At 39.0% G+C, this 258,014-nt stretch overlaps 12 protein-coding genes and 1 non-coding gene across 26 annotated transcripts in view; 8 read left to right on the top strand and 5 right to left on the bottom strand.

Annotated features, from left to right (window-relative positions):
- Positions 1 to 14,933: 14,933 nt before the first annotated feature.
- On the top strand, positions 14,934 to 15,619 carry LOC129744281 (uncharacterized). Its single transcript, XM_055736727.1, has 3 exons — positions 14,934 to 15,138; positions 15,232 to 15,339; positions 15,411 to 15,619. Exons 1-3 carry the CDS (start codon positions 15,026 to 15,028, stop codon positions 15,529 to 15,531), a joined length of 342 nt encoding a protein of 113 aa, XP_055592702.1. The 5' UTR covers positions 14,934 to 15,025; the 3' UTR covers positions 15,532 to 15,619.
- A 1,729-nt stretch (positions 15,620 to 17,348) lies between these two features.
- On the top strand, positions 17,349 to 24,165 carry LOC129747512 (thyroid adenoma-associated protein homolog). Its single transcript, XM_055741769.1, has 13 exons — positions 17,349 to 17,541; positions 17,608 to 17,675; positions 17,745 to 17,857; positions 17,921 to 18,163; positions 18,231 to 20,079; positions 20,140 to 21,174; positions 21,333 to 21,457; positions 21,523 to 21,676; positions 21,737 to 22,104; positions 22,163 to 22,861; positions 22,921 to 23,105; positions 23,207 to 23,370; positions 23,440 to 24,165. Exons 1-13 carry the CDS (start codon positions 17,424 to 17,426, stop codon positions 23,683 to 23,685), a joined length of 5,367 nt encoding a protein of 1,788 aa, XP_055597744.1. The 5' UTR covers positions 17,349 to 17,423; the 3' UTR covers positions 23,686 to 24,165.
- A 9,182-nt stretch (positions 24,166 to 33,347) lies between these two features.
- On the top strand, positions 33,348 to 75,581 carry LOC129744261 (uncharacterized). 8 transcript variants are annotated; one of them, XM_055736695.1, is made up of 6 exons: positions 33,348 to 33,500; positions 34,453 to 34,605; positions 47,664 to 47,870; positions 62,772 to 62,912; positions 62,982 to 66,085; positions 74,943 to 75,581. In XM_055736695.1, the coding sequence occupies exons 2-6, from the start codon at positions 34,462 to 34,464 to the stop codon at positions 74,974 to 74,976; spliced, it is 3,630 nt and encodes a 1,209-aa protein (XP_055592670.1). In that variant the 5' UTR covers positions 33,348 to 33,500; positions 34,453 to 34,461; the 3' UTR covers positions 74,977 to 75,581. The 8 variants fall into 8 exon arrangements, with proteins under 8 accessions (XP_055592670.1, XP_055592669.1, XP_055592668.1 ...); XM_055736694.1 differs by having other exon boundaries at positions 34,416 to 34,605; XM_055736693.1 differs by having other exon boundaries at positions 34,277 to 34,605.
- Positions 75,582 to 92,814: 17,233 nt separating this feature from the next.
- On the bottom strand, positions 92,815 to 111,599 carry LOC129745603 (PP2C-like domain-containing protein CG9801). Its single transcript, XM_055738770.1, has 5 exons — positions 111,457 to 111,599; positions 111,235 to 111,341; positions 94,166 to 94,902; positions 93,877 to 94,095; positions 92,815 to 93,763 (listed from the first exon to the last, which is right to left on the bottom strand). Exons 1-5 carry the CDS (start codon positions 111,475 to 111,477, stop codon positions 92,853 to 92,855), a joined length of 1,995 nt encoding a protein of 664 aa, XP_055594745.1. The 5' UTR covers positions 111,478 to 111,599; the 3' UTR covers positions 92,815 to 92,852.
- A 1,281-nt stretch (positions 111,600 to 112,880) lies between these two features.
- Positions 112,881 to 146,493, top strand: LOC129744409 (probable ubiquitin carboxyl-terminal hydrolase FAF). 2 transcript variants are annotated; one of them, XM_055736916.1, is made up of 19 exons: positions 112,882 to 113,340; positions 136,383 to 136,526; positions 136,609 to 136,757; positions 137,084 to 138,066; positions 138,173 to 141,409; positions 141,473 to 141,898; positions 141,971 to 142,107; positions 142,166 to 142,481; positions 142,542 to 142,695; positions 142,765 to 142,915; positions 142,981 to 143,286; positions 143,355 to 143,472; positions 143,534 to 143,643; positions 143,712 to 144,063; positions 144,133 to 144,392; positions 144,466 to 144,695; positions 144,898 to 145,244; positions 145,306 to 145,566; positions 146,107 to 146,493. In XM_055736916.1, exons 2-19 carry the CDS (start codon positions 136,438 to 136,440, stop codon positions 146,302 to 146,304), a joined length of 7,824 nt encoding a protein of 2,607 aa, XP_055592891.1. In that variant the 5' UTR covers positions 112,882 to 113,340; positions 136,383 to 136,437; the 3' UTR covers positions 146,305 to 146,493. The 2 variants fall into 2 exon arrangements, with proteins under 2 accessions (XP_055592890.1, XP_055592891.1); XM_055736915.1 differs by having other exon boundaries at positions 112,881 to 113,340; positions 141,473 to 142,107.
- Trnad-guc (transfer RNA aspartic acid (anticodon GUC)) lies at positions 121,144 to 121,215 on the bottom strand. The gene has a single exon. It is a non-coding gene; the product is annotated as a tRNA-Asp (tRNA).
- Positions 146,494 to 149,295: 2,802 nt separating the features above from the next.
- LOC129745076 (plexin-B) lies at positions 149,296 to 172,156 on the bottom strand. The gene is made up of 15 exons (XM_055737911.1): positions 172,014 to 172,156; positions 171,751 to 171,951; positions 155,757 to 156,628; positions 155,458 to 155,689; positions 155,140 to 155,399; positions 154,944 to 155,069; positions 154,082 to 154,888; positions 152,198 to 153,911; positions 151,657 to 152,140; positions 151,042 to 151,582; positions 150,400 to 150,950; positions 150,163 to 150,343; positions 149,917 to 150,099; positions 149,773 to 149,857; positions 149,296 to 149,703 (listed from the first exon to the last, which is right to left on the bottom strand). The coding sequence occupies exons 3-15, from the start codon at positions 156,588 to 156,590 to the stop codon at positions 149,687 to 149,689; spliced, it is 6,015 nt and encodes a 2,004-aa protein (XP_055593886.1). The 5' UTR covers positions 156,591 to 156,628; positions 171,751 to 171,951; positions 172,014 to 172,156; the 3' UTR covers positions 149,296 to 149,686.
- A 3,349-nt stretch (positions 172,157 to 175,505) lies between these two features.
- LOC129742511 (uncharacterized) lies at positions 175,506 to 179,682 on the top strand. Its single transcript, XM_055734413.1, has 3 exons — positions 175,506 to 176,382; positions 176,959 to 179,471; positions 179,587 to 179,682. The coding sequence occupies exons 1-3, from the start codon at positions 175,506 to 175,508 to the stop codon at positions 179,680 to 179,682; spliced, it is 3,486 nt and encodes a 1,161-aa protein (XP_055590388.1).
- Positions 179,525 to 182,018, top strand: LOC129746678 (uncharacterized). The gene is made up of 2 exons (XM_055740527.1): positions 179,525 to 181,761; positions 181,821 to 182,018. The coding sequence occupies exon 1, from the start codon at positions 179,868 to 179,870 to the stop codon at positions 181,410 to 181,412; it is 1,545 nt and encodes a 514-aa protein (XP_055596502.1). The 5' UTR covers positions 179,525 to 179,867; the 3' UTR covers positions 181,413 to 181,761; positions 181,821 to 182,018.
- Positions 182,019 to 186,672: 4,654 nt separating this feature from the next.
- On the top strand, positions 186,673 to 234,006 carry LOC129749731 (uncharacterized). The gene is made up of 4 exons (XM_055744786.1): positions 186,673 to 186,885; positions 227,782 to 231,361; positions 231,534 to 232,300; positions 232,779 to 234,006. The coding sequence occupies exons 2-4, from the start codon at positions 227,818 to 227,820 to the stop codon at positions 233,739 to 233,741; spliced, it is 5,274 nt and encodes a 1,757-aa protein (XP_055600761.1). The 5' UTR covers positions 186,673 to 186,885; positions 227,782 to 227,817; the 3' UTR covers positions 233,742 to 234,006.
- Positions 189,278 to 190,933, bottom strand: LOC129742510 (uncharacterized). The gene has a single exon (XM_055734412.1). The coding sequence runs from the start codon at positions 190,931 to 190,933 to the stop codon at positions 189,278 to 189,280; it is 1,656 nt and encodes a 551-aa protein (XP_055590387.1).
- On the bottom strand, positions 191,272 to 193,875 carry LOC129742509 (uncharacterized). Its single transcript, XM_055734411.1, has one exon. It carries the CDS (start codon positions 193,873 to 193,875, stop codon positions 191,272 to 191,274), a length of 2,604 nt encoding a protein of 867 aa, XP_055590386.1.
- An 18,230-nt stretch (positions 234,007 to 252,236) lies between the features above and the next one.
- The window catches only part of LOC129743096 (coiled-coil domain-containing protein AGAP005037), a 64,073-nt gene continuing 58,295 nt past the window's right edge, over positions 252,237 to 258,014 (top strand). For 2 of the 6 annotated variants that reach the window (XM_055735048.1, XM_055735053.1), the window contains exons 1-2: positions 252,237 to 252,317; positions 253,297 to 253,516. In XM_055735048.1, the coding sequence (XP_055591023.1) occupies positions 253,435 to 253,516 (82 nt within the window). In that variant the 5' untranslated portion in view covers positions 252,237 to 252,317; positions 253,297 to 253,434. Of the gene's footprint in view, positions 252,318 to 252,412; positions 252,540 to 252,821; positions 252,845 to 253,296; positions 253,517 to 258,014 lie in introns of those variants that run through there. The other 4 variants (XM_055735052.1, XM_055735049.1, XM_055735051.1 and 1 more) reach the window with 4 other exon arrangements.

Here is a 258,014-nt window from a genome sequence, read left to right as displayed (position 1 = left end):
GCACATTTCGTCGGCCTCTGCTGCCATCACATTCGCGAACGCTGTCTCCTCCCCAGGTTACTGGCACAATACTCGACCCTGTACCCGTTCCACTCATTTTTTAATTCTGGGTTCTAATCGCAACTTTCGAATCGGGATACTGCAATTGAAAGAAAAATAGAAAATCGTTTATATGATGCAAAGAAATCAAAAGACGGGTTGAAATAATTTAATATAATGTTAATAAGGCTTACCTTTTTTAAGATGAGTGATTCGTAGCTAATATTGCCATTCCTGAAACTACCGGCAGTCTCCGTCTCGTCTGTCCGTGTCGTTCTGATGAGGTAACATTTTTCTACCGTTGAGGTCGGATTCGTTCAAGGCAAAAGAGTCATCACCTCCCGCATAGCTATCGTTCATAATATTGTCTGCTCCTGCAGATAATTTTCCGGAAGCTCTAGCATATTATTTCCCGGTAGCATCTGATCCGATTCCTTTTGAAGAAGACTGTAGATTATCCATCGAATTGAAATGTAGCTGTCGAATGCAATTCTGGATCTTCCAAGAAACTGCAAGAAACAAAATTATGCGGTTTAGAAATTTTTCATTATAAACACTTTTTTTGTAATCCAAAACATACTTACGCCTTTTATTATCTGATAATGTTTATCATAAATTGTAAAATCCACTAAATAAGCTACAACCACGCACTGACTTCAGAGCAAAAGGTTGAATTCACCGCACAGCTGTAAAAACAAACAATTTTGCTTGCAAAGATGGCGATTTAACGATGGAAATTTAACCATTTTTTGACTTTTTCATTAGAACTTATAAAATGCTTAAAATTGAACCGTACGTCATGATTGAAAAACAGCAATAATGGCAGTTTTATCGGAAATCGCAAAAAATGGTTCAAGAAAAGTCATTAATGGTTGAAAAAATACGAGCGTGTAATATGCTTCTGTTAAAATTTGGAATACATTTGCAAAATGTACTCTGACATACTTTCGCCAATTTTTGGAGAAATGCTATGCCACTGACTCAATTTAATTGAGAACCTGACTCGTTTTTGCGCATTCAACAATTAAGTTTTCAAATTTTTAAACACATTACCAAACAAACTAATTTTTATACAAGGTTTTTTATCCGATATCGCCGTTTACATGTACGACTTGAAACATTTTCTCTCTAAAATAACGTGTTAATTCGCGACGACGACTAATATCACGTGTAAGAAAAACTGAGCAAAATCAATCCGCGTTAAGAAAAACTTTGTGTACTCTCTATGAACAACTTTGGTTGGGGGTAAACGTTTTAAAAGTTTGGCTACACAATTAAGCTTTTTTAACATGTTCGTCGCCACGCTCATTTTGGTAGTTTTACTATCCGGGCCCAAAGAAATTTTCAGAGAGAGAAAGCAAAGAGGGAGAACTCCCACACGCAGAGAAAACTAGGCTTTTGAACCAAAACAAAAATGATTTTGTTTCAAAACATTCATTTTTTTTAATCTAACTCCTGTTTTATTTGAACCAAAAACTTTAGTTTTTGATTCAAAAAAATATTTTTTGAAACAAAGAATTAATTCTTTGAACTAAATATTTTTGGATTTTGAATTTAAGCAAATACTTTGATTCTAAATAAATGTTAATTGAGCTTATTTCTTTTAAAACAAAGTCAACTTTTTTTAAACCAAAGGAAAATGTTTTTAACTTGAAGAAATGATTCCTTTAAATAAAAACTTCAGCCTTTGATTCAAAAGATATTTTGATTTGCCTTGCAAGAAGAATACAAAACCGGAAAATCGAATAAAGTTTGGCCGGTCTTGTGAATATGTAGGTCAGAGTTAGCTATATTGGAAGGATTCAGGATGAAGTATGGTAAGTATGTTAATTAAAGAGTGAATATCGAAGATTTTCTATAAGTGATTGCGTTTTTACAGAACCAGAGCCGAAGGATGGTTTCCGTGGATGCCTCAACCGAGATGAAAACTGCGCACGATGACACCGCTCCAAATCCAGCGGTCAGGTCGCCAAAAATTTGGACCGGATCGATTTTAGTGAACTAGTTTGTGGCCAAGTGTTCATCTGTTGTAAATAAAAATAAATTTAACATATAAATTTCATTCTTTTTATTTTTTGAAATTCCTAATAGGAATTTCAAAACAACAGGAAATATGTCCTCCTAAATAACATTGTGGCGAACGAAAACAACATTGTATCAAATGAAACTGTTTTTTGTTTCAAAGTATTAAGATTTTGATTCAAAGATTTTTCAAAAGAAAAATTCTTTGAAACAAAGGAAAATGCTTTTGAACCAAAAGAATTTTTATTTGTCCCAAAACCAAAGGAAAAAATCCTTTGTTTTTGCGGCACTTTCCTTTGAAATAAAAAACTTTTTCGCTGCGTGCATATTTGAATTGTGTGGCGAAGCTGAGCGGTACAATCAAGTAAGAGAGCGTCACACGATTTTTGATGTGACGGGCCCCCCAGGAAATACACCCGTCACCCAAATATGGGTGCCGTGGCGACGAACGTTTTAAGAGTTTCTTTAATGTCCCGCTTTTTCGGCTGTGTCCGGCTTTTTTTTCATGAAATGTCTCGCTTTTTTCAAAAAGTATCTGGCAAGCCTAGTTTAGGGTTTGCCAAACATCCACGCTAGAGTGTCCATTTCCCGGCCATTTTCCCTTTCCCGGGAATCGGGAAATCTGGTGGCCTGTTTCCCGGGAATTCCCGAGATCCCAGGAAATATTAAAAAACATGTGAAATATATGCACTTCGACTGAAATATACATAGCTTATCGAACTTTTCGTGCATACAAGCCCATAATTTGTTCAGAATGTACTCTTCATAATGTTTTTAACTTATTTTAATCAAACAAGTTAAACTGTTTTCAACGATGATATATTAAAAACAGTATAAAGAACTTTAAAAAAACCTGAATAAGTCAAATGAAGAATTCATCCATGCAATTAGGGGTTGTTTAAAAAATATGTTTTTATTTGTTTGATTATTCCAACCATTTTTCTTTTTTCTAACACATATTTGCTCTTCATATAAAAAACTAATTTATTCTTCATTTTGAGGATTTGAAATTTATCTGGCTTTCAAAGCCAAAGGGAAACAAGGGCACGAATGTTACATTCGAGAATCAGTCTACCTGCTACGCAGTTTTTCATATATTTTTCGAACTTTTGTGGGGTTTCGTTCAATGAATACGGTGTGGAAATACATATAATCTTTTTAAACTTACCTATTCGAATATAAAAAAGTACCTACCAAATGGCTGCAAAATCTCTACTGCCACAGGAATCGGCATATTCTCAATCAGTTTTGTATGGCTACATTTTCAAAAAGAACATCTTCCAGGCTTTTCCAGAGAAAGAATTTTATACATGTCGGGAATTACCGGGAATGAAACTACGATTCCCGGGAATTGGGAATTCCCGAATTTTTCAAATTCCCGGGAATTCCCGCCCGGGAAATCCCGGAACGGACACTCTAATCCACGCAGAGGAAGGAGGGGATCTAAAATCGCATTTTTCTATCCACGTGGTATCTGAACGGCCTCAAGTAAAAAAAAGCTTTGAATAGCGAATGACGACTCTGATACCAAAAAACCGTGCTAATTTTGGAGAGCCAAGACCACGTAGAGCAAGATCTCAGTGTGTTTGTTGTGCAAATGAACCTTCAAAATGCTAGTTATTTCCGACCGTGTAATATAAATTGTTTTTTTTTTCTTAGCGTGTTTTACTGAATAGTTGCATTTCTGCCGCAGAATTTGATGGTGGCGCTTTTGGATTTTGTCCGTCGATTTCTGCAAGAGTTCCGAATCTTGTAATGGATAATTTTTGGTATAAGTGCATAAAAGCTATTTTCTTGGAATTGGGTTTACTCTTACTCGAATGCACATACAAAGCCACTTTTGCGGAACATCAAAGAAAACTTCTTATTACATGATTTGGGTACATGCGCTCGAAATCAATTATGGGTATCAGCTTCTGAAAATAAATTGAAATCCTTCCAAGAAACGTACCGATATGTCCCTTGACGTTTTCAGAAACATCATATTGTGAGGTTTTGTAGCAGAAAATAGGTTAACGCAGTTTATTGAAAAGAATTATTCCTGTTTTATGTATGTTTTCAGCATTTTTTTTTTAGCTGATGTCCAAAATTTCCACTAAAAAAGCGCCTTCGTACTCGATGATTTTTCACAGTTACCGTCAACTGGGGCAACATGCAACACTTTTCAACTTCAATGGCTTCTAAAAACTCAAATTCCCATATAATCATACCCTTTATGCATCAAAAGGTTTAAGGTTAGTGGGACATCAAACTTACGTAGTCAAAAAAAATTATTGGATTCTTCAGTTATTTTTAATTTTTTGAAAACATGCGATTTTCACTAAAAGGGGTAACTTTGATTTCAATGAAAAATCTAATGAAACCGTAACCGTAATTGCAGTGATTTCTGGTTTTGTTGAAACTAATTTTTACATTTTTCTGAATATAAGAATATTGCATACAATTAGGGGTAAAAAAATACTACAAAGAGTTCTACTAGTTGAAATCATAAATATAAATGTTTGGATGGATGAAATTTCAATGTTGACAAATGGGTGATGCAAAACAACCATATTCGAGCATATAGAAACGATATTTACAAGGTGTCTCTTTAATTTGCATTTTGTTCCATCTTACCCCAGATTGAATTATAAGAATATTTATTTAAAAATTGGTGATTGTTCGAAAATATTTTTACACCAAAAGTGTTGGCATGAGACAGTGGTTTAAAAATTTTTTCCTTCACCACCCCTTTTGCTTTGTCGCCTGGGTGAATTTATGAAAAACTTTAGAATAATGCTAATTGGCATCATTGAAAAACCATAAGCTTTTGAGATGTTATTGAAGTAAAGCTTAGTTCATATAGAAATGGGACACATTCCCTTGGTTATAGCTAGTGTCCCTAGTGATCGGATATGCAAGATTTTAACAGCATTGTGTTGCCTGTAAAAAGTACTATTCTGCTTATTTTTTTTCTCAAAATTAAAAACTAACACAGTTCCGAGATATTTAAGATACAAGAGAAGAATTAAAAAATAATTTTGCACAATTTTCTGCAAAATCCATAATTATGAAATCTAAAACTGATAAAACCGTTATGTATAACGAAAATTACAATGCTTGAGTGGTAAATGTAGTATCCTTTTAGATGATGTAGGAAATAAAGGATTTAATATTAATCCTTTATTTCCTACAGTAAAAAAGTATAAAACATTATCAAGATATTCACTACACTTAAAGGTGCTTAAAGATCGTCAGGGAATTCACGGCTTATACCAGTATTTTGAATTATGAATTAGCAAAAAAAAAAGTGTAGATCCCTGAAATTTCCACAAAATTTGCCCCTAAATTAAACCTCAAAAGACAAATTTTTGCTAGTCCCGGAATTCGTTAGCTGTGTAGCCGATGCCGAGCCAATATGACAGATGAGTTTTGATGGACGACAAAACTTGTAAAATAAACAACTTGACTCGCAAGTTAAGGCAGTTGAATTCTGTTATATCTCTGCTTCTGACAAGGTCCCTAGCAGAATAAAGTTTATATTTGCTGGTTGTTTTGGAAAAAATATCATGATTTGGAACGACTCTGCTCCTGTGGGGAAAAAAACAAAATATTTTAAACAAATTATATAAGTGAAAAAACAAAAATGAAAATGAAAAACTTTAAAATACTAGCTTAAGATGTGAAAAATTATGTCATTGTCATCCCGTATTAAATAAAAGATAATTCGATGCCGTTATATAATATTAAAAATTATATCAGTGCTGTGGTTCCTTTTTTTCTTTGATTTTGGAATAAATAAATTTTCGAATAAATAAATATGGGCCATCGATTTAATTGATTTTTAGCAAAATTTAATTTTATGTTTTCTCCGTAACCTTGTAGCTTTCCGATGCGTGGAAATCTTGAACAAATCTTTCACGAAACATCTCATCAGGTTCTATTATAAACCGCTGAATTTCTGGTGACAAGCTTTCGATGGCTACCTGCGGAAAATAATTAAAAAAATAAATTAAAACACTTATGTCGTAACCCCTAATAAATATTTCGTAGAAACTCTACACTAATACAAACTTTTGAAATTTTCAAGAACGCTAACTCAATTACACCCGCGACTTTCCCTTCCAAATTTATCCAACAGAATGACGGTTTTTTCTCGCTTCATTTTTGTATTCGTTACATCTCTTTTTGTGAGCCGATCTGCACGCTTACGTAAATAATGTACTATTCTTCTGAGAAAATTAAATCACTAAATGTTACTAAATTTTCGTTTTAAACAAATTTCAAATATATCTTAACAACTCATTTGCTAAATGTTATTTTTTAAACTTTTTAACTATTTGTAATAAACATTCAAGCCTCACTATAGCGCTCAATATTTGTCTCTTATCTTTTGTCATTAGATTAACCTTATTTCCTACAGCTTAGAATAACAGAATTTAAGTGCCAAAAAGCTGAATTCGAAAAAACAGGCCTCAATGTTTTTCCGAAACAAAAATAATCGGGACACTTTTTCTCCCGATTATTGTTGAGGCGCATAGCAAAAAAGCGGTTCCGTTAACATTAAAATTACTGATAACATTCAAATCAATAAAGCAAGTCCAGTAAAATTGTCGACAATCCATCTAAACTACTCCCAAATTTTCTCTGCGTGCAGTTATTTTTAATTTTACAATAACATGCGATTTTCGCCCTTCTAATAAAAACGGGTGAAGTTGCAAGAAAATTTTTCCGATGCTCATCTACAATACTACAAAATTTGTTTTTAATGGAATATTATATGAAAACGTTTGAGAATTTCAAGTTTTTAAAATATGTGTAATATCATAACGCATGAAACACCAGTTGCAGTAATTTTTTGTTCCGTTCGAATTAAATTTTACATTTTTTTTTCTGTCAAAGTTGTTTTCATAAAAAAGGCATACAGGTGTTGCATACATTTAGGGGTAAAAATACTACATTCTACTAGTTGAAATCATAAAAATTAATGTTCAGTTGGATGAAATTTTGACATTAACAAACGCGAAATGCAAAGCAATCATATTCCAGTACTAATATTAAAACTTAGCTGACCCGGTGTGTTTTACTACACCTTCCAAAAATAAATGAAATTTGTTAAAATTATTGAAATTTAGTTTTATTCCTTAAAGCATTTCAAATCAAATTTCAACATAATTTAGAAGCAACCGCTTTAAAAATTCGAATTTCAGTTCAAAGGTGATTTAATATTATTTTCTGAAATTTGATCTCTAAATTTGTTTTCTCTGATTTTATAAGCTTCATAGATTTTATTGTAACGTCAAAATGTATGTTTTATTGATATGGACTATCCACCCTCTCTCTCTCTTCCAATGCGGGCTCAATACTGTAAAAACATTTTAGTACCTCAATAACGAAACATTTTCCTTTATTTGTCTGATATAAGTTATCAAATTATGCCAAATGCAATATGAATAAAGACTTACTTCTTTCTTTCCGACTACATGTGTAATATTTGAATTAAAAAAATCCTCTTTCATTTAGTAAAAAAAGCAACTTTCCTTTTGCAACTAAACCCACTGATGAACTGATGTACAAGCTAAGCCTTGAAAAGTGTGTAAAGTCCCGACGACCGTTTTGTATCAATTTTTTGGTTGAGCCACCAGATGTCTTCAAGGACTCCAGAGAGAACTGTCAAGAAGAAAATGAAATGTAAACAAAACAAAATAACAAACTTTTAGTCAATTATGAAAAGGTCGTATCTATTTGAATTTCGCGCAAATTGATGTTGAAGATTCGTTACACATTTCTGATTTGCGATATCAGAATTTTGCGCTTAAAGCTGTTTTTCGAATTGATTTAAACTAGCATGAAGCACTCAATATAAACAGATATGATACGTGAAAATGCCGCTCAGAGAAGCCTAGAATCTGCGTATTTCATCGTTGAATTGGTAATTTTAAGCTAAACTGGATAAAATAACTGGTTCGTCTGGCTTGCTCAAAGTTGTTAGTTAGCCTCTTTAGTAAAAAGAAATAAATGTAAAAGAACCAGATGAATTGAACTTGTTGTGAATATATTAAAACCGTCCATTTTTCTACGATGTTATATTAATTTTTGAGATAATTTACAGTTGCGCTCTTCCAAGAATCAGGTACTTCAAAAGTTGATTCGGCTTGTTTAAATGATAGCATTTGAAATTTTGAATACGATTCTGGAATTTTATAATCCAAGCTTGTATATCTGTTATTTCGTCAGTCTCTCTAGTGACATAATTATAATAATGCTATTTTTCTCAGCTGAAATTTATTCGTAGCTCATCTAATTATATAGAGCAATTCATCTAATTGTATTTAAATTTATTTATAAATGAGTTCAAACACCATTGCGCACTCTCGAAAAATTCTTACTTTCAAAAGAGCTATCTAGAAACAGTGCCATTGATCGGTACTGAACCGATCAGGAGTTCAAATTGATTTCTGTTTGTAATGTGTCCTTTTTATGTTCACTTGACACTTTAATCAATTTGTTCGCAAACACCATTATCTGTGCACGTACCTTAGAATAAGCATAACTCTCTCGCAACATAACAACTTTCACCGAGAGAGTCTCACACAATAGTATGTAAGCCATTTTAGATATAAGTTCAGAATAGAAAGTAAAGTTGAATTGAACGCACGGGTTTTAATTCGTTCCCAATAAATTGGCAATAAAGTCCAACTAAGCGACTTTCCTATTACAAATTCATCCGAAATCAGGCGAGTTAAGTGTTGGCTAAGAAAGCGCAATCGAATCGCGCAGTGGCACTCCGTACAACAAACACCGAAAGTGTAAACTAAATCTCCCCCCGAGCGGGCGATCAGCTGTTGTGCAGAAGAATTGACGACTTACCTGGAGTTTCTGCTGCTGGTGGATGCCGTCGCCTTAGAGACGGGAAGAAAACCCTCGAATTCCGAACCCCCCCATCGGCCGGGCCCGAACATTTGGTCCTTCGAGCCGGATTCGAGGACATCATCTCATCAGGAACCAGCAGAGGAATCAGCATTCGCCATCTTCCGAGCGCCATAGCAGTTGTGGTTTGTAGAAATCCACACCCAAGGTAGGCCAACTTGTGATTTTCACACCGCGGACAAACTAATACGGCCCAATTATTCACTTGGCCAACGGATAATTTTGTAAATTGGGCGCAAAAAATTAACCGACACCGCAATTATAGCCAAACAGTCGATTAATGAATTCGTAGAATCAAAACAAACGGGAAACTTTTACAGTGCCGTTCAAATGTTTTGAAACACAGTGCAGCGCAAAAGTTTTGCAACAAGGAAAAATTAAATAACTTTTTTAACCAAATTGCATTTTTGTGGCCAAAAGTCAGTTCAAGGCGCAAGTGCAAGTGCATTGAGGGTGGTGCACTCTACAGTGTCGTTCAAAAATACACCGACACTTGAAAAATTGAAAGTTTTTTGGAAAAATTGGAATTCACTTCCAGTGGTCTCTGAGACACTGTGAAGCATTGCTGATACGCATTGGGGCAAGTGGCCAGACAACAGTACCGTACAAAAGTATAGCGACACTGGTGGATTTTTGGAAAATTTCAAAATCGCTTTACCTGTTAATTTTGAGGCGATTGTAGCATTGCTGGGTGGCGTTTATACAAGTTGCTGACTACAGTACCGTCCAAAAACATAGCAATTAGAACAAAATAAAAATAATTTGGAGCTTTTCATATACAAATCGCATCCAAAGGTCAATCGTTCGTGGCATTTACGGTCTTTTTTGGTGCAATTACGTGTGATTTGAGTGGTGTTGAGTGATGACTAGCAAGGCGGAGAAAAAACTTACAGCGGACCTTCTGACGAGACGACGAGCGTGTGCTGAGCGAGATGTGGTGGAGAAGTTCATCACGGACTACACCTATGAACGGGATTGCTGCCAGGTTTCGGTACGTTTGGAGGCTCTCAACAAATGCAACGAGTTGTTCTTGAACGTGCAGAACGACATCGAGATGGGTGACATCGAAGAACGGTTCGAGGCGCATCTGGAGTTCCGGGCGGATTTCGAGGATCGGTTTTGCAGAGCGAAAGGTTTTTTGTTGTCTAAGCTGGAAAGCAGGGAGCATCTTCTGAGTTCGACGATCATGCACGCATCGACTTCTCATAGCATGTCTTCCAGTTTCCATCATCGGCTGCCTAAAATCGATCTACCGAAGTTTAGCGGGGATGAATCGCGATGGATATCATTTCGCGACAACTTCATTTCGATGATCCACTGCAACGAGGACATTCCAATCGTCAACAAGCTGCAGTACCTATTACAGTCACTGGAAGGAGAGGCCAAGAAACCATTCGAATCTGTGGACGTTCAAGCCGATAATTATTCATCGACATGGGACGCTTTGAAAAAGCGGTATGACAACAAGCGTTTCCTTAGGAAAGAGCTTTTCCGTGGCCTGTACAACCTTCCACCTCTTCAGCATGAATCCGCACAAGACCTCAACACACTGGTTGACGATTTCCAGCGACACGTTAAGGCACTGGGGAAATTGGGTGAACCTATCGAGCATTGGGATACGCCGCTCATCTTTATCCTGACGAATAAGTTAGATTCGGCGACGATTCGTGCATGGGAGCAAGATACTCGACAGAAGGATGAGGTGAATTACGACGAGCTCATCGAGTTTCTCATCCACCAGGTCCGGATGTTGAAATCCGTGGACAGCGATCTCCAGCATCGTTCCTCAGTGCCCACCGTTTCCAAGGTGGCCGGCCAAATCCCGAAGAAACCATTTCCCATTCGGTCTGTCGTAAACACAGCTACATCCGAAATTCAATCCAGCACTTCGCCATGCCACTGTTGCTTGAGGACACATCCTCTTCACCAATGTCCAGCATTTTCGAACCTGTCAAGCTCCCAGCGGCGAGAGCTCGTGACACAGAACAGTCTTTGTTGGAATTGCTTTCGTGCAAACCATCAGGCAAGATCCTGTAAATCGAAGTTTCTGTGTAGGATTTGCCAAGCGAAACACCACACCATGTTGCACGACCACCAAACAGCACATCTAGAGCAACCCACTACTGAAGAACCACATCCCGTACAAGCGAATCCAGGTTTTAGCGGTTCAGTAAACCCACCAGCGATAAATCTATCCGTGCATTCAAATTCGACGGTTCTATTGGAGACGGTCACGCTGTTTGTTGTCGACCGATACGGCAGAAAGATTCCTGCTAGAGCTCTGCTAGATTCTGCAGCGATGTCCAACTTCATCACTAAGAAGCTGGCGAACCAACTCGCCACCCGTCAAAGGCCCGTGGACATCTCAGTTGCCGGAATCGGAGAGTCAGTGAAGCGCATCAAACACAAGTTAGCTGCCAAAATCATATCCAAGAACAGCGACTTCTCCACCACACTCGATTTCCTCGTCATGAAGAAACCAACATCATATCTCCCCACATCCCCGATCGATTCAACTGCCTGGAGAATGCCGAAGGTTCCATTGGCGGATCCTCAGTTCAACGTTCCAGCAACAATCGACATGATCATCGGTGGAGAATGTTACCATGAGTTTCACACAGGCGTACGCCACTCCCTTGGTAACGGTTTCCCGTTTTTGGTGGACACCCTCTTTGGCTGGACAGTTTCTGGCAAAGTGGATTCCAGCTCCACCACCGCACCGCGAGCGTGCTTCCTCTCCACCGTTGATCAAACCCGAGAAACGATCCCTGAGGAGTTCCGGCCAATGGACACCACCGATGGGAGCCAAAGGATGGACGTTGAACCCTCCACCACTCAAATCCACGACGAAGGATACGTCGCCTGCCATTCACGGTCTAATGATCCACAAACCACCCTTGGAGATAACGAAACGAGAGCCACACATCGAAACTCCACCAGATATTCACACCACAGCGATTCTGTTCAACACTACAAACCACACTGCTATCTGCCACATCACCCGGTGCTCAAGGATGCCAGCAAAACCACCAATGAATGCGTGGTATTCAACGCATCCTGTGAGCCCAACTCAGGGTACGCGCTCAAGGATACGCTGCTCGTCGGTTGCGTCGTTCAACACAATCCGCTGTCCGCCACTCTTTCAAGTGCCGCTAAAAGCAACGACGAAAAAGAAGACGCTGTTGATGGATCCAGCTGCTACATCGATCCTTTGGCCAAGCAGCCCTCTGGTACCTGCCTGGAGTTAGGTGCACCTCTTCTACCAACGGAATCGTTCCAGAAACCCCAACGGTCAAAGCCGCCATCGCATCGTTGGCGAACTCTTGCTGCTAAGCGCGCACCAGTTGTCGAGATTGGTGCAGGCGGGCACAATGTGACCAGCAATCTGTCCAACATGTTCCATTTCCCCGATAAGCGTCAGCACTGCTACGACCACGCATGGCAATCCTCATCCTTGGAAAACTGGCCTTATTCCACCACCTCGCGGCCACTCGGTCGCTTTACAAGGCTTCATCCAGGTCGAGATGGAGTCATTCAGCCAGCCAAGCGAGATTGTCATCTTACTCACCGCCAGCAGTCAACAGGTCAACGCGACAACCCCGACAACTAGAAAGCTACAAAGACCGGTAGAGCACGCCGAACGTGCTCAACGCGCTAATGGAGCGCTAACAGGTGATTAGCGTTCCTATCATTCCATCCATATCGTTCGATCTACCGGGTCTTTGTTGCTTACAGTTCCTTAGACGTCCTATTGTACCCCGCCATCATCGAGATCCTTCTACAAAGACCGGCAGAGCACGCCGAATGTGACTCACTGCGCATGTCGAGCGCTAATAGGTGATTAGCGTTCCAAACTGTCACATTTTCTCGTTCGATCTACCGGTTCTTTGTCGATTGCAGATCCTTTCCAACACTATTTTTATATCGTCACCGAGCATTCATCGCCATGCACCTAGCCACAAGTCCGAAGCAGAATCTTCTAAGACCGGTAGAGCACGCCGAACGTTGCTCAACGCGCTAACGGAGCGCTAATAGGTGATTAGCGTTCCTATCAGTTTTCTCCTATCGTTCCATCTACCGGGTCTTTTGTTGATTCCAGATCACCAACTATCGTACATCGTCGCAGCATCTCATGGGCCACCATCGAGAACGGCCAACAACATCGGTATCAACAGCAGAGTCTTCAAAGATCGGTAGAGCACGCCGAACGTTGCTCAACGCGCTTAAAGGGCGCTAACAGGTGATTAGCGTTCCTATAACCTTATCCTCCGTTGTTCGTTCTACCGGATCTCTTGTCGTTCACAGATTCTGCACCAGTGCCGATGTTGCGACTAAGTTCTTCGATGTGCGACGTGTCAACCGTATCTTCTGGTCCAACCGAATGAGTTTTCAGCCGAGTGATCACCCGGGTCCCATTATCAATCCCTAGTTCCGACGCTGAGACGAAGCAGTTTCCTCGATGAGCAACATACCAGCCGTGCCTTCGAATCCAGCCGAAGAAGCATGCAGCAACCCGTTGGGCATGTGGGTTATTGAAACGATCGCCAGCAGTTTCAAGGTGGCCGGAATGATCGGTACTGAACCGATCAGGAGTTCAAATTGATTTCTGTTTGTAATGTGTCCTTTTTATGTTCACTTGACACTTTAATCAATTTGTTCGCAAACACCATTATCTGTGCACGTACCTTAGAATAAGCATAACTCTCTCGCAACATAACAACTTTCACCGAGAGAGTCTCACACAATAGTATGTAAGCCATTTTAGATATAAGTTCAGAATAGAAAGTAAAGTTGAATTGAACGCACGGGTTTTAATTCGTTCCCAATAAATTGGCAATAAAGTCCAACTAAGCGACTTTCCTATTACAAATTCATCCGAAATCAGGCGAGTTAAGTGTTGGCTAAGAAAGCGCAATCGAATCGCGCAGTGGCACTCCGTACAACAAACACCGAAAGTGTAAACTAAATCTCCCCCCGAGCGGGCGATCAGCTGTTGTGCAGAAGAATTGACGACTTACCTGGAGTTTCTGCTGCTGGTGGATGCCGTCGCCTTAGAGACGGGAAGAAAACCCTCGAATTCCGAACCCCCCCATCGGCCGGGCCCGAACAAAAGTTACAAATCAAGCAAGAGATGGCACTGTTTTTCGTCACTTTTTAACGGCTTATTTAAAAGAGAGCACTGGAAATTTTACACAAGTTTCTGAAAATTTTTTGTTCGAGCTTGTACATCAGTTCATCAGTGCTAAACCGAAACCGTCTTATAGCTTTTCCTCAGAAATAAAAAATTATCTGAATGTGGTGAAAAAATCTACTTCCAACTTGTTTTGAGTGCTGAAGATAAAACATAATTCAAAATCAGTACACCTGGCATCGCTGGACGAATGACACTTTGAAGATGATACTTACCAGGGGTGCCAGGTGGTTCTGACAAAAATCAGGACATCGCAATGAACAAAAATCTGGATTTTTTTGGACACCACTAGATTGATGGAAATAAATGCAGCTCTGCTTAAATTGCATATATAAAGGCGAAATACAGGTACTGAAGACGCCTAAAACTATGCAACTTAAGCGGGCAGAAACTTAGTTAGCCTGCAACACCACTTAGATCATCTGAACCAATTATTTTCATCGGTTAAACAATTTTAAAATCATCAGGTTAAACATTAGAACATTTATCAGACCGTTTTTCTAAAATCAGGAAAATTCAAGCGTTTTGGAAAAATCAAGACGGTCTCTCGAAAATCAGGACAAATCTTCAAAAACATCTGGCACCTCTGATCCTTACTCTTCACGCTAGAAACTATTAAACCATTGATTATTCAAAAATAACCATTTTTGACCTTTTCCCGGGAAATGCCATTTTATGAGTTCTCCATGAGAACCCACACGCTCATATTTTTTTAACCATAAATGATTGTTTTTCATACATTTTATGGTATTTTTAGTAGAACTGCTAAAATTATTATTTTTCAACCGTTATGAATTGTTAAATTTCAACCATTTTCCGAGTTTATGAAGAAAACTTTGATAATGGTTGAAATTAAACAAAAAAATGACTGAAAAAACAGGAGCCATGTTTTCATTCGCTGAAGTGTTTGTTTTGTTTGTGATTCTACGTTGGACTAAATTTCTTAAAAATCTTTTGAATTGCTTGACATACAAACTGTAAGTATTGTTCTGGTAATATCTGTTAATTCAATAAATAGAAATTGTGTTCAGATAGATCATTAACGTCACTCTTTCAAATTCAATTTTCAGACGAGAGTTAGGTTATCTGGGGTCGGAAGCAGCAGCAGTTCCGCCGCAGACAAAAATTCGTCGGTTTGCTACTCAACGAAATTATAACAGCTGCCGTTACGTCTTTAGGTAAGTACATATCAATTTGGGAATCTCTGTGAATTGTTCCAAAATTAATAACCACGGAAAATTTATTACAGAATGTTCCGGAACTCCCTACGTTTGCTGCATCAGGAGGTTCCGAATATACACCAAGAAAAACTGGCACCAAAATCACAGCACAGCCGGAAGCTGAACCACAGGCCACCGGCTGAACATTGAAGGAAAGGCAGCAGCGCATTATCCGTAGCAGTAGCCGACACAATCATTCCCTCCGCCGACAAAACTTTCTTCCGCTAATGCAACATAGTAGTGCTACAATTACAATTACAATTATGTTTATTAATAATGTTTATAATACATAATGCATAATATGAAACTTATTGAATTTCTATATATTGAATGAAATTTAAGTCGATTCATATTTAAAAACGGATATTTTCTTTTAATTTCGACCCATTTTTACTTTTTCGACCATGCTTGAAAAATAACCATTATTCAAGTTCTCTGTAGAATCTCATTTTATGAGTTTTCGCTGAAAACTCATAAAACGACTTGATCCACTAAACTGCCATTATGGTTATTTTTCAAACATTAATGGTTCAACTTGGCCCAGCGTGCATAAAATGACTTTTCGGGGAGAAGTAGAAATATGGTTGTTTTTTAACCGAATGGAAGATTACCGTAGAAATTCAAAAATGGTTATTTTTCAACCGTAAGGGCTGTTTTGTGCGATTTGATTACAATTGTTGAAGGTATTGAAAAAATAAGAGTTATCAGAACATTAAGTTTATTGTTTTTGTACTTAAAACTTATAAACATGCCCCATTATAGTAATTTAATAGCCTTTTTATGACTGCCACCTAGCTTTAAGCAAACGCCAACAGCAGCCGAATAACCTGGTAGCAGGAGTAAAATTCCCCCACGAGCGCTACCGAAACCTGATAAGAAAACGAGCTCTTGCGGGATGGCCAATACCATTATCTCTAGTTTGCTATCCTTAACGGGGTGAGGGTGGAGGAGGCGGGTCTGACGAATAATCTTTGACTCACTGGTGATGTTTTTCAAACATTTTGGCCTCCTTCCGGGCGGTGTGAAAAACAATTCCTTTTGTATTCCATTAGCAGTGGCTGGTAACGATGGACCGGTGAGTGAGTCCTCGTCCTATTGAATGTTGCTGGTTTATCAAACGGAATTGAACCGGCATCATCCAATCGGCACCCTGAAATTTTTCTTTGTTCATGATGTTGGGATTGACGAATAATTGGAATAAATCACTTACCTTTCTCCATCTTCTACAAATCCGAAGTTTGCACGGTTTCCAGAACTGATTTTTCAGGAAACTGGATGCTGTTCCGCGGAAGAAAAAATTTGCTTGGGCGTCCGGCTGCAGTTTGAACCGCTTTCAAAATGGCGATATCAAATTATTCAACCATTTTATAGTTTATACTCGAAAACTACCAAAATGGTTAAAATTCTTTCTAGAAAAATTATCAAGGGGCTGAAGAAAACAAAAATTCCCGTACCAAGTTTTCAGTCAAGAAACCCGCAGGAAGAAGAAAAATGAAACGAGTAAAACACGTATAGGGGCAACATGGCGTCCTCATTGCAAAAATTTCAACCAGAGGCAATTTTTTTAATAATCCTTAAAATGATATCTGCGGCTCGGGAATGTCAATGAAAGGAATCTTTGATAGCATTAATAAATTATGGTGGGGCACAAAATGCGGAGTTTTCAGCATAATCCTTGTTAAAATTGATTCTAAATCTGCAGTATGACAGCAACAGATGCGTTCGGCAACCAAAATGTTACCCTATTTCGAGTCTGTTATGGGGTGAAGTGTTTAATTTCGGGAACCACACTGACGTTCTGGTACCAAAAATTTGGTACGGTGCGTTTGTATGCGATTTGACAGCTGGTTCAGTCCTCTGAAAATTATTGAAAAATAACCATATTGGCGATTTTGAAGTAAACATCATAAAATGGTTATTTAAGAACCATAAATGGTTATAAGAAAATGAGCGTGTTTGTTGACGAATCGAAAAAAGTGGAGTAGTGTAACAAAAATATCGCATGGTTTTTCTAAATTTTCAACTTTAATCGTTTATTCACAATGAATGGTTTATCGTTAAGGGTCTCATCAATACGGACAAATGAAAACTACAAAAAGAATTCAGATTTACGCATGGATTTATTCAAAGTGCCTTCTACATACTTTGGTAGTAAACTCGGTGAGCATCGCGTTTAAGTTCAAGAGTTGGTCATATGAAAATAATATTGAATTCATTTCTTCACAGAGAATAAATATATTTCTGGAATAGCTGATGCCACAACCGTGGACGAGCAGATAAAAATTATAAAGGAGGTAGGTGGAATCAACGAACTGTTAGAAAGTGATTGACACTAACTTTGGTTAACTATTTCGACATTTCAGTACTCTGCTCATGTTACCGACATGGAAAAAACACTACTAGTGAATGTTCAAATTTTGGCAGACCTATTCATGGAGGCTCCTTTGAAACATGCTGTAAAAAATTCAATATCAAAGTAAGGGTTTGCTCTGCAATTTATTTCACATTTTAAGCTGATTATTTGTGTTTTATTGAACAGATTTTTGAGCCAAATAAGTTTAGGAAAAGAATTCGTAGTAACTGGATTGACTAACTCCATCAAAAATCGCATTCAAACTTTTGATGGACAAAACAACACATTGGCTGGGCGCAACAGTTTGATCAATAGCATTGGAAGTTGTTTTGACAATTTCAAAGTCGGTGTCGATGCGATTCGTTGTTGTCTACAGGACATTCTGAGTTTCATGAACAAATCGCTAGGATTATACATTGAGCAGCTGAGGTGAAGATTCGTAACTATTTTCTTGGCTCTATTGCAATAAATATTCATTTACAATTTTTCATTACAGTCGCAATATTTCACCATCCGACAAAAGTGAAATAAGCCTCTTCATACATTCTACTTTTCGGGTAGTTATATCATGTTTCAATCAATTTGCTTCTACCATCCGGAGTACTTATGAAGGAGAGAAGAATGTGGAAAAGGTGATTTTGATTTGTTGGGACATGTTGGATAACCCAGAAATCCCGATGGACACCAAAATCAACTGTGGGATTTTGATAACCATGAATGCAAATTTGGAACAAAGGTATAGCAGACTAACGGAACGAATATTTGCTGAAGATAATTCTACAAAAAAGCTATGTTTACTCAATGGTGTGATATGTACTATTGAGCCCGACTTTTTCGGAGAGCCAGAGTTCAAAGGTTTCACTATATTTTCGAAAACTGCTAAAGTCCTGAAGGAAATCTACGAGGAGAACTCAATTGAACCAAGCATTGTTCTTGGTATCACAAGAGGTTATTCGCAAATGACCAAAAAGCTTTTGGCTACTCCTGTCGACGGTTATCTGAAACGGGAACATCGTGAGCTGATCGAAATTCTATCGATCAATTTAGGTTATTCTTTGTCGCATTTGGATCACTATATGGACAGTGTTAGACATCTTTGCAAGGAGCTGTTAAAAATGACTATACAACTGGGCGTTAAAGTGAATGATCAACTAAACCACATCATATATGATTATATCCGGAATGTCAACATAAACATAAGCACAAAATGTATACTGATAAGCTCAATTTGCTGCATAGTCAAAGCCAAGGCTGTTCTTCTCGCCGTTCCCAATGTCATCGAGTTTTTGCTGAAGTCTCTAGCTGTGAATGACAAAGGGAACGTGAACTTGCACATCAATAATTGCTATGAAACATTGATGATGTCGTACAGCTATGATGAGAACAAACAGGAGTGGTTCAACAAATGGATAAACCCTATACTGGTTGAGATAACCAAAAACGAAAATCATGCCGAAGTGAAACAAACTTTATTTGATCTTATACGGAAAGCAATTAAGACATATCCAGAAATTGCTATCTACATGATCAACAGCAATACCACTATCAATTTTGGGTTGATATTAACCTCTTTAGGCATAGCTAAGAAAAGCGGTCTTTTCGATAAAGTCGAGTCAAACAACCTTAAATGGAAGAATTTACTATCTTACAAAGATATTAAACTGGCTATGGTTTCAGCAGATGATTCCACGAGACTATCTGCATTACATCTGCTTACTGAGTGTCATAAAAGTACTGAGCTTTTTACAAACGAGGATCTGGAATGTATTTTATTTTTTCTCGAAAATAATATCAACGTCCAAGCTCCCTCAACGAGGCAAAAAATAACTAGCTACATGAAAAATGCGCTCAACAGATTGAAATCCGGATTTCTGAGTATAATTAAGAAATCTGACACGGATGGCAAAAGTCACTTTTATTATGATTTCGTCAAAAGGTTGCATCACTTTTGCATAGACAGTCTGTTTGTTGGAGCTAACTACAGTAGACGAACAATATCTTTCCAAATACTTATACAACTTTTGCAAATCGCTAGCTACATATTCTATGACGATGAGAGTTTCAGCATGTGGAACGAGAATCAAGTTTATAACTTGCTCAATTCATTGAACGACAGCTACGAGGCTAACAAGGCAAATTGCATAAACGTTTTATTCTATTGTCCAAAGTATTATTTTGAGCGATTTGATTATCTTATAAATTATCAAATAGTAAAAGTACTTATGACTAGTATAAAACCGAATGACTCGATATCAGCAGCGTATTATCTGGAGTATCTCTGCTTCATCAACACTAATACAGAAGTACCCTACACGAGCGATGAATCTACTCACATTCAACCAAAAGTAATGATGAGAATGAAAGTATGTATAATGAATGGATTTAAATAATGTTCTTTCTTACAGGTTTACCGAACACTTCTTTGGTGTGATCAGATTCTTCAGCACGGATTGCTGATGGCCAAGGCATCATTACTACGTGCAGCTCGTGAAAATCCATTGTTTGGTTCTCTCATCTGCATACGCCATTTGTTGAGTAAAGTGGACCTTCGACAAATTTGCCAGTGTGAGCTTTGGATTAAGTATGTGCTGAAACTCATTGAAACCTGCCGTGAAATATCGAAAATAGTAGTTGTTGTAGTAAACAGTTCATCTCCTGAGGGACACTTGCCAAACGATTTCAGTTCGATTGAGAATTATGGTTTTGATGAGGACGTCGAAATGCAAGCAGAAGAAACGAACGAAGAAGTCGCTGCCGAAGAACTTAGCGATCTGAAAACAACTCCTCAGATGCTACTTCTTTGCTCGTGGCGGACAGTCAAAGAAATTTCTCTGATACTGGGAGACCTAGCATTCAAAGCTCCCATTGCTAAAGTTCAGCAATCTATAGTAAATGATTCTCCAGAGAATGATACCGTTGGTTTGTTGAGCTGTGAACAAATCATAGAAATAGGAGACCATTTCATTGAACTTCTGTCCGAGACCAAGCATAGAGGAGCTTTTGAGCAAGCATATGTTGGATTTTCAAAACTCTGCATACGCCTTTGGGGTTCGTCTCACACTGAGCTGCACCAGCTTCCAATGAAATGGCTGGAAGAGATACTGAGCACCATAAGCGGCGATGAAAACAGTATCGAAAACAACAACAGTGAATTGAGAACGGAAAAGATTTGTTCCACAAGACGAAGTGCTGGGTTACCCTACATGATGCAAGCTCTTATCACTTCGGAACTCCAAGTTAGCACCTCGAAGGGTTTACAATTCTCCATGCGAAAATTGATTGAACTGTGCCGGGTTGGATCGACGGCTCAAACCCGTACACATTCTTTAAACATTCTGCGAGCTTTGTTCCGTTCTACAGATCTAGGAGAAGCCATCGGGGAATTCGTATCAGACGGAATTGAGTGCGCCATTAACGGATACGATGCAGAATCATGGTCGGTTAGTATTCATTTTCATTATGGGAGGGTAGCTGGAAAATAATCTGACACGAACCTACTGAAAACGCGATACAATGTCTGTAATACAACCGAAGTTGAGAGCTGCAATTGTGGCCATGTAGAGACTTTTTCAGTTAACCAATTTTTTTGATTTTTTAGGAAAGGAATTCCTCAACTCTTCTGTTTTCTTCACTAATGATAAGAGTGTTCGGTGTGCAGCGAACCAAAGATTCAGATAATTTGAATATCCGCAACAAAATGACTGGAAGGATATTTTTCCTGAGGTGAGTGGTAGAGAAAGCTCACACAAACGATAGCCTATCAAAAAAAAAAATCCGTATTTTTTCAGATATCCTCAACTGTATGATTTTTTCATAAACGAATTGGAGAAAGCTAGCCAAATTGTCATGAACGGTGCTAGGAGCAAAAAGTTGCATCCTCTTCTGCTACTGCTCAGCCGCCTGTATCCTTCAGCACTGGAAGGCAGTGAATCTAACTTGAAGGTATGTTTATTTTGAGTTGTCCAATTCATTGTTTATTTTATAATAATTTTTGTATTCCAGTTATCCCGTTTCGTACCCATAGTTTCCATTTGTTCTGGCTGTGCTGAGCTACAGACACGTTATCTAGCTGCAAAATTCATAGCCATCATCGTGTCCCCGGATTTGGTTTTCGATCGGATATTCCTGCTGCTCGAGAGTTTGAACCGTTCTAATAACAAAGGCATCAATCCTAATTCGGTGCATGGTGCACTGTTGCAAATATTGTATTTGATCAAAACGCGCATACTCGGTGTCATGCCAGAATCCAGTAATCAAATCAACAACTGGATTGAACTATACACAGCTATTTCGAATTATTTGTTTGAAGTCAAGCCAAATTTCATACTGTATGGAGCTATTTTGGACATACTGATAGAAATTTTAGCGAGGTAAGATAAACTCGGTTTTTTTTTAAAGTGATACCTATAAATGATTTTCCCTTCCTAGATGTCAAAATATGATATTTGCCGAGGATGATCAGTTTCTGGATGATCTGAGCAACATCGTAGATTATTTGTTCAATCTTACCAAGCAAAATTCTTTCTACGGAAGTGAACAAATTATGAAGAAAGTAGTACTGATCAAACTTGTTATGTACATGTACAATGATGACGAAAATATAGCAAGCGATTGTTTTCTCTGTAATATTGATCCCACAAAGTTTAGCTACGACTACATTGAATCAATGATGAATATCATTCTTTTGATAATGGACTTTGAAGATATCAGCAATAATGCCGATAGTTTCGATTTGGACAAAATGGAACTATTCTACGTTAGTCATCTAAGTGAATGTAAACGAGCCAAGGTTAAAGCACTTAGAAATGAATTCTCCAAATCAAGCAAAATTCATCATTACCTAAAATCTATTATCAAGCAGAATTTGCAATATAGCTGCACTGTGAAGGCCTACACCATTTTAAGTTACAACGTCGCTGGTATACAGGTATTGCTTGATAACAAAAACTATAAGGACAATTTGAAAGCTTTACTCGAGTCTGCAATTTGTAAACCAGATCAGTTAAAGTCAAGCATTTTCAAATGTGTGAAATGCATCTACCAAGCAGATATAAAAGTTCTGGAAAATGCTACTGACATCGATATTCTGCCTATGATGGCATCAGCTATTCAGTGTAGCAGTGTGAGGTAAAGAAATTGTCAAAGTTATTATCAATGTTATCAATCTAAATGCATTTCGATTCCAGGACAACAACGGTTCAAATTCTAAGAATTATGTCAAGACGATTTTGTGAGTCGAAATCTTTCGAATTTCTCTGTAACTTCAGTCGAACTTTGCTAGTGCTGCTCAGAGATGATGAATCGGATATTCGCGATAGCGCTGCTCGCATTGTATCATTTCTATACAACCATTCCGAAAAAACTAAGATAGGTAAGGCTCAAATGTGTTTCCTAAGTTTTGCACTACACTGTACATTTTTGCAACTTGTATCAATCTTTTACATTATATTGAACATATTTCAATGTTTCTAGAACCGCTTCTATCATCATATGCCCCCAAAGTATACCTCCAACAGTTGACGAAAACAATGCTTGGTCAAAAATTCTCTTTGAATCATGTCCTCGCTGTGATCATCATAATAATGAGCTACGAAATTGAAACCGAAGATGAAGATAGTTTTATTGAAGAATCAGAAGTGAGTAGCTCTTGCCACATGCGTTTAAAACAACTTATCCATCTAAATCCAAACGTTTTCGAATTTCAGATACGTGTATTCGACAAAAATGAAATGAACGTTTACGGAGAGTCGTTTGCTTTGCAAGAGCATTGTAGGGTTGAAGTCAATAACTTGGTGACACGCCATAATCTACATATCGATGCCGATGCCGATAAGATCATCAAAATTGCTGAGAAATATTGTAATCATAAGAACACACTGCGCGTCTGCCTGGCTGATGCTCAAAAACCTGCCAAACTAGTTGATATAACAAGTGAAAAACAGTTGTTGTAAATTTCATAGAATAGGACTGCAAGCATTTTAAACTTCAACATGGATGCCGTGTAATTCCGTATATTTTCTATATTGTTTGAAAAAGCCGATCGTCATAATTAAAGTAAAAGTTTCAAAAAACCATCTGTATAGTCACCTTGGGATAAAAGGTTTACAAAAACGAATATTTTATTATAAACATTCAATTGCATTGAAATTCCTCTGTTCTTAGATAGTCTCCTACATATAACCGAGCGCTTGAAAAGTGAAGTTATAAAGGCATATGTTTGAATTCTGTGATTTCGTTTAGATGTAATTTTATCAATGTTTCATTGGTTGTATTCTGTTTGAATGAAAATTCAATACAAGAAATGTATTGAACCATTCAATGACATCTTCCAGCTTTAGTTCGTTGAAGTATGTACAATAGTAATCAGGTATCGTTCATAAACATACCTTAATATGTCATGATTTGAAATAGAAAATCATTTGTGAAAATCATTCGAAATTTGTTTTTCTTTACTATTTCCATCAGATCCATCCACGAGAAAGAAAATTTCAACCCCTAATCATATAAGTTTTGGCATACTATGAATTTTGGAAATGTCAATTTCCATTATCGAGCTCGCTCATCCGCTAGTCCCTTAGTCCACCTAACTTAAATTAGTTCCGTTAACTGAAAACCGTTAATTTTTTTAAGTGTTGATTTGGCCAACGACTGAATCATTTCATCAACTTTATCTTTGATAGTCAAGATGCTAGAGAATTAAATTTTTTACTGGACCTAAATTATAAATTTAATTGCCCAATTTGATTTCATAATGGCCACCTTAAGAAGGACGCTAGTTTAACCATAGAAAACAGCTCTAATATGTGAGATTATTCGTCGTTTGGTGTTCAGACACTAAAAAAGCCGATTTCCCAACGGGCTAAAACTTGAAAAAGAAGATAAAAACGTTTAAAAATGCATTTTAATATCTTTTTTGTCACAAGCTGAAAATCAGTCACTGTAGGGGCACCATGAATCGGGGCACGATGAGCATTTTCTACCGTAGAATCTAGCAGCAAATTCAATTCGATGATGTGAACTGAATTATAGAGCTACAGCTTGACTAGTTTCATCTGACGATGTGGCCTTTTGGTAAGCTGTTGGGGAGATAATCAGAAGACTCGGGATTGATTCCTGGTCGAGGTGTTTTTTTTTCATTTACCATTCATGTTCGATGCATGTGGCACTAAATGTAGATTCATCAAATAAAGCGAAAACAAAATGTCTGTATGTGTGTTCGTAGAACACAAACAATTCATACACACACTCATCAATGATAAATGAAAAAAAAAATCACCTTGTCCGGGAATCGAACTGGAGTCTTCTGATTACCTCTCCGACCCTAACCAACAGGCTAAATCGTCAGATGTAAACTTATCAAGCTGTGGCTCTAAATTTCATTTGACTTCATCGAGTGGAATTCGCTGCTAGATTCTACGGCAGAGAGTGCTCATCGTGCCCCGATCAATGGCGCTCTATACGCCCCGAGTCAATAAATTAAAGTAAAAACGCGTTTTAAAATTGATAAGGGCATAACGAGCACCCGAGTAAGCACTTCTCTTTTCTACAAAAGTAGGTTTGCAATTTCTTGAATATTTTTTTTTTCGTACTTCTTACAGTATTAATTTTTCACCAAAGAAGAAATCTCCTTATCATCTTTACAGAAATATTTAAACAAAAACATCTAGGTTCTTAAGTGAAGAAAATATTATAATTTTCAAGCACCAGGAAATAAGCTTTTATGATCTTTGAATCATTTTGATCTATAAATGTACAATATGATATACACATTGTTCCTCAATTTTCACCATCATGATTTTTTTTATTTTTCACTTAAAACAATTTTAAAATGCGTTTTTACTTTAATTTCTTGACTCGGGGCGAATAGAGCACAATTAATCGGGCACGATGAGCATTTTCTGCGTTTTCGCTGCTAGCATCTAGCAGCGAATTCAACTCGATGTAGCCAACCGAATGATATAGCTACAGCTGCACCAATTTACATCTGACGGTTTAGCCTATTGGTAAGATGTTGGAGAGGTAATCAGTAGGCTCGAGTTCAATTCCTGTTCGAGGAGATTTTTTTCGTTTACCATTCATGATCGATTATTGTTGCATTTTATGACTAGTAGCATCTTGGCGGGTGATGCAAAGCACCAAAAGCATAATGTATGAGTGTGTGTGGATTGTTTGCATTCTACAAACAGTCACACATTATTTAAGGGGCCGTTTAGATACCACGTGGACAGATAAATGAGATTTTTGACCGCCTCTTCCCCCTCCGTGGACAAGCGTGAACATTTGGCAAGCCCACGTGTCCACGTGGACAGATCTGAATTTGTTTTTTTTTTTCTTAACCTAATTTGACAGTTAGATAACACTACTTTTTGTGCTTTTCAACATCAAATCACCACTTCGAGTTTTAGTTTCAGTTAGAACAACATCTAGGCGTGGTCTTGTGGTAGCGTGTTCGATGCTCACCACGAAGGTCGGGGCTCGATCCCCAAGCCGGGCAAGTTTTTTTTTCAATAAGTAATTTAGTAATTGAGTGACCATTCTGATGCGATATATGTAGGAAATGTAAGAAAGAAGCAATTGAGCAATTTGTCGAGTTAGAAAAGATTAGAAATCCAGCGCGTGGCATCATGGCGGCACCGGTACAGAACACAGTAAATAATCAAAAGAAGATGATATGAACCGAAACCAACGGTTCAGTTGAGATCTGGGTTGCCAGGTGCCCAGATTTGTCTGTAAAACACAGACTTTTGACCCTTCGCCCAGATATTGGTCAGACAAGGATTTTGCCCAGATTTTTGCTCAGAGTGCCCAGATTTAACAGACTTTCAAAATTGAGCGATGAAATCAATATTCATGCATCGGATATGTTCCGTAAAGGTCAGATTATCCTAGAAAACTCGCTTATTTGTATTGGCATTTCACCAACCAATCATTAAACTTAGTTTTTTTTAAATAAGATCGGCATGGTAGGTGGTAGGGTAGTATTTGGTGTTAGTTATATTTTTTATTTTAGTTCTCAGCTCAAAAATAACCCGAATATTAAAAAAGTAACCAACACACCTCCCGCTCCCACGCATCGTTAACTTTGTTCTGTGCTACCAAAGTTGGGATCTTCCATGTGCACAGACATGCACAGATTTTTTTTCTAAATTGCCCAGATTTTTTATCCTCAACACCTGGCATCCCTGATTGAGATAGATAGAGATTTTATTGCTCATTTTGCGATTTTTTGTAAGCTGAATTAAGAGGCCGCTGAATGCTGAATAGAAGATCATTAAGACTTGTTTTGGAACTTGAAAGTATCAATAAGAACTTAAATTTTGAGCTTCATAGAACGTACTTCATATCAATGATGGGGCTGAATAAGCATTTTTGTACCTGTTTTATGGGACTTTTGGTTGCTTGGGTAAGTATTCCTTTGTTTGATGGATCTACGAATCACCGTTTAGTGTAAAATGCATCGACCATGAATGGTATTTGAAAAAAAAATCACCTCGTACAGGAATCGAACTCGAGTCTTTAGATTACCTCTCCGACACCTTATTACCGATAATTTGAAAAAAAATTCTCGAATCCAAAAGGTGATACAATTCCAAATTTCTACAGTTTTACATTTGCTTTTTAAACTGTTAGAATTTATAAAAATTTATCAATTTTTCAACAGATTAGGTACCGTAAACTGGGGGAACTTTGATCATCGGGGTAACTGTTTTCTAAGCTTGAAATTATAGGCTTGAGTTCAAAAAGGCTTAATTTGGTTTGAAGTTGCAACATTATATTACTAAAAATGTAATTTTAAATTTTTAAAATATCTGTTTTTTCGAAGACTCACAAACAAATGCCTCTCCTGATAAAATTATAGCATTTAAAAGCAAATGGATTGTTATATGTAAAAGTTTACCTTTTTTATGGTTTTAGTGATATTTTTATGATCATTCTGTGATAATTTTTGGATACTAAAAAAAACTGACATTTTCATTGAGAAAGCATGTATAGAAAAAATGGCTTAAGATCCTATCAAATGGTAATGTTTGAAGAAAAAAAGACCATGGGAACAGTGGAAGGACCTAGGGAAATGCATCGAGGTAAAATTTCATTTATTTTTGAAGCCAAAAAATTTTGAGAAATGTTTTTAATTTTTGCCCCTAAATGTATGCAGCAACATTGTCCATCTTTTTTTTAATGTCTTTATTATAAAGATTTTCAGCTTTCAGCTGGTTCATCTATATTGTCCATCTTTTGAGTATATTTGTTTTTGAAAGAAAACGTTGAAAAATTCAATTGAGGTCTAAACAAAAAATTACTGTAATTGATGATTTAAGCCTTCTGTGCTAAATGGCATCAAAACAATAATTTTGAAGATGTTGAGTTGAGGTACGTAAAATTCATAGTGATCAAAGTTATGCTTTAGACTTCTTACCTCTGTACTGCCGTTCCAAGCAAGATTGTCCCATGTGGGAAAACGTGCAAACGAGAAAAACGCGATTGAAATATCAGCTATATTTCCAATTTTTCTCTCAAACTAAAAGTTCACCGATAATTTTTTCGTAGTGAACAGTTCAAGTTAATCATTTTACAATGTTTTCTGTCAAAAAAAATTACATTTCCTACAAAAAAAACAGCAAATTAGAGCCAAGTTTAAACTCATTTTAAGAGATTTTTTTGATAAAATTTGCATTTTTCATTGAATTTTCTCTAGTGTGACAGAACTGCGTAGAACTATCAACATAGAGACAACCACCTTGATGAAAGTTTCGTATAAGTTCAGAACAAAGTATACTTGTTTGTGTTTTTATTCGGAAGTTAACACTAAAAGAGACCGTTTCCAGCAAAAAAGTGAAAATGACCCAAAAGTCACATGGGACATTCTTGCTTAGAACGGCAGTGTAAGTACTTTAAAACTTTTTAGTGTTACAAAAAAGCAACCCCTTCCAAAATAGTCGAAAAGGAATTAAAAAAGTGATCAATGTTCCCCCAGTTTACAGTACCTTCGGGATTTTCGGAAAATCGAAACTTGTGGGGGGGGGGGGTCGGCGTGGCAAAAGAAGGGTATGATATGTGTTCCTGACATTTAACGATAGCAAATATAGCAAATAATGAATCGCCTCTTAAAAAGGAGAACTTTAGAGAAACTGTAATAATTAAAAAAAGATGAAATAAGATATTTGAATCAAGTTTTGGGTTCTATTGGTTAAAGTTTTACTAGTGTTCAATAGCTGGTACCTGTTGTTTAATAACTAGTGCTTCTACCCTAAAGCAGCTGAGCTGATGTTCATGAGTTCAAGTCCAAAAGAAATTATTGAACACAGTTATAGGTAAAGGATACATTTTTTCAATGACTGACCGCCAACTGCATCGTAGCTTTAAAAATCGTGAATGTACCGTAAACTGGGGGAACATTGATCACTTTTTTTAATTTATTTTCGAATATTTTAGAAGGGGTTGGTTTTTCGTAACACAGAAAAAGATTTAAAATACTTACTGAGGTAAGGAGTATGAAGCATGATCATCAGAATATTCGAACGACATTAGTGGCTATAACTAAATGTTTCTTACAAAACCTGATTTCATGTTTCGGGAATTTGATCACTATGGTTTTAACGTATCTCAACATCTTCAAAATTATTGTTTTAATGTCAATTAGCACAGGAGGCTTCAAACATCAGTAACGGCAATTTTTTTTAGACTCAATTGAATTTTTCAACGTTTTCTTTCAAATACAAATGGCCTGCCTTCGACCAGACCGAACTGAACGCCACGAGAAAAATTTTATACTGCTGATTTTGAAACTCATATTATTGTTATGCGAGACCAAAAATACTTGAATAATTCACCGGGATGTGTTTCTCGAATTATAAACTATTGATTCTCGTTGTTAAATTTAACAGATTCCGTCTATTGTTGAAAATATTTGTACATTAAACTGAAGTGACTCGAAAAAATGCTGTTGGCGTTCAGTTCGATCTGGTCGAATCCCGACCATTAATATGGACAATGGTGCTGCATACATTTAGGGGCAAAAATTATAAACATTTCTCAATATTTTTTGGCCTCAAAAACATATGAAATTTTACCTCCATGCAATCTCCTTTTATCAGGAGAGGTGTTTGTTTGGGAATCTTCGAAAAACCAGATATTTTAAACAGTTTTCAGATATTTAAACTTCAGACTTAGTTAATGATGATTATCTGCAAAAGTTTCATGTTGATCAAAGTTACTCCGGTGATCAAAGTTCCCCCAGTTTACGGTACCAAAAATGTTAGCTAAAACAACTGAAGTTGAAACAGTTATGTTATTTATGCATCAAGTTGAAAAAAGTGGATTTTTTCAGTACGAGTCGTAAATTATTCGTAACGTAATGGATAATAACGTCGAGTGCTGAAAAAATTGAGTTTTGCATACACAATAGACTGCCCCAAATGACCCGACTTTTGAAAAAGTTATACGCTGCAGGCTAAAATTGATCTTAGGCCTAGTACAAGATCTCATGCCAAATTTGGGCGAGATCGGACCACGGGAAGGGGTCGCTCAACGAGCCTGAAGTTTGTATGGGATTTTGAGACATTTTGTTCGAGAGGAACATGAAAAACCAGTTTTTCGTCAATAGTTTTTCTTGAAGCCTAGATTATGACAAATATTTCATCAGAAGGTTATATTTCAATTAAAGTTAAGATAAAAAAGTTATTAAGCTTCAAAAATTGGCTAACTTTTGTAAGGGTGACATTCATCACTGTTTTAATGAGGCGACTAAATGTCCAGGACACTCAATGTGAAATGCATGCCGTTCCGTCAAATAATGTCCGATTTTAACCATCGTTGTTGCGCTACACTCTAATTCTCTGTGACTCAGATTTGAAAGAAAACAATTCAAAATGCACCAAAACTGGGAAAACTCAAATTTTGATTAGAGCGGTAAAACTCAGAAATGAATTGTAAGGGTTTTCGCGAATTTTGAGTTACTTTCAATCAGGCATTTTAAAGAAGCGTGTGAACGGTCTGAGCCAAAACAACTCAGAATTTTATAAAATTTTACGGCAGAATTTACAGGAATTTCGGATTTCAATGAAAATGAAATGTTTTTATATATGTTTCAGTAATAGACATCCATATTTATTCAAATGTAATTCATAACGGAAGCGGGAGAAAAAAATATTTCTAGGATTCGTTCTGCTCCGAAGAGGAAACATCGTGTCGCTTACGATGGAGGGACCACCAACATCGGTCTTCCTATTCCGGAAGGTGCTCAGGGCCCAGATATGGGCCGAGTTGCCAGTCGTGGTTTGCCGCTTCCATTGCAGATGTTCCGGCTGGATCCGGTAGGTGAAGTGGGAGGTTCATCTCAGCAGAATATAGCCCTGATTGAACGTGCAAATCAAGTTCCGCCACCACCACAAATGCGTCCGATAAGATTAGAATTCTGTGGGAAGAAAACCTTCGTTTAATTTCTCATGAAACTTATTAGCACCCATCAAATTTTATACTAACCTGGAAAATTTCCTCCAACTTCACTCTGTTCATATCTTTAATCATCAAAATAAAAAAAATAAACATTGGTTTTTAAGGCGCTCTGAATAGATTTCATCTAGAGCGGATGAAAAAGTGTGCGTCTTCGCTAAATCTCAGGATTTTAAACTCGCTAGATGAAAACAACTCATAATTTTGATTGATATCAATTCAGTTGTTTTCATCTTCATACATGATGCGACCCCTGAACCGAAATTATTCAGTCTTTGAATAATCTAAAATAACCGTGTAGATTGCAATTTTTAATGTTTTTCTAATATTTGAGTTTGGATGATATTCACTTGATAGTTCGGAAAGAAGTAAGGGCGGAAAAATGCTTGACAATTTAAAAAAAATTGCATAACCTCAGGGGCTTAGGAACATGGCTGGGCGGTTTGTGATGCCAATAAAAAGAATCACCTTCATTCTCTATCAAAAGAAAGCTACAGCTTATATAATAAAAAAGTAAGAAAAATGTAAAAGGACCTTTTTCGAAAAATTATCATTTTATTGGCATTATAAAGCGTGTTGGTCCATGTGTTTTTCGATCTAAAAAATGTTGGCGGTTGGGTCTGAGAGTAACAACCATTCTGAATAGATTTTTTGAGAAAGAAAAATGATCCTGAGTTAGGTAGAAAAGATGAAACATAAATCCCGCCCAAAGGCGAAAATATGTACAAAAGACTGCTCAAAATTTGTATGGGAAATTTAAAACCTGTGAAATGTTATGCGCTGCAGGCTGAAATTGATTCAAGTCCTAATACAAGATCTCATGCCAAATTGGGGCCAGATCGGATCACGAGAAGGGGTCGCTCAACGAGCCTGAAATTCGTTCGGATGGAAACCCAGTTATTCATCAAATACTTTGGTCGCTGTAATAATATGTGATGAATACCACCGTAAAAGGTTTAGCTCATTTTTGAAACCAAATAACTTTTTTTATCTTAATTCTCATCGAAATACAGTTTCGGATGAAATATTTTTCATAATTTAAGCTTTTAGAAAAATTGTTTTTGAAAGAAATCGGCTGGCGGGAACCAAAGCTATTTATAAAAAACTGTTTTATTGGCATCACAAATCGTTTATGTGTTCCTAAGCCCCTGTGGTAATGCAATTTTTTTTTTTATTGTCAAGCATTTTTCCGCCCTTATTTCATTCCGAACTATCAAGTGAATATCATTCGAACTCGAATATGAGAAAAACATTTAAAATTGCAACCGAGCGCAACAACGATGGTTAAAATCGGACATTATTTGACGGAACGGCATGCATTTCACATTGAGTGTCCTGGTCGGACATTTAGTGGCCTCATTAAAACAGTGATGAATGTCACCCTTACAAAAGTTAGCCAATTTTTGAAGCTTAATAACTTTTTTATCTTAACTTTAATTGAAATACAACCTTCTGATGAAATATTTGTCATAATCTAGGCTTCAAGAAAACCCGTTTTTGAAAGAAATCGGTCGAAGGAGACAAAAGTTATTGACGAAAAACTGGTTTTTCATGTTCCTCTCAAACAAAATGGCTCAAAATCCCATACAAACTTCAGGCTCGTTGAGCGACCCCTTCCCGTGGTCCGATCTGGCTCAAATTTGGCATGAGATCTTGTACTAGGCCTAGGATCAATTTTAGCTTGCATCGTATAACATATCACGGGTTTTAAATTTCCCATACAAATTTGGGGCAGTCTAATACACAATTATATGAAAATTCGAAAAATTCCCTTGATTTTTTTTTGTAATTAACCAATGAGAAGCACATGTGAACATGTTTTACTGATTTTAAAGAAAGATTTAAAAAGTTAAACAGAGCAGTAAAGCACTTTATTAGGCTGAACATATAACATAACAGCTTTCAGCAAAATAACCTGTGAGCTGTTAATATTCTGCATATTGCAATTTTCAAACTGAATATGTTCCACACTACACAATCCACAACTATCAATGTGTCAATGATAGCAAATTCAAAATGTTGATATCCATGTTCTAAATATCAGATCATGCGCATTGGCCCTGGCTGATTCTCTTTAGACCAATCTGCACGACTATCCCCCATGTGGTCATACTGGTATCCCGTAAGAACCAGGACATGCGCTTTTGCCCCCTCAATTTAATAGTCCAAAGCTCTGAACTAGCCATAGTCAATTTTTCCTGCTCGGCCGTCGTCTGAAATGTACGAAGAATGTGACCGTGTCGTGTGAAAAGAAAGTTTAAATCATTTTCCGTGGTGCGAGTGTCCAGATTATTAACATAATTTCAATCAAAAGGTGCATATCGACTTCAAACGGAATACATAAACCAAATCGATTGAACCTGGATTATGTGATTTGCATGCGTTGACCGAAAAGGACGTTTCGCAATTGTTCCAATGCATGAAAAGGCACATCAAGAATGATAATCAATTAATTGTTCAACGTGTTGTACGTGATGTTCTACGGCACCAATCAGTGAACATTTCCGAATCGGAAGAAAGTATCAATGTCCTTAATTCACCAGAAGCAACTGGCAAATATCTCTCTATTTCTTTACTTGATCGAATAATCCCATGGTGATAACCCTGCCAGGTCCATAAGGCTATGAGAAAATTGGCAAAAGGTTTTTCGTTTCCTGTATCGATTGCATTTATTAATTACCTCAATGGCTGAAACAGGTTTTCTACGCGAATGGTAACAAACATCGAAAACCTTTCTGTCATGTGGTGTAGGGTTACATATCGATTTTCCGTTCTTGACATGTAAAAATCTTAATGGATATGCTCTCTATCTATCTATACACACGCTTAATATGTCAAATGAATGAACATTTTTAGGATTCTTTCTCAGAAACTATTTTTGCATTCCTCACCTTTCTCCACTACTTACGTGCTAGATAACCTTCACAGATGTATCTACTATCGACTCCTAAACTAGTCTGCAGTAGAATTGATAACGATGATTATGTGATTATGAACAATTGTAAAAGTTTTGCATTGTTAGCTATATGTTTTCTTCCTTTTCATTTCTTCTGGAGCATTGCGCTATTCTATAATTGAAACGAATAAAAGGTGAAACTAGGTTGATAAGTACGCTAAATAGGTCAGCTATGAAAAGACAACGATACTATATTGGCGATATTGTTACATAAATAAGTGTTAAGTGCGTGCCTGTGCGCGAGATCTATGCAAATTGGCGTTGCAATTCCAGAACATCAACCAATCCAAGGCCTCTTTTGCACCAATAGACACCGAGAATGGATAATAATGTTGTTCAGATGCAGAATCAGGAAACAGTTACCAATGAGTCTGACAATGTCCCATCCCCGAGAAAGCAGAAACGGCTGGGGCCAGCTCCCATTGCATCCATGGAAGAAACTGTGACCGAAGACCGTAACAGAGTGCGTATCTATGTTGTAAAAACAAACTAAAATAAAAAGTTCACTTGCACATGCAGTGTTAAAATTTGCTTAGTAATGATACTGATGCTGCGTATTAGCCTGTAGATTCAGAAATATTTTGATTTATCGTTAACAGTTCACAGTTAAACACAACAAATGACAGATATTTTGAAGCCCATCGTAATGGTAGATTTTAACTTTTGAACAAAATTTGTAATTTTAGAACTTTTGATAAGCTTATAAAAATGTTAGGATAGGCAGGTTAGATGTCTTAATTTAAGCTTTCACAAAAAAAAACCGAAGAGAATGGTTTGAATCAACCTACGTGACAGGATTGGTCGTGGCACGGTTTTCCAGTTCCTTCGCACAAATTTCGAACTAAGTCGGACTTCAGCAAGATGTCTCTTAGAACGATGAGTTGATGTTTCACTTTTTTTTCTTTAATTTTTGTATGCAAGGATCTGAAAAGTTCAAAACACATGGAATGGTTTTTGGAATAGCGTTTGCATAAAAACATTTTTATTTAAACTGAAAATTAAGCATTATTTTCGGGGCTAGCATTCGTACAAAGCTTCGGTAAATATAAAAAGTAGCGAAACTATGAAAATCGTGGTAAAAATGCCATCTATAATTTCTTTTAATCTCTATATTTTTTGTGAATACATAACTCAAAAATTTTCACACGTTTCCGAGATATTTGGATTTTAATCAGTGTTATTTTGAAACAACACTATGCATTAAATGGTTAAAGTAGTGAGGTAAGAGACATTTACCTCATAACCATTGTGAATCGAAGTGCAAACAAAACATTGTAAATGAATTGTTAATTGGTTATTGAAAAAAATGAAAAAAAAATTATGAAAAAAAAACAAGAACGTTTTGTCTGGTAATTGTAATCTTTAAAGCATTGCAACTATCTGAGCTCTACGAAAATATTTAGGGGAGAGTGGGGATACTTGATCCCCTTTTCTTATTTACACCATTTCTTTTTGGAAAAATTAAGCAACTCGCCGTCTTTGACATTTTCTGACAGCTTGTAACTTCAAGTTTCTATGCTCCAAAAATTAGAACGACACTTGAACCCGTTGATGAACTAGAAGCATTTTCATGGGAGTTAAAAAATTGCGATTTTTCTGAAGTTAGGGGAGACTTGATCCCCTATTGAAGGAGACTTGATCTTTTATTCAGGAAGCCCTAATCCTTGTATAAAAATCAAACAAAACCCCAAGATAGAATGTAAATTGACTATTTTTGTCATGTTTGTTCTCATTTCACAATTTATAGCAGACATAAGCAGAAAATTCTATAACTTTGTCGCAACGCTAATAACATTGCATACTTAAAGGCGCTATTTTTTTAATAATTAAGAGAAAATTAATCATTTTTGCTCTTTACTTCAGACAATTGTTTGATAAATATTAGTTTTTGGATAAATATTAGTAATTTCGTAATCAGCAATCAAAATGATCAATTCAGGAGAAGAATATGCCGTTTGCGAAGGGGGATCAATTGTACCCAACTCTAGGGGATAAATTGTACCCATAATCAACATTTTAGAAATTTTTTTCTGAAAAAAAGTTGAGAGTTTTCCATTGCTTTGGAAATATGGCATTATGAAGTTCATTTTACGCTCGAACGATAGATACATTGGAACAAATATTTTTTTCATAATTTTACCATGTAAGGAACATTTTAAAATGATGAAAAAAGATTTTCAAGTTACATTTTGTGAAATTTTTCAAACAAAGTTCAATTACTCAAACAATTATTTTGTTAAAATTTTTTAAATTACAAGCATTGTTATTTTGCTCATTTTGGCACATTTTTCTAGAACATTTGATCTTTGAAAGACATTCCAGTTTCGACATATAGCTAAGTAATCAAGTATCCCCAGGGATTACCTCATTCTCCTCTATAGTATTTATGTCGTCATTTATCCTTGTTTTGTCCAGCAATCATTTGAATGAATTCATTGAGAAGTATTCTTCAACCGGAGTATGATGATTCGTTTAGAACACAGTATTTTTTCATTATTCATCGTTTGCATCATTAAAACGCTTATCTACTTTAAGGCGTTTTAACATCATGGAATCAGTAGGATGACTTACAAGGATCAAATGTTCTAGAAAAATGTGCTAAATGAAGCAAACAACTATGCTGTAAACTCAAAAAATTTAACAAAATAATTTTTTGAGTTATTCAACTAAGTTTGAAAAATTTCACAATATGCGACTTGAAAATCTTTTTTTACCACTTTAACAAGGAATATTTAAAGAAGGTAGTGCTAAGGCAGCCCTGCTCTAGTATTGGTACAGGCTGAGACGTCACAATCACGAAAAATCTGTTAATTTACTAGGAAACTTTTCTTTTTCAATGATAATTCGAAGAATCTGCTGGAAACTTTCCACTTTAAAAACATGTTATTGTAGAAGGATTTTTGCTCTTCAAGATGGGTGCAAAAAAGTTGCATTTTCAAATAATTCTTCTTTAAAAAAGACCTTCGAAGTTCGAAAAAATGGTGAATTTTCACCACTGAAATATGCAAAACTTTAAAATTAGTTCGAAGTCTTCCATGAAAATGTTGAAGTCAGTGCAGTTTAAGGTCCTCATTACAATAAAGAGATCAAAACACAAATTTTTATACAAAACAACAATCTTTTATTGACATATTTTAGTAACCTAAGTTATCAATCATGCATTGGTGTTAATTGTTCTACATAGTAATTGCAAAAATTATCCATTACAAGATTCGGAACTCTTGCAGAAATCGACGGACAAAATCCAAAAGCGCCACCATCAAACGCTGCGGCAGAAATGCAACTATTCAGTAAAACACGCTAAGAAAAAAAAAACAATTTATATTACACGGTAGGAAATAACTAGCATTTTGAAGGTTCATTTGCACAAGAAACACACTCAGATCTTTCTCTACGTGGTCTTGGCTCTCCAAAATTAGCACGGTTTTTCGGTATCAGAGTCGTCATTCGCTATTCAAAGCTTTTTTTTAGTTGTTTGCCGTTCAGATACCACGTCGATAGAAAAATGCGATTTTAGACCCCCTCCTTCCTCTGCGTGGACAAGCGTAGACGTTTGGCAAACCCTAAACCCGTCCTCGGATGTCCACGTGGACAAGTTTGAATTTTTTTTTCTAAATCTCATTTGACAGTTAGAAAACACTACTTTCTGCTTTTTTGTTACAGAAATGGCGGGTTTTGAAAAAAAAAGCGAAATAGCATTTGCTGATATGAAATAATTTTAAAATTTAAAATTTCTTAATTATGTTATTTATCACTTTCATTCAAGTTGCTACTAGATGTTTAAACTTGAACTGGAAAACTTTGCAATTTTAAGATTTTGAATTAAACATCCTAATAAAACTAGATAAAATTTTTCTTCATCTGAATGAATTAAACTAAATTAAATTAAGACCTTGGTAAAACAATCTGTGTTATATATCATGTTATAACATAAATCAGGATCCCAATCAAAATAAATACTTGGCCAAGTCATCAAAACCCTTAATAGCAATATCCTCAGCACTGTTTCGTGGAATTTGGAATCAATGATCAGGCTCAACCAGGCAATACAAATAATTTATCTGTTTAAATTGAAGATTATTATTTTTAATTGAGGAATCTGAATGCGCAAAAACGAGTCAGGTTCCCAATTAAATTGAGTCAGTGGCATAGCATTTCTCCAAAAATTGACGAAAGTATGTCAGAGAACATTTTGCAAATGTATTCCAAATTTGAACAAAAGCATATTAGAGTGCATTTGAACCCCCCGGAACGAGGGGTACAAGTGAAAAATTCAATTATCGAGAAATGTTGACCTTTTCTGTCAGTAGATGGTGTTAAGGTTTGTTAAAAGATTGTCCGTTGGCGTTTATATGAAATATTTTAAGAGCTAGGTATCTTGGAATATATTATTTTTGGTAATTGTATATGGTAAACCGGTTGGATTAAAGTTATTACAATCAGTTGAACACTCAATATCTACCAGCTAGACCTTTTCGAAGCTGATATTTTCTTCATTTATGCATGTTTTAGCTTCAAGGCGACATTGCATTCATCAATAAATTAGAAAAAAAACATAATGCAATCTTCAAAGGACCAAAAAACTTCATGACATAGTAAAATAGAGGCCTTACAACAAAATCAAAACGAAATTGGAATTCGATTTCGTTCTAAAACGTGTTTTTCTTTGAAATTCCATCCATTCTCACATAAATTTTCGATACAATCGTTTTTGTGACGTTACAAAAACATCCAATATGGCTCTCGACACTATCTTATTTAAATATTCCTTGTCACTGTAATATGTTTCTGACATGAAAAAATTAAAACAAATATATATATTCCAAATTCCAATACATAAATCGTTAGAATGTAGTATGAACTTCATAATACCAAGTTTTCAAAACAATGGTAATCTCTTAACAAAAATTTTCTGGCAAAAAGGGCTAAGAAAGTTGATTTTCCCTTAAATTCAGAAAATAGCGCCTTAAAGTATGCAATCACACTAGGGTTGAGATATAGTTTTGAAATTTTCTTCTTCTGACATTTATAAATTTTGAAATGGGAAAAAAACATGACCAAAATAGTCAATTGACATTCGTTTTGAAATTGTGTTTGATTTTTTTCCAAGGACTATTTTTTTTTTTTCCTTTATTAGTGACACTTTACACCTATGAGGCTATTCGTGAAATTTCCAAGGACTAGGCCCCCGGAATGAAGGATCAAGACTTTTTCATTAAAGGATCAAGTCCCCGTTAACTCCAAAATATCGTAATTTTTTTTCTTCCACGAAAATGCTTCTAGTTCATCTATGGATTCATGTATCTGTCCAACTTTTAGAGCATATAAACTTGAAATTACACACCGTCAGAAAATGCAAAAGACGGCGAGTTGCTAAAATTTTCCAAAAAGATATGATAAAAATAAGAAAAGGGTATCAAGTATCCCCCTACTTCGCTATTAACTTGAGCTTGTTTGAGAGCTAGAGCTTGCTATCAACTATGGTCCACCTGCTGACCCTCCTGGCCAATGGCATAATGGTTGTACTCCGTGATTGGTTCGAGATAATCAACACTGCACAATGAACCAAATGAAAGATTTCTGGGATAAGGAATACAATATCACTGTACAATTTTGAGGATTTCATATATTCAAATAAACCAATAGCAGCATTTTTCTAACGATAAGCATCCATAGAATTCACATCATAATTTGGCATGTACTTACAAATAAACAAAACCCAATGATCGAGTCAAATTGTTATAACACTTTTATTCATTTCTTTTTTCAAATAGTACTGTGATGAAAGTATATCTAAAAAATATTTGGAATAAATTGATCATGTTCACATTTCCAAAATTGGTTTCCGAGCCTGGAAATTTATTTTTCTATTAATGTTACGTATTTTCAAATTATATCTTTTAAATGAAACAACACTGGTTTACGAATGAAAAAATAGAACCAGTAAAGCCGACTCACACCTTTCCTTAAGGAAGAATGGGTATATCCCCTTTTTCTTATGTCCATCATATCTTTTTGGGAAAATTTAGCAACTCACCGTCTTTTGCATTTTCTGACAGCGTGAAATTTCAAGTTCATATTCTCCAAAAGTTAGAACGATACATGTGAGACAAAAAAAATTGTTGAGTTTAATTAAGTTAAAGGAGACTTGATCCTTTACTAAAGGTTTCCCTTATCCTCGGCAAAAATCTAGCAAAATCCAAAGATAAAAGGACTGTTGACTATTTTTTGCCATATTAGTCCTCATTTCGCACTTTGTAAGTATCAGACAAAGAGAAATCTAAAAGTTTGTCTACTACCCTAAAGCCATTGCATACTTTAAGGCTCAATTTTCTAGTTTTAAGATCAATACAGTATTTAAGGTCCATTTTAAAATATTATTTAATTCGTGATTATCAATGATTACGATCCATTTGGAAGAAAAAAATATATCTTTCTTGACTCTAGGGATAAACCCAAAACTTACAAAATGTAAAACCTTTTCTTATAAAAATTAGAGTTTACTATTGCTTTGAAAATATGGCATTATGAAGTTCATATTACACTCAAACGATTGACATATAAATATTTTTATTATAATTTTTTGGTGTGGGGAACATTTTAAAGTGTTCTAAAAAGATCTTCTAATCACATTTTGATAAATTTTTCAAACAAAGTACACATTTGTTAAATTTTTTTGAGATAACAGCATTGTTGTTTTGTTCTATGGGGTACATTTTTATAAAGCACTAGCTGATCCCATACGAACTCCGTTTCGCTTTCAATTCATTTTGAATTTCATTTTCGGTCAATAAAGTTCACGATTTTTTTTTATTTTATAAAATAGTGTAATCTTTTCGATCATTTCATAGGTAGTTGAAAAGTTCACTAAAACGACATTTATTTTTAGAAACAGAAGAATAAGTCGAATTTGTGTAAAAATTGTAATTTTTCATAGTTAATAGTTTCATGGTTGACCAGCCTGCGCAGTCTGATAAAGCTTTAGCTTTTCGTTTGTCTCCTCGTATGCACTTTCGAATGACTACAAATATCTTGCTCTGTTTCACTAACTTCCGACATTTTTTTACTAAAAACAATCATAGGCTGTTCTAGGCTCAAATTTTGAAAGCTGACTCCCAAATCATGATATGAATGCATAATTATAATCTGCATAATTATAAGTCCTTTTTTAAAGTTTAAAAGGTGCACCAAAATTCGATTCGAAAAAATCATCAACCGCCATATTTTCCGCGCTGTAGGCCACGAAATTGAATTTCTTTGCCTACTTGAAGGCGTTTTACCTACAAGGATATCGAAAACTGTAGGGAAGAATTGGGATACTTGATCCCCTTTCCTTATTTTTATCATATCTTTTTGGAAAATTTTGGCAACTCATCGTCTTTTGCATTTTCTGATAGCGTATAACTTCAAATTACTATGCTCCAAAAGTTGGAACGATACATGAACTCGTAGATAAACTTGAAGCATTTTCGTGAGACTGAAAAAATTGTGATCTTTTTAAGTTACAGGAGACTTGATCCTTTACTAAAGGAGTCTTAATCCTTAATTCAAGGTGCCCTGACCCTAGGCAAAAATCTAGTTAAATCCGAAGATTAAAGGTCCGGTGACTTTTTTTGCCATGTTAGTTCTCATTTAGCAGTTTGTAAGTATCAGACAAAGAGAATTCTAAAAGTTTGTCAACTACCCTATAGTCATTGTATACTTCAAGGCGCAATTTTCTATTATTTTTAGTCCTTTTCTACAGATAATTACTGGATAAACTAAGTCATTGCATACTTCAAGGCGCAATTTTCTAGTTTTCAGATAAATACAGTATTTTTAGTTATTGTTTACTGATAATTACTGGATAAACATAAGTTCTTGAACAGATATTAGTAATTTAATGATAACCAATGATCTCGATCCATTCAGTAGAAAAATATATTTTTTTAAACTCTAAGGAACTTCTTCTTAAAAAAATATGACATTATGAAGTTCATATTATACAGTAACGATTGACATATTTGAATAAATATTTTTATTATGATTTTTCAATGTGAGAAACATTTTGAAGTGATAAAAAAAGATCTTCAAATCACGTTTTGTTAAATTTTTCAAACAAAGTTCAATAACTCGAAAAATGAAATTTTGAAAATTTGTTGAGATAACAGCATTGTTGTTTTGTTCTATTTGGTGCATTTTTCAAGAACATTTGATATTTGTAAGACATTCCTGTTTCGAGATATAGCGAAGGAATCAAGTATTCCCCCCCCCCCCCCCCCCCCCCTAGGAATCAAGTATTCTCATTGTTTCCTTTTTTGAAAAGCTAAATTTTCGATAAGTTCAGCTATTAAAAATTATTTTTTGCCATAGCATGGTTATTAAAACAAAATACTATGAACATGCTATTAAACATTTTATGTTTAATTTATTATATTTCGTATAGTCATTGTTTTATTTGTGACCACCCTTTCGGTATGGTACGTTCTGTCCACTAGTTTTGGCGTTCTACCTCACGGTGTGCTACAAGCTGTTTGAGTTTTTTTTAACATAAACTTCATGAAAATCGAACTTTTATCATTTTTATTTCTTTTGAGTAAGACATAAATCAGCTTCCTGAATCATCGTTAACGATCAATTTGGCTCTTAAACGATTACAAGGTTTTAAATAGCGTTAATGCTTAACTGGTGCTTTCTGTACCGTTTTCCCCAAAGAGATAAATTGCAGCAAATTTTTCTTATCAATTGAAAAGGAATAAAAAAGTTCGTAAATTGTAAACTGAATTGTCATTTGCAAAATGAATTGTGATTTCGGATGATTGCTACTCTACACAGAGTCACAACATTAAGTTATTATGTGACTCAATAGAAATTTTTTTTTCATGTGTACATTTTTCACTTTCTCTCTTAATTAGCATGAAAGAAGCCTGAATTTTGTCAGATATGGGATATTGCTCGGGTTTTTAATAGACATTTTTTAAAATCCAATGCCCGGATTTTGCCAGGTTTTTTTGGGTAAAAATTCCCAGATTTGCCCGGCCCGATAGGCTCAGAAAAAATTCTGGGAAGCTTAGGTTATGACGTATACAACAATTATAAATTTTCTCATATTTCTTTATTAATAGAAAAAGTCAGTGACTGAATATTCCCATTTGGATTATACCACAGAAAAGAGGTATTTGATGCTTTGCTGACAAACCACGCCAAACCCGATAAAATACTTGATTTCAAGAAGAAATTTTAGGCGCGTAAATTGCCTTTGAACAAATAACATGTAAGATTTGTGCGCTACGAAGGATTTAATCCCATTGCTTTTGTGCTCTTTGTTAACTGTTCGGTGGTTTATTGCATACTCAAAGGCGTTTATTGCGTTTACTGTAAATTACGATTCAATGCCTTCATGAATACAGGATATTTAGGAAAGGTATTGAAAATTTTTGCAAGTTGTATTTCTTTCTTGTATAAGATAAAGAAACTTCATATACTGAAACAAACAAGTTCATTTTTCTGATTAAATGGTTCTCATAAAATAGAGTACATTTCGAAAAATTTCTCAAAAAGAAGAGTACGCCCATTGTTCGATCGAAAAAGAGTACATGTACTCTTAAAAGAGTGGTAACCCTACGTTAGATGCAACATTTGTATACCACAACACTCATTCAATTTCTATTTCAATATACTGCAATAAAGTTATCATTGAATGATAATATATTTTTAACATTGTGTACATTGTGTGTACTGATGTACATTTTTTTACATTTTTCGATGCCATAAAAAATAACTTGACCTAGTATGACTTAATGATATCACCTACAAACTTTATATTGCTTTCATTATCCTAGACCAACACTTTTGGTGTATAAATATTTTTCGGACAATCACCAAATTTTTTAACATAAATATTTTTATATTTCAGTTGGCTGTCTGGGGCAAAATGCAACAAAATGCAAATCAGAACTAAATCTTATAAATCGCGTTTCCATATGCTGGGATATGATTGTTTTGCATTCTGCGTTTGTTAACATTAAAATTTCATCCATCCTAAGATTTATTTTCATGATTTAAGCTAATAGAATATTTTGAAGTATTTTTTACCCCTAAATGTATACAGCAGATTAACAATTTTTTCTAAAAAACAATTTTAACAGAAAAAATTTAAAATTTGATTCGAACAAAACCAAAAATATCTGCAATTGGTGCTTTATGCGCTATGACATCACAAATGTATCAAGAACTATAAATTTTCAAACGTTTTCATTTCATTTTTCATTAATTACAGAGTTTGTTGCAACTTACCCATTTTTCTTAGTAGGGTGAAAATCGCATGTTTGTGAAAAATGAAATATAACTGGTAAAATCATTTTTTTCTGACTACGTCAGTTTGGTATCCCATCAGCTTTAAAACTTTCGATGTACAAAAGGTATGATTATCTGTAAGCATTAAGATTTTAGAAGCCTTGAAGTTGAAATGTGTTGCATGTTGCCCCAGTTGACGGTAACTTAAGCATTAAAAAGGCGAGGAAGTCAAACATGATCAGCATAAATCTAGAGGCTTGAAGTCGCGAAAGTATTTTAAAATTATATTCACACCATAATTTTGATACTAGCTATCTCGCTAATTGCTCAGCCGAGGGAAAAAGTTTGGTAGGGAAATTTCTCCGAATATTCATTTAAGATTAACACTCGGTCAAATTCATGCGTTCTTTGTCCTATTATTAAAAATATAAAATTTGTACTTTTTTCCTTCCCCAATCCTTTTTCTGTCGCAGAACGCAGAAAAAAAAACTCGCTAGACAGAATGCACCGCACCACTTTTAAATTGTTCTACTTTACCGCATCAAAGGCATTCAAAAACGCTCAGTTCGATGTGGGAAGCGACAAAAGATTGACGCAAGATTATGATAAACCACGTACCTTTTTTTCTTTCCTTAGATTTCTGTAGGTTTATTTTGAAATTTAATGAAAGCGCGCTATTTTCCTACCAATAACTATACCCTAGCCTAGCACACTGAATTTCTCTATTTTACTAATCGATATTTTTAAATTCATTTTTCTTAAAATAAATGTTTCTAATGGAAACAATTGTTGTCTAAACTTAGGCTCAATAACAAACATCGCCTTCGATTATATCGAACAGTTTTCCAAAATCTCTCCATCGACCGCCTCGGTAATTTGAAAAAAAAATGCCTTAATTTTACCATTTTTATCCATCCATCTGTTAGATAAAACGACATTGATATTATAACAAATTTCCGGTCCAATATGTTAATTTTCAGTTCTGAATAACGGGTGTTAAATAAAAAATGAGAATTTTTTCAATCACATATAAAAAAATTGTTATTTTTTTTCATTGATTTCAGTATTTTTAATTAATAACATAATGTATTTTCTTCAAAAAAAAAAATGTCAATGAATGTTTGAGTAAGGGCCGTGGTCTGATGTTCGACGCAACTTTGTCGCGATGCTCTCACAAGAACGTTGTACGGCACTTACGTCCATTTTCCGGATACAATTCGGGATTCTTGTAGTCAGTTGCTTCGTGTCCTTGGCCCTCCAATTGTTTTTATACACTAGCGCACTGAGTGAGCCAAAGAAATCCTCTATTGGGCGGCACTGGGGCAAGTTTGTTGGGTTACGATCTTTCGGCACGAACGGTATGTTTTTCTCCTCAAGGTACGCCAGCGGCTACTTGGCGTAATGGGAAGACGCCTTGTCCGGCCAGAAGACGTACTCCCCATCCGCGTGATGCTTGTTCAGGAACGGCTGCAGGATTTTATCGAGGCACTCTTCTTGATAGATTTGTTGGTTGATTGCCAGACCGCTCTGCTTAAACCAAGGCTTTGAAATGCCCCGGTCGTCACGTCACGCAGGCTGGTTGCGTCCTTGTTGTCAAACAGCTTCTTTAACGATGTCTTCCTCTGCTTCGTCATTATCGTCACCGGACGACCACTTCAGACCATCCGCTCTACGTTCAGGGAATCCAGAATGCGATATACCGTACTGACAGGTACATTTTCTTCCTTAAAATGTGCCAGCGTGAACTTTTTTCCTTGCTGGAAATGCGTTTCGTAGAACCGTACAATGCGTTCGCGGAGCACGTGCTGTTTCGACGCCATCTTTGCTTTGACTAAATTCAAACTAGCAAAACCAAACACGCCTACTGTTTCTAGGAAGCCCAAAGAGCAATTTTCTTGGAGAAAGAAAACTTTACGCTCTTTATTTGAGTTACTGAAAGGTATTGAAAACATTTTCATTTTTTATTTAACACCCGTTATAACCTGTGTGATATAAGTTTTATTCCCAATTGAAAAGCAAACATTGAAGCTTTATTTTCCAAACCTTTTTTTAAGTTTTATTAGTGACACTTTATTATCTTTGTGGCATTCGTGTCATATTTCCAATCATGATTATGAATTGTTGTTCTTCATTGGGCTTCTGAATTCATATTCTGAATCTAAGCTCTAAATTCATATTCCAAACTTAGCTTTTTTTCAACGATATGAATTTGTTGATGCGTTCTTGATGTAATTCCATATTCCAGTATAGATTTAACAATCTAAACTCCTATGAAGTTAAAATCCAATCTAATAAATTAAAAAAAAAAGAACTCTTTTTTATAAGTCGAAGAACAGGATAGATGCATAGGATACTGAACTGAGAATACTGAAATTTCAAAATAAATAAGGGATGCACATTATAATGAAACAGCTGTCAATCCACGCACCTATCGTGTATTCACGTATACCAAATCTTTATTAAAAATCGAATCGAATTTTATTCTATACATTGAATTGAAATTGAAGCATTGAACAGCAACGGTCCAAGATGACTTCCTGTCGGTACTTCGAAGCCTCACATGAACGGTGCTAGTTGCTTGAAATATGATCGTAACCAATTGGCTGTATATAAATCTGAAATAAAGTCGCAATGAAATGTTAGAAACGGCGTTGCCACACCCTGTACAAGTGTTTTTCTTTTCACAACATTGCACACTGCACACCGATTATTCGTCCGTGTTAGGTTTTTTAAATTTTAATTTATTTGTTCATATTAGTAAATTTCTTTATGTATATAAACAAGTGTGTAGTCTAGATGTTCTTTAGAAACTCTCAATCAGATTTCCATCGACCTTTACAGAAGAACTGTTTAAAAAATGTTTTGTCGAAAAATTCCTTCTAAATATTGTCAAGGTCATAAAATACGTTATAGATACCTAGTTTTTCACTACATATTTTTGACTTGCACAAACAAAAGGATAATGTCGCATGTTTTTTTTTTACTTTACGTAGTATCTTGTGTCTTCTTAAAATATATTTCAAAAGTTGTAAGTTTCCTTTAACAAAACAAAGCGTGAACATATTTATGGCTTGTGGTAAAATTTGGTTCAACGGATTTCTAGCATTCCAGTTAACCATACATATAACCCTGCAAGGACAACACATGGAAACATAAAGTGAGGTGCTTTAGTTGATCACGTAGACATAGTTAGAACACACGTTGCGAAATTGGTTTTTGGAATCTATTGCCAGCTTATCATTTCAGATGGATGGTTCCGCGGGCCAGAGCCACAAATCTCGCTGGTACAATGCGAAGGAGTGCGAATCGCCAAAAAAGCAATCACCACCTAACACAATCGGCAGCACAAGTGCCCTAGCCCCAACTACCCCGCGCATAGATATAAGTAGAGCATCGTCACACTCGTCGCACCACGACAGCCGCGATAGCAGCCCGGAGAATGTTTTTGAACAGGTGAATATATAGAAACAATTATCTTCAAAGCTAGTCAAACTTGCCTTTTTGCTGAATGATCTGTGATTTGATGTAGCAAGTGCTAATTATCCCTCAGAACACCATAATCCATAAATTCTTATTGTTAATTTCTGTGTAAGTTTTCATTGACTTTTCTAACCATAAAAAATGTTTTCTATCGAACTACTCAGAGCTTAATAAATATATGTTTATGCTAAAAAAAACAAAACAAATTATGAGGAAACTATCCCTTTTTTCAAAAATCAAATCAACCGAGAAAGAACTAAAAATTAAGTTCTCTAGCCCCTTTGGTTATGCAATATTTGAAAAAAATGTTCAACACTTTTTCTTAGCGACCTCTGTGGATTTTTCAGAAAAAAATGGGTTTGAGAGAGTTCAGAACAAAAATTTATAATGCAAAAATTCAGAACTCAGATATAAAATTTAGATTCTGAATTCAATAATTAGAATACATTTTAAGATACAGATTCTGAATTCAAATTCACAGCTCAAATTTAGAACTCATCATTCGTTCCAGAATTCAGATTAATAAATTAAGTCAACCATGAGCGCGATGGAAGCAAAGCCGAACCAGGCGTCGATAAAGAATACAAAATCAGATTCTTTTTAAACCCTCTTAGTTTAAAGTTTCCAAATTGAGGTTAAAATTTCAGATTTTTTCCAGATCTTTTTTTATTAAACTAGCTAACCCGGTAAACTTCGTTTCAGCTTTTACTAAATAAATCGTTAGAAAAAATTTCACTTCATCAATAACTTCTTCGTGCTCGTGAATTTGTTTTCATGAAAATCGTCTTAAAGTTGTTCGAGTTGTGTCCCATTTCAAGTTGATTTTGAATGAAAGAGAGATTCTCGAAGCTACTACACATCACTGACCCGAAATACCTTCGGATTTCAAATTTCACTTCATTCCGACCCTCCGTTTATACGTGATGGTGTTACAAAAAAACGCCTTTATTTTTATATAGGGGAAAACTGTACAAGACGCACAGCTGGGTAAAATGGCCCATGCCATTCTTTCTCAAAAATACACTAACCTTTGGCTTCGAATGGTGTTTTTCTTCATTTTTAATGTAGAAAACGAGCTTTTTCAGCATTTTTTAGGTGAAAAGCTCACAGAAACGACTTTAATCCATAGAAACAGAAGGATTAATGGATTCGGCGTAAAACTTGTTATTTTTTATGGTTAACATATAAGGTTGCAAGGTAAACCAGTCTGCGCTATCTGATCAAACTGCAGGTTTTCGTTATAACACTCGTATGTACTTTCGAATGACTATTAATATTTTTGTATATTTCACTAACTTCCCACAAATTTTAACTTAAATCAATCATATCAAAATTGGGGCAGAATTCCCGCAAGACCACGTGTTTTACTCTCAAATTTTGAATGCTGTTAACTTTTGAGAAAAACCGAATATCAAAACAAAATGCCATTCATTCTATTTGCTGACTCCCAAATTAAGATTTGAATGCATAATGATAACCAATTTCATCCTTGTTTGAGTTTAAGAGGTGCACCAATATTCGACTCGAAAAGATTATCTGCCGCCATGTTTGCCGCGATATTATAGAGAATTCGTTTTCGTGTGGTGGTGCACCGGGGCACTACCGGTAGTGCACTTTTCGCTTTTTTCATGCTCGTTTTCACGATGAGTAGTCCACTGGTAGTGCACCATAAAGTGGACGGTGGAACACTCTGAAAATATTCGGTGTTGCTTGCGCTCTCACCAATACTATCATGAATTTTGACAGCACATGCTTTCCGTTGTAAACAAATATCAGCTGGTTGGTTTATTTCTATATGTATGTATGTATATCTACCACCCAGCTAGCAAGGCGCAGCAGCTGGTTGGTTTATTTCTATACCGCAAAAATTGCGTTCGAGCTGTTTTTTTCTCTTTATTATCCCGAAGAACGGAAACTTGTTCCGGATTCAATACCAGCGCCGTTTCCAACAGAGGCGGAGAATTTCACCTGGATGGCACGTTCTAAAGCAAACAACGCTCCCAAGAAGAAATGTGCCCAGAAGGTTTGCTGCAATTGGTTCCAGGCGAAGCCGAAAAAGAGCCGCAAATCCGAGTGCAAAAAGGCCAACCCAAAGATCTGGTGGAATCTCCCAAACCGAAAAGTTTTCTTGTTCGGGAGGGTCCTAAAACAGTGCCTAAAAGTTGGTCTCCACACAAGCGTTCAGCTGCATCGAAGCTACTCTGCTTCGAGCTGTGCCTTAGGGTGACGATGCTCGGTTGCGCCAAGTCCCGGATTCCCACCCGTTGCCCTTCAAAAACGGTAGTTCGAGACTACACTCGCATTGGGAGCTTGAATTTCGTTCGTTTCGGTCTGTTAGCAAAATTTTCTCCCCCGACTTCCGCGATCTGAGTTCGCCAATTTGACTTCCAAGAATTTTTCTTTTGTCATCTGGAAACGGAAATAGGTACTCGAGGTATTTGCGAGGAATAAACGTTCAAAATACCGGAACCCTCAAGCTGGGGTAACTGCAGTCTAGCAGCAGCAAACATAGACCACCCTGAATCAGCCGGTATTGCAGTTATCATCAGAGCCAGAGGCGAATCTACCAAGCAAAATAAATCTGAAATCTTCACAATTCAACATAATATATAACTTCATGCTAAAATTTTCATATTATTTAAAAGATAATGATCAACTAAAGTACATTTCATTTCAATTTTCGAAGTCAAACGAAAACAAATACCAGCTGTAATGGATTTTTGACAGCTTGATGTTTTCTGTTGACACTGCCGATTTCACGTACACCAACAAAGGTGGGTGCAAAACTCGATTCATGCTCGTCTTCAGCATGGATGGTGCAACACTTTCGGGTGGTGAAAACAAATACGGTATTAGTCAAGAAATTGAATTTCGTTGCCTACCTGAAGGCGTTTTACCTATAAGGATATTCAAAAAAGAATTTCGAAAAGCAAAATTTTCGGTTAATTAAGCAATAATAAATTATTTTTGCCAAAGTATGGTTAGTTTACAAAAGTACAATGAACATGTAAATAAAAATTTGATGTTTCAATTATAATATTCCTTAAAATCATTGTTCCATTTCTCACCACCCTTTGAGTATGGTGCGTTCTATCCACCAGCTTTGGCGTTCTGCCCCGCGGCTTGTTTTCTGCCTGTTTAAGATTTTTACAAAAATATAACCAAAATCAAGTTTCTATCATATTTTTTTTCTTTTTGATAAGACGTAAATCTGATCCCTGAGTCGTCGTGAATTTTCAATTTGGTTCAAAGATGATGGGTATCGCTGTATATAGCGATTATGCTTAACTGGTGCGTCTTGTAAAGTTTTCCCCTATAAGATGACTTCTTCAGTTGAGCTTCTATTTGAACTGAGGTATCGAAACTTAAAAAAAATCGATTTTATAAAATTTCAAAGTAGATGGAAGCTTTCGAGTTTCAAGTTCAAAGTCCAGATTTCGTTTTTTTTTTTGAAATTTTTAATTGAGAATTAGATTAGAATACTATACCTAAATTTTGTGCATATTGATAACTGCTTGCATACCTAAAGGCGCTTATCGCGCTCATTGTATATGACGACTAAATCAAGGTTGCTGAAATCACAGAAAAATTTGTAATTTCACAGAATTTTGAGCAAATTTTCATCACAGAATCTATGTCACAGAACACAGAATTTTGAAGTTTTCACAGATTTCACAGAATTTTTTAATTTTGAATAGATTTCCGAAATTATAATTTTTTTGGACAGCATCAAATTTATATTTCTTACTTTGAATCAGAAAAATATGATAAGATTGGTAATGATAATTTATTTTGCCCAAATAAAATGTAAAAAAGACCCAATTTATCATCGATTTTCTATGAAATTAAAAAATAGAATCACAGAAATTCCCCGATCAGGAGGGAAAAACAAAATTAAATCAAAATGAAATATTTTGATACTAATTTTTTCCCATCTAAATGAGTTATTATTCAGTACTCGTAGGATGTTAAAATATCTCAAATTATATCAAAAAATCTATACGATCATAGCTAAATTATATCAGTTTTTGATATGTTTCTATCAAGATTATATCTGGTTCAGATAGCATAGTTTGATATTAGGCAGAACAAATCCTATCAAAATTATAACTTATCAAGATATGAGTGCTTCGAGAAAATTTCTATTGAATGTTAGTAACCCACACTATTTGCTAAAATCATGCTCCATTTTTGGTTTCCCAAAAATTAGAATCATTTTTATGAATCTGTTGAGCAAAACTAATTAAAGTACGGTTTGGGCCGTTGACTTCGATGTCCGTGTTCCATGGAAAGTTATATGCATATCAAAATAAGATACGATTATAGTATTTTATAACAATTTGAAACAAATTCCTTATCGTTGAAAGTGAGTTCCATCCTATTCAAGAATGCCAATCAAAATAAGATATAACCAAGATTCAAGAAACTAAGAGTCGAAAATAATGACAACAATATTCTAACTGAAAAAGATATAAATATCTCGTTGAGATATGTTTAACTTCTTATTTTGATATGCTCTCCCGATCAGGAGGGAAAAACTAAATTATATCAAGATGAGATATTTTGATACTAATTTTTTCCTATCTTAATGAGTTATTATTCAGTACTCGTAGGATGTTAAAATATCTCAGGGTATATCAAAAAATCTATGCGATCATAGCTAAATTATATCAAATTTAGATATGCTCCTTTCACGATTATATCTCATTCAGATAGCATAGTTTAATATTGGCCAGAACAAAACCTATCAAAATTATAACTTTTCAAGATATAAGTGCTTCGAAAAAAAATTCTAGTGGAGTGTCAATTAACCACATTCTATTCTTAAAAACCATGCTCCATTTTCGGTTTCCCAAAAATAAGATTCAATTTTTTTAATCTATTGAGCGAAACTCATTAATGCACGGTTTAGGCCGTTGACTTCGATGTCCGTGTTTCATAAAAAGTTGCGCATATGTATATCAAAATATGATATAATTTTATTTTAGGACAATCCGAAAAAAATCTTTCCCGATCAGGAGGGAAAAACAAAATTATATGAAAATGAGATATTTTGATACTTATTTTTTTCTATCTAAATGAGTTATAATTCAGTACTCGTAGGATGTTAAAATATCTCAAATTATATCAAAAAATCTATACGATCATAGCTAAATTATATCAGTTTTTGATATGCTCCTATCAAGATTATATCTCGTTCAGATAGCATAGTTTGATATTGGACAGAACAAATTATATCAAAATTATAACTTATCAAGATATGAGTGCTTCGAGAAAATTTTCAAGTGGAAGGTCAATAAACCACATTGTTTGATAAAACCATGCCCCATTTTTGGTTTCCCTAAAATTTGATTCAATTTAATGAATCTGTTGAGCGAAACTTCGTTAATGTAAGGTTTGAGCCGTTGACTTCGATGTCCGTGTTTCAGAAAAAGTTGTACGTATATCAAAATAAGATATAATCATTTTATTTTAGGACAATCCGAAATGAATCTGGATCATTGAATATGAGCTCAACCCCATTCAAGTTTGTCAATCAGAATAAGATATAATTCAGATTAGAGAAACTTAAAATCGAAAATTTGGAGTACTTAATTATAACTGAATCAGATGTAAATATCTTGGTGAGATACGTTTGAGTTATTATTTTGATATGCTCTCCTGATTGGGTAGGCTAAATCTGTAATTCATAGTAATTAAATTGTTGTGGTATCCCTACTATTTCATACCTCTCCTAACCTTATATTTTTATGACTCTATTCGTATCAGTATACCATTCTTGGCACTTGTGTTTTATCCTATCTAGACTAAATATATGCACAACATTTTCATCACCCATACACAAATTCGAAAAAAAATGTGTTAAGGGTGATGCATAAATTCAGGGGCAAAGTGAATTATCCTTTTAAATCGATACATTTTATTTCAAATAAAGAGCCACAGTCTTAAATATGATATTTTTCCAAAGAAATTTATTTTTGGTAGGGAAGTATGAGCTGTTCTGAACATGTCCTGATTCACGAAATGATTAGTGTGTTAACATTTGTCAAAATGTACCACCATTTGAAGCAGCTTGAACCAAAAACGGTACTGTTTTCCACAAATCAGTTTTGATCAAGGTGTGTATATATTCAGGAGGTGTTACCGAATATCGAATTCCCGATTCAGCCATTTTGGCTATGTAGGCTATGCAACTATACGGAACTCATGAAGTTTGTTTACCAACAAACCACCGAAAAGCTGAGCAAAAAATAAACAAACTCATTGAGAGCCCCACTCACTCCTCGCCTACTTACTGTGAAAGTCGGAGAACCTAGTGTATCAAAAGACCTTGGTTTTGATATTATTGTTCATAGAAGTGGCGCAAAACAATTACCACCAAACAATTTCTATAAAATTCTAATAATATCTTTATACAGTCTCCTACAAAATGTTCAGTTTGACAAATTTTTATGTTCAAGCAGCATGATTATCTGTGAACATTAAGTTTCAAGAAGCCATTGAAGTTAAAAAGTGTTTCAAGATACCCCAGTTGGTGGTAATTCTTTACAACAAACATATGGAATTATTTAGAAAAGATACTTTGTTTTCTATTCAATTAGGTTCAGTTACTAATAAAAAAACATACACTCAGGCAAATTCTTATTATAGTTTTCATAAGATGCATCTTATGAACCGCTTTTTAGAGTGTAAAATAATATTTCATAAGAGTCTTATGAAATTCTTTCAATTTTCATACGATGTTCTTATGAAAAATAGAAGAAACGGCATTGTGAAAAAATAATGAACACATTCATTGATAGTATCAGTGTTTTTCATCATCTAACAGTACGAAGCAATCGCCAGTTCATAGTTCTTATAGTTTTCCTTCAATGTTAAATGTTATTACTATCTCCGGAATGGTAAGTTCGATGTTTTTGGTGTGAACGTTCAATATATTAAGTAAACTAAAATACATTATTTGTTTACTTTTCAGCAAGCTGATTGGCAAAAAAACGAAAGGTCGAAGATTAATGCGGCAAAAAAAACTTTGATGGAGCCGTCTGTTGATGCGCTGCTGATGGTGATCATGAAAAATTTAGTTTTAGACAAATTTGGCAAACAATAAAGTGAATGTTTTCAGCATGAAATATCTAGATTTTTTCTTATTAGAAAGTGATTTACTGTTTCCATAAGAATCTCTTATGAAAAGCAACAACCTTTCATTGAAGTAGGCGTTCATCTTAAGAATTCATTCGCGTCATAAGACAATCTTATGAATTTCATTAATTTTTCTTATGGCGCCACTTCATAAGAGAATCTTATGGCATACATAATAGTATTTTTCTGAGTGTAGGATCACATTGAAGAAAGTGTTCTTTATTTTTGATAATTTATCCGTTGTAATTGTTTTCGATGTTTACTTCTGACCTTGAATTTGCTGCTATTAGTGCAGAAGACTTTAGTATTTTAAAAATTGAACTTCTTCTTTTATTAAAAAAAAATACCTATCATCGAAAATAAAATTTCTCTTCGGATATGATCGAAAAAGATTACATTTTCACTTATTAGTTTAATTTAAAAATTACATTTCTTTTCGATAAATGCCAAAAAATAAATAAATAAACGATGTAGTGAATTTTGTCTCACTCACTTAAATTCATCTAAGCTGGAAAGAGAAGGGATTTGACAGCTGAGTTGAAAGCTCCAGCTAGAGCTTTCAACTGTTATACAGACATAGACTAGTACTAGTAGACTTTCTACTTCTAGGGGCTCTTTCTATTGAAGATTTATATTGATTTTAAAAATAATTGAATATATGTAGTGTTTAAAAACTTCTATGAGTATAAAAACGGGTTCATTTATTTTTTTTTTCAAATATTCTGATATTTTTCAACTCTAAATTATCTCCAAGTGTGTATATTACGTATAAAATTTTAAAGATGAACGCATCAATACGTATACACAAATTATTAGTTTCGCGAAAATGCGGTCTTACGTAAAATTTTCTCAAAAAAACGACGAAATCATAAAATTCTAGAAAAAATATACTTTCCTTAAGAAAAAATAACGTCTTATTTTAAGAGCTGTGTTTTGACGTTTAAAACGTCACTATTTTAAAAAATGAATATCATAAATCGTTAGAATTTAATGAAATCTACACATCGCATATTTTGTCATTTGGTATGATTTTTCAGGCCGAAGATATTTATACTTACTTACTTAATGATCCCGCGCCGATCCTCCGGTGCATAGGGCCGTGGTAAAAGACCTCCACTGTTGACGATCTGGAGCCAGCGTCTTCACTTGGTCCCAGTCAAGATTCTCGTCGACAGTTCGGATTTCAGCGGCTAGGCTTCGCCGCCACGAGTTTCTGGGTCTGCCTCTTCTTCGATGACCTTCTGGATTCCAATCTAGCGCCTCTCTGCAAATCTCGTTTTCATCTCTTCGCAGCGTGTGCCCAATCCATCTCCACTTACGTTCCCGAATCTCGATTTCTAGTGCCCTTTGATGACACCGGCGATGTAGTTCCTCATTTGTGATCCAGTTGCCAGGCCACAAAGCGCGGATGATATTCCGCAGGCAGCGGTTTACAAATACTTGCAGTTTTCGCGTCGTTACCGCATATGTGCACCAAGTTTCGCACCCGTACAGCAATACGGATTTGACGTTTGAGTTGAAGATTCGGATTTTAGTTCGTAGAGAGATCTGGCGTGAGCGCCAGATGTTTCGGAGCCTCGCAAACGCAAATCGGGCTTTTCTGATCCGGGTTTCGATGTCTTTTCTAGTGCCACCATCAGGCGTTATCTGGCTACCAAGATACTGGAAGCACTCCACTTTCTCAACTTGTTGCCCAGCTACCCTGAAACTGGAGGGATTTCCTGTGTTGATCTCCATCGACTTGGTCTTTCCGACATTGACCTTGAGACCTGCTGCCTTGGAACTTTCGGTGAGGTCGTCGAGTTTGCTCTGCATATCTGGTTGTGTTTGGGCGAGCAAAACAATATCGTCAGCCAGGTCAAGGTCGTTCAGTTGCTCCATTGTTGAAGGATTCCACGGCAATCCTCGGTTCGTTGCACAGTCAATCGATCCAATCAGAATCTCATCCATTACGATTAGAAAAAGTAGCGGTGATAGAATACATCCTTGTCTCACTCCAGCAGTTACCGGGATTGGTTCGGACAAGACACCGTCGTGCAAGACCTTGCACGAAAATGCCTCGTACTGTGCTTCGATGAGATGGACTAGTTTCTCTGGGACCCCTCGTCGCCTTAGAGCCGCCCAGATGTTTTCATGGTTAAGTCGGTCGAATGCTTTTTCGAAATCAACGAACACCAGCAGAAGAGAGTCCTGGAATTCGTTGATTTGTTCCAGTATGATTCGTAGCGTTGTGATGTGGTCCACACATGATCGTCCGGATCGGAATCCAGCTTGTTGCCGTCGGAGTGTAGCGTCGATTTTCTCCTGGATCCTGTTCAGGATCACTTTGCAGAGTACTTTGAGGGTTGTACAGATCAACGTTATGCCTCGCCAGTTACCGCAATCTGTCAGGTCTCCTTTCTTCGGGACCTTTACGAGGATACCCTGCATCCAGTCGGCCGGGAATGTTGCAGTATCCCAGATGTCAGCGAAAAGACGGTGCAACATTTGTGCTGATAGGGCAGGGTCGGCTTTCAGCATTTCAGCAGGGATGCAATCGATCCCAGGTGCTTTGTTGGATTTCATGTTTTTGATTGCCGCTTCTATTTCAGCCAGCGAGGGCGCTTCTGAGTTGACGCCATTTATGCGACTTACTGTTGGCGCTTCGAGCTGCGGGTTTTGTTGGCCATCGCTATTCGTGACTCGGAAGAGTTGTTCGAAGTGCTCAGTCCATCGTTTGAGCTGATCTGTTCGATCGGTCAGTAACTGACCTGCTTGGTCTTTTAGCGGCATTCTTGCATTAGTCCTTGCACCACTGAGGCGGCGAGAGATGTCATAAAGTAATCGGATATCTCCATTGGCGGCGGCTCTTTCTCCCTCTTCGGCTAGGGAGTTTGTCCAGGCTCTCTTGTCTCGTCTACAAGCTCGTTTAACTGCCTTTTCCAGCTCCGCATATCGTAAGCGGGCGGCTGCTTTGGCTGACCCGGTACATGCCTGCTCAATTCCGACTTTCGCCTTTCTCCGATCATCGACCATCCTCCAAGTTTCATCCGACATCCATTCACTCCTTCTTCCACAAACTTTACCGAGAGTACCATGGCTCGTCGTGATAAAGGCATTCTTGATTCCACACCACTGTTCTTCGATTGTTCCGTCTGTCGGCAGCTCCGAGGCTCGGGATTCTAGCTGTTCAACGTATGCCCTTTTCACCTCTGGATTCTCCAACCGGCGGACGTCGTATCGACACCCGACTTTCTCCTCGCGCCGTTGGACACGCGCAACTCTCAGTCGTATCTCGCCAAGGACGAGGTGATGGTCAGATGCAATGTCTGCGCTTCGTTTGTTGCGGACATCAAGAAGGCTCCTTCTCCATTTTCGGCTGATGCAGATGTGGTCAATTTGATTTTCTGTTCGGCCATCTCGGGATACCCAAGTGACCTTATGTGCTGGTCGATGGGGGAAGAGCGATCCACCGATCACCATGTTGTTGTTGCCACAAAATTCTACAAACAGCTCTCCGTTTTCGCTCATCTGTCCTAGGCCATGGCGCCCCATGATGCGCTCAAGGTCCTGATTGTCGGAGCCAATCTTTGCGTTGAAGTCGCCCAAATGGATTTGAATGTCACCCTTCGGAATTCTCTCAACCACGCTGTTCAGTTGACTGTAAAACTGCTCTTTCTCCTGCAAGTCGGCAACGTCAGTTGGCGCATAACACTGGACCATTGTAAGGTTTCTAACCCGTGTTCTGAATCTGGCTACGATTATTCTTTCGTTTATCGGTTCCCATCTAATGAGGGCCGCGTAGGCCTGCGGGCTTAACAGGAAACCAACTCCTCGTTCCCGAGTAGCATGTTCTCCTCGTATGCCAGAGTAAAGCAGTACTTGCCCGGACTGTGTCTTGTGTTCTCCAGTGTTAGGCCAACGGACTTCGCTAAGTCCCAGAATTTCAAGCTTGAGGCGGCTAGCCTCTCTAACAAGTTGTTCCAGTTTGCCTTGTTGGGCAAGGGTTAAAACATTCCAAGTTCCAATTCGTGTCCGTGTTTTCATGCTAAAAGTCGTCGCCAAAGTTCCAGGTCGGTCATTTCTTTCGGATTCCGTAACAATTTCAAATCGGGAGCAGTAGGTTGTTAGCCTAAAGTCCCTATCCCGCGATGGGGCTACCATCTTGGACTTAGCTGGCGGGAGCCGCATTTCATAAATTCAGCCGCTTGCTGCAAGACAGACGCTGTTTGAGCCGCCCCTGACCTGGGGAACAGACGCGTGCGGCCACCTTCTCAGTCTGCATGCGACCAAAGCATCCACCGGGGTTGGGTACCCGATCTCCGCTTAGGTTACTCGCATCCCAGCCGGCACCACGGGGAGGTAGAGATAGGAGTTGTGAATAAGAGGTGATATGACCACTATGGGGTCTCGTGTTGCACATTATCCACCGTTTACCAGCCAAGATATTTATCGTACTTTAAAAATGATGATTTTTTTTTTTAAACTTGAAAAAAAAGAAGGGAGAGTCCTGGAACGAGGGGTAGGCAGATCATTCTCAAAAATTGAAGTTTTTTTTGTAGGCCTCAGGAAGTCTTTTGGCCAAGTTTGGCGAATTGTTGATAAGATTTCTTTCTCGCTGCGCACACTTGATATGGAATGACCCGAGTGCGTTATTTTGGGCCAGTTTTTTGTTTGCCCCATAACATCTCCATTAGGTAATATATAAGATTAAATGAAAAGATAAATGATATAGTTTTCTACGTTTCTAAAGTATTATTTGACTATAATATTCATTTTTCAATAAATTCATTTCCTCAAGTTCTGACTGTTTTAAAAAATGTAATTTTTTTAAGTTTTAAAATTGTGGGCCTGTAAACCAAAAATGACCAAATAGCATTCAAAGTTTATGAAATGACTCAAATTAAAACTGTAATTCAATCATTTCTTTAATTGTTTTAAAGCAATTTCAAGTGACGAAATAAAAAAAAATTATGTATGATCGAATAGTTTCAAAAATTGGATTGCAAACAACAAATGTTTGTAAATCGCTTTTAACAAAGTTGATACAATATTCATAACTCTGCATTTTGCATTGGTGATTTTTTTTATCATCTGACGTGTTTGCGCCGGGGGTTTTCAGTTTTTCCATAAAATTGAAAATTTGGTTCCTTTTTACGACTTAAAAACACATTTATTTTTTCTGATTTCAAACATTTTTTTTTTAGTTAGACTGGGATAGATTTTTTTGTAAATAAAAAATTATTATATTTCATAGCAACATGACTCTGTCATTTTTCAACGGAAATTATAAAATAGCACTTCAAAACGCATTGAAATTTTATCAGCTTTCCAAATAAAATACTTAAAAAAATTTATTGTTTACCTTCAACATGAAAAATTGTAAATTAGCATTAAATTGCGTCTAAAAGTACCGTCTTCATTACTGAATATTTTTCAAAAAATACCATTGTATAGCTCAATTTATGATGCAACTTTCATATCAAGACACCAAGGTGGGCAAACAACTTCATGAAAAGTTATGAAAGAAATAATGACCATAATTTTTTTCCCATCGTGAAAAAATACATGAATATTTAAGTCCTAAAATAACCAAATTCAATTTTGGAGCAGATCTAAAGACTACCGGGGCAAATTGTCAGATAATAAAAAAATCCCCATTACAAAACATTCATTTCCATTTCCATATGAAAGAGCAAGACAAAACTATAACCATAAGCATATGAGCATTTTTTTTAACTAAGGGCTACAAACTTTGGCGTTCGGTTTGATCTTGCGAGCTTTTTACAAAAGGACTTCAACGCAGGTATAGAAGCTGAACCGAGGGAATCGTTTTTGGAAAAATAAAACTTTTTAACCATTAAATAAAATTCTATTTGATTTAGATTAAAAAAAGGTACATAATGGGTTTGAATCAGAATTCTGCTTATAGATATTAACACTAACCTGTGACTGTGTTCAGTGATATTAAGCTCAATTGTGTTTGACTTACAGTGTTGAACAAAACAACTGTAACTTTTTTTATAACTTCATTAAAATGTTGACAGAGGCTATTCTAAACAACAGTTATCATAAAACAAAGGCAAAGTAGCTTGGTTAACATGTTTTGTTTGGATCTGGTTGAAAGATCGTATAATTTGCTTAACAATGTCAATGAGAGGATTGAAATTGCATTTAGAAGTCATTTTCACATGGACAAAACAAATGCAACTTATCAGTATTTCTTTTTAAAAAAAATCATGATAAATCTCCGATTTCGCAGCGAATGCTTTATTTTCGATAAATCTCGCATTTATAACACTTAAAAAATAAAAACTTAAGCTTTTGGAGAACGTTTTAAGGCCTTTTCAGTTAATTTTGTTTTTTTTTTGCATTTTTTTCACCTGTCAGAGGTAGTCAAATCATAAAAATGTTTTCACCTTTTCAAGTATCACTGCTTCGAGGTATTTTCAGAAATTTTTGACCAGTTCAATGCTTTTTCAGGGTAAATCCACTGCACAGGCTGATTTAAAATGAATAAGTCTTCAGCTATCAGTAGTTGACTTTTGGGTGTTATTTTATTCAGACAGAACAGAAGGCACCATGCCTAATTTCAGCTCACTTGGGTGCAGTATTACCCAAGTAACCATAAGCACTAAAATATAGCCCTTAATCAACACTATATTCCCATATATAACTCTGAATTAATGCTTGTTTTGCACTATATGCGTATATAATGCAGATTTAATGCTAAAAAGGCGAAATAGCGGGCTGAATAAATGCTATCACAACATAGCCTTTAATAAGCATTACAAATGCTAAATTAGAGCACCATCAAAACGTCATTTTTCGCCAGCCGTATAAAGGCATTAACAATGCATACTTAGAACACCTTTTAAGTTTTTAATTGATTGATCATGATTGATGTGAAACGGAAATTCAAAATAGGAAATTTTCTTTGATTTATTAAAATGAACAAAAATTAAAAAATAAAATCCTTATCTACAACATCAATCCACCTGCTGAATGAAGGATTATGCTTGCTTAATGAAGTGTTCTATGAAATGAGAAGTGATTATAATTGAATTATGAATACTTTGATGAGTCTCGAACCGAGGATCCCTCAGCAGCCTTTATCTTTCCTTGCGCCTTTACCATTTCGACCACTCTTAATGCTGATAAGGTAGGTGAAAAACCCCGTACTTGAAGTACTGTTCGGGTCACACAACTTCATAGACAATGTATGCATGAGAAGGTTTGGAAATGTATTGGAAAATTTTGGGAGAAGACAACTGCAACTGCTCGCTCTGATTGTTTTCGTTTGCTGTCTTGCTTACTCACACGCGGCAAATGAAAAAATCATTCTTGTTTACATTCGCGGGTTTGACGTTTCTGCGCTTTATAAAAGCTTTATATAAGCATTAACAGGAAGTTCTAGTGCTATAGTCTTAATGCTTCTTAACTTTATTTAGTAGCTCTATATGTGCATTTAGTGCTATCATTAGTGTTAAATTTTGTTATTGCTTCTATGCATTAATAATGCTTACATATAACTAAAAAGCATTATGAATGTTGATATAATGCAAACTTGCATTAGAAATGTTGATTTAATGCTGATTAAGGGTTATGGCTTAATGCTTATGGTTACTTGGGTACCTTTGTTCTTTAATGGTTCGAGAGAAAAATAAAGAAACCTAAATGATGCACATTATAATTACTTTCAACCTCATTCATTGATGAATATTGATTTTCACGGTCTGTGTAATATTTTAATAGGTTGGCACTGGAACATTGCAGGACTCGGGTGTTCTTGGCTATAGAGAAGAGGGAACGATGGATCTACGTAGCTCAACAGAAGAGCTTCAATTCATGGAGCCCGAGAAAGGGAGAACTGAGCGCGAGAAACCACAAGCACCGGTAAGACGAATCTAGCTTTATGATTTCTCAGCATTTCGAAAAAATATAAAACAAAAACTCTACTTGCAGAGATACTCACCAAACCTTTTCAAATTCGAAGAACAACACCAATTTGCATTGCATCATCAACGAAAAGATTCAGCCAGCTCTGAGGTGGCTTCATTTTTGTGTATATCTGGTCGTACGAGTAGAATTTCTAGTGTCGGTAGCCAAGGGTCTGCTAACAGTAAGCTATCGGCCGTTTCCGGTGTGTCGGGCATTTCTCGATCACCTTCTCCGCATCGTATGCTTCTGGAAACATCATTCTGCGGCCCTAAGCCACTGCAAGGGATAACTGATGGCAGCATACCGAGCAGCATTGAGCCATCGACGGCTCGCATGCTCGAGCAAGTCATTCTTTCGCGGAAAAAAGATCCTACTGAGGCTGTATTAGCCGAAGGTATAAATGTAGACACATCGTTCACAAGCAATGCTTTGCCAAAAAGCAATAATATACAAGAAGCTGAATTGATGAGAAGGAAATCAGATAGCAACGCTAATACTAGCCGAAAAGAAGAAATGATACAACTACCACCACAGACTAGCAGAAGCATTTCGAATAAACGTTACATTCCTCCAACGGATTTATCTAAGCCAATAGTGGGAATGATGCCAAGCGGAATTGAATATATACGAATAAATTTGAAACCTGATCATTGCTACAGCGACAACGGTATTGCTGATAACGAAAGAATCATAGAAGATGACCAACGGAAGCCTAATTCTTTAAATTTAAGGGAAGGATCTTCTTCTAGAAAAGCTGACCCAAGTGTCAGTCCTAAGCCATCGCGTCACAAGCCGAATCGTGAAAATGGGAGCAGATCGCCTTCCCCAGCCAACACTTTATTCTCAAGGAAAAGTTCCTTTTGTTCTATTTTTAAGCTTAAAGATTCTGCCAGTCCAGATTCGCCTGGCACGGGACATATTCGCAAAAAGAGTGGATCCAATACTTCTTATGGCGAATATCAGGAGCGGTCCCGAAGTAAAAGTAAGGAACGAGATCCGACATCTCTCAACACGACACCAAGTAAACAAAAGTCTGTTCTGGCCATTTTCAAACCTAAGAAAAATGGCACTAAATCTAAATCTCCATCGCCCATTGATTCTGGTCCACGTGGCTCTTTATCCAATGTCGAATTCAAGTTCAAAAGTGACACTCAAAGTGTTGTTTCCAATCCTCGACCAAACTTGAGATATTATGATACTCCTCTTGACGGCACAAGCATACACATTCCACTTCACACTCCACCGGAAGAAAAACATTTAAAAGGAATGCTAACCACATCTGCCCCAGCGACAGCATCCGCACCTTCAAGCATGGCTATGATGAGTCTTAATGCAGAACCGGATGTTTCGCATGGTCGAGTTTCTCCATCAACACAATCAATGAAGCTGAACAATAACTGCACGGTCACGATTCATCCCCGACCCAAGCCAATGCCGCCCCTCAAATGCTATCGGATCGAAAATCCCGACGGAAGCATAACAATACCGCTGAAATCTCCTACTGAAGAAAAGGAACGAGACAGTATATGGAGTTTGGAAGTGCAGCGTAACAGTTCCCAAGAAAGTCAAGATACGGTGATATCCGCTGCAGTGCAGCAAACCTCTAGCAATACCTTAATAGTTAATACTAAAAATGCCTTACCTGCACTCAATATGCAAAATGGTGCCACTCAACCCTTGCCCGATGAAGCAGAAACTGCACCTCACCCGTCTATACCCTCAGATATAGTTAATTCCGACGAAACGAAACAAGCAGCTGCAATAGCCACGATGACTGCTAAAGAACGCAAACAGTTGCTGTTTTCCATGAAAATGGGATCAGGTAGTCAAGACCAGGTCTTCACTACCCAATTCAGTGTTTCTAAAACCGAAAGTCAATGCAGCCAGCTATCGGAAATGGTATCGAATGAAGCAGTTATTAAAACCGAAACGTCGGAACAAATAGAAAATGCACCAAACGAAATTTCGCCACCAATAATTTATCGCAATAAACAAATCGAGAACGTGAAAAGACGCAGTCCAAAAGAAAGAAACAGTCGTTCAGAAAGTTTCTCAGGCGATGGGATAGATTTTCATCGCCATTCAAGGTATATCGAAAATGCAGAGGAAATTTTAATTGCCCAACAAAAAGCGGAGGAAAACAGACGGAAAACTGAACTAAACACTACAGTAAGCGAGGAGTCATCCATTTCACAAGATACGAGCAGGGAAGAATCGACGGTGAAAATGTCGTCAAGAAATAAGAATACGCTCAACATTCCTGATCGAAAGTCTACTGCTTCCAACGATGAACAAGGGATTTCGTCCGAAAGCGAAAAAGAATCCGAAATGGATTCAACCATTTCTCGAAAAAATGTACACCCAAGTATGCTTGCCATAGAAGATCATGAGAGCGCAGGCCTTGTGCTGCAAGAATCGTTCGACGATGAACTACCATACATTCCAACAACGCTGCCGGAAGAAAGAACGGTCGGTGTCAAATTAGTACCAATGAAGGATAGAGCCCAGATGGAAATGAAAATGTGTCCTTTGGAAAGGCCAAGATCCACAACACCAATTCACCCTGCATCCCTGGAAAACTACTGTGGTATAACTACAGGAGAGGATGGAGAAACACATTTAGTCCGCGGAGAAAAACTACGTATTAGCTTACCGCGGAAGTGCGACACATCGACCGATAGGGCGCCCAAAACACGTTCGCCACGAAAAACCTCTATTTCCTCTGGCAAAAATTGGTTTGAGTTTGCCGAACAAGGTATCGGAAGCACTAGCCAGGCACAGCCTTCAATCAACAGTAGCAATGGCGACCAGACGACAGTGACAGAGGAAGAACCGCCGCCGCCACTGCCGCCCAGAAAATCCCAACAATGGATCGATTTCGAGAGCATCCCTGAAAAGCGAAAAACACCCAAGCGTATCACAACGGTCCCGCAGAGGGAAGCATCAATCGAAACCAATCAAGTTGGTGGTGTTATGTATAACTATGTCAAACCGGAAGAATGCCAATGCGAGTGCCACGAAAGCGAACGCGAAGGAGGAAGTCAACTGACTACAACGGATCAAGACGATGAAGAACAAGAAGATCAACAACCGTTACTGCAGCAAGACCTGAGCGAGGAGTTGAGAAGGTAATCTAATGTATACATACATAAATACTAGGGTAGTTCAAAAATAGGGAAAATTACCGGAATCAAGCAGAGGGGGGAAGGAGGAAAAAACGTTCCCTGATCTACCAGAAGGCTCCATGCCGAGTTTCAGCTCATCGAGTTAACAGTAAAGGATATGGCCGTAGAAACAGGGGGGGCGGGTTCGGGTTTAACCCCACCCTCCTCCCCATGAGGGTACAGAAAAGCACAGAAAAGCAAGTGATGTATTCTTCACTACACTCGAAATTAATTTGAAATTTTTAATCAAATTTGATCATTGAGTAACAATCTTACCTCAGAGAAAATGCCAAAACCTCGAAATCTACAGGAACATAAATACCTATGATTGTTTGGTTCTGACCCGAAAATACGATCAAGTCAACCATCAGATTATTAGATGCCACCAAATGATAAATGGCTGATTGACGATCGCATCAGCTTCGAGAATCCAACAGGAATTTGAATACCGTAAATGGGGTGAATCGGAACAATTTTTGGACTATTTCTGTAATATTTCTGTCAAATGATGCTCTTTTAGCACCCGATTCGTTTTTGATGGTACATTTGGTTACCCTGAATAAAACTTAATCATAGAAAAAAAGCTGAAAAGGTTTTTCACTATCAACTTTTAAACATCAATATTTGTTCTCCCCCAAGTGGAGTAACAGTTGATTGTTTATTGAAAAACTCGTGTACCTAAAAACTGCTCAACATTAAAAATTCGTTTATTTCAGCTTCCATCATTTAGAAGGCGAATTAGTGCAAAGTTTTTCACTTTGCAGATATTTTTTTGATTGTTGCAATCACATTTTTTATCACCCACACTTCTATTCGAAGAAATGTTGATGGTGGTGCCTAACTCAAGGGGCAAAAAAAAATCAACTAAAATTAAGATTTTTATTTCTAGACTTCCTGCGGAAGCTAGAAGCCCTATTCTTCTAGGATCATCTTAAAAGCATACATTTTTCAGTTCTACATTATTTTTCCTAACCTTGGGAGATTTCAAACAATTTTATGGGCATGTACCCATTGTGGGCGATTATCCCCACAATTGGTGGGCCAAAGAATGTTTTGTTAAAATGTGTCACCGTTCAAAGTAGTTTAAATCCATTTTCTCCATTTTTTCGCCAAAATAATGTTGAAAAAACTCTCCATTAGGATATACCAAAATTATAGACGTGTTAAATCACTATTTGAAATGATGTCAAACAACACTTGTCATGGTATGAAATTTGCTTATGATTGCTTGAATTTTGTATGCTTCAAAAACTTTTTTTTAAACGTGTTTAAGCAACATGAAGTAAATTAAATTTCAATTTTTTACGCAATAAATCAAAGAACGTTTTGGTCCTGAAAGGAGTAAAAATAATGTTCAGAATGCTTGATATTCGGATCACAACTTTTTTGCCATTTGCATCTCGATTCACCTCCATGTTCCTATTCGCCCAATTTTACGGAACATAATGTGATATCTCCATCTGGACCGCTTGCCTGCCAGTCCTATCTAGACTGAGTCTTGCTCTCGATTACGCTCGCTATTTATTGTCTCTAAACTCTTGCAGTTTACCTCGCTCGTCAGGATACCGCATCCTCCCCTTGCACAATAAACTGCCTCATTGAATCAAGGCAGTTTTGAAAAAACCGTACCTTGCAAATTGTTATAATTACTTCCTTTCTATCAGTACTTTTCATCTCCGCCGTATCAATTCATCTATTACTATTTTCATAGTTCTGTACAACTTTAATAGTTTTATGGTTTCTGGGATTTTCATCAAATCTCTTATTCTCGAGAATCATTATAATTGTTCATGAATCATCCTTTTTCATCATCAAACATTTATCATTCAATCGTTACGTAATGATTTTCGCTTCCGACCATTCCTCCAATTTTCCCAATGTTATTTCTATTATCTTTCTACTACCACTATCTTCGCTTACTTTTCATAACCTTTTTTTTGCAACTTTATTCTTTGTTTGAAATGGCTCAGACCTTTATTCCCATAATCTCTTTCGATTATTTTTCCATTCCACTATCTTTCTCTTAACATTATCTTTCTCGTTCCTTTTTCTTTCTCTTTCTTTTTCCATTATTTTAATCTTTCCATTCTCTTTCTTTCCCCATCATCTTTCTTCACTTAATCTTGCTTTTCTTCTTCTTTCCGTTTATCATCTTTCTTGCGTTAATTTCTTTTTTCCCTTTCTCTTGCGCCTTGGGCTAAATCCGACTGCAAAACTAAACACTTCCTTGAGCTTAACTCGGACTAGTGCGTTCCATTTATTTGCGTCTTGGGCTAAACCCGACTTGCAAATAACACCACTGCCTTAGGCGGCATCCATAAATTACGTAACGCAAAAAAATCACTTTTTTGACCCCCTCCCCCCCCCCCCGTATGTCACAAAGCGTAACGCTTCGACGTACCCCCCCCCTCTGAAAATTACGTAACGCTGATAACACTAGTTTACAGCATTTTTGAACTCAGTAAACTGAAGGTCATTTCTAATGTGAAATCGGGTGCTGAATCCGAAAATGAAATTAAAAAAAATCTCAGTAGAACCGTTTTTGAGTTATGCTCCAAACATGAAATTTCGAAAAAATTAAAAAAGTTCTTGTACTTAGATTGAAATATCTCGGACGGCACAACAGTAATTTGAAATTCCTCTTTTGCATATTGAAGGTGAATAAGTTTTCTATCGATCATCTGAACACTGTTTTTGCGTTTGACCAACAGTATTGCTGATATTAGTGACTTTATGAGAAAAAAAATTCTAAAAAAAGCATTTTTTTAGAGAAAATTTTGTTTCAACGAAAGTTTTAGACTCGATGGTAGCATTTAAAAAATCTGATTTTCTTTTGCGCTTAAATGTCAATTTAAAACAAAGATTTCAAGTGGTTATTTATCAAAATCGGTTGAAAATTGAAGAAGTTATGGCTACTTTACCATAACTAAAATTTTTGGAGTTTTTAATTATTTAACGAACCGCAGTACACTTATCATAGTATAGGAAGAATGAAACATGATAAATCTCACTCGCTCCAAGTCAAAATTATTTATTAGCTTACCAGAAGGTCACATGCCAAGTTTCAGGAAGATCTGACCATAGGGAGGGGTTGCTTGAGTCTCAAACGTGAATAAAAATTTGAGGTATTTTGCCCGAAAGGAACGAAAAATACTGGTTTTTCATCAATAACTTCTTTCATCACTAGCTGATTGTTTTTTTATGGTTGATTTTCTTAAAGCCTAAGTTGAGACAAATATTTCACCCGAAGACTGTAACTCGATTGGATTTGAAACAGAAAAGTTATTGCGGATCAAAGATTGTATTTTGGTCGAAAATTGTCGTATAATCACAATGAGTAAAAAGTACTCATTGCGTGTTGGACAAAATTTGCGGCCTTTGAACTGCAATAACTTTTCTGTTTCAAATCCAATCGAGTTACAGTCTTCGGGTGAAATATTTGTCTCAACTTAGGCTTTAAGAAAATCAACCATAAAAAACAATCAGCTAGTGATGAAATAAGTTATTGATGAAAAACCAGTATTTTTCGTTCCTTCCGGGCAAAATACCTCAAAATTTTATTCACGTTTGAGACTTAAGCAACCCCTTCCTATGGTCAGATCTTCCTGAAACTTGGCATGTGACCTTCTGGTAAGCTAATAAATAATTTTGACTTGGAGCGAGTGAGATTTATCATGTTTCATTCTTCCTATACTATGATAAGTGTACTGCGGTTCGTTAAATAATTAAAAACTCCAAAAATTTCAGTTATGGTAAAGTAGCCATAACTTCTTCAATTTTCAACCGATTTTGATAAATAACCACTTGAAATCTTTGTTTTAAATTGACATTCAAGCGCAAAAGAAAATCAGATTTTTTAAATGCTACCATCCAGTCTAAAACTTTCGTTGAAACAAAATTTTCTCTAAAAAAATGCTTTTTTTAGATTTTTTTTTTCATAAAGTCACTAATATCAGCAATACTGTTGGTCAAACGCAAAAACAGTGTTCAGATGATCGATAGAAAACTTATTCACCTTCAATATGCAAAAGAGGGATTTCAAATTACTGTTGTGCCGTCCGAGATATTTTAATCTAAGTACAAGAACTTTTTTATTTTTTTCGGAATTTCATATTTGGAGCATAACTCAAATACGGTTCTACTGAGATTTTTTTGAATTTCATTTTCGGATTCAGCGCACGATTTTACATTAAAAATGTTGGTCAGTTAATCAAGTTCACGATTTTTTTTAAATTTTGTAAACTAGTGTAATTACTCCCCCCCCCCCCTCTTATCATGTTTTTGAATACTGATTTTCGAAAGTAAAATAACAAATTTTCAACGTTCTTCTAAACGGAATTGATATGTATCCAAATTAGGATTGGTCGATCTTGATCGATCTTTAGAAGATCGATCTTTTAAACTCCGATTTTCGATGTTTTGGATCGATTCTTCGGCCAGGAAAAAATCGATTAGATCGGTTTATTTTCGATTCGATCTTTCGATCTTTTTTTCTCATTTAGGGAAAAAAGTGCATAATGGCCACCTTAAGAAGGACGCATATTTAACCGTAGTAATCAGCTACAATAAGTGAGTTACATCATTGACACTAAAAAAGTCAGTTTCCTAACTGAATGAAACTTGAAAAAAGTATATACCTATAAACGTTTAAAAATGCATTTTTTATTTTTGTGCCGAAATCTGAAAATCAGTCACTGTAGGGGCAGTATAAGCACCATCAATCGGGGTACGATGAGCGACTCACCTATTGGTAAGGTGTCGGAGAGATAATCAGAAAACTCGAGTTCGATTCTTGGTCGAGGCAATTTTTTTTTCATTTAGCATTCATGATCAGTTAAAAAATAATTTTAGAAATTTTTAATTCATTTCAATACAATTTTGTAAATTATTTCCAATCCTTGTGAATGGGTGCAGGAAGGTGTTTGCGATTGGTTAAGATTAAAAAATTAACTGGAGTTTTCAAATCTTAAGCAATAACAGCGATTTTCCAAAAATTACTTTAACAAACATTTCCATGATTTTTTCTGCATATTTTGTTTGACATCTCTCATAAACATCAAAAAATGTTAATAAAAATACCTTGAAATAATTTCTCATAATCTCTAGAATATTTCTTGTCAGTAGATTACTTAAAAAATATCAAAGCGTTTTCGAGATTTTTGGATTTGTTGATTAGTGTTACTCCGGTGCACTTTACATAACTTACTCCGGTGCACTTTACATAAAAGCACTTGAAATTTTTTTCTTCCATATGTAGAAGGATTGTAAAAAATTGAAATTTTGTGTCTTTTTGCATATTTGGAAAAGATCGATTAATCGGAGATCGATCTTCAAGCTCCGATTTTTTAGATGGATCGATCCCAGAACCGTTCTTCTGAATCGATCTTGGAGATCGATCTTTTCCCGAAGATCGAACAATCCTAATCCAAATCGCTCCTTAGTTTTCATTTGTGATAACTCTCTAATAAATTGATTACGAGCTGCTCTTTGCTTGTCAACTGATGTTTACTTTATTTTGTTCAAGGAGCATGCAAAATATATTTCATTTTGGAAGAATCCAAATTGCTTTTTAAATCAATTGAGAAAAAATAGTGGAATCTCCGTCTTCAGGTTAAATTGAGTTCTTGGGGGTAAATGTACATAATATTAGGTTTTCCAACGGTTATTTCACATATATTCAATACCGCCTATCTCAGAACCTTCAAAGAGGAAAGGTTGCAAACCAGTTTCAATCATGTTGAAGCTTACAAATTTTAAGAGGATTTTAGTTTGATTATCATTCTGCAAACATTGCATGTCATCAAAAAAGCTGCGATTAAACTGAAATTTTTAAGGAAAAAATCGTTACATAACGATGAGCATACCTCCCCCCCCCTCCCCTATGTCACAATTCGTTACGCTCGAGTTTACTCTCTCCCCCCTAGGAGCGTTACGTAATTGATGGATGCCCCCTTAGGCCTAACCTTGATGAGTGTGTCCATTTATTCATTAATTTTAACAGCAGCACATGAGGACCGCTGCACTTTGCACGCAAACACATTTTGCTAACCGTACCTCTTTGCACAAACAACTTTCGCACACATCGTGGCACCTCTCACACCTCTAGCACGTTCCGTAGCGCTCCTCGCACCGCTAGTAATGCTTCACGCAGCAGCAGCGCCTCAAACCCTCTCGCAACGCTTCTCGAACCTCTCGCAGCGCCTCTCCTACCTTTCGATGCACATCTCGCTACGCCTCTCACACTCCAGTTCTAGCACTATCTCTCCCTCACAGAAAACCTAATCAAGACTTCTCTTTCTTAGAGAGGGATAGTGCATCTGGCGGATCGCCAATGTGGTATCCTGGTATCTCCATCTGGACCGCTTGCCAGTTCTCTCTACGCACGACGTACGCTCGCTATTTATTGTCTCTAAACTCTTGCAGTTTACCTCGCTCGTCAAGATACCACATATAATTCAGCTGAAAGTTACAGATTTAAGGTAGAATTTAAGTTTGATTGGCATCTTTAAAAAAAACAGGTTTTTTTTTAATCTTTACCATGATTCTAATTGATTGATCTTCAATGAAAAATGGTTTTGGTAATTTTCTTGCAAAACAAATTGCAGGGAATTCCATTTTTTCTGTGTATTGTTAATATTGCAGTTTTTTTAAAAGCCAAATTTCAGACTAAAACCTAGAATTTGAATAAATTTGCAAGAATCGAATTCAGAATCAGAACCGCTATGCTGAAATCAAATAAACTCTACTCCCCATATTTTTTTTAGCAAATTCAAAGATTTAAAGTTATCTATTTTTTTACTAAAGGAATCCTTATATAATTATAGCTTACCATTTCGAATATATAAGGATGTGTTTTCAAAAGTTCCTATTCAATACGAAAAACTGTTTATGTAAAAGAACTTAAAAATAAGTAATGAAAACTGCAAAGAGAAGAAATATATTAAAAAATTGGTGACCAACCCCCCATTCCCTCCCCTCATGCGGCGGTTCTTTTTACGGCCCTGGTTAGGCTCGAACTTTCATGGCCTGCTCTAGGGGAGAAGTAGGCCATATATATATATATGCGCTTATTAAGAAGAATACTGATTTAATCAAATATTCCATCGAATGTGTACAAAAACTGTATACACATGTGCTAACATCTGTTTTCTATACATTGAAGTAATTTTTTTGTTGAAATCTCCTTCAGTGGATTATCATTTCTATTACGATTTCATGTTAGCTGGGTTAAGATGCTCATTAGAGCTTAGATTCGAAGTTTTAACGACATAAAATCCTAATTTTGTACATTAACCCGAATCAAAGCAATCTAAAGTCGAAAGATTCCCTTTAATTCAATCACGGTAAAAGAAAAGTTTTGATACCGGTATTTCGAAAGCAACCGAAGCAACCAAAAGTCTCGTGTAAAAGGTCGAACACAGCTTAATCAGCATAATCAATGTGCTGAAGTTCGTTTTATTCAGCCCAAGATTTCTACGGCCTTCTATTCAGCCCACAAGTAAACGTTTAATCAGCAAAAACGAAAATTAATTCTCCCCTCTTCTCTTACTTTGGTCACCACCAGCCCATGTGGTGCTGCCAGTTTCTCGGCATCCATCTTTATTCCTCCCATCTTGGAACTTGAAGTTCACATAAGGCTATTTGAGACCTAATTTGTAACTTTGATACTGTGTGGGTGCGATTGATATGTCACAAAAAGGCTATTTAAGAAACTTCTTGGAACTTGAAGTTCACAGAAGTCTATTTGAGACCTAATTTGTAACTTTTTACTGTGTGGATGCGATTGACATGTCACAAAAAAAGCTGTTTGAGGAACTTTTTGGAACTTCAAGTCCATAGAAGGCTATTTGAGGAACCTTTTGTAACTTTCATGCTCACATTCGAGAAAATTCGGTACCAATTCCCTTTGGAAAATTCCCTTTGGAACCTTTGCTCAGCGAAATTCGAACTTTGGAGGCACGAGTTTAAGTATATATGAGACTTTTGGTTGCTTGGGAACTTACTATCTTCTTCAGTGAGCGGTTTCGATTGATTCACTTGAGAAGATAGTAAGTTGCTATCGAAATACCGGTATCTGAACTTTTCTTTTACCGTGACTGAATTAAAATTACTTTTTAAGTTCATTTAAAAAAAAAAATAAAAACCACTCATGTTTTTGTTTTGAGCTTCTTTCGTATAATTTTTAAAAGTCAAAATATTACATAAAACGATAACAAAACCTTGTATGAATTTTTGAATCTTTTTGAGTTGGAAAATTCATAAAATTCTTTCATGCCTTACGTTCAAAACGTATCTCCCTCAAAATGCATATGTTGTCTTGTCAGCCATTTTTTCAAACGGCCTAAGCGCATTTAACTCGCTAGGCGTATTTAGGAACACCTTTCACTACACTCTGCTGATACCTCACTTGTACTCAAAGCTTGTTAGATTGCCCGGACATTTGAAACAAAACTCTACTTTTAACGATTGCTCTGCAATAACCTCACTTCTACTTTAAGTTTGTTTGATTGCCCGGATATTTGAAATATTATATTTTTTTAAATTCTTTTTTTTTTGAGCAAGTTTTATCCAAATGATCAGGGACGGTTTTTGGAAGACTTCATTACGATTTAAAGTCTGCTGATGTATTGCCAAGGAACGATTCCAGCCTATAGTTTTGTTTCTGGAACATACCCCTACTTTTGGACCACCCTACCCAACGCGTGCGACAGTCAATAGCCAATTCATCTGTTTTGTGGCAGTGCTATTATATTTTTTCAAAATAAACTCATACTGATAAAAATAACATAAAACATTCGTACACCTTTTGTTTATTCAACAGCTGTCGAGATGAGGACTCACACCAGGCACTTTAATAAGACCAGCGTTATACCGGCAAATATATTATAATCAGTAACGATAAAATTAAGTATTTCATAAATTTGATGTCGAGCACAGTGAAACGAAAAATATTCATCTTTACTAGTAATAAGTAATCAATAAATTCAATTTATCTCCTCCATCATTCGCATTCATATTAATACCAGATCAATATAAAAAAAAAACAGCTGTATGTAGGCTAAATCAAATATTAGCTCAAAATAGTTTGTTAAATATGAAAAAGTGTTGAATAAAATATATTTTTCTTATAAGCAAATAATATGAATAACAATGTGCTCGAAAACGTTGCATCTTAACTATGAAAGCGCTATCTAGAAAGTAAACTCTGCTTATACTCTACAAAAACTAGTGGATTTATGTTTTCTTTTTGGTTCCACTTCCGTTAAAAGTTGTGTTATTTTATCGTGTTATTAGTGCTAAGCAAAATTGTATTACTGAATCCTAGCGTCATGAACATATAACCCCGGCAGAGGTACAAAATGTATTGCATTGTTATAGCCAAGCATGGAAGGGAACTCTTCTTTGTAGCCAACTTTTGGAGCAGTATCAAAGTATTGTTCGAAAAACTATGATTTTTTTTCTTAAAAAGTAAGACTACCTACATCTAAAGGTCGTGGTAAAAAATCTAATTTCGTCAATAACTCAAAAAAGCGACATAAGTTGATTTTATAACATGGCGAAATCGATGGGAAATAGTTGAAAGATAAATTTTGAATCGGTCTCAGTGTTTAAAACTTTTTAAAAATGTTTTAAATTCGATTCCCTCGAATTTCACCGCGAGAATTTTTTCATATAAGGGAAAATCGAAATAAAAATATCTCTAAGAAGTTTTGAACACTGAGACCGGTTCAAAGTTCAGCTTTCAACTTAGCCCGTCGATTCCACCATTTTACAAAACCAACTTATGTCGCTTTCTTGAGTTTTTGACGAAATAAAACTTTTTATTTTCAAACCCTATAATAATCGAAACATCAACTGGAATCCCAATGTTTAATCTTCGTCAAGTCCTGTTGGAGGTAACTAATATTTTTGAGATTATGCAAACAGTGCGCATTTTGTGTTCATTTTAAAATACGACTACATAATACTGTTTTGAGATTAAGAAATTACCTAAACTTCTGAAATGACGATAACGCCACCATTAAAATTGAGATTATATGTTGAAAAACGGTATTTTATAATTAACCAAAGCTTTTTCAACAATTCGCAGTAATTCTCGGATTTCGTTCTTGTCGCATATTGCAGTTATGTTCTACCGACTTCTCACACGATTCGTCCCTTTTTTTAGTTAGTTGATTCAATTGCCGCAATGCCACTTCCAGACGATCGTATTCAAAAATTAGTTACCTAATACCACAGAGAACAGACGTACAAGCTATTTCACGAAACTTGTGTAAAATTTCCAACGAACATTTTAACCAATTTTTCCTTTTTGACTTAACCACCAGATGTCTCCAAATACACCAAAGAGTACTGTGAAAATTTGATTTGTAACTTTTGAACGGCGCAATAGATGGCACGGTTTTAAGTCAAGTTTCAACGTATTTTTTGGGTGTCAGCATTTGAAATTTTACATACTTTTTTAAAGATTTTTTGTTCGAGCTTGTACGTCTGTTCTCTGTGCTAATACGAAAGACAAAGATTCAAGTCAATACTCGGAACTTATGTGCATGATTTTTTAACTGAAGCAGCATGATTTTTATTCTCTGGTCAAGCCCGTCGACATAACTGTGTTTTTTTTGTTATACCTATTTCTAGTATCTGTAGCAATGAAGTTAATATACAATTTCTCATTTAAGGTACATGCATCACGTTTCATAAAAAATTATCGTTTGACAAAAAGTGGTTAGAAAAACTTAAAAATGGTTATTTAAATGAGAATTTCATTTATTATGAAGCTGTTAGAAGGGGATTCAAATTGATGACAGTTAAAATTGTACAAAAGTCTGTTGAACACGTTTTTTTGTTTGAGAGCTTTTTATAAGTTTAATAAAATACATCACGAAAAACCGCTTTATGAAACCATCAAATCTGTTGTTTTCAAATTTTAAAAATCCGAAATCCCTCTAACATTGAAGCAACGATTTTTATGAAAAAAATAGTGCAAAAACTTGAAAGGAGCGAAGAAAAATTTCGAGAATCTATGTAATGTCCTTTTTAGTAGGGACATCTTAAGATTATGAAATTTTATAGATGGATAGAACGTTAAATAGATGAAATGAAAGATGGTGAAAATGGTTCAGAAATCCGCTCGTGAAGATTATCTAGAATAGAACTTCTTCAGCTAACATTAATTTGTCTAAATGAAGAACAGGAAGTTAAATTTAAAGGACCAGATGCTCTTTACATGACGCAAGGTAGATGGCTAGAGCAATTTACGGCCTGAAAATGTATTTGATTGGAGAACAATTTCAAGTGGATATTTTGAAACTTGAAAAGTTCGTCCAGAATGTAGTTTCTTAAAAAAAAGTGGTATTGAGCTCCTCTTGCTACTAGTGCACCGATTAACGATCTTATATTTATAATCAACCTCAGAAACTACGATAATGAAGAGTTAAGCCTGAAAACGTCCAAAAAATTCAAAAAACATTTATGGTTTTTTTCAAGCTCTGTCTGGCTATTTTTGATGAGCAAGATGATGCCGTTTTGAAGCGAAAAATGGTCCAGAATCTACTGAAGAAGAGCAGTGGAAAAATATTATGAGACTTAAAAGATTTTCTTTCAACAACTCAATGAAAGATTTCGTTACCGAGAAATCTTTGGCATTTTTTTAAATATTGCAATTTGAATCCCGTTTTCTTTGTGAAACAGAGGCCAAATTTTGGGAATCGAGAAGTGATTACAAAGCTGCTAAACTTGAATGCCAGAGTCTATCAGCCATAAATGATCCAGCAGAACGAGCCCTATACTGCAGAAAATCAACATTTATTGTTTATGGTCCTTCACACATAAGCTCATAAAAATCTTCTACTATATAACTCAAATAAGTTTTATATTTAGAGTTTTAGCTTACATTGAATCGAAATATGATGTTCATTAGTTGAAATATAGCTTTTATGATCATCATCTTTGAAAAATTTCACACATGTAAAATGGCTGCGATTGAGAAAAAGAACACGTGGTTCCACTGATGGAAACTTTATTGAGCTTATTCTGGCTAATAAGGTAAGTAATTTACATTAAAAAAAAACTCCGAAAAGATTGTACATCATGCGAAAACTAAAAAGTGCATGAATGTCTTTCTATCTCTCTCCCACAGCGAGTGTCGGCGACTGGCGGAGATCGTGGGTGGCCAAACCAAAATGGAACGCTGAATACGGATGCGGTTAACCCTTTCCTTCCCATGGTAGCACAGGTGATCCACAACTTTGCACAGCTCGCGTTTGAACTGGGCGCGTTGGATCAACACCATTTTTTCACCAAATGTGTAGATATGAGTGAAGAAACATTGCACAAAATTTGAAGAAAATCGGTTCGCTAGGTTTTGCTTGGCAGATCAAAAACTGCAAAAAAGTTGGATTTTTTTCGAATTTAAATCAAGTCGTCATTTGTTTTTCGATAACTTGATAAGTTTTCATAATTTCCTTCAAATTAAAATACTGACGTGAAGAAGGTTGCTTATGTAAGCAGAATCAAATGGTGGTTTACTTAGATTTCAACTAAAACATATAAATTTTTGAGTAAGTAAAGTGGATCACTGTTGATACACTGGGAACAAAACGTACTTTTCTTCTCGTGAAGCTTCTTATCAAAACTCACGAAAATAATTTCGTCAACAAAAAAAATTGCTTCAGGATAGTTATTTCATCTGCTTAAATGACTAGGACATGTCTCGAAATATTTGTAAAAGTTCGTGATATTCTCGAAAAACGGCATGTTTTGTTTTCCTTGCGCAAAGTGTCATGGCGGCCATTGTTCAAGGCAAAAATGAAAATGTCAAATATTTCAATAAATAGACTTTCGAGAAATGCGTATACCAAAGAAGTTTTTTTATCAAATAGGATCGTTTTAGTTTGTGATCAATGAAGTGATGAAATTCCATGTTTTTTTGCAATTATTTCCTGTTTTTCATTTGCAAGTGTTGGGAAGTGTTGTTATCTTCCCAATGGAGCACATATGATCAACCTCAAAACCCAAATTTATCAAATGAATCATTAAAGTAGGCTTAAATTATGCATCTTTTGTTCTAGAACTTCAGCTGTAAAGCAATATTTCTATTTTTAAAACGTGAAAAACCTCGTGGGAAGGAAAGGGTTAAGAAATCTCGGATAGTGATCCACCAGAAGGTTCAAACAGTTTGGCGTAAAAATTAGTTTTAAATATATAAATTGTGTGCTTAAAAGTCTAATCAATCCAAAATTCTTATCATTGAAAATTTAAAAAAATCAAAATTGTTCATCTCATTTTCAAACACCATTAATGCCTATTTATAGGCGTTTTCTATAAAATTTCATCATCTTAAGATGTCCCTACTAAAAGGACATCACTTTTTACCGATAAGGTCGATAAATTAAAGTAACAAACATAAATTACGGTGATTAATCTCTTCAAAAAATGTTTTTTTTTTAATTGAGAACTTTTCCTAGAAGGAATAGGTACCATTTTAGGTAGAATTTTTATAATTTGCCGCTCCGTGGGAATTGGGCTAATCCGTTTTCCAATAGGGGGCCGTTCACATACCACGTAGACAGGTTAGGGGGGGGGGAGGGGGGTATGGAAATGTCCACGCTTGTCCACTTAGAGGGGGGTAGGGGTTTGGGTCATGTCCACGTGGACATACTTACTTTCAAAATATTTTCTAAAGGTGAATGAATATTAAGATGTTTAAATCAAAATCTTAAATGGCATACCTTTCCAGTTTACGTTTAAACAATAAGTAGCTACTTGAAAGCAAGTGGTGAATATGATAATAAAGAAATTAAAAAAAATTATTTTTTTTCATATCAGGAAATTCTTATTCGGTTTTACAAAATCAGCCATTTCTATAACAAAAAGGCAAAAAGAGATGTTTTCTAACTGTCAAATTATAGGTATTTAAAATAAAAACTTTTTCAAATTTGTCCACGTGGATATCCGGGGAGGGGGGTAGGGGTTTGCCAAATGTCCACGCTTGTCCACGGAGGGGGAGGAGGGGGTCAAAAATCTCATTTTTCTGTCCACGTGGTATCTGAACGGCCCCTAGGTACATCAGAAGCGTAGAACTTCAACTGGCAGTCTAGCTTTATATTCTTTCTTTTAACTTTTTAACCATGATTTGGACGTCTTAAAACTATTTTTAAGCTTAAAAATTCATAGAAGTTTAGTTCTATGCTTACACATCACTTTAGTTCTACGAAAAACTTTTAAGTTTATGAAATATTTTTTCATTTCTTTTTCTTCAGAAATTGAATAATGGGTAACCATGTAAGCTAAATAACTTAATTTCAGTGCTTTTTCGGTACCAAATATTGAAGTTTATAAATTGAATAGTTGTCGATATGTTGTCGTTTATGACAAATAAAATTATTTAAGAAATGGATTGAGGAGGCCCTTGGAGCCAGAGTGGTATAAGTGCATTAATGCTAATTTCGAGAACACACGCTTTTAAGTTGCTGTGTTTTGCCATTTCCCATATATTTTTTTTGAAAATCTGCATTTTCTTTAAAATGTTAAAGTACGTAAGTAAAATTCTAAAAATCTGAAAAGTCGCCAAATTTAGTTTGAAATATGAGGAATTATTTGGCATTATTAACTCAAAATCGAGCATTATTGAAACCCTTTTGGCTCTGAGGGCCTCATATGTTAGAAGAATCTCACCAAATGTATTTTTAAATTCCATTGGAAGAAAAACCTAAAACGCTCGTCGCAAATCAATTGAAGACTGTCGAGAAGAAGTCTATTAGTTCAACCATACAAGTACAAATAAGGAGTGTCAAACGGACGATGGACAGCGATTTAGACGATGAGGAGGATTTTTGTGGACTTCCGGAGTCGCCAGGCGGTGCGTAGTAAAAAGGAGGTTTCGAGAAAGGGAAAACGGAGGTGTGGGTGTGACTATGCTGAAAAATCCATACAACACTCGAAGCAAAGTCAGAGGACAAGAATCCAATTAAAAATCGACCATCATGCGAAATTTAAATAATATGAAAAAGTGAATTATGAAATGCATGGTGAAGAAAATTTAATTTCACATTTTAAAATATTCGTAAAAACTAGTGTGTTTGAAAAAAATGCTTGGTAGCAAAAAGTGCTTCGTTCCAATTATTTTTATCATCTTAAGCCCGGTTTACAGTTCTTGTGAACTCGGACGCGAACGTGAACGCGAACTCACAACAGCGAAAAAATATTGCGCAGTGAAATGTCAAACCAGTCCAAATCTTCAAAATAAGCAATTGCTTTGATCAATGAAAGATATCGGCACGATTTCGATCGGTAAATGACAGATCATTCAACCAATGTATTGATCGGTACTAGTCGAACCGGTGTTCAAATTTTAGTTCAAGTGTCCTAAACAAAATATAAAGAAACAATGTGATTGCAATGAATTTAAACTTACATTTTAAAAATTTAAGTACCCTCAAAATGTATTCATCGATCAAAGAGTAACGAGCTTTAGTGATTTGTTCATAATGAAAAACTTATTTTAAAAACGTTATGAATAACTTCAAAAATGGCCATTTTTTTGTTCTTTATTGAAAATTTTCAAAAAAAAAGTTTTCAAAATTACTTTAATAAAATGAAATAATCGAAAAGTTTTTATGGAATTTTAATGCATCGGTTCACTTTTGTTCATTTATTATGCTGCTTTTCAGATCTTTTTAAAAACATTATTTTGAAAAATTTCATGAATTTTCCTATTGTTTCCATACCTTTTCTGAAGCACACATTTAAACAGAGCTGAATCTATGTTTTTTAGTTCAATAGACTCTGCGGCCATTCTCATGGTCCTCGTTTACATTTATTCGTTGAGAAACTCTTCCAACAGGTACATATAAATGATTACCAAGCGGGTTTTAATTTTTAAAAAAACTATCGTATGCGTTTTATTGCAAACTCGTAGTATTTTTAAGCCTTTAATTGTTTCATAAATGTGCTTGCAATTTAGAAACTAATTTTCATTGAGCAAAATTTTTTCCGTCATCAGTGAACGCGGAAAAATATTCCGCAGTGAAAATCGGGGGAAATGGAATAAAACAAATTTTAAAGGGTTTTGAACAAGGAAATCAGTTCAAAAATATTCTATCAACCATTCCGCATCTATTCCACCCAGTTTCGCAGCCATGAAATGCAGTATAGTCGAGTTTTTGAGAAATATAAGTATTTCCATTTTCACGTTCGAAAGAACTGTAAATCCACCTTTATGGAAGCAGGATTGTTTTCTTCGTAAATTGACGAATGCCATACAAGATTTATCTCGAAAGAAAACCAAAAGAGATTGGTCTCGAGTCTCGAAGCATGTTAGCCATAATAAAGGTTGATCGGGCTCATTTTATTCAGGACTAGTATCTGAACAACTATTGTCTTCATTAACGGTGAAAATTAAAATATAGATATTCGAAGTCAGTATTTTAAAATATATTATTAAATTTGGCTAAATGCGTGAAACAGTATACAGCTAAGAACGGCGAACCTTTTTTTCCAATAAGGTTGAGAAATCTATATTACATTTATACAATTTCTAAAAGAAATTCTTTAAATATTTTAAATTTTAATTCAAATTCTCTTAAGAAAATCTTTATTAAATTTTACTATCCTAATGACTGGAATTTTTGGTTTAAATATGAAAAGTTGATTTCCATCTGGATTGTGAACAAGATCCGAGAGTCATCTTAATAAAAAAACGGCAAGTCTCCAAGATCCAGAAAATTAGAGACTTGAACGATCTCCAGAAGTTACTGCAACCGAGCTCTAAAAGAACTATGGCCTTCTCGATGTCGGATTCCTCTTTACTGTCCTCCTCGGTCACCGAACCTCCAGCCAAGCGTCGCTAACAACTCCTAAGCTTCAGTAAATCAAATATCAAATATAATCAAATAATTATATTCACACCCAATATTATAAATATACCATATCAAAGCCAGAATGATTGTTTTAGCAATAAAAATAACTTAAGTAAGAAAGGTGGTCTTAAATTACTTCAATGGAACATCCGCGGCATGAACAATTCAGAAAAGTTCGACATCCTAAAACATTTCCTTGATCGTTACCATAGCCAAGTTGATGTTGTAGTAATAAGCGAGACTTGGGTAAAAAGTGGAGACTAAGAAATCTTCAAAATTTATTTTTCTTGTCGTGATACCTCACATGGGGGTTTAGCAGTCTATGACCGCCTCGACAAAAAATGCGAACTTGAGAAGATTGAATCCGACGAAGGATTTCACTATATTCAACTGAAAATACACACAAATGGTAGAAAAATTGAATTGCATGCCGTATATCGTCCACCATCGTATAGTTTTATGGATTTCTTAGAAAAATTGGAAGCTTATCTTAGTGATAGCAACACCAATCCAAAAAAGTGTGAAAACAAAATATTACTGGGAGACACAAATGTTGCAGTAAATATATCCGATAACAACATGACCGGAGAATATTTACGTATCCTTGAGTCGTGTAATATGTTCGTAACAAACAACGTTATAACACGCCCATCGAGTGGAAACATCCTAGACCACGTAGTTTGTTCGGAAAGTCTCCTTTCGTCGGTCACAAACGAAACAATTCCTACCGATGCAAGTGATCACTCAGAAGTTATCACCACACTGTTTTTCAACCAGCCACGTTCCATCCAAACACTCAACAAACAAATAATTAATCAGCATCAATTGATAACGGAACTAGGAATTGCCCTCCTAAGTATTCCTCCAGTGACGGATGCCAACGGAAAAATAATGTATATTATTGAAAAATACAACGAAATAAAAAACAGAGCCACCAGAACGATAACCATTGAAGCCAAGGTGAAGGCGCATTGTCCCTGGATGTCCGTAGATGTTTGGCAACTTATGTCAACCAAGGATAAGTTGCTAAAAGCAAGTAGGCGAAACCCCACAGATCAACGGTTAAGAGACCTACTGGCCTCCAAGAAACTCAACGAAAAAAAGAGACAGTGCAAAAAATATTATTACTTCAAACTTTTGCAGACTGCTACTCCGAAAAAGTCTTGGAAAGTCCTAAACGAAATCTTAGGTAGAAATCCCAAACAACACCTCCCTATTGGTAGACGGAAGAACCATAAATGATCCCTTGCAAGCAGCGGACTGCCTTAACGATTTTTTCTGCAACATCGGACACAACTTGGCCTCGGAGTTGATTAGCGACAAGGACATTTGTAAATTTGGTACGTTAAGATCTCGCTTTTCATCGTTATTCATGAGGCCAGCAACCGTAGAGGAAATTGTCGTGTTGATCAACAATCTCAACACAAATAAGGCGCCATGGCGAGACAATATACCAGCTTTCACAATAAAAATCCATCATCTAGCCTTCGCACAGATCCTCAAGGATGTCTTTAACGAAGTCATAGAGACTGTAGCTTATCCGAAATCTTTCAAGATAGCACGAGTCACGCCGATCTTCAAGTCAGGTGACAAATCCAACCCATCCAACTACCGGCCTTTCTCAACCCTGTCTACGATGAACAAAATACTGGAACAGCTGATTTCAAATAGACTAACGAACTTCCTAGCAGCTCAAAACCTATTAACCAACAGACAGTACGGGTTTAGGAAAGGATGCGCCACACTCACCGCGACCGGAGAACTTTTGGAAGAGGTTTACTGTGATCTCGACAACCGACGCTACTCTGGTGCACTTTTTCTAGACCTCAAGAAAGCGTTCGACACCATCAATCATGAGCTACTGCTAAAAAAAACTAGAAATAAACGGGATACGGGGACTTGCCCTACATCTGCTGGAAAACTACCTCTCAAACCGTCAACAATTTGTTTCTTGGTGTGGCACTAACAGCAGCAACAAAATGCTTACCATTGGGGTTCCGCAAGGAAGCAACCTAGGCGGTCTTATGTTTCTGGTGTTCATAAATGACCTCTCAAAATTACAACTCCATGGAACACCTCGCCTTTTTGTCGACGACACCCTGATCTTCTACAGCAGCCCCGATCCCATACAAATAGCCCACTGGATGAATAGTGACCTGTTACTCCTAAACGAGTATCTCAACTGCAATCTGCTTTCTCTGAACACAACAAAAACAACATATGTACATGTTGTTCAACTCCGGACGTCGACCGATTCCTGAATTGCCATGTATAAGCATCACGAACACTGAAATCCATCGTGTCAAGGACTTCAAATATCTGGGATTAGTACTGGACGAAAACCTAACATGGAGTGCACACATTGAGCAACTAAAAAAAAGTTAGCTCCAGTTTGCGGTGCTCTCTGGAAAGTCTCGTCCTTCGTGGTTGAAGAAGCTGTACTTTGCCCTCTTCCATTCGAGGCTGCAATACCTGGTCTCGCTGTGGGGAAACGCAGCCAGAAGTCATCTGAGAGAACTTTAATGCATGCAGAATCGAGCGTTGAAAGCTGTCCATAGGAGGCCCTACCTGTACCCATCAGTATTGCTATACAACGACATCGAGGATTCAGTTCTACCCATTCGTGGACTTCGGGAGTTCCAGAGCATAACGTTCATACATAGAATACTGACGTGCCCAGAAACACACCACAATACCGTGCTGCAACGGGTGGCATCGGAACGTACATCGCGACAGGCCAATCTCATCCAGCTACATAGAGTCAATACCGAATTTGGCAAAAGGAAGTTGAGCTACTTCGGCAGCACGGTGTACAACGGACTTCCAGAAAATTTGAAGCAAACCTTGTCAATCCATCGCTTCAAAATTCAACTGACCTCAGCCTGCAAGCAACACATCTGTATATTTCTTCTTATCTATCACCTCTCCGCCTAGACCACCACCGCCTCACCACCCCACCGCCTCATCATACCACCGTCTCAACATACCACCGCCTCACCACACCATCGCCTCAACATACCGCCGCTACCACAACTTCACTTAAGCATAAATCGAGTTAAAAATTTGCTGCACAAATCTTTCTACTATTAGCTCAAATTATGTAAAACTAATTAAATAACATCAACAACAATGTGTTCCTTTAAAAGAGCATCTATTTGCTCGCTGGGAACACCCTCTCAAAACCCCACTATTGTTGTACGAAATAAATAAATCTAAATCTAAATCCATAAGTAGCTTAGGTAGCCTAAATAGGATCAAAATTTAAAAAAAAAATCATTAAACTTGTAGCGCAATTAATACATTTGCATAGAAAAACAAAGTTAGATAAAAATGTTTTTTTTTGCCGTTTGATAATTTTATTGGCAATTTAATGTTATTCAGATACACGTTAAGAGCACCAGTACCGGTAGGTGCTATCCCAGGTGTTAATCCGGGACACATTTTCGGTCTTATTTTAGCTTTAGCAGCTTATTTGCGCACCGGTAAGTGCTAAACTGGTTTCCATTTTTGCCACTGGTGACGCATCGATAGGTGTTGTTGTTGTTTGTTGCTATTTTCTCTTCTAAATTTTCCCTAGACACTTTAGCACCTGTCAAATCAGGAGCTGGTCGGTATTCATATTTGACTCCTGGCTCGCTTTTTTAACACCCAGGAGCAAAATAACACCTGGTTTGAAACCTTGCGGTGCGCCGTCGAAGTGTCAAAATGGAGTGTTATTATAGCTTTGACACCTGACCGCATTCCATCCCAGTCGCTTGGCAAGTGCGGATGTATTTTCGTTTCGCTACATATCGGTGCTTTATACACGCAGAAGTGAAAAAAAAAGTTTAAAGTTTCCACAAGCAGTTATCCTGCATCATTCGGTCGTCAATTGCCGAATCCATTCAGCAACGGAAGTGACAAGCTGTGTTTCCCCCGGCAGCGCTGGTGCGCAATCCCCAAATCTGGCTGGAAAATCAGGTTGCCTTGCCGTCACCATCAGCACCAGGACCATCAGCAGAGGAGTGCAAATTGTTTCCTCCCAATCCAGGTTTGATTACTGTGTGGGCGGTTGTCCGATAGATCCGGTAATAATAGCCGTAATCGGATAACGGAAACATTGCACGAGTCTGAATCCGATTGGTCATTCTCTCCCGGTGAATCGAACCATCATCAATCAACCGAGGAAAAAAAAACATCATTGCTGTCGTCATCGCCAGGGCCAGCTGCGATCAACAGAAGAACACGTGGTTGTGTACCAAGAAAAAACACTCAAGAAAATTAGCTTACTAAGAAGTGCTTGAAAAAATTGTAAGTTCTTTTTTCATTCTTTTTCACTTTTTCTTTTACTATCTATTTATCTTTATTTCGACCATTGTTTGCTTCGTTCATATTTTAACATTGGACATTCGTGTTCGTGTGAAGAAATATGAGCGAAGGCGGGGGGTTGATCCCCTCAACTGAGGATGACGAAGATAGCGTCTATGAGGATGAGGAGCATTTAGAGGATTCGGTTGTTGCGGGTCCTTCTAATGATTTTCATTCTCCAATGGATGATAATTCTGAGTCATCCTCAGTTGAAAGTAAAGCATCCCGACTCCGAGTTTACACAGAGAGCCCAACTTTCACTGGTCCTTGGGTGGTTTTCATCCGGCCCAAAAAGAATGGAAAGCAGTTGAATGTGGTTCAGATCACAAGAGATCTGGCAAGGTGGTCCTCCGTAACCTGCATTAAAAAGGTGCGACCAAACAAATTGCGAGTTGAAGTGGCCAACCGGAAAGCCGCAAATGAAATCGCTGTCAGCAATTTTATAAACTTAGAGTACCACGTGTACATTCCGTCTCGAGACGTAGAGATCGAGGGCGTGATTACAGAAATGAGTTTGAAGGCAGATTACGTGAAATCCAACGGCGTTGGTAAGTTTAAGAGCCTCGGTTCGGCTTCGGTCGAAATCTTGGATTGCCGCCAACTCAGAACTGCCACCGTCGTAAATGGAGTCAAAGGGTACTCACCTTCAGGCTCATTTCGTGTGACCTTTGCGGGAACCGCCCTCCCTCATTACGTCTTGATTGACGGAATTTTGAGGCTGCCTGTGCGACTCTTTGTTCCTCGCCCCATGGATTGCAAGAATTGCAATAAGTTGGGACACACTGCGTCGCACTGCTGTAACAAGCCACGGTGTCCCAAATGCGGGGAGAATCATGGGGCTGGAGCGTGCTCAGCAATAGAGCAGAAATGTGTCTATTGCGGGGGCTCACCCCATGAAATCTCCTCGTGCGAGGCATATAAGAGTCGCTGGGATAGCCAAAAGCGCTCTTTGAAGGAACGCTCAAAACGGTCTTATGCCGCCATTTTGAAAAGCGCGGCGCCTCCGATCCAACCTCATTCAAGTAACATTTTTACTGCGCTGTCAGTTGTAGACAATGTAGAATCAGATTCTACCGACGAAGAACACCCGGTCATCTTTGTAGCCAACTCGCGAAAACGATCAAAACCAGCACCGAAGACCCCCAAAATTCCAGCAAAAATCCCAACATTTAGTCCCTCAATTGGTATTAAGCAAAAACCGACACCTATAGTGAAAGAAAAACAAGTCCCTCCTGGATTCCGTATGAATATGACATCTCAGAATACTCCAAACATTGCGGAAACTGCTAAGTCTTTCATTCCTAACGTTATTTCGCCAGAATCAACATCACAATCTGGAATTTTTAAATTGTCCGACATTTTAAATGGGGTATTTACTTTTTTCAACGTCTCGGAATGGATCAGGAGTATTGTTACCTCTATGCTCCCTGTAGTAAAGACATTTTTGAAGCAATTGATGCAAACTTGGCCCCTTCTTTCAGCGTTTATCTCTCTCGATGGCTAATTTAAGCCGAGAGGTCGGAGATATCACTGTGTTACAGTGGAATTGTCGTAGCCTAATCCCTAAACTGGATCCGTTCAAATTTCTTCTTCATGAAACTAGTTGCGATATTTTTGCCCTTTCTGAAACATGGCTTTCTTCTCAATCAAACATCTCATTCCACGAATTTAACATCATTCGTTTGGATCGCAATGATTCTTATGGAGGGGTGCTTTTAGGGATCAATAAGCGCCACTCTTTCTATAGAATCCACCTCCCTTTGTCAGGAGGAATTGAAGCTGTTGCTTGTCATACAACTATAAGGGGTAAGGACTTATGTGTTGTCAGTTTATACTGGCCTCAGAGAGTTGCAGTGAACCAAAGCCACCTAGAGGACCTGTGCTCAGTGCTACCTGAACCAAGGTTGATCCTGGGTGACTTTAATTCACATGGGACTGTGTGGGGGGAGCAAACTGACGATAGTCGTTCTACTCTTATCTATGACATTTGCGACAGTTTCAATTTAACAGTTTTGAACACGGGTGATAAAACACGGGTACCTAAACCTCCTGCTAGACAAAGTGCAATTGACCTCTCACTCTGCTCAAATTCACTATCATTGGATTGCCAGTGGAAGGTAATCCCTGATCCCAATGGTAGTGATCACCTGCCTATCAAAATTACAATCACCAATGGGGTTAACGCTTCAAATTCAACAAATATGGTATATGACCTCACAAGACACATCGACTGGAAAAAGTACTCGGACGCAATTGTTTCAGCCATCCATTCTGTGGAAGTGTTACCTCCGTTGGAGGAATATACCTTCCTTGCTTGCTTGATCCATGATAGTGCAATTAAATCTCAAACGAAACCCATCCCAGATCCATCTGTTCGCCGAAGGCCTCCCAATCCATGGTGGGACAGTCAGTGTACTAAACTTTACGTGGACAAATCGAACGCTTTTAAAGTTTTTCGGAAACACGGAACCCTGGATAACTTCAACGCGTATTTTTCTCTTGAGCAGCAATTTAAAAACTTGATCAAGGGGAAAAAACGTGCGCATTGGCGTAATTTTGTGGGAGGTTTGTCGCGGGAAACATCCTTAAGCACTTTGTGGAATGTGGCACGCAGCATGCGTAATCGTTCTCACACGAACGAAAGTGAAGAACATTCGCATAAATGGATTTTCAATTTCGCACGGAAAATCTGTCCAGATTCCACACCAGTGCAAAAAATCATCCGAAGTGTGTCTCCGAACAGATGCGATCTGGATTCCAGCTTTTCAATGATGGAACTCTCACTTGCTCTCCTCTCTTGTAACAATTCAGCTCCGGGAGTTGATAAAATCAAATTTAACTTGTTGAAAAACCTTCCGGATGCCGCCAAATTTCGCTTGTTGAATTTATTTAATCAATTCTTGGAGCATAACATTGTTCCCGAAGATTGGAGACAAGTGAGAGTTATTGCCATCCAAAAGCCTGGGAAACCAGCTTCCGATTTTAATTCTTACCGTCCAATAGCGATGTTGTCTTGCATTCGGAAATTGATGGAGAAAATGATTTTGTTCCGATTGGATAAATGGGTGGAAACAAATGGTCTTCTTTCAGATACTCAATTTGGGTTTCGAAGGGGCAAAGGGACAAACGATTGTCTTGCTTTGCTGTCTTCAGAGATACAAATGGCGTACGCAAAACGTGAGCAAATGGCTTCAGTGTTTCTAGACATAAAGGGAGCTTTTGATGCAGTCTCAATAGAGGTTTTGTCTGACAAGTTGCACTCCCGGGGTCTGCCTCCCCTATTGAACAACATCTTATACAGCTTGCTTTGTGAGAAACATCTGAACTTTGCTCACGGAGATATTTCAATTAGAAGGACCTCTTACATGGGCCTCCCGCAAGGTTCATGTTTGAGTCCTCTTTTGTACAATTTTTACGTAAGTGACATCGACAGTTGTATCTCCGAAGGTTGCACACTAAGACAACTTGCAGATGACGGCGTAGTGTCTGTCACAGGATCTACTGAGTCTCATCTGCACAGACCTTTACAAGATACTTTAGACAGATTGTCAACCTGGGCTTTGGGGCTTGGGATTGAGTTTTCTCCACAGAAAACGGAGATGGTTGTTTTCTCTAAGAAGCGTAGACCTGCTCAACCTAAGCTTCATCTCCTAGGCAGAACGATCACTCAATCGAGGTGTTTTAAGTATCTTGGGGTTTGGTTTGATTCCAAATGTACCTGGAGAGCCCACATTGAGTATCTGAAAGGAAAATGCCAACAAAGAATCAATTTTCTCCGATCAATCACTGGCACTTGGTGGGGAGCTCACCCAGAAGATCTTTTAAAATTGTATCAAACAACAATTCTCTCAGTTATGGAATATGGTAGCTTCTGTTTCCAGTCAGCTGCTAAAACTCATCTCATCAAACTCGAGCGTATCCAATATCGTTGTCTCCGCATCGCTTTGGGCTGTATGCCTTCTACGCATAATATGAGTCTTGAAGTTTTGGCAGGCATACTCCCACTAAAAGATCGATTCAATTTGTTATCACTCCGGTTCCTCATCAGGTGTGAGGTCATGAACCCATTGGTGACCGCAAATTTTGAAAGGCTTCTTGAGCAAAATCTTCAAACCAGATTTATGTCTATATACCATGTCTTCATGTCCATGCAGGTTAATCCTTCTTCATATTCTCCAACTCGTGTTTACATCCCAGACTACGACAACTCTTCTGTCCAGTTTGATTTGTCTATGCAGCAAGAAATTCGTGGAATCCCTGATTCACATCGTCCACTTCTGATTCCAAGAATTTTCGATGCTAAATATAGACACGTCGATGCTGACAAAATGTACTTTACAGATGGGTCGCTTATAGAGGAATCAACGGGATTTGGAGTTTTTAACGAAATAGCTACTGCCTCATATAACCTCCATCCACCATGCTCGGTATACATCGCAGAATTAGGAGCCATTTACTGGGCGTTGGACAGCGTCGTTTCAAGGCCAGTAGGACACTACTATATTATAACGGACAGCCTCAGTTCTGTTGAAGCAATCCGTTCAATAAGACCAGGAAAGCACTCACCGTATTTCCTCGGGAAGATACGGGAAACTCTGAGTGCTTTATCAAGACGTTGCTTTGCCATCACCTTCGTTTGGGTCCCCTCACATTGCTCGATATTGGGTAATGAGAGGGCGGACTCTCTGGCAAAGGTGGGGGCGATGGAAGGCGACACATATCACCGTGAAATCGTCTTCAACGAATTTTACTTCATAGTTCGAAGGAACTCTCTTGTCAACTGGCAGCGCAAATGGGACGAGGATGAGTTGGGTCGATGGCTCCACTCGATTATCCCAAAGGTAAGCCTCAAACCCTGGTTTAATAGATTGGACCTGAGTCGAGATTTTATTCGTATATTTTCCCGTCTCATGTCCAATCATTATTCCTTAGACGCGGTACTCTATCGTTTGAATATTGCTAGCAGCAATTTGTGTAGTTGCGGCCAAGGTTACCATGACATCGAGCATATTGTTTGGTCGTGCGAGGTCCATCTTGTCGCTAGAACGAATTTGATAGACTCCCTTCGGGCCCGAGGAAAACCACCCTATGTTCCAGTGAGAGATGTGCTGGGTGTGAGAGACTTGGACTACATGTTCGAAATATATCTTTTCCTAAAAGCTATTGATCTTCGTCTATAATTTCTTCTTATTTTCATATTTCCCTATCTATCTTCTTTTTTCTTTAAAAGTGATCTAGATATAAGCACACAATTGTTATCAAACAAAACGAGTTTGGCTCCTTAAAGCCTAAAGGTATGAGCCGTTTCAAATAAAGAATTTACAAAAAAAAAAAAAGACACCTGACCGCTGCTGATACTCTAAGTCTCTAGTAAATGCTCATTTAAACCACTTTAAACTGCATTCAATGCACAAAAAGATGCCTGTTCCAATCAAAAGAATGATAAGTGTTGTGAAAAATGTGAGAATAATAAAAAAGAATATACTGTTTCAGAGTAATTATGTATCATTTCATGAAATATTTTATTAAAGATTGGTTTCATTATAAGTTCGGTCAACACCAATAACTGTAAACGCTACAATAGAGGCGTGGTCCAACTTTCCAGGCAATGACGAAAACGTGCTCCCTTCAACCATTCGTTTGCGTGCCATCTTCTGCTGCGGTTTGCTGTATTCCACCTCCTTCCTATGTCCTTCTCTGTCGGTGACCACCTTGTAATACAGCTCTCGTTGCTCCAAAATTTTTCGTTTTGCCGAAGTGATACACGTCGCGAAATCAATCAACAGTTGACAAAGCTGCTTGGCATTAGTGCAAGGTCGTAAGGTTCCATTGATACCGTACATTAGCAAGTCAGTCATCCGAAGCAATGTTAGTTGATGTCGCTGCGCTCCGGTCACAAGAGGCAGTGAAGGACCTCTACGAATGGGATCTTGATTGATTGCTCTAGATCTGGGTTCAATAAATGTTTTTGACCGCATGTAACGAGGTCGCGTAGGAGCTTCAACTACTGAACTAGTTACAACGGAAATTGGACGAGCTCTCTGCGAAGAACTACTACTGGAAGCTGGTGGCTTCGCCGCAGCACTACTACCCGCTACTGCTGAAGTTGCCCCCGATTCTTCTTGCCTTCTCGCTGCTACAATACTAGATGCACTTTTGTTTTGCCGCTTAGGAGCCAAACGGTTTTGAGCAGTTTGTGGAGGCTTCGATGGTGGGACAGCTGGTTGTGGTTTAGATGAAATAGGTTCTGCAAATTTGCCAACTACGGGGTCAAAGTTATCGCTTATACCGTCTGATGTAAGAAACACTATGTCTCCTTTCTCAACAATCGTGAAAGAAAGGGTAAGATTTGTCATTTCTGGTTTATCTCCGTTTACGGGCCCTAATGCTCCTAATGCATCTCTCATATCACGCATTGAATTGACATCGTGTGAACCTTAAAGAAGTTACTTGAATTAAGATGGAAATCTAATGCTCAGTTTCATAAATAAGAAACATGAAATTATACAACAAAACTTGAACTTTTTTCTTTGGTATAAAAGCATTTACCTTCTGTTATTTCCCTCACACCATGTTCTTTGGAGTAAACGTAACCCAGCGAATCACCCACATTACAGCAGCAAACAACACTTTTGTCATGATCGTCCGGCAACGGTAACACAACTAAGACTGTTAACGTCGTCAGAGCTCCACCAGATTCCATAATATACGCATGTGCTTCCCAGAAACTTCGAACAAGGCTCACAAAAATATCTCTCGTACTGGATGCTGAAATCACCATGAAATGGTAAAGAATTAATTTCTGTTATTTTCTCCACCTTTCTTTATTAAACAATACCTTGATGAATACCGAAAATCGCTGAATTTAAATAATCTATAGATCCTTGTATAGCACACCTGGCAGCTAGACGGGCTCCTTCACCCCAGTTCACGCCATCGGCCAATGCCATTATGCACGAGTTATCTCTTGTCAGTATACCGAAACAGTCCGCAACCGGATTTCCGATATTCTCGCCAGTAATACCATTCTTTTCGTAAAGGGAAACCGAAATACCGTACACATCGTCGTTCGAGGTTTTCCAATTATGAACACCAGCAATGGGATCGGTTGCTGTTGCTTCAGACGAGCCCTTTATAACAGTATTTTCATTCAGCCTATCGATTGGTAACTGTTTATTAGATGAGACTGTACAATCTACTGGAATGTTTTTGTAAATGGTGAGTGAATGACTTAGCTGACTTTTTGTCAAAGTGTCTCTTGGGGCAAGTATTCGTTTGTTTGCATTAGAATCAGTTCTTACGTTCGTAGTTTTGAAAGAACTTGGTAGATTTTTGGTAACACCTACATCGTTTTGAGATTCCGTTTCGAGTGTTGTATCGATAAAATCGATTTCTGGACCAGCGCTCAAGTGTATTTTCTTTCGTCGGACTCCCGTCAAACCTTCGTCCGGGCCCGTATAAGCAGCTGTGATAGAGTCATTGCCTGTTTTATATTTGCCAACTGCTTGATCCGGCAAATCCTGTGGCTCTTTTCCACATAACACTTTAGGTATGGAGTCGGGAGGTTTCCAAGTTCTAGAGAGTAAAGAAAAAAAAATTTTTTTTGGCTATCAAAACCATGTTTGATGGACGATGAGTAACTATGTAAGGAAAAAGAATGGTCATGAAATACATGTTATGATGAATAATCAATTTGTTGTCTCTAGCGCAACAAAGATAGTTGAAGTCAGACTGATAGATGCGGTTCCTTTGAGGCTGTCCATTGCCTTACCGTCTGTTTTCTAATTTTTATTTCAGTTGGTACCACGATATGAATTTGAGTTAAAACAATATGGCTCTTGATATAACTCAGTTGACAAGGCAGTTACCTCTAAGCCGATGTCCGTGAGTTCGAGCCCAAGAGTTAACATCGAATACAGTTGTACCATAAAAGCTTCTCTCCATCTTTCCAAAGCCTTCGATAGGATGCACCGACACCAATTATTGTCTGTATTGAAAAAATGGGGTATTTTTGGTAGAATGAGACACTCCATTCAAAGTTTCCTAACCGACCCCAAAGCAAAAACATTCATAGACGGCAGGAGTCTGGGGAGTCCCACAAGGATCTGTTTTGACCCCCACCCCCTTTCTAGTGGCGATGGAGTCTTTGTTTGTAAAGCTCCCAGAGAGTATTGACCTTTTTCCAGCACCGCCTCCCACACAAGTACACCTGAAGATCTCCGTACCAAACGCAATCACAGATCGACCACGTTTTGATAGACAGCCCGCACTTCTCGGTCATCGTCGACGTCAGAGGCGCCAACATCAAGTCAGACCACTATCTAGTGATGGTGAAGATGCGCCCAAAAACTCTCGGTAGTGAACAACACACGAAACCGGCGCCCGCCTCGGTTAAATATCGCACGACTGAAGCAACCTGAGGTCGCGGCAGACTACGCGCAATCGGTCGAAGCAGCTGCCGGCAGAGGGCTAGCTTGACGAAGCCCCTCTCGAGGACTGTTGGGATACCATCAAGCAGCCATCAATAGTGCTGCGGAGAACGTCATCAGTTATGTGGAGCGAACTCGACGGAACGACTGGTTCGACGAGGAGTGTAGGAGGGTGATGGACGAAGAGAAGGCCGCGCGGGCGGCAGTAGTGCAAAGAGGCACCCGTCGAAATGTGGAAAATCACCAACAGCGGAAGAGGCAGCGAGTCCGAATTTTCCAGGAGAAAAAGCGCCGCCTGGAGGAGGAAGAGCTCGAGGAGCTGAAGCAGCTGCATCGTTCCCAAGAAACACGAAAGTTCTATCAGAAACTCAACGCATCCCGCAAAGGCTTCGTGCCGCAAGCCGAAATGTGCCGCGATAAGGACGGGGGCATCCTGTTGGACAATCGTGAGGTGATCACAAGGTGGAAGCAGCACTTCGATGAACACCTGAACGGCGCACATGCAGGAGATCAAGACGGTGGGGAAGGTACATCGCCGACGACGTAGAGGAGCCACTCCCAACGATGAGTGAAGTTAAGGAAGCCATTCGCCAGCTGAATAGAAACAAGTCGGCCGGGAAGGATGGCATCGCAGCTGAACTCATCAAAATGGGCCCGGACATGTTGGCCGATTGCCTACACCGGTTGATAGTCCGGATCTGGGACATAGTACAGCTACCGGAGGAGTGGAAGGAAAAAGTAATATGCTCCATCTATAAGAAGCGCGACAAATTGGACTGTGAGAACTACTGAGCGATCACTGTCCTCAATGGCGCCTACAAAGTGTTGTCCCGAGTCCTACTCCGCCGCCTAACGCCACAAGCAAACAGATTCGTGGGAAGTCATCAGGCCGGCTTCATGGAGGGACGGTCTACGACGGACCAGATATTCACATTACGGCAAATCCTCCTAAAAATGCCGTGAACACCAAGTCCCTACGCACCATCTATTCATCGACTTCAACGCATATGACACGATCAACCGTAACGAACTATGGAAAATCATGGACGAGAACGGCTTTTCCGAGAAGCTGATCAGACTGATCAAGGCGACAATGGATGGAACGCAGTGCTGTGTGCGGATTTCGGGTGAATTGTCGAGTTCATTCGAATCGCGCAGGGGGCTTCGACAAGGTAATGGCAGGTCCTATCGGCTTCCCAGAAATTTTAGGGGCAAAACACTAGCGCCAAAATAGCATTGATGAAATAAGATTCAACTTCAAATCTATCATGCAATCTTTTATCAAAAATCGAATCAGCATGCGTCGATATTTTTGTTTACATCGGAGATTTGCTGCTGAAGTTGATTTCGTTTAAAGTCGGGAATGGCGACAGCTTTTACAGCTCCGTATTTTTGTAGTTAGGTACGAAATACCGGTGATCAGCGGGAGAAATCTCTGGGGAAGCTGAAAAATTGAAATCCTGTATCGGTACATCAGTGAAACGGTTCTAAGCTGGAACGCCAAGAATAGCCTCAAGCACTACTACAGGCTAGAACAAGATCAGCATTTTCGGTAAGATTTTTATTTTCCGGTAACGATTCTGGGTAAACTTATCAATTCTTATTTTTCCCCCCACACAGGGGTTCTCTCTCACATCATTCAAAATCAGGCTCTCAGTTTCCATTGCAAGTAAAATCGAACCGTCGATCCAGATCCGGCCCCTATTCGTCATCGGAAGCTGGATCAAATTGTTATAAACAAACGCAATTGGCCAATATTATAAGGATTTTTGAGCAGATAGAAGAAGTCAATAAAGTGGTGATTGATTCACATGCAGGTGACGTTTACGGAGGAAACATCGATGGAAATAGCAGAACAACGCCTAGTTTGGTATTGTAATTATAAAAGATGATTTATCAGATCTTCATAGGTAAAGGAATTGATACCCCTCAATAATATAAGTTATGTTCATATGTATCAAAAGTTTTCAATAAAATATTCGTTCTTATTCATAAAATCAGCTAATCGAAAAATCTCTGTTCGGCGTTGATTTATTTGAACATTTTAATTTGCAACCGGATCGATTTTCCAAAGAAACCTGTATAAATAAATTGCCCAATCTGGGGTAGGTTTAGTAGCATCTAGTATCGGAGTGAATTCGTTAACGAATTTTAATTCTTAGGATTTTTGAGTAGCTGCAATAAATGTCGTTCTATGTAGTGACACAACTCATAAGAAATTGATCCCTGTTCGGGTTTGAAACCGAATTATGTTAATCTTTAAACGCACCTTAGTAGTAACATATTTGATTTTCTTTGAATCTGAATGTTCTTTTTTTTCTTTTACTATTGTCATCGAGCCTTGTGTTGAACAGCTCTGGATGGATATAGCAAAATGGAATCTTAATGTTCAATGCTTTTCAGGCAATGATTAGCTCAGGGGTTCAAGAGTTTCAGCAGTTTCAGGCTTCATTGGCTAAGCAATCAGCAAATCCATTCCCGGCAATTCCGGCGTGCCCCGGAATCCATCAAAGTGTTACGAACCGGGCAAATGAACACAAAACTGAGGCTGAGTTTCCTTTCACAAAAATTTAGTTTGGGTAAAGTGACGTTTTATTTTTAATGTTTACGTTGTTTTGTTGGTCGCATGCAACACTTGCTCGTTTAAAACTTGAATGCAAGTTTAAAGCTTGAATACTTTTTCGTTGAGGGCAGCACCGTAAAGAAACGTGTCGGTGTCCCAGACTACTTGTTCGAAAATCTATTCAGCCGGGTATCTTGATAGAATATAATATCTTTGGTAATGGTCTATCCTGCATGATTAAGGTTGCCAGAATTTTTTCTACTCTCATCCGGGCCTAGCAATTCCGGGCATTTTTTCAAAAAAACCTGGCAAAATCCGGGCATGGATTTCAATTTTTCAAATAAAAAAACCGGGCAAAATTTAGGAGTTGTTATATATAAAAGCAATGAAAAAATGCAAAAAAAAAAAATAATATTTTATTAATGTTATTGCAGACTTCCAAAAACTTATTGGAACACTTAAATATTTAATGGTTTATAAAAGTAAATCAGCGAAATTATTTGAAACAACCGTTGAAAATTTACATACCGTTAATCGATTTTTCTGAAACTTACTCAAAAACTTTGATTTTTTTGGTTACTTTGTGAAAATTGTGAAAAAATCCGGGCAATATCCGGACTTTTTTCACGATATCCGGGCAACCGGGCCGGACCGGACTTTCTCGAAATTTTGCATCAAATATCCGGGCAAACCCGGATAAAACCGGGCAATCTGGCAAGCTTATGCATGATGTTCAACGTGGCGCTAGAAGGTGTTATTCGACGAGCGGTGGGCGAAATGCGGGACACGATTTTCAACAGATCCAGTCAACTTATCTGCTTTGCCGATGACATTGATATAGTCGGCAGATCATCTGCGGCGGTGGAGGAAATCTACCGCAAACTGAAACGCGAAGCAGGAAGGATTGGGTTGATGATTAATACGTCCAAGACGAAGTACATGCTGGCCTGCGGTTCCGAAACCGACCGAACCCGCTTGTCCAGTAATAACAGCGGGGGCGCGACTAGCGAGGTGGTTAGACCAAGTGGAGCGTGATCTGGCGAACGTGGGGTGCCCGAAAAATTGGGGAACGGTTGCCATGGACCGAGTGAATTTTAGGAATTATGTTTGCCAAGTTATGTCGTGAGACGGAATAGGGTAGGTGCACCATCCTCCGTCGTATCCCTCTGATTCGTCTTAATTCATGAATGCATGTTTTAGAGCCGAATAATCAATTTCCACCTTAATTAGCTACTCCACATGATAAACTTACACCTGGGAATTTATTTTCTATCACAAATTTGTCACTTTTAAAACTATTTTTTGAGATATTTGATTTTGAAATCGCGAAGTGAAATGAATTATTTGCGCACTCCGCCATATTGAAAGACGAACTTAGTGATCCCTCCAACGTGTTTCTTTGCTTTAACGCTTCCTGTCAATGCCTGTAACGATCAAAATCATAAAATCCAACAGAAAAATGTTTAAATAAAATTAGAAAAATGATCTCAGACTAATCTGATTCCTATAAATTTGTTAATTTTGGATTGAAATCGAATCGCTCGGACCGCATAATTCGTCGTAATTTTGCGACAAGCATAGGAAACCGTTTTGCAATAATTGGAATTAGACTGGTTCATTTTTAATATTTTTTGCTGACCACAGTCGGACTCATAAAGAATGACCATAACTGATTTCCAAGTAATTTTGTTTATTTTGAACTAATTCAAGCTAGGAACTTGTGCGCTTAGAGATAAGTGCAAAAAGTCTATTTATATTAAAAAATTACTTGAATGTATTCAGCATTGCTTATAATGCATGGTTTTAAATAAACAAAGAATTGATGGCTTTTTAGCTAAGTGGTTGGTGTTTTACAAATTATTTACTACCAGTACAGTGCATAATTTAATAGACGTTGGGGTGCACGCAAGAATATCTCATACTTTACACATATGTATTTAACGTTCAACTCCAATGACATTGTTTCTTTAAAATTTTATATTTAGAGATTTGATTTTTTTTTCATTCTATTCTCTGATGACATTAAACATTTTCTTAAGTATTCGATACATAAGACACATCAATTCTATGAAAATAAGACTGTTTGAACTTCATTCAAACTGCAATATCTCACATACGACCAAACGCTTTGCTCTACAGAACGGTCACTGAGAAATCCTTGAAAACTAAAACTAAAACTTCTCCAGTTTTCAGAGATTCTTTGAATTGGAATCAATAACTACTCGAGGAAAACATCTCAATTCCTGCACAGAAAACCTCGATTTCTATTTAATTTTAACGATGCATGGAAAAACAATGCAATTAATTTCCGTTGAAAGTCAAAATAACCAGAAAATTTGGATAAATGTATCATTAAAATTTTGAAATTAGAATTCATGAGTCTCTGGTTTGGATTTCAATACAAGTTGAGATAAAAAATCGATAAATATGATTTTTTGTACATAAAGTCGTTCAAAATCCAACAAAATCGAACCTGCTTATATTCTGATTCCTACCTTATAAGTTTTGAAAATTGACTCATGTTTGCTTCATTTTTATAAATTCTCAGTGAATTTGCAACAAAAGATGTTTTGTCGTTTTTGACATATTACAGTTTGAATGGAAAAAGTCGAAAAGTTTAATTTTAGTGGAATTACTTTACGTCATTTCCCAAAAATTTGAACCCAAAAACTTGCATTTAACTGACTTAAATGCAAACTTATTTGCAACTTTGACAACAACAAAATTTTAGAATAACGAAGCGACAATTTCCGAAAAAAAACCTTTTGGCAAAAACTTTTATCGCTCGTAAAAAAACACGAATAGATGAGCTGAACCAGTCTAATGAGCATTACACGCATCAACGTGGCGTTGCTTTGTTTCGATATCCTTCGCCAGGTTCCCACATGGATAAGAATACACATGTTGACAAAACGCAAGTGTGATTCTCCCTCTCCTCAAATGTCTTACTATTCAGTCTCATTACACAGAAAAAACATATAGAACTATTAAAAATGTTGATGTTCTTTCAATATGTGCAGTTTCTGTGTAAATTTGTGCATTGTAATTTGTGGAAAATTTATGTATGAATGTTATAAAATCGTATTTTACAGAAAAATCTTGGATCATGGCAGCCCTGTCCGTTGGAGAGTGTGTTGGTACAAAATACATTTGCAGGGTCGATTCAATTTGTGAGGTCTAATATTGTGCTGCCTGCAATTGCGTTAGCCAAGCAATGGTACCTAACTAGAATAACGCTACCTTGAGATTTCTTGGCAAGACCATTTTATTGTGACTTAGATCTAATTCGAACTTTGCAGTTATCCTGCGCGGTTGATCCGTGCGAAGTAAATAATAGCGTTTGCATGAACCGCAACCGCAAAATTTCAAATCTATCCCTCATGAGGGAGAAATAGTTTGAGACAATTTCGGTAGAATTCAATAGAAGGTATCATATTTTGCTGCCTGCAGATGCATTAGCCAAGCAATGGAAGACCTTTTTACAATAAAGCTATCCTAGTTTCATGGCTTATTGCGACTGGTTACTTGAGAGAAAATTTGCTATTATCCTGCGCGGTTGATCCATTTGAAGTAAGCTAATGCCAATTGCATGAACCGCAACCGCAATTTTTTTAATTTATTCCTAAAGAGGGTGGAATAAATTGAGACAACTTCGGTCTCCTTGTACGACGGAAGTAAGGACCTGGTAAGACAATGAGGGAACTTGAATGTGGAAACTAAATCATTAATTGGCTCAAAAGTACGTAATGGATTTATCTATTTCCTGCATAGTTTCATAACACAATATTGAAATTATAGTTCAATGAATGAATGACAGTTTTTAAACAACATGGAAGGCAGTTATATTGAACTAATGAAAAAAGCTTCCTTAAGCCGTTGTCTTAGGGGCCCCTACCCTACTATGTAAATAAAATAAAACGAAATTATAAGTCAGGAAGTGTACCACAATCTCAAAAGAGAATATGTTGCAAATCCGACCGACTGTAATTCCATAAAACACGGTGAGTTTGTAGCGATCGATGGGACAAATGACAGCATACACATAATTGACAAACAATTAGTAAAGTAACCAATAAAGTATTCCTAGTGCTACCACATCGTAGAAGTGGCTTCCCACTGTCCAAGTGCTGCACAATAGGTTATGGGCCCAGCACTAGTGGAAAGGAGGAGAAGCGGAATCAACAGTGGCAAGAAGCGCCAGTGCCGATAGAAGGACAACGAGTCGAAGCCGAGCCACTGGAAGACCGTCGGTGCAGAGCCATATGAAAGTCGTTGAGCCGGGGCCACTGGAAGGTCGAAGAGCCGGAGACCATGGAAGGTTGTTGGACGAGATGCCAACTGGAAAATCATCGAATCGGGAAGCCAGGTGGAGGTCGACAAGCCAGGAAACACAGGAGGTCGTCGGACAGGTACCCTGAAAGGAAAGGTCGTTTGGTCAAATCCTTGGAAGGTTGCCGTGCCGTTGGTGAGGCGTCGGGCCAAAATAAGAGCGTCGAGCCGGAACCAAACAAGGTTGTCAGACCGGTGCCATGGAAGGTCGCTGGGCTGAGACGACGAAGCAGTCGTTGGGCCAGATTCACTGGTAGGTCGTCGTACTGAAAGCCATGAAAGGATGACGGGCCGGTATCATGGAACAACGTCAAGTCAGGAACCAAGTGGTGGTTGCCGAACCAGGTGGACTTACGAGCGAGGTGCCACGGAAAGCCGGTGCCATGGAAGGCCGTCAAACCGAAAAGACTAGTGGAGGTCGTCAGGCTGAAACCAATGGGAAGCACAGGCCTCAGATGGCGGTAGTCGGATCAGGGATCATGAAAGGTCGTTAGACCAGGAGCCAATTGGAAGGTCGTCGTACCTGGAGGCCAGTAGGAGGTCGTCGAGCCAGGAATCATGGAAGATCGACGGGCTGGAGCCACTGGTAGATCGTCGAGCCGGAAGCCAGAAGTAGGTCGTCGAGCTGCAACAGGGACGAGAGCGTCATGCAATGAATGCTACAAATGAGGTCCGGTGCGTGCGTTGAAGAGGGTGTATGTTTAGGAGGAGTGTTGAGATTTGTCTCATCGTAGCAATCGATGGGACAAATGACAACATACAGATAATCGATAAACAATTCGGTATCGATTTTTGAAAAGGGCCAATACGCCATGACCTCTTTTTTGAGAAAAATGCATTCGAAGATTCAAGAATATAATCTATTGCCTATTTCGCTGTATCTTATCATTATCCTAACTTAGTACCTAAACTTCTTTGAAATAAGCGTAATTTCATTCCGCGATAGTTGAATATAGGTTTTCCGAGATTTTAACGTAAAAAAAGAATAAATTGGATTTTTGGCCCTTTTGATTGCTCATTTGGTTGATTCGCCAAAAACAAAAATGACGTTTGGCCCCTGGTATCATAAGGTGAAAGGGCCAACCCTAATTGGATAATCATATAAAATGCTATTCGCCTTATTTAAAAAATTAAATTAAAAAAGTAAAATCGAAAAAAGTAAAAAGAAGATCATATTTTCGGATGTAAAATAGAGAGTTTGAGACGTTTCCTATATGATAATCTGGATTTGTTTACAGTTAGCGCATTTGCCATATTAAAAAACCGATACCAAATTAGTAAAGTAACCATAGAGATGGTAACTGTATAAAAGACAATTAGGTGAAATGAAATAAAGTCTTCCGAGTTCTACCACCGTAGAAGTAACAAGTCTCTCCTTTCCACTGCCCAAGTGCTGCACAAAAGTTGCTGCGTGGCGCCAACCGAAGTTTTAGGCGACTGTTTTTGATTTTTTTTTTTTTTTTTGCCAGGAATTTACCACTAGGTGGCATTCTTCCCTAGTCCTGTCGTTTCTTGTTTTATTTCGAAATTGTTTCCAGGGACGGCACGCAGGTCCGGATGGTGGGACAAATTGTTTCAACGGTAATAAAGACCAGATGTGTCAGGAAACTGATTGTTCTAACGGTAATCAGGTCCGTCTCTATAGGGAAACAAAAAGTCCTGGTGGCATAAAAGACCGGATTTAATTGTTTTAACGGTAATAAAGACCAGATGTATCAGGAAACTGGTTGTTCTAACGGTAATCAGGTCCGTCTCTATAGGGAAACAAAAAGTCCTGGTGGCATAAATGACCGGATTTAAGGAAACATTTTGTCTGAACGCATGTGCGGTTTTGTTGAGAAACAAATTCGGGTGACGGTACGCAGGTCCGGATCGGACAACGACTAGATTTGGGATAGAAGTTTGGTATTTTTGAGAAAGGTAATTAACTTTTTCTCTTCGTCAGGGCAATTAGATAAAATTTCGCGCAAGTTGTCTGCCAACTCGCAAAGAGATCTTTGATTTTCATAAATTTGGCAGTTAACCAAAATGTGTTTAACTGTAACTGGACAGTTGCACGCGTCGCAAATAGGGGGGTCCTCTCTATCGAGAAGGTAAGATTGGGTAATTCGGGTATGCCCGATACGGAGCCGGGTGAGTGCGGTCCTTTCTTTGGGGTTGGGTCTGTCGGCCCATTTTTGAGTGGTGTTTTTGACTTCCCTTAGCTTGGCTGTTCGGTTTATTGCCCAGTTTTCTTCCCAGGCGAGGGACAGTCTATTACTAATATAGCGATATGCGTCTTGTTGCGGGATAGGAGTAGGTAGGGGATCGAGATTTGTAGCAATCGAGGCGAGTCGGTCGGCAGCCTCGTTGCCTGGTATGCCTGCATGACCAGGTATCCAGACGAGGGTAGCTTTCTTGTTCAGGGCTTCGTCGGCAATCGAGGATATCCACGGATGTTTGATGTTACCGGATTGAACTGCTTTCAGTACGCTGGCGGAATCTGTGAAAATAGTTGTGGGAGGGGAAAGATTAGTAATGTTTAGTAAGGCGTTGAGTAAAGCATAGGCCTCGGCGCTGAAAACAGAGCATTGTGTCGGCAGAGCGATGCTGCGTTGGTCGTGAGGATCGATAATACCACACCCGACCCGTCCGTCCGCGGTTTTCGAGCCATCGGTGAAGATATGTGGTGTTGATGAGTATTTGTTCTGGACAAGACTGTAGTAAAATGGTAGAACAGTAAGTGGGTGCTGTCCAGCTTTAATATTGAGGGAAAGGGACAAGTCAATGCGGGGGACTTTTTCAGTCCAATATCGAAACGGAGTCTTTCTCCTAGGACAAGTGTTCGGAAGGGAGGTGTTAGACATTTCGAAGAGTAAGGAGTTTGTGCGAGGAATTAATGGAGCTTCATCGCTGCCACCAATGACGAGCCATCGTAGCGATTTAGAGGTTAGAGATTTTGCGATAAGATATTTGAATGGATGTTGTCCACTTTCGGCCATGATAGAAACGATAGGACTGGTAACAAATGCTGAGCCAATGATACGAATACATCTGTTGTACAGAGGTTCAAGCTTTTGATATAGAGAAGGACCACATCTACTAACAAGGCCCAAACCGTATAGGGTTGAAGGGAGTAGCCAGCCGTGTAGGAATCGGTAAAGGGAATCGCGATTGGCGTGGCTAGGGGTTTTACTTAGAAGACGAAGTATGTTGATTTTGTTGTTTGTATTTTTCCTGATTTGATTGAGATGCGTAAGGAAGTTCAACTTATCATCAATCCAAACACCCAACAGTCGAGTGCAGCGCACTCGCGGGATGGTTTGACCATTCATTGTTAAGGGGGGTAATTAATTGACCTTTTTCCTGTGAGGGCCAAGATGTAAGAGTTTTGATTTATCCGGGGAGAACTGGAAACCAATGGTTGGGGCCCAACTAGCTACCTTATTTACGGCTGTTTGTAATCTCTGGCGAGTAAGACGGGCAAAAGGGGAGATGGATATTAAAAGAATATCGTCGGCGTAAACTAAGATTTTTATGTTTTCAGGGATAATTTTGAATATGGAGTTTATTGCAATTAGGAAGAGGGTAGGGGATATTACAGAACCTTGGGGAACACCAGTGGGTACGGAATTTGAGCCGGAAAGAGTGGCATTAACAAGAACTTGGATAGAGCGATTAGTAGACTGTTTTTGAGAATGCGATGGGGAATATTAAAAATAAAATTTCGCATTTGATGTGAAAAATTAATAAATAAATTTACAACACTTTCAAAACAACAGCTAACAAGAATGTACAGAGGCGAATCTACCAAGCAAGCTTCTCTAATAATTTAAACTAAACTAAACAAAAATACGCGAATTGGTTCGCATAATTGATTCTAGCGTAAGACTTTGGAAAACCCCTACTTCCCTGAAAGAAATAGTAAACAAATGTTAAAACACCTCTCCTTAAACCTAGGAACACAGGTTCTTCCTAGATCTTTCAGTAAATCTAGAAAAAACGGGGTCATTTCAGAAACATAGATCAGAACTAAGAGGGCGCCTCCTCACGCTGTGATGATGTATTTATGGTCCTTACGCTTCGCGTTGCGGACCGAGCTAGGGGATTATTACTAGCTTTGGGTAAACCTAGAAACACGGGGTCTTTCTAGATCTTTGAGTATACCTAAAAAACGGGGCCGTATCAGAAACCTAGATAACAAAATAAACGGCCGCGTTGTATGGTCCTTACGCTGCGCAACATTTCGTCAGCATGTTTGTGGGAACCGCGAAGTGTTTCATACTGCCTAAAAGACAAACCGCGAAAGGGCTCATACCGCAGAAAATTACATTTATAAACAAGGCCATTTGCCAAATGGTTAACCGCCAATAGTCATGCCGCGTTTTGGGTCGATTTGCCAAATGGTAAACCGCCAAGCACTATTTATACCGCTGATGTGATAACCGCGGACAGAGGTACAACTGGTTTTGTAACATGGTGGAATTGTTGGGGAATAGTTAAAAGATAAATTTTGAACTGGTCTCAGTGTTCAAAAGCTCTTAAAAATGTTATTTCGATTCCTCCTGATTTTCACCACGGAAACTTTACCATATTGGGGTAGTCGAAATAAAAACAATTCTTGGAAGTTTTAAATACTGAGACCGGTTTAAAATTTAGCTTTTAACTATCCCATCGATTCCACCAGGCTACAAAGTCAATATGTGTCGCTTTTTTGAGTTATTGACAAAATAAGATTTTTCATCTGAGGTGTACGCACGACCTTTAAGTGGTATTTATAGAGCAGATAGTAGAATTGGTAAAATAAGTGGTAGTGCCATTTACCCAACATGATGAGGTTTTAAACCCATTTATTAAAAATTAACCCATCAGTGATTAAAGAATAAAAATGAAATATTTTGTGAAAAACGGTATTCTTCTTAGTAGACGCATATAGCCTACATTCCTGCTAGATTTCAGACCAGAGAAAATTATGCTCAATAACGTTGATCGCTTGATTGCATACATTCAGGCGTTTCCACAACCAACGCCTTTTATATTGACGCATAGAATCTCTAAATCGCCGTTATTTATGCTATTTCTAAGTACTGAAATTTTCCATTAAGGGAACATCCATAAATGACGTAGCATTTGAGGGGGAGGGGGGGAGTTTGACTTTGTGTGACGATGTGTGACGAGAGGGGTGGTAGGGGTTCAAGTAAAGCTACGTAGCTTTAATTAAATATCTAAAAAAAATATCAAAATTGAGCAAAACTATGCCTAATTCAATCTAATCTGAACATATAGCTTTTGGCTCCTACTGCCCGACTGTTTTCAAGCGTATCAAGGAGCATACATGCAAGAAATGCAATTTATATTTTGCTTCAAATGTTCCCCAAAAGGAGCATAGCAAAATTCACAAGGCCCCAGCTTCGGATAGAAAGATTCGTCCAAAGCGAATTGTAGGCAAAAGAGGACACGAAGTGCTGGTCATCGTTGAGGACGTAGAGAGTGAGTGGAGGCAGTTGACAATTATTCCAGCCAAACAGACGATGGAGGAAAGCTGCCCAACGATTTCATTGGAATCCCGAATGGAGATAATTTGGACCGACGCAACTGATTGAATACTTACTAGCTATCCTGTTTGTTGAAAGGTAGCTTGATTTTTTTTTTGACTTACTGATATGCTTTTTTAAACTTCCCTTTTTAACTTCTTTCCCTTTTTTGTATTATTCTTGCAAAATGCTGATAATAAAAGTAAAATTTAAAAACAGATTTTAAAAATTGGGGGGGGGGGGGGGTTTATTAAAGCTACGTTATTATCTAGGGGGGGTCTATGACTTTGTGACGAAATGCTACGACGGGGGAGGGGGGATATAAAAAATCGTTAAAAAAAGCTACGTCATTTATGGATGTTCCCTAATCCGATGGCAGAAAAAAAACTGTTTTTCTTTGTCTCTGCTGTACTGGAACTACCCAGCCATAGATGCCACACCTACCGATTTTTCGGTATTCATACCGATTTTTGGGCAAATTTTTATCCAAGAATCGGTATATACCGAATACCGATTTTTGGCAAAACATACCGATTTCATACCGATTTTTGAGATTTTGATACAAAATGTAAAATTTATTTCAGTATAGCCAGACTATCGAAAATATTGGGTTTCTGTTAAATTGAAGACGACCAAATGATACTATTTGGCGTTAGCTAAGTAAGAAACACTTGAAGCTTTATGATAAGTGCACGTTTTTTCAATATTTCAATCGAAACTCTCAAATTTTAAAGGAAAGAAGCATTTTGTTTTTGATAGTCGAAAGTTTTAACTATCCTTTGGAATTTGGAGGTAATTTTTCCATTGAGAATGTTGGAAAACTGTCGTTTTCTATAAGAGATTCTATGATATTTATAATTGCGCCAAGATAGCCAGCGGAAATTAATCTAATGAGGTTGAAGATGTATGAGTTTTCAGAATTTTGAAAACATAAACAAATTGTATAGAACACTCTATAAGGATTACACCTATAAGGAATCATGTGTTAATCGATAACATGAAGAAATTTTATGATTGCGAATATAACAAGGAAGCTTCAGGATTTTTTGTGATAAAGAATTCCACAAAAACTGTTCAATATGCGATTTTTTTTATTAGGGCCCACAGAGCCAAAAGAATATAAGTGCAAATGATCCATGAGTTAATAATACAGAACGATTTAACATGTATCAAAGTATGTTTGATGATTTCTTCAGATTTTTAGAAATTTATGTTCATACCTTTATGTTCGAAAGAAAAATACAAATTGTTCTTAAACGAATGGAAAATTGCCAAACACAACTGCATAAAAGCTTTTTTTCTCGAAATTCGCTTTTATGCACTTGCACTTATACACCTTTTTGGCATCAATGCAGTAATCATGAAAATTGAAAGTTTATAAAAATTATAACAGAGAAGAAAGAACAGTAAAAACCTTCTAAGAACTCTTAAAAACAAATAAAAATGCATCAAAACAAAAAAAAACGAGCACACAAAATACTATAGGGGGAAGTTGTCTACTACCGGACACTTAAGGTTTTTATGCAATAACTTCAAAAATAGATTTTTGTAAATATTGGTTCTTCTACTGATTTGAAGAGTATTATTTCTATGATTAATTAACTTTATTAGAAAAAAAAATTACAACATATTCATGTGGTAAGAGAAATCATTTAATGTTAGTTTTCACTCATTTCCAAAAGTGTTGTCTATGACCGGACACTACGAATTACTTCACTAAAGTTGTCACCAATGGCACAAAAACGTAGTAATATGACTGAAATCACTTGCACAGTTCTTGTGAATGTGTGTTTTTCAATATTGAACGTTCTATGAAGCCGGTCATAACAGTTTTTTGACAAACCAGAATGAAACATTTGTTTGACAAAACTAAAGAAAAATTGTCTATGACCGGACAGCAAAATTTAAAGTTTCTCAGAAGACCAAAATAGTTTCGTTATTGAATCCTTCTTTTCTGCTAACCATTTGAGGGTGCTATAGAGAAATAGAGAAATCGCAAATTTTTCAATTTTCATAATATTTCGTTTGAACTTCCGTTTTGTTATCTTATATCTACTGTAGTTGAAAGATAACCAATCAACGATGTCGTTCATGTGTAGTTCAAATTTTACAAGTCGAAAAAACTGACCACAATTCAAATGCAAAGTTTAGGCAATCCTCTCCGTACTACTAGGCAAAAGCTTTAATTCCTATCATTGGTTTACTTTTTCAGATTGGATTACCATATTTCTAACACCATATCAGGTTACTATTTACTTTATTTTCATGGTGTTAAAACATTATTAGGATATTGTGTTTTCGAAAAATCTATGTTGACGACTTAGACGACTTCCCCCTAAGGCATTTATTAGAAAAAGTATTAAATAACAGACTTCACAATCACTACCGAATAATTTTCAATCATATTAAAATACCGATTTTTATACCGATTTTTCGGATTTCCATACCGAAAAAAGATTTTTTTGGGTTCAAAAATACCGATTTAAATGTGGCATCACTGTACCCAGCATCTCTTCGATTAGATTACCTTTTTTCTAGCTTTCAGGGCTGCTACGATTATTGTGTCTGAGTAGCAGCGTCTTTGTATATTGAATATTGCTTGAATTACCCGTGGTTATACTTCATTTAGAGGCTGAGTCGCAATTTTACTGTAAAGTATCTTAACCCTTCGTTTCATAAAGTAACAATTTTGCAACAATTAATGTATGGAAAAAGTGAAAAATCGGATTTTATTTTAATTTTTTTTCTTGATGTACTCATCATTTCCAACTGCTTAAAATGATTTTAAAGGAAAAATAAAAAATCATGAAATGAAGGGTTAAGCAGACAACAAACATTAAACGCTTCTAAGTTCCTACCTACGCATAAAAAACTTTTACTGCAACTTGGTTCATTGATTTATGTTTTGGTCCAAAATACGGTCGAAACATTTTTTTAGAGAAAGACACTTCATTAAATCATTACACAGTATCCTGGGTTGTTTGGTATTTTAAATTTTTCTACGCTATCAGCTTTTTATTGATTTTATTCGAAGCTCATGTTGAAGTATAAAATACCTATGCCGTAAACTTACCCATCCAAATATCGTGTGATGAAAGACCCATCTGATAGTTTATTTGATGTATTCGCTCTTTCTTCGCGATCGGCAATGAAGCTGAATTGTCGAAAATAGGTCGTCACCTAAGATTGAAAATAAAAGTCGATATTGGTACCAATCGGATTGTGATTTTTTTTTACATTCAATTAGAAATGGTAGTTAACGAAAATATAGTATGTGGATGAATCGTATCCTTACTTTCTGGCGTAACGAAGGCATCCTAGCGAATAGATTTAAAGTTTTTTTAGACTTAATTCCGTTTTAACAAAATGTACTGCTGGATTCGCACTGCACTTTCTGTCTGTATGTACATTAATGATAGAATGGCTTAAATCTAAAAGAGTACAAGTCTATTCTAATAGACTGATACCGTTTAAAAGATTCGCCAAAGCTTTGAAATAATAAAAAAAGAAGGGTAAATCACTGGCTATGTTTTCATTTATTTACACATATGAAAATAATTAAATTCTTATTGTATATTATATTAACTAAATAAATCCAATTCGATTTGAAACTTTTCAATGAGAAACACTCAAACATGGATTCTCGCATAACATTTCATAAGGGCGAAACTAGCAGTTTGCTCAAAACGAGGAAAACGCGTATTTGAAATTAATTGAAATCTAATTAAATCCTTGGGTTAACCAAGGGTTGAAATCAAAGGGGAACTACTGACGTTCTGGTTCCAAAGAGTCAGTACGGTCCGTTTGTATGTGATTTGCCGTTGCTTCAGTCCTTTGGGGTTAACTCGATTTGTTTACATTTGGCAGTTTCGCCCTAATGAAATTTTAATTGAAGAAAAAAAAAGTTGCACATAAAACTTGAATCACTCATTTCATACCTTTAAACAACCAAGATTCAAAATTTGATAAAATTTATTTAATATGCTATATAATCAAGCATGTCAAACTCGTTTGAGTGTGCGGGCCGCATTAAAAATCTTTCATTTCTAAAAATAATATTATTTCTTTTCGTAGCAAAAAAAAATCTTTTTAATATTTTGTGGCAGGAAAGCCAGCGTACTTCTGTGTAGTAGGGAATTTTGTGATAATTTAAGACGGGGCTACGCGGGCCGCATTGACCAAGGCCGCGGGCCGCATGCAGCCCGCGAACTCTTAGTTTGACATGCCTGTGCTATAATATATTAAATATAGTGCAAAACTGAACAAAAACATAAATAAATAAATAATAATGAACAAGACCAGAATGATTTCAATGATAATGCATGATCAATATTGCATGACAAGTCGACAAATTGTTTTTGTTTGTTAGTTTTGTTTATTTTTATAGACTTTAAATTTTGAATTAATTCGCCTCTTTGTTTCGATGAATTATCAATGTGGAGGAACATTTTAAAATATATATCGTTAAGAATTCTAAAATATTGATCGACCTCAAAAATTCCATCCAAGGTGTTTATGTTTAAACAGCTTCTATATAATAACCTTGATTCCATAGTTGAGTTATATTTAACTACGATCGAAAAGGTCTTGTTTATCGTGTAGCGGAATTTGCATAAATCGAAAAAACCGTGTATGATTTGACATTTGGAATGACATTTTTTATTTTTTTGTGAGCAAATTTTAATTTTACTGGTAACACTGCTGATTTTTTTTATCATTCCCTTTGTAAGTCGAAAACATTAAAAAATTTGTGACTTTGTGGCGTTTTGGACACTGAACATTGACCAAAAGTTTCTTTTGATTACAAGACTTAATGTTTTCGCAAATTGAATAATCGATTCTCTCTGATTATCCTATAGTGCTAAAGTTTAAGGATATACGCTCCCGAAAGGTGTGGCATCGTTCGCCAGGTTTGTGATGGTTCAATTTTTCACGTTCTTAAGTCCCCGATTATAAAGTGGAAGAATTAAGTCGTGAAGTAAAAATCCAGGAGTCGCCATTTTGTCTGTAAGACCGGCTGTGCAATTGAATAGAAAATTCACAAAAATAAGCACTTACGCAAAATCGTTCCAATTGAAAGGTGAAGTGTGAAAATTCTAATCTCAGAACTTATAGAGCAGTCGAAATTGGATATCGATTATTGTGCACAGTGATTACCATCGACACTTTCAACCAATCGGTAAGTTTTTTTTTTCCTCTCCCTGATCCTTGGCAAAAATTATTTGATGGCTGCTGGATAAAAATGACAACATGACGCATAGAAAAAAAATTCTCGCCCGATTTCACACATTTAAGGAGTTCATTCGAAGAAAAGTATATAAATTCCGTGGAAGTAAATTTCATAGATTATTCAGTTAATCTATCAACCCCACCCGAATAATTTGATTAAGTATATCAAATAATTGAGCAAAGGTAATATGAGTAATATAAAAAAAATATCTTTATATTACAGATTTTAATGATACTTATCAGTTTGGATGGCTGATTAAAAATTGCGGCAGTTTTCATCTGTTTGTGCAAAAAATGTTAGCTGTGATAGTTAAATGATCTCATCCGTTCACCCTTATTTCCAATAATGCTGTAACAAGTTTCCATTTTTATTTCTAGATAGATTTTTGAATAGAAAATGTCAATTGAAGATTGATTTCCAGATGGCATCCGGAGTATTTATTGTAAACAAATCGATTAGGTTCTTCGTAACCCGGAATGCCAAGATTATTGATTCGTAAATTCAATTTAAGCTCTCGATTTTTTTTTTCTAATGAAATCTTCGTTTCCAAGTATTAAGACTTAATATAAGAAATTTTTAGTAACTCCGACAATTAAACCCATATACAGATCTTTGACCTAGTCGGTTGATTTAAGAGTCTTCAATTTTCAGTGACTACCAAGGAATATTTAAACAAGGTAGTGCCAAGGCAGCCCTGCTCTAGTATTGGTACATACTGCGACGTCACAATCACGAAAAATCTGTTAATTTACTAGGAAACTTTTCTTTTTCGATGATAATTCGAAGAATCTGCTGGAAATTTTCCACTTTGAAAACATGTTATTATAAAATGATTCTTGCTCTTCAAGATAGAAACAAAAAAAGTTGCATTTTCGAATATTTTTTCTATGAAATAGACCATCGAAGTTTGAAAAAATGGTGGGTTTTCACCACTGAAACTTGCAAAAATTTCAAATTAGTTCAATTTCTTCCATGAAAATGTTCAAGTCAATACAATTTAAGCTTCTCATTACAATCAAGTGATCAAAACACAATTTTTTATACGAAATCACAATCTTTTATTGGCATTTTAGTAAACTGAGTTAACAATCATGAATTGATGTTAATTGTTCTACATAAGAATTGTATATGGTAAACCCGTTGGATTAAAATCATTACAATCAGTTGAACACACAATATCTACCAGCTTAATCTTTTCGAAGCTGATATTTTCTTCATTTTCGCACGTTTTAGCTTCAAGGCGACATTATATTCATTAAAAAATTATGAAAAAAAACATAATGCAATCCTCAAAGGACTAAAAAACTTCATAACATTGTGAAATAGAGGCCTTACAACGAAATCAAAATGAAATTGGAATTCAATTTCGTTCGAAACGTGTTTTTCTTTGAAATTGCTACCATTCTCACATAAATTTTCGATACAATCGTTTTTGTGACGTCACAAAAAAAATCCAATATGGCTCTCGGCACTACCTTATTTAAATATTCCTTGAGTGACTACCATGAAAAGTACACGGAAAATAAAAAAAAGGTAAAATGTACCTTTTTGCGAGGTGAATTTTTTCCACCTCTCTTTCGAGGTAAATTTTACCTTTTTTTCATTCACCTAGCAAAAAGGTAGATTTTACCATTTTCTCATTCACCTAGCTAAATAGTAAATAATACCGTTTTCCCATTCACTGATTTAAAAGGTAAATGCTATAGTTTGTTTGATTGGTTTCTTCAATAAAATTAATTTAAAAAAAACACAATTCATGAAAAAAATGGTATTTATTTCAAATAAATAGGGACTGTTACCTAATATTTATTTTTGAAATATATCACCGTATTCTTTAAAAATTGTTGAGGCAAGTCCTTTGTTCGCCAAGCTTGTCAGGTCCGGCTTTTCCGGAATAATATCTGAAGGCTGACGGGAATACAACACGAAGCTCTGTGGGCCGATCTGAAACAAAAGCAAAGTATTATGAAGAGAACCAGCACAACTAAATGAAATCTTAGAAAACACTTACCATTTTGTTCCGATTTTCACATATTGTGCACGAAGCAAAACTTGTTCCTGAACGGCAAAACAGCTTAACCTCAATAAACGGATTCGTCAAATAGTTACTTTTTTTCGAGATGATTTGTACCGTTTTGTTTAGCTCAATCCAGGTCAACTTCACCTCGGTACGAGGTAAGTTTTACCTTATTTGGATTTACCTTTCTTTCTAGGTGGATTATACTTTTTGATTCAGCTCAATTCAGGTGAACTTCACCTCACTACGAGGTAAAATTTACCTTTTTTGGATTCACATTTTTTCTCGGTGAATTGTACCTTTTTTCATTCTTCGTTTCAGGTATATTTTACCTCGCTGTGAGGTGAGTTTCACCTCGAAAAGGTAGAAGTTACCTTTTTGGCTTTTGCGAGCGTTCACCTTTGCTGTCTCGGTAAATTTTACCTTTTTATTATTTTCCGTGTACATAAATGTACGTCTCGGTGGTCGAGTGGTTATTGTGCTAAGACGGTAATCGCTAGTCAACTGATGGGGTTTGGGTTTGATTTTCATCTCGGTATGTTAATCTTAAGTTGTCCATGTCAATTATTCAGTCCGTAAAGCTTAAATCGGCTAAGATAGTGTACGTCTTTTTTTTTAATAATTTTTAGAGGGAGTTGAGAGAAACACTTCAGTTTTAAAGGTGTAGTGTGTACTCTTTTCGAAAAAAGTACATTTTTTTAATTGAAACCGGTTGCTCTTTAAAAACGCATTCATATTGTTTGTTTTAACTCTTAATGTTCCGACAAACGTATTTTTTTTAAATTTTGAACCTAATATTGAATTTTAAATCAAAATTTTATTTTAAATGTACAAAAAAAAATTCAAAAATTTTATGAAGAAACTGAAAAACTGATACTTATACATAAGGTGTACTGGCCACTGGCGTCTGGCGTAAAATATAGAGTTTAAGGAATTTTATAATATACTAGCTGACCCGCTGTGCTTTGCTACACTACAATAATGGTTTTAAATTTGATATAAGGAACTCGTTTTTATTTCCCTTTCTCCCCTGCAATGTGGTGAGGGTTAACGAACTGCTATAACAACATTTTTTGTAACCAAATCACATCAGATTTTACATGTGGCTCCATTTACTTTATACATTTTCGAGCAATACTTACTTTCCTTCTTCCCCTTGCCCTCTCGAAGAAGGAAAGGTCTTAAAAAAAAAACCTCTCATGAAAATATGTTTTTTTAGCTTGAAAAGTTTAAAAACTTTACGATAAAACCTCCCTCATTCCCTGCTCCGTACAGAATGGAATCTCTCATTTAAAGAAATAGAAACATTTTTTATACTCAAATCTTTTTCTTTCAAATTTGGTTCCATTTGTTGGATAAGATCTTAAGTTATACAGAAAAATGTGCGGAACTCCTTTTCCACTCTCTTATCCCCCACTGGAAGGTGAGAAAGCTTTTTTAATAACCATAGAATCATTTCTCGAACCCTCATACCCCCCCCCCCCCCTGTAAAATTTGGTTAAATTTATTTGATGAGTTTTTGGGGAAGTTTTGGGGAACCAAATCATCCTAGAAATATTTCTTTTCTATTTTATTTCCATCTGCTAGATTAGCACCCAAGTTTATAAAAAAAAGTGTATTTCTCCTTCCTATCGAATCAGTGAAAGGAGGAAGAAGCCTTAAACAATCATAGAAAAAAATTCTTCTGAAATACACTCTGCTGTATTATTTGAATAATAAGTTCTCGAGTGATCCAGAAATATTGTATGACAACATCTCTCCTTCTTCCTCGTACTCGAATATGGTTCCATGATACATTTGGTTTTTTATTCGATTAGTTCTCGAGTAATGCATAAAAGGGAGACCCTTCCCCCCTTCTTATCCACCCAGTGGAAGGACAAATGGGTCTCAAACTTGACTCGTAGTCTTATACCTTCTTATATGAAATTTAGATTTATTTGTATGATTGTATGGAAGACCCCATTTCTCTTTGTTTGTCCCCAATCGAAGAGGGTGGAATCCCAAATAATCATAGAAAGCTTTCCCGTACCCATATAACCACCCATGTCAAATTTAGTTCCATTTGCCTGATTAGTTCTCGAATTTTGCAAAAACTTGTATGGGATGCCCCTCCCCCTTTTTTATAACCACACTGGAAGGAGAAGGAGTCTCAAACCATCTTTTAAATATTCTTCCTACTCATATACCCTCACATGCCAAATTCTTTTCCATTTGCTTGATTAATTCTCGAATTGTGCGAAAAATTGTACGAGAATCTCAGCTCGACTCAACCATTCAAGCAGATAATCAAGCTGAATTCCCGGAAGACGTTGAAGAATGAAATCCTCTACAGTTAACCAAAGAACCTATTCTCTCTGGTTCCAGACCACCACGATCTCAACGTACGATCAGAATGCCATCAAGGTTGGAGCCATACCTAGTATTCTGAGAATAAAGAAGGGAGAAATATTACCATCCGATAAGTAGGCGAGTGTTTTCCCTACTAGCATAGCAACCAATTTATCACTAAGGAAAATCAACAAGTGAAAATTAAGTTCATTTCAGTTTTGCCTTTTGTCGAATAAAGTTTACTTTTATAAAACAGCTTTTTCATTTATGAAAGTACAACACATGTTAAATTTGGTTCCATTTGCATGATCAGTTCTCGAGTTATGAAAACTTATCACATTCAGAGACCCCCTCCCCCCTTCCAGGGATAGGGAGGGGTCCCAAACCATTATAGAAACCTTCCCCGGCCTCCAATACTCCCATCGGCCAAGTTTCACGTAAACCGGTTCAGTAGTTTTTGAGTCTATAAGGAACAGACAGACAGAAATTCATTTTTCTATATCTCGCGTGAGCTTTCATCACGTCGAATGAAACAGAAAACCGAACCGAGAAAAACGCTTCTGAAATTTGAAGAGTATTTTTCAAATCCTATTTCTGTCCCTTCGCCGATAACCCTTCAAAAAATACGCAATATCCATGGAAACTAATTGTGTCAGATATTCCACATTATGAATTTAATGTTTTGCAATTTTTAGAGCTATTTTTTAATCATATAGGAACATACGACATATTCAAACATAAATCGTTTATACGTCTGAACACATTCGACGTTTAGAGGAGAAATTTGTTTTATTCGTCTGTTTTCTTTCGTCGTTTGATTAGTTCAATTTGCACTTACGCCCAAATATTTCAGATGCAAATACTATGGGAAACTTTCAATTTTCTCGGTGTAGTGAATGTTTAATTAGTGAGTTGTCTAGTGTAGCGGTAAATTGCTGGAGACAGTCATCTCTAAAGCAGCAGCGAAGCTCAATAATTCCTTTTCTACGAGCCCGGACAGGATACAAGCTGTTTTTTTTTTTTAAGTTTCATGTCTGTTTTGCTAATTTGGCTCATTTAGCTATACCGTAGCATAGTAGCATAGAACTACCTTCCCTTTACTATGGAAGGAAGCTTACATGTTCATGTTGCCGGTACATAAACAAGGAGACGGGGGAGATGTAATAATTATCGTGGAATCTCTGCCTTAAGCGGGCCATAGACTACACAAATGGCATGTGCAAATTCGATGATTCCACGAAGATTGTTTGATTCTATGCTCGCCCACACACGATACAAACATATTTCACGCAAACATGAACGATTGCTGGCGCAAACAGCAACAGCAACAAAAAAACCATCTCCACCCCGGCTGGGGCTGAGTAAATGGCTTGGATTTTTTACAAGCAGCACCATACACCATGCCACAGAGGGTGGTTTGTACAAAATATATCGATCCCGACCGATTTTATTCAAACCGTTTGCGCGGTGAAAAGCAGTGACATACACCATGCAAACCGTATTCAAAGCGCCAGAATTTCATCGAATTTCATCGCATTTGCCCAAATGTGGTGTAGTCTGGGGCCGTTCACTAATTACGTAAGCACATAGGGGGGGGGGGGGTTCACATTTGCTTACGATCTCTTACAAGGGGGGTAGGGGGGGGGGGGGTTCCAAAAAATCTTACGTAAGAAATGTTACATTGATAATTCGTCACAGCCATACGAAACCAAATTACTCAGGTTTTATTTTTTCCACTACCTATTAGTTGGTTATTTTTGATGTTATTTTATTAAATTTTTAATGTCTTTGAGTTAATAAAAAAAATTGTTGGCTCGATAAAATTTATAGAGAACCAATTCAAACCATGCCATCGAAAACACTTAATCAAGTTATTAAAAAAGATCGTCGCTTTACACTTTTCAACTATAACAATCTTTTTGATTGAGAAATTCATAGAAACAAAAAGGAAAATGGCGCGTTTTGACACCACGATTTGAATCAATCATATTTCGAAAATAGCTTCATCAAGAAAAAATATTTAAAAATCAATTTGAGGCGCTTTAGATAGTGAATTTCTCAACAGTTTTTTCAGTAATAGACATTACCGCTGAAATCAGTCTGAGCTTTTAGGTTAGTTGACAACGTAATTGTCGTTAACCAATTCTAGTAGTATTGAGTTAATTTTAGATTTTTATGATTTTCAGGTCAAAAACATAACAATTTTTATGATACTGTGCTAACTTGATATTTTACTCTTTTGAAATCGGAATTCAGATTTTATATTGTTTATTCGATTGTTGAAATTTATGGAAAATTATTTTTACCCCGAACATGGTATATCTTAAATAATGTATTCTATAATCGTTTATGACATTTAATCTTTTGTTTTTTTTTTGCGAAAAATGGTCTTTTCAAATGAAGTTATAAAGAAGTTTTACTTAAAATGTGCTTTGCTTATAAGCATGGATGTCACATTTTTTATATACACTCATGCTATTTTTGAAAAAAACGTGTCAACTTCTCAAAGAATAAAAAACGTAAGATCTTACTAGAGGGGGAGGGGGGTTTTGAAAAATCTTACTTTGTCTTACCAGGGGGGGAGGGAGGGTTGAAAATTTTCAAAATCGTACTTACGTAATTAGTGAACGGCCCCTCTATGGCCCGCTTTATGTTCGATTGGCAAACTATTGGAATTGATGTTCTCTGACCCTTTTTTCACGTCCTGCAAAAATAACATCTCCAATGATCAGCACAGATTCATACCCAAACGCTCTACGAGAATTAACTTGCTTACGTTCACTTCTTTTGTTCATGAAAGTTTTGCTGCCAAATCTCAAACTGATGTGTCCGCTACATTCGACAAGGTGAACCATGAAATTGCCATCGGAAAACTCGAATGCTTAAGGTTCTGCGGTACTCTACTTGGCTGGTTCCGCCCTTACTTAACTGGTCGAAAATTGATTGTTCAAACGGTTGACACCTTTTCCAGGTAGTTCCCTGTCTCTTTCGGTGTGCCCCAAGGTAGCCATCTTGGACCGATTATTTTCCTGGTTTATTTCAACGACGTGTTGCCGTTGTCATTACTCGACTGCCCAAACTTTGTTATGCTGATGACCTAAAACTGTTTTACACCATAAACGACCACGGCGACATAATTTTTTTGCAATGTCAGTTCAACCTCTCCGCTGATTGGTGCGACATTAATTGCCTGCCATTAAACCGCAGCAAATGTGTAGTCATCAGCTTTTCTCGTGAGCAGCAGCCTTTAATAGCCGGGTCACAATACACACCATGTGTAATCGCATAACCAAACGCGGCTCTCTTAGCAAAAGAATCGCAACATATTCTAGGGTAATTGGGTCATCATTGAAGAGGAATCTTCCCATCTCGTCGATTTTAAGGCCGGGTCACTGAACACGGCTTGGCTCCCCGACGGGGAATCGAACCCCGGTCTCCCGCGTGACAGGCGGGGATACTGACCACTATACTATCGAGGATGGTGTTGTTGTCCCCTTCGTTGAACATCAGGCACACGAACGCTTCACAACTATTTACAAAAACATGGCTGGTGTCGGACTTACAAAAGGTTATAAAGCTTATTTCTTTTAGAAATGGGACAGTTACGAATGCGTGTATCTCAAAAACCATTCGTTTGATTGAAATACTTTCTATGGAAGAAATGAAGGTAATCTTATAATTATTCGTGAAAAAATTTGAAACAAAATATTTATCGTTTATTGTAAGAAAAATCTCTAATTTATTCTTGGTATCTCCCATCGGCTGGCGCACACTTTTTTCAGTCATGATATTGTTCAGTTTGTTCAACTTTTACTTCGTCCTATCGGTATTCTAGGTGGCTGCATCCTCCACCTTCAATTTCTACTACTTTTTGGTCCAATACTTCTCTTTTAAAAGAAACTAAAAGCAATTTAGTGGATAAAGCCGTTTCAAAATGAACAAAACTTGATTACTTTTGAGCCACTTAACAGCGTTTTGAATAGAATTTCTACTGGCAAAATCTGACAATAACGAAGTAAAACCATCATGAGATTGAGCTTCAAGTATATTCGGTTAGTATGGATCGTAGGTTGCAGAGGGTACATACAAGACTACTATTTTTAGCCTGTGAAATACAGCGAAAATTAATGTTTTCGTTGCTTTTTTCTATAGCAGCAGAATCTTGACAAATCATTATATTTTATACAAAACAACCAGCAAATACATACTTTAATATGCTGCGAGCAGACATGTTATGGGATTCAAATTCTGGAATTTGTTCGATATAGGGTTTTTCACAAGTTTTGTTGTCCTTCAGAAATCACCTGTCTCATTGCGCTACCAGCTTTACTTTTTTTTTCTTTCTTTTTTGATAGGAGTTTAACCCGTTAAGGTCATTCTTCCTCGTACCAGCTTTACAGCTATCGAGCTCTTTAGCAAAAATTGGTTTTTGAGGTTAGGTTTGAATGACAACATTGTCAGCTTATCAGAGAAAAAATTGTTGGACATTTCACCGATCTACACATAGTTTTTCGTTTATTAAAAATTAAAAATTCTGGTATGACACTTGTTTTCCCTGATGAACCTTAACCGTTGCTGCCGATCATTTGCTACAAAGCTTGATTTAAACTTGGTGAACATTTTTGACAGAGTTTGCATACTTTTCCACCACTCACACACACTAATTATATGAATAATCAACGGTTTTGTTAGCTATCAATTTGATAATGATGGTTTTTGAAGGAAACTGTGCAAGATATTTTTTTTCTTTTTCTCTTGCATCGTAAATATCTCAAAAACGCATTAATTGAAAAATTTGAAAAAATAGGTCGGTTAGTACTTTTCACAGGATACAAAATGCTGTCAAAATTTTAAATTTCCGATTACAAGTAAATGAGAAAGTGTCCCATTTCTAAAAGAACTAAGCTGCTAAACATAACAAACGCGAATTGACACCAGCCTTATGCTGCTTAAAACAGGAAAAGATATCACTCAAACATAAAATCACAGAGTCTGACATCTTGTCCTATTTTTAGATATTTAACAACAATAAAAGAAGTACAATATTTACAGAATAACATCCAAATTGGTCCAAAAACCAAGATGTTTTTGTAACCCATCAAATGGATGGTTACAATCTTGACACTGGGAAACCTACCGTGGATTCTGAACTGAAATTGCCGTTGATGTTTTTCTCTGTTGCTTCAAATTCAGTTGAAGCTCTACTGCGGTTTTTTACGTAAAAAGTTTTCGGATATTATTTTAAAACCGATTTCATAATCGGATCCAATCACTCTGTTCAATTGAACCAATTGGGCGGTTTATCCAGCGGCGTCCGAAGCCATCCCAAAAAAACACGAAATGAACACTAAATCACATAAAATTTAAAAAAAAACTTACAAATTTAATTTTCAAGTGCTGGATTTTAAAAGAAAAATGAAAAATGAAATGTCAGTTCGCATAACTATTGGAACCACTAGCAAAGAGAACTCTTTAGCGCCTGGTAGAATTTCAGCCAGAAACTTTTCGTAGACAAATCACGTCTGAATATTCCGCAGAGATAAACAACGATTAATCGTATTTCAAAAATCTAAAGTTGCCAAAATGTTATAAATTACGTCAACTTTCCAATTCACTTTTTAATTTTTTTCTAAAGGGTGATACGGTCAAAATTTGGTCAAGGAAAAACGCGTGTAAATCGGTGAAATCGTTTATTTAAAAAATCAAATTAAATTTCTTATTCAAGTTTAATTAGTATCAGTGAATGAAATCCTCACCAATTTTCTCATCAGAGGCATTCAAAATACACGCTCTGAGGCTTCGCATAGCTATACAGGAGACGATACATATACATTCATTCAAACCTCCCCCCATGAGGAGGATCTGCTCTGAGAGATACTATTCGTTTGCTGCCCCGAACGAACTCTCTCAACGTTCGGTTGCTACATGATTTACGTTATTGAATTTGAATAACTCCAGCCGATAGCTGTCGTTGAGGAGAACATTTGCAACCTCGCCGCAAAAGTTGAGGCAACAACAAAACAACCGAACTTTTTTCATTGCGCAGGCCCGCAACGTATGGTGCAAAGAGGCGGGAAGAAAAAGAAATGAAAAAACTAGCTGCCTGCGTGCGGTTGCTGTGCAATAATAGCAATAGCAGAAAAACCTCACGCATTCGATCTAGGCACAAACGAGGAGACTCGGGTTTGCTCTGCCTTTTGAATTCGGTTCCCTCAAGGTTGTAACAGGAGATGAGTGAGAGCCATTCGTTTGGTTTTTTGGATCAGTGTTCCGGAAATCAATCAAAACAAACACTCAGGATGCGTTTCCTGTTGGGAACATTTTGATTGTATAATGGGATAGCGCCTCTCGCAACTGCTTCGCCTGGCTGGTATGCAATCTCGATCAGCGCTCCAATCAGCTATGCAAACCGAATCGCATCATTCAGAATAATCGGTTTAGCAAACATCGCCTATCGGAGACGAGTGAGATACAAACTGATCCATTCTGAATGTAGCTCACTCAGTGGCCCTTATTCTGCGCCGCGCGTGACGTGTTGATTGTCACCTCACCTCGGAGTCACCGTGAGATTTGTCACCTTATTCCCGGAGTCGATCCGAGTAAAGTGACAGAGGTTCATTCTAGGTGAGCGACCGAATGAACACATCTGTCAAAATGGAAGAAATTGTTATGTTTTGATTAGTTTTTGCTCGCGATTCGAATTTTCCGTCCTGATTTTTGAAGTTGTTAGTGAAAATTCCGGTGCGTGAAAGACCACAAACGGGTTATATGGTGACAGCAAGGAACATAGAAGAAAAAACGCGCATTTTTGTGCCCTCAAGAGGAAAAACCTGAATCCGGAACCTGCGGAAAAAAACGCACAATTGACGGCTGCTGCTGCTTTAATCAACCAGTGCACAAAAGGCTAATTAAAGTAAATAAAATGACTTTATTTAATAAAGCATTGAACCAAATGAAAGAAGCGAATTCAATTGATTTGTATATGACGGGTTATTTTGCTTTATAACCTCCCAGGAAATTCATTGTTGTTTAAATTTTCTGACTTGTCCCTTATTGATACCGGTAAACCTCACCTGTATCCTTCACTTGAATTCCACATTCCGTCAAAATATTTAATATTTCGAGGAAAAATCCTAATGATAATAGTGAAAATAAACGGACTAATTACTAATATTTTATTTTCAAAGTGTTCGTGTTTTCACGTTTTTACATTTTGCAAAAAAAAAATCAATAAATAAAAAAACTTACATATTTAAAACTATCATTCTTTATCATTTAATTAACTATTTAAAGCCTTACATTCCCGTGTACATAAATGTTCTGTTAATTTTTTTTTTCGACACCACCTAAAAAGGTACCGACAATCCTCATCGATCGCCGAATTAGTTTAGCGAATCTAGATTTGTTCGTGATAATTGTTTTTAAAATGGTCATACTTTAATGTTGTTGAACTTTTAGAGCCAAATTATTCCCTGTTTCATAAATTTTTCATTGAATTTCTATCTCGTCGCCACCTGAAAAGGTACCGACAATTGTCACCTAAAATTGTCACCCGAATGCGACGATTCTCACCCACGGTGACTACGAGAATAGGGTAAGAACTCACAAAGTTCATCCAAAGTGACGTTCCTCACCTAAACCGACTGCTGGAATAAAGTGACTTGGGTGACTCTACTATCGTCACGTCACTCGAGGCGCAGAATAAGGGCCAGTATCTGCCTGAATTATATGAAATTCAAAATTATTTTTTGCAGGACAAGAAAACAGTTGTGCGGGACACCATAAATTCTCTGTAATTTTAACGTGATGGACGACAGTTTAATAAGAGAACTTGTAAAAATTGAAAACCACGGCAAAATGAACATCTTTCCCTCACAAACACAACCACAGTTTGATTTTGATCATACTGATGTTACAAAATGTTATAACAACAAATAAATTTATTAATTTGCTATGTTTCAAATCAAACAAAATACGCTAATGATCGGTTTCATGTATCACTCACTCACTGCCTGATCCATTCACTCCTGATCGAAGACCAACATGATTCGCCATATGCATTGCGCATTGGTGAGATTCCAATTTGATGATGGTGCTGCACTGTTTTGACAGCAAGCATCGTGCGAGTGATCTGTATTTTAGCGATGAATTGAACGATCGATGATCGGGTAGGTCCAAAACAGTGTTCCGAATATCACTCATTTTCAATGAATGTTTCTGATTGCCCTTCGCACCTGAACGTACAGCGGTCGGGTTTCGTTATTGATTGCTACTGGACCTACCCGATCATCGATCGTTCAATTCATCGCTAAAATACAGATCACCTCGCACGATGCTTGCTGTCAAAACAGTGCAGCACCATCATCAAATTGGAATCTCACCAATGCGCAATGCATATGGCGAATCTTGTTGGTCTTCGATCAGGAGTGAATGGATCAGGCAGTGAGTGAGTGATACATGAAGCCGATCATTAGTGTATTTTGTTTGATTTGATATACAGCAAATTAATAAATTTATTTGTTGTCATAACGTTTTTTAACATCAGTAGGATTAAAATCAAATTGTAGTTGTGTTTGTGAAAGAAAGATGTTCACTTTCGCCGTGTTTTTAAATTTTTACAAGTACTTTTATTAAACTGTCGTTTGTCACGTTAAAACTACTGAGAATTTATGGTGCCCCGCACAACTGTTTGATTTTTCTCGTCCTGCAAAAAATAATTTTGAATTTCATATAATTCAGGCAGATACTGAGTGAGCTACATTCAGAATGGATCAGTTTGTATCTCAATCATCTCCGATATGCGATGTTTGCTAAACCGATAATTCTGAATGATGCGACTCGGTTGCATAGCTGATAGGAGCGCTGATCGAGATTGCATACCAGCCAGGCGAAGCAGTTGCGAGAGGCGCTATCCCATTATATAATCAGAATGTTTCCAACAGGAAACGCATCCTGAGTGTTTGTTTTGATTGATATTCGGAACACTGGTCCAGTAGCAATCAATAACGAAACCCGACTGCTGTACGTTCAGGTGCGAAGTGCAATCAGAAACATTCATTGAAAATGAGTGATTTTCGGAACACTGTTGGATTCGCTGCCTCGAATGTATATTGCTTCATGAAGGCGGGCCATGTTGAGAGCTTATACATCATCGGTTTTGTCGTTTTCGCTGCCTCAAAGCAACCTTTGCTTCCGAATAAAGCGTTGAGCGAGAGGTGGTTGATCTACTCATGCTCAGCAAAATTCAATCACTGATTAGTATAAAATTCAGGAAAAATATTCAGTTAGGCTTCCGCTTTTCCAAATCCGAATTGCCGGGCCTTACGCTTAACCCCTGCCATCAGATTTTGTACAGCCACCTTGTCCATCTTCTTCGCCGCAGAAAACCAGTTTGCCTTGAACTGCTGCTCGTCCTTGGCAATTTTTTTTTTTGGTCTTCTTTAGGTTCCGCTTGACAATAGCCCAGTATTTTTCGATTGGGCGGAGCTCTGGCGTGTTGGGAGAGTTCATGTCCTTGGGAACCACCTGCACGTTGTTGGCGGCGTACCGCTCCATGGCCTTTTTACCGTAATGGCAAGATGCCAAAACCGGCCAAAACAGTTCGGAACAACCGTGTTTCTTCAGGAAAGGCAGCAGACGTTTATTCAAACACTCTTTCACGTAAATTTCTTGGTTGACAGTCCCGGAAGCTATGAAAATGCTGCTTTTCAAGCCACAGGTACTGATGGCGTGCACTGATGGTACATTCTGCACACACACACACCTTCAAAATGAAGGGTGTTCAAATTTTTTAAATGCAAAATTGAAAGAAATACGTCAAGTAGATATTATAATTGTAATTTTATTGAGTAACGATAGCCTTCTTTTGTAATACATAAGGTTAAGGAGAGTACAGGGAAAGTATTACACAGGAGAATCAACGTAATCACAACACATTTAGACTGGAATAATAACTTTTGACAGTTCTTTTAAAACTGGTCCTGGTAGGTTTAAGTTTTGTTTGTAGGGGGATGGTGTTCCAGCATGACGCACCGTGCACCATGATACTTTTCCCGCTCGACGTGGTGTGCCTGGGGATTATGAAGCTTCGGAACCTCTCAAGCTGCCCTCTTTGCAGATGTTGTTGGAGATAGTCGGGTAATAGGCCTTGGTATCCTTGCCACATGAAATCTAGGATCCTGATTTCAAAGTTATACAATAAGTCATGTCCTAAGATCGTTTTGCGTACGTTAGCTGTTGTCTCTCGTCGTCTGAGGTTGAAAACAAATCTTACTGAAGATTTGAAGCATCGATGAAGTCGCTCTCGTAGAGCTCCAGATAGTCCGGGATAGAAGACAACATCGCAGTAAGTGAATATCGGACAATTACAGATTGTACCAATTTCAGTTTGGTAGGTTGTGGTAGGACCGGTGCAAAACGTCGAAAGGTGCGAAGCGTGTTGAACATTTTCATGGCAATTTGGTTCACGTGTGGTGCCCAGTTCAAATTGCAGTCCATTGTTAAACCTAGGTTCACTGCCTTGCTAGATAGGGGGATAGTTTCGCACCGAGGAGAATGGAACTGTTTGGGCTTATTTGCCCGGTTTTGCAGAAGATGATTGCTTGGGTTTTTTTTGGGTTGGGATAAAACTTGTTCGTATTTGCCCATACCCTAATTGATTGTAGGTCTTCGTTAATAGTATTTACCAGTCTATCTATTTCAGTTACTGGTCCGGAAATGTAGATTTGAAGATCATCTGCATACAGTTGGTAGTGGCATTTCAAAGACGAAGGCAGGCTGTTGATATAGAGACTGAACAGGAGAGCGCTTAGACATGACCCTTGTGGAGTACCATCGTTAAGTTGGCATTCGGTGGACAAACTACCATTGCAGTGTACCACCTGACTTCGTTGGCCAAGAAAAGATTGGATGAGGTCACAGGCAGGTTGTGAGAAAAGAAATTCGTTCATCAGCTTCTGCTCTAGTTTATGATGGTCTACACAGTTGAATGCTAGCGAAAAGTCCACTAGAACCATCACTGTGCAGTTGTTATCATCAAACTTGCTATATATGTCGTGAGTAACTTTACATAGGGATATTGACCAAATTTTGATCCTATCACCCTTTACTGTGACTGGAATAGCCTTGGCGGTTAATTGATTGAAAAGTACGTGTTTTACACACAAAAATGTAAAAAAAAATATGGCCATGATCTTTAAAAAAATTCCATATGTGCAATATATAGCTTCTAACTTCGGCTTACAGGCACTAAATAAACTGATTTACAACCTTTTTCCCGAAGCATGTTTAGACAAAATAAACTTGGACTTTAAAATAAATGAATGTACAGGGTGGCCACAGAACCGGGAAAACCGGGAAAAAACCGGGAATTGTAAATCGAACCGGGAAAACCGGGAAAAAACCGGGAATTTAGACCCAAAACCGGGAAAATTGACAAAAGGAAACCGAAATTCAGTTTTGGTTCCAAGGTCAAGGACTCAATCCAAGATTCAAATTCCGAATCATAATTTGAATTTCCAAGTCAGAATTGAACAGTTCAAAAAATGTGTAAAAGGATTATCATAAGTTTTAAATTTTTAACTACTCTGATCGCTTTTCAATTACCCCTCTTAATTAAATTTAGCCGCCGCCGACCATGGCTTAGAGGATAGCATTCGAGTCTTCTAAGCCAGAGGTCATGAGATCGAATCCCGGTCACGGCATACATAGTACTCTTTCTGTGAGCTGGTGGTTTTAGCGTTTACAAGATGCTAGCCATCATATCCTCGAAAGATGAACGTTTAGGTTAAGTAATAAGATCTCTTCAAAGAAACATGAAGTTTCACTGAGATCGTATATGTGTGTGTTCGTTAATTAAAAAACAAAATCACAAATTTTACCGAAACCCAGAGTTTAGAACTGCCTCGAAGAAAGAGATGAGAAATCCAAAAAGTCTCTTAAATTTTTTTCATTAAAAAAAACTATCAATCATGTAAAAACAAACGAATCAAAGTTAAATTTTTGTTTCCAATTTGGAAATTTTAATATGATGCTAATATTCTAGTTTTCGAGTGATAATGTTGAATTCGACAGTTAAGAAAAAATACCATCACGGAATCCATTTTTTTTTTTTAGTTGTTCTTTCAAAATTAACATTTTTCGATATCCGATCATAATTTATCCAGAAAATTTCGAACTACACTTTTTGAAGCGTTGATATGTTGAGATTCCTTTGAAAATTTGCGAAAATCGTGACAAAAATTGAAATAAAATACACATATGAAATTTAAGTAACACTGTTCAGAATTTTCACGAGCTTTTTTTATGAGAGTGTGTTTTTGTCGGTAGATGACACTAAGCAAATTCTTTAAAAATGTTAAAATGATTCAACATTGCATGGTACTTCACTTAAAATAATCATATTTGTGTTTAGAGTACAGTATTTAAACAAAATAACAAAATATTGCGATAAAATTGATAATTTTAACTTTTTTCTTTTCGATGGTACAAGGCAACAAAATTTCCGTGTTTCCGTTTAAAGAGGGTTTAAAAGCTGATTTGACTGATTATTGGAGGGCGACATATCCAAATATGCAGTTTGGTTTTTTCTTCTAGCTCTAATTTTTGAAATTCAAAGGTGATTTTTGAAAATTTTAATCAAAATTTTAGAACTTTTCTGAGATACTTAAATCGAAGGTTTTGAATCAATGGACAACTTTTTTGAAGATCGCGAGTAGTTTAATCTTCCGAAAAAAAAAACTGAGTTTATTCATAATGTGAATTAAAATGTATTTTGGATTTTTTTATAAATAAAAATAAATCAAATATTTTTTCCAAAGCATAAATAAAAAAATTCGCAATCTACAACAAAGTTGTTAATGAAATTTGGATCTTTTAAACCAAATGTCATATATGTTCTTCAATGATGTCAAAAATATTTATTTTTTCTGTTGTATTTTTAACACTTCAGGAATTTTTTAAAGTATTGTTTCTTTGAAACTAGAAATGCTAGATAATATATTAACCCTCTATCAAATGAAGGATAATAAATAGATTTCAAATCAGTTTTTGTTTTTTAAAGAGGGTTGTCTGTTTATTAGTTATAATTTTAAATGATTGATTTAGCTCAACACCCAATATCACTAGATTTGATAGAATTTGACAAATGATTCGAATGCAAGACGACAAAATCAATTTTCAAAACAATGGCTTTTTTATTGTAATCTGCACTTCATTAATAAGCTTATAGTTAAAAAATGTACACTGTTAAATCCTTAGAGTTAGCTTTAGCGTAGCGTGTGGTTGTAAAAACTTTAAGATTTTTCTCTCTGATACAGGGGTTGTTTCCAATTAAACTGAAACAGTTATTTGTTCATAATTTAACCCCAAGAAACTGACTCAAAATAAAAATACCTATATGTTGAACAATTAACTGTAACTTTTTTCACTGAAATCAAATTCACAATTTTCTACATAAAAAAGCTAACCAACTACTGAATGAACCATAAAAACGTTGAGAATTTTTTTAATGCAAAAATAATTTATTTTGCAAAAAATAGATCTGAAGTATGTATGAAATCACTTTTTTTTAAATTATATATACAGTAGTTTCTCGATTTTATCACGGTCAAAAAAAATTTCACCGTGAATATGGCGAAACCGTGAATTTGACGAAACTAAAAATTAAAGTGGAAAAAAGTATTTTTATTGTCTTTAATCAATAATTTATAATGTTTTCGGTTGTGGAAACCTTTTGTATGAATATATTTTGATAACAAGATGTTATTATCAAAGATTATCAAACACAAAGGATCGATTTTAGTTCAAATTATTCTTCTCTATAGCAATTTTGAGATTTTTTCTTGAATTAAAACCATGTAGAATATCCATTTTATGGTCTACATCTAATTAAAGAGAATTATTTAGTTTTTATGGAAATTTAACAGTCGTTATCTATTATGTCGATTTTGAAAAAGAGTTCAATGAAAAATGCATCAAAAAATGTCTTCTGCAAATTTCAAATTTCAATATTTTTATCTTCACACCTTTGATCAACTTAAAAGTAATCCTTTTCGAAAAATATTTTGAAATTAGCTAAACTTAGACTTTCAAAGTGTGTTTCTCAAAATTTGCTTTATGAGCAGTTTTTTTTATTCTCATACGTAGAAAAACAGAAATTTTAGTCCTTTTTACATATTTTAAGGCAAAGCTAGCAGAATACCATTTTGATATTCCAAAATTATCCATTCAGACAATACTAAAGACTCTCCAATCAGAGTTGATTAGGTAGTGACTGCGACCTGTCTTTCTCATTTTTGAAACTCGCGAAACCTTACACTTTTAAAGTCAGACGACACCAATTCGGAGGACAACTTTATTTTCTCGACCAACTACCATTACGTTAATTTTCCGAATGAATGCTCCTTTCTTCAATCCTTGAACTATATAATTGTCTATCTCTCTTTCTCGTTCATCCCTTTTTCTTCAACACACGCTTAGATTATTTTCCAATACTCATGCGGTGTGTAGCTCTATGTTATTTTCAGGGAAGATATTAATAAATGTTGAGTATCCTGCTATGGTATATCTTCTTACATCCTACAGATTGGACCACTGAAAGTCTCTATAATAAAGATAAAAAAAAAAAAAAAAAAAAAAAAAAAGATTGGACCACCCTTTCAAATACACAAATTAAACAAAGAAATCAGAGACACTTATCTCTTTTCCAAAACGCTTAAATTCACCCACATCTTTATAGAATTAGCATATCCAAAAAAACTGACTTTTTTAGAGCGGGTAACCAAGCACTTATAACAACACTAGCATTAGCGTGACGTTAAAAAACTTAAGTCGATTATTAAAAGTGTTTTTTAAATTCACATGACGATTTTAATCACTACAGCTAATATAAGCAGTTCAATGGCATTTTCATATAATTGAATACCTGTATATAATAACATAAACCATAAGAAATATCATGAACAAAGACGCTCTACGCTTTTGAACGAATATTATGGTCCTGGAAATGGTTTCGGAATGATTTTTAAAAAATCGTGATAAAATCGAAACAATAACCGTGATAAAATCGAGCGTGAATTTGGCGAGTATTGATAAAATCGAACAGTGATAAAATCGAAAAACTACTGTATATATATTTCAATTATTTACAAAACTGTGTCATGCTAAAAATATTATTAAAAAGTTCTAGACTGCAGTAGAGGATTTAGAAATTTTCTTTATAAGATTTATGGCAAAATTTGCAATTTCAATTTAAATGAAAATTTTATCTTGAACTTAAAATTCAATTTAAACTACAAAATTATTAATTACAATTAAAATTACAATTACAATTTTACTACGCTATGAAAATCAAAAATAAATGTTTCTTATTTTAGATTAATTTTTAATTTAGATTCATTTAGATTAATTTAGATTAATTTAGATATAATTATTTTGAATTATTTATGCATTTTTTTAAAATATTAATTTCAAGATTAAAATTCCTTAATTTAAAATAAAAAAAAAAAACATTGGATGGATCTGAATTAAATAAATGTTTTTAATTTTTCTTCATCTCAAACTTTGATATTCTGTACCAACACGTGAAAAGGATCTATCTTCAAATGTAAACAAAAACCATTTTCAGTACCTCATGATAAGCCAACATTTGCACTATTTAAAGGTTAAAACCTTTTAAGAAAATAATTTTCCGGTACATAAAAAACTCAATTTGAGTAAAGGATCTATAAACATTCTGAAACCAGAACTGCCATCACATGAATTTACTCCGGAACCATTTTTCGCTGCTACTCCGCAAACGAACTCAAAATAATCAATTTGACTCTTTACTCAACATAAAAACATAGTTGTAAATGAACGCGAGCTTTAAACGAAAGCTAGAAATGAGAAAATAGCAAAGGGTGTATAAACAAGGAAAACAAAATATTACGTAAGCTAGGTTCTATCTACGATAGCGCGTTGTTTTTTCATGAAAATTGATATTCCTCTATTCTTATATATAGAGGATGCTTCTAGAAATCGTTTGTCTTTCATAAAATGCAAACATTTCAAGTGATTTTTAATTAGCCATTTTAAATAGGTTGTATTTTCTTCAAAGGCATTTTTTTAGATTCGCCATATATGGAGATACATCCTTTTCATGTGTTGGTACATATATGCTTGTTAAATAATACCTTAAAATGTTAAATCAAGACGATGCAACTCGTTGTCCATATTTTTTTTAACTTTTAAAGTCAGAACCTCAAAATAGAGATCACGATTTCCATGTTCTGCATTCAAGTAGAACGTAGTCGCAAGCAAAAAACAGTAGGTATGAGTTTTCAGTGTCTGAAAGTTAACTGTGCTAATACTCAATTGTATAAAAAAAAACAATTATAGCAACGAATAAAAATTTTTTTTAACTATTTTCCTTTTCAATATAAAAATTCTTTACTGAATATTAAAGAAAATCTTTTTTAAACTTGGCTGAAAACAGAAGACAAGTTTTTCGGAAAACGGTAGGGTAAACTGAGGTTATTATGAACAAAGATTTTTTTTTTTGATCTTATCTGTTCATAATTACCCAGATGAATTTGGGGTAATAATTAACGCTTTTAAGATTCTTATTACGTAACAATTTTTAGGGTTGGCAATATTTCTAGATAAATTTAAACAATGCGTCTAGATAAGAGTAATAGTTTTTCAAAATTTACCCTTAATTAGTCTTGGAAAATTTTTAGATTCTCAAAAGAACAAGGAATCATGTCCAACAATCTCATATTTTCATATTTTTAGAAACTGATAAAGTTATGTATAACGGTTTATTCTCAAGATCTTGATGATTATCGGTACACATTTAAGATAAGTTTAGATAATCAAACAATGCCTAAAAACTAGTGCTCAAATGACCCCGTATTTTGAAAAACATGGGGAAATTATAAACAATCCTCTGTGAATCAGTGAGATAAATTTTTAGTTAAAATTTATATTACACTTGAAGATGCATTTCTTACTAAATGTAAAACTTCTGGAAACAATATTTTAACTGAATTTACTGTGACGACAGAGTAACATGATTGAACGCCCTCATAACAGTTTCGAATATTCTCAGAGACGTGGACTTAGTGAGCTGAAGTAACCCATTGAAAAGTCCTGACACACCATTTTTAAATTTTTTTTGTAAACATGACTTAACCCATGACGATTTTGTGTAGGATGTTTTATATCATTTAAAAAAATGTGATGAATACCTTAAAATAGAATCGAGTTCGTCGAGGTGTTCAATGATTTGAGTGTTATGAAACAACCAAATCAATAAAATATGTTGAAAATTTTGCTATATTCCGACGAAAATAGATAATAATAGTCTGGAAAACCATGAATTTTGACCGGGAAAACCGGGAAAAAACCGGGAATTTCAAAATGAAAATGTTGTGGCCACCCTGAATGTAGCTGAAAGTTGTCTGAGAGTCATATTTGAGACACACTATAAGCTTTCCAAAACTATAAATTTTGTAGAAATCGGTTGAGAAACAAGAGAGTTTTAGCGAAAAAGGTGTTTGCCGTCATTTGTCCGCTCGCGGTATGAATAGGTATACCACATGACATGCACTATTTGAAAACCACAAAACTAAGAAAAAATTTTAAATGCAAAAATAATTGCATTTAAAAAAAAATAAAAATAGTCCTGCAGGTAAATTTGCGAAGAAAAAGATTATATTAGGCGGAATCATCATTTAAAGTTCAAAAACCGTCATTTGACCGCCTCCGGTACTTTTAGTGTTGATGTTTCAAGCTTTCATCTGCTTTCATAAATAAGCACATTAAGGGACATCTTACAGTTTTTGCTATCGGATTGATTTAATACCAAGTTTTGCTACAGTTAGCTAGTGAAAGCTTATTTTGGTTTTAGCTTGTTATCCAAAATCATACAAAATCTACACCATACAAATCGGCCAGTTTGCTGAGTATTGACACCTCGTTTTGCATCCAGTTTGCTATTGATTTTACTGCCCAAGTCAATCAAGCAATTATTGACAAAGTTGTGGTGTTTTCCATGGAACGAGCTTTTTCTTTCTGTAACTCATAGAATATTTTATGTGATTTGAAAGTGGAAACTATTTGTAAATATTTCAAAAAATTGACAGCTTATTTGCATTACTTTCCGTTTGCACGGTCATAAAGAATTCACTGAAACCTTTAAAAAATCCCTACAGTTTTTGAAACTTACTAGCATCTTTTTCAAGTCTTATAGCGGGTTTTTAAACAAAAAACATCTTGAACGATCTTGTGTTGGTTACGACTTGAAGCTCTGCATTGAGAAAAGGCTTTGTTGAATTATATTATGCTTATTTGAAGCGATGAAGCTTTGTCTAGCTCTGGTGATGTAAATATTGCTGGCTGAATTATTATTAATTCTTCTTCAAACATTCTGTTTACTATAAGGTGCAATTATCGTTTTTAAAATGTTGGATTCAACTATTACGAAGCTTATCGAATCCTCTTGAGAAAATTCTGTCCGATAAACTTTTTTCCATGTTGCAGAGTCTTCTTTGAATTAAAATTGTTTTATCTCAATTTAAAAAAGATTGAACTGTTGTTAAAATAACTGAAACTATGTCATCCTTCCTCATACCTTAGAATCTAAAATTTTATAACTTAATTTCAGATATGAAAATAGAGTTCGGTTGTTGAAACAGGAATAATAAATTACCGATTTGAAAATGACCTACGATACTGGTGGCCGTGCACAAGAGCCACCCGAGAAACAAAACGATGGACAGCCATTACATCCAGCGGAACCGATTGAGTTGTAAGTTTTTTTCTCCGAAAATTTTGTCAGCGGTAGTACTTATTTGATTTTTCTAAAATAATTTTGCATTTTATGTTTTTAGAACCCCAGAAGAGCTACTTAGTAGTTTTCCCGATGACAAGTTAGCGTCACTCAACACAAAAATTTCCAGTTCGCGGTGGATTGTTCCAGTCCTACCCAATCAAGAACTGGAATGTCTACTCAACGCATCCATTAGGTTATCGCAAGCTGGTTCGTATAAATCATCTCTATTCCTCACCTTCAAGCCACATAAAAACGTTTATGTATTGAATTCAAATATCTTCTCTGAAGTTTCTGTTGAATGCTAATACCAGTTCATCAACATTGTAAATACAAAATTTCTTATATTTTAAATCAAAACTTCGAATACTTAATTATATTAAGGTATTCGTAAAACTCGTACATAATTGTTTTCATTATTTTAACATTATTTGTTCTCACAAATCGTATGACAAATTTGAATTCCTTGAAGGTATAGGAATAAATACCTACGGAGTAAGTTTAAACGTTTACTTAAACTTTGTACCTTTCACCAGGAATCGATTATGAAAGTGAAGCCTGCATGAAGTTCTATCGAGATGGACTGACTACATCTTTCATAAAGATTCTCACCGACGAAGCTGTCACTTCATGGAAATACAATATACATCACTGCATTCTAATATCGTGCAGCAAGCTTTTGCATCTGATAGCTCTTCACATGCAAAAGGATAATCCCTACTTACTGAATCTGTTAGCGGTTGTGTTGGACCCTGAAAACAAGTTCCATACACAGAATGCAACACGACAACAGGAATTACACTTGTCACTAGGTGAAACAGAAGAACCGCTCCCCGAATCGCATGCCTTTGCTCGAATGCCGCCTGAACCAAAGCATCCCCGCGGTTGGCTAGTAGATTTGATCAATCGGTTTGGTTTCCATAACGGTTTTGACAATTTGCTCGAACGTATTAATATTGGAATAGATCTATTTCGCAAGCAGTGTGAAAGTGATCCAGAGAAAGCTAGCAAGAGCCCTTCATCAAAATCTCTAGATGACGTAGGTAAATCTAAAACCAGCAACATATCTACGCCAGCAGATGAAGATTCCGGAAAATTAACCCTTGCCATCTTGCACGTTTTGCTGAGACCGTTCGGTCAGTGCGCTGAACTGCTCACTGTACCTACTGTTGAGAAGTATTTTATGCCGATTTGGAGTGTTGTTTTGGAAATTTTAGAAAATCTATCAGATGATGAACTTAAACGCGAAGCCAAATTCGAGGGAAAAAATGACGTCATCACCGGAATAGTGAAGTACGCCCGTGCCCTGATCAACCGGGTACCAAATCAAGAGAATCTTCTAAGAAGTTTAGAGATGTGCCGTTTAAGAATAATTCTGCGTGTATTGCAAATATCTAGCTTCAATGGAAAAATGAACGCCTTGAATGAGATCAATAAAGTATTAGGATATGTTTCATACTATCCTCATCGTCAAATGGCAGAGGACGAAATGGAAGTTTTGAACGCAGAAAAAATCGCGGTGAGTACATCAATCAAAGACACTTCTCTGTAGCAATACATCATTAACATTTTATTTTATCGGTCTGTTTGAAATCGTCTACATCTTCTTACTAATATACTTTCAGATTTGGATACGAGAAAACGATGTCCTCGGAATAGTCTTACGCGATTCCCTTCACCAGCCACAGTACGTAGAAAAATTAGAAAAAATTCTACGCTTTCTAATCAAGGAGAAATCCCTAACATTTGATGACTTGGACGCTGTATGGAGGGCACAGGCTGGCAAACACGAAGCAATAGTGAAAAATGTTCATGATTTGTTGGCCAAATTAGCTTGGGACTTCAACGCTGAACAGTTGGATCATTTGTTCAAATGTTTCCAAGCTAGTATGAAAACCGCCAATAAAAAACAACGTGAGCGATTACTTGAGTTGAACCGAAGGCTTGCAGAAGATGACAAAAACGGTGTTATGGCCCAGAAAGTTTTAAAACTATTCTGGACACTTGCGCATAGCGCTGATATTCCACCGGAAGTTTTGGATCAAGCTTTAGCATCCCACGTAAAAATTCTGGATTACAGCTGTTCACAGGAACGCTTTGCCCAAAAAACCATGTGGCTAGACAAATGTGTTGAAGAGCTCAAATCTGGGGATGATTGGGCACTGCCGGCTTTAAGATTGATACGAGAAATTTGCACTTTGTATGAGACAACTTCCAGTCACGCACCACGTGTGCAGATGTTAACTCGACAACAGGTAATTGATAGGCTCCAAAATGAACACACTCTAGTTATCCTGGTAACCACAAGCTTGACTAAGTATATGGATAGAGTACGAGCACAAGTCAAGCAAAATCCATCGTTAGATCCAATGAACTTTTTTCCTGACAAACGATATCCACATCCTCAACAAATTCAAGAAAGATTGGAATTTTTAAAGTTCCTTTTGAAGGATGGTCAGCTTTGGCTGTGTGCAGAGCAAGCGAAACAAATTTGGCAATGTTTGGCAGTGAATGCTGCGTTTCCCAGTGACCGCGAGGAATGCTTCCGTTGGTTTGGAAAATTAATGGGAGATGAACCAGATTTAGATCCTGGTATCAATAAAGATTTTTTCGAAAACAATCTACTGAAACTAGACCCTGTTCTACTAACGGAGAGTGGAATCAAATGTTTCGAACGTTTCTTCAAAGCGGTAAATTCTAAGGAGGAGCGTTTGAAAGGAAAACAACGAGGCTATGTACTCGACAATGACGATCTGATTGGGAAAGATTATTTATGGCGCGTGATAACCGACGCAGATGAAGAAATTGCCTGCAAAGCTATTGATCTTCTGAAAGAAGTATCAACTGCCCTCGGACCAAGATTGCAGGCAAATGTTTGTGAATTTCATGAAAATTTCATTGGTGACTGCTGTGATAGGCTGCAAAATTACTACGAGACTGTTAAGACATTAACTAATTTAATTGAAGAAAACAAAAAGATCGTAGAGGATGATATTATTTCGAGAAGGCTGCAAACGGCGGAAAAAATGTGTCGTGTCGTAAGAACGCTCCAGGAGTACATTAAAGAATGTGATAGGAACTATTCAGGCGATCGGATGCTTCTACCATTAAGCCGCGCATCGCGAGGAAAGCACATTGTTTTGTCCATACGTTTCCAGAATCCCGGTGGCCGACCTTTGGATGAAATGGAGGTGTCCACACATAATAATGAAACGATATTTTCTTTCAAACGCAATTTATTACGAAGGATTAAAGCAACAACTAACAACCTGAAAATAGATTTATCGAATTGTAATGGAGAACTGATTGAAATAATCGATGATCGTCACCCGCTTTCGAATTACAATATACGCGATAAAGCAATCATAAGCGTCAAACTAACGCCGAATGGCTCTGGATTAGCCAGTTCTCCAGATAGTTCTAGCGATAGCAGCTCAGGATCGCCTCCTAGACCCTGTCCAGACATGATGAGATCCGAATCGGAAGATGTCCTTCCTGGCGTAATTATTTCGCAAAAAGCACCTTACATAGATTTCTTTCTCAAACTGTACCAATTAGGTAGCGATCTTCAACACGGATTATTACGAGACAGTTGTGGTATGTTGTTACACCTCTTACCGATGGATAGATTAACTGTTAATAACATACAGGCGCTGTTCAATGCCAATAAATCTGACCTCACAAATTGTGCGCTAGTTACAAATAATGGCGCGGTTGCTCGTACTCCCGAGTCTCTGTTCATCGATCCCAGTCCGGCTCGTGTATTTTACAATCTGGAAGTTTTGTATGCCATGCTAGTTCCGGCATTAGATCCCGGATCAGAAGCCACACTTCATTTGCAATCCAGCTGGTTACATTGTGGTGCAGCTCACTTTATTTTAGAATTGCTGACAAAAAACAACTTTCTTACTGCTGCCGATATGCACACGAAACGTGCCGCTTTTCATTGTGTGCTCAAACTAGTCAAGTTTTTTCTGTACATTGTCGGATGCGTGCTCAGTAAAGTGGGAAATGATCCGTTGAATTATCAACCAGATATGGATCGCTCCCAAGTGGATATTCTCAAACAAGCCATTCAAATGATTCCTGGAAACTCGGAGCTAACCATACGTTCTATGGCGCTTAAACTGGCCCATAATATTTCCGATCAAATGTTGTCGGCCGGTGCACAAGGTGAACGAACTCGTAATTTGTTTAAAAGTGTTTTGCTATGGAATTTACCAGATATGCCAACCATTAAAGCAATTGTTAACCTCGCATGGGCAGCATCAGGGAATAATCTACAATCTATTGGCAGTCCTGTTGACTTCAGTCAAAATGTCAAACCGCCAGAACCAGCAGATTACGCAGTTTGTCGAGAAGCACTTGAGGTGTTGTGTATTTCATTAATTCTGAATTATAATGCCTATGATACACTTAGTCGCGATAGTTCTTGGTCAAGCTTTATAAAATCGTTAGTTTTATCTAATCCTTCCCGTCATATACGGCAAACAGCGTACGAGCAGCTGTTTCTCATAAGTACTTACTGCGCCTCGGATCGTCGACCCTTCCAGTTCATGGTTAACTTGTTGGTGAAATTGCTGCATTCAGTTATTCCGCAATACCAAAGCACATGTGCAGATTGTTTTCAACTATTTTGTCGCATTCTAAGCTACGGTTGCTCTATGAATTGGCCATTGCCTAATTGTGAGGAGTTGCTGTCACAGGAAGTGGACTGGCTACGCGCAATTCGGGACAGTGTTAAAACCACTGGTGGTATACAGGTCCATGACGATCTGCTAGAAGGTCATTTATGCCTTACGAAGGAGCTTATGTGCTATTTGAGTCCCGAAGAGAAATCTCAACGGTGCGATCTGATACTGGTAGGTTTACCTAATAGTTTGTATTGCTAAACGTGATTTTCTGACCAATTTATATTTTAATAGGAAATCACCGACGATTATCTCTTCAGTGCTTCTCGCCAATATCTACATCTTCGACGTAATGGGCAAATTTTGAACACTAGTGCCCCACCACCGGTTTGTCGCAATCCGCACACAATCTCCGCAGCTTGTGACTTGTTGGTTGCCTTATGCCAGAACTCAGTAGATAATATGAAAATTTTGGTACAAACTTTGCTGGATATGTTTTGCGCCGATTTAGAACCACTACGTGAGTGGGAGTTTCTGCCACCCGTTGGACCGCGCCCGTCGCAAGGGTTCAGCGGGTTGAAGAATGCGGGCGCTACTTGTTACATGAATTCGGTGCTGCAGCAACTGTTCATGGTGTCATCTTTGCGACTTGGAATACTTTCTGCACAAGGTGCCGCCACAGATTTGAGCGAGGATTTTAGTGGAGAAATCGATACTCATGTAATTGCAAACCGCGTAGCTACTATCCGAGGGCAATTGAATAATTTTAACATGTGTCTTTTTTTTTTTCAGATAACACCCGAATGCGACGAGGCAGTTCGAAAAAACTACCATGTTGGAATTCTAAAATACGTTCAGGCCATCTTCGCTCATTTAGGGCATAGTGCGCTTCAATATTATACGCCTCGTGGGCTTTGGAGCCATTTCAAGTAATATTTCTGCGAATTAGGGAGACTGCGTATTATAACGGTATTTATTTATTTTTAGGTTGCAGGGCGAACCAGTAAATTTGCGCGAGCAACAAGATGCGGTTGAATTTTTTATGTCACTTTTTGAAAGCCTTGATGATGGATTGAAAGCTCTCGGATATCCTCAGTTGATGGGGGCTACCCTTGGCGGATGCTTCAGTGATCAAAAAATTTGCCAGGATTGCCCGCATCGTTACAGCAAAGACGAGCCATTTAGTGTTTTCAGTGTAGATATTAGGAACCATAGTTCGCTTACGGACTCCCTGGAACAGTATGTCAAGGGAGAGATTTTAGAAGGCGCTGATGCTTACCATTGTGATAAATGTGATAAAAAGGTAAACTTAATTCCTAAAAGATAAGAGGGAAATGATTCATGTAACATTTTCTATCTCCAGGTGGTGACCGTTAAACGGTTATGTGTGCGGAAGCTACCACCTGTTCTAGCTATTCAACTTAAGCGATTCGAGTATGACTACGAGAGAGTATGTGCGATAAAGTTTAATGATTATTTCGAATTTCCACGATGGTTGGACATGGAGCCATACACAGGTTTGTAACCAGATTCTTCTGAATTCTTGAAACATATTTAACGGATACCCTTTTTCGAAACTCTTTTAGTATCTGGACTGGCAAAAATTGAAGGAGAAGTAATTGATATTGACGATAATCAGTTGAACGAATCGACTGAAACAAGATATCAGTTAACTGGAATCGTTGTACATAGCGGACAAGCTTCCGGTGGACATTATTTCAGTTATATACTTCATAAGTAATGCAACACAATAAAACTGAACTTCATGAGAAGCAAAATGAATGTTTTTTCCTTATTTACAGAGCTCCCGATGGATCAGAAAAGTGGTATAAATTCGACGACGGAGAAGTTACAGAATGTAAGATGAATGAAGACGAAGAGATGAAGGCCCAGTGTTTTGGTGGTGATTATATGGGTGAAGTGTACGATAACAACTTGAAACGGATGCAATATCGTCGTCAGAAACGTTGGTGGAATGCGTACATGTTGTTTTACACACGGTGCGATCAGTCGCCGACTGTTTACTCCAACTGTGTGGAACAGCTATCATTGGCTGAAAGCAAGCATTGCATACTTCCGATGCCTGCTTCCATAGAAAAAAGCGTGAGGTACTTGGTATCAAGCAATATGGATTCAGGATTGTTTCTTACACTTTACTTTTTATCTTTCGTTTCAGAACGCAAAATATTCGATTTCTCCACGCTAAAAGTTTGTATTCAGTAGAGTTTTTCACTTTCATTAAAAAATTAGTTACTATGCCACAACTCCAAAGAAGTGAAAAAATTGAAAAACTGGTGCGTCGTTGTTTTTTTTCAATTTGTCATGTAATTTTAATATTATTATTTCTTCTCACAGCCTTCGTCTGCGGAAGAACTATCGCTAATGAGCATCCAGCTTGCTTCACAGTTTCTGTTTCACTCAGGATTTAGAACCAAGAAAAGCATACGCGGCGCTGCAAATGACTGGTAATTATCATTTATATCACTATATACAATTTTCGTAGTCATCCTAAATTTAATTTCATATCTTTAAGGTACGATTCTCTTATTCAACACGTTCGATGTTCTGCTTTGGTGAGGCAATGGTTTGCAGAAAACGTGCTGCTAAATCCGCCATCAAGGCTCAGCGAGTACATACTTGCAGCACCATCTCCGGAGATCAGATCTGTATTTGGAAAGTTAGTTGTATTTTTCTGCCATTGTGCTGCGCATGATGAACCTGTACAGGGCTACGAGGGAAGCAATCTTTGTGAACAAGTTTTAATTGCCATCCTGTCTCTGTTGAAAGGAGAAGTTGCCGAGTACGGAAAGCATTTACCGCAATATTTCAATCTCTTTAGTTTGTACGCGGGATTAGGACTCCACGAGAAACAACAATTGATAAAGGTTTGCTGGTAGCTTTCCTTTGACTGCAACCATTGATTCATTTGTTTTTGTTTTTTTTTTGTTAAACAGCTAAACGTTCCAGCAATTTTCATGAAGGTAGCGTTAGAGGATGGCCCAGGGCCTCAAATCAAATATCAGTATCCGGATCTAAGTAAATTGCATCTCGTGGTATCGCATTTAATACGCTCTTGTGATGTATCTGGCCGCTGCCAGAGTTCTAATAATGCATTTCCGGTCAAACCAAACGTATACATCGATCCACACATGACACACGATTCGCTGATGCCATTATCACCGGAATGTAACGATTATCTCTTCAATAGAGTAAAGTATGTTATGTTCACAAATCTTTTTTTTTGTTTTCGAATGCAAAAAGATCAATGAATATCGTTCATTTTTCAGCTACGTAAAACGATTAATCGAAGATACAAATATAGGCGAAGAGGGCGTTCGACTTCTACAGTATTGTAGCTGGGAAAACCCACACTTTTCACGGGCCCTGTTGACTGAACTTCTCTGGCACTGTGGTTATGCCTACTGGCAAGATATGAAGCATCATACAGAATTGCTGCTGCATCTACTGCTTATTGAGGACTCATGGCAGAACCACAGGATTCACAACGCAATACTGGGTAAGCTCATTGGCACCATAACATGAGAATAACAATGTATGTTAATAGGTGGTAAACGGTACGAAAAGTTTCCATAAAATCGTAATGAAAAATGCGCGCAAGTGCCGATTCCGAAAATTTTAATAATGTTTTTTTTTCTTTAGTAAATAAGTTGTAATTTCACTCATGTACTTAAAACTAATCAAAATGTATCTCATTTCAGGCATCTCGGAGGATAGAGAAGGATTGTTGGACATTATCCAACGGAACAAAATCAATTACCAAAAACGCGCATACCAATGTATTAAGTGCTTAGTCCGGCTGTTCACTCAAAGCCAGGTAGCATTGAACATGTTGCAAAATACGGTACAACTTGCTCGACAATGGGCAGACGCAGTCGAATGGCTGCAGGACGAGCTGGATCGTCACCGTGGAACGAGTGGCCATTACAATTACAACTCATGGTCCCCGCCGACACAAAGCAATGACAACACCAATAGCTTTGTGCTGGAACGGTCCCAGTCGGCCAAAAATATTCTTCAAATGGCGTTCGATCTGTGCCCGGAAGAGGTGAGCTTAAAACATACATTGATTTCTTGAACATTCGTTTCTAAAGAAGGTTTTTTTTCAGGATCAGGAAGATCCCAATGAGCAAGAGATGGAAAACAACACGGAAAATCATCAAGTGGTTCCTCTGACCACGGCCATAAATGAAACAACGAAACACGCTTGTATACAACAGAAACAACCACTATTATTTCACGAGGAAAATCAAAATTCTAGTCCATCTTCATCGACCTCTGTTACTAAGTTAATGTCCAAAGTAAATATTCACACAGAAGTGGGTTATGAGCCAGCGACATCTAAAGAACTGACTTCGGTTCAAAACGTGGTAAGATGAAGTCCGAATGTAGGTTTTGTAGATTTTTAATTTGTTGTTACTGACGTGAAATTTTAATGCCTTCCGAGAATCTCATTGAATAAATAATGCACAACACAACGGTTCCTATTAAGTAATACGAAAATGAGTTCATCATTTATAAAACTACTTGTCCACCCTTATTCACTTACACCGCCTGATTCAAAAGATTCAAAAGATTAAGAAAAAATAAGATATTTTGGAAATATCTCGTCGAAAATTTTAAATTCTTGAATGCATCAGCACCCAAAGCAAGAAGTCTTTCTCTCAATAACACATTTCACATGTTTGACCCAGCTTTGGTCTAAAGAACAGTTCATGTTCACGTTCTACGATCAACTTGATGATTTAATGGTCGTCAAAACATTGATTTGATTTAAATTTTCATTTAAGTTGTCTTAATTGTTTTGGCCTATAGTTTTTATCGTCTTCTACCTGCTTTTGTAGTTTATTTGCTTGAATGTATTCCAGAACAATGTGATGAAAATAACTTAATTCCTTTCGATTTTCAAGAACTCCTCCATCAAAGCTCAACCCGGACCAGTTGCCGAAAACGAATCGTCATCGGTGATTCGACCCGAAAATGTGTCATCTCCGGTCGAGCTGATGAGCACCAGTCAAACTCGAAATACGTCTTCTCCTACTTCTCCTACTGTTGGCACAACTCCTACTAGTTTATTAAACAACTCTAACATGGAACAACGGACATAGGGCCTATGTCATCTATGTTACGTTTCTATGTTCATGTTTCTATTGATCACAACTGCTTAGGGTTTGCAAAAGAAAAAGATCGAAAGAGAAGAGAAGAATTGTGTATAAATAATATTATTTATATAAATTATTTAAATTTAAAACTACAAACCAAAAATACAACAATAACAACATTAATTAAAATACAAACTGTTCCAGCATGTTGTTCATGTCAATATTGAGAAAATCCATTCTAAAATAATTTATATTAGGTAAATGTCGTATTATAGAAATCTCTAGAGGTTGAAGCAAAGAATCAAGATGGAATAAGTCCTAAAACCAAAGTAAAGTCTGTTTCACATAGAATCTGGTCGCATCTTTTCATTTGTCACATCGCGAATCTATGGACAGTGTTTTGATCTGGATGGTTTGTTTAGTGGTGAAAATTTCATCAAGATTGAAGCAGTCAGTCAAAATTTATAGACGATGGAACGCGAAAGGCGAGAGAAAATTCTGCACACTCACGTAGAGTAACCGACGTGGTCAGTGGTAAAGATCGCGAAATTCCTGAATTATCCAAAATCGACTATAAATTCGGTGCTGCAACGTTACCGGGAGACCCTTACGGTGGATCGAGCAAAACAAACCAGGCGTAAAAGTGGAACATATGACCGGAATTCGATCACGAAGGTCCGGTGGAGTTCTGGCCGGACCTGGCAAGCTGCCACTACAGCCGGGATGTCGTTAAGTGGTATAAGGAGAACAAGATCGATTTTGTTGAAAAAAGTATCAATCCACCAAACTGTCCAGATTATCGTCCCATCGAGAAATATTGGGCAATTGTTAAGGGCAAACTGAAGAAATGTGGCAGAACCGGCAGAACCCATAGTACTTTGAAATATACAAGAGCTTCGTTCAATCGTTAGTAAAAATCGGTTTCAACTGGTTTCTGTTAACTGATAGATGTTCAACGAGCCAATGTTTTGGTCGAAACTAGTCAGGTCGTTGTTCAATGGAGCAAGTTGAAACTAGTCGAAACCAATCCAGCTCGGCAGCAAGATTAGCTTCGACTTGGTAGAAATCGGTCGAAGTCAATTGGAAAGAGACAGGTGATCAACTGTCAATCCATTTCTACTTGTTTCGACCCGTTTCGACTAGAGTTGATTGAACAGACATAAGGTAGGCTATTCCGCTCTCTTTCAACGTATTGGTAAGGGGCCCCAAAAAATAGTTATGGAAAAAGCTGGCAAATGTATGGAATTTTTCAGAAAATCAATTCAGCACCAACACGTGAAAAGGGTCTATGTTCATTTTTGACGTTTCGAGAAAAACGCGTTTGAAAATTTTGCAATCTTTTTTAAATCGCTAATTAAAATTGACGAGGAATCTCCCAAGTCTTTATGGTCAAAACGGTGCGTAGGATCATTCGAAATATGTTTTTATCGATACGACGGTTTTATCATGTAAAAATAGCTCGCAATATAATATAGACCCTAGCTGGAGTATGAAATTCGTCTAAATGTTTTATACACCCTTCGCTTTGTACTGTATGTTTCATATGTGTGAGTGAGATAGAGATAAAATTTCCCCTATTTTCTGACAAAGGCTTATGGTTCTCGCTATAGGAGTGAGTGAATAGCTTTCCGCATTCTTCCCCTTTTAATGTTTTGCATCTAGACCGTTTGCTTTGTTGTGGAGTAAAGGGTGTATAAAACAATCTGTGTGAGCATAATGTCATTTTATGGCTCTAAATTTTTTAGATCCTTTACTCAAACTGCATTATAAATCTTACGAAAACTGACAAACTAAAAACGGTTTTTGTGTTAAGTAGAGCTTATATTGGGCTATTTGAATCCACTGAAAACCGGTTTTGTTTACATTGTCTTTTATACCCTTTTCACATGTTGCTGCTGAATTGTTTCTTTAAATTGACAATTATTAAAATTATGAGATAAATATGCATTGATGCATTTTTATGCAACGAACAATATTTGGCTTTTTAAAATCGCTAAAAGTTATATGCAACGGGCTTTTGGTCGATTTAAAACTAAAATTTGGTGATTATTTTGCCTTGTGTGGTCTTTTTCTTGTGCAATTTGAACAAAAATTCAAACAAATTGTTTTTTTATCACAGAAATATGAAGTATTTTACAACTTTATCAAATTTTGAACATAGACAGAAGAAAATGTTTAACTGTTTGCTCTCAAAAAAGAGGGACGGTGATGAAAATTTCTTTTGAATGCTCATTATTTATGGTTCAGATCCGAAAATCCAAAGCAAAAAATAGTTTCCGGTGGGCCTGAAGAATCAATCTTTAATCTGAGGCCCTTTTCAAAGGAATCGAATGGCTATTGGCGGAGAAATTCATAATTTTGATTGCCATTCTATATAAAACTGCCAAATTTTCATAACTATTTTTGTTGGTATTGCAAGCATGCTGTGTACATATATACACGGAGCTTTCAAGTGAGGTTAAGCGCAATGGCCTACCTGTTATTTTCCATGTACTATGGGCAGAACCATGAAAAACCCCGCTCAAATGGAAAAATTGGTGGAACAAGATGGCGAATGAGGTTACCAGCAGCACTGTGCAGAAAATGATGGGTGGTATCACAAAAAAAGGTCGAAAATTCACCCCGAAAATTGACTAATGGTGTTTATGTATTTTTTTCCTTAAAGTGCAATAAAAACCCTACAAAATGACATTTTTAATTTTGTTGTACGTTATTTCTTTGCGGAGAAATGATCTATTTTATCCGACCAGATTCTATGTGAAACAGACTTTAATCTACATCAATCTGTCGCTGTATTTGCCAGGATGAACCACAAAATAGCTATCATCAAACTTTATCGTATTGATTTTAAAGGGTCTCTACCGGAATGTTTCCACAGAGTCCTATACGCTTTTTTGCCGCATCTGGAGTACAACGAAGTATGACCTTATTTTTGATAGACATATCAATATGGTAACGATTTTTCAACGCTTGTCATCAACATTTAAAGACACTTAGTAAGATTCATGTGAATTATATTTCACTAGATACACTCGAATAGATGCCTAGCTATAATAAAGCATTTATAAAAGTAGACGATAAAATTTTAAAACTGAGTATTTTGATACATATTTACATGTGCAAACTTCTATCACATGATAGTTTTTTTCTTCTTCTTTTAAATTATAGGTTCTAAGAACATAAATCGTTGTATAAATAAGTCTATTTACAAAACTAATCTTTAAAAACAATCTAGGCACATAATAAAACTTAAATGCATTCGTTTGAACTACAGACTCGAAAAATAAAATGCATAAAATATATGACGAGAGCGATGCTGATCGTGAGTAGTGGATTTTGGAGAATACTTAATATCGGGGATCTTTCAGTGTGTTGTTTATCTTCCGTGTTATAAATAATTTTGTCCTGAAAAATACACCAAAAAATGATTTAGAAACAGAAACATTTGTACCAAACATCAACCACGTATTTCACCTTCTAATGTACAGGCAACATTTTCCAACTTATGAATTAAATGCATTTTTTTCGCGTGTATATCCATATCTAATGAGTCGATGATCTGTTGGGGAAAAAAATATTAAACGGAATTTACATATTTTGAAATAATAAACATTTTACCTTATCTCTATATTTAGTGATGTAAATGTAAAGCTCTTTGAGAGCAGCAATAACATCGAACTCCTCCTGCTGTTGTATAGATAATTGCTGCATTGCTGTGCACATATCTTGATCGCTTATCTGCGGCATATGTGCAATCTCTGCATAAAAGTTTGTAACCATTTCTCGGTACTGTGGCAAGTCCTGTGGAATATTCAAAATATAAAATAAATATTTGTTTTGAAAATTAAAAAAAACTGAGCATACTTTAGCGAAAAGTAGTTTATTAGATGGCGAGTCTTTTCCCAGTCTATATTCAGTTGTCGAACAAGAATCCATGAATGTTTGCGCGATAACGCTAAGGCAGGCATCAACACTCGGCGATTTATTAATATCGAAAATGAAATCTGGATTTTTGATAAAATTCACCCAGAATCTCAGCGGCAGACTGGAAAATACAATCGAATTCAACATCAATCTCATTCCGAAATTATTTGACTATACCTATTAGATTTCCACGCATGTACAACATCCGGATCCATGATGCCGTGTCTTTTGGCGGCGTCATCCAGAATATCGAAGATCCACTTGACTGCGGGTGGCATGGCGTTGTTCACCGTTAAAATTGTGGCAAAAAAGTCATCGACGAACTTCTGAATTGTACCCTTTGTGGCCAATAGACGGGTGAGGAATATTTCCGGTATTGCCTTGTGAGTTCTCTCAGGATTCTGCTGGTGCCCGAGGCAAGATTTCTCATCTATCGGTTTCACCAAATGATAAACACGTGTTAACTGTTGCGATTGATTCTGATAGTTTATCGTATGGTTTTGCGGCAACGTCGAAGGGTGATTGATAATTTCACCGTTGATGGAAATGTGTGAAGACGAGTTATTAATATAATAACAATGAGAATACTGATGTTTGTTGCTGAAATTATTGTAGTTTTCGTTTTGTCTTGCCACCAGGGACATTACCGCCGATTCTTTGATGCCGTAGTGTGCAAGAGTGTTGATACGCTTCCATCCGCCAATGGTTTTTGTCGTCAGATCTTCGTCCTGGTAAAAGGTAAAAGAGGTAAAAGAAGAACGAACACACATGTAACTTCCGCTCTGTTATTCTTTGTTATTGAATCAAAACGATACACACCTGCAATGTCAGATGACCTCCTCGGCCGTGGCGCCATTCCAAATCCAAGTCTTGAACGGAAGGACGCATGGAAAATGGAGTGTTTTTGAACAATGCATCGAGTATTTTCGATTTCACTTGAGAAATTGTATCACAGTCTAAAACTTTGCATTGTATTTTTTCATCCAAATCCTCTTGGATGATGTGCAATGACACAACGCTGTGTGTTATTTGTTCGCGCAGCAATCGCTCTTCGCTGAGCGAATAACGGGCATCATGAGTAACAGCGTCAACCAAACCTTTCTCAATTTGGTGCTTGATTGCCTTGTATAGCAAAAACAGTGAGTTTCCGCAATAGTCTTTCAAATAATCATACATGCATATGGCCATGTAATTTGTTAGCATTTTTTCGACAACACTCTCGGTCCGACGAAGCATCAGCTGCGGATGTTTCGTGACAACCGATTTATCAATCAGCCGCAAAAGCAAGCATTTCAGTACATCTGTTGCGTACTCCATTTTGTTCATAAACACTATCATCAGCAGAGACGCGACGTTGACTCTGAAAAGTCCAATAGAAAAGCGCATGATTATTTATGTATTCCTTTTAATAAAAGGCAACTTTTTTTTTCTTACTTGTCACGAATGGTGAATGATTTTTGTGCTTCCAAAGTTTCTATAAAGAGGAGTAAAAATATCTTGTTGTTGATGAGTTGCTCAAACTGTAGCATAGCTTGATCATAATTGGTGCGAGCCATGTTTACACGAAATTTAGACGAGTTCAGAATCGGATGGTCGGTAACTCCCGGGAAGAAGACCTTCATTATGTAGTTGATATGATCCAAGGTTGGAATGCCACTGTTTTCCAGATCCGCCGTCAGGTCAGTCATATCGGTTTGCAGTTCGGCGAAGGCCTGTTTGCACTCCATCCGAACGTTGCTTTCGAGGGTGTCCATCTGAATCTGAATCCTCTTATATTCACGTTCGGCTTGCGTACTCTTTCGGCGATAGATCACCAAGATCACGACCAATGATATTACAATGAATATTGTACCGATTATGATGCCAAACAATATATGCGAAAATGTGTACGGCTTCATCAGATCGTATTTCAGATAACCTGTGAAAAATTCAAATCGTTAAAGTCTAGATGGTTACAAAATAAAGGTAAACTCACCAATAGGGAATCTAAGGTTTTGTCCAACACGAACCACCACCAGAGGTAAATCTTGTGTTGTTTGTTCCGTTCCGTTTTCATCGGTCGGAGGGGGTTGTTGTTCAGGTGGCGTACACACTAGCTGCGTGAGCGCTAAGCTGGTTACATTGCATTGCATGTACCCAATAGTTACATTTACGTCGGATTCGTCACTTGCCACGTTAAGATTTTCACCCTCGATTACCAGCGTGTCGCCTTTATAAAGTTTTTTGAAATTCGAGAAAGGATAATATACCGGATCTTCCACATAAAGCATGGTGGATCTGAGATTCTGGAAGTGTTTATTGAGATTCCTCACAGAGAGCACGTTGTCCATTATAAAACTGATCTGGAATGTAACTTGATTTTCTCGCATTTTCAATGCGATCGGTACATTATTCATTCCATCAATGGTTGTCTGGAGAAATGAGGCAGTGGTTTGCATCTCATCCGAGGATATTAATTGTGTTGCGGGAAATAAAGAAACAGTGAGTCCTGAACTGTCTCCTATAAAACTTTCTGCTGTAGATAGAAGCGTGGAAGTATCCGAGCTAATAAGACTTCTTCTATTTTTCGGTCGACTCTGGTTGCTTCCTGCATCTAAATTTCCATTGAATTGTTCTAAATATCTCATGTATGTGATAAACTTCAAATTCACTGCCGGCGATGGACATTCCATTTGATTCGAATTCAAAACAGTACACACCGATTTGTTTATACGCTCGTCCTCATAAAAAACCTCTATTTCCGGTTGTTGAATTGAATCTAAATTAGTACCATGAACGGTCATCATCCTACCACCACTGATAAAACTTTTCAATGGTTTTATCTGCATAATCTTGGGATCGACTGTATAATTATATACACTGCAAGTTTCATAGTGACTATGATAGTGGTAGCTGTTGCGGTGTAAACTATTCAGTTGATTATCATCACCACATTTCAATGTGCGATTGGCCTTATCAATGAGTACCGTTAAAGTCCTTATATGCTCGGGTGAACGTGCTGCAGATGTGATGCAGGTGAGTCGACCAGAAGAAGCTTGCGTAATATTGATAAGGCAAGGGTAGTCGTCCAAATATGCCATTATCGTAGATCCAATGTTTAGGTTTTTACCAATTATAGAGACTTTTGTACCACCTGACTGAGGACCCATCGTTGGATACAGACCCGATAACTGAATATCCTTGTACTGAAACTGAACACTTGACTCAGTGTAACCTGCCTCGTTTCCAACTTTGATCGAAGCGATCATTTCCTCGGTTACAGCTCCCGTTCGACATTCGATTTTAACGGAGATTTCGTAATTGACCAGTTCACAGGGCACATTACCAATCCGAATTTTGCCACGCACGTCTTCTTCTCTGATTCCCAAGTTACTGCCTTCTATCGTTAGCAGTGTCCCTCCTTCAATTGGACCACTCAGTGGTTTGATAAGGTCTATTCTAGGTTTGGGACATTCATTCAAGTGTGTGTCATACGTACAGCTTTCGTTATATACACACTGATTGTTACACCATGTGCATTGATACTTCTTGTCGCGAGTAACGCACAGACTACAATCAGCATGCTCCCTGTGGGATCCCAAAATATCACATTTGTACAGTATAATTGACACGGTATCAATGTAGTGATTCCTGTTCCAGTTGACGTCTACCTTGGCCTCGTATTCGTTCGTATTAGCTTCATATGAGTACTGAAAGAACAATTTTTAAGGGAAAAGATAAGTACCTAATGCGTGCAAGTTAAGTTTTATAAAAATACTGAGAGAAATCGGTCGGATCCGCTCGAAATGGCAGCTCATCAAGCCACAATCACTTAATGAACAAACTGTGTAATATAATGTAAAGGCGAAATATTACTTACCGGAGTTTTCTCACACACAACGTATTTATTGGACTCAACTCGCGCTGGTAGAACCATATGGGCTCCTTCAATGTTTACAGTACACAGAAATCCAGTATGTGCGCTTTGCGGTCTCGGTAAGTTTTCAACTTCTAATTTAATCTCCTTGGGTACTTTGTTGGGCAACAGGATGGGTTGCGATTTTTTCTTGAAATGGGGACACATATCTTCCTTTGTGACCACACTTCCCGTGTTGCGGCAAGACGATGTGTTGTAAACGCATTTGTTATCATAGATACACCAATTGCATCCCCATGTACTACCGAGACACTTGCGACAACTATCGTGTCGCGAACAGTCGAAAAAGGCAAAATTTCGGGAAACGAAATCCTTGTTCGTTTCGGAGCTACGTACGCTCAACGGCACCAGAATATGATCAGCGTTGAGTCCTATGCTGGGCCGTTTTTCAATTGCCGGAGTTTTACAAACCAACCCTTCGTTCGTGACATTCGCATCGATCGGAGTCGAGTTTCCAAATACACATTTATATTTTGCGTTATATGGAAGCTCTGGCAGAGTACGGATTATTAGATGGACGGTAGCCATTTGGTTGATTGGAATTTTGTCCGGATTCACCATTTCGAAATCAATACACTGTTGCCCGGTGCTTATTGACAACCATCGAGCTGTGCTGGTATCTTTTTGGCAGGCATTTCTCACTGTGCAGCGTTTTTCGAGAGAACACCACCCACAAAACGGATCTCTGGACTCCAAACAGCTCGAACAATTGGTGAAAGTATTACAGTGTTCTATTTTCATTTTTGATACCTAAAAATTTAATCTTGATTATTGGTGCTCTTAGAAATTTGGACATAACGTTTACCTTTTTCTCTGACAAAACGTACAAAAAGTTCATTTTAGGTGACAGCATTGTATCGGGTAAAATTTTGGAACCACTATCTACTTCTATTTTTTCATACTCTCCCGCCGATGCACCGGACATCAGAATCTTTGGAACAAAAAAAAAGTTATTTGAAACAAATGTTTTTTTTTTTAAATCTGCCAATTCTAAAAATTACCTTTTTAATCCACCCATCGGCGGTCCCCAAAAATGCTAAATTGTGCGGCCCAGTGTTTGCTGTTGTGACTGAAGTGATCGATTCGTTGGGGAAATTTTGTAAAGCTTGAGCCACGATCGGTGTGACTCCGCTTATTTTCAGCCCCACATGGCAGAAGCTGAATATGTTACCAATTGAACCAACTACAGGACATTTACCATCGTTGATTGTTCCTGAGATGTAACCAAGATTTCTGTCTTTGATGCTTCCGTTGAAACAAGCTGCAAAAAGACACAAATTGTCATAACAACATTATGTACGTGAATTGTTAATCCTCACAGTGAATGTTTTCATTGAAAACTTCTTCAATCTCAGTTAAACTGTAGACACACATTGCAGAATTATGTTGAGGTTCGTTAGTTATTTCTTTGGAAGGTGAGAAAACTGCTACCAAAACATGATCGTCCTTCTTGATGCCCAAATCTTGACTCAGCTTGATACCGGCATGGGTAATTTTGGCATCTCTCAGAATGTTGTAGTCCTCACCATCCACCAAACATGAAATCGTGACCTGTTTATAAAATACATCGTTGTGTTGCGATGAAAGCTTTTTACGTAACAAAGTAACAAATACTCACCTCAGTGTAGCTATCATAGTTTGGGTCGTTCACACAAATCCGAGCTAATCGTGTGACAAAGCCAGCTTCATCAGCCAAATGAGATTTTTTCTGTACAACCATGAAATACGCGTACTCCGAACTGTTGAAACCATAGACATAGTCGACAAGAAAATGGTCCCTATATTTTACGTCGATATTTATGTTAGATTGCTGAATCGAAAACTCGGCGTAGCTCAAATCATCTAACTTTCGGGATGAAATAGCCGGAACATCGTGTCGATAGTCACCAACATTGGTAAAAGTCGTCCCTACATATAGGATGTCTTCTTTCTTCCAGGATTGATACTTGCTAGGGCCAATGAATGCATACGTCGAAGAATTTTCGTCGTTAGCAGCTAATGCGATTTCCATATATTTTGATGTGTTTGGAAACGTTCCACTCAAGTAGTAGATTTTACATGCTCCTTGATGTATACTTCCGCAGGCTATCAACGTATCGCCGACACTATTGTAGATCAGAATTTTGTTATAATTGTTGGTTTCCATTGTTTCCATATCTTCCGGTGAACAACCTCCGGTATGACACTGAGGCGAATCTAGCTTGGGCCCGGTGATGGCTTCATTTAATAGTTTTAAATTGACGTCTAGTTGAATAATTCTGTTAGTGGCACCGGCATACAAGAGATTTCTCCGTCTATCGTAGGTCAAATGCGTAAAATAGGAGCTGTTATCCAGAGAAAATTGGCTAGCAATATTCGACGCTGTGACCGTTACACTATCAACTAGCACATTCGCCATAGCACATCGCCATGATGCGACATAAAGCCAATAAGTTAAAAGCAGGACGGACATTGTTGCTGTTGACGTTTGATATCTTTTTTACGTTATACCTGCAAGTAGAAGAATTTCACATATATAGAAGGATTATTTGGTACCTACATAAAAAACACAAAAAAGGTTTAAGTGTAGGAGTAGGCTTAATATTGGCACGTTAACAAATAGAAAAATTGTGATATGATGGGTATGATAATTTAATTATTATTTTATTAAACATTATTGATCATTTCAATAGCTTTCATGAAGCTCAAAATTGCTGTTTCATTCGATGAATCGTTGAGTAGAATTTCTAAGATATCTCCGGTTATTCCATGATCTCGTCTGGCTTTATCATATCCATCACAATCAACGAGAATATGTTGAATGGTAATCCGTACTCCACAGAATTGACAGACAGGTGACGAGTCTTTCTCGAAATGTGAATGAATCAGTTGATCGAGTGTAAAATTTAAATTGGCTCAAGAAGAATTGAAGGAATGTTCTTCTTTAAGGCTCCGGCTAGCTCACAAAATGCTAACAGGTTCTTTTATTTTACATGCTTAATAAACAATTTTATACTAGTCAAACCTCCCTCGTGATCTCGCAACCATGTGCATCAATTTGTAACGAATTTGATTGTGCCAACAATACCATCAGCTTTGTTAAGGGCGCCACTTCCAGTCAAGGAAGGCTGAAGGTACGCGTTACTTCCGGCGTGAGACTCGCACAAGGCGGGTTTTTTTTGAAAAAATGGCTAAAACAACATTCGAATGTTCGTGACTTTAGGAGGAATATGGGAGCTATTGGTCGAGTTACTCTTTTACTTGAAGGGCAGAATAAAAAGCGAAATGATACGAAGAAGAACAAAAGAAAATATCGAGGAGAGAACGTTTTCCGATTTCAAAAATCAATAACAAGAAAGCTACTTTTAAACATTTTTGTATTCATCCTAATTTTTAAAGGGGCCCCAGAAGATTTTTGATTAAAAATAAGTTTTGACAAAGTTTTGCCCTAGCTGAAACTCTAAACATTTGGTTAGGTCTGACCTGTTTGTTTTTGAGCGGGATCTCCTGATGTTGATTGAGCGGGCGTTATCCTCGAGGACGGGTTACTGGCAGCCGGGAAAATGTTGACTGCACCAGCGTGTCTAGACAGCGTTCACTGGCAGTCGGAAAAACGTTGGCTGCACCAGCGGTAACCACTGGCAGCCGGAAAAAGGGTTGACTGCACCAGCGAATTATCACGGCCTGGACGGGTGTCACTGGCAGTCGGAATAGGATTGACTGCACCAGCAACTTGCCTCGTGGACAATGGCGAATCCACGTGGAGCGGGAACAAAATGGCGTCCGCTAGGCGTCCCTTTCTGGCCGGCGGTCGATACTACGAGGGAATCGTCGAAAGCCGTTGAATGGATCAGAAATCCCGTTCCGATCCCGGTCCGAGTCGACAAGCGGTGTGCGCAAACGGTGCTCTGCTTTCGAGCTTTGTAGCGTTTAGCTCGAGAGGCGTCTTCACGCCCAACTTCCGTGACCAGCGGATGTAGCTCCGGACTTGGACCCACTTGTAGCGGGATAAAGAATCCTGCATCCCAAAAAACAGATTAGTGACAGACCAACCAAAGCCCTTTTATAAAAAAGAATTTACCTAGTCCTCACGCGTTCTATTTTATTCAGTAGCACCAAAAGATGAAAATTACAAGGCGCGACCTGCCGACTCGTTCGACGTTCTCTACTCGAATGGAGTAAATTTAGTAAGACCAAACCGGATCTGCCCCAAACAAAAGAGTATCTCGGCATTGTTGAAATACAAAAGAAACTCGTCTAACGGCAACATTGAATTTCGTTTCCCGGTTTGAAATGTAGATGGCACTAGTAGCAAGATAATGCTGGCAAATTACGATCGGACCAAGGTGGTTCTTACATTGGCTCATACTAATTTAAATAAAAATTTTGAAATCGAAGATTTCAAAATTTTTATTTCCTAGCTATCACGGAAACTTTTAACTACGGAAACTTTTTCCTATTTGTAATTAAGTATTTATTTCTAGTTATTCAAACGATATGAGAAAAACTGTTATTTTACTCTTCTAGTTTTAACTTTTGATATTCAGAATGACTTGAACTGCTCTAAAGATCAATCATGTTTGAACCTATTGAATGTCGTTTATTATCAACCTCAGAAATATCTGAGAAACGCACTAACCAAAATAAATCTACTACATTACCCAAAACTCTCAGACATATCTGAGCTAACCTATGAAATCATGTTACATTAATATTTCTCTCAGAGACATCTGAGCCAACCGAATATGGATTTTCTTAATTTTATCCGATGTTTCTTTCTCTTGAAATTTTAAATTTTTTTCCAACCAAACATAAATTTACCTCAAAATCTTGTTCTGAATTTTCTTTAATTTCGGTAATCAAATTTTACTTGAACATCCCTATATCAATTTGGAAATTATGCTGTCAGCATATGTTTGAGATAATGCGGTCAGTATGGATGTAAACAAACACCCACTTGAATCGGAAAAAAAATCCAAAATCAATTTACTGAATGGAACTGAATTGCATAAACTTTCTTGTTCATCTAGGCGTTCACACAGGTAATTTTTTTAAATTTAATTACTTTGCTCTTTCTATTTTAGGCCAAACATTTGTTAAACGAGAAAAATTAAATTTGTAAACCGAATAAACCAAACGGAATTTTGAAAAACCGAAATTATGCGAAAAAGAATAACTGGAAACAACTTGAATTGGTTAGTTGGTGATTCTAATAAGATCAATATTGAAGAACAAGGAAAATTTTTACGGGTTGCACCAGGAACGTTACGAAATGGATTGTATGCGGAAGATATTTGATGTCTTTCATCTGATTTTCTCATCACCCAGAATCTCAATTGTCTGTGGTTATGACCGCTTAAGGAACGACCCGTGATAGCTTCCAGGGATTCGTTGGCCTTCAAGATCCTCCAGCTCATAAGTATTCGTGCCAAGGACGGTCCGTACTCTAACTTTTGTAAAAGTTGGTGCAAATTTGCCCACGAAACATCGATCTTTATTGGAAAGGTTGACGTTTTTCTTATAGACGACCTCGCCCACACTAAACTGATGTTTTTCGTTAGATCGCAAGTTGTAGTTTCTGCTATACTTTTCATAAGCTTTCCGAAGATTATTTTGGACAAGTTTATATAATTGATTAGTCGTGTTTTCTGAATTTATTTCGTCCTTTGGCTCAGTAGCCTCGCGTATCACATCGAAATCTCTACCGTTTACCACCATATTGCGGCCGAAATTAACAAAATATGGTGTGTGGCCCGTACTATCGTGCACCGAGGTCCTTATAGCTCTTGCTATGTCGTGCACTGCGACGTCCCAATCTTGATGATGAATCTTCTGGTTCAAAGAACAGCGTATAGCGGTTACAATCACGCGGTTTACCCGTTCGGTCGGATTGGGACCTGGGTGGTACACGGGCAAGTTCCAGTGCGTGATTCCGAACTTCGCTAAGAGATTTTCGAACATATGAGATCTGAACACCTGTGCGTTATCAGATATACATATTGACGGAGCCCCGAAGAGGTTGAAAATGAAGGTTTCGAGGAAATGACAGACGGCTGGAGCGGTGGAGCTTTTCATACAATGGACCAAGACGAATTTACTAAAGAAATCGCTTACTACGAGAAGCCAAACATTCCCCTTTTTGGAACGAGGATACGGTCCGAGAAAATCTAGGGATATTAACTCCCAGGGACGTGTACAAGCTTTCGGTTTACCGCATCGGGGTGTCACATTAATACCGGGAACTTTGGATTCTCTACACACCTCGCACTGACTACAAAATCTTTTGATATCTGTTGCCATATTGGGCCAATAATATTTTTCTCTGACCTTAGCTAAAATTTTCAAATTTCCCAGATGGGCTTCTTCGTGAATAGTTTTTATGATGATATTTCTATCCATTGAAGGGACAACCATTTTCCACCTAAATGAAGGGTCCTCGAATTCCGTTTTAGAGCGTATAAACTTGTAAACTTGATCATCGCGAACTTCGAAATGGGGATATCGATTTGGAAACTTTGTTATCATGTCTTTTAGTTGGGTGATGTACGGATCTTCAACTGGCGCATTTACGACATTTACAGCACGCGACAACGCATCGGCGGGTATGTTTTCGGAGCCTTTTTTATATTCTAGTACGAGATCATATTTTGAAAGTTTTAATGCCCAGCGAGCAATGCGCGGCGATTTGCTTTCGATGGACATTGTTTTGAGAAATGTGAGACTCATGGCATCTGTCTGAACGATAAATTTAGAACCCTCGACAAAATGTTTAAAGTTTTCTATACTTAACAAAACTGCTAAGCATTCCCTTTCTGTGGCGCTGTAGCGCTTCTGGGTGCTGGATAGTTTTTTTGAGAAATAGGCTACTGGTTTTCGCTCACCGTTAAACTCTTGGACAAGCACGGCACCAACGGCCAAATCCGAGCTATCTGTCTCGATCGTAAAGGGTGCGTTGAAATCGGGATTAGCAAGAACAGGGGCGGAGACTAGTGCGGTCTTTAATTTTAATAAGGCGTTATCCGCTTCCTCGGTCCAGATCAGCTTCTTGCGGTTACATTTAAGGAGATTTGTTATTGGTGTAGTTATATCGGAATAATTGTGTATAAATTTACAATAAAAACCGGCAAGTCCGAGTAATCTCCGTACTTCTTTAATCGTTTTAGGAATTGGGTAATCAAGGATGGGTTGTATTTTGCTGGAGTCCATGGACAATCCTTGTTCCGATAACACGTAGCCAAGGTACCGAATTTCTTTGCGACAAAATTTACTTTTTTCCAAGTTAATAGTAAACCCAGCTTTACGCAGACGATTAGCAACTTCTTTGATAAGGAGAACATGATGATTGAACGAATTTGAGACAATAATGATGTCGTCCAAATATACATAGACATGTGGTTCGAGATCATTGCCTAAGGTCAACTTCATAGCTCGAGCCATCGTTGCGGGGGCGTTCATTAATCCAAATGGCATAACGATAAATCGATATAAACATTTATTTGTGCGGAAAGCAGTTTTATCTTTGGCGTGCTCATCTAATGGAATTTGGTAATAGGACTCGGATAAATCAATAACAGAAAAATAAGAGGATTTTTGGATTCTTTGAAGAATTCCCATCATATGCGGAAATGGAAATTCATCCTTCCGCGTGCATTCATTTAATTTGCGAGAATCCAGGCAAATCCGCCATTTGCCGTTCGATTTTTTTATGGGTAAGAGAGGGTTTATAAAGTCCACGGCCCCAGGACATTCTTCTATGACTCCGAGGGTCTTCATACGATCTACTTCTTTGTCGATGACTTCTTCTATCGAAGGAGACCAACGATAATACGGAATACGTCGCGGCTTTGCTCCAGGAACAAGTTCAATTTGATGTTTGATTAATGTTGTTCGACCTAATCGCCCTTCAGCTGTCGCGGGTAACGTTTGTACTGCGGTAAATAACTCATCTTTTTCTTGTGGCGTGAGATCATGCTCAGTCTGGAGATCATCAGGCACTACAATATGTTGCTTTGGAGTCTCGACCGTAGGCATTTCGAGGCTTTCATCGACTTCAGGCTCGATATGGGTGCTACATTTGGTAATGTCATCCTGCGGCTCAATTTGAAGCCAAAGCTTCTCGTCGTGCTCCCCTAAATCTTTGTCATCAAACCCTAATTCAAACGCGTTAACTTCCACTGAAGATGTAGACCCTATCTCGTTTTCGGGCCTAGGTGGACTTGAGTTGTCTAACCGAAACCCAAATTTTTTCAAGAAATCAATACCCAGGATAAGGATTTTTGTCATTTCAGGGACCACTACGGTAGGAATGACATGAGTTATCGATTGGAAAGTGTAGGGTACATTGGCGTATCCTAAACAGCGATAGAATGTACCATCGGCTGTTGAGACTTTCAACGAAAGAGGATGTATTTTTAAACCGACTTTATTAAGAATTTCTTGAGAATTTATAACTGTTATACTGGCCCCTGTATCGGCTAACCCTTCAATTTCTTCAGATAATATGCGGACAACCAAATGAGGACAACGATTAACCAACGTGCGGATTTCAAAAATTTGATTAAAACAAGAGAAATGCGGAATCCTAGCAGATTCTGGAGTTGAGGGATTCCTGGACTCAACCTCCTCTATTCGTTTTTTTGGACTGCTTCTTTCGACTCTCTAAAATGACGGTTAGGACACGCGGAAGCCGTGGTATCCATGAACCCACAAATATGACAAAACACGCGTTTAACTTGATCGCATTCCCTCCAAAAGTGACCGGATCTCGAACAGTTCCAGCACTTTACCGAGGAGTTCAGTGGTTTAATTGGATTTTCCCGTATTTTCTCCGAGGGTTTAACTATATTCTCTTTTTTCCTATAAGGACGGTCTTGCAAAGCACACACTCCTATTGAATCTTCTTCAGGAAGCTCCTCGAGATCCATTTCTGTATAATCTACATGATGGATTGGTGCTTTTGGGGAATGGGAAAAATACAAGTTGGTTTCTATGGCGTCAAATCGGAAACATAATTGAGCCAAATGCTCAACCGATGTTATTGTTTCCAGGGCTAATCGTCGTTTATATGATAATTTCATATTTTCGACAATTATTTCGAATTTTTCGGCTTCAGTCATTTTTCGGATCATTCTAGAGGCTAACATTTCAAGATCAGTTAGGTAGGCTGAAAACAGCTCATTAGGCTTCTGCTTACGGCTTCTCATCTCTTCTTTTATCATACGATCTCTGTTGGGGTTGTCGTAACGCATTTTTAAACACATTTCCAACATTTCCCACGAAGTGAATTTCTCTTCGTAGGTAGTGTACCAAGCATAAGCACTATCCTTAAAAAGTAAATGAGCGTGCATACGAAGATCTTGAGGATCAATCGCATAGGATCGACACAAGATACCAATCTGTCTGAGGAAATCAGTAACTGGGACCAAATTATTGTCACCGGTGAACTTCGGCCATTTCTCGATAATGCTACACTGTTGGTGAGGGTGCTGACGAGAATATCTCATCGGATTCATATACCTTCTATTAAAATCAGATTGTCTTTGTTCTGGGACGGGAGAGGCCATGCCTGAACCGTGATCAGAAAAGCATTGATGAGATAACCCGAGTGGAGGATTGATCGAAAAGGGATTTCGGCTAAAATGTTCGGTCTGAGAAAGATCGGGGAACGCTAAATTCGGAACGGGCTCCGATCGCATACTATACAATTGCAAAGGTGGGGTGGGATCAAATCTACGAGGAAAACGAGAATTTGTGAATGGTTGATGTTTCTGTTGGTCGTCAACCATGGGAATACTACTAGCTTGATGCTCTTTGAAATCGCACCTTTCAAACGAGCGGGTCATACCCTCGAAATCAAAATCTTTTTTTTCTTGTTTCTGCTTAAGAAGTTGATCCATGTACAACTCCACATATGCTTGAACCTCTGACACATGTAAGTATTCGCTGGCGGACACGTTTTCTGGCTGTTTAACCGTCTTACCCCCACTTGGCAGAGAAAAATTCGATGAATTTACCTCTCTTGCTTGAGGATTTTTAAAGCCCTCCTTTACTCCCTTTGTAAGCTGTTCACAATCTTCAAATCGCCCCTTCGCTGATGGAATTTCTATAGTAAAATCTTCGACCTTCCTTTCATGCCTTTTTCCATCGAACTGCCCTACCGGAGTTCCTTTAAAAGACCCAGGTGTTATTCCGAGTCGGTTCCATTGGTCTGGTGGAAGAGTATGAATACCTGGTTTAAACGTTATTTTTTTCGGAATAGCCCCAAGATTTCTAGCAGGTGTCCCTATATTATCGTTTTTGGTTTCCTTATTCGTTAACTCCCATTCTCCCCCAACCGCACCTTCGGCTTCGACGTCTACATCAAACCCAAGGAATTTTCCACGAGCTTCATCCAGCTCGGTGGAATTTTTTCGGGTGTCTAAATCAGGAGCGGTTTTAACGTTGAACTCAGTCAACCGCGTTAAGTCTATCTCAGGAGGAATAGTAACTGGATTTTCAGTCTTTTTAGAAGCAAAATATTCTTTGAACAGTCTAGCCAACAAATCTAACAAAAGTTTCTTATTAGTTTCCTGAGTTGAATTCTGGGGTGCGTATCGAATCACTCGCATATGGTAATGTACCAAACGGGTAAAAAGAGCTCGGGTCGGACCAACAGCCAATTGTTGTCCTAGATCTTGTAACCTATGAGGCACCACTTGCATGTCTGCCTCCATATTGCGGTCGGTAACTATTCTGGGACCTCTGTTATAATCCTGTTGCAACAATTGTTGCAATAGTCGACGCTGACTCTCAAGCGAACCTTGAGGGGTCTCATTTCGAAGAAGTAACTCATACGCGAGTTCATCTTCCTCCAAATCTTTAGGATTTATCTGATATTGATTCATTGTTGTTAAATTTAAAAAAGGAAAGTTGTTAGTTTAATGAAATATTTGGAAAGTTAAATTAAATTGAAAATGAATGGCCTTTTAAGAATAGAAACAAGAATAACCTACAATATACCTCAAATTTTGAACGCAAAACTAAAACCTAAAATGCCTTTGTAAATGGATTGATCTTTTCGTGTCTCTTGACCCTAATACTCAAATCACTAAAAAAATGTTCAACTCCCACGATTTCAAAAATATCAATATCGACTTCAAACTAGCTTTTCTTGTTGATTCTACCAATAAACTAATTCCACCCACGTTATCTAAGGGCCCCACGTTGGGCGCCAAATTTGTAACGAATTTGATTGTGCCAACAATACCATCAGCTTTGTTAAGGGCGCCACTTCCAGTCAAGGAAGGCTGAAGGTACGCGTTACTTCCGGCGTGAGACTCGCACAAGGCGGGTTTTTTTTGAAAAAATGGCTAAAACAACATTCGAATGTTCGTGACTTTAGGAGGAATATGGGAGCTATTGGTCGAGTTACTCTTTTACTTGAAGGGCAGAATAAAAAGCGAAATGATACGAAGAAGAACAAAAGAAAATATCGAGGAGAGAACGTTTTCCGATTTCAAAAATCAATAACAAGAAAGCTACTTTTAAACATTTTTGTATTCATCCTAATTTTTAAAGGGGCCCCAGAAGATTTTTGATTAAAAATAAGTTTTGACAAAGTTTTGCCCTAGCTGAAACTCTAAACATTTGGTTAGGTCTGACCTGTTTGTTTTTGAGCGGGATCTCCTGATGTTGATTGAGCGGGCGTTATCCTCGAGGACGGGTTACTGGCAGCCGGGAAAATGTTGACTGCACCAGCGTGTCTAGACAGCGTTCACTGGCAGTCGGAAAAACGTTGGCTGCACCAGCGGTAACCACTGGCAGCCGGAAAAAGGGTTGACTGCACCAGCGAATTATCACGGCCTGGACGGGTGTCACTGGCAGTCGGAATAGGATTGACTGCACCAGCAACTTGCCTCGTGGACAATGGCGAATCCACGTGGAGCGGGAACAAAATGGCGTCCGCTAGGCGTCCCTTTCTGGCCGGCGGTCGATACTACGAGGGAATCGTCGAAAGCCGTTGAATGGATCAGAAATCCCGTTCCGATCCCGGTCCGAGTCGACAAGCGGTGTGCGCAAACGGTGCTCTGCTTTCGAGCTTTGTAGCGTTTAGCTCGAGAGGCGTCTTCACGCCCAACTTCCGTGACCAGCGGATGTAGCTCCGGACTTGGACCCACTTGTAGCGGGATAAAGAATCCTGCATCCCAAAAAACAGATTAGTGACAGACCAACCAAAGCCCTTTTATAAAAAAGAATTTACCTAGTCCTCACGCGTTCTATTTTATTCAGTAGCACCAAAAGATGAAAATTACAAGGCGCGACCTGCCGACTCGTTCGACGTTCTCTACTCGAATGGAGTAAATTTAGTAAGACCAAACCGGATCTGCCCCAAACAAAAGAGTATCTCGGCATTGTTGAAATACAAAAGAAACTCGTCTAACGGCAACATTGAATTTCGTTTCCCGGTTTGAAATGTAGATGGCACTAGTAGCAAGATAATGCTGGCAAATTACGATCGGACCAAGGTGGTTCTTACAAATTTCAATCGCACTGTATTTAGTGTGAGGGTTTCAAAACATAATAACATTTACTGGGTGAAACTTACATGCAGATTTCCACGGGATTCTCATGGCGCACATACATGCAGGTGGAGCTTGCTGCCAGCTCATAATGTCGCCCCCAAACGGACGTGGATGTCATCAGGACACCAAAGGCTGTTTCGCCCGCTCCTATCAGCTCTCCTCTCATGCGGTCACGGCTTCCTATCATCCGGATTTTAATCCTAGCGCCGAGATTACCAACAACGAAATCGGCGTCTCTCTTCGTCTCGTCGGATGTGTCAAGCCGCTCCCTGTTGCTCGTTCTTTCCGTGGCCGGTCGTTCCGCCCAATATGCTGCTGATGTTCAACTTGCGATGCTCTCGAATGTGCAAGGCCTTCACCAAAAACGTCCTCCTCTAATTGTGCAACTGACCCGGCATGCTGTCAGTGCGAGCGACCCATCATGCTGTCAGCTCGCTTCCGCTGCGTCACCTCAAAGAAAAGGGGAAAAGAACAAAGAAAAAGAGCAAAGGAAAAAAGAGAAAGAGCCCTGTGGCAAGTTCGATTTTAGTGCTTCTGGCGGTTTCTGTGTGCTACGTTAGCACTTACCCTGTGATGAGGGGCTCTTTGGCATGCGGATTTCCTTTTTCTTTTCTCCGGCTCTTATCTTCTTCTTTTTGTCATGCGCTTTTTTCGTCTTTTGTGTCGCGTGTTGGCTGGCAAAGCGAAGATGAAGACATTAGTGTCTCTAATATGTAGGTAAAGACAAATTTTTTACCTTGAGATCCGGTTTTTCCTTGTTGCTAATTCTCTTCGGAGAAATCAGGCCTGCGCTTTTCGTTCGCTTTTCGTTTGCTTTTCGCACAGCAACGAGCCGCAATTGGTCGCGAACCGAATCCAATTTGCTCCGCACAAAACACTCACGACGTTTTCACGATTTTCTCGGGTAAATCCCACTTGCGGCGCGACTACTTTACTCTTAATGAGGTGTGCGCGACTTACTTCCACGAGTTGTTCTTTTCTTTCTCCCCTGGTTGGGAGCTTTTGTTCCAGACCGGAAAATCAAATCGGCTTATCCAGGGTCGGATTGTTTTCTTGAAATTCTTTGTTTGTATTTTCTTTTCTTGGTGACAGCAGCCGTTTCTCGGTTTTTTGTTGTGACCGATTCACACCAGTAGGTACACTGAAGAAAATCTGTTTTGAAAACTTTTGATTATGGTTTGACAAAATGTATTTAGTTTATGTTGGCATGTTTTAATCCGAATTGGTTCTAACTTACAACTAAGAACCAAGTATAATTCAATTGTTACACGAGTATGTCCTATTCTTAACCTATTCAGAACTCGCTGTTCAGAAGCGTTCCTGCTGTCATTCCACTTAGTGGTACATTTCTTAATCCTTCTCAGGAAATTTGAAGAAGCGTACCAATTTTGCCCCCATTCTGCTCTTATTCTGTCTTCAACTAAGCGTTTTATGTCTTGGGCTGGGAAAGGTATAACCAAAGGTGTTTAATTTCTTCCTGCATTAGCTGACTCTTTAGGTCAGCTTTATCGTTATCCATATGCCAGCATGCCCAGGGACCCATATGATAATTTAAACTTTATCTAAAATACTTGAATTCGTGTGTAATCAAACAGTGCAGTGTTTTTAGTGAATAATTTAAAAAAAAAAAAAGTTTAGTTTATCTATGTCAGGATGTTTGTTTGGGTCTAACCAACAATTTCTAGAAGAAGTTTTTGTTTAACATAGAAAAGTTGAATGTTTACACTATGCCACAAAACTGTTGTGCGGCACTTGGGCAGTGGAAAGGAGAGACTTTACTACTTGGTGGTAGAACATGGAATACTTTATTACAGTACATTTCGTCCTATTTATACTAAAACTATCTTTATGGTTACATTTCCTAACTGTTTATTTCTAATAACACCACCATGCGTGTGTTGTTATTCATCTCATCGATTGCTTCGATGAGACGAATCTCAACACTCCTCCTCAACACACGCAGTTCACCGCTCAGCAAAGCCCTGTGCCGGACCACGACCATAGCTTTCAGCTCAACGACCCTATTCTGGTTTCGCTCGACGACAACTTTCCTGCGGATAACTCGAAGACAAACTTCCGTCTAGCTCGACACCCTTCTTGCTACCGATACCGTTTCACACGGCTCGACGCCCTTCGCGGCGAATCGAAGCTCGCAGCCTCGACGGTCCTCCTGAGGCCTAACGCCTCCCAGTGGCTCCAGCCCGACGACCTCCTTCACTTGGCGTTCCAGTCCGACGCCCTTTCATGGCACCTGTTTGACGACCTTCCGTAGTTCCCGGCCCGTAAGTCCACCAGAGGTTCCTGGTCCGACGACCACCACCTGGCCTACAACTTGACCAAATTTGTGGAAGAATGGCGTAGAGGCGGTCTCCGAAAAATAAAACTTGACATGTGCTGCACTTCCCTTTTTTCTATCTATACTTCATGCAGTACCACCATCGGTTTTGACACGTGGACTCGCCTTTCTGTTCAACCTGCGGTGACACAGTTGAAACACCAAAGCACGTAGCACGTTCAACTGTTCGAGGTTCGAAGGGGTACGCAATAACATGCTTGCCGCCTGCGGACCAGACGGTTGTACCTTTGTCCGCGGTTTTCACATCAGCGGTATAGTGTTTGGCGGTATGCTATTTTGGCGGTTTACCATTTGGCAAAAGGACCTAAAACGCGGCATAACAATTGGCGGTTTGGTCGATTTGGCGGTTTACCATTTGGCAAATGGTCTTGTTTGTCGGTTTTATATTTTGCGGTATGAGTCTTTCCGCGGTTTGTCTTTTTGGCGATATGCAACATTTCGCGGTAAGATATTTGCTCAGAAATATATACTGAGCAAATGTTGTACCCAAATCTTTTTTCTGGTTTCGAGACGTAATACGTACATACATCATTCTAGTTCGAACGCGCAGCGTGAGGAGGCGGCCTTTTGGTTTTGATCTACGTTTCTGAGACGGCTCCGTTTTTTCTAGGTCTACTGAAAACCTAGGAAGGCCCCGTGTTTCTAGGCTTACCCAAAGCTAGGAACAATCCCCTAGCCCAGTCCGCAAAGCGAAGCGTAAGGACCATACTTCACCCTAGTTCGAACGCGCAGCGTGAGGAGGCGGCCTCTTAGTTTTGAACTATGTTTCTGAGTCGGCCCCGTTTTTTCTAGGTTTACTGAAAACCTAGAAAGGCCCCGTGTTTCTAGGTTTACCCAAAGCTAGGGAAAATCCTCGTAAGAACATCCTCGTAATTATGATCCATGTATTCGGACTTTTGAAGATTTGAAACAGACCGCGAAGTGACTCAGTTGCCAACTATCCATACCGCCAAATAGTCTTACTCGCAAATTGGGAGACCGCGTAATGTTACAAACCGCTGAAAGGCAAACCGCCAAAAGGGCCATATGCCAAATGAGAAACCGCCAAGTGTTACACACCGCCAAATGATAAACCGCCAAACAGGTTCATATGCGAAATGTCATACCGCCAAAACGAATACCGCGAAATGGTATACCGCGAGCTGTGATACAATCGGACCAGACACGACAACCGACAACGGAGGATGTGTGAGGATGCCAATACTTGGCGCGCGATCAGCGATGGGTTCACCCGGATCATGACTGCCCTGCAGAGGAGTTGGCACCAGCACCAGTCCGCGACCGGTGTAGGATGACTCCTTCGTCGGGGAGTATCTGAGTAGTGTGCGTCCCTACCTGACAGTAAAGCATACAAAGATAAGACTTTACCGTCTGCGTATGCCGAGCTGCCTGGACGTCGAGCGTGTGTGTGTGTAGGGTATCTCCACCGCCGCGGAGTATCCGAGTCGAACGCGCCCTCTGCGACGGAGGCTGCGGGAATAAGACGTGACCTTCTTCGTAGTCGAAATCGTAGGGGGAAGAGTATTCACGTCGAGGAATACTCTCGGGTAGAGTGGTCTCACGTTGCCGTCCAGTGAGCCACTTGAGTCGAATAGGAAGACATCGCCGTCGGGATTCATCTGGTTCGTAAGCGTAAAAGACCCGTACGAGTGCTGTGAGGCCCGCGCCCATAGTCATGGAAACCAAACGAGCCTCGAGTTACGAATATCTGCATCATCGCTTCATCGTCATGTATCCAGCTATACACGAACCATGTAAACTCATCCGAATAACATTGTAACATAACAACGTTACATTCCATTAAAAGAGCAATTACTTGCTCGCTAGGAATGCTATATCATGAACTCACTACTACTAAATCTAAGTAAAGGCTGAGTCTCGAGTCTTCAGAGGACTTAGCCTCCCATCACGCGTAGCCTTCGTTGCAGGTCCGGATGAGAATTATGGTTGGAGGCCCAGGTGGACTTTATGGCGTAGGGATAAATAGTATCCAGAGTCGACCAATTGCACCCATGGACCCAGAGAAGTATACTGGGGAGACGCGGTGGCTCTCCGTGCCTTGGAATACAATCCGTTAAAAGGATTTACCACCTGGGTGATCAACTACTAAAAAAAAAGATTTCTGAAAAGGTTACCAGAGTCATCCAGCAAAAAAAAAACAGCCGGTTAGGGTTATATAGACCCGGATTATTGTTTTGGTTAAAAAATCAAAACTACTGAACACTACCATTTTGAAACCGTCCAAATGTCTGCGAACAGATGATCTTTAAAAATTTGAGTGTTGATCTTCAGAACACAACTTTAAAGCCAAAAAGTTTATAAAAATCTTTATCTTAAAACCTGGCAAAATCTGGGCCGATTTGGTCAAAACCCAAAAATTACAAAACTTTTCATAAACTCATCAGCAAATTATAAACTGTATTTTAGGTTTCCGAAAAACCTTTAATGATTATTTTCATACAAATTGCTCAAATTGTTATGGCCACATGAATAAAAAAAAATCCGGCCGAACCGGACTTTTCCCAAATTTTGTATTAAATATCCGGGCAATCTAGCAACCTTAGTTTATATGCATAGTTTCTGTCTGACTAGTTTTAAACTAAGATCCAGTGAAGTTCCAGTTCTTGAGTGAAAATGAATATTCCACATATCCTGGTACCTAGCTTAGAGAGATGCACTTTGTAGTCGGGATGAGTACTTAAAGCTAGGTCACTTACCTTTCATTTATCGGACTCAGTTACGATTATTTTTCCTATCAATCTGGTTCCGCCAATTGTTTTTGAATTCAAATAGTGTAATCTCCACAAGAACTTTTATCCAAATTCATTGTAGCATTACTTTCATCTTGCGCAAGTCGCCCCACTGCACTTATCACATATTCAGATTCTCTTTGTCAGCCATGTTGATTTACAGGAATTCTGAAACGAATCGAATCGGAGCACATTAAATGCGAATTACAACCTACTAAAGCATTTCTTACCGCTGTTTTTCAGTCACTACAGATGAAGCTTATTGTAACGATTAAATTGAGATTTACGAAACAATGATACCTTTGATTTTTATTTAACAATAGTGAAAACAAAACACTCCACTTTTCCGATGTTCGTCTCTTGATTTGTTCCGATGAGAATATACGAATCGAAGATTTTTTTGGTCGAATCGCCAGCTCTTTGAAGACACAACCCACACACACACACAATCCATGAGAAAACTTCAGGATAGAGTGTTAGTTATTTTCAAACACACGATCGATTTGACCAAATGTGAGCCAGACAAATGATAGAATTTTCCAACAGCAATCCCGACCATTAGTGTGTGTGAGTGTAAATTTTAAAACCGCACACACTCGACAAAAGTAACTCAAAACTTAGGTTGCAAAGAGAAGAAAACTTCTTCGTGAAATGGGTGGTTTTAATATAACAAAAAAATATAATAATAATTCAGTTGTCTGTCAAAAAGATTCTCAACTGAATTATTTCAATTGATAAAAATTATAATGTGGGTTTCAAACCGAAACAAGGCCTCCTCATATTCTTCAAATTATTTACTATACTTCTTTTTCCATTCTCCACTTACCTGAACTTCGTCCTGGGGCAATTATGGAATCGATAAACTTCAAGTTGCTCAAAACAAAATACTACACGCAGCGAAAAGATTTTTTATTTCAAAGGAAAGTGCCGCAAAAACAAAGGATTTTTTCCTTTGATTTTGGGATAAATAAAAATTCCTTTGATTCAAAAGCATTTTTCTTTGTTTCAAAAAATTTTTCTTTTGAAAAATCTTTGAATCAAAATATTAATGCTTTGAAACAAAAAACAGTTCCATTTGATGCAAAGTTGTTCTCGTTTGCTACAATGTAATTTAGATTTAGATATAAAAGGATTGGTTCATTGAACCTTTTTCATTTTATTCCAATTGGAAGAAATATTTTCTGTTGTCCCGAAGTTCCTATTAGGAATTTTGAACAATAAAAAGAAAGAATTTACATTTCAGTCTCGTTTGAACTACGGTACGTTGCACATCGTGTGTGTGAGCTGAATTGAAATCTAATTTATTTTCCTTCTCTCCTTCCACACTCTATTGTCGAGCGGTGCAATGACCCACAACGATACACCAAGGTCATCGAAAAATGAAGTTCGAGTACGGAAATATCACGAAAATTATGCTGGGCCATATCTCGTTATGGCTGAAACAAATGTCGGGAATATATCTGCTGCGAAGATTGCTAAAAGTCTGGTGAAGAAATTTGGTGACGATTTTATTCGTGCTATGCCGGTTTCTAAAACCAAAATGAAAATTTTGATGCGATCGAGGGATGCTGCTAATGAAATAGCAGGCATCGGTACCTCAAATGAAGTGCGTTTTTTTATCCCCCAACGGCTGGTGGAGTGTCTGGGGGTAGCCTATATTGAGCCGGATATTTGTGATGAAGAATTGAAGTTTGCTAATGCTTACGATAAACGCAAGTCGAATCAAGTTGATAACCCGGAGATAGTTCATGCTCGTCGTGTGCTTAGAAAATTGGCTGATGATAAAGAGGAAGCCCTGTTTACGGTGATTTTTACTTTCGCTGGGCAGAGTTTACCTACTCACATCGAGTTAAATAGAGTGCTTTATGCTGTTAAGCAATACATTTATCCTGTCCGCCAGTGTGGTAACTGCTGGCGCTTGGGACATGACAAAAACGGATGCAAGAGTGCTAAACGCTGCAATCAGTGCTTGGAGCAAGTGGGCGGCGAAGATCATGCGTGTGAAAATAGTGAGCCACAGTGCGTTAACTGTTTAGGCTCCCATCGGGCCAATGATCACAAGCTATGTCCGAAAATAATTCAAAAAAAGAAAACCGATAAAGAGCGGCGTGACACTTTTTCACAAGGACGTGTCGATTGGTTTTGTGGAACAAATTCAAATGATTCATCAAACTCACTACCTATCATCTCTCAACCAACAACAATATCCACCGTGGCAGTAGCTTGCCAAACAAATAATGTTGACAAGAATGGATCTAATCCTTCCAGCAAACGTCGTTATAATGTCGATTCGGACGATGAGCTTCCCCAACTTGAAGTTAACATTTCTGACGGGGTTTGCGATTCGATCCGATCGACGATTGAATCTACTGAGGTCATCGATATCGTTGCAGATGCTCTGGAAGTTCCTGAGGAAGATATTGAAACTCGACAAAAAATCCAACAAATGGTTTTGGAGAGAATTTCAGATGTTGTTAGTGATAAAATGAAAGGCTATTTTGCTAATCTCAGATTATGAAAAGACCACACCAAGCACTTTAACAACCACCGTTCCTCTGCAATGTCTACAATGGAATTGTAGAGGGATAAATAGTAAACGCTCATCCTTAACCCAGCTCATAAATACACATAATATCAATATTTCGCTTTTGAGTGAAACACATCTCGACAGTCACACAAACTTTAATCTACCGCAGCACACCATGTTTCGTAAAGATCACAGACGAAACTCGATGGGCGTAGCCATCGCGATTCGTTCAGAACTAAATCCCGTAGCATTTCCTATTGCACTGCCAGCGGATATTCAAGCCGTTGCCTGCCAGATCAAATACATCTCCGGGTTGATCACTATTGTATCTGTGTACATACACCCGCAAGCCAACATATCGCAGACTCAGTTTGAAAATTTTTTATCAACCGTTCCGAAACCGTGCATCATTGGAGGAGACTTTAACGCAAAACATCACCTATGGGGAAGCGAGCATGGAAACATACGTGGAGACCGTCTTCATCAAGCCATCGAAACATCTCATCTCGTCATTCTCAACAACGGTCAGCCAACTAGGTTTGATGTAAACCGGTCGTGGGGCGCTGTTGGAAACTGGTTGCACTGGAGTTTGGCGGCGACGCTTCATCGGTGTTGCGGATTCTTCAGCGTCGCGACATATGAGATTTTGACGTCTCTTCAAGACATTTCACATCCGGTTGTAAACTAGATTAGAAGCTAGAGTTCCTGAAATTAGAAAGCCTAAAATTATTATTATCCTTCCACAAAGTTATACTTACCTTCAAGTTATACTTACCTTCAAGTTATACTTACTCCTAGTTATACTTACCTCCAAGTTGTTGTGCTAAGATAGCTACTCGTAGCTTATTTATCCGGGACTGAACCAGCAAATATTCCGCGAGCAGTATACCAGGTTTGACTCATACTTACCACATGTAAACGTAGAGATTTATTCGTAATTCTAATCTATAGCCACTGGAAAGTTCGGATAAAACCGTTAGGAGAAAACCCGTTTCGGTAGTTGAAAAGAACAAGCGATATAAGCGCACTAAATTTGTAAGTGTTAAATAGTACTTTCTGCTTAAACCTACTTTACTTAAAATAACCTTAAAATAAATTGCAGCTTGAAGCTGTCGTTGACAAGCTATCTAGATTGGTGAACCTTTTTTTCAATACCGGAACATTCTTCAAGAAATTTATTTTCGACACCGCGAGAATGGCAGCTGTTGACAAAAACGCGCCTTCGCCTGCGACAGATACCGAAGGAACATCTAGCTGTGTAGCTTGCGATAAGCCGGACGGCGCTGGGAACCTTGTCCAGTGTGACCAATGCGACGATTGGTGGCATCAATCTTGCGCTGGTGTCACGGGGTCCATCAAAAGCAAGCCGTGGACTTGCCGTAAGTGTGTTCCAGCTCCTAGTATCGCGAGTAGCACCACCACAACCAGTTCACACAAACGCATTCAACTAAAACTAGAGAAGCTGGCTGAAAAGCGCGCTCTAGAGCAAAAAGCTCTAAAGGTTAAACTGGATGCAATCCATGCCGAACAGCAGATGGTTGATGAGAAGTACAAACTTCTCCAAGCAGCTGTCGAAGATCCGGAAGAAAACGGCAGCCATCGAAGTCGGGTAACTAAAAGAAGCAGTCTTCAACGAACCGTTGATTGGCTCGACCAAATCTCAGAGCCCGAGAACGACGTGTGCGATGTCATTGGGCTCGAATCCGAAATCAGTCCTACGATTCCACAACATCCACCAAATTCTTTTGCCACTCTTCCACCCGTCCGAGCAGCAGGAATGCATTCCGGAACCACGCCCAAACTAAATCCAACCAACAAAAGCGGAAGGGGAGGACATTCGAGGAAATTGATATCAACATCGAATGCTGACGTGCAACACATCGAGCAGCTGCAGAAAAAACGCGCCGGTTTAAAACAGCATCCGAACGCTGGGTTACCATCTGCCTTTCCTCTCCCGGAGTTCAGAGCAGATCAACAGGAAAATTATTTTGTCCCCAACGTCATCATCGAAGACGGAGAAACCGAACAGCCTTCCCCTCCGACCAAGTATACCTCCAACCAACACCAACAAGGTAAGCCCGTTCCATCTACTGATTTGAATTGCCAACCAATGTCTCCCATAACAAATATAGACCATTATGAGTCCCTGATAAGCCAATTTGGACACATGTCGCCAAGTGAATCAAATATAGCCCAATTTATGACTGACTATAAACCCACTCCCTCTCAACTTGCTGCTCGCCAGACCATGAATCGTGACCTCCCTACCTTCACTGGGAACCCGGCAGAATGGCCTATGTTTATAAGCATTTTCACAACCACAACATTGGCCTGTGGTTTCAATAAAGCCGAAAATCTTTTACGCCTTCAGCGATGCTTAAAAGGCGCAGCTCTTGACTCGGTCCGGAGTCGCCTTATGATGCCGAATTCCGTTCCGAGTATTATTGATACACTCCGAAGCTTTTATGGAAGGCCTGAGTTATTAATTAACGATATGCTAGCCAAAATTCGTTCTATTCCCCCACCTAAAAATGAGAAACTTGAATCGTTAATTGAATTCGGCATTATCGTCCAGGGTTTTTGTGATCACCTCAAAGCTGCGAATCAAGAGAATCACCTGTCAAATCCGTCACTACTTTCTGAATTAGTACAACGTTTACCTGATAATTACAAGATGCAGTGGGCGGATTATAGTGTAGTGAAAAGTGATGTTGATTTGCATGATTTTGGAGAATTTATGAATAAATTGATTACCTCCGCCAGTCGTGTTACCTTGTACACGGGACCAACCGGTAGATCGGAAGATCGTAGCAAACCGAAGCGCGGTTTGCTTCATGCGCACGTGGACGTCCGTCAAACAACTAGCCGAGTTCTGACATGCGTTGCATGTGATGGGGATCATCGTCTCAAGGATTGTGCGGAATTTGCATCGTTCAACATAAACAACCGTTGGCAGCTGGTACTCAAAGAAGGACTTTGCAGGAACTGTCTTAATTTCCATGGTCGTCGTTCCTGTCGAGTGCGTGGTCAATGTGATGTGAACGGTTGCCAGCAGCGACATCATCCTCTTCTACATTCCCCTCGAACCCCTCCTCCTTCTAGTGATGCTTCGAATAATTTTGTAAACCATCATACCGTTACGTCAGCTGAAAATCACTCACATCGGAGTTCGACCTCATCTCATCTTTTCCGTATTTTGCCGATCACGGTGTATGGAAGCGGAAACCGAAAGCTAGATACTTATGCCTTTTTGGATGAGGGCTCATCTCTTACACTCATGGAAGAGGCGTTAGCTCATGAGCTTGGAATCCAAGGTGATCCTCAAGTTCTCTGCTTAAAATGGACTGGAAACGTGACCCGAACCGAACGCAGTTCACAAAAAATTGAATTAAAAATATCCGGCATTAATCTTGCTAAATATCAATTACAAGATACCAGAACGGTAAAAGCTTTGACACTTCCGCAACAGTCATTGCAATTTGATTCACTGTCAACAATGTTCCACCATCTACAAGGTCTACCAATCTCAAGCTATACTCATGCAGTGCCCCGAATTTTAATTGGAGTTAATAATATCCGGTTGACAGTTCCTCTTCGAGTTAAAGAAGGCAAGCTCAACGAACCAGTTGCTACCAAGACACGCCTTGGTTGGTGTGTTTATGGGGGAACAGTCGATGTAATAGAAAAATCAACAGTGAATCTTCATACATGCGTGTGCATAACCGATCGAACACTCCATGATACGGTAAAAGATTACTTCGCATTAGAAGATACTGGTATTGCGGCTTCAAAAATGTTAGAATCGGCAGATGATATCAGAGCAAATAAGATTCTGGAAGAATCAACTATTCGCGTTGGCCAACGTTTTCAGACCGGTCTACTATGGAAATACGATCCTGACCTAATTGAGTTTCCGGACAGTTTTCCTATGGCCATGAAACGATTCGAATGTCTCGAAAGAAAGCTGGAAAAAAACCTGAAAATAAAACAAACAATTGAACAACAAATTAAAGATTATGTAGCAAAAGGATACGCTCGTCGAGCTACTACAGATGAACTTGAAAATAGCGATCCTCGGAAAGTATGGTACTTACCGTTGGGTGTAGTAGTGAATCCCAAGAAACCGGGAAAAGTACGTATGGTTTGGGATGCATCTGCCATGGTAAAAGGAGTGTCGTTAAATACAATGTTGTTAAAGGGACCTGATCAGCTCGTTGCATTACCAAGAGTTCTTTTTCGATTTCGCCAGTTCGCTATTGCAGTAACGGGCGATATAGCAGAAATGTATCACCAGATTCTTATCCGCCCCCAAGATCAACAATCTCAACGATTTCTTTGGCGATCAGTCCCGAACAAAAATCTAGAAGTTTTCGTTATGCAGGTAGCGACGTTTGGATCCACTTGTTCTCCTGCATCCGCCCAATACGTCAAAAACCGGAATGCCATGGAGTTTTCTGAGAAATATCCCCGAGCTGCAGAAGAGATTATAGATGGTCACTATGTAGATGACTATATGGGAAGCTTCGCCAGTAAAGAAGAAGCCAAAAAAGTTGCTGTTGAAATACGTGATGTTCATGCTCATGGTGGATTCAAAATACGAGACTGGAAGTCAAACTGCCCCGAAGTTATCGATGTACTGGAGAAACAAACAATCAGCAATCCGTCGTGCATTGGGATCAACTCGACAAGTAGCGAGAAGGTGTTAGGCATGCAATGGTTCTCCGGAGAAGATCTCCTAGCCTACAGCACCTCTTTTCAACAAGATTTGCAGAAGCTTATCACTAGCAAAAATAGACCTACAAAGCGTCAAGTTCTCAAATTTCTGATGAGTGTGTTTGATCCTCTGGGGCTTTTAGCAGCGTTCGTGGTGCAAGGGAAAGTGTTGTTGCAAGACATCTGGCGTGCTGGGACCAAATGGGATGAAGAAATCGACGACCAAGGTTATGCGAAGTGGATACGATGGACTGACCTCTTCAAAGTGATAGCGGACCTAAGAATCCCCAGGTGTTATTATCCCGGTGCAACAGCTCAACAGTACAAGTATTTAGAACTCCACGTATTTGCTGATGCAAGCGAAGACGCTTATGCTGCAGTTGCCTTCTTCCGTATTCCTGTTTCCGACGAATCTTTCCAGTGCTCCTTGGTTGCGGCTAAGACAAAAGTAGCCCCTCTGAAACACTGCTCCATCCCTCGTTTAGAACTGCAGGCGGCCGTTCTCGCAACACGTTTAGCAACATTCATCAAAGAGGGGCATACTTTGACAATACACAAAACAGTCTTCTGGTCAGATTCAAGCACAGTTTTGGCATGGATACGCTCCGATCATCGGCGTTATAAACAGTTTGTTGCCTGTCGTGTTTCTGAGGTCTTAACAACAACTACGATCTCTGACTGGCGGTGGATATCGACGAAACTAAACGTAGCAGATCTAGCGACAAAATGGGGTCAAGGAGGCCAACTGAATACAAACAGCTCATGGTTTCAGGGTCCCGAGTTCTTGAAATTAGGTGAAAAGTATTGGCCTAGACCAAAATCAATCTTAGCTACCAACGAAGAGATGAAACTTTGTGGAATACATCATGGTATTACTGTTCCGGTACCGGTGATTGACCCTTCACGTTTTTCACGGTGGACTAGGATGGTAAGAGTGACGGCGTACGTTTTACGGTACTTTAACAACGTTCAAAAGAAAAGATCAAAGCTGAATAGTTCTTATCTCACTCAAGATGAATTGCAGGAGGCTGAAAATTACCTTTTTCGCATTTCACAATGGGAGGCTTTTCCAGAAGATATGTCAGTACTGCTGTCGACTACCAATGTTGGTGTAGAAAAGAACAGTCCTTTGTACAAGTTATCCCCTTACTTAGATGAGCACGGAGTGCTCAGAGTGGACGGTCGAATAGGAGCGGCTAGGAACGTTGAAGAGAGAACCAAGTTTCCAGTAATCCTGTGCAAGCAACATCGGGTTACCGATCTCCTGATCGATTACTATCATAGTAAATATCATCACGCAAACTTTGAAACTGTAGTGAACGAAATAAGACAATTTTTCTACATCCCTCAAATACGATCGCGAGCCAAGAAAATCGTAAAACATTGTCAATGGTGCAAAGTGTACAAAGCACGCCCTCAAGTTCCCAGAATGGCACCGCTTCCTGAAGCAAGATTAGCATCATTTACCCGACCCTTTAGCTATGTTGGGCTAGATCTTTTCGGACCGGTTTCTGTTAAAGTTGGTAGAAGCGCAGTGAAGCGATGGGTAGCCTTGTTCACGTGCTTAACCATACGCGCAGTACATGTGGAGGTTGTGTACGGTCTGGACACTCAATCGTGCATCATGAGTATCCGTCGGTTTGTCGCTCGTCGTGGCTCTCCGCTAGAATTTCATTCAGATAACGGCACAAACTTTCGAGGTGCAGATAACATACTACAGAATCAGATACGTAACATTCAAGAAGGACTGGCGTCAACGTTCACAAATACCGTAACGAAGTGGATTTTTATTCCTCCTGGAACCCCGCACATGGGAGGCTCCTGGGAGCGTATGGTGCGCTCGGTAAAAACAGCGATGTACTCAAGTATTGAAGCCGGACGGAAGTTGACCGACGAAGCTCTATTGACCCTGCTGGTTGAAGCCGAAAGCATAGTAAACTCAAGACCACTGACGTATCTTCCGTTGGAGGCTCCAGAGAGTGAAGCTCTTACTCCAAATCACCTTTTGCTTGGTAGCTCTAGCGGCATAAAACAACCTGGAATAGAACCGGTGGATGAAAGATTGGCGCTCAAGAACTCCTGGTATCAAATTCAACATCAAGCTGATATCTTCTGGCGTCGTTGGACTCGTGAATATCTTCCGGAACTGACTCGCCGAACAAAATGGCTGGGAGAATCGCGTCCAGTTATTGAAGGAGATTTGGTCATAATCGTAGACGATGGAAAAAGAAATGGTTGGATACGGGGTAAAGTCATAAAGGTCATATCCGGGCAAGACGGGCGAGTTAGAAGGGCTTTGATTCATACTCATAAAGGGATCTCTAAACAATCAGTCTCAAAGTTGGCAATTCTAGATGTGGCTCCAGAGAGTAACACAGGATCTGCTTGACCTGTGTTACGGGGGGGAGGCTGTTGGAAACTGGTTGCACTGGAGTTTGGCGGCGACGCTTCATCGGTGTTGCGGATTCTTCAGCGTCGCGACATATGAGATTTTGACGTCTCTTCAAGACATTTCACATCCGGTTGTAAACTAGATTAGAAGCTAGAGTTCCTGAAATTAGAAAGCCTAAAATTATTATTATCCTTCCACAAAGTTATACTTACCTTCAAGTTATACTTACCTTCAAGTTATACTTACTCCTAGTTATACTTACCTCCAAGTTGTTGTGCTAAGATAGCTACTCGTAGCTTATTTATCCGGGACTGAACCAGCAAATATTCCGCGAGCAGTATACCAGGTTTGACTCATACTTACCACATGTAAACGTAGAGATTTATTCGTAATTCTAATCTATAGCCACTGGAAAGTTCGGATAAAACCGTTAGGAGAAAACCCGTTTCGGTAGTTGAAAAGAACAAGCGATATAAGCGCACTAAATTTGTAAGTGTTAAATAGTACTTTCTGCTTAAACCTACTTTACTTAAAATAACCTTAAAATAAATTGCAGCTTGAAGCTGTCGTTGACAAGCTATCTAGATTGGTGAACCTTTTTTTCAATACCGGAACAGGCGCAATTGATATCACGCTGGTTTCTTCGAGCCTTAGTTTGTGCTTCGACTGGGAGGTTTTGGATTCACCAAATGGAAGCGATCATTTTCCGATAGTTTTTCATTCGAGTACTACATGCGCGATGAAATTCTACTCTGGAATTAATGTTCGAAAAATCGACTGGGAACGTTTTGCCGGAAGCCTCGAGGAATCATTCGTCGAAAATGGAGAACCGGATAGCTTTGATGTCTTCTTTCAGCTGATTTGGCAAGCACTGCGCAGGTCCTGCCCATCAGTAAACTCGAACCACACCCGCCGAATACCGCAACCCTATTGGGACGAAGAGCTAACAGAAGCGAAGAAAGCCACCAGAGTTGCTTTCCGCGCTTGGAAACGGGAACTGTCAACCGAAGCTTACGAAGGGTACGCTAATACAGAACGAAGGTTCAGAAATTTGGTACGCGAGAAGAAGAGGAAAAGTTGGCAACATTTTTGTGATAGCTGTGATAGTTCTACGTCCCTCACAACCTTATGGAGGATGGCCAGAAGGTTCAAAGGACGCGGAGAGCCATCAAAAAACATCAGAATTTCGGACAATTTGGCCAACGATGTTTTGGACAAGTTGGCTCCCTCATCTGCCAAAAATCCACCCCCGGTTTTTCTACAATGTTCGTGTTGCTCTCAAACTGGTTTTCCATTCTCAGTATCGGATATTCAAGCTGTTTTGAAAACCGGTAAAGATTCGGCTCCTGGTTTGGATGGTGTTCCATATTCCGTCATAAATCGTCTCCCATGGGCGGCGCTTAGTCAGTTGCGAAAAATCTATTGCCAAATTTTTGCTTCAGGAAGAATTCCGGAAAGCTGGAAAACCTATAAAATTGTACCGATTCCTAAAAGTGGCCATGATCCGATTTCTCCTTCTGCTGTCCGTCCAATCGCGTTAGCTTCATGTTTTCGCAAAGTGTATGAACTCATAATCAAAGATCGACTAGAACATTTCATCGAAAACAACAACCTGTTCCCTTCAGCTATCAACGGTTTTAGGAAAGGACGAGGAACAATGGATGCGTTGTTTCCACTGATTAACGAAGCTTCCTTGGCTTTGAAAAGAAGAGAGCATGTGGTGATATGTAGCCTCGATATCAAAGCCGCCTACGACAACGTGGAAATTAATGTTCTGGTCCGCGAATTACGCTCATTAACAGTCCCTGAATGTCTAGTAAAAAGTATCTTCCATCTGTTTGAAGAAAGGAATTTGTGCATTTCGAGTGGATTAGATTCAATATCTAGGACAACGTGGAAAGGCCTTCCTCAGGGATCTCCACTAAGTCCGTTATGCTTTAATGTTGTGATCAGTGGATTGATCAACAGTGTCCCTCCTGATGTGATAACCGTAAATTACGCCGATGACACAACAATTGCTGTAAGAGGAACCTCACTGGAGCATAGTTGCGAATCTCTCCAAAGGGCAGTGGATACAGTTGTGGAAAATATTTTCGACCTTGGGTTAGAACTTTCGCCGACGAAATGTAAGTGCCTCCTGATCTCGACACAACAATGCGATAATCCTCCAGAAATAAATATCGGCGGTTGCACTTTGGAATACGTCAGATCCCTGAGGTTACTCGGCATGTACCTCACACGAAATCTGTCGTGGTCGTGTCATATTAGAGAGGTACAGAAACGTACAGCTCCGTATCTTAACTTTTTACGAAGCATATCGGGCCAGTTATGGGGAGCACATCCAGCAGCATTGTTAGTTATTTTTAAGTCATGTGTGAGATCAATATTGGAATACGGTTCCATATTTATGACGGAGTTATCACAAAAAGAAGCCATTATTTTGGATAGACTACAATGGGCAGGAATTCGAATCTGTTTGGGCTCCACAAAAACCACCCACACAGGTTCACTCGAAGTGATGGCTGGTATTATTCCGCTGCAACAAAGAAGAGAACTTGCGGTTATGCGTTTTGTAAATAAAAGAGCGTCACTCCTTTCTTGGCATCGACAATATTCCAGACCGATCTTGGACGGTGGCTTAGTGGCTACGGGAATACACCGCGCAACAAGAATGCTTAACGAATTCATTCCACTTGAACAGCCTCTAAATAATCTCCCATGCTACATGTTCAACCGTGAAGTTGTAAGAACAAAAATATCCATTGATCTCACTGTTAAACGGTTATGTTTAGAACACCAGAACTCATCGGCAGCTGATTTGGTGTCAAACTATCTCTTGGAAGTGTATGCCAACGCGAAAATCTTGGCAACTGACGGGTCGAAAGATATACAAGGCACAGGTTATGCTGTGGTAAATAACTTTGGAACACCTGCAGAAGGGATCAAACTCGACAGTAAAGCATCCGTTTATATGGCAGAGCTTCTGGCAATCAGGCATGCTGCGAAAATGATCGTAAGTCTTCCTGTTGCTCAGTATATTATCCTATCCGATAGTTTGAGTTGTCTCACGAGCCTGCAAAAAATCAACATCAATCAAAAATATCCCGTTGCTTGGTACGATATAAAAGAATCCATTCTTGAAGGTCAAAGAATGGGGTACGAAATCCATCTGATATGGGTTCCGTCTCACAGAGGTATTCCAATGAACGAGTTGGCAGATCAAGAGGCGAAAAGTGCGTGCATCAATGGTGGTACAGCAGATTATATTTTAACATCATTCGACATCCAGTTTCCGATTCGGCGTACAACAATGCACAAATGGCAAGCAAAATGGAATTCAGGAACTAAAGGACGTTTCTGTCACAGCATCATCTCTAACGTTTCGCTCCAACCATGGTTTAGTAGCTTGGATCTCAACCGCAGACAAATTGTAATCCTTTCCAAATTAATATCAAATCATTCACGACTCCCTGCTCATCTCACTAGGAATGGTATCCTATTGGATGCTTCGTGTAGTTGTGGCGAATCCATCGCAGATCCTGATCACATTATCTTCGCATGCAGCAGATTTGAAAATCTTCGTAGACCTATTTGGCGAATTTTAATGAAAAAAGGAATTCCACCCGATATTCATTTGATACTAAAAAAGAAAGACATTGAATTATATAAAACGATAGCTAATTTTGTAATTGAATGTGAAATAGACATGTAAGTAGAACAGTAATCAACACTTGGCCGGTTATGTTATAGAGGTAAAGCCAATAAAAAATTAAAAAAAAAAAAAAAAAAAAAAAAAAGAATTTACATTTTAAATTCATTTTTATTTACAAAATTAACACTAACACTGGTTCACTATAATTGAATAATCCGGTCCTAATTTTGGCCTGAGGGCATTCTTCTAGGGCCGCTCAATAGACTTCCGGATGCAGCTCCGGTTGCTAACTTTAGTCATTCAACTGGTGATTACCGCTGAAGATCGGGCCGAAGATAATCAGACCGCTGGATTTGGGGCGGAATCTGCCGTGGTCCTGTAATGCAAGAGTTAATATAAAATCCTAAACATTCACTTTTTGTTTAATGGATTAACACTCACTTACCATTCTCCATCCTGAATCCTCCTGAAGCTATCTCTGATTCACTAGTTTTGATTTTCAACACAACCGGACAAACTTTATTCGAAATTCGGTTCTTGCTCAATCCAAAATATCTTCTAAGTTTAAAATTTTAATTCAAAGAAATTATTCCTTTCTGTTGAAAACAATTTTCTTTGGTTGAAAGAAAATTTACTTTGTTTTAAACGAAATGTGCAATTGAACAAATTTCTTTTGAATCAAAGAATTTGTTTAAAATCAAAGTCCAAAATTATTCAGTTCGAAAAATTAATTCTTTCTTTCAAAAATTATTCATTTGAATCAGAACGATAATTCATTGATTCAAAGAAAACAGGAGTTTGATTCTAAAAACTGAATGTTTTAAATCAAAGTCAGTTTTGTTTTGTATCAAAATCCAAGTTTTCTCTGCGTGTACGCATTATTAATAATCTGCCATACCGCAGTCATTTTGCTTACAGTTCAGCACCACCAGCAATACCAAAAATAACATTATTCCTGTCAGAGGCCTGTATATTTTGCATGTATGTGTTTCATTTATTTTAGCATTACAAATAGTACTCGCTCTGCAATATATCATTCAATTGTATTAATCATCAATATTCAACGCGTACCAGAAGCATTTTAGATTTTAGTTCGCCCTTGAATAAGTACTTGGACTACATCTTAACATTTGAAATAGATCGATTTCATGTTAACTTTAATAATTTTTCAGTGAAAAGCTCCTGGATTGTTTATTACACAGACTGAAGAAATAAACATTCTGCAACTTTTCTTTTACCTATACAATTCAGGTTTCGCGGCTTATCGTGTCTATTTGGGTGAACGAGTGTCTTTCCAATGCGTTTTCAAAGTATCGTGTAGAGATGTCAGTTTTGCTTTTTTCGTGGAGAATGGGTGCCAGAAAGAACTTTTTTCCCATTCAATTTCATTTAATGAAAATTATAGTTCAACAGTTGACGAGTTACTCGTCAAAAGATTCTCAAGGAATGTTCAAAAAATTAAAATCTGTTATTTAAAAAAAATCAATTAGCTTGTCATTTTTATTTCAAATGCTCAGAATTTCTAACTTAATTGAAATAAATTTACTTGAAAAGAATTTAAATTATTTTCTGCTCCAAACATTTTTGGCAACATTGGAAATATGGCTGACTTGAAAGAAGTTTACCATTCGCTACAAACCCGTGAAAAAATATAATTTCCACTATCTAGAGTGAAAATTTTTGGAGAAAATTGGTGCAAACTTCGAAACGGTCGAGTAAGTTAATCAGATTCGGACGAATTCGTAGTAAACGTGAGCTTCGTAATGCTTTAGAGGACTTCTTTTTCTACCATTTCGCATCTGCGACCTTGCTGAACATGTAAGTAAACATCTCGAGATTCCCAAATAGGTTACATAGGGTTTGTGCCACAATGACCTCAGTTTTTAAGGAAGAAAATGTTAACATGATGGTTCTTGTGAACACTTAAGCAGTGCGCTAAGTTGAAAAGAACTGAAATCGCAACTACATCTACGTGTGACATTAATTGCCCAATATGATCTTGTTTTACATAAATGAGATTTTCATCAGGCGAACCATTTTACAAATTGATCGAAAACAGAAAAATAATCTATCAATCAGAACGATGAACTATGTAAAACGAATGCTTAACACATTTTATAAATTCATCTATGCTGCGTAAAGCTAAAATAACTCCAAAAATCAGATAAAGTTGCAAAAAAAGGGATGCTGCGCAAAACTCAGAAAAATATTACTTCCTATTTTTAGTCAGAGATGATCTCTATGTTTTTCGAAAGTTCTTTTTTTTTTTCTAAAAAAGTGATAATAACTAAAGTTAACACTTGAGGAAAAAATCACAACTAAGTAAATTGTAGGAAAAATGTTTTGTGTATTGTAATTTTATTTAAGCAAAGGCCTTCGAAGTCAGGTCAATGGGATTTTAACAACTGCTTGAGCTGATCAGAAGACCTGTGTCGAAAGATTTTCGTATGTAAATAACTCAATAATTACTATTACAGAAAAAGGAATAAAAAAAACATTCAAATGGATTTTATGTCAAGGATTTCAAGATATATTCAGTCTAAACAGAACTTCGACTTTTTATTTAAGACTATCTCAGCCGAGCAACAGCTCTACGTTAACCGTTGTTAACCAAATGTTGGACACAACCTTACCAGACCAGACCAGCAGACTTCCCATCGGAAGCACGGATTTTTCAAAAAAAAAAAAAAAAGAAATGTAATCAGCGATCCCCTTATAGGATGGCGAGATAACGAAATTATTAAAAAAAAAGTTAATCCTTCGTTTCGCAATGTAATAACCTTGCAACAATAATATTTGGGGAAAATAAAAAAAAATATTTACACATTATTTTCAAATGTTTAAAAAAGACAACTTAAATTATTAAATTAACCCTTTCATAAAGTTATTTAACTATAAATGAACCTGTAGGAATTTAAAATGAAACCGGGAAAAACGGAAGAACCTGAAATTTTAAATTCAAACCGGTTAACTGGCCTGCCTTCGACCAGACCGAACTGAGCGCCATTAGAAAATTTAAAAACAACTAAAACTAAATCTCGAGTTATTCATATCTTAGATCGCAAAACCGAATACAAATGATTAAAATGAATTCCTTGAATTATAAACTATTGATTCTAGCTCATTAACATCAAAGATTCTGTTTCTAGTTGAAAATATTTGCACATGAAGTTCAAGTGTCTCGAAAAAATGCTGATGGCGTTCAGCTCGGTCTGGTCGAATCCCGACCAACTATAGAGGAAATGTCGGGATTTTATTTTCATGAGTAAAATGCAGGAAAAATTCAAGAAATATTTAAATAAGGTAGTGCCGATAACCATTTTTTGTGACGTCACAAAAACGATTGTATCGAAAATTTATAAGAGAATGGCAGGAATAAAAAAAAACACGTTTTAGTACAAAAATGGATTCCAACTTCATTTTGATTGTGTTATAAGGCCTGTTTCGGTGGACTATGAACGGAAAATACTTCCCAACGATACTTGGACTGGAAATTCGCGGATATTCCGAATTAAAACGCGGAGAACTACGACTCGAAAATACAACACGTTTTTATTTGTCGATCGGAAGTACAGTAATGCAAATTTTTTCACTTGGGTTTTTTTCTCTCCTTTTTTGGTTGGTACCGCCGATGCACGAGGGGCTACTCGATACTCGAACATTCTCCCCGCCTTGAGGCTCCGGCCTCAATCCACCGGGAGGACACACAGTTTGTGGATCGGCCGTTCGTAGATGACACCTCCTCGACGCAGCTTCACCACTCGCACGGCTCCTGATGAATCTGGCAAAATCTCTTCTACTCGGGCGAGCTCCCATTGTGCCGGGGGCGTATTATCGTTCTTGATCAGGACAAGTTGGCCTACGTTGATGTTCGGTTTTTCCGCACGCCACTTCGTTCTTGGTTGAAGACTCACCAAATATTCGTTCTTCCATCGGTCCCACACCTTGGTGGTTTTCGCTTGCAGTTGTTGCCACGTGTCGAGACGGTTGATGGGAACATGCTTCAGGGAAGGCTCTGGTATAAGGTTCATCGGTTGGCCAATCAAGAAGTGACCTGGCGTTAAAGCTTCGAAGCAGTCAGGGTTGCTTGACAATGCGCAGAGTGGCCTCGAGTTGAGACAAGCCTCGATTTGGCAGAGTATTGTGGTGAAGTCTTCAAAGGTAAGAGGCTCGTTACCTAGTTCGGCTACCAGGTGGGATTTTACGCTTTTCACCGCGGCTTCCCAAATCCCTCCCATATGTGGGGCGGATGGCGGGTTAAAGACCATTTGATTCCGATGTTTGAAAGGAATTTTGAGACGTCTTTCGAGTTGGATTGTAGATGGTCCAAGAATTCACGCAATGCGCGATCCGCACCGACGAAATTGGTGCCTTGGTCTGAACATATTTCCACTGGATAACCACGCCGTGAAATGAATCGTTTTAGGGTGCTTAGAAAAGTATTGGTAGACAGATCACTTGCTCCTTCGACGTGCACAGCTCTTGTTGATAGACAAACAAAGACGGCGATATATCCTTTCGTGATCTTAACACCTCTCACACATAGTGCCTTCAATTTGATTGGTCCGGCGTAATCTACTCCGACGTGTGAGAATGGGCGGGTGGCCAGAACTCTTGACGGTGGAAGATTGCCCATTAATTGATTGGCAGTTTTTCCCTTAAGACGAACACATCGAATACAACCCTGGACGATACGACGAACGACGGTTTGGCAACCCACTATCCAATATTTCTGATACGCAACGGAGGTTAATAGAGTTGGACCAGCATGTAAGTTACGTAAATGTAATTCACGGACCAGTAGTTCAGTACCACGATGGTTTTGGGGCAAGATTATTGGGTGTTTAACGTCATAGGGTTGATTGGAATGTTGTAGTCTTCCACCGACGCGCATTGTTCCAAATTTGTCCAGAAAGGGATAAAGAGGGGCAAGGATATGTTTTGGTTTAATCGACTTACCCTTTCGTAGGCGTTTAATTTCTGGACCGAATACGTCATTTTGGATTGCCCGGCACAATTGGGAAGTAGCTGCTTGTAGCTCAACAGGTGTCAACTCCCCGCCGTGTCGCTCGTCCTTGGATACGGAGTGGTGAGCCCAACGATTCATGTACGCCAATGTTCGAACAATCAACGTAAAACTAGAACGCCTTTCCAGTAGTTCCTCCTCGACGTCGTAATTATCTCGGTGATGTATCGCAACAAGATGCAGTGATTTCACTGGTTTTGCCTCCGGCAAATCTCCTTCGAGGGTCGGTGGTGCGCTCAGCACCCAGCTCGCCGAGTCCTCGCTTAGCCACTGCGGTCCCCTGAACCACAGAGGATGATCGATGAATTCAGCAGGACTTAAACCACGAGAAAGGCAATCCGCCGGATTGTCCTTGCTTTTCACGTGGTTCCAACAGCTCCTCGGTAGAGTTTCAAGTATAGCCGACGTTCGATTGGCCACGAACGTGTTCCATTTGCGAGGATGCGCAGAAAGCCAATTCAGTACGATAGTAGAATCGGTCCACGCCCAGGTTTCGGGTTCAGGGTACGCCAGAGCAGTTGTTACCTTTGCCATAAGCTCGGCAAGTAACAGTGCTCCATTCAGCTCCAACCTCGGCAACGAAATTTGTTTGATGGGAGCGACACGAGATTTCGCCGCCATCAGAGTAACTCTGGCATGGCCTGCAGCATCCAGAACCCTGAGGTAGACAACAGCTGCATACGCCTGCTCGGATGCGTCGGAGAATCCATGAAGTTGCACTTTATCACACATTTCGCCGGTGTATCGTGGGATGCGGATCTTCTCTAGTTGGTTGAGATTGTTCTTCACTTCTTTCCACTCGTTCGCAATGGCCATTGGTAACTCATCGTCCCAAGACATATCATACAACCATAACTGCTGATACAGAATCTTAATTTTTATCATCACTGGTCCCAACCACCCAAATGGATCAAAGAGTCTGGATGAATCGGAAATCATTTGTCTTTTGGTGTTCACTTCACTTGGTGGGAGAGTAACTTTAAATCCAAATTCGTCCTGTACTGGAAACCACTGTAGTCCCAAAGCTTTCACTGATTCTGTATCTTCAGTTATTTTCACTGTAACTGGTTGATTTTCACTTTCACTATTTTCACTAATGAGTCTTTCATTATTTGAGGCCCACTTGCGTAACTCAAATCCACTTGTTTTCAAAATCTCAACCAACTGCCGCTTGAGAATCAACGATCGTCTGGATGCACCAAAATTTGGCGATACATTTTGGTGACATCCGCGCTAAAGGCCACCTTGTAGGTCCGAAATCGCAAGAGAACCGAAAACAGGTCGGCATTGTTGTTCGGTCCCGCCATGAGTCGATCATTCAGGGAGACGCCTGACGCAGTAGCGCATGAGGCGTCGAAGACGACCCTGAGCTTGGTAGTCGTGCTGTCCTCTTTCATGACGGCGTGGTGCGGCAAGTAGTAACACTTCGCAGAGTCCTTCATTACTTCGTCGTTAGGCACCAGCTCCATATGCCCGAGCTCCAGATATTCACTCATAAAACCAGAATAGAGTCGTTTGAATTCGGGTTGGACCACAAAACGCCGTTCCATGGCAACCAATCGCTTCTTGGCAGCCGTCAATGATTCGCCAAGATAAGGCTTCGAATCGTCGAAGGGCAATCGAACGATGAAGCGCCCAGTTTCGTCTCTTTGTAAGGTCGTACGGAAGTGCTCTGTAACCGCTATTTCCGAAGGAGTCAGCTGGTGGACTTTGTTAATTTCCTCTTGCTCCCAAAACTTTTGTAAGGCTTGGTTCAAATCCATTTCCGTATACAAGTTCACGATTGCGTGGCTGCTGGTTATGATTTCCGCCTGATCATATCGTCCAGCAACAATCCATCCAAAGATAGTTTTTTGGGCCACCGTTTGGCCGCTTTCGTCCTTGACTTGGCCACTTTCGAGGAGGGCAAGAAAGACGTCCGTTCCCAATACAATGTCGATCTTCGATGGTTGGCTAAACGACGGATCCGCTAAGTCGTTCAACTTTCCCAAAAACGACAAATTACGATTATAAAAACGTTGAGCCGGCAGAGTAGAGGTCAATTTGCCGAGAATGTAAGCCTTGGTTTTGATAAGCACAACCTCGTTGAATCTCGAAGATATTTCCAGCGCCACCATGCCACGGGTAGTACCAGCACTACTTTGCCCGATTCCGCAAACACTCACTTTTCCGTTGCTCCGTGGGAGTGCCAACTTTCGCACTAATTCTTCGGTAACCATTGATGCCTGCGATCCAGAATCGATAAGCACTCTTGCACTAGCAAATGTTCCGTCAGACTTTCGCACTTTAACTACAGCAGTCGGCAACAGTGACACTGATTGTTTCACAATAGGTAGATCAGTCGTTAATGAAGCAATCGTTTCCTTTTTCTCCTCCGATGCACAGGGTTTCTGGGAACCGCTTTCATTACTGCCGGTGATGTTCTGGGGATTTGAATCAGCCGGGCACAGTAACGTGTGATGGCGCTGGTTGCACTTCGACGTACGACACACGGATTTCGATGAACAGGTTTTAGCCGAGTGGGACGACCGCAAACAGTTGTAGCAGAGACGAGCTTGTTTGGCGAGATTCCTTCTTTCTTCTACACTCAGGCTTTTGAACTCATCACACTGGTATACGTTATGTTCCTTAGAACATTTCGCGCACTTTTTATCTGATACTTCTGTATGCATGGTACGAATCTTCTTCTCGTTCAGGTTTTCTTTTTTATTCACTTCACTAACACTTTTCTTCGAAAACGCCGAACAGGTTTCTAACACTTCACACCTTTGCTGGAGGAACTGTAGCAATTCCTCGAAAGTTGGATTCTCATTTTCTACCACTTCCTGGGACCAACTAGCTCTAGTGTCCTTGTCCAACTTTTCCAGCGTCAAATAAATCAACCAGGGATCCCGCGACTGGTATTCCTCTCCGAGTGCATCAAGTTGCTGCACCAGCTCATCCGAAGTAGTCACCAATTTGCTCAAAGCTTGCAAATTACTAACTGAGACGGTTGGTTGCTCCATAAACTCACGAACAAGTGCAAATACTGTGTAGCGCTTCTTGTCATAATGATTGCACAGCGCTAACCAGGCATGTTGGTAGTTTACACTCGAAATTGTGTATTTGTTAACCATTCGTTTCGCATCACCATCCAAGTACGAAAACAGATATTGCATTTTCAACGAATCGGTTAAATCTCTTCGATCGTGAATCGTCGACACAAACAAATCCTTGAATGTCATCCATCCCTTACGATCACCACGAAAAATCGGCACATTTATGGCTGGGAGACGAACATTGAATCGAGGTGCACCACTCGATACCTGATCACTTTGTTCACAATCTTCCGGAGGAATAGCACTATTTGAAACTCGAGCAGCCAAATTCGCAAAAGCGTGGTTGGATGTCGCTTGATCTATCACCAATTGTTGCTGCGTTTTTATCAGCAAATGTAATGCTTCTCTCCAATCTTCCGTCACTACTAACGATTTCTGGCTATCTGCCGGTTCCAATTCTTCGAGATAACATTCGAACAAATCTTTCGTTTTGTAAAAATCTCCGAAGAATTCTTCCCGCACATTTAACACAGACAATACAGCTTCCGGATCTTTCTGATTCTGTTCAATTTCACTTTGGGTATCGCGGAAACTTCCAGCAAGCACTTTGAGCTGGTCCAGTCGATCCCTAACCTCACTTTGGGAAGGTCTCCTCTGATTGAGGTTTTTCGCGACTAGAAGCTCTCCTTTCACTTGAGCCAAGAAGGCGTTTCTTCTGGCGACCAATTTCTGTAAGTCCGTCATTATCCGGCTCGTGTAGGACCAATGTTTCGGTGGACTATGAACGGAAAATACTTCCCAACGATACTTGGACTGGAAATTCGCGGATATTCCGAATTAAAACGCGGAGAACTACGACTCGAAAATACAACACGTTTTTATTTGTCGATCGGAAGTACAGTAATGCAAATTTTTTCACTTAGGTTTTTTTCTCTCCTTTTTTGGTTGGTACCGCCGATGCACGAGGGGCTACTCGATACTCGAACAAGGCCTTTATTTGATTATGTTATGAAGTTTGTTGGCCCTTTGAAGATTGCATTATGTATTTTCTCCTATTATTGTTATGAATGCAATGTCAGTTTGTAAGTAAAACGTGCAAAACTGAAGAAAAGTTTGGCTTTAAAAAGATCTAGCTGGTAGTTATTAAGTGTTCAACTGATTGTCATGGTTTTTATCCAACCGGTGAAGTTCACCTGAATTAAGCTGAATAAAAAAGTACAATTCACCTAGAAAAAAAGATGAATTCAAAAAAGGTTAAACTTACCTCGTAGCGAGGTGAAGTTGACCTGGATTGAGCTTAACAAAACGGTACACCCGTTTATTGAGGTTAAGCAGCTGCAGGGCTAGAAGTTGGTCACTTTTTAGTAACTTTCTCACTTTTTTCAGGCTGGTCACTCAGAAGTTACTTTTTTTGAAATTTGGTCCCTAAAGTCACTATTTTTTATATAATTTCCTTACAACTGAGCTTATTTTTTTGAACTTTTTCTACTCATTATTAAAAACGTTATATTGTTTCACGACAAGCGGTAGGTATTTATTAGTTTATTATTAGGTTATTCGTTTATTATTTATTTGACGGGTTCCTTTTCTTTCCTTTCGAGTCCTGTGGGAATTCACGCGACTTTAATTTAGAGAATGACTCAGATTCAGTAAGGAAGATTATTGTTTTGTTTTGCTTTGATATATCGCTTACACTTAAACATAACATGGATGACAATTGGAATTTAAACAAAAATAGTTTTTCGCCTAAAAAATATTTAGTTTTTGTTTAATTGTGACACTTTACCAACGTTTTCGCATTTGTGTCAAGAAAAAATATTTCCTAAAGTGACACTATTACAACATGTTTAACCAGGATTTGAAGTGTTATAATTTTTAAAGCTTGAATTTGTTAAAAATAATTCTCAACTTAATTTTAAAAAAATCAATCAAAATCTGTACAGTGCACTCACATGACAGGAAACATTCCATGCTTTCAATGCTCTTGATTGTATCAAATGGAAGGTAAACTTGTGATTGTATCAAATGGAAGGTAAACTTGTGAAAAGTGACTCAATTGAATCGAAAGTATCAGATATTTCATTTCTAAGTTCTCTTATTTTAAGACATTTTCGAATCATTTGAAAGATTGGTAGATATACAAATATACATAGATTTCAAACTCTTTTTGAAGTTTTCGATAATTTTCAGTATTTTTGTACCTTTTTAGAGGTTTACTGATATATTTTCTACAATATTCGAAAAGGTGTTTCTTGGATGGATACAATATTTCTGAAGTATTTCTTGGATCTGTTAATTTTTTGAAGAAATTGTAGTGTTAAATCATTTATGAATATTTGTTAAAAATTCCTTCCTTCTTGAACATCATTTTTTTTATAGTAAATCTTTCTAATGATTGATATGTGAATCATGCAATAAAGTCTGCAGTGAATTTCTTAGGAAATGTTCCATTTTTGTAAGTAAATTCTCTTTGAGTTAGTTTTAAATTTGAAAAACTATATTCTACCTTGAAGATAAGTCTCGTCAAATTATTTAGCCTTTTTGTGTTATTATCATCTAAGTCAATTTTTTCGCTAAGCTTCTTTGAGTCATTGTCAATCTTCTGTCAACATTTTGTCCTTTATTTTTTTTCAAACCTCTATCATTGTTTTGTCACTTTTTCATAAGGACCTCCCAATTTTTAATTTCATAACTCTTTCATGAATTGAAATTTCTATAAATGTAAATTTTAACTCAATTTCAAGTATATTCTTTAAACTTTTCGTTAAACATGTGCTGGTTTTTTATTTGCATTTGTAGATCTCTCACACATAACATTTTTGTTGAAAATTTTGATTCCTGAAAATTTATTTCGAATTGTTAACTTTTTTCAATATAATTTAAGACTTTTTCAACTGTTTTAGTGACATTGAAAAAATGATGGTGTATACATCATAGAATGAATTTCCAAAATTTGTGGGTTGTTTTTTCAAAGAAAATGGATAAACTCGAAGTTCTTGTCGGGCTTAGTTGTCCTAGTCTTTACAGTACGATCTTTTGGTTCCCTCCCATTGTTTCTTTAGAACTTTACGATTCTGCTGTCACTATTCTTAAATTATCTAAGCTCATTTAAAATGTTCCTTTTTTGTCCGAAATATTGCTTTTCTACAAGTGAGGCCAAGAGCCTCCCAAAAAACGTTTTCCAATTAACAGAATTACCTTTAAAGTGTTTTGTTTAAGTTTTTAATGACATTTTTTAGTTACTTTTCGTCTTGATCTGGTCACTAATTTTACCCTAATTTCACTTCAAAGTAACTATTTTGCCCTACTTTTTTATCGCATGGTCGCTTCTAGCCCTGCAGCTGTTTTGTCATTCAGGAACAAGTTTTGCTTCGTGCCCAATATGAGAAAATCGGAATAGAATGGTAAGTGTTTTCTTAGATATCATTTAGTTGTTCGAGGTGTATTCCACGTCATCCTCCAGATATCATTCCGGAAAAGCCGGACCTGACCGGTTTAGTCGAAAGTAGAAGGGCATGCAGAGGGATTCAGTGGCCATGTTGGCTCGGAAGAACGCGAAGACGAATTGCCACGAGCCTGGCGAAGAAATGCCTCAACAAAAAAAGTCTATCTATCTCAAACAATTATAAATTTTTGAATACTTATATTTTGTTTTTGTTTTATTTTAATTGAAGAAACCAACTTAACCATCTAGCATCAGGGGTGTCATTTGCTCACACAATGAGCTCAATGTGCATTTTTTCCATAGCACATTGAGAGAGCAAAACCGAGCACTGCCTGAGCTGGCTGTCCATCAATGTGCCACATCGAAGCAAATCACTGAGCTGCACAGCGGTAGCCCTCAGCACATTGAGCTGCACAATGTGTACCACTATACCACCACCACGCTGAATTCAACAAACGAAAGCGAATTTTTTCCCAAAAAACAAGCAACAGCAACAACACAGCTGGAATTTGGGCGGCCTCGGCCTGCCGGCTGCCGAACATCGTTGCCACAAAAAAATCTGTATCATAAATAAGTCTGATCTTCGTCCATACGTGTCCCAATTTAACAGAATTAAATACACTGATGGTACAGATTTTCGTGGCATCGCTGCTCGGCAGCCGGTAAGCCGAGCCCGACCGAATTTCGTTTTTGTTGTTGCTGTTGCTTGTTTATGAGTTATTTTCTTCCTTGCAAGCAGCCGGTGTGCCTTCGTGCCGGACTGGACGAACCATGATCGTTTTTATTTTCTTTTGATGAGAAGGAAAAATAAAACGAAGAAGAGTGCTTGGCAAATTTCTAAAGCCAGAGTTCACATTGAGCTGCACATTGAGCAGAGTGGATCAGCTCATTGTGTTTTTCATCATTGGGAGAAACCTCTCAGAAAATTCGACTATTGGTGCGCAGTAAGAGAGCGAGCAGTAGATGTTCTATCGCCGTGCGCGCAGTTTTAGAAAGCTTGAGCTCACATTGTGCTTTTAGAACACATTGCACTGTTTTGAGGAGTATAACACCCCTGTCTAGCATTTCCTTTTCAAATCAGTGAAGGGAAAACGTTATTATTTACTATTTTACTAGGTGAAAAAGGTAAAATTTACTTTTTTGCTAGGTGAATTAAAAAAAGGTAAAATTTACCTTTTTGCTATGTGAATGAAAAAAAAGGTAAAATTTACCGAGAAAGATGGGTGGAAAAAAATCACTTCGCTTCTCGGTAAATTTTACCTTTTTTTAAATTTTTCGTGTATGGAAGTTTAAAGCAGGCTTGGGAAAGTCATCGTCATGTCCAAGGTCTTCTAAATACCAGGTTATCCGACTTTTGCAGTAAGTAGGCGAGGAGAGCGCGGGATATTGGTGGTGCTGGTTATTTTGTTTACAAACATAAGAAAAAAGTTGTTTGGTGAGGCAAGATGATTCAATTTCATCAGATTTCATTTTTAAGTGTCCCCAGGCCAGTTTCCATGTGCCACCGACCGTTGTTTGAAACGAATCAACCGGACATTATAAACCAGCTGATTTCTCTAGAGCCGGTGTTTTCCATACGAGCCAGCATCAAAGTTTTTTTTTTCTTCCCGCGATCAACCAGCCATGAAATCCAACCCGTGAATACCAGAACATATCGTTGACACCGGCAATCATCAGAAAACCGATCATCCGCAGGATTGTTCAACCTGAGCTTATCCTCGACGAGCGCACAAGCCAGTATTGTTTCTGGAAGCAACAACAGGGTCGGTGAGGATAGGTGGTAGAACGCAAAACTAACCATGGGAACCAATTAAGTTGAGCTGTCTACCATTCCGGTTGTTCTAGAAGTGTTCCCTATCTGTTTTCCTTTGTATTGGAACGAAATTAGAAAAATATACGTAATCTATGTTCCTAACTGTTCCCGAAAGTTAGATTCAATTAAATGTAAGAACTGAATAAAATGATGACCGTCATTATTTTCACAAAAAGACCAGTTTGTGTGTGTTAAACGTTTATTGCGGTTAAACTGCCGAAGAAATCTGCTGAGAAAGTCTTTAACCAGCAGTTGCACTCTGCTATAAATTTCTGAATTCATTTGACGACGCTGATGAGCTATTGGTGCACTGAATTGAAGGAAGTTTGCTTAAGTGACGTGTGTGTCGGAGAGCTTCACTTCCTCCTTGACAGGCAATGGAATGTTCACATATCGTTCACTTTAAGTAACTCCGAACGGCCTGTTCCTCGATTCTAAACCAGTCAGGCATCTCGTCGTCGACGAAACGTTACTTCAACTGTCGGTTCGAGTCAGTTTCTAGAACACTATTGAAATCGTCGCAGAAAAAATGTTCGTCTGGTAGCTTAACGCAGGTAACGCTCGTACAGGATGTGTACGTACAGCATCGAAAAACCGCCCTAAAATAGACGGTGTGGTTTGCATCCAGCTGGAAATACAAATGAGCCTCATTGTTCAAATTTTTAGCAGAAGGTATTAGCTGATTACCTAGAGCCTCCGGACTGGTATCCTTCAGCCCTTTTAATAAAATCTCTCCGTCACGTTGATTATTGTCTTCGGGAATGTCTTCGTCTTCGAGTGCTTTGTTGGTAAACAAACGCAACGTGTACATGGTAGCCAATTTGAGAAGTCAACATGGCTGATTCGAATATTTGGTTGATCAGTACACCTACTATATACCCCCCTTGGTCTATCATGAGGCGTGAAGCTGTGACTGTGAAGCCTCTTGGTCCGTCAAACTCAATTGACTGCTCCTCAAACGGGTTCCTCTTCGTCTGCCAGTCACACATCCCCCAGTCGAAAAGAATTTCATACATGGAAATTGATTTTTTGCAAATTGCTTTCAAGGTGACGAAGTGAGAAATTTTGACTATGTGTAGAGTATCGCCAGTCACAAGACGGAGAAATGTTGAATACGTCGCGATTTATCCATCATGCGAATAGTGAGGTTGCGTCAATTGAGTACGGTGCCGTTCGGTTGATGAAACAAAAATTTACCAACCCTGGTTTAAAGTCGAAGTATCAGTGCGCGTACTTCCAATTTCTATACAATTATGAACGGTACTGTAGGTTGCTTCGATTCGTAACTACTAACACTCCTCTTCGACATCGATAGCTATTATTCCTGTCGTTTCACGTAGTTTTCCCAATTTCTCACTAGATAACGATTTCGTTATCATATTTTCCAGCATGTCTTCCGTTGGGCAATACAGCAAACTGATGATAGTCTTGCTCCGCAGTTCCTTGATGACTTGTCGGATACAGCTTTGGTTATCCTTCCGTATGTGGATCGGCAGATCCACTTTCGTCAGAAAATCCTTCAAGAACTTCGTGATCCACTGAATTTTCTGGCACGCTGCGGCCAGAGAAATGGATTCTAATTCTGTGGAAGGCAGTTCCACACACGATTGTTTCCTGGAGGCCCAACTCACGACTCCACCGCCGAGAAAAACCAGGAAACCCGAAGTTGATTTCCGGTCCCGAGTCCCGGACCCTTTATCTGTCACTCTTAACTTCAGCTTGTCAGCACTTCAAGTTTGAAACAGGTACTTCAAATCTCTCTTGGCCTCGGGCCAGTCCTTGGCGCGTGGTTGACTGACGGATCTGATCATGATTGAAGATGAGCAACTATTTCTGCGAATTCGGACTCGCTCGAACAGGACACAAGAATATCGTCCACATAGATGTCGACCCTGTTTCTTCCGAACGTAGAGACACCCATCTGCGGACAACTGCACGAATCCAGCTTGCACATCGTCGATCGTTTTGTTCCAGGCTCGGGCAGCTTGATTGAGCCTGTACAGACAACACACACTGGCTGGGTTGCCTGACTCGTAACCGGGATCTGCTTCATAAACATTTTTTCGTCCAGCGTACCGTACAAATAAGCAGTTTTGATGTCCACAGGTGGTAGCGTTGTGATCTCCCGGGTTTCGTTTTCCATCAAGAAATTTAATTCCTCGTCCATCGCTGCCATTCAGTACACGCTTTCAGGTCCGGTAATTGCTTCCTCATATTTTCATGGCTCAGCAGCTGGAGGATAGCGTGTTTGTGGCACAACTTTAGATTTGGCGAATCGACCTTCTAGGATTTTCAACGACTGAATTGATGTCAGCTTCGGTTAGCGTAGAATCAGTTGTGGTGTTGTAGTCGAAATCGTCGTCCTTCGGTTGATCATCATCAATGTCCGACTCGTTCTGCAGTTCTTCCTTGTTGACCGCCAAAGGGGCTTTGGGCTTCATTTTCGACTGGTTTCACTGAAAACTGGAGTTCTACAACATCTTTCTCGTTTTGGCTGTCCACCGACTGCAGAACGCTCCTTTCTACCAGGCGCTCTTCCTCAACGAAGTTTGTATAAGTGAAAGAGTGCCATTCATCTATATTGATAATTTTTCAGTTCAGATGTAACGTCTTTATCAAAATTGAGTATGATATGGCTTAAGCACCCTAAAATAATGAAATGCGTTTGAGCGTGTATAAATGACAACCGAGGGGAAAACGTCAAAAAAGAAAGGAGGCCACGCGGCAGAAAGAAGGCGGGCTGGCTTCGAAAAGGAGACACACCGGCAGCCGAACAAAAGAAGGAAGGACGTCGTTTCTCACCTAAAAAAACTCGCGACGTGTGTCGTGCGGTCCGGTTGAAAATTTGGTTCGATTGTGCTTTTCTCGTTGCAATTTAATTCCGCGAGTGATGCGATAATTGTCCGTGATTCGAATCGGAAGTAAACTTCACGGAAACATTACAAGCAGCCCCGAATTATTATACCGGAGAAAGCGTCAAGAAAAGAAAAAGAAAGAAAAAGGGAGGCCACGCGGCAGGAAAAAGGCGGGCTGGCTTCGAAAAGAGACACACCAGCAGCCGAACGAAAAAAGGAAGGACGTCGTTTTCGTCGACTGTGCCCGGGCTTTTCGAAGATCTCGCGTGAAAAGTGAATTGGTTGGCTAATTTCGAGTTACCCGTTGTTTAACTCCGTCGAAAGTTGGTGCGAACGGTGGCCAGTTCCGGGGGGCACCGGAAACATCTGAATTCGGGACCGGGTCTCGCGTTTCCGCAAGAAGGTCATCCACGTTGACGTCTTTCTTCATCTGCTCGCTGTCACTACGCACGTCAGTGTTGAACCGACCAGGATTCTGGTGTTGCTGTAGGGGCGCGGTCAAAGTAGCGGTAACAGTAGGGTCGAGATCGCAAGAAGGAAAAGGAACCGTATCCTCCGCGAAAGCCTGCAGTGGGAAGGAAGAGGAATTTTGTAGTGCCCCTATCACCGCGCTGCCCACGCTGCTGCCGGAATCGGAAGGTGAGTGACGCACATTTGTCTCACGCTAGGGTGCCCGGCATTAGGCCGGAACTATAAGCCTTTATTTCTGTCCTGGCCACGGATTGCGCTACTTTACAATTAGAGGGTCTCTTTCGCTACATTGGCGCCCAACGTAAATGAATCCAATCACTGAAGCAATCACTATTATTGTTCAGTTATTTTGAAATTATAACTGAGAATTTTTGAAGTTTTGTGGCATTTTGTAAGTTTGTGCGACTTTTTGAATTAGTCCCACTTTTGTTCGTTACCACTACCATAAGTTATTAGCTCATTTAAACAACACTATGGATCCTTCTTGTCTAACGGAGGAAGAGATCAATTATGAATTGGCTCTGAGACACATTCCACGGCTCACTTCTATCAATCGCCGTGCAAGAGCAGTTCGATTACGTGCATTAATGCAAGAAGATGAAATTAGAGGTAGATTTTATGAAGATTCGTCTCACGTCATGGACGTTGAGCAAAATATTAGTATATGCCAAGGCGCAATGCGCGAACTTTTACCTGAAATTGAAAACGCATTTAAGAGAAGCGATTTGGACTTTATTCGCCAAACTCGTTCTCGCTTGATTCACTACCGAAATAGACTAGACATAATTGAAGCTCCTAGTAAATTGTCGGATACTTTTTCAACGCTGTCTCTTCTCGTACAATTCACGCTCGAAGATGTTGACGACGCGCTCGGGAGAAAAAACAAACGTGCTACTAAATCTGTCAACGCGAATAGTGCATCTAATATGAGTGGTCCACCAGATGTCAGGGAAGAAGCTGAGGAAGTAGCAGCAGCTCAAGCAACAGCGAACGAAGGAGGAAGGTCAGCCAGGAGCACCGGAGCGATACCGAGGACGACTTCACAAGCTAATTCGTCAGATGCTTTTCGAGGTTTCGACGACAACGGGAACGAACCGTGCAACAGCTCTTCCTTCAACGCTTCGCATCGTTCTACAGCAGCATTTCCGGGCCAAGCCAGCCGAAGCTTGCACGATTCAGCTACAGCTAGAGCATCGGGAATAAACATCAGGGGACGCAGTACAGCAGCAGCTAGTTCAAATCCTTGGCAGCAACACATCAACATTGCTGACTGGAATCCTTGGGAACCGCGGGACTCACAACGATCGAGGCAGCCGCACACTAAAGCCACATTAGGTTTTGGTGTCGGTGATACTCCACCACCACCTTACCGGGTTCCAAGATTCGATGCGGGTGAAGACAACGCTCGAGCTGAATACGACCGTTTGCGGGAAGAAATTTTGGCTGATTTGTGGCGACAAGGCTACGGCAGAGAACACACAACTCCAGAAAACAATTTTGCTTTTGGCGAGGATCGAAGAACGAAAGCAATTCACAACTGGCGGCTACAGTACGAAGGTGAAACGGATGGAGTTTCTCTCAACACATTCCTGCTTCAAGTCGAAACCTTCGCGAATTCGGAAGACATTCCAGGAGAGCTGATCTTAAAGAACATCAAGCATTTCCTAAAGGGCGATGCTCTGCGATGGTACGTCAGCGCCTTCCGTCGTGGGAGTATTCGGACTTGGTCAGCATTCAAAGCAGAGATCCGGAAGCACTTCCTGCCGAGCAACTATTCGTACGTCGTTCGGGTAGAAGCTTATCACCGTCTTCAAGGAGAAGATGAGCCGTTCAGCAACTTCTACCAAGACATCGACATGCTTTTCAGCCACGTTCAGCCGCCGATGGCGGAGGAAGAGAAGCTGTTCATAATAAAAAAGAACGTCAACTCTACATACGCAGCTATTGCCGCCGCGCAGCACACTCGAACAGTCTATCAGCTAGTGGAGGCGTGCAAAGAATTCGACGACTTCAACAGACTTCAGCAGAACATGCGGCGCATGACAGTGCCTCACAGCGCGCTGATAGAACCTACGTTAGCAACTCCGGCACCAACGCGTCAACACAGAACGGCGATTCAGAACCAACGCTTCAGTCGTGTCAACGTGATGGAGGCGAATGCAGTGCAACGGGCGAAGCTGGAAACAGTGCAAATGGAAGGTGAAGCAACCGTATCGGAGGAGCGAAGCGACAGCGCGGATAGCAAAATCGAGATGCTGATACAACAGGTCGACGCCTTACGCATGAGGTTTGATCGCAACGAAGGAGCAGCTAGATCGCAGAACCAGATCCAGAGCAACGTTCAGCCGCAGCAACCAAGAGAAGTCAGGGACGCAAACAGGCAACGTCAGGCAGACAACGTATGCTGGAACTGCGACGAAGCTGGTCACCGCTTTACGGATTGCAGAAAGCCTCAAGCCATTCTATTTTGTTATCGCTGTGGGCAGAAGGGCTATTCACTCCGAAGTTGTCCGTCTTGTCAACACCGATCGGGAAACGCGCAGGCGGGGACTCAACCACAGAGGGAGCAGAATCCTCGCACTATGTAGACGATCCCTCAAGCATTCCAGAATTTCGTCAAATCAACACGCTTATCATCAATTTAGAAAACGACAACAGACCGCACGCCGTTGTAGACGTTTTAGGCGAGCAGATGACTGGGTTATTGGACAGCGGCGCAAATTGTTCGCTTCTCGGTGGTCGTTTGGTGGAAGTAGTCAACCGGTTGGGACTTCGCAAAACAGCTTTGGTTGGAGGTATCCAGACAGCGGATGGTACACAGCATCGTTGTGAATCCTTCGTTAGGCTTCCGATAGCATACAACGGAAAGAACGAGACGGTTCCAGTGATTCTTCTTCCTTCGTTACCAGATTGTCTCATCCTCGGGATGAATTTCTGGAATACCTTCGGGGTGCAAGCCATTTGTAGCACCATTAAAGCTGACATCGCCGAACAGGTCGAGGAGTCGGAGAGAATGAAGCCACTTAGCCAGCAGCAGCAGGAGATCCTAGCGAAGACGATTCAACTGTTTCCTGTAGCCGAAGACGGAAAGCTGGGAAGAACCGACATGTACAGCCATCGGATTGACATCGGTGAAGCCAAGCCTAGGAAACAGCGGTTTTATCAAATGTCGAAGTATGTACTTGAAGAGGTGAATAAAGAGGTGGATCGAATGATACAGCTGGATGTCATCGAGGAGGCTCGTTTCTCACCCTGGAATAACCCGTTAGTAGCTGTCAAAAAGAAGAACGGTAGTTATCGTGTTTGTCTAGACGCAAGGCACCTGAACAGCATCATGACGAATGAAGGCTACCCAATTCCACAAATCTCAGCGATCGTGAACAACTTGGGTGGATGCACATACATTTCCTCGATAGACCTCAAGGACGCGTTTTGGCAGCTGCCGCTGGAAGAGAACTCTAGGCCGTCTACAGCGTTCACCGTGCCGCAACGTGGACACTTCCAGTTCAAGGTAGTTCCCTTCGGACTTTGTACAGCTAGCCAAGCGTTAGCTAGGTTGATGACATACTTGTTCGCGGAGCTAGAGCCACAGGTGTTTCACTATCTGGATGACATCATCATCTGTTCGCGCTCATTTGACGAGCACATTACGACGCTGGAGGAAGTCGCTGCCAGACTGCGACGCGCCAAGCTGACGATATCGAAGGAGAAATCGAAGTTTTGTAGAGCGGAGATGAAATATCTTGGGTATGTGCTCAACGAAAAGGGTTGGAACGTTGACGACGACAAGATCAAGTGTATTGTGCAGTTTCCGATACCGACGTCACGCAAGGAAGTCCAGAGGTTCCTGGGATTGTGCAACTGGTACCGCAGATTTATCGGGGATTTCTCCAAGATCGCTACTCCACTAACTGAGCTGACGAAGGCGAAAACAAAGTTCCAGTGGTCGGAGAAGGCGGAAGACGCATTCCTTAAGTTGAAGTCAGCATTAGTCTCGGCACCTGTACTAGCCATGCCAGACTACACTAAACCATTTTCCATCGCGTGTGACGCCAGCGACGTGGCGATAGGCGCAGTGCTGACACAGGAGTGGGAAGGTCAAGAACATCCAGTCTGCTATTTCTCGCAGAAACTATCGTCGTCTGAAAGGAAGTACTCAGTCACCGAGAGAGAGTGCCTTGCGGTAATTCGGGCAATTGAGAAGTTTAGAGGATACGTGGAGGGCGTTCGCTTCGTCGTCTTCTGCGATCACGCCGCTCTAAGCTACCTGAAGCACATGAAGAACCCGACGGCGTTGATGAGCCGCTGGTTGTTACGCCTGAATGCCTTCGACTTTGAAATCAAGTACCGGAAAGGATCCATCAACGTTGTTCCAGATGCCCTTTCAAGGATCGCCACTGCCACGGTGTTCACAGTTTCTACAGTTCAGGACACCTGGTACACAAAATTGGTTGAACGCGTCGAGAAGGAAGGAGGAAAGTTCCCAGATTTCCGGCTAGTTAATGGCGAACTCTTCAAGAATTGCCTAGTCAAGGATGAGGTTTGAGCAACGAAACACCGTTGGAAGAAGGTGGTGCCAACAGAAAAGAGAGCTGAGGTCATCCAGAAATTCCACGATTCGGCTTCTGCGGCACACCTAGGATTCCGGAAGACTTGGGCGAAGGTTCAAGCTCACTTTTACTGGCCAAAGATGATGCAGGACGTAGCGAAATACGTAAGAGGTTGCGACACTTGCAAGGCGTGCAAATCACCGACTACAACATTGATGCCGAGTATGGGAGCCATGAAACCAGCGAAACTGCCTTGGGAACTCATCTCAGTGGACTTTGTAGGCCCGTTCACTCGTTCCAAAGCTGGCAACACGGTGATGCTGGTAGTCGTTGATTGGGTGACGAAGTATGTTATTGCGCATCCGATGCGATCGGCAGATGCAGCGAAGATGGTCGAGTTTTTGGAGCAGCAGATCTTCCTGAAGTTTTCCAGACCTCGGATCGTTTTATCAGACAATGGGAAGCAGTTCTTGTCGGCATCGTTCAAAGCACTACTAGCCAAGCACAAAATATCCCACATGCAGACCGCTTTCTATTGCCCGATGGTCAATAATGCAGAGAGGGTCAATAGAGTATTGATTACCTGTATTCGTTCGCTTCTGGAGGACGATCATCGTGCTTGGGACGAGAATCTACCAGCTATCCTAGCCGCGATTAACAGCGCAAGACATGACGTTACCGGTGTGAGCCCGCACATGGCAAACTTCGGTCGTGAACTTATTCTCTACACGGACCTGTATGACCAACAGCACCTCAACACTTCCGACGATCCGAAGGTTGCTCAGGATCTACGCATTTCTACTATCAACCGTATCCAGCAGTTCGTGGTGAAGAAGATTCGGAGCAATTATGACAAATCGAAGCAGCGTTACGATCTAAGAAAGCGATCGGTGAATTTCCAGGTTGGAGATGTGGTTTGGCGAAGATCGTTCACGTTATCGTCGAAGGCCGATCACATAAACCAAAAGCTGAATCCTAAGTTGGTGCCGGCGTTGATAAAGCAGATCATCGGCGCAAATCTATATCTCTTGGAAGATGTCATCAGCGGGAAGCAAGGTCGCTATCACGCCAAAGACATCAAGGCCGACTAAGTTTCTATTTGAAAGCTATGTAAGCAGCAACGCTAACCACAAACTCAACTTGAGCAGAAAACACGAAATGGAGAAGGCTGAAGGACCAACATCATTTTGAAACCTCGCCCCAACAAATCGGAGAAATTAGGCAGAAATTCTTCCATCCGAATAACTCAACGGAACTCGTCGCTAGTACACCGACGAATACGAAGAAGTAGGCGTTCATGAAGGAGACAACGGCCTTGCGTGGGACCAGCGTCAGCTGTACAGACTCTGAGAACTCCGCCATGCAGTTCGTCAGAATTTGGGGAGGGCCGGCAACCTTGCGTGGGATTGCCGCCACTCAGTGTCCTGAAAGCAATCCTGTCATTCACAAGCAGCGTAATCGCGCTGGGGATAGTAGCACTGGTGAGTCACCGTAGCCAGGCGCTGCATACCATGTCGCTGCAATTGAAACGATTGTCAGGACACCAAAAACCACAAAAACGACCGATAGGAACACATTCAAGCTATGTAAGCAGACTTCATGTTGTAGACCACGAGCAGTAAACGCCACCCAAACATGAAATGATGATGGCTGACGGACCAACATCCCACTCTAGAAACCTCGCCTCTCATACTCATCGGAGAAACAGTCATTGCTGGAACGCCAAGCATAACCGTGAAGAATTTCCGCAGTCCTAGTGAAGAGTGAAAACCCTTGACACCACCAACGGCATGAGGCAGCAAGACATCGAATAGTAACTACGGAGAATACTCGTCACTGAACAACATATGCAGCCAGCAGACGTAGGTATCAAACCCTGAATAGGACGAAACACCCCATTCGACAACACGTCCGATTATGACAGCAGTACCCGAATGTGACAAATCCCGAATACGACAACACCTGAATGTGACAAATCCCGAAAACGACAACACCTGAATGCGACAAATCCCGAATACGTCAACACCTAAATGCGACAAATCCCGAATACGTCGACACCTGAATGCGACAACTCCCGAATGCGAAACATCCCGAATGCGACAACTCCCGAAGGTGACAATTACCGATGCAGCGACACACCGAACTCGACATTACCCGAATGCGTTAAGTCAAGAACGCCTCACTTCGCCCTACCAGGACAGAAACCGGAGAAGCAAAGCCATCAGTCAAGGAGCAAAACAACGCAGGTACTTCCCGAAAATGACACTCCAACGAATACAGCACTGCATTGCAAGTTGTGAGGGGTAGACTTTATGACGGCCGCTACCGCCATATCGACTTCAGTGTAGGCTGTGAAACTTCGTACAGGACGCACTCATACAGTCGTTTACCGAGCTATGTAGAACCATCGCAGCAATCCACAAGGTTGCAGCAACAACAAACTGTGCAGCACGTAAGACTAGAGGACACAGAACAGTCAAAAAACCTCGTCTACAACTTAGCACAAGCACCATAAACGAGAACGATTAAAATGTCAAGAAACCATACAGCTATCGACAATTAAACAACCTCAGCATAATCTTATGTTGATCTATCTTAGTCTAGAATTAGAGCATAATGTTAAGGAGCATAGTATTGATTAGTATTTCTATGGTAGTGAATTAAAATTTGAGGCATGGGGTTTTGAGGATAGTCTTCGGTTGTAGGGGGTTGTCATGACACTTCCCTTCAAAAGCAACGCGAATTGGAAGCGCGGTAAAACTTCCATCTGGACTCATGACAATTTGGGTGCTAAATCCACCCTTTCCCGAGGAATACCGACATAGACATGCCTCCATATCATTGAGCTAATAATCTGTTCTTTTTGGATCTTGCAGTTCCTTTTGTGAGATCTCTTGGTTAGTCAATTGAACCAAATAAGATTTCGGATGAATGTTTACCACAAGACTGTTTGGTAGTAGAGTGGTTAGGGCGGCATAGAGACGACTTCGCCAGCTTGGCTGGTTTACTGATCACTTCTGGCAACATGGATTGTCGTTATGTATTTGTGGCTTTGTGGACGTTAAGGATCAACCGATCTGGTGAGCTGTGGGCTCATGTATATAAGTTTTGTTGAAGTTTAGCTTCGTCGTACCGTTCAAGATATACTTGAGGATAAACATCTCGATCTGAATAGTCTCTATGTCGTTCCTGGTTTGAACAGAATTTTGAGTTTCTTGTGAGCTTGCTTCGCTTCAGCTCACAAGAAACTCCTCTCTTGTGGTAGTGTTGTGTAACGTCTTTATCAAAATTGAGTATGATATGGCTTAAGCACCCTAAAATAATGAAATGCGTTTGAGCGTGTATAAATGACAACCGAGGGGAAAACGTCAAAAAAGAAAGGAGGCCACGCGGCAGAAAGAAGGCGGGCTGGCTTCGAAAAGGAGACACACCGGCAGCCGAACAAAAGAAGGAAGGACGTCGTTTCTCACCTAAAAAAACTCGCGACGTGTGTCGTGCGGTCCGGTTGAAAATTTGGTTCGATTGTGCTTTTCTCGTTGCAATTTAATTCCGCGAGTGATGCGATAATTGTCCGTGATTCGAATCGGAAGTAAACTTCACGGAAACATTACAAGCAGCCCCGAATTATTATACCGGAGAAAGCGTCAAGAAAAGAAAAAGAAAGAAAAAGGGAGGCCACGCGGCAGGAAAAAGGCGGGCTGGCTTCGAAAAGAGACACACCAGCAGCCGAACGAAAAAAGGAAGGACGTCGTTTTCGTCGACTGTGCCCGGGCTTTTCGAAGATCTCGCGTGAAAAGTGAATTGGTTGGCTAATTTCGAGTTACCCGTTGTTTAACTCCGTCGAAAGTTGGTGCGAACGGTGGCCAGTTCCGGGGGGCACCGGAAACATCTGAATTCGGGACCGGGTCTCGCGTTTCCGCAAGAAGGTCATCCACGTTGACGTCTTTCTTCATCTGCTCGCTGTCACTACGCACGTCAGTGTTGAACCGACCAGGATTCTGGTGTTGCTGTAGGGGCGCGGTCAAAGTAGCGGTAACAGTAGGGTCGAGATCGCAAGAAGGAAAAGGAACCGTATCCTCCGCGAAAGCCTGCAGTGGGAAGGAAGAGGAATTTTGTAGTGCCCCTATCACCGCGCTGCCCACGCTGCTGCCGGAATCGGAAGGTGAGTGACGCACATTTGTCTCACGCTAGGGTGCCCGGCATTAGGCCGGAACTATAAGCCTTTATTTCTGTCCTGGCCACGGATTGCGCTACTTTACAATTAGAGGGTCTCTTTCGCTACATTGGCGCCCAACGTAAATGAATCCAATCACTGAAGCAATCACTATTATTGTTCAGTTATTTTGAAATTATAACTGAGAATTTTTGAAGTTTTGTGGCATTTTGTAAGTTTGTGCGACTTTTTGAATTAGTCCCACTTTTGTTCGTTACCACTACCATAAGTTATTAGCTCATTTAAACAACACTATGGATCCTTCTTGTCTAACGGAGGAAGAGATCAATTATGAATTGGCTCTGAGACACATTCCACGGCTCACTTCTATCAATCGCCGTGCAAGAGCAGTTCGATTACGTGCATTAATGCAAGAAGATGAAATTAGAGGTAGATTTTATGAAGATTCGTCTCACGTCATGGACGTTGAGCAAAATATTAGTATATGCCAAGGCGCAATGCGCGAACTTTTACCTGAAATTGAAAACGCATTTAAGAGAAGCGATTTGGACTTTATTCGCCAAACTCGTTCTCGCTTGATTCACTACCGAAATAGACTAGACATAATTGAAGCTCCTAGTAAATTGTCGGATACTTTTTCAACGCTGTCTCTTCTCGTACAATTCACGCTCGAAGATGTTGACGACGCGCTCGGGAGAAAAAACAAACGTGCTACTAAATCTGTCAACGCGAATAGTGCATCTAATATGAGTGGTCCACCAGATGTCAGGGAAGAAGCTGAGGAAGTAGCAGCAGCTCAAGCAACAGCGAACGAAGGAGGAAGGTCAGCCAGGAGCACCGGAGCGATACCGAGGACGACTTCACAAGCTAATTCGTCAGATGCTTTTCGAGGTTTCGACGACAACGGGAACGAACCGTGCAACAGCTCTTCCTTCAACGCTTCGCATCGTTCTACAGCAGCATTTCCGGGCCAAGCCAGCCGAAGCTTGCACGATTCAGCTACAGCTAGAGCATCGGGAATAAACATCAGGGGACGCAGTACAGCAGCAGCTAGTTCAAATCCTTGGCAGCAACACATCAACATTGCTGACTGGAATCCTTGGGAACCGCGGGACTCACAACGATCGAGGCAGCCGCACACTAAAGCCACATTAGGTTTTGGTGTCGGTGATACTCCACCACCACCTTACCGGGTTCCAAGATTCGATGCGGGTGAAGACAACGCTCGAGCTGAATACGACCGTTTGCGGGAAGAAATTTTGGCTGATTTGTGGCGACAAGGCTACGGCAGACAACACACAACTCCAGAAAACAATTTTGCTTTTGGCGAGGATCGAAGAACGAAAGCAATTCACAACTGGCGGCTACAGTACGAAGGTGAAACGGATGGAGTTTCTCTCAACACATTCCTGCTTCAAGTCGAAACCTTCGCGAATTCGGAAGACATTCCAGGAGAGCTGATCTTAAAGAACATCAAGCATTTCCTAAAGGGCGATGCTCTGCGATGGTACGTCAGCGCCTTCCGTCGTGGGAGTATTCGGACTTGGTCAGCATTCAAAGCAGAGATCCGGAAGCACTTCCTGCCGAGCAACTATTCGTACGTCGTTCGGGTAGAAGCTTATCACCGTCTTCAAGGAGAAGATGAGCCGTTCAGCAACTTCTACCAAGACATCGACATGCTTTTCAGCCACGTTCAGCCGCCGATGGCGGAGGAAGAGAAGCTGTTCATAATAAAAAAGAACGTCAACTCTACATACGCAGCTATTGCCGCCGCGCAGCACACTCGAACAGTCTATCAGCTAGTGGAGGCGTGCAAAGAATTCGACGACTTCAACAGACTTCAGCAGAACATGCGGCGCATGACAGTGCCTCACAGCGCGCTGATAGAACCTACGTTAGCAACTCCGGCACCAACGCGTCAACACAGAACGGCGATTCAGAACCAACGCTTCAGTCGTGTCAACGTGATGGAGGCGAATGCAGTGCAACGGGCGAAGCTGGAAACAGTGCAAATGGAAGGTGAAGCAACCGTATCGGAGGAGCGAAGCGACAGCGCGGATAGCAAAATCGAGATGCTGATACAACAGGTCGACGCCTTACGCATGAGGTTTGATCGCAACGAAGGAGCAGCTAGATCGCAGAACCAGATCCAGAGCAACGTTCAGCCGCAGCAACCAAGAGAAGTCAGGGACGCAAACAGGCAACGTCAGGCAGACAACGTATGCTGGAACTGCGACGAAGCTGGTCACCGCTTTACGGATTGCAGAAAGCCTCAAGCCATTCTATTTTGTTATCGCTGTGGGCAGAAGGGCTATTCACTCCGAAGTTGTCCGTCTTGTCAACACCGATCGGGAAACGCGCAGGCGGGGACTCAACCACAGAGGGAGCAGAATCCTCGCACTATGTAGACGATCCCTCAAGCATTCCAGAATTTCGTCAAATCAACACGCTTATCATCAATTTAGAAAACGACAACAGACCGCACGCCGTTGTAGACGTTTTAGGCGAGCAGATGACTGGGTTATTGGACAGCGGCGCAAATTGTTCGCTTCTCGGTGGTCGTTTGGTGGAAGTAGTCAACCGGTTGGGACTTCGCAAAACAGCTTTGGTTGGAGGTATCCAGACAGCGGATGGTACACAGCATCGTTGTGAATCCTTCGTTAGGCTTCCGATAGCATACAACGGAAAGAACGAGACGGTTCCAGTGATTCTTCTTCCTTCGTTACCAGATTGTCTCATCCTCGGGATGAATTTCTGGAATACCTTCGGGGTGCAAGCCATTTGTAGCACCATTAAAGCTGACATCGCCGAACAGGTCGAGGAGTCGGAGAGAATGAAGCCACTTAGCCAGCAGCAGCAGGAGATCCTAGCGAAGACGATTCAACTGTTTCCTGTAGCCGAAGACGGAAAGCTGGGAAGAACCGACATGTACAGCCATCGGATTGACATCGGTGAAGCCAAGCCTAGGAAACAGCGGTTTTATCAAATGTCGAAGTATGTACTTGAAGAGGTGAATAAAGAGGTGGATCGAATGATACAGCTGGATGTCATCGAGGAGGCTCGTTTCTCACCCTGGAATAACCCGTTAGTAGCTGTCAAAAAGAAGAACGGTAGTTATCGTGTTTGTCTAGACGCAAGGCACCTGAACAGCATCATGACGAATGAAGGCTACCCAATTCCACAAATCTCAGCGATCGTGAACAACTTGGGTGGATGCACATACATTTCCTCGATAGACCTCAAGGACGCGTTTTGGCAGCTGCCGCTGGAAGAGAACTCTAGGCCGTCTACAGCGTTCACCGTGCCGCAACGTGGACACTTCCAGTTCAAGGTAGTTCCCTTCGGACTTTGTACAGCTAGCCAAGCGTTAGCTAGGTTGATGACATACTTGTTCGCGGAGCTAGAGCCACAGGTGTTTCACTATCTGGATGACATCATCATCTGTTCGCGCTCATTTGACGAGCACATTACGACGCTGGAGGAAGTCGCTGCCAGACTGCGACGCGCCAAGCTGACGATATCGAAGGAGAAATCGAAGTTTTGTAGAGCGGAGATGAAATATCTTGGGTATGTGCTCAACGAAAAGGGTTGGAACGTTGACGACGACAAGATCAAGTGTATTGTGCAGTTTCCGATACCGACGTCACGCAAGGAAGTCCAGAGGTTCCTGGGATTGTGCAACTGGTACCGCAGATTTATCGGGGATTTCTCCAAGATCGCTACTCCACTAACTGAGCTGACGAAGGCGAAAACAAAGTTCCAGTGGTCGGAGAAGGCGGAAGACGCATTCCTTAAGTTGAAGTCAGCATTAGTCTCGGCACCTGTACTAGCCATGCCAGACTACACTAAACCATTTTCCATCGCGTGTGACGCCAGCGACGTGGCGATAGGCGCAGTGCTGACACAGGAGTGGGAAGGTCAAGAACATCCAGTCTGCTATTTCTCGCAGAAACTATCGTCGTCTGAAAGGAAGTACTCAGTCACCGAGAGAGAGTGCCTTGCGGTAATTCGGGCAATTGAGAAGTTTAGAGGATACGTGGAGGGCGTTCGCTTCGTCGTCTTCTGCGATCACGCCGCTCTAAGCTACCTGAAGCACATGAAGAACCCGACGGCGTTGATGAGCCGCTGGTTGTTACGCCTGAATGCCTTCGACTTTGAAATCAAGTACCGGAAAGGATCCATCAACGTTGTTCCAGATGCCCTTTCAAGGATCGCCACTGCCACGGTGTTCACAGTTTCTACAGTTCAGGACACCTGGTACACAAAATTGGTTGAACGCGTCGAGAAGGAAGGAGGAAAGTTCCCAGATTTCCGGCTAGTTAATGGCGAACTCTTCAAGAATTGCCTAGTCAAGGATGAGGTTTGAGCAACGAAACACCGTTGGAAGAAGGTGGTGCCAACAGAAAAGAGAGCTGAGGTCATCCAGAAATTCCACGATTCGGCTTCTGCGGCACACCTAGGATTCCGGAAGACTTGGGCGAAGGTTCAAGCTCACTTTTACTGGCCAAAGATGATGCAGGACGTAGCGAAATACGTAAGAGGTTGCGACACTTGCAAGGCGTGCAAATCACCGACTACAACATTGATGCCGAGTATGGGAGCCATGAAACCAGCGAAACTGCCTTGGGAACTCATCTCAGTGGACTTTGTAGGCCCGTTCACTCGTTCCAAAGCTGGCAACACGGTGATGCTGGTAGTCGTTGATTGGGTGACGAAGTATGTTATTGCGCATCCGATGCGATCGGCAGATGCAGCGAAGATGGTCGAGTTTTTGGAGCAGCAGATCTTCCTGAAGTTTTCCAGACCTCGGATCGTTTTATCAGACAATGGGAAGCAGTTCTTGTCGGCATCGTTCAAAGCACTACTAGCCAAGCACAAAATATCCCACATGCAGACCGCTTTCTATTGCCCGATGGTCAATAATGCAGAGAGGGTCAATAGAGTATTGATTACCTGTATTCGTTCGCTTCTGGAGGACGATCATCGTGCTTGGGACGAGAATCTACCAGCTATCCTAGCCGCGATTAACAGCGCAAGACATGACGTTACCGGTGTGAGCCCGCACATGGCAAACTTCGGTCGTGAACTTATTCTCTACACGGACCTGTATGACCAACAGCACCTCAACACTTCCGACGATCCGAAGGTTGCTCAGGATCTACGCATTTCTACTATCAACCGTATCCAGCAGTTCGTGGTGAAGAAGATTCGGAGCAATTATGACAAATCGAAGCAGCGTTACGATCTAAGAAAGCGATCGGTGAATTTCCAGGTTGGAGATGTGGTTTGGCGAAGATCGTTCACGTTATCGTCGAAGGCCGATCACATAAACCAAAAGCTGAATCCTAAGTTGGTGCCGGCGTTGATAAAGCAGATCATCGGCGCAAATCTATATCTCTTGGAAGATGTCATCAGCGGGAAGCAAGGTCGCTATCACGCCAAAGACATCAAGGCCGACTAAGTTTCTATTTGAAAGCTATGTAAGCAGCAACGCTAACCACAAACTCAACTTGAGCAGAAAACACGAAATGGAGAAGGCTGAAGGACCAACATCATTTTGAAACCTCGCCCCAACAAATCGGAGAAATTAGGCAGAAATTCTTCCATCCGAATAACTCAACGGAACTCGTCGCTAGTACACCGACGAATACGAAGAAGTAGGCGTTCATGAAGGAGACAACGGCCTTGCGTGGGACCAGCGTCAGCTGTACAGACTCTGAGAACTCCGCCATGCAGTTCGTCAGAATTTGGGGAGGGCCGGCAACCTTGCGTGGGATTGCCGCCACTCAGTGTCCTGAAAGCAATCCTGTCATTCACAAGCAGCGTAATCGCGCTGGGGATAGTAGCACTGGTGAGTCACCGTAGCCAGGCGCTGCATACCATGTCGCTGCAATTGAAACGATTGTCAGGACACCAAAAACCACAAAAACGACCGATAGGAACACATTCAAGCTATGTAAGCAGACTTCATGTTGTAGACCACGAGCAGTAAACGCCACCCAAACATGAAATGATGATGGCTGACGGACCAACATCCCACTCTAGAAACCTCGCCTCTCATACTCATCGGAGAAACAGTCATTGCTGGAACGCCAAGCATAACCGTGAAGAATTTCCGCAGTCCTAGTGAAGAGTGAAAACCCTTGACACCACCAACGGCATGAGGCAGCAAGACATCGAATAGTAACTACGGAGAATACTCGTCACTGAACAACATATGCAGCCAGCAGACGTAGGTATCAAACCCTGAATAGGACGAAACACCCCATTCGACAACACGTCCGATTATGACAGCAGTACCCGAATGTGACAAATCCCGAATACGACAACACCTGAATGTGACAAATCCCGAAAACGACAACACCTGAATGCGACAAATCCCGAATACGTCAACACCTAAATGCGACAAATCCCGAATACGTCGACACCTGAATGCGACAACTCCCGAATGCGAAACATCCCGAATGCGACAACTCCCGAAGGTGACAATTACCGATGCAGCGACACACCGAACTCGACATTACCCGAATGCGTTAAGTCAAGAACGCCTCACTTCGCCCTACCAGGACAGAAACCGGAGAAGCAAAGCCATCAGTCAAGGAGCAAAACAACGCAGGTACTTCCCGAAAATGACACTCCAACGAATACAGCACTGCATTGCAAGTTGTGAGGGGTAGACTTTATGACGGCCGCTACCGCCATATCGACTTCAGTGTAGGCTGTGAAACTTCGTACAGGACGCACTCATACAGTCGTTTACCGAGCTATGTAGAACCATCGCAGCAATCCACAAGGTTGCAGCAACAACAAACTGTGCAGCACGTAAGACTAGAGGACACAGAACAGTCAAAAAACCTCGTCTACAACTTAGCACAAGCACCATAAACGAGAACGATTAAAATGTCAAGAAACCATACAGCTATCGACAATTAAACAACCTCAGCATAATCTTATGTTGATCTATCTTAGTCTAGAATTAGAGCATAATGTTAAGGAGCATAGTATTGATTAGTATTTCTATGGTAGTGAATTAAAATTTGAGGCATGGGGTTTTGAGGATAGTCTTCGGTTGTAGGGGGTTGTCATGACACTTCCCTTCAAAAGCAACGCGAATTGGAAGCGCGGTAAAACTTCCATCTGGACTCATGACAATTTGGGTGCTAAATCCACCCTTTCCCGAGGAATACCGACATAGACATGCCTCCATATCATTGAGCTAATAATCTGTTCTTTTTGGATCTTGCAGTTCCTTTTGTGAGATCTCTTGGTTAGTCAATTGAACCAAATAAGATTTCGGATGAATGTTTACCACAAGACTGTTTGGTAGTAGAGTGGTTAGGGCGGCATAGAGACGACTTCGCCAGCTTGGCTGGTTTACTGATCACTTCTGGCAACATGGATTGTCGTTATGTATTTGTGGCTTTGTGGACGTTAAGGATCAACCGATCTGGTGAGCTGTGGGCTCATGTATATAAGTTTTGTTGAAGTTTAGCTTCGTCGTACCGTTCAAGATATACTTGAGGATAAACATCTCGATCTGAATAGTCTCTATGTCGTTCCTGGTTTGAACAGAATTTTGAGTTTCTTGTGAGCTTGCTTCGCTTCAGCTCACAAGAAACTCCTCTCTTGTGGTAGTGTTGTGTAACGTCTTTATCAAAATTGAGTATGATATGGCTTAAGCACCCTAAAATAATGAAATGCGTTTGAGCGTGTATAAATGACAACCGAGGGGAAAACGTCAAAAAAGAAAGGAGGCCACGCGGCAGAAAGAAGGCGGGCTGGCTTCGAAAAGGAGACACACCGGCAGCCGAACAAAAGAAGGAAGGACGTCGTTTCTCACCTAAAAAAACTCGCGACGTGTGTCGTGCGGTCCGGTTGAAAATTTGGTTCGATTGTGCTTTTCTCGTTGCAATTTAATTCCGCGAGTGATGCGATAATTGTCCGTGATTCGAATCGGAAGTAAACTTCACGGAAACATTACAAGCAGCCCCGAATTATTATACCGGAGAAAGCGTCAAGAAAAGAAAAAGAAAGAAAAAGGGAGGCCACGCGGCAGGAAAAAGGCGGGCTGGCTTCGAAAAGAGACACACCAGCAGCCGAACGAAAAAAGGAAGGACGTCGTTTTCGTCGACTGTGCCCGGGCTTTTCGAAGATCTCGCGTGAAAAGTGAATTGGTTGGCTAATTTCGAGTTACCCGTTGTTTAACTCCGTCGAAAGTTGGTGCGAACGGTGGCCAGTTCCGGGGGGCACCGGAAACATCTGAATTCGGGACCGGGTCTCGCGTTTCCGCAAGAAGGTCATCCACGTTGACGTCTTTCTTCATCTGCTCGCTGTCACTACGCACGTCAGTGTTGAACCGACCAGGATTCTGGTGTTGCTGTAGGGGCGCGGTCAAAGTAGCGGTAACAGTAGGGTCGAGATCGCAAGAAGGAAAAGGAACCGTATCCTCCGCGAAAGCCTGCAGTGGGAAGGAAGAGGAATTTTGTAGTGCCCCTATCACCGCGCTGCCCACGCTGCTGCCGGAATCGGAAGGTGAGTGACGCACATTTGTCTCACGCTAGGGTGCCCGGCATTAGGCCGGAACTATAAGCCTTTATTTCTGTCCTGGCCACGGATTGCGCTACTTTACAATTAGAGGGTCTCTTTCGCTACATTGGCGCCCAACGTAAATGAATCCAATCACTGAAGCAATCACTATTATTGTTCAGTTATTTTGAAATTATAACTGAGAATTTTTGAAGTTTTGTGGCATTTTGTAAGTTTGTGCGACTTTTTGAATTAGTCCCACTTTTGTTCGTTACCACTACCATAAGTTATTAGCTCATTTAAACAACACTATGGATCCTTCTTGTCTAACGGAGGAAGAGATCAATTATGAATTGGCTCTGAGACACATTCCACGGCTCACTTCTATCAATCGCCGTGCAAGAGCAGTTCGATTACGTGCATTAATGCAAGAAGATGAAATTAGAGGTAGATTTTATGAAGATTCGTCTCACGTCATGGACGTTGAGCAAAATATTAGTATATGCCAAGGCGCAATGCGCGAACTTTTACCTGAAATTGAAAACGCATTTAAGAGAAGCGATTTGGACTTTATTCGCCAAACTCGTTCTCGCTTGATTCACTACCGAAATAGACTAGACATAATTGAAGCTCCTAGTAAATTGTCGGATACTTTTTCAACGCTGTCTCTTCTCGTACAATTCACGCTCGAAGATGTTGACGACGCGCTCGGGAGAAAAAACAAACGTGCTACTAAATCTGTCAACGCGAATAGTGCATCTAATATGAGTGGTCCACCAGATGTCAGGGAAGAAGCTGAGGAAGTAGCAGCAGCTCAAGCAACAGCGAACGAAGGAGGAAGGTCAGCCAGGAGCACCGGAGCGATACCGAGGACGACTTCACAAGCTAATTCGTCAGATGCTTTTCGAGGTTTCGACGACAACGGGAACGAACCGTGCAACAGCTCTTCCTTCAACGCTTCGCATCGTTCTACAGCAGCATTTCCGGGCCAAGCCAGCCGAAGCTTGCACGATTCAGCTACAGCTAGAGCATCGGGAATAAACATCAGGGGACGCAGTACAGCAGCAGCTAGTTCAAATCCTTGGCAGCAACACATCAACATTGCTGACTGGAATCCTTGGGAACCGCGGGACTCACAACGATCGAGGCAGCCGCACACTAAAGCCACATTAGGTTTTGGTGTCGGTGATACTCCACCACCACCTTACCGGGTTCCAAGATTCGATGCGGGTGAAGACAACGCTCGAGCTGAATACGACCGTTTGCGGGAAGAAATTTTGGCTGATTTGTGGCGACAAGGCTACGGCAGACAACACACAACTCCAGAAAACAATTTTGCTTTTGGCGAGGATCGAAGAACGAAAGCAATTCACAACTGGCGGCTACAGTACGAAGGTGAAACGGATGGAGTTTCTCTCAACACATTCCTGCTTCAAGTCGAAACCTTCGCGAATTCGGAAGACATTCCAGGAGAGCTGATCTTAAAGAACATCAAGCATTTCCTAAAGGGCGATGCTCTGCGATGGTACGTCAGCGCCTTCCGTCGTGGGAGTATTCGGACTTGGTCAGCATTCAAAGCAGAGATCCGGAAGCACTTCCTGCCGAGCAACTATTCGTACGTCGTTCGGGTAGAAGCTTATCACCGTCTTCAAGGAGAAGATGAGCCGTTCAGCAACTTCTACCAAGACATCGACATGCTTTTCAGCCACGTTCAGCCGCCGATGGCGGAGGAAGAGAAGCTGTTCATAATAAAAAAGAACGTCAACTCTACATACGCAGCTATTGCCGCCGCGCAGCACACTCGAACAGTCTATCAGCTAGTGGAGGCGTGCAAAGAATTCGACGACTTCAACAGACTTCAGCAGAACATGCGGCGCATGACAGTGCCTCACAGCGCGCTGATAGAACCTACGTTAGCAACTCCGGCACCAACGCGTCAACACAGAACGGCGATTCAGAACCAACGCTTCAGTCGTGTCAACGTGATGGAGGCGAATGCAGTGCAACGGGCGAAGCTGGAAACAGTGCAAATGGAAGGTGAAGCAACCGTATCGGAGGAGCGAAGCGACAGCGCGGATAGCAAAATCGAGATGCTGATACAACAGGTCGACGCCTTACGCATGAGGTTTGATCGCAACGAAGGAGCAGCTAGATCGCAGAACCAGATCCAGAGCAACGTTCAGCCGCAGCAACCAAGAGAAGTCAGGGACGCAAACAGGCAACGTCAGGCAGACAACGTATGCTGGAACTGCGACGAAGCTGGTCACCGCTTTACGGATTGCAGAAAGCCTCAAGCCATTCTATTTTGTTATCGCTGTGGGCAGAAGGGCTATTCACTCCGAAGTTGTCCGTCTTGTCAACACCGATCGGGAAACGCGCAGGCGGGGACTCAACCACAGAGGGAGCAGAATCCTCGCACTATGTAGACGATCCCTCAAGCATTCCAGAATTTCGTCAAATCAACACGCTTATCATCAATTTAGAAAACGACAACAGACCGCACGCCGTTGTAGACGTTTTAGGCGAGCAGATGACTGGGTTATTGGACAGCGGCGCAAATTGTTCGCTTCTCGGTGGTCGTTTGGTGGAAGTAGTCAACCGGTTGGGACTTCGCAAAACAGCTTTGGTTGGAGGTATCCAGACAGCGGATGGTACACAGCATCGTTGTGAATCCTTCGTTAGGCTTCCGATAGCATACAACGGAAAGAACGAGACGGTTCCAGTGATTCTTCTTCCTTCGTTACCAGATTGTCTCATCCTCGGGATGAATTTCTGGAATACCTTCGGGGTGCAAGCCATTTGTAGCACCATTAAAGCTGACATCGCCGAACAGGTCGAGGAGTCGGAGAGAATGAAGCCACTTAGCCAGCAGCAGCAGGAGATCCTAGCGAAGACGATTCAACTGTTTCCTGTAGCCGAAGACGGAAAGCTGGGAAGAACCGACATGTACAGCCATCGGATTGACATCGGTGAAGCCAAGCCTAGGAAACAGCGGTTTTATCAAATGTCGAAGTATGTACTTGAAGAGGTGAATAAAGAGGTGGATCGAATGATACAGCTGGATGTCATCGAGGAGGCTCGTTTCTCACCCTGGAATAACCCGTTAGTAGCTGTCAAAAAGAAGAACGGTAGTTATCGTGTTTGTCTAGACGCAAGGCACCTGAACAGCATCATGACGAATGAAGGCTACCCAATTCCACAAATCTCAGCGATCGTGAACAACTTGGGTGGATGCACATACATTTCCTCGATAGACCTCAAGGACGCGTTTTGGCAGCTGCCGCTGGAAGAGAACTCTAGGCCGTCTACAGCGTTCACCGTGCCGCAACGTGGACACTTCCAGTTCAAGGTAGTTCCCTTCGGACTTTGTACAGCTAGCCAAGCGTTAGCTAGGTTGATGACATACTTGTTCGCGGAGCTAGAGCCACAGGTGTTTCACTATCTGGATGACATCATCATCTGTTCGCGCTCATTTGACGAGCACATTACGACGCTGGAGGAAGTCGCTGCCAGACTGCGACGCGCCAAGCTGACGATATCGAAGGAGAAATCGAAGTTTTGTAGAGCGGAGATGAAATATCTTGGGTATGTGCTCAACGAAAAGGGTTGGAACGTTGACGACGACAAGATCAAGTGTATTGTGCAGTTTCCGATACCGACGTCACGCAAGGAAGTCCAGAGGTTCCTGGGATTGTGCAACTGGTACCGCAGATTTATCGGGGATTTCTCCAAGATCGCTACTCCACTAACTGAGCTGACGAAGGCGAAAACAAAGTTCCAGTGGTCGGAGAAGGCGGAAGACGCATTCCTTAAGTTGAAGTCAGCATTAGTCTCGGCACCTGTACTAGCCATGCCAGACTACACTAAACCATTTTCCATCGCGTGTGACGCCAGCGACGTGGCGATAGGCGCAGTGCTGACACAGGAGTGGGAAGGTCAAGAACATCCAGTCTGCTATTTCTCGCAGAAACTATCGTCGTCTGAAAGGAAGTACTCAGTCACTGAGAGAGAGTGCCTTGCGGTAATTCGGGCAATTGAGAAGTTTAGAGGATACGTGGAGGGCGTTCGCTTCGTCGTCTTCTGCGATCACGCCGCTCTAAGCTACCTGAAGCACATGAAGAACCCGACGGCGTTGATGAGCCGCTGGTTGTTACGCCTGAATGCCTTCGACTTTGAAATCAAGTACCGGAAAGGATCCATCAACGTTGTTCCAGATGCCCTTTCAAGGATCGCCACTGCCACGGTGTTCACAGTTTCTACAGTTCAGGACACCTGGTACACAAAATTGGTTGAACGCGTCGAGAAGGAAGGAGGAAAGTTCCCAGATTTCCGGCTAGTTAATGGCGAACTCTTCAAGAATTGCCTAGTCAAGGATGAGGTTTGAGCAACGAAACACCGTTGGAAGAAGGTGGTGCCAACAGAAAAGAGAGCTGAGGTCATCCAGAAATTCCACGATTCGGCTTCTGCGGCACACCTAGGATTCCGGAAGACTTGGGCGAAGGTTCAAGCTCACTTTTACTGGCCAAAGATGATGCAGGACGTAGCGAAATACGTAAGAGGTTGCGACACTTGCAAGGCGTGCAAATCACCGACTACAACATTGATGCCGAGTATGGGAGCCATGAAACCAGCGAAACTGCCTTGGGAACTCATCTCAGTGGACTTTGTAGGCCCGTTCACTCGTTCCAAAGCTGGCAACACGGTGATGCTGGTAGTCGTTGATTGGGTGACGAAGTATGTTATTGCGCATCCGATGCGATCGGCAGATGCAGCGAAGATGGTCGAGTTTTTGGAGCAGCAGATCTTCCTGAAGTTTTCCAGACCTCGGATCGTTTTATCAGACAATGGGAAGCAGTTCTTGTCGGCATCGTTCAAAGCACTACTAGCCAAGCACAAAATATCCCACATGCAGACCGCTTTCTATTGCCCGATGGTCAATAATGCAGAGAGGGTCAATAGAGTATTGATTACCTGTATTCGTTCGCTTCTGGAGGACGATCATCGTGCTTGGGACGAGAATCTACCAGCTATCCTAGCCGCGATTAACAGCGCAAGACATGACGTTACCGGTGTGAGCCCGCACATGGCAAACTTCGGTCGTGAACTTATTCTCTACACGGACCTGTATGACCAACAGCACCTCAACACTTCCGACGATCCGAAGGTTGCTCAGGATCTACGCATTTCTACTATCAACCGTATCCAGCAGTTCGTGGTGAAGAAGATTCGGAGCAATTATGACAAATCGAAGCAGCGTTACGATCTAAGAAAGCGATCGGTGAATTTCCAGGTTGGAGATGTGGTTTGGCGAAGATCGTTCACGTTATCGTCGAAGGCCGATCACATAAACCAAAAGCTGAATCCTAAGTTGGTGCCGGCGTTGATAAAGCAGATCATCGGCGCAAATCTATATCTCTTGGAAGATGTCATCAGCGGGAAGCAAGGTCGCTATCACGCCAAAGACATCAAGGCCGACTAAGTTTCTATTTGAAAGCTATGTAAGCAGCAACGCTAACCACAAACTCAACTTGAGCAGAAAACACGAAATGGAGAAGGCTGAAGGACCAACATCATTTTGAAACCTCGCCCCAACAAATCGGAGAAATTAGGCAGAAATTCTTCCATCCGAATAACTCAACGGAACTCGTCGCTAGTACACCGACGAATACGAAGAAGTAGGCGTTCATGAAGGAGACAACGGCCTTGCGTGGGACCAGCGTCAGCTGTACAGACTCTGAGAACTCCGCCATGCAGTTCGTCAGAATTTGGGGAGGGCCGGCAACCTTGCGTGGGATTGCCGCCACTCAGTGTCCTGAAAGCAATCCTGTCATTCACAAGCAGCGTAATCGCGCTGGGGATAGTAGCACTGGTGAGTCACCGTAGCCAGGCGCTGCATACCATGTCGCTGCAATTGAAACGATTGTCAGGACACCAAAAACCACAAAAACGACCGATAGGAACACATTCAAGCTATGTAAGCAGACTTCATGTTGTAGACCACGAGCAGTAAACGCCACCCAAACATGAAATGATGATGGCTGACGGACCAACATCCCACTCTAGAAACCTCGCCTCTCATACTCATCGGAGAAACAGTCATTGCTGGAACGCCAAGCATAACCGTGAAGAATTTCCGCAGTCCTAGTGAAGAGTGAAAACCCTTGACACCACCAACGGCATGAGGCAGCAAGACATCGAATAGTAACTACGGAGAATACTCGTCACTGAACAACATATGCAGCCAGCAGACGTAGGTATCAAACCCTGAATAGGACGAAACACCCCATTCGACAACACGTCCGATTATGACAGCAGTACCCGAATGTGACAAATCCCGAATACGACAACACCTGAATGTGACAAATCCCGAAAACGACAACACCTGAATGCGACAAATCCCGAATACGTCAACACCTAAATGCGACAAATCCCGAATACGTCGACACCTGAATGCGACAACTCCCGAATGCGAAACATCCCGAATGCGACAACTCCCGAAGGTGACAATTACCGATGCAGCGACACACCGAACTCGACATTACCCGAATGCGTTAAGTCAAGAACGCCTCACTTCGCCCTACCAGGACAGAAACCGGAGAAGCAAAGCCATCAGTCAAGGAGCAAAACAACGCAGGTACTTCCCGAAAATGACACTCCAACGAATACAGCACTGCATTGCAAGTTGTGAGGGGTAGACTTTATGACGGCCGCTACCGCCATATCGACTTCAGTGTAGGCTGTGAAACTTCGTACAGGACGCACTCATACAGTCGTTTACCGAGCTATGTAGAACCATCGCAGCAATCCACAAGGTTGCAGCAACAACAAACTGTGCAGCACGTAAGACTAGAGGACACAGAACAGTCAAAAAACCTCGTCTACAACTTAGCACAAGCACCATAAACGAGAACGATTAAAATGTCAAGAAACCATACAGCTATCGACAATTAAACAACCTCAGCATAATCTTATGTTGATCTATCTTAGTCTAGAATTAGAGCATAATGTTAAGGAGCATAGTATTGATTAGTATTTCTATGGTAGTGAATTAAAATTTGAGGCATGGGGTTTTGAGGATAGTCTTCGGTTGTAGGGGGTTGTCATGACACTTCCCTTCAAAAGCAACGCGAATTGGAAGCGCGGTAAAACTTCCATCTGGACTCATGACAATTTGGGTGCTAAATCCACCCTTTCCCGAGGAATACCGACATAGACATGCCTCCATATCATTGAGCTAATAATCTGTTCTTTTTGGATCTTGCAGTTCCTTTTGTGAGATCTCTTGGTTAGTCAATTGAACCAAATAAGATTTCGGATGAATGTTTACCACAAGACTGTTTGGTAGTAGAGTGGTTAGGGCGGCATAGAGACGACTTCGCCAGCTTGGCTGGTTTACTGATCACTTCTGGCAACATGGATTGTCGTTATGTATTTGTGGCTTTGTGGACGTTAAGGATCAACCGATCTGGTGAGCTGTGGGCTCATGTATATAAGTTTTGTTGAAGTTTAGCTTCGTCGTACCGTTCAAGATATACTTGAGGATAAACATCTCGATCTGAATAGTCTCTATGTCGTTCCTGGTTTGAACAGAATTTTGAGTTTCTTGTGAGCTTGCTTCGCTTCAGCTCACAAGAAACTCCTCTCTTGTGGTAGTGTTGTGTAACGTCTTTATCAAAATTGAGTATGATATGGCTTAAGCACCCTAAAATAATGAAATGCGTTTGAGCGTGTATAAATGACAACCGAGGGGAAAACGTCAAAAAAGAAAGGAGGCCACGCGGCAGAAAGAAGGCGGGCTGGCTTCGAAAAGGAGACACACCGGCAGCCGAACAAAAGAAGGAAGGACGTCGTTTCTCACCTAAAAAAACTCGCGACGTGTGTCGTGCGGTCCGGTTGAAAATTTGGTTCGATTGTGCTTTTCTCGTTGCAATTTAATTCCGCGAGTGATGCGATAATTGTCCGTGATTCGAATCGGAAGTAAACTTCACGGAAACATTACAAGCAGCCCCGAATTATTATACCGGAGAAAGCGTCAAGAAAAGAAAAAGAAAGAAAAAGGGAGGCCACGCGGCAGGAAAAAGGCGGGCTGGCTTCGAAAAGAGACACACCAGCAGCCGAACGAAAAAAGGAAGGACGTCGTTTTCGTCGACTGTGCCCGGGCTTTTCGAAGATCTCGCGTGAAAAGTGAATTGGTTGGCTAATTTCGAGTTACCCGTTGTTTAACTCCGTCGAAAGTTGGTGCGAACGGTGGCCAGTTCCGGGGGGCACCGGAAACATCTGAATTCGGGACCGGGTCTCGCGTTTCCGCAAGAAGGTCATCCACGTTGACGTCTTTCTTCATCTGCTCGCTGTCACTACGCACGTCAGTGTTGAACCGACCAGGATTCTGGTGTTGCTGTAGGGGCGCGGTCAAAGTAGCGGTAACAGTAGGGTCGAGATCGCAAGAAGGAAAAGGAACCGTATCCTCCGCGAAAGCCTGCAGTGGGAAGGAAGAGGAATTTTGTAGTGCCCCTATCACCGCGCTGCCCACGCTGCTGCCGGAATCGGAAGGTGAGTGACGCACATTTGTCTCACGCTAGGGTGCCCGGCATTAGGCCGGAACTATAAGCCTTTATTTCTGTCCTGGCCACGGATTGCGCTACTTTACAATTAGAGGGTCTCTTTCGCTACACAGAATATATATATTATATTTGTTCTTTTGTTTGTTCAAGTCCCAACTAACTTTTTAACACTACAAGGTCATTGTGTGCTTGAAAGTATCAACGAACCTGTGTCGCCGAACATATCGTATAAACAATACTTTCTTTTTTTCACAGAATGACTCGCAATTGGTGCGTTTTTACGGTTCAATAATGGAATCTGCCGATGTATCTGACAACAAAGTATTCTCTCCGTCTTCTTTAGCTACATCAAATCGATTGCAAAAAGAATTGTCTAGGTTAACGATTCCCATTTTTAAACGTTCAGACGATTTTAAGGAATTACCCAACGATGTAAGTGAACGTGAACCAGCGTCCCCTTTTTTGGAAAAAGATCAGTACGATCATCGATTGCAGCAACATACCCACCAATCTACATTTTATTTTCATAATACGCCAGTTGGGGACGACATATCTCTGGAAAGAGTTAACTTCAATCTTGCTTGGAGTGAACTTGTTTTGCCGGTGTTTGTTTGCACTGTTGTAGTTATAGGAATTCTTACTGTTGGAGCATTGCTTTTTTTGTGGTTCAAAAACTTAGTTTCTGAGTCCAGAAAAACTACATTAATATCTCCTATAAAAATAGAAAAAGGAAAAAAATCTTTCAGAATGAGTGAATATGAAGCACAACCGGAAGATGAGACCGTTGCAAATAACAGCCCTTCTGTGCAAGCAGAGGATATAAATCAAGCAGAAGAAACAGGCGAAAGTCGAGAAATTTTGCCAAATGAACTAACACCTAAAGATTGTACCAGTCCTACACTTGATCGGAAAATCCATAAAACGAATACATCTGATAACTTATCAGTAGCGTACAGTCAACACAGTCTCAGGCGTGCTCAGGCAAAAACGTCTTTAAATAATGTTTCAATCATAAATACATCACCAAATGCATTTTCTTCTCCTTCGCCAACAATCAAATCTGCAGGCAAAAAATTTAGTTTTAACCAAACAAGCTTTTATGAACAACAGCAACAGCTATTGCAGTTTAAAGGTTCATTCAGTGGTAACGCTGAAGATAACGAAGAGAGTGCAGTGGAATGTCCAATTTCCAAAATATCCGTACTAAAGGGAGATGTATGCTGCGTACAGCCACCGCAACGTCTTTCGGAATCTCCTCTGTTTGATACTGGTCGCGTACCGGGATCTTCATCAAAAATTCATTTTGAATCGCATGGGGTGAAACCAAAATCTGTTAGTGAGAGCCTATCAGACGATAAAGAAAATATGATGAAATGCTCACCAATGGACCACGTTCCATCACGAGGTGTTAAAACTTTACGCGGTTCACATCCATTCACCGGTGTTGAATCCTCGGATATCCAGATGCTTTCAAGTAGGAAAGTTCTCACACAATCGCCTATATTTTTTGGAAGCGACCAAAATTCGCCGAACTATTACGACTCATCATCGTCTCCAACTTTAATACCATCACTAACGCCATCATCTGTATCGTCCGCAACAACGACTTATACTACTCCAAACGCTGCTATGAACAGCTGTAGTAGTTCAAGTAGTCTCAATAGATTTACATTTTCGCCAAAAATCGTTAATGAACTAAGTCAAACTGAATCTCCTCAAGTGACTGCAAATCATCCATCCAGTGCGAATGGAAAATTCGGCAATTCATACTTTCGTTTTCCGGATGTAGATTCGTTCACTCCACCTACCAGTGCTCAAACAGCAATTTTAAACAACAAAGGAACAGTTTTTAAAATACCATCTCTTGTTACCTCCTGGATACCGTCTCTGGATACACCTTCTAGTGAGCCAACAGCTCCTCAAAAATCTACAGACTCTCATGCTGATGGTATGGAGAGATTAAAAGAACCAGAAGAAGAAACGATGGCAACTGATCAACTTGATGGAATAGAGTCCAATGAGTGTAACACTAGATCTCGTGAAAGCGCAAAAGTGCTTATACCTGATAGCATTACTTCAACATCTCGAGCTACAAGGCGAGTTCGTCTCAAATCGATTTCTTTGGATTCTGAAGGGGCTCGTCTTGTTGAAGAGAATCTCACAACAAGTATTCCAGTAGAAGAACTTGTTGAAATTGCCGCTAATCAACCTCATCATTCAGTTTCCGATAACCAATTTCAATCAACAATGCAGTCAGAAATAATGGACTCTATTGATGGAAACAGCTGTAGAAAACAACGTAATATTTTTAATCTTACTTTGAATCTTAATGATAAGGATGAATCTTTGACGGTTGATGATGATTATAAGTTCAACGAGTTTTATTTCGAATACTACGATTATGATGATGATGAAGATGAGGAATATGACCTGGAATGTGGAAGCGTGGCCAGTCGAAAAAGTCAACATTCACAAATTCAAACACCGAGAACACCGACAATCACACAAACCCGTAAAAAAGCAAGTTCTCTAGATTCGGATCAATCGCTAAACTATTTACTACCGCAACCAGTAAGGACTCATAGTGCAATGGAAAAGGTAGAACACCGTACAAATACGAGAAATGTAGTACATCATTCTACATCGCTTAATACTCATACATCTTCGTTGTCTGTACCTACTACCCCAAAACGTCAACCGTATCGACTGCAACAGCAACAGCAGCACAGCAAATACAAGCCAAATCGGTATATGGGCGAAAATGCAACCACTAGTAACAATAGTCCTGCTTCAGAGCGCCATTTACTTTGTGGATTTCAGCAAAGGCTTGGTAGTTTCGAGGAAAACACAGATAGCTCTAATACAAATATGGATGACCACAAATATATTGGAGGTAGCAAAGGTAATCTTTCAAATTTGACTCTGGTGAAAGATCACACTTTAAGTAAGTCAAATGCAAATCTTAAAACCTTACCTGAAATAACGCCAGTGTGTGAATTTACCGAACCAAATAATGAACAACTAATAGTTGAGAAACCACCAACTCAAACTCTCAATAAAAGCCGATCTAGCATATTACAGAGGAGGGGATCAAACCATAGCTTAGTGTTGAACCTGGAAGCTGCTTCAGGAGATAGCGGTTTGACAAAAGGTTTGTCCGCCTCAAATTACAGCCTGAGCAACTACAAAGGATCGCACTTAAGCTTAGCTGGGTCGTCTTATAACTTGCAACAACATCAAACACACCACCAAGGACCCAATAAACCATCGGGTCAAACAGTTCAAATAAAGAAGAATCTGTTGCAACGTCGTGGATCAAACACTAGCTTAATCCTGAACCTACAGGGCTCCAGTAACAGCTTAAACCGTTACAACAGTCATAATTCTTTAAATATGCACAATCAACAGAATGTTCGTCCAGCTAAGAAAGGGTTACTTGAACGGCGAAATTCCAACACAAGTTTAACATTGATCAATGTTCAAAACAGGGCATTATCAGTATCGAACTGTAATCTCCCGGGATCGATTTGTAGTCTCAACAGTATGGCCACTTACCAAACACAGAACGACGGTCTAATGTTAGAGGAAGACGAACATCAGTTGGCTTCAAATAATGGCCAAACAAAATGCCGTGAACATTCTGCGACGTGTACTGGAAATGAACCACATCTTTCACCAAATTGTCAGCAGCACGGCGGGCGCCGCAAATTCCTAAGTTCAGATAGTCTGCATAACATTACAAATACCCGTGCCAGTTGTTGCTGCAAGCAGAAAGAAACCGACATAAACAACACGAATATGTGCTATCATCAGACACAAATCAACAGCCATAGTGGTGAGTATCTACCAATATTGTTTAATTATTGCCAGTTTGTTCGATACCTGAATATTCTATAGTATTTTAGAGTGTACCTAAAGATTATTGTTCGGAAAATGTTAGATTACTTGTAAAGGCTTATTGTTACAAACGCTTTTTGTAGTAAATAATAATTTTATTGTTTTTGTAGATTCCATGGAAGATTATAAACAAAACGAGACTTCACGATCGAATGAGTGTTCCTGTGTGTCTAATATGAACGGCAAAGGATCCGAAAAACGAGGAATAGCCGCAAACGATATGTTCAAATACAAAACAACAGTTACATCAACAGCATCCACGAACAATCTTACTCAATTCACATGTTGCGATTGCTGTTGTTGTAATTGTGCTGATGCGTTGGCCGGTGGTGTCAATACTATGAGCATTAGTAACACAAATGTTCGGAAAATCACTACTAAGCCACTAAGCCCGCAAACTACTAGTGAAGACTTCAAAATTTATTTGGCCAACATACAATTTCTACAAAACGCTTCTAACATGCTTTCTGCAACGTACATGAAAAATCTTCATGCTATATTCAAAAAAAGCTATGGATGTTACGACAAAAACAAAGACGATAATGTTTTACCAGGAGCGAACAACGATGTCAAGTTGACAAATTTGTCGATAATTCCGAATATTCCGAATACGGCCGACGGAACAGAAGCATGTGCTGCTGGTAAACGATCCGAAAATGAAGAGCTCATTTCTGAGGAAATGCAAAAACAAATGACACTTAAGATTCATCAAGAATTTTGGGATTTACCATCAAACTACCAAGAAAAGCCATTGGTTTTTGGTTCACAATCAAAAAATCGTTATAAAACCATTCTTCCAAATGAACATTCAAGAGTCATTTTGGAAATAGAACCTGGAATGTCCGCCGAACCCTACATTAACGCAAATTATATAAAGGTAAGTGAGAAAACGGCTAAATTAGGCCCTTTTTATTGAATTAAAACTGCTCGAATTCGAAAAATATATGAAAAATCGAGAAACTTCACAGGTTTGAAGCGCGTTTTCTCGAAACTAGATTTACGCACTTGCACCCCTCTGATCCCAAGCGCCTCAAATCTAAGAGGCTTGCTGTGAGAAAATAAATAGGAAAGTTGTTTACGTATCAGTAGTATTGGCACAGAATCTATAACTTGTTACGTCGTCAAAGAGTGATCATGACAAGCATGTTTAAAAAAATGCTACCCGCTTTTTTCAATTCCTGTAGTTTTTTTTTCAATCCTATTTGTTTGAATATAAATATTCTTTATACTTGTTAAAGGAGTAAAAGTACAAATGAGTTGGCGCGTATTATTCTCATATGGCTGCCCTCATCGCTCGCATCAATAAATTATTCAAGAAACTTAAACGCATAATCACGTTTGTCACTTTTTTGCAGGGACCGGATTATACCAATAATAGCTACATCGCTACGCAGGGCCCCATGGTTAATACCATATACGAGTTTTGGCTAATGGTACATCAAAACGTCATGAAATCAACTGCGCACAACATTAGCAAACTTTGTTCGGTAGAACAAAAGATTATTATGCTAACGGATTTCGTGGAAAATAACCGACAAAAATGTTCCGTATATTTTCCTCTAGAAATCAACGAATCTGTCGTATTTAGTAACTTAGCGAATATAAGTGTAGATACAGTATTATCAGCCACCGAATCAATCCTTACTGAACTGAAAGACAATTCAGAAACAAAAATATGCAAGGCAGCAGATCCAAGCATTAATTTTAATTACTTCCTCATTACTAACGTTGCAATATGCCGCAAAAACGGTTATACAATGCGTGAATTATTTGTTGTGCATTCGTACCAGAATCCCGTAGAACAGCAGGAAATTCGAGTCGCTTACACAGTACATCACTATTGGTTCCCAGACTGGCCAGATCATCGTTCTCCAGAAGATATCGACGTATTGTTGGATATGAGTTTAGACATCTTAGATAACAATTGTATGAAGGACTTCAGTAAAGAGCCGACCAATGAAAGAATACGTTCCCTTCCTATCATACACTGTTCAGCAGGAATAGGTAGAACAGGATGTTTATTAGCTATACTAAATGGGTTGAGTCAGATTCGATCATCGTTGAATCCCAATAAATCTCCCTGTGTAGTCAAAGGTACAGAAGCTTCTGGAGACAAAACAAAGTTCCCTTTGGTGCCAACAGAAAATCAAACTCTTTTATCCCAGTCAACTATCAATGAACAGGCGAGTGTAGATGTACTTGGTATTGTTTGTAATTTAAGGCTTCAACGCGGAGGAATGGTGCAGAACTCAGAACAATACGAACTTATACATAGGGCTTTATGTTTGTACATGCAAAAGCATAATCTTCAAAAGTAATTGTACTTTGCTGGAGATATTTATTAGATACGAAGATGACTCATATTGTTATTATATACACAATGACAACTCACCAAAGAATTTTATGATTCCTAAGTTTAGAACAGTAAGAGTATATTTTCATATTTTTTGCCGGAGTACTACAAATACCAACTTTTAAATTCTGATAGCAAAATTTGTAATACTCTTCGAGGTATAAAAATTTCAAAATATGTGGAGTTGATTGATACACATTTGTTGTAAAATAAACAGTATTGGATATAAACGTTGGAATGATAATCCTTTGAAAGAAAAATCCTGATTAACCTGTTTTCTCAGTTGGATTTTACAACCGTTTGCAATCGCAGTATGCAGTTGAGACGCCTACAATTAACGAATTACATCAAGAATTGATTTATCACGATCGTTCAATCATGAACGGATAAAATCAGAGAATAATCGACTTGAGAAGCAGTAGGTTGATCTTGCTCCGTCGCCCAAAGCAGCTGCCCGTCAACGATGCTGGACATATTTCCTAGGCTACGGAGATATCTGCCTTTTGTGCCTATCTGTCAGCTACTTCAATGCAGGTCCCGAAGAGCGATGAAGACACACATTTGGTTTACCTACATCAATTTAAGACATGTGTATTGAATGTTTTATTTTCTTGCAGATGACACTTGAATGGATTATTCCCTATGCATTTTCAAATACTAAAATGGGCTAAAAACCCATAAGAAAGGCAAATGATTCTGTTAAAGACATACAAGCAAGCACTTAATATGGCAAAATTGCGGTGAATTCATGCATCCATGAGGAAATAGCGTAAGCAATATAAGTTAAGTTTTTGGTAAGTAATAAAAAATGAAATATTTTCCTTCTTTCAAAAAAGGTAATATTTCAAGATTAGACCAATTAATTGTTTTAGTGTTGAAAATTTATGGCTTAATAAGGAACAATGTCAGTGGTATTTCGGAAATTTTTAAAATTAATTTCATAAGCATAGTAAAATTCCATTTTCTGTTTACCCAGTTTATTCATATTTGACATCCTTCGATACAACTTTAAACTACAAATCTGTGCATAAAATTCTATTCGAAAAAAGATTGATTAAATATTTAGTTATTCATGAAACAAGCTGCACAAATTAGATTTATTTTAGCTAAAGTTGTACATTTATTCAACGCACCTTTCCTTATTGAATGATAAGGACAAGTGTCAAGTGACAAAAACGAGTTTTGCGTAAAGTTGCATTCACAATTACTTACAATGCCGACACGAGCTTCTAGGCCAGCGTATTCTTCGATTGCCATGTGGATTACACTCGGACACATGTACGATCCTTCTCCACTTACGCTCTCGAATCTGATTTCTAGAGCATTTTTATGACACCGTCGATGTAGTTCTACGTTCGATGATATTCTGCAGGTAGTTATTCACAAATACCTGCAGCTTTCGCCTCGTCACCGCATATGTGCAACCAAGTTATTGTTTTGATAACCACCACGATTTGGCTTAAGTTTTGCATTTTATTTGAGGCGGCCAAGCAGGTCGCACACAAGAAACCACGGGCCACATGCGGCCCGAAAATGGTCATTTTAACATGCATGCCATACAACAAAACGGATCGACGTTTGAGTTGAATATTCGGATTTTCATCGTAGAGAGATCTGTCGTGAGCGCCAGATGTTTCGAAAATTCGCAAACGCGCTTCGTGCCTCTCGAATGCGGGTTTCGATGTCTTTCTTACCGCCATCAGGTGTTATTTGACTTCCAAGGTACTGGAGCATTCTACCTTCACAAACTTTTACTCAGCTATCATGAAACTATAGAACTAGAACGACTTGGTCCGACATTGACTTTGAGACCTGCTCAGTTCAACGTTTGAGATCAGCTTCCGTTCGATCGATCAGTAACTGACCTGGTCGGTCTTTTAGCGGTATTTTTGTGTTTGTCCTAGTATCACTGAGGCGGCGAGAAATGTCAAACAATAAAAGGATTCTTCATTGCTGTCTGCTCTTTCTTCCTCTTTTGCTAGGGAGTTTGTCCAGGCTCTCTTGTCCTGTCTCCAGTTCCGCATATCGGCTGCTTTGGCTGACCTAGAACACGCGTGCTCAATTCCGACTTTCGTCTTTCTCGGATCATCGAACAAATTCCAGGTTTCATCCGACACCACTTTTTCTTCCACACATTTTTCCTAGAGTTCCAAGGCTCGTCGTAATAAAAGCATTCTTGATGTCAGTGCATTGTTCTTCGATGGTCCTATCGCTCGGAAGATTCTAGATTCGGGATTCAAGCTTTTCGACATACGCTCTTTTCACCTTGGATTCACCAACCGACGGATGTTGCACCCACATCCGACTTTTTCCTCGTTCGACTGTTGAACACGCACAACTCGCAGTCACAACTTCGCTTGTTGCGGACATCAAGTACGCTCTCCGGCTGATACTGTTGTAAACTGGGGTAGCACGGATACAAGAGAATAAATAACACGTAGTTACTTAACACTACATATTAAAATGACGATTTATTAGACGATAAAATACGTCGCGACTAAACGTTTACAATACAAAACATAAAGTGATTGGTTGTTGTTGTTGTAATCTACCCGCTGGTTGGCGCGTCGATCGGCTGACAGAGAGGCTGTCAGCAGTGAGCCCAGCGGTATTGTTTGTAGGGTGTTTCACGCCCTAACATCTCCTCCCTTAATACAGCCGGTGCGGGTTGAACCAATCGGCGGTCTTCTGGTCCGCGAAGAACGACGAGGCACCTGCACAGCTGTTCGTTGGCCTCTACTGGATCAGCAGAGCTTGATGATGATGGAGAAGGAGACGTTGAGAGAGAGACGGGACATCGGTGAAAAATTTGGAGATTATTGGAACCGAACTTCTCCCCTCTCGAATGTCTCGAAATGGTTCAGCCTTGCTGAGCGATTGTGCTGTGGTGAAGTGCTGGATGCTGAATTTTTGAAAAGTGGTGCTGCCTCAAATGACTCCGACGATGTGGATGGTTTGGCACTCTGGTTGCAAAAAGAAGAAATCGGCACCGACCAGAGCCCAAAAGCGTCGAGCAAATCGATACCGAACACGTTGAACGATTTGTCGACCACGTGAAATGTCCCACGGCGCTGCTGGCCATTGACGTTGACGTCACACTGGAACTTGAAAAGGAGCTGGAGGGGGGCACCAGAAGCCGTAGATGCATTACGTAGTGCAGGGGTGGTGGAAGGCTTCCCGATTTTCTCCCACACACACTTCGATACCACACTGATGTCGGATCCAGTGTCCAACTGCAGTTGCACTTCAGCACCGTTGAGATGAGCATGAACAAATTTTCGTTTTTGTTGCACTGCATTCACTTTCACTGCATTTGCCCGAAAAGTTTCATTTTTGTTCTTGCGATAGGGCTTTGCACTTTTGTTTTCGGATAAACAATAACCGTCACGGTGTCCGTTGTTGCCACAATCACTACACTTGTGGTCCTTGTACGGGCACTCACGAGTGTAGTGCATTGCGCCGCACTTCCAACAAGGGGTTGGGGGAATGTTTTTGGGGGAATTCACTTTTTTCGGAGAACTTTTGGAAATTTGTTTCCGATTATAGTTCCGCTCCACGAACTGCACTGCTGGTGGTCCGGATGTTCCCTCGATCAAAGCAGTGTCTCTCTTCAGACACATCAGCCGCTGGCAGTCTTCAGAAAGCTGCTCCAGGGTCACGTCGTTCCGGTCCTCGATTTTTGCCAACAGTCTAGTACGCACCTCTGCATCACACTCCGCTTTCATGCCGCAAACAAATAATAAACATTTGAACTGCTCCTCCGTCAATTTACTCAGCTCAAAATCGACCGCGTTCTTGTTTACACGGCATGAAAACGAAACGTAATCTTCGGTGGACTTTTTCGTTGTCTGCAGGCAACGATATCGCTTGCTGATGAGCGATTCAGCAGCACCAAACAAGATCCCCAATTTCCGAACTGTTTCATCGAATTGGTAGTCCTTCGGTAGCTTCGGAAGAATGAAGTTGACGTACCGTTCATGTTCGGCGGAACCCATCTTCCGGAGAAGCAAACGCACTTTTGCTTCGCTGTCGAGCCGGGAAGCGTCTTGCTCGAACAGGTCCTTGTACCGCGCGTACCAAGCCACGAACGTAATGTTGTTGTCCGGGTCGTACCGGAACTCATGAATGTGATGCGACAGTGAATCTAAAATCACTTCTGGGTTTGATGGAATTTGCACACTAATTGATGATAGCGTACGGAGGAACATTTCCTGCTGCTGCCGCATGAATTCCTGCTGCTGTTGCAGCATTTGTGTCGCAAATGCTTGCTGCTGTTGGAGGAGCTGGGAGAGAAGTGCGTCGGTAGTTGGTGAAAACTGGTGCGATGATTGCTGCTGCTGCTGCTGTTGCTGCTGCTGCCCGGGGAACTGAAGAGTAAGTCCCGTCGGTGGCTGTTGACCGAACTGTGTGGGGCGGATGAAAAGCTGTTGCATGCCAGCTGGGTGAAACTGCTGTCCACTGGGGAGCCCGCTGATGGTCCCATTTGATCCAGCGGATTGATCCGAAGTTGGGTTAGGATCACTTGAATCCATCACACACCGACGTCTTTTCCGCGTGGGGAACGTAATTACGCGATAATTAAGTGAATTTCGCGGTAATCACTTGACCGACTCGTCGCCACTGTTGTAAACTGGGGTAGCACGGATACAAGAGAATAAATAACACGTAGTTACTTAACACTACATATTAAAATGACGATTTATTAGACGATAAAATACGTCGCGACTAAACGTTTACAATACAAAACATAAAGTGATTGGTTGTTGTTGTTGTAATCTACCCGCTGGTTGGCGCGTCGATCGGCTGACAGAGAGGCTGTCAGCAGTGAGCCCAGCGGTATTGTTTGTAGGGTGTTTCACGCCCTAACAGATACAGATGTTTTCAACTCGATTTTCGGTTCGGCTATCTCGAGACACACAAGTTGATCGATGGGAGAAGAATAATCCACCTATCAAAATGTTTTTGTTGCCACAAAACTATACAAACAGCTCACCGTTCTCGTCCATCTGTCCTCAAGATTCGTTCATCATCAAGATCCTATGTCTGCGTTGAAGTTGCCCAAAAGAATTTTCGGATTTTTTTCAACCACGCTGTTTAGTTGACTGTAAACCCAAATTCGCCAAACAATCCACCCAGCCATACCACATCCGGATTCCGGAACTTCCAGCAGGTCACGCTACATAGCTGCACAAATGCCATGCGGTAACCGGCCGAGCAAAAAGGTTCTAATCGCCCCGTTTCAGGGACCTGCATAGGCCTCGACCAGCAAACATCAGTGTGACGTGACGAGACTTCCATCATATCCCGCCAATCTGTCTGAAAGGGTACTCATAACCAAGCTACCCATATTCTCTAGCGATTTGCTATACAATCTGCCATGTTTTCTCAGCTTTACCCGAATCTATTGAGTCAGATAAATGAAGTGTCTTTCGCACTTTCTGGCGGAAAAATCGAGTATTTCGGACTGGCAAGCAAAGTTGCCGAAATCCCAGAAAAATCTGTAATTTCACAGAATTTTGAGCAAATTTTCATCACAGAATCTGTGTCACAGAAAACTGAATTTTGAAATTTTCACAGATTTCACAGAGTTTTTAAAATTTATAATGGATTTCCGAAATTATAATTTTTTTGGACAGTATTAAATTTAGATTTCTTACTTTGAATTGGAAAAGTATGATGAGATTGGTAACGGTAATTGATTTTGCCCAACTAAAATGTGTGGAATGTGTGGAAGACCCAATTTCTCATGAATTTTCTCGGAAATTCAAGGAAAAAGCATCACAGAATTTCATCACAGAATTTTTGAGCAAAATCACAGAAAGTCAGAATTTTTTTTTTCAAAAACACAGAATTTATTTCGGCAACCTTGCTGGCAAGCAGCCTTTTAACCACCCACGAGGTGGAAAAATGTAAAAATTAAACCAAAATCAAATTAATTTTGCGAGAAACCAAGCGGCTCCACCAAATGCACTGCTAGTTAGTTAGAAGTTTGAAAGAGGGAAAGTTGTTAGGCCTAACAATAGAATGTAAAATCCAATACAACACACATGAAACGACAATAAATTGAACTTATTATTGTAAGTAAAAAGCGAATACCCAGTACTTAAACGAAGAAAGGCTGATTGGGGTAATTGGAAAGGGAGGGAGTCACATGTTGTTCGTTGTTTCAGGATTAAACATTGCTTTGTTACTTTACTGCGGAAATTGGCCGCGAATCCAATCGATCCTTCCTTTTCTGGTCCAGGTAACGGGATTGGTCTCGTCCGACGATTCGAAACCCTAGCTTGCTTCACGCAGAGAAAACTTTGAATTTGAAACAAAATTCAATACATTCGCTTTTTGGACTCCAGTTTTCTTTGAATCAATGAATTATGGTTTCAAATGAATAATTTTTGAAAGAAAGATTTTTTTTTTTAATCGAATAATTTTTTACTTTGATTTTAAAGAAATTCTTTGATGCATTTCTTTGCATATTTGGTTTTGAAAGAAAGTTAATTTTCTTTGAACAAAAGAGAAATGTTTTCAATGCAAAGCAATAATTTCTATAAATGAAAAGTTCAAACTTAGAAAGTTTTTTGCATTGAGCAAGAAGAATTTAAAACCGAAAAATCGAATTAAGTTTGTCCGGTCGTGTTAAAAACCTAAACCAGTGAATCAGAGCTAGTTATATAGGAGGATTCAGGATGGAGGATGTTGAGTTAATTCGTTAATCAAAAAGTGAACATTTAAGATTTTCTATAAACGCTTGCATTGTTATAGGACCAGCGGCCTGATTTTCTTAGCCCCTATCTTCACCAGTTGGATGGCGAGCCAGCAACCGGAGTTGCTTCCGAAAGTTTACTGAGCGGCCCACGAAGAATGCCTTTAGGCGAGAATGGCAACCTTTGTCAACAAAAATTAGGACCAGATGATTCGATTATAGTGAACCAGTTTTTGTTGTAAGTTTGTGAATAAAAATGAATTTAAGATGTTTTTCTTCCTTTTTATTATTTAAAATTCCTAATATGAACTTCGGAAAAACATAAAACATATCTGGAAAATGCTTCAATGAATAAATGCTTTTAAATCTAAATCTAAATTACATTCTTTGAAACAAAAGAAAATGCATTTGAACCAAAGATTTTTTTATTTATCCCAAAATCATCCTCCTTTGTTTTTGCGGCACTTGCCTTTGAAATGAAAATCTTTTCGCTATGTGATGATTTTAGTTAAAGTTGACAAGCTGATTTGATTTTATGTTTCGATGTATTTTCTACATATTTCTATACAAACTATACACTTTTTTCCACAATTCTATACAAATTATAGAAAAACTGGAATTTTCACAGTGGCACAAAAGAACCACATTATAATTTCAAGCTCAAGTTAATCGGGATTGTTTTTGCAATATTGTTGAAATTGTGGAGCAAAACAATTTCAAACAATGATGTTTGAAACTTGAGGGCTTTTCATAGATTTTTTTTATTCACCATTTTTTTTTTGTAAATTCTTTATTTGAAACGGCTCATACCTTTAGGCTTTAAGGATCCAAACTCTTTTTGTTTTTTTTTACAATAGTTTGCTTACTTCTAGTTCACTTTATTTTTTAAGAAAAGAAAATAGATAGGGAAATATGAAATTAAAAAGAATTATAGACGAAGATCAATAGCTTTAAGGAAAAGATATATTTCAAACATGTAGTCCAAGTCTATCACTGCCAGCACATCTCTCACTGGAACATAGGGTGGTTTTCCTCGGGCCCGAAGGGAGTCTATGAAATTCGTTCTAGCGACAAGATGGACCTCGCACGACCAAACAATATGCTCGATGTCGTGGTAACCTTGGCCGCAACTACACAAATTGCTGCCAGCAAGTTCAAAACGATAGAGTACCGCGTCTAAGGAACAATGATTAGACATGAGACGGGAAAATATACAAATAAAATCCCGACTCAAGTTCAATCTATCAAACCATGGTTTAAGGCTTACCTTTGGGATAATCGAGTGGAACCACCGACCCTTGTCACTCTCGTCCCATTTGCGCTGCCAGTTGACAAGAGAGTTTTTTCGAGCTAAAAAGTAAAATTCAGTGAAGGCGATTTCACGCTGATACGTGTCACCTTCCATCGCCCCCACCTTTGCCAGAGAGTCAGCCTTCTCATTACCCTCTATCGAGCAATGCGAGGGAACCCAGACAAAGGTGATGTAAAAGCGACGTTTTGATAAAGCACTCAAACTATCCCGTATCTTCTCGAAGAAGTATGGCGAGTGCTTTCCCGGTTTTATTGAGTGGATTGCTTCAACAGAACTCCGACTATCCGTTACAATATAGTAGTGCCCAACTGGCCTTGAAGCGATACTGTCCAAAGCCCAATGAATTGCTGCTAACTCCGCTACATAAACAGAACATGGTGACTGCAGACTGTAAGAGGCACTAGATATTTCGTTGAACACTCCAAATCCCGTTGATTCCTCTATAAGAGACCCATCAGTAAAGTACATTTTATCAGCTTCGACGTGTCTATATTTAGCTTCGAAAATTCTTGGAATCAGAAGTGGACGATGCGGATTGGGGATTCCACGAATTTCCTGCTGCATAGACAAATCAAACTGGACAGAAGAATTGTCGTAGTCTGGGCTGAAAACACGAGTTGGAGAGTACGAAGAAGGGTTTACCTGCATTGACATGAGGACATGGTATATAGACATAAATCTTGTATGAAAATTTTGCTCAAGTAACCTTTCAAAATTATCGATCACCAATGGGTTCATGACCTCACACCTGATGAGGAACCGAAGTGATAGTAGATTGAATCGATCTTTCAAAGGGAGTATTCCTGCCAAAACTTCAAGACTCATGTTGTGCGTTGTGGGCATACAGCCCAAAGCGATGCGAAGACTACGGTATTGGATACGCTCGAGTTTTATGAGGTGAGTTTTAGCAGCTGACTGGAAACAGAAGCTACCGTATTCCATCACTGAAAGGATAGTTGTTCGATACAATTTTAAAAGATCTTCTGGATGGGCTCCCCACCAGGTGCCAGTGATTGATCGGAGAAAATTTATTCTCTGTTGGCATTTTCCTTTCAGATACTCAATGTGTGCTCTCCTGGTACATTTGGAATCAAACCAAACCCCAAGATACTTAAAACACCTCGATTGAGTGATCGTCCTGCCAAGAAGTTGGAGCTGTGGTTGAGCTGGTCTATGCTTTTTAGAGAAAACCACCAACTCCGTTTTTTCTGGAGAGAACTCAATTCCAAGCCCCAAAGCCCAGGAAGACAATCTGTCTAAAGTATCTTGTAAAGGTCTGTGCAGATGAGACTCGGAAGATCCTGTGACAGACACCACGCCGTCATCTGCAAGTTGTCTTAGAGTGCAGCCTTCAGAGAGACAACTGTCGATGTCACTTACGTAAAAGTTGTACAAAAGTGGGCTCAAACATGAACCCTGCGGGAGGCCCATATAGGAGGTTCTTCTAATTGCAATATCTCCGTGAGCAAAGTTCAGATGTTTCTCACAAAGCAAGCTGTATAAGATGTTGTTCAATAGAGGAGGCAGACCCCGAGAGTGCAATTTGTCTGACAACACCTCTATTGAGACTGCATCAAAAGCTCCCTTTATGTCTAGAAACACTGAAGCCATTTGCTCACGTTTTGCGTACGCCATTTGTATCTCTGAAGACAGCAAAGCAAGACAATCGTTTGTCCCTTTGCCCCTTCGAAACCCAAATTGAGTATCTGAAAGGAGACCATTTGTTTCCACCCATTTATCCAAACGAAACAAAATCATTTTTTCCATCAATTTGCGTATACAAGACAACATCGCTATAGGACGGTACGAATTCGCATCAGACGCTGGTTTTCCAGGCTTTTGGATAGCGATAACTTTCACTTGTCTCCACTCTTGGGGAACAATGTTGTTCTCCAAGAATTGATTAAATAAATTTAACAAGCGAAATTTTGCGGCGTCCGGAAGGTTTTTCAACAAGTTAAATTTGATTTGATCAATTCCCGGAGCTGAATTGTTACAAGAGAGGAGTGCGAGTGAAAATTCGACCATCGAAAAGCTGGAATCCAGACCACACCTATCAGAAGGCACGTTCCGGATTATTTTTTGCACAGGTGTAGAATCTGGACAGACTTTCCGTGCGAAGTTGAATATCCATCTATGTGTATATTCTTCACTTTCATTTGTTGATGATCGATTACGCATGCTTCGCGCAACTTTCCATAAGGTACTCAAGGATGTTTCCCGTGATAAACCACCCACAAAATTCCTCCAATACGCCTTTTTCTTCCCTTTGATCAATTTTTTGAACTGATTTTCAAGGGAAACATATGATTCAAAAAGGACGAGGGTTCCATGTTTTCGAAAATCTTTGAATGCTTTTGATTTGTCCTTATAAAGCTTAGAACACTGCTGGTCCCACCATGGGTTTGGGGGCCTTCGAGGAACTGATGAATCTGGATGGGTTTTGTTTGTGCGCAAAGTGCACTTTCATGTATCAAAGGAGGTAAAATTTGCATAGAATCGATGGCTGTTGTTATTTCGTCCGAGTACTTTTTCCAGTCGATGTGTCTTGTAAGGTGATATGCCATATTTGTTGAATTCGAAGTGCTGGCCCCATTGGTGATTGTGATTTTGATTGGCAAGTGATCACTACCATTGGGATCAGGGATTACCTTCCACTGGCAATCCAATGATAGTGAATTTGAGCAGAGTGAGAGGTCAATTGCACTTTGTCTTGCAGGAGGTTTAGGTACCCGTGTTTTTTCACCCGTGTTCAAAATTGTTAAATTGAAACTGTCACAAATGTCATAGATAAGAGTAGAACGACAATCGCCAGTTTGTTCTCCCCAAACAGTTCCATGTGAATTGAAGTCACCCAGGATCAACCTTGGTTCAGGCAGCACTGAACACAGGTCCTCTAGGTGATTTCGATCCACTGCAACTCTATGAGGCCAGTACAAACTGACAATGCATAAGTCCTTACCTCTTATAGTTGTATGACAAGCAACAGCTTCAATTCCTCCTGATAAAGGGAGGTGGATTCTATAGAAGGAGTGGTGCTTATTGATCCCCAAAAGCACCCCTCCATAAGAATCGTCGCGGTCTAGACGTATGACATTAAAATCGTGGAATGAGATGTTAGATTGAGAAGAAGGCCAAGTTTCGGACAACGCAAAAATATCGCAACTAGTTTCATGAAGTAAAAATTTGAACGGGTCCAGTTTAGGGACGAGACTACGACAATTCCACTGTAAAACAGTGATATCTCCGACCTCTCGGCGTAAATTAGCCATCGAGAGAGATAAACACTGAAATGAGGGGCCAAGTTTGCATCAATTGCTTCAAAAATGTCTTTACTACAGGAAGCATTGTTGTTACAATGCTTCTGATGGATTCAGAAACGTTGAAAAACGAAAATACTCCATTTAGAATGTCAGTCAACTTAAACAATCCCGGCTGGGAAGTTGATTCTGACGACGCTGCATTTGTAATGGGGGCCTTTGAGGTTCCTGCTGGTGTTGGATTATTCTGTGGTGAAAAGATGGTACGGAATCCAGGAGGAGTTTGTTTTTGTGGTTCTGCAGTATTCGGCTTTTTAGGGACGCTGATTGGAGGGCTTATTGTAGGAATTTTCTTAGGAATTTTGGGTGTCTTGAGAGTTGTTTTAGCTCGTTTCCGGGAGTTCGCAACGAAGATAAAAGGGTTCTCCTCATCAGTCGTCTCTTCGTTGTCAACTGGCAACACAGAAAAAATGTTACTTGAATGAGGTTGGACCAGTGGAGAAGCGCTCTTTAAGATAGAGGCATAAGAACGTCTCGATCGTTCTTTTAAAGAGCGCTTCTGTTTATCCCAGCGACTCTTAAATGCCTCGCACGAGGAGATTTCATGGGGTGAGCCCCCGCAATAGACACATTTCTGTTCTATTGCTGAGCATGCTCCAGCCCCATGATTCTCCCCGCATTGGGGACAGCGTGGCTTATTGCAACAGTGCGACGCTGTGTGCCCCAACTTGATGCAATTTTTACAATGCATGGGTCGAGGCACGAAGAAGCCTTAAAACTCCGTCAATCAAGACGTAGTGAGGGAGGGCGGTACCAGCGAAGGTCACACGGAATGAAGCTGAAGGCGAGTACTTTGTAACTCCATTTACGACGTTGGCAGTTCGAAGTTAACGGCAATCCAAGATTTCGACCGAAGTCGAATCAAGGCCAACTTACCAACGCCGTTGGATTTAACATACTCAGCCTCCAGACTCATCTCTGTGATCACGCCCTCAATCTCTACGTCTCGAGACGGGATGTAGACGTGATACTCCAGGTTTATAAAATTACTGGCAACAATATCGTTTGCAGCTTTCGAGTTAGCCACAAGAACGCGCAGCTTATTCGGACGCAGTTTTGTAACACTGGTTACAGAGGGCCACCTCGCCAGATCTTTGGTGATCTGTACCACGTTAAGAGGCTTACCGTTCTTTTTGGGCCGGATAAAAACCACCCAAGATCCAGAGGAAGATGAGCCCTCAAGATACTTTCGGAGTCGAGTTGTTCTACTCTCAGATGGGGATGATGAAGAATTATCATCCATTCGAGATAGGCTCGCATTTGAGGGACCAGCGGCATCTGGATCCTCCAGATGCTCCTCATTCTCGTAGATGGAATTTTCATCATCCACAGCTGAGGGGTTTAACCCCTCGCCTTCGTTCATATTTTTTCAACGAAGACACTAATGCCTCCGTTTTAAAAATATGAACGAAGCACTTTATTTTCAAAATATTAAAAAGGGAAAAAAGATAGAATAGAAACAGAGAAAAAATAAAATATATAACAAACTTTGTTTTTTTTTTGTAATCCACGACTATTCGGCCAATTCACAAGTCGTCTATTTGGTCCAGTGTCTATCGGTGGCTCCAACCACGTGGTCTTCCTTTGTTGATTGAAGATGGCTGCCACGAACGTCAACAAGCGGGACAACCAGATGATTTGACGACGACCTTTACCCGCTTGGCAGGAGAAAACACTTCCAGCGGGGACCAATGCACGTCCACGGGGGGGAAAAACTGCCGGCCACCAGCACTCGACAGACCAAGTTTCAGGAAAGTTAGATTCACTCCTTTCCTCTACTATCGATAGCGCTCCTCAATTATCCGCTTTGGCATCTAGCAGGAATGGGATTGTCCTTTTTGTCACCATACGGCAAAAAACACCGGATTGAACGCGGTAACTGTCTCACATATCAAACGAACTAATGGCACTTTTTGTTTCACACGCGAGGCTCGAGATGAACAAAACACGACCGTGTTCACTGACTGATGGGAGACGAATGATTTATTCACCATTATTTTATTTAAAAAAAAAAACGAGTATAACCGGGAAAATCATCATTTTTAACCGGAAAAACCAGGGAAACCGGAAAAAACTTTGGAATTTCAAAACGGAAAATCACTAGCAATCTTCCGGTAAAAAAAAAAGTTCAATAAATTGGAACAAATAGATGAAAATCTTGCATGCAGCAAGCTTGCATACGATCTAGATTGCACATTTTAGATCGAAAATTTGAAGTAATATCGAATTCAAAGGGTATGCAATTCCCATCCTCTATAGCAGGGGTGAGCAACCTTTTAAACCAACGGGCCAACTTTAATTTAAAATTTTCTCGGCGGGCCGCACTTATATAAAATAACACTCGTCATTTATTGGCAGATCTCTTCTAGAGATAATATCCAAAAGATTTGGTAATTCTTAAACAAATTTTTAACAAATTTTTTGTTAATTAAATTCAATTTATTTTATTAGAGAGGAAATTTTTTGTTAAGATTTATGTTTTATTTCAAATATTTAAGAATAAATTTAACATTGATTTTATATGCAAACCGAACAATATCAGCCGAAAATGATTGGGTACGTCACTAAATCCAATTCAGGTTTTGTGATCGATTTGGAAAACAATGTTTCAATTAATTTGAACTTCTTCGCAAACATTCGTTTTTCCAAACACAGACATCCTTGGCATCTCATTTTCCCTAAAAACGGAAATTATTCAAGATCTTTCTACGATGCATAAAAACATTTAATTCGTTTCCATATAGGTATAAATATTTTTGTATTGAAGTCCGTGTTACGTACTCATTACTTCCATTCGAAAGTTTTCTGGAGCTATGTATATCACAGTAATATAATAAAGCGAGAGTTATATATTTTTTTTTATTATAGTGACTGTTCACTGATCACTCATGTTTTCTGCACGTATTTCCAAAAAGTCCTTCCACAGCTAACATTTACCATCACTACACCCTGATTTCTCATGCAATTGGTGAGAAAATATTTTTAACATGAGATGTTGATCAAATTTGCTAAAATCTTGGAAGTAACAATAATTTCACATTCATTTTCTAGCAAACTTTATCTAGCAATTTAGGCTAGAGCTTATGTACATTCTTTACTTCACTAATCACTAATCACTAATCGTACTTCCATAGCCAGAACTTATGTCTGAGTCCCAAAGAATAACAAATGTGTTATTATTCTTCTTGTCTTTGTTCATGTTTTTAATTATTTTAACATTAAAACATTAAAATGATCAAAAACACAAAATGGTTGGGCCTACCATGGAGCAGAGAACGCAGAGACATCCGGAACACAGGAACAGGAAGAAACGTGGACCACCAGTACCATACGTTTCAAATGGGCAGAGTATGTATCGTTGGAAGCATTCCAAGCAACCAAAAGTTCGGTTAACATTCCTCTATCAGGTTTGATCAGCTTAATCGAGTATGCTAATACAACTTCTTTTCAGCTCAATTTTTAAGTAGTTAAACGAACTTTAAAGTTGACAAAAAGTTCGCATAAATCGTCAAACAACTTCTAACCAGCTTCAAAATCCACTTTAAAAGCATCACAAAAATCTAAAAAAATACTCTTCTGCTCTTTCAATTGCCTTCTCAAGTCTGCTAATTTGGTTCATATTAATCAACTATATTTGTTACTAACTCACATTACATTTAAAAAACATGTTCTTACCAAGTCTCGAACCCGAGCTCACCGCTTGAAAGTCGAGATCCATACTTGTTGCCCTATATGAACATCATGTTACTCGATGTGATGATTTTCTTTAAAACGACTTTCAGGTTCTTTATTTCTACTTAATTCCCACTTTCCAGCTGTTAAAAAGTTCTTCCGGAACTTAATGTGTACTTCATATAGTTGTTTCCCAAGTAACCGATGTGTTTATTTATGCAAACACGTGTTGAAGTTCGAAAAAAGTAGTTTTTAGCCTTTAAATCTACTTCAAAGTTTCTATAATGCGAAGTTGCTTTTGAACGCCCGTTGGAACTAATTAAAAACTTTCAAGTTTACAAAATAGTACAACAGAGACTTTTTACGAACTATTGAGCTGTACAAAAAGACTTGCAACCCTTTGATAGCTACTTGATTTTGAAAAAATTAAAAGTACGTAACAAGTAGATTATTTTTCTTCATACAAACTTTAAAGTTCCCAAAAAGTAGAAACAGAAACCAAAACAGTACTTTAGAGCTTTTTTTGAGTATTGGCTGAACTTGATAAAGAATGAAGTTCCATGGACTTCGAAAAAGCATTTTGAACAGCAAAAAAGTTCCACAGAACTTTTGTACAGCTATATATGAACTTATTAGTTCGTTCCTTAAGTGATATTCGAACTTTTGGTTGCTTGGGATGCTAAGAAAAATGCTCCTTGATGAAGAAACCCTGCGTTACCTAGAGTAATTTAGCCAATCACTTGGGTCATTCTGAGGGGCTGGAAATGATTTATTTTGTACACAGAAATCACAAAATCTAAGTATTTTGAAGAATTTGCTGTAATAAATAAAATAACTTAAGAAATCTAAGCTTATTTTGTATTTCTTGAACTGTTTTGGATTTCAGTGTACAATCATTTCTGGTCATCGACCAAGGATAAAGCGCTTTAACTCGCTCTTGGAAAGAAAAAAGAACAAAAAAACATCAAAAGAACACAAAACCTTACGAGTCATGTTCATAACTCGAAAGGTTTTTAAACGACTTTGACCTAGATTCATAAACAATTGACTTATTACATTCCCTTAAACATATATTGAGTATTGTAAAGATTAATGGGTATAAAATATTATGAAAAAAAGCAAAAAAGATGCAGGATTTATACTTAGCTTTCATTTCTCCTGCTCATGATGATTATCACATTTCCTCAGGTAGATTTCAGCAACCCAGTTGGTTGCACTTCCCCCCAAAAAATTGAAAAGATCGCAGCAGTCACAAAATTTAACAGTTTGATCACAAGTTGTCAGTGGCAAAAAAATATTTATCTTTTTTGCGCAAAATCTACTGAATGAGTTTCTACCTCAGATACCGAAAAATTCACATTCAAAATGTTATAGCAAATATCTAATTCATTGTAGAACATTTCAAAGCTCACATGCGTAACAAAATTCTTCTGCATTCTCCTTCAATTAATACTCTTCCCCCCCGCACAAAACCTTTTTTCACTTTAATTTATAGCTCGTTACGAAACGTATGGCTGATAGATGTAAAATTTTTCTTGTTTCGCCATTAAACTTAAAACTCTTTTTTGTTCACAATAAATATATTAACTTGCATAACTTGCATGTTAGTAATAACAATTTGCACATGGAGCAAAACATAGGATCGACCGATTCCTTTGGTAGCTCACGAACGGCTCCTCCTGATTCACCCGCGCATGTAGCTCAAAAACACTGTATTTGTACATTTTCCACATTCTCTGACTGTGTTTGTTTTGAAATTCCTCGAAAATATAGTATTTTTTTTAAATATTTTAGTAAAATTTTTAACAGGACGAAAAAAAAACACGTGCTGACGGTTCAGCATACCGTTTTCCATCATAGCAATCGTTTTCATTGAGAAATTTATAGAAACAGAAAATCTTTGAAAATAAATATAATGCGCTTTAAATAATGAATTTCTTGACAGTTTTTTCAGTGATAGACACTACCAACTCTAAATTTTACAAACGATTTACAAAAAAAAAATCCTAAAACTTTATCGCTTACCGCTGAATGAGTCTGAGCTTTTAGGTTAGTTGACAACATTATTGTCGTTAAACATTTTTGCCCCAGTTCTAGTAGTATAGAATGATATTTATTTAGGATTTTTATGATTTTCAGGTAAAAAACAACAATGTTTATGGTACCTTGTGCTAACCTGATCTCTCTTTTTTAAATCGCAATTTAGATTTTATATTGTTTATTCGACTGTGGAAATTTATTGAAAATTATTGTTTCCCATTTTACAAGCTATTTTTGATAGAAACGTGTCAATTTCTCAAGAGTAAAAAACGTAATATCTTACTAGAGGGGGAGGGGGGGAGGGGGGTTTGAAAAATCTTACTTTATCTTACCAGGGGGGAGGGAGGGTTGAAAATTTTCAAAATCGTGCTTACGTAATTAGTGAACGGCCCCTTGAGAACAAGAAATCTTTTCATTATAACCTCTACTCGAACTGATTATGGAAAATATAGTCCAATGAATTGTTTAATGTAAAGTTATAATAAATATTATGAGAACATAGACTTAACTAGGTCAAAACAGCAGCTGGAAAAAAGTTTCTACGGTAACAGACACCGAAGAACCTGACTTTGTGAATGTAAAGAAAAATCATTATTATTTAGCCTATTTGAAAATTGCAATCCCTAGCTTTAAGTTATCATATATGTAGCTTACAATGTTTGGCGAAATAAATAAATAAATCATAAACGCATATATTCAAGAACGAAAGCATTTCACTGATCAATGATTTTGTTTGCCCTTTGATCTATCATACAACTTTATCTGTGACAGAAATATTTAAAAATCATCATCAGTTTCCGGCATTAGAAAACTCCAATATTACGTTTATATCAATGATATTGCAGTTATCTCTTTGAAAAAACACAGAATTTCTGGAAAAAGTTATTAATCTCTTATGATTGTGGGATAAATCCAAAGAAAACTACGTGAAGTACATATTTAAACAACTCATCGACATATAAACTATTTCTGGTTCATTGACTGGTATTGCTCATCCCTGCTCTATAGTTTGACTTTCGATCTTTCAATTTTTCAATAAAAAAAACTGTCGTTAACTAAATGCATACTATGTCAGGAATTCGGTGGTCTTAATTTTTCCTTTAGAGAAATTTACTGATAATCTTCGATAGATCTTAGAATGTTCCTTTAAAATTTTCTTAGCAGATTTATTCTGGGTATCTTTACGCAGAGTTTATATTTAAACTTCTGAAAAGGATTTGTTCAAACCGTCTTTCAACTGCTAATACAAGTTCAAATTGGGTTCTTGTTAATGCTTTGTCAACAAAGTGACAATCTAGCGGCTCGAAACGTTTGATAAAATCTTCCTGGTGGAATTTTGAAGGATCACATCCCCTAACAGACACACCCTTGCACAGAAAGGTAAATAATGATGTATGCGCACGCACGGTTATATCGACCGGACCAAGAAATTCGGTGCAGCTCTTTTACTACCCTTAGACCAGCAAACGTAGTTGTCGAGAAAGGAGACGAAAAAAGGTGTTTAGTTGTTCGTCTTTTACATTAAAGTGTTGAAATTTGAACTATTCACTATCTTTAACATCAATTGCAGTAAAGAAGATTTTCGATTTCGTCAATTGTGTTATTCGATAGATTCAGGATAGGATCGAACTGAAAGTTAACGTGTAGTATGTCGCAAATTTTCCATTAATCACCAGAATTGGATATACACGTCGAGCCGCATATCCTGGTATAAAGGATGTACGACACAAAGTTCATATATAATGCAATAGCGAAAATATTCATTGAAAAAGGGCGTTGTTACTTATCATCACTTTGGACATCGGGAAATGCCTTTTTCTATTAGTGATATTCTTGCATGTGCAATGTGAATGCGCGATTAAGGATGTGATTTTACGTTTTATCTAGATAAGAAAATCAGTAGTTCTTCGCTTGTGTGAGTGCCCTGTTTTCAAGAAGGAATTGGAACATGCTAGGTGTGTCACTGAAGTGTCGATTTCTCGAAAATGTGAGAAATTTACATTATAATGTTCCTGTTGATTGGAGTAAATCAGTGTTTCTGTCTTTGGAAATCAGTGTTAATTAAAATTCCTTCAATTTTGTTTTGAGCAATGTGTAGCATGTTTTATCTAGTTTTTTTTTTTCAACTGTTGAAGAAAATCAGAAGAAAGTGACCCAAAAACGGCGAATCTCCATACATTGTTAAAAACAATTTATTTGACAATATATTATACTTTGAAATACTACAAAAGGATACATGAGTGGAAATTTTAAGTTATTTTTTTGACTGATTCGCACCATTCCACGTATCTCACTCTCGGATTAATGCGCATTTGTAAAACAAACCATCTATGCTAAGGATAAAAAATGAAGATATGTAGTGCTTGTAACTTAAGAACGGAATATTGGAAAACCCGAGAATGAATACGCCGAATAAATTTAAGTAGCATAATAAGTGATTATATGTAATTGTTCTTTCTTCTCTAATTTGGCATAGATCTGTAAAGTTGCATTAATAATCCTCAAACTAACTATTTATTCACGGAACATTTGTAGCAGCACTTTAAGTGAAATGTAAAAAAAACGGAAATAAAAAGTGTTTTTATGTGAATGACATAACTGAAACCACTCTAAAATGTTGATTCGCTGGAAAAGTAAGGATAAAAGTTCATCCTCTTCGGGGAATTCCAAAAAGAAAAGGAAAGGACGAGATGGAGGTAAGTCTATATACCTGTATACCTATAATTCTTCGAGTGAAATTTGTTTATGTGAATATCATTGATTCAAAATTCAGTCATTTTAATTTGCCAATGTTAATAATATTCAAATCTTATTTGAAAACCAACACTATTTGGCATCGCTCACTGAAAAGTTTGTGGGCGCTATTACATTGGTCAAAGTTACCGATCTCTAATCGAAAATGCTGAATGCTGTGAAAAAGTTAGCGATTTCTAACTCAAAGCGCCATTCGCTAATCGATAAGATAAAGAATGATTAATTTTGAGTTAATATCGAATGACTTTTCATTATTTAAACAGATCGAGGTCTCTCATGAAGGGTCATAAACACCGCACGTGATGTTATACTTTACAAAATTTTAAATTCTTATTCATATTTGGATTAATAACTAAGGATTTTCGATACATAGTTGACAAAAAAAACTAGAAAAACTCATCTTAAGTCAACAATTTTTTAACAGTTTTTATCTAAACTTTTTCGTTTGAAAGGGATTGAAAAAGATAAAGATGCAGTTAATAAATCTTGAACATTTACGATAGGAAAATTTAAAAATATTCTACAAGCTTTTTAACTATATTGGCATTCTGAACATGAAGTTTTTAAGAACTAAATGCAAAAGATGTTGGCATAATTATAAAGTTGTAAGAAATGACAGTATTCCAGTAAGCTCTAATGGCTGCTTGGATAACTTACAACGGCGGAGTTTTTCGCACTTTCGAAACATTAAATAGCCAAGAGTTCTTTGAAATAGTGAACAGTATGAAACCAACGGCGGGTATTGAAAATGTTTCCCATAGAGTTTTTAAAGATTCTCTATTTTTACTAGCGAGTCCGTTACGACTTACGAGATGCTATAAACACAAGTCTACAAACAGTACCTGATACGTGGAAGCGTTCAACTGTAGTTCCTATAGAAAAACAGAAAAATGCACGAGAGGAAACGTTTTTCCGTCCTATAAATATGTTGGACATCCAAGAAAAAGTGCTAGAATTAGCAGTAAAAAACAGTTTTTAAACTTTATTGAGTCCCAAGTAATACTCATTGCAGAGCAGTCTGGATTTAGGAAACAACATTCAACAGAAGCTGCTGTGAATTTGATACTTCGAAACTGGAAGATCAATATTGAAAATGGTAGCTACACAATTGCTGTGTTTCTGGATTTTAAGAGATGGTTAACTGGTTTAAGAATTATTTAGATAACAGAATGCAAAGAACAAAATTTGGTTCATCTTACTCGCGATTCAGAGAAAATAACTTAGGTGTCCCACAATGAAGTGTCCTGAGTCCATTGTTATTTATACTATACATTAATGACATGAAACAATGCGCGTCGTCAATGCAACGGTCGTCTTAAGCTATTTGCGGATGATTCAGTCTCCTACTGGAGTGGAAATGACTTAGAGCTTGTTATTCGAAAAGCAAATGCTGATTTGAAAAATATTGCAGATTTCCTTAAACAGAGAAAGTTGTGTCTGAATCTCAATAAAACCAACTGGATGATCATTGGCAACCGCAAAATCGGAGAGTGTTCAAACTTGTTGATTGATGGTTGTGCTTAGCTTAGCTTAGCTTGGCTTGATTAACTACTCACATCCACCTTGAATCATTGAACCCGAAATGCTACTCAAGATGTCTGGATGAAGAATTTGGAAGTATTCTAGTATAATCTGTGATTTATTTTTAAATTTGGTTTAAATACAATTAAATGCATTTCGGATTCCAAGATCGCAGGCGTGGCTAAATAGAACAAGTTCCACATCGCCAATGGTTGCTACTCCGTGATTGACCGAGGCCATCAATTCTGTTCAGAGGTCAAATGAACGGAACCTGGGATTGGCTACATATTCACAATGCACAAAACTGATGCTCTCTCTTTAAACATCAATAACGGCGCCGGCCACGTCCTAGTAGTCAATAGATACATTAGGAAAAATGAGAAAGGGATGAAAGAACAAATTTACGCCTAAGGACCTAGGTCACCTCTGCATCCTTGCAAAAAAAAATTTGGTTGGGAATGTAGGGCAAGGGAAATGATTAGGAAACACTTTTGACTAGTGTTGTGCTGATAGCCTTTTCTGCTAAAATATAATGTTTTATTATAACATCTACCCCCCTCTTACTGTCCCAAAGTTAGGAAAAATACTCACGGCACACGAATTCTTTATAAGTAAAACGCCTTATAAAACCATTTGTTTAAAAAAAAAAATTAAAACTTAGCCAGATAAGAAAAAAATGTTTTTGAATGGTAATTAAGAATAAAACACAATTGAAGTCAATTGTATGTATAAATTTGATTCTTATCTTCATATCTCTGATAGTCGTTGCTAACATCATTTAAAGTTCGAAATGATATTCAAACTGATGTTCTTAATCATATTTATGTGGGAATTAAATAACCAATAAATAGTTTAGAAGTTCTAATAATTTGGTGAAAAACTCAGAAATAGAATGAAATAAAAAACATAATTGATTGAACCGTTGGAGAAAACTCGTTAAAATAGAACTTTTATCATTTTCAACATAAATGGAAACTGTGATCACATATAAAAACACTGTTAATTTTTCAGCATTTTTTTATTGAAGAATTCTTCATGTAACGACTTCCCGTATTTTTTCATCAACCACAACAAAACATGTATACATTTCAATTGAAATTAAAATTTGAATTGGTGAAATAACGATTGGATGGTTCATAATCATCGCATCCAAATGACGAAATGGTTTTTGGGACATTATTAATATGGCACAAATATTTATTAATAATTTGCCACATTGAAAACATTCTAGTGTTAAAGTTAAAATCCCTACATAGAAGTTATGATTGACTGATTAAAAAGATCACGAGAATACTTAGCTTTGACGTTTTTGGGGACCAAAAAACATGAATGAATGACTCCGAAGGTTCATCCACGATCAGTATGAGCGGCCGACACCACTCCAGGAAGACAGGAACTAGATCAGATTTTCAGATAATATGAGCTTCACCCTCTTGAAACACGTCGAGAACGTCCAAAAACTTCTTGATAGTTGATGGATTACATAAATAATAAGAACAAACGAACTTTAAAATAAGGGTTTAACGGCACTTGTTTTTTCCGCTGAAACAAATCACTTCCGTCATCGACGGTCACAGCCTACCGAGTCCAAACTTGTTGATTGATGGTTGTGCAATCGAAAAAGTACATCATGTTAAATATTTAGGAGTACAGATAGATGAAAAGTTAAATTTTATAGCCCACATTGACTACACTATTAAGAAGATTGCCATGAAATATGGAGTACTTTGTCGGATAAGCAGATACATGACTTTCTGATAAAAATTTGACGTGAAATCTGTTATTATGCCACACTTTGATTATTGCGCTACAATATTGCTTCATGCATCAGATACGCAGACAAAGCGGCTGCAAAGAATACAAAACAAGATAATGCGAGTGGTAATACGATGCAACCGATACACTCCTAGTGCTCTTATGCTTGATATGTTGCAATGGTTGTCAGTAAAGCAGAGGATTGCTTACAACAGTATGATTTTTATCTACAAAATGAAAAAGTAATGTTACCATCCTATTTATTGGACGGTCTGCAGTACGGAATTGACATACACGAATACAATACAAGGAGAGCTCGAGATTTCAAATTACCAAATACAAAAAAAAAGAGATGACCAAACGATCTGTGTTCTACAATGGACTGAAAATGTACAACAGCCTACGAGCCTACCACGGAGCATCAAAGACCGTTCAAACTTGAATATTTTTAAGAAGCTGACAATAAATTACATAAAAGATACAATTTGAAACAAGGACTAATCCTAAAAAGGATCATACAATAGTGATGAAGATCTGACGGAACATCAGATAGAAATTTTTACGGTGATGGACATACTCGGGAGTAAGACGAACAAGTCGTACAGAAATTGACAACATAAGTAAACAATACATATGTATTATCCTAAGGATAAACTGTCCCTCCTTCTTCAAAAGATGCGTATGGGGTGGAGGAAGGACCCAAATGGGCCTGTGGGACCATTACAAAAAAAATATATTGATGGCTTTTCTTCCATGTTCAGATTCAAAGTACTGCCCATAATTTTAATTCAAAATTGATATACAGAACACCATCAAGCTTTATAATTTAGATCAAGAATTTAGATCTACAATTGTCTCATACATAATTATTAATTCAGAAGTTGCTGAAGCTCCATAGAAGATTCAGTATATTTTATTGATCCTCCATAAAAAAGTGCACATTTTTTTTTAATTAGCGGCGAAATAGGTGGAACTAACAAAGTTTTTAATGTTTGATTATAGAGTGGTTTGCCAATCGTTGCACAGCTAAGCACATGATTTTGTATGTTTGGTTTGTATGCTAAAATACAGTCATTTCAATCGAATTCATTCGGTTTTTTTTGTCGATTGCACGATTGGTCAACAAGATCCAAAAGTTCAAGTGTTCGGAAAAAGTTACGTGAA

Source organism: Uranotaenia lowii, chromosome 2, assembly GCF_029784155.1.
Source record: "Uranotaenia lowii strain MFRU-FL chromosome 2, ASM2978415v1, whole genome shotgun sequence".
NCBI classification, from domain to species: Eukaryota; Metazoa; Arthropoda; class Insecta; order Diptera; family Culicidae; genus Uranotaenia; species Uranotaenia lowii.
This window is presented reverse-complemented; position numbering and strand designations above follow the sequence as displayed.

Bases quoted from the DNA above. Each gene is read 5' to 3' on its own strand.
- LOC129742510 (XM_055734412.1), bottom strand. From the start codon at position 190,933: ATGTCTTGGGACGATGAGTTACCAATGGCCATTGCGAACGAGTGGAAA.
- LOC129744261 (XM_055736695.1), top strand. From the start codon at position 34,462: ATGGATAATAATGTTGTTCAGATGCAGAATCAGGAAACAGTTACCAAT. The intron at 34,606-47,663 runs GTGCGTATCTAT...TTATCATTTCAG, and splicing joins TGACCGAAGACCGTAACAGA to ATGGATGGTTCCGCGGGCCA. The intron at 47,871-62,771 runs GTGAATATATAG...ATATTTTAATAG, and splicing joins CGGAGAATGTTTTTGAACAG to GTTGGCACTGGAACATTGCA.
- LOC129744281 (XM_055736727.1), top strand. From the start codon at position 15,026: ATGACTGAAAAAACAGGAGCCATGTTTTCATTCGCTGAAGTGTTTGTT. The intron at 15,139-15,231 runs GTAAGTATTGTT...TTCAATTTTCAG, and splicing joins AATTGCTTGACATACAAACT to ACGAGAGTTAGGTTATCTGG. The intron at 15,340-15,410 runs GTAAGTACATAT...AATTTATTACAG, and splicing joins AGCTGCCGTTACGTCTTTAG to AATGTTCCGGAACTCCCTAC.
- LOC129744409 (XM_055736915.1), top strand. From the start codon at position 136,438: ATGACCTACGATACTGGTGGCCGTGCACAAGAGCCACCCGAGAAACAA. The intron at 138,067-138,172 runs GTGAGTACATCA...ATATACTTTCAG, and splicing joins TGAACGCAGAAAAAATCGCG to ATTTGGATACGAGAAAACGA. The intron at 143,644-143,711 runs GTAATTATCATT...CATATCTTTAAG, and splicing joins CGCGGCGCTGCAAATGACTG to GTACGATTCTCTTATTCAAC.
- LOC129747512 (XM_055741769.1), top strand. From the start codon at position 17,424: ATGAATGGTTTATCGTTAAGGGTCTCATCAATACGGACAAATGAAAAC. The intron at 17,676-17,744 runs GTAGGTGGAATC...TCGACATTTCAG, and splicing joins AGATAAAAATTATAAAGGAG to TACTCTGCTCATGTTACCGA. The intron at 23,371-23,439 runs GTGAGTAGCTCT...TTCGAATTTCAG, and splicing joins GTTTTATTGAAGAATCAGAA to ATACGTGTATTCGACAAAAA.
- LOC129742509 (XM_055734411.1), bottom strand. From the start codon at position 193,875: ATGACGGACTTACAGAAATTGGTCGCCAGAAGAAACGCCTTCTTGGCT.
- LOC129749731 (XM_055744786.1), top strand. From the start codon at position 227,818: ATGGAATCTGCCGATGTATCTGACAACAAAGTATTCTCTCCGTCTTCT. The intron at 231,362-231,533 runs GTGAGTATCTAC...TTGTTTTTGTAG, and splicing joins ACAAATCAACAGCCATAGTG to ATTCCATGGAAGATTATAAA. The intron at 232,301-232,778 runs GTAAGTGAGAAA...ACTTTTTTGCAG, and splicing joins TTAACGCAAATTATATAAAG to GGACCGGATTATACCAATAA.
- LOC129745076 (XM_055737911.1), bottom strand. From the start codon at position 156,590: ATGTCCGTCCTGCTTTTAACTTATTGGCTTTATGTCGCATCATGGCGA. The intron at 155,070-155,139 runs GTAATTTTTAGA...TTTGTTCCAAAG, and splicing joins CCGATGGGTGGATTAAAAAG to ATTCTGATGTCCGGTGCATC. The intron at 154,889-154,943 runs GTAAACGTTATG...TTAAATTTTTAG, and splicing joins ACGTTTTGTCAGAGAAAAAG to GTATCAAAAATGAAAATAGA.
- LOC129746678 (XM_055740527.1), top strand. From the start codon at position 179,868: ATGAAACTTTGTGGAATACATCATGGTATTACTGTTCCGGTACCGGTG.
- LOC129745603 (XM_055738770.1), bottom strand. From the start codon at position 111,477: ATGCCTTCGTTACGCCAGAAA. The intron at 111,342-111,456 runs GTAAGGATACGA...TTTCAATCTTAG, and splicing joins TGCCTTCGTTACGCCAGAAA to GTGACGACCTATTTTCGACA. The intron at 93,764-93,876 runs GTAAATGCTTTT...AACTTCTTTAAG, and splicing joins TGTGAGGGAAATAACAGAAG to GTTCACACGATGTCAATTCA.
- LOC129742511 (XM_055734413.1), top strand. From the start codon at position 175,506: ATGGCAGCTGTTGACAAAAACGCGCCTTCGCCTGCGACAGATACCGAA. The intron at 176,383-176,958 runs GTAAGCCCGTTC...TTTCTGAATTAG, and splicing joins CTCCAACCAACACCAACAAG to TACAACGTTTACCTGATAAT. The intron at 179,472-179,586 runs GTAGCCCCTCTG...TACACAAAACAG, and splicing joins TGGTTGCGGCTAAGACAAAA to TCTTCTGGTCAGATTCAAGC.